Here is a 288358-nt window from a genome sequence, read left to right as displayed (position 1 = left end):
TAGCCAAGATATGGAAGCAACCTAAGTGCCCATCAGTAAATGAATGGATAAAGAATAAGTGGTACATATACACAATGGAATACTATTCAGCCATGAGAAGAAAACAAAGCCTACCATTTGCAAAAACATGGGTGGAGCTAGAGGGTATTACACTCCGTGAACTAAGCCAAGTGGAGGAAGAGAAGTACCAAATAATTCATTCCCCTGACTTGTGGAGTATGAAGCAAAACTAAAGGACAAAACAGCAGCAGACTCACAGATTCCAAGAAGGGGCTAAGGGTTACCAAACGGGAGGAGTGGGGGAGGGTGGGTGGAGAGGAAGGGAGAAGGGGATTAAGGGGTATTATGATTAGTACACATGGTGTAGGGAGGGTCACGGGGAAGACAGCCTACCACAGAAGGACAAGTGACTGTGGCAACTTACTACACTGATGGACAGATAGTGACTTCAATGGAGTATGGGGGGGACTTGATAATATGGGGGAATGTAGTAACCACAATGTTTTTCATGTTGGACCTTCGTAAGAGTGTATATCAATGATACCTTAATTTTTTTAAAAAGGCTTTAAGAAAACAAAAACAAAAAAGAATGCTGGCATTCGGCCCATTCCTTCCACCTGCTCTCTTACCCGGGACATGTTTCCCCACTTCACACAGTGCTACCGGCCCTGAGATGTGCACAGCACACCTGCTGCTGTGAGTCCGGCTCCCATATGGCATCGCCACATCCCAGAGTGCTTGCCCAGGGTGGGGTCCTCAGCCTCGCTAATTCAGCAACGTGGGCCTGCCAGTTGCGTGAGTGGATGCAGGCCTTTCTAGGGGTTCAGACCCCAAGTAGGCTTGCAGCCCTGCCCCTGGGGCCACCATGGCCACATGGCCTTCGTCACCCAGAAAGCCATTCCTTCCGACACATGTCATTGGTCTGTGACAGGACGACATGTTAATTGAATGGTACTGAAGCCACAATTAAAAGGCAACCCAAACTCTAGGGAAAAAAATATTTATAATATATATGAGAAAAAAGACAAACCACCCAATACAAAAAAAGTACAATGGACTCAAATAAGCAATTTATAAAAGAAAAAATACAAACGGCCAGTAACATATTTTTAAAACAGTTCACCTCGCTGATAATCAAAGAAATTCAGATTGAAAGGAACCCTTGGGGGAAGAAGGGGTGGAGTCAGTACTGGCAGGACACTGACAGACAATCAGGGCTAAGGTAGGTTTGGGCGTGAGAACCAGGCCCTCGGGGGCTGCTGGGCAGGGCGTGGATAGGTACAGCTTCCCTGGAAGGAAACTGGAAGCATGTTCTAAAACGCATGTATGCCATGATCCACAAATTACACTTTAGGGTTATCCTAGAGAAACATCTGGACAAGTGTGCAAATGTATGTGCAACCACCTGTGTCTCAGCCTTTGTTATAAGAGTGGAAATGAAGAGAGTGCAAATATCCAATAGTAAGGGATTGTTTAAATAAATCATTATATAACAGCACAATAAAATAATATATGTCATGACAAATGTGAAGTATTTTGATGTGGAAAGACGTTCATGATATGTTAAGAGAAAAAATAGTTATGAAATACTATATTGCATTGAATATATCCACCTTGTATTATAAGATGCAGTGATTATATTATGTACCACAGAGGGGAAAAATGTTTGTACATACAAAAAAGGAAGCTAAAAGGGAAACAAATTATTAAAGTGCCCCTAAAATTTCTTCAACTTCAGAGTCCAACTCTTCTGAGTCCTGGTTAGGCTCAGCAACGTTTCTGCCTATGTTTTTCCAGAAAATATCATCCTCTGCACCAGCAAGAGCTTCGGTGATACTGAATTTCTCAAACAGTGTTCCACTATTGTCTCCAGTAGTTTTTTCCAAGCATCTGACATCCACTTTGCAAGTTGTAACATATAGTTGAGAGAATGACAACCATGTCACAACTATTAGAAAGGCAATGGAGACTGGAAACTACATCCCAACATCAGTGATGTTAAAATGTGAGAAAAAATATGCCTTTCAGAATCATTGAAATACAGCAGAGAATATACTATGCTTCCTCCTGTGTAATAAAGAGTTGGGTCACCTTTTCCCCGGTTCCTGGGACATAGCCTCTAAATCCTTGGCTTTTCCCTCTTTGTTATTCACGGTAAGCCCTGACAGTTTATGTTAATTAGGTAACTCAAGAAGGGGATGAATCAACCATGTGATTGGAGGTTTGGGACTTTGAGTCCTGGGATACCAGCCTGACCTCCTAGGAGGAGAGGGTGGCTGGAGATTGAGTTCAACCCCATGGCTGATGATTTAATCAATCACGTTTGCATAATGAATCCTCAGTACAACTCCGGACACTGAATCTTGAGCAAATGTTGCTGGTGAGCACCACTTTACATATTGTCATACTTTGATGGACCAGAAACGGAATGCATTCTGCCTCCATGGAAACTCCACATTTGGGACCTTCCCAGACTTCACTCAGGGTGTCTCTTATTTGACTGGTTCTGATTTTTATCCTTTGGCTATAAGAAAACTGAATCATAAGTAGAGCACCTTCTGAGTTCTGAGTCTTTCCAGGGAATTATCAAACCCAAGGATATGGTGGCCTGCGGACCCCCAAGCTTGCAGCTGGAGTCTGGGGTGACGGCAGTCTTGTGGAGGTCTGAGCCCTCATCCTGTGTCTGCTGATTCTGAGTGATTGGTGTCAGAAGTCATTTTATAAAAATAATAATAAAGTAAGCATGCATGTGTATTCACACACAGTAAAATACGTAGATGCATATACATTAAATTATTAATAATAGTGACCTGGGTGGTGGTATTATCAGTGGCATTTCTTTTCCTCTCATACATTTTTTATATTCTCTGAATTTAGAAAGTGATTTCATGTTACATTTTTCATCAGAAAAAAAATGACCAACTTATTTCTCCTTCAAGAGAGAGAGAACTTAACTTTTTTTTAAATTAAAAAAAATTTTTTTATTTTGGTATCATTAATCGACAATTACAGAAAGAACATTATGTTTACTGGGCTCCCCCCTTCACCAAGTCCCCCCAACATACCCCTTCACAGTCACTGTCCATCTGTGTAGTAAGATGCTGTAGAATCACTACTTGTCTTCTCTGTGTTGCGCAGCCCTCCCCGTGACCCCCACGCACTATACATGCTAATCATAAGGCCCCCTTTCTTTTTCCCCACCCTTTCCCTCCCTTCCCACCCATCCTCCCCAGTCCCTTTCCCTTTGGTAACTATTAGTCCATTCTTGGGTTCTGTGATTCTGCTGCTGTTTTGTTCCTTCAGTTTTCCTTTGTTCTTATACTCCACATATGAGTGAAATCATTTGGTACTTGTCTTTCTCCACCTGGCTTATTTCACTGAGCATAATACCCTCTAGCTCCATGCATGTTGTTGCAAATGGTAGGATCTGTTAAGAGAGAGAGAACTTTAAATGCTGATGACCTTCCTTCTCACAGAGTGGATTCCATGGATTTCTTTTCGCAAATACATTTTAAGACATCCTTTTCTGGCCCTGTCTTCCTGGCATACAGAGGTAGGTCATAGTTATAAACCCAAGAAACAAACTATTTCAAAAATGTGTGCTTGAAAACAAAAGGAGACAATGCCTATCTCTCTGCTCACCCTCAGCAGGGAAGGCAGGGGTAGTACAGGGTCATGATAGCACAGGGGTGGGAACTTTGCTTTTTCACTAAAGGAAACATTAACTATGGAAAATAAAATGGAGAACAAATGGCAAATTTCATCCCCAAACATCAAAACTACTAGCTCTGCACAGATTAATTTTTAAAAAGTCTGTCCAAGGAAGAATGAGCTGGACTGCATTTTCTAGGAATCCAACCTGAGGCCTCAGTCCTAACTACTGAGTCCCCCTAAGCAACAAAGCAAAATGGGTCCTCATATGCCACCTGCAGCCTGGTTTGAGGAGGATGCTGAGACCACCGCATTTCAGTGGCACACAGGAGGGGCTCTGCTCCTGCAGCTTTACCCCAGACCCGCTCCCAAACCTACACTTCTGACCTGATGGGAAACAGGACAAATGCATCTATAACCAAAATACGTGAGGAGCAGGCTCTGTGCCAGACCCTCCTGTGAGTGAATTCTTTAGTTATTTCCTACATGTGCTCTGTGGCTGCTGCTTTGCCTCTTAGCAATCTGGGCTGGATTATCACTTGTATTGCAATGTGTCGGAGAAGACTTGAGTGCAACCTTCACATAGATGAAGTCATTGTATGCATACAGCGACTGGTTGCTGGGACCTCAAATAGACTTCTCTGCACCACATGCCCTGATTACTCTATCCTTTCCTCCACTTTGCCCATCCACCTGGTGTTCCATGCAGGAAAGATGATGCGGGGATTCCAGCCACAGTATTCTACGACATCCTGGCCTTAGCAATTAGACCTAATAAAATGGAAGCCTCCCTTGGCATTTGCATTTTATAAAGTTCTTCCATGAAAAAGCAAAGGAAACATTAATACATTTGGCAAATATCTGGTGTTCACTTAGTATGTGCTAATCTTTGGATAGTGGAGACAAAATGAACCTGGAGTCCATAATAGAAAAATGACAAGTATTGTGAGAACTTTGGTATTACAACTGTGAACATAAACAACAACCAGAAAAAGCAGGTATGAATTTCTGCCTTGTACAACCACACCCCACTCAGTCCTTGCTGTTGGATGACTAACATAGACTGTATCTGTTGTGCCCTGGGGGCCTTGGGCTTCTCTTACGAACAAAGAGAGAGGAGCCCAAGACTCTACTGTCATTCTTTAAAGAACAAGGATGTGAATTTTCACTTCCACTTTTCAGACTTCAGGTTGTGTTTTATAAAACCCACACACACTCATCACATCTTTGACAAGTAGGTAAGCTTACTAACCTGTTCCATTTGGGGAAAAAAAAAATACCAGGTCCACTGGAGTTTGCAGATTAGAGAGCAGGACTGAAGAGGTTGCTTCGACCACTAAAACAAAAATCAGTGGCTCACCTATACTGTTCCCACAGTGGAAGCCTTCAGTTTCCCAGGAGCATGGGAAGCCAAGGGCCTGCAAGCTGGAAATGCCCGCTGTGTTGCCAGCAGCTGCTCCTTCAAGGCTGGCAAAATCTCTCTGATACAATTACCTGTGCTCTGCTGAGCAGGGAAAGGTTACAGACGGAGGGACTGAGGAATTCAGCATCAATGTGTTTTTAATGGTAAGGATAAAGCAGAACACATTGCAGGGAATGGGAGAAGCCTGCAAATTTCAGCATCATGGAAATCAGATACCACAACAATACAGTAGTTACACACACACACACACACACACACACACACACACACATGAGGAGCTGGGCTTTCTTAAAGCATAGCAGGAGGAGATGGGCTACGACATGTGCATATGTTACCTTCTCAGCCTCAGTTAACACCTGTGGGGGAGTTTGTGGAGAACCGGGGCTCTGGATGGTTCCCACTGCAATGGAGATGCAGATGCTAGACTGTACTGCTCGGGAGGAATCCTTACTCCACTAGGTACTAACTAGGTCACCTTACAAATGCCATAATTTCTCCATGGCTCTCTTTCCTCGCCTGTAAAATGCATATAGTAGTAGTGTTATACTATTATGAGAAGTCAATAATTTAATTTTTTGGCAAACACAGTATTAATTTTTGTCTACTGTGATAGAATCACTGAGTCCTCCCCATCTCCTAGGTCCTTTCCCTTATCTGGAAAGAGCCTGCAGTAGACTGTGTTGCCAAAGACAGCCACAATGCCTCCCCTCCCAAATGCTCTTTGGCACTGTGACCTCACCACTCACCCCTCAAGAGGTGACATTTATGCTCCTTCCTCTTGGGTCTGGATTGGCACCATTGCCTGTTTCAGCCAGTAGTCTATCAGGGAAGTAACACTATGTAACTTCTGAGATGGGGGTTTAAGAGGTATACAGCTTCCCCCCTTTGCCTTTTGAAATGCTCCTTCTTGGAACCCAGCCGGTGTACCAAGAGCAAGCCCATGCAGCCATACGGAAAAGCCCATGTGGAGGAGAACTGGGGACCCAGCTGGCAGCCCCAATCGGTGGCGAGCACCAACTGCCATCATGTGCTCGAGGCCATTTTGGGCCTTCCAGTTATTCCGGTGACCTGGCTATGGAAAGCAGAGAAACCTCCTGATCAACCCACCAAATTGTAAGATTTAGCTACAAAGTTTTGGGGTGGTAACCAACACTGATCCCCAAATGACAAATTCTCCAACAACATAGAAATGTGGCTGGTGCCTTTGTCTGCAACTGCAGTCTGTGCTACAATCCCCAGTACTACCATGGAGCCCCTGTACACACCCTGAGGGGTGCCTCATACCCCACTGAACTGGCCCTTTAACCAGCCTGGGAGAACTCTTGCCCTACCAGAGTTACAGCATTCTGTTCTAACTTTCAAAAGTTCTTCCAAATGCTTCTTCAGATTATCATCCCTCTTCTGAGGAAGTGAAGATACATTCTGCAGACCAGGGCCATTATTTATCCATTATGTTTTTTTACTCCAATGTTTTGCTTTTCCCCTCTTCTCCTATACTCATCTCACAGCCAGTTTCCTGATCTCTCAGTTGACCGGAGTCTGTCTCCACCATGACAGTCTACCCACACTACTGCTTCTGCTTGTAGACCTATTTCCTGGAGGGTCATAGTGAGAACTTTCCCTTGTTAAGGTAACAGTTGTGACTATTCAGATATCCCCACATGGGTCAGGAGAAGCTTTCACCTCCATCTTTAAGAGTCCAGAGTCCTAGACCTCAACCCACAGCCCAAAGGCCTAGCAGGTCCTATGTAATGAGTCTCCAAGTGGTTTTTCTGGTGTCCTAGCATTCCTGAATGAAATATTGGACTTCACATTGCATACTATTGGATTGTTGCTAGACTAATAGAGACCAGCCATTTGCTTAAATATCATTACGTAATAAATCAATATTGAAATAGACTAAAAATTAAATTGAAAATGACATATCTTTCCCAGTGATTTATTTAATCTACACACACACACACACACACACACACACACTCACACTCACACTCACACTCACACACACACACCAGGGCCAATATTAAATTATTATTGGTGAAATATGGAGGCAGGGATTATAGAGAAAGGATATACCCACAAAGCAGTTACTGCTTATTATCCCTTCTCCCTAGCCTTTGGCAACTACTAATCTGCTCTCTGTCTAAGGATCTACCTATTCTAGTATTTCATATAAATGGAATTTCACACAATATATATGACCTTTGGTGTCTGGTTTCTTTCATGGTAATGTTTCAGAGATTAATCTATACTGTAGCATGTGTTAGTGCATCATTCTTTTTTATGGTTGAATACTTTTCCACATCTGTGTATGCATTCATCCATTAATGAACATGTTGATTGCTTCCACATAGACCTAGAAAAGAGAAATTGATGTGAGGCTTAGATATGAAAGATTAGATTAGAAATTTCAAAGAATTGGGTAATGGTAATATTCTGGCTAAGCCAGAATGGAGAGGTTTCATCAAAGATTTGAACACTCAGGTGAGAAACAAGAAGCCATTGTTTCAGTAAAAAGGATAACACAGTAGAGTTAAAAACCATGACTTAGGACTAAAGGACAAAACTGAAATAAAGCCATAACAAAGAACAGAACTAAGCCTGACAAGGTCAAGGAGACCCATTAGTAATTTACTGTCTCCAAAATCAAAAACCAACACCCACTACATCTCTTAAAGGAAGAGAAAATGATCCAAAATTCTACAAATATATTATCCATATTGTTATCATACAATAAAAGATTACTATATATGTAAGGATGCAGGAAAATGTAAGCCATAATCAAAGAAAAAACTCAATTTAAACAGACCCTGATATTGTCTAGATGCTAAAATACATCTATAAAGAATTTTAAAATTCTGTTATAAAAATTTCAAAGATGTAAAGGAAAAAGTGAATGTAATGAGTGAACAGATAGGGTATCTCACCATAGAAATGAAAACTATAGAAAGAACAGAATAAGAAGTATAGATCTGAAAATTAAAATACCTCAATTTTCAAAATTCATTGACATTACTACAAAATTTACAGAAATAAAAAGCATGATAAGAGAATACTATGAACATTGTACACCAACAAATTAGACAACCTAGATGAAATAGGAAACTTCCTAGAAAAACAAATTACCAGCTGTCTCAGAGGAGCTAGAAAATCTGACTAGACCTGTAACAGTTAAAGAGGTTGAATTAGGAATCAGAAAGCCTATGGACAGATGGCTTTACTAGCGGATTATACCAAACATTTAAAGAATAATCACCAATCCTCAAACTCTTCCAAAAAATAGAACAATAGGAAACACTTTCTAACTCATTCTATGAGGCCAGCATCACTTTAGTATCAAAGCCATACAGACATAGTACAAAAATATAAGCTATAGACCAATATCCCTTATAAATACACATGCAAAAATTCTTAACAATATTACCAAACTGAATCCAACAGCATATTAAAAGGATTATACACCATGACTAAATGGAATTTTCCCCAGGAATGCAAGGGTTGTTGAACATAAAAATATCAGTCAATGTATTATACCACATTAAAAAACAAAATTTTCAAATAAATATTTCTCAAATTTGGTTATAAAGATCAAGCTACATAATCAAAGGGAAGCATGTTAAATACCAAGTAGAAAAAAACAAAAAACAAAACTTCAATTAGGCACATCATAATCAAACTGCTGGAAACCAAAGACAAAATATTCAAATCATCCAGAAAAAAAAAAAAGAAAGGACATCACATTCAGGGTAACAGTACAAATTATGGATAATTTCTCATGTGAAACAAAGGATTCCAGAGGACAATGGAGCAACAGCTTTAAGTGCTGAAAGTAAAGCCTATGTGCATTTATAATATTTCTATGTCCCAAAAAAATATTCTTCAAAAATTAGGTGTAGGATAAGCAAAAGCTCAGAAAATGCATCACAAACAGACGTGTATAACAACAACAAAAACAAAATGCTAAGGAACCTCTTCAGGCTGCAGGGAAATAATATCAGAAGAAAATTCATACCTACAGAAATGGAGAGCATTAAAAATGCTAAATGTGTGGGAAAAATACAAAAGACAATCTTTTCTGCCCTTCCTTTCTTAAAAAGGAAACAAACTTTTTAAAAAAAACAATATTTTATTATTGGTTTAGGACATATGCTAGAAATAAAACACTTTGACAATAGGTCAGTGGTGTTATTAAAATATGTTGAAAAATTATTTGACACTCCTTTTTTCAGACTGATTCCTGTCTCCTTGAAGGTGGGCTGGACTTACGATTTGCTTGTAAGAAATAGAATGTAGCAGAAGTGATGCTAGGTGGTTTCCAAAGGTAGGTAATGAACAGGACAGCTCCCACCTACCACATTCTCTGACTGTCTCTCGTCACTCACTCTGTGGAAGCCAGCTGGGAGGGAAACTCAGCCAGCCGCCTGTGGGGGGGGAGGTCCACGGAGGGAAGCCTGAGGCCTCCTGCCACAAAGCAGCACTAACTTGCCTGCTGTGCCAGAGAGCCACCCTAGATCCTGATTCTTCAGCACTGGTCAACATTAATTGCAACCTGTAAGACAGAAAGGCTCTCTCAAAATTCTTGATTTGCAGAAATCATGAGAAATCATTTTTTTGTTTGCTTTTTTTTTTTTTTACCTGAAAAGATAGAATACTTTATCTTTTGTACTTGGGGTACTTTATTTTTTCCAGTTTTATTGAGATATAATTGACATACAGCACTGTACAAATTTAAAGCATACAGTATAATGATTTGATTTTTATATATTGTAGAATGATTACTACAATAAGTTAGTTAATATCTGTGTTCTCATACAGGTACAGAAAATACAAAAGAAAAAGAAAAAAATGTGTTTTTTCCTTATGATAAGAACTCTTAGGATTTACACTCTTAACAGCTTTCAAATACACCATACAGCAGTGTTAACTATAGTCATCCTATTGTGTATACATCCCTAGTACTTATTTATCTTCTAACTGGAAGTTGTACCTTTTGACTTCATCCAGTTACCTCTCCTAATACCATCTCACCTCTTTTAACCATGAACCTGAACTTTTTTCTATGAGTTTGAGAGTTTTGTTTTAGATTCCACATATAAGTGAGATTATACAGAACTTGTCTTTTTCTGTCTGATTTATTTCACTTAGCATAATGCCCTCTAGGGCCATCCATGTTGTTACAAATGGAAAGATTTCCTTCTTTTTTATGACTTAATACTATTCAATTTTATACCACACCTTATTAATCTATTCATCCATTGATAGACCCTTAGGTTGTTTCCGGGTCTCGGTTATTGTAAATAATGCTGCAGTGAGCATGGGGGTGCACATATCTCTTCAACACACTGGAGTTTTTTCCTTCAGATATATTCCCAGAAGTGGGATTGCTGGCTTATGTGGTAGTTCTATTTTTCATTTTTTGAGGAACCTCCATACATCTTTCCATAGTGGTTGCACCAATTTACATTCCCACCAATAGTGCAGAAGGGTTCCCTTATCTCTACATCCTCACCAACACTTGTTACTTTTTGTCATTTTTAACAAGACAATAATTGTAGTATGTATGCAAGTAATAGAGCTTCAAGATACATGAAGCACAAACAGATCTAAAGAGGAAAGCAGATAACTATAACTGTAGCTCAAGATTTCAACACATCTCAGTAATTGGTAAGACAAATAGAAAGAAAATCAGCAAGGAAATTGCAGATATGAACAAAACTGTTGACTAACCTGACATGATTGAAAGTATAGAAGGCTGCAGCCAATACCTGTACCACACAGAAGCTTTCAAATGCACGTGGAAATGTTCTATCTTTTGGTTGGTTGCTTTGTTACACATTTGTCAAAACTCATCAAATGTACATTTAATATCTGTGCTTTTCAGTGTATGCAAATTTTAACTCAATTTTTTGAAAAAAGGGATCAGTCAGTTTAGGATTTTGATTTTCAAGACCGCCAGAAAAAAATCAGTGTGATCAAAAAGAAAATTGTCTAATGCTTGGGAGAAGGTTTCAGGATGAAGGTTCCCCCTCCCTCCTCAGGTGTGGGCCTGGAGGTGTGTCCCTGAAGACCCAGCTCCCCTCCTCCCATCCCTGCTCCCAAACCAGAATCACAGAACCAACTGTCCCGAGAGATCCACTGCAGTCAGATAAAGACAGATGCTTTCTTCTCCACAGTCCTGTTCCGGCCATTTAGGGAGGGGTTATCCCTTAGCACCTCTTATTCTGGACAGTCCTGAGAGGTCTTCGAGGTTAGAATCTGTGGGTGTGGGAGGGAGGGAAGGAGGGGGCTCAGGTATCTTGCTCCACAGAACAGGCCCCACCTATCTGCACATTTCAGTCCCACCTACTCAGGAGGATTTCCTGACTCTCTTTACCTTCATTTTCTTTTTCTGTCTTCCTGTATGGATCAAAACCGAAAGATGTGAGTCTGGGTTCTGGCCCCATTGCTTCCCCAAGGCTATGGGATTCAGGTGAGCCATCCCTGACTTTGGACTTTTATGACTTTTTTGTTTCTCTGGACATTGGCCACTTCTGGCAATGTCTCTCGCTATTCCTGCCAAAGATTGGGAAGACATTAGGAAAGCAGCAGAGGTGAGTGGGTGGCTGAACCTAAATGCCATTCTGATCTTGTTACTCTCCTGCTTCAGAAACTGCAGCCCTTATGATTAGCATGTATAATGTGGGGGGGGTGGGGGGGCATAGGGAGGGCTGTGCAACACAGAGAAGACAAGTAGTGAGTCTACAGAATCTTATTATGCTGATGGACAGTGACTGTAATGGGGTATGTGGTGGGGAGGGACTTGGTGAAGGGGAGTCTAGTAACCATAATGTTCTTCATGTAATTGTAGATTAATGATAATAAAATGAATTTTAAAAACTGCAGCCCTTGGCGGACAAGCTCTTCATAATGTGACCCTGCACCTCTCCTGCCTCAGGTCAGGCCTCACAATCCTGGAAGCAACTGTGATTCAGGACCATACCTGAAGCTCCCCCAGGGCAGCCAGTCCCCAGACCCCTGTGTCCCGGTACATGCCCTTCTAAGCTGCCCACCCCACCCCACTGGATGGCCTGGTCCTCAAACCCCTCCCACCACCCCTGGACTTCACTGCCACAGAATGTTCTAGGACTGTAATTCATGATTGAATTGTGTGTTTCTTTAAGGTCTACCTCCCCCCACACACACTTACACTTGCTTGTTACTTGCCTTGTCAACCGCTATATCCTTAACATTTGGCACAGTGTATTAACTAAGTCATTTATTTTCTGTATTTGATGCTTTGACATCTGAGGCCATGCTAACTGGGAAGGACAGCCCCTCCCAGGAATAATTCCTCCCACACCCCCATCACCTCCTCCATGGGCTCTCACACTCTGGCCACTGGCCACCAGGCAACAGGGGCAGCCCCTGTGCCCCAGAGCCCCTGAATTATTCAAACTGGCCAATCCTGAGCCTGTTCACCCATCTGGCCCAACCTTCTTGCAGAGACCACAGTCAAGGCTGTTACCCACTGCTTCCCTCTCTCCCCCATCTCCTGATGACCCTGGAGCTTCCCAGAGTGGCTGCCAGCCTAGCCTGATATGTCCCCCTTTCTGAGAACTGTAACAAACCATATTCTGAATGACATCATCTCCTAATCCATAGGCCTTACTATCCTTCAAATTTTCTGCTGATATACAGTATTTTAAAACATACAGCACCTGGTACTTAGTAGGTAGTCAATAAATATATGTTGAATGAACGTGTTAGGCAGGAAAATAGATAGGAGCAGGCTGGAAAGAGAATAAGGCTAGGAAAGCCCACTAAAAAAGACCCAGAGTTAATGAGTTAATCAGTTAAAGCTCAAAAAGTCAGGAATAGACAAGGGGGCGGAAGATGGCGGCGTGAGTAGAGCAGCGGAAATCTCCTCCCAAAACAACATATATCTATGAAAATATAACAAAGACAACCCTTCCTAGAATAAAGACCAGAGGACACAGGACAATATCCAGACCACATCCGCACCTGAGAGAACCCAGCGCCTCGCGAAGGGGGTAAGATACAAGCCCCGGCCCCGCGGGAGCCGAGCGCCCCTCCCCCCAGCTCCCGGCGGGAGAAGAGCAGGCAGAGCGGGAGGGAGACGGAGCCCAGGACTGCCAAACACCCAGCCCCAGCCATCCGGGCCAGAGTGTAGGGTCCTCGATACTGGGAAAACAGGGCAGCAAGAACAGTGAGCAGGCACTGGAGGCTGGGCGACAGAGGACATAAGAAAAGCGCGCGACCATTTTTTTTTTTTTTGCTTTTTTGCTGCTTTGTTTTGGCGAGCGCTGTTTGGAAGTCTTAAAGGGACAGGGACCCCAATATTAGGGAAACAGGGCAGAAAGACCGGTGAGCAGAGGCCTGAGGCTGGCACCGGAGAATAAAGAAAAACGAACGACCACCTTTTTTTTTTTTATAAAAATTTTTTTTTTTTTTTAATTAAAAAAAATTTTTTTTCTTGTTTTTTTTTGTGGGCGTTGTTTTGTTTTGGCGGGTGCTTTTTGGAAGTCTTAAAGGGGCAGGGCGGGCCACTTAATCCAGAGGTAGGGAATCCGGGACCTCTGGGCACCCTAACCCCTGGGCTGCAGGGAGCAGGGAGGCCCCTTACGGAGATAAATAGCCTCCCAGCAGCTCCTGCTCCAACGCGACTCCACCATTTTGGAGTAGCTGCCCGAGCCAGGCCACACCCACAGCAACAGCGGAGATTAACTCCATAGCAGCCGGGCAGGAAGCAGAAACCCTGTCTGCGCGCAGCTGCGCAGCACAAGCCACTAGAGGCCGCTGTTCTCCCAGGAGAGGAGGGCCACAAACCAACAAGAAAGGAAGTCCTTCCAGCCGTCACTCGTCCCAGTTCTGCAGACTATTCCTATCACCATGAAAAGGCAAAGCTACAGGCAGACAAAGATCACAGAGACAACACCAGAGAAGGAGACAGACCTAACCAGTCTTCCTGACAAAGAATTCAAAATAAGAATCATAAACATGCTGACAGAGATGCAGAGAAATACGCAAGAAAAATGGGATGAAGTCCGGAAAGAGATCACAGATGCCAGAAAGGAGATCGCAGAAATGAAACAAACTCTGGAAGGGTTTATAAGCAGAATGGATAGAATGCAAGAGGCCATTGATGGAATTGAAATCAGAGAACAGGAACGCATGGAAGCTGACATAGAGAGAGACAAAAGGATCTCCAGGAATGAAACAATATTAAGAGAACTGTGTGACCAATCTAAAAGGAGCAATATCCGTATTATAGGGGTCCCAGAAGAAGAAGAGAGAGGCAAAGAGATGGAAAGTATCTTAGAAGAAATAATTGCTGAAAACTTCCCCACACTGGGGGAGGAAGTAATCAAACAGACCACGGAAATACACAGAACCCCCAACAGAAAGGATCCAAGAAGGGCAACACCAAGACACATAATAATTAAAATGGCAAAGATCAAGGACAAGGAAAGAGTGTTAAAGGCAGCTAGAGAGAAAAAGGTCACCTATAAAGGGAAACCCATCAGGCTAACGTCAGATTTCTCAACAGAAACCCTACAGGCCAGAAGAGAATGGCATGATATATTTAATACAATGAAACAGAAGGGCCTTGAACCAAGGATACTGTATCCAGCACGACTATCATTCAAATATGACGGTGGGATTAAACAATTCCCAGACAAACAAAAGCTGAGGGAATTTGCTTTCCACAAACCACCTCTACAGAACATCTTACAGGGACTGCTCTAGATGGGAGCACTCCTAGAAAGAGCACAGCACAAAACACCCAACATATGAAGAATCGAGGAGGAGGAACAAGAAGGGAGAGAAGAAAAGAATCTCCAGACAGTGTATATAACAGCTCCATAAGCGAGCTAAGTTAGGCAGTAAGATACTAAAGAGGCTAACCTTGAACCTTTGGTAACCACGAATTTAAAGCCTGCAATGGCAATAAGTACATATCTTTCAATAGTCACCCTAAATGTTAATGGGTTGAATGCACCAATCAAAAGACACAGAGTAACAGAATGGATAAAAAAGCAAGACCCATCTATATGCTGCTTACAAGAAACTCACCTCAAACCCAAAGACATGTACACACTAAAAGTCAAGGGATGGAAAAACATATTTCAAGCAAACAACAGTGAGAAGAAAGCAGGGGTTGCAGTACTAATATCAGACAAAATAGACTTCAAAACAAAGAAAGTAACAAGAGATAAAGAAGGACACTACATAATGATAAAGGGCTCAGTCAAACAAGAGGATATAACCATTCTAAATATATATGCACCCAACACAGGAGCACCAGCATATGTGAAACAAATACTAACAGAACTAAAGGGGGATATAGACTGCAATGCATTCATTCTAGGAGACTTCAACACACCACTCACCCCAAAGGATAGATCCACTGGGCAGAAAATAAGTAAGGACACGGAAGCACTGAACAACACAGTAGAGCAGATGGACCTAATAGACATCTATAGAACTCTACATCCAAAAGCAGCGGGATATACATTCTTCTCAAGTGCACATGGAACATTCTCCAGAATAGACCACATACTAGGCCACAAAAAGAGCCTCAGAAAATTCCAAAAGATTGAAATCCTACCAACCAACTTTTCAGACCACAAAGGCATAAAACTAGAAATAAACTGTACAAAGAAAGCAAAGAGGCTCACGAACACATGGAGGCTTAACAACACGCTCCTAAATAATCAATGGATCAATGACCAAATCAAAATGGAGATCCAGCAATATATGGAAACAAATGACAACAACAACACTAAGCCCCAACTTCTGTGGGACACAGCAAAAGCAGTCTTAAGAGGAAAGTATATAGCAATCCAAGCATATTTAAAAAAGGAAGAGCAATCCCAAATGAATGGTCTAATGTCACAATTATCGAAATTGGAAAAAGAAGAACAGATGAGGCCTAAGGTCAGCAGAAGGAGGGACATAATAAAGATCAGAGAAGAAATAAATAAAATTGAGAAGAATAAAACAATAGCAAAAATCAATGAAACCAAGAGCTGGTTCTTTGAGAAAATAAACAAAATAGATAAGCCTCTAGCCAGACTTATTAAGAAGAAAAGAGAGTCAACACAAATCAACAGTATCAGAAACGAGAAAGGAAAAATCACGACGGACCCCACGGAAATGCAAAGAATTATTGGAGAATACTATGAAAACCTATATGCTAACAAGCTGGGAAACCTAGGAGAAATGGACAACTTCCTAGAAAAATATAACCTTCCAAGATTGACCCAGGAAGAAACAGAAAATCTAAACAGACCAATTACCAGCAATGAAATTGAAGCGGTAATCAAAAAACTACCAAAGAACAAAACCCCCGGGCCAGATGGATTTACCTCGGAATTTTATCAGACATACAGGGAAGACATAATACCCACTCTCCTTAAAGTCTTCCAAAAAATAGAGGAGGAGGGGATACTCCCAAACTCATTCTATGAAGCTAACATCACCCTAATACCAAAACCAGGCAAAGACCCCACCAAAAAAGAAAACTACAGACCAATATCCCTGATGAACGTAGATGCAAAAATACTCAACAAAATATTAGCAAACCGAATTCAAAAATACATCAAAAGGATCATACACCATGACCAAGTGGGATTCATTCCAGGGATGCAAGGATGGTACAACATTCGAAAGTCCATCAACATCATCCACCACATCAACAAAAAGAAAGACAAAAACCACATGATCATCTCCATAGATGCTGAAAAAGCATTTGACAAAGTTCAACATCCATTCATGTTAAAAACTCTCAGCAAAATGGGAATAGAGGGCAAGTACCTCAACATAATAAAGGCCATCTATGATAAACCCACAGCCAACATTATATTGAACAGTGAGAAGCTGAAAGCATTTCCTCTGAGATCGGGAACTAGACAGGGATGCCCACTCTCTCCACTGTTATTTAACATAGTACTGGAGGTCCTAGCCACGGCAATCAGACAAAATAAAGAAATACAAGGAATCCAGATTGGTAAAGAAGAAGTTAAACTGTCACTATTTGCAGATGACATGATACTGTACATAAAAAACCCTAAAGACTCCACCCCAAAACTACTAGAACTGATATCGGAATACAGCAAAGTTGCAGGATACAAAATCAACACACAGAAATCTGTGGCTTTCCTATATACTAACAATGAACCAACAGAGAGAGAAATCAGGAAAACAACTCCATTCACAATTGCATCAAAAAAAATAAAATACCTAGGAATAAACCTAACCAAAGAAGTGAAAGACTTATACTCTGAAAACTACAAGTCACTCTTAAGAGAAATTAAAGGGGACACTAACAGATGGAAACTCATCCCATGCTGGTGGCTAGGAAGAATTAATATTGTTAAAATGGCCATCCTGCCCAAAGCAATATACAGATTTGATGCAATCCCTATGAAACTACCAGCAACATTCTTCAATGAACTGGAACAAATAATTCAAAAATTCATATGGAAACACCAAAGACCCCGGATAGCCAAAGCAATCCTGAGAAAGAAGAATAAAGTAGGGGGGATCTCACTCCCCAACTTCAAGCTCTACTATAAAGCCATAGTAATCAAGACAATTTGGTACTGGCACAAGAGCAGAGCCACAGACCAATGGAACAGACTAGAGAATCCAGACATTAACCCAGACATATATGGTCAATTAATATTTGATAAAGGAGCCATGGACATACAATGGCGAAATGACAGTCTCTTCAACAGGTGGTGCTGGCAAAACTGGACAGCTACATGTAGGAGAATGAAACTGGACCATTGTCTAACCCCATATACAAAAGTAAACTCAAAATGGATCAAAGACCTGAATGTAAGCCATGAAACCATTAAACTCCTGGAAGAAAACATAGGCGAAAACCTCTTAGACATAAACATGAGTGACCTCTTCTTGAACATATCTCCCCGGGCAAGGAAAACAACAGCAAAAATGAGTAAGTGGGACTATATTAAGCTGAAAAGCTTCTGTACAGCAAAAGACACCATCAATAGAACAAGAAGGATCCCTACAGTATGGGAGAATATATTTGAAAATGACACATCCGATAAAGGCTTGACGTCCAGAATATATAAGGAGCTCTCACGCCTCAACAAACAAAAAACAAATAACCCAATTAAAAAATGGGCAGAGGAACTGAACAGACAGTTCTCCAAAAAAGAAATACAGATGGCCAACAGACACATGAAAAGATGCTCCACATCGCTAATTATCAGAGAAATGCAAATTAAAACTACAATGAGGTATCACCTCACACCAGTAAGGATGGCTGCCATCCAAAAGACAAACAACAACAAATGTTGGCGAGGCTGTGGAGAAAGGGGAACCCTCCTACACTGCTGGTGGAAATGTAAGTTAGTTCAACCATTGTGGAAAGCAGTATGGAGGTATATCAAAATGCTCAAAACAGACTTACCATTTGACCCAGGAATTCCACTCCTAGGAATTTACCCTAAGAACGCAGCAATCAAGTTTGAGAAAGACAGATGCACCCCTATGTTTATCGCAGCACTATTTACAATAGCCAAGAATTGGAAGCAACCTAAATGTCCATCAGTAGATGAATGGATAAAGAAGATGTGGTACATATACACAATGGAATACTACTCAGCTATAAGAAAAGGGCAAATCCAATCATTTGCAGCAACATGGATGGAGCTGGAGGGTATTATGCTCAGTGAAACAAGCCAAGCGGAGAAAGAGAAATACCAAATGATTTCACTTATCTGTGGAATATAAGAACAAAGGAAAAACTGAAGGAACAAAACAGCAGCAGAATCACAGAACTCAAGAATGGACTAACAGGTACCAAAGGGAAAGGGACTGGGGAGGATGGGTGGGTAGGGAGGGATAAGGGGGGGAGAAGTAGGGGGGTATTAAGATTAACATGCATGGGGGGGTAGGAGAAAAGGGAGGGCTGTACAACACAGAGAAGGCAAGTAGTGATTCTACAACATTTTGCTATGCTGATGGACAGTGACTGTAAAGGGGTTTATAGGGGAGACCTGGTATAGGGGAGAGCCTAGTAAACATAATATTCGTCAGGTAAGTGTAGATTAGTGATAGCAAAAAAAAAAAAAAGGGCAGTTCCTGTGTGGTAACCTCCAACGAGTTCTACACAAGGGTATAAAGGGCATATAAAAGTGTAGGCAAAGGGTCTGTTTGTGTTTATACAGAGGATCAAAGCCTAATTGGGCTACCCCGAAAATGAACTAAGATACGATATGAAAAAGAACTTCCAACATCTGCACCCTCTGGAAGACTCATGCCAGAAGATGATCATCAAAAAACCCCAACAAAGATCCACGCACTGCTACAGCTGTAGATGCACTCATCCCACCAGTTCCTGGACTTGCCATGGGAATGAGGAAGGAGATATCTAAGCTGGCCTGTGCATACAGTAAAACAACAAAATTGGACTGGATCTATACTGTTGGAACTCAACCAAGAATTTGGAGAAGTGCAAATTGTAGCGCTCCAAAGTCTTACAACTACAAACTATTTATTGTTAAAAGAACATATGGCATGTGAACAGTCCCCAGGAATGGGTTGTTTTAATTTGTCTGATTTCTCTCAGACTGTTCAAGTTCATTTGGACAATATCCACCATATCATAGATAAGTTTTCACAAATGCCTAAGGTGCCTAACTGGTTTTCTTGGTTTCACTGCAGATGGCTGGTAATTACAGATATGCTTTGGTTATGTAACTATACTCCTATTATGTTAATGTGTGTGTGCAATTTAAGTAGTAGCTTAAAACCTATACATGCTGAAGTTACTCTACAAGAAGATATATCAAAGAAATAATCAATCTTCCCATGTTTTCTTCCGCCTGCTACTTCTATAGCTTTTCTTCTTCCTTCCTAATTACAATCCTTAAATAGAATTCGTGCCTCATATCAAATTTACCGAGTATCATAATTCTTCCAAGTGGTAAAGATACCTCAAGACAAATGCTGGGCATAGAAGCCACAGGGCATAAATATGCAAAGAAGTAAAAAGCTAACTTTTTCAAACAATAAGGCTTCTCTCTCACTTACCAACTTCACATTTCCCTGTATGGCCCCGGAAGATGACTGGTTAGCCAGAGACGGGTAAGATTCCTCAAGGGAGGAACAACCTAAGACAGGCACAGTCGCAGGGGGGCCATCAGGTGAGAAATTGGGGATCAACAGAGGTGAGGCTTAGAACCTCACCCCCCCGTTCTGAGAGAAATCTTCTGCATACGTGGATGTTTTATTGCCCTGGTCTAGCTTGGATTAACACATAGTCTACAGGCACACACCAGATCATCTACATTTGCTCTCTTACAACACTAAACTATGTTTTCTACCTTTATCTTGTATCTACCTACCACTTCAGCATTTTATTAAAAATAATAATAATAAAGAGAGAAATGTGGTATCCACATATAAATCAAGTATAAAAACCAAATGAGTATTCATATTTGAACTGACTGTTTATAGTTCATAATGCATGAGCAAAACCGAAAGTTTCTGTGATGACTGCCCTTGTACTGTTCACTATGTAACTTATTCATTATGTAAGAATTTGTTCTACATGTAAAAACTTGTTTGTTATGCCTCAGAAGATTGGAGACTGACAAAAATTAGGCTTGGGGTGGAATAATGATTGTGCATTGAGCATTGACTCCCCTATACAGAATTTTATTGTCGTTAACAACCATTTGATCAATAAATATGAGAGATGCCCTCACAAAAAAAAAAAAAAAAAAAAAGGACAGACTTCCAATGGTAAAATAAATTAGTAACCGGGATGTAATGTATAGCATAAGGAATATAGTCAAGATATTGTAACAGCCTGGTAGGGTGATAGCTGGAACCTAGAATTATGTATATAAATGTTCTACCACTGTGTTGTACACTTGAAACTCATGTAATGTAATACTGCGTGTCAACTACCCTTCAATAAAAAATAATTATTAAAAAAAAAAAGTCAGGAATAACTTGGCCTGGAATGTTTGAATAATCCCCAGATGAAGGAGGGTACTTCAGCATAGTCCATGTCTTTATTGTGTTAATCAGGCAGGCCCAGCTTATTTTTTAACTTTAACTATATGCTGGGTTTTTTTCCTTCTTCAGACATAATCAAGTAATTTGCAACCTGGACAACTAATTTAACATGCAGGACCAGCCATAAACAACAAAGTAAAAGGCAGAAAGGATTCCATCTTAAAGACAAGATTGCATTTTAACACCTGGGAATTTAAGAACTAAGATTATTAATTTACTTTTTAGCAAATAGACAATAACTCAGACCTCCTTGGAGGCAGGGCAAACAGTCTTAATTTGATACACTGCCAAACCAGGAAGCTGCTATCCTGGGAGGGAACCAGAGCAGTAAGTTTCTTGTGTTCTTCTTTATAACACTTATTCAGGATGTAGGCTCTGAGGACATAATGCCTTCCTAGCTTTGCATCTTTGGCCAAGTTTCTCACCTTCTCTGTGCCTCATATAAGAGGTGAATAATAATAGTGCTGACCTCACAGGGTCTTGGGAGGAGTAAATGAGTTCACATTTGCGAAGCTCTTATAGCAGTGCCTGTCCCCACAAACAGTATCAGTTTTGATTATTATCCCAGCAAGTCTTCTCTCAGCCCCCTGCTGATCTTAGGCAAAGCTGGCTTCCAGGCTCCAGGACCACTCGAGTTCCAGAAGACATTTTTCAGCCAAGTTTGTGCCACTACAAAACTTATGTAGAACATGGAAAGAAAAACAGCAACAATGAAACCAGACTTGTCTTTCCGGATGGAAGTCAGGCACACTTTAGTGCCAATTGTCATCATTTTGCTCTCAAATTACTAGAGAACTCTGCTTCTAAAATTTCTTCCTGTTAGGTATAGAATTAGCTTTTAAGTTCATAAAAGGGGGAAAAAAACACAGAGATGCAAGTTCCCCTTTTTAAACAAAGTGCCATTCATTAGCAGAACCCACTGCAGGCTGCCCCCTTGGGCTCACATTGCTCTCTCACCTCTCCAGGGCATTAAATGAGCTCTGTTATGCCCCTGCAGGAAGCTTTGTCGATCTGACTGGGATGTTTGTGTATAAATTCCACTGTGCTGGGCTGAAAAGGGAAGGAGAATTCTCCTTCCTGAAAAACAAGAGAAAACGGGGAAAGAACAAAGATAAATATGAAGCGAACATAAAAATCCCAAGTTGGTTCAAAACAGGAAAGGATTTTAAGAGTGGCTGTTCTCGTTCCCTCTGCTCATTCTCAGTTCAGCCCTGAAGTGCTGGCCTCAGCTTGGCTTTGAAGATTTGGAGTCTTTATATGGCAGAGAAAGGCTCAGTTTCATCTCCCTCCCTCTTTCTCTCTCCCTTTAACCTGAATAAACAAATAAAAGGGAGTGGAGGGGTGAATATTGACTAAATCGTATCATAACCCTGAGTGATGGAAGGAAGATGTCAAAGCAACTGCCCACAAATACACTGCCCAATGATCCCTTGCATGTCAGGCAGTTATTTGCTGCTTATAGAATTTGAGGCTCTCAGAAATAAAGACTATGCCTTTCTCACTTATCTGTGAGGTCTTAGTGCCCAGTACCAGCCCTGGTTTACAGTAGGTATTCAAAAGATGTCAAGTAGGTGGATGGATGGATGGATGGATGGATGACTTAGCCCTAGCAATTAGCTGGGAGGCAAAGGAGAAGTGCATATAGGTAATACATTCTGAATAATCAACAGTTCACTAAATGGAGTATTTTTTCAGATAAAATACACATAAGATAAAATTAACTATTTTAAGGTGCACAATTCTGTGGCATTTGGTACATTCACAACATTGGGCAACCGTCGCTGCCATCTAGTTACAAAACATTCTCATCACCACAAAAGGAAACACCACACACACAGTAAGCAGTCACTTTCATTACCCTCATTTCCTCAGTGCCTAGCAGCCACCAATTTGCTTTCTGTCCTCATAGATTTACCCATTCTGGATATTTCATATAAATGGAATCATACAATATGTGAGCTTTTGTTTCTTGTTACATTCACCTAGCAAGTTTTTGAGATTCATCCATGTTGTAAGATGTTATTAGTATTTCATTCTTTTTTATAATAATATTTCATTCAATATTTTCCATTGTATGGCTATACCACATATTGTGTATCCATTCATCTGCTGATGGAAATATGGGGTTTTCCATGTTTTGGCTATTATGAATTGTGCTGCTATGCACATGTATATACAAGTCTTTGTTTGAATATCTGCTTTCAGTTCTTTGGATACATACCTTGGAGTGGAATCGCTGGGCCATATGGTAATTTTATATTTAACTTTTTGAAGAAATAACCAAAGTTTTCCAAAGTGGCTGTTCTGTTCCCATCAGCAGTGTGTGAAGTTCCCAGTTTTGCTACATCCTTGACAACACTTGCTATTATCTTTTTTTGTTCTAGCCATCCTGGTGCGTGTGAAGTGGTATGTCATTGCAGTGCTGGTTTTCATTGCCCTAGTGACTAATGACAGTGAGTACCTTTGTGTGCACTTCTTGGCCAAATCTGTGTATCTTGTTTGGAGAAATGCCTATTCATGTCCTTGACCCATTTTTTAAGGGACCTTTAACTTTGTTGAGTTGTAAGAGTTTTTGACCCTTCTTAGATATAAAGTTTGTAAATGTTTTTCTTTTCATTTTCTTGACAGTGTCCTTTAATGCATAACATTTTTCAATTTTGATTAAGTTCAGTTTATCTATTTTATTTTGTTCTGCTTATGCTTTTGTTGTCATGTCCAGGAAACCCATTGGCAAAGTTAAGATCATGAAGATTGATTCCTGTTCTCTTCTAAGAATTTTGTAGTTTTAGTTCCTACATTTAAATACTTGATCCATTTGGAATTAATTTTTGTAAATGATGAGAGGCAGGGGCCAATTTCGTTCTTTTCCATGTGTTTATCCAGTTGTCCTAGCACCTTTGTTGAAGAGACTGTTTTTCCCCCATCAAATGGTGTTAGTGCCCTTATCAAAATGAATTGTCTGTAGATGCATGGGTTTATTTATGGACACTTAATTCTATTCTGTTGATCTATATATCTGTCCTTACACCTATACTACACTGTTTTGATTGCTGTAGCTTTGCAGTAAGTTTTCAAATTGGGAAGTGTAAGTCCTCCAAACTTGTTCTTCCTTTTTAATACTGTTTTGGCTACTCAGGGTCCCTTGAGATTCCACATGAACATCAGAATTGGCATTTCTATTTCTGCAAAAGTGTGTTGGAATTTTGATAGGGATCTCATTGAATCTGTAGTTTGATTTGGGTAGTGTTGCCATCTTAACAATATTAAGTCTTCCAACTCATGAACATGGAATGTCTTTCCATTTTTCAGGTGTGCTTTTAATATCTTTCAGCAAAGTTGTATGTTTTCAGTATACAACTCCTACACCTCCTTGATTAATTGTAGGAATTCCTACAATTCCTAAGTATTTTATTCTTTTAAATGTTATTATAATTGGGATTGCTTCCTTAATTTTTTTTGCATCATTCATTGCTAGTGGTTTCTGTGTATTGACCTGGTACCGTGAAACTGCTGCATTTGTTAGCTTGAGTAGTTTGAGTGTGTGTATGTGTATGTGTATTCCTTAGGAATTTCTATATGTATAGGATCATGTCATCAGCAAATAGAGATTATTTTACTTCTTCCTTACCTATTTGGATGTCTTTTTCTTTCTTCCTTCCTTTTTCCCTGCCAATTTCTCCTGCTAGAACTTTTAATGCACTGTTGAATAGCAGTGGTGAAAGCAGGCACCCTTGACTTGATATGAGAGAAAAAACCTTTATTCTTTTGCCATTGAGTATTATGTTAGCTGTGAGTTTTTCATAAATGTTTTTTATCAGATCAAGGAAGTTTCCTTCTATTCTTAGTTTGCTGAATGTTTTATCATTAAAAGGTATTGGATTTTGTCAAATGTGTTTTCTCTACCAACTAAGTTGAACATATGGGTTTTTTCCCCCTCGTTCTATTAATAGATGTTATCTATTTATTATATTGATAGATTTTCACATGCTGAGCCAGCCTTGCTTTTTAAGATAAATTCCATTTGCTCATAATATGTAATCCTCTTAATGAGCTGTTGGATTTGGTTTGTTAGTATTTGTTAAGGATTTTTACATGTGCGTTCATAAAGGATATTGGTCTGAAATCTACTTCTGTTGTAGTGTCCTTGTATGGCTTTGCTATCAGGGTAATGCTGGCCTTATAAAATGAATTAGGACGTGTTGGAATTGTCAGTAAGAGCCTTTTTAAAATTGAAGTACAGTCTACATAATATTACATTAGTTTCAGGTGTACAACACAATAATTCAACATTTCTATACATTATGAAGTAATCATCACAAGTCTAGTTACCATGTGTCACCATACGAAGTTATTATAATATCTTGACTATATCACCTATGCTCAAACAAGGTTTTTAAAATCGTTATTATAACTACACTTTATGAGGTAAAAACAAACACTCGAAACAAATGGAAAAATAGAAAATCTCAGCTGAGATATAGAATATAAAAAAAGAAACAAATGGAATTTTTTTCACTAAAAATATATAATATCCTCAATTGAAACACCCTGGATGGGCTCAATAGCAGAATGAAGATGAAAAAAGAGGATCAGTGAACTTGAACATTGTCAGTGAATAGAAATTGCACAGTCTGGAGAGTCAAGAAGAACACTGAGAAAAATGAACAAGCACCAGGGACCTGGGGGACAGTAGCCAATGATATAACATTGGTTTCATTAGAGTCCCAGAAGAGAGGAGAAAAAGGTGGGTGAAGAAAAAGACAATTTTAAGAAATAATAATGGCAAATTAGCTAAATTGTGGAAGATGGAAATTTAAGGATTCAAGAAGCTCAACAAAATGCAGCACAAAGAAAAGTATACCCAGATTCATCTAATCAAGTTGCTGAAAACCAAAGGAAAAAAAAATGCCTAGGGAGATGGATTCAAGACAGTGGCATGAAAGCCTCTGTGCCTTGATGTCCTCTCGTTCATATTTTCCAGAACGTGGGCACCCGCTTCTCTGCATCTACTATGGGGTTACTCTACATCCAACAGCTAGGAAACTGAAGTATTCCTCAATAAATCTCTATCATACCGACTGCACCCAAATATTCCCAACTTATAAACCCATTCATTCTCATTTTGTTCCCATGGCTTCAATGATTATTCATCTCTGAATGTAAATGCTGAATGTTTATAGTTGTAAGTTATATGCTTAATGTAATACTGATCTGTAACTAAGTCAGATTCACTGTTAGGCTGAATATAGATAGCTGGATATTTTACTTCTCCGCATGAGGCAAAAAAAAACACATTTACCAAAAGAAAAAAAAAGCCTTGAAAGCAGCCAGAAGAAAACAACACACCACATATAGAGGAACAGCTATTTGCATTACACTGGGTTTCTCATCAAAAACCACAGAGGCTAGAAGGCAGTGGAACACATCTTTAGAGTGCTAAAAGAAAATAACTATCAGCCCAGAATTCTATATCAAGTGAAAATATCTTTAGGAATTGATATGAAATAAACCCTCAGTGATTATCAACAGGCATCAACCAGAAGGAGGCTAACTGAAGCTCTATAGGCTGGAGGAAATCTTCTAACTTCAGGAATCAAGGAAAGGCAATCAGATTGGTGGAGAGCTGGATAAATGTTAAATTACTTTCCTCCCATTACATTCTTTAAAATATGTATGACTATGGAAAACAAAAACTATAATGATATCTGGTGGGGTTTTCAATGTATATAGAGGACAATGTGAACTACATGGTTGTAAAGTTTCTATGTTGTATTTTTAATGGTAAGTTGACTGTAAAAAAAATGGGTACATTTATTGTGATACCCAAAACAACCATTTAAAAATGCAAACAGATGTCAGTAAAAAGCCAAGAGATAAAACAAAAATGGGATACTGAGCATTTCCCCAGTAATCCAAAGAAACCAGGAAAAGGGGAACAGAAGAGCAAATGAGGCAGAGGGATGACAAATCAAAACAAAAATAAAGTTGTAAATAAAATACAAAAATAAAACGACTGCCAAGGGCACTATGCTAAGGGTAGAAAGCCCAAATAAAGTTACATACTATATAATTCCATTTATATGACATTCTGGAAAAGGCAAAACTGTGGGAAGGAGAACAGATCAGGGGTTGCTAGAGATAGGTGTAGAGGTTGGCCTGATTACAAAATGCCAAAACAAAGAAAAGTTTTTGAAATAATGGAAATTTTCTGCACCTTCCTGATGGCAGTAAGACACAACTGCCTGCATTCAAAAAAACTCAGTAAAGTTTGCTGTATGTACATTGAAACATAACTTGAAAATTCCCGAGAACTTGGCTACATACCTCTTTCCAAAGGCCTGGATGTCAAACCAGACTCTGGTTTGAGAGCCCCCTTATAAGCCGACTACTTAAAATTGTAACACTGTAATTAGCACTCATTATGTAGACACGGTAGCCCATTGGAGGAAAAACTCTGTTAACTAGCTGGACTACATTACTGATTATTCCAGAGAACCAAATCACTCTTTTTAAGCACTGTTTCAAAATTTTGGGTGCCAATGTGGGATGCCAGGAACACACCCCTGGCTCAGCCTCAGCAGAAAATCCAGGACTCCCCCAACTGCTTCCTGCCCAGGAACCCAGAGCAGGAGGCGAGCAGCTGTCCTAGAGCTACCAGGAGGGGGGAATGGATTTGCACGGACTGGGCAGCTGTTCCCACGTGGTAGTAATTTGTTCCAAGTGTCTCTAGAGGATTTGGGGGAGCCGATTTGAAGTAGGCATAGCAACAAAATATAGAGTAGAAAAACCATAGCAGGAAAAAGTAAGGTGTGTACACTTTCCAGATGGCATCTGACAATTAATTCATACAGGACTGTATGCCTAATAACAGTTTCTTTTTAACAGTATCCACAACGTATCCCACTGAGCGACTGGCTGCACCTGTGTTGAGGAAGGCAGAAATCATGTTACTCTGCAGTAGTCATGCTATCCTCCTTCCTATTTTGCCTTAAATGTGTCTGTGCCTTGACTTTAATGCTGTCTTTGCCTGAGCATGGCTCCTTCCTGAAAGCCCAAACCTCCTTGTGAGACACAATGGAACTGTTGAGTTGGCACTGCATGGGAATATTGTTCCTGCTTGCATTATTAGAAAAACACTTACATGAAAATTAGCTTCCAAAGGCCATGTGTTACCTGCAGGAATCTTTTCAGTGGGCAATTTCTAACTCAAGGGTGATCGATTGGAAGAGCTTTGTAGATGCAATTGCCAGCAACAAAGTGAAGCTCTGTGAGGAGTGTTCATGACATGACTGAGGGCAATGTGATCACAGGCTAATGAAGGGCAGCAACGAGCAAGCTGCCATTAGTTTAAATGGCTCTGCTTGGACCAGCTATCAATTCAATTGCAATGGCTATTATGCTATCTTGCCAATGGGTTTTAGCACAAGGCAAGTTCACTATGGATTCAGAGATCAAAAAATAACAATGGAACGTTCTTGGGGTGAAAGGGTTTATACCCAACTTTATTCCCACGGTGTCCGGTCAATCACTAGAATCCCATCCACTCAGAGTGAGTCTGCATGCAGCAAGCCGGTCTCCACCTCTGGGCCTCTCTACCCATGCAGCCATCTCAGTCTCTGTCCTCAGTGCTGCAACCACTCCAGTCTCATCTCTGCTCTCCTGCAGCCTTGCAGCCATGCCACTGTGTTGTTCAGAGCATTGGGCAGAGCTCTTTATATAGTCAATAACAATACTTTATATAGAGTATTGTCCACACATGTGTAGTGAGCCAGCCAACAAGGGACAGGTGAGAATCCTGGTCACAGGAAACTTCACTTTATCCACACCCCCACTAACATGATAAAATTTTGGATAGAAACTGTGAAGAAAGGTAACACAGCAGCTGAGTCTGAGAGAGTCAATGTCAATATCTCTTTAATAGCAGTTGCAGAAATTGAACATATGCACAATAGGCAATGCAATTATTAAGAAAGACTAGCTGATTGACAGTAAAAACTTTTATTTCCATCTGAGTTTTTCTCTCATGGGCCAGTGAAGACAATCCTAATTATGCATAAGACTTTCTCCCAAACATTTGGGCATTCCATGCTAAGAAACCGAGTTGGGATACTGTCTTGCTTGAGGGTTTCAGCCCCAGGCAAGTTCACTATGGATTCAGTGAGACAGGAATGACAATGGAACATTCTTGGCGTAAAAGGGTTTACACGAGACTTTATTCTCCCAGTGATAGGTCAAGCACTAGAATTATGTCTGCATCCAGCAGTCCACAGGTCTGTAATACTCCATCTCCACCTCTGGGCAGAGCTCTTCATACAGTGACTCAGTCAATAATAGCTCATTGCCCACGGGTGTGGAAGCAGTAGCCTAGCAGCAGGCCAGTTACATCATCAAGTAGTTTAGGGTCAGGTGAGGATCCTGGCCATAGGAACTTCCATTTTCCCCACAAATAGACATTCTATTTTGTCTTAAACAGAAAATATTTTTTAAATGTGCATGGACTATTTACAGAAATTGTTGTAGACTGTACCATAAAGAAAATCTTAACAAATTCAGGGAGATACAGATAGATAGATGTGAATAAAGCAAAGGTTCCTATTGCCAGGATTCTCATCCGGCCCTGGTTGGCTAGCTCACTACACACGTGTGAGCAATTCGTCCTTATTTACTCTATATAAAGAGCTCTGCCCAGTGCTCTGGGCAACACGGTGGCAGGGCTGCATGGCTGCAGGAGAGCAGAGATGGACTGGAGTGGTGTCAGCCCCAAGGACAGAGACTGAGATGGCTCTGGGGATAGAGAGGCCCAGAGGCAGAGACCTGCTTGCTGCATACAGACTCGCTCTGAGTGGACGAGATTCTAGTGATTGACCTGCCACTGTGGAAATGAAGTTGGGTATAACCCTTTCACCCCAAGAATGTTCCATTGTCATTTCTTTGCTCTCATTGAAGCCACAGTGAACTTGCCCGGGACTGAAACCCACTGGCAAGACAATAGATAAATAGATAGATCGGTAGGTAGATATTTAGATGATAGAGAGATGACAGGGATTGCAGCTGAACGTAGCATATGCTCTGACAACAATAAGTAACTCTTGAATTACAGATGAAATAATTTCAGTAATAGATTAATTAATTAGAAAATGACAGCAAACAGAACTCTATGTTTCAAAACCAATGAAATGTGGCCAAAACTTTTACCAAAAAAACAAACATGCAAAAATACTTGAAACACTAGTCTCCCTCTTGCTTAAGAGCATGGATTCTGGTGGGTTACACAGATTAAAATCCCAATTTTTGCATTTGCTTAATTTACATAACCTTGGAATAATTCACCTTAAAGTGCTCAATTTCCTCATATGTAAAATGTGAATAACAATACTCCCCATCTCTTAGAGTGTTTTAAAAATGAAATCAGTTAAGTCATGTGGTCTCCTTCTGTAAGTGGTCTCTGGAGAAGTAGATGAGATAGATGATTGACAGATAGATAGATGAAAGACACGGAGGGAGAAGGATTGAGATAGAGGGAGAAAAGGCTTAGATTGGAACACTGACTGAGAGATTTCAACAATACTATGAGCTGCATTTTGTCCCCCTTCCCAAAAGTCATATGTTGAAGTCCTAACCCCCAGTACCTCAGAATGTGACTGTATTAGGAGACAGGTCTTTATAGAGGTAATTAAGTTCAAATGAGGTCCTAGGGGTGGGCCTTAATTCAACGGGACTGGTGTCCCCAAGTGAAGAGATCCAAACACGCAGAGGGACACCCACGTGAGGGCACAGGGAGAAGGCGGCATCTCCAACCCAGGAGAGAGGCCTCGGGGAATCAGCCCTGCCCACACCTTCACCTCAGCCTTCCAGCCTCCGGAGCTGTGAGGAAATACACGGGCACTGTTGATGTCATCCAGCCTCGGCCACTTTGGTACGGCGACCTGAGCAGAGTAACACTCGGTGCTGGCAAGCCCGCCACCATGGCAGCATGAAGCAGGCGGGCGCCGGAGTTCGCTGCTCCCGAAGGACTTACAATCCGTGGAGATGCGAGCCTCTAGCTGACCCGAGCGTGGGCCTACTGCTGGAGACACGTGCATTCCCGCAACACTGCCCCTCCCCGAGCACCCAAGTGGAAAAAAAGAGATTAGATTCAACAAGAGAGGAAAAATTACCTGTGCTGATTTGACTGAGTCCAGTGGTCTGTATCCTGCACGTAATGGTCAGTTGAAGGGATTATCTAAAGTAATTTTTTCTATGTGCAATTTTAGCCCTGTGGGTACTTCACAGCTTGACCTTTACCTAAGCTGTCATTCCACAATTGAGCACCGTGCTGACAGACAACCGCACAGAAAGAACACCAGGAACAGAAATAAACACATGTGTGTGCTCTCTATGTGGCCCGGGAGTTTTCAGCCCCACAATCAACCCTCCTACTTGGAGAGGCCTCCCCAGAGAAGTTTACGTCCAATAACTAAACAGGCAACAAAAAATTGCACCCCCAAACTGAGCAAGAATGGAGTTGCCTCTGCTTGCCAGAAGCATGCTATCAGTAGAGTCTACACAGCTAGGGTCCCCTCAGTGACCCGCAGACACAGACCCCTCAGTACCACCTGCTAGCTGCTGACCATCTCGGTCAGAATGGGGGGTGGTTGGGGAGGAGATGAGAGGAAGCCTGGGTCAGCCCAGGCTGCTGCCCGCAGGAGGCAGGAAGCCAGGAAGGGAGGGGAGTCTGTGGGTGGGCTGACTCCAGCCTCAGAGAGGGGGGATGGCTCTGCATCATCTCACCTGCAGTGGGGCGTCACCCTGTCAGTGTTTCAGATGTCAGACTGTCCTGTCACAAAACATGACCTGTCATGTTAGGAGGAAGAGCTACGGAGGGGAGTGAGGAGTGTGCAGAGGTGGAAATGAAGAGATCATCACAACAGTCCTGAAGCTCATTCATGGCGCAGACTCAGCGTGTGGCATGAGGGCAGGGCAGATGCTTCATGAATGATGCTGGGATGATGGGGAAGGAGGGAAGCAGAAAAGAACAAGAGATAGGAACAGAAAATCCACAGAAGAAGAAATAAAAATGGTCAACAAGCAGATGACAAGAGACCTCACTCGTAAGCAGGAAAGACAAAGCACGGTCTTGTGAATACCTCTTTCCAGCCACCTGGAAGTTAGGCAGCCCCAAGCACCCGTGGAGGTGTGGGAAACAGGCCTTTCACTCCTGGCCGGAGGTCAACAGGCACAAGACTGATTTGTTAGCAGTATTAACATTTAAAAGAGACTCCCTGGGGGCACAGCTGGCCAGGTGGGGCTCAGGTTGACAGGTCCCTTAGAGTCCCAGCTACACCCTCCAGCGAGGACCTGGTCCTGAATCCCTTGGACCCCTTCCTCCTGACCCCAGGTGGGGTCAGCAGCCGCCGGAGGTTCTTAAAGTGGTTCTGGCTTCCCAGAGAGCAGGTTACCTGCTGTGGACCAGGTAATTCACAGCAGGGGGAGGATGTGGACCAGGTGGTATACTATATATATGTGTATATCTATAGAGAGAGAGAATGAAGTCATGTACATGATGAAATTACATGCGTATGAAATTCACAGACTAATACAACAAAATTATAAATAAAATCATATATATATGTATATGAAATTCACAGAATGAATACAATTGGCCAATAAACTTGTGAAGAGATGTGTAACCTGGCCAATAATCAAAGAAACGCACATTTTAAAATTGGCAAGGGTTATCTTTTCACTCACTGTGGCAGAAAGCGAGCGGCGTGAGAATGTGGGCTGTTGGCGGGGTGTGAGGCAGCCTTGGGCCGCTGCCACCGCCAAGCCCGCCGTGGCCTTACAGGTGCGCCAGCAGCCCTGACGCACAGCACTCGGTCCCTTGCTCTCTCCTTTGCCCCTCCCCAGACCTGACACCTCCCGTCCCACCCCCGCTTGTGGGGCCACTCTGGGCATGTGAGGTAAAGGTCTGTAATGTCCAGAATGTCACACAAGGGGCGGGAGGCAGCCCTTGGTGGGAGTCAGGAATACATGCCCTCCTCTCAGTCTCTCAGAGAAAATCGTGGGCGCATTGTTCTGAATGAGAGTCGGCAGTGCTGCAGACCCTCAGTGCCTGCAGCGGTGGGCAGCTCAACGGCTCACCCACCTATAAATTTAGATCAATTTTAGATCAACTAAGTGATCTAAAAGATGCAAATGATGAAAAGATGCAAGGATTTATTCAGTGGGTAAAGCAATTTGAAGAACTATGTATCTAGAGTGATTCTATTTTTTAAAGTTATTTATTTACACACACATGTTCACAAACACACTAGGATTGTATCTCAAATATTATTAATGGATTTCCCACTTTTGTCCAAGTACATAGTCCATTAATGAGACAGGGACCATGGGTGTAGTCAGAGTAGGGTGAGGGTCTCCAGAAAAAGCAAGGCAGGATATTTGCAGTCAGAGCAGTGTAACAACATACAAGGAAGCCCCTTACCAAAACTCGGTGTTAAACATTAAGCTCTAGAGTCATTCTTCAGTGACATCAGTTAATACTCCCCAGATAAAGGAAAGTATCTCAGCATAGCCCGTGTTTTTATTATGCTAATCATTTATAGTCATGTGTAAGATTCACTTTAGCATGCTAAAAGGGACTTAACGTCTCACCAAGGACAGACATCCTAAGACCACTTGTCACAAGTCCACACCCCTAAGCCCTTTATCACATTCCCCCAAATCCTCAACTGCCTATAAATCCCCTAGACAATGCACCACCCCAGGCTCTCTTGTCCCCTCCTGGAGTGAGCCAGGAGCCCTGTCTTCTCACTTTATCTTTAAATAAAAGCCTCTCCCTGGCTCTCCCACCTTCAGTGTTTGCTAGGTTCATTCTTTGACTCTGCAGACAAGAACCCCGGCTTCATTAGCAACCCATCTGCCTGGAGATGATTTTTGTTTGTTGCAGAAAAGATAAAAAGAGAAAAGATAGGAGCAGTCAGCTTCTGACATGCAAAATAATCTGAGGCTGTAGGACAACTTGTAAGGCAGGATGTTGTCTGGAAAGAGGATGTTCCAGATGCTTTTACCTCCCTCAGAGCTCCTCTGTTGTAGAGAAGAGGCATCTTTGCTTATCTGCTGTGACAGCCAAGCCGTGAGTTCAGTGCAAAGACAAGGATGAGGTTGATGTAGGACAGAGGATGGAGGACAGGAAAGGAAGAGAAGATGCCCATGAGCCCAGGCAGGAAGTGCATTAGCAAGGAAGGAACCCTAAGAGCACAGGCTTTGATAAGTGCTCACTGCCTAGCTGCCCCCATCCAGCTCAGGCATGGCCACATCAACCTGGTAGAAGAGCCAGGCAGGCCAGAGATGGCCCTGGGCTCCAGTGTCAACAGGGCGTGGACATGGGATAAACATCCAAGGCCAGCCTTCGGCCTGTGGTGTCAGCATTCAGGGACCTCACAGCAGAGGCCGGGGTGAGTAAGTGAGGGGCCTCAACAGGGGGTGGACAGAGAGAGGCTCAGCAGTCTGCAGACAGTAGTGGCAACTGAGGTTCCTCTGCCAGGGAGAGACAGGTGGGAGGCCAGGCTATGAGTGGCACAAACCACCATGTTCTCTGCGAGTGCCAGAGGTTAAGGAACAGTGGGACGTGGGACATGCCCTGCATGTGACGCAGCCCGGGAGGGCTAGGTCTTCCCCTTGGTGAAGGTAGTTGACAGCCCTCACTTTTCTAACCACTAGACAAGGAGGTTGGTAATCTGGAAGCCTGGACATATTTGCCCAGAGAAAGTGAGAATTCACTGAAGAAACTGTTTACATTTTTAGATCAAACTTTGAACCACATTGGACATTAATTTATATTTTTTAAATTAAAGAATAGAGCATAATTTAAAATGCTTCCCCTGCCGACCAGAGGTTAGGGCTCAGAAGACCAGTTTAGATGTGGGTAAAGCCAAGAACCCAGCGTTCTCTGCCCTCCTGAGTTGTGAGTTGCCAGCATCTCCTTCGGGGGGGTTGGCTGGCCCCGGGACGGAGGGCCCCAAGAGGCCTGGGGCCGAGGGACAGATGCCACCTCCTTCGTATACCTAATAATACTTTTTAAATGACTTTACAAATCTGGACAGGTGTAAAAAGAAACATCGCACAACTATGTGGAAAGGCAATTTCTCTTTCATAAAATCCCTTCACGTCACACTTCCTGTGACTTTTCTCTTTTACTGCCCTTAAGTACCAGCCAGTATTCCCTTCCTTTTTTCTCTTTGCCTGATCAGTCAGACAAGAAGCGGAAACTTTCGTTTTCCTTTCTTTCTTTTCAAACTGTAAAGTTTCCTTTCTTTTAAAGTCTGAACGTTTCCTTTGCACAGTAGACTAGTTATTTGTTTTTTCCCCCAAGGCATTTCCTAAAATCTCCCTAATCTGAAAGCAACAGAGCAGTAGTATGGGGCGTTTGCTCCACCCAGTGTTCTGCCCCTGGCAGTCAGGGAGAAATTTTATTGGAAAGATATTTGGGGTGAAGGGCAAAATTAGAGAAGCCCTTCCTAGCTTCACCCTAGCCCACCCCAGCCTTCACCTAGCTGCCCGGCTGCAGAGGCCCTGTGGCTGGGTGTGGCAGGGTAAGTATCATTTCAGCTGGAGCCCCCCTCCATCACTGGGTTCCAGGGGCCTTTGGGGATCCCAGGAACAACACAGGGTAGAGGTGGGCATGCTTCATCCTCCCCACAATGGACCCCTGAGGGACTGTGGAAATCCTTGGTCCTTCGGGGAGGCGGTGGGGAGAAGGACGCGGAGGACGAAGGGCCCACATGCTGGGTGGACGTTTTATGCTGGGTCCACACTTGCACACAATGCATCCTAGTTAATTTCTTTAAGGTGGATTTTATTTATGTATTTTTTAACAGCCCTATTGAGATTTATCTCAGTTTTTACATCCCACCTGCAGAGTACATGTTACCACCCTCATTCTTCAGATAAGGCAGCGAGGTTCAGAGAAGTCGAGCAGCTCTCCCGCCATGCAACGGAGCAGGGATTTGACACAGGACCCCAGACTTCCCATCCCTCACTGACTCTACCGCCTTGGCCATACCGAAGAGGGAAGCATTTGGGGTTGGAGCTGAACTGCTTCTCCTGGGAAACCCATTAACAAGAATGCGACTGGGGCCGGGGCACATTTCCGCCTCATTTTGGTCTGAATCATTGTCACACCACGTGATTTTCCCTTCTATTCCATGAAAAACCTTCCCTGCCCTACAATCACACACCTGGAAACTTTTTCCATAATTTGTACATTCTATTTCCTGGAAATAGTGGCCCAGAACAGCAGAGATCAAACAGAACTCCTTCTGGGCTGTGAGTGTGCACCGGAAGTGTGCATTTCCTGGCTGACGTCACCGTCGCAGCAGCCCCATTTGGCATTCTGGTTTGGGGGGCCTGTCCTGCTTTGGGGTGTCCCTGCTCCCTTTCAGTTAGCATGACTTTCCAAGCACAGTTCTTGATACTCAAGAAGAGAAGTCAATCCAAAGAAAACAGCTCCATCTGTCAGAGCAGGGGGTCTGAGAGTTCTTCAGGTCATACCACAGGCCAGTGTGCAGGCAGCAGAGCAGAGGACTGGCACAGGGGCAGGCCTCCCTCCTCACTGCCCGCCCTTGTTACCACCTGCCGGGAGAAGATGAAACAAATGCCCTGCCGGGCCCTTCTCTTCTGCATCTGCGTGGATGTCGGTCCCGAGCACCTTATGTTTCCATGACCCTGAAGGCTCCCAAGGCCGGCCCTGCTGTATCCTCAGAGCTGTGCACCCTCAGCTAGGGTCCTGGGATGACCTGGAACATGGGGAGGCCACTCTTGTTCGGAACCCCGCAGGGACCTCTAAAGGGCCACGTCACCCACCAGCCTTCTCCAACGAGGATCAGAGGACCCTGCCTCCGAGTGCCTCATCGGTTCGCTTATTCATCGGCTCAGCCCTGTGAGAACTTGATTCACTAGCACGGATTCAGTGAGCTCCTGTTGTACACCGACGTGCTCCTCTGGATATCGTTCTGTGCCCGCCACTGGAGGTCATTCTAAGGCCAACGGTTAGACTTCAGGGAGACAAGACAGAGAAAAGCACAAACCAATGTATCTCCTCGAAGGGGCCGGATAAGACGGGGGCACTGACGGCTTGTTCACCTTCTTCAGTGAGAAGGAGTGTTTTTCCCGCTGCTGCCTTGAAACAAGGGCTAGAAGGGAGCAAAGGCCAAGACTTACGGTTAGAACAGAGATGGCCCAGCCCTGCCCTAGCCGTCCAGGCTGTGGGGGACAAGTACCCTGCCACTTGGCAATAACGGGGAGCTGGATGGGGGCTCTGGATGCCCCAGGCGCACTTAAAATTGGAGCGTCCCACGCAGCCCGCCTCTGAATAGTGGGTCCCAAACACCCACTATTACATGTCACCCCTCCATGGTGACAAAGCTCAGGAGCCCCATTTTCTACAATAGTTGTAAAATTCTCACATTGAAAATAGGAAAATGTAATTAGCATAACCCACCAGCTCAAGGGCCTGATCTTGTTCTGACCATTGTCTGGGTCAGGCACTGAGAGCTTAACCAACTCCCCCGGGTCTGGGACAGCCTAATCCCCAGAATAAGAGGGAAATAATATAACTACCTTTGTGGGCTCCTTATCAAGTGCCAGTCACTAAGCACCCAGCTTCCATGAACTCCCTGAATACTGAGAACAACCCGCCCAGCTAGAAGCCACTGCTTTTCCCATATCAGAGAGGAGGCATCGGAAGCCCAGAGAGGTTTATTAACTTGCCGAAGGGCCACAGCATGGCCAGGATTCTAACTGGGGTGTGGAACAGTGGAATCTATGTGCCTCTAAGAAAGAAAAAAGAGCAGTTAATTCCCACACTTAATTCCTCCTTAAGCCCATGACCTGTGAAATTAGATTAATGACATAGTAAGGGGACATCTTTTGCAATTCAACCTGTCATGCTGGCCTAAGAACTCCAAGAGTAGTTACTTTTCCTTAAATTTACTTCCAAACCTAAGTGGAGCCAACTTTCTTCTGATACTACAAAAGATCTTATATTCCTATTAATAAATTGTAATTTCTTCATATCATACAACTTTTGAAATATTGTTTCATCCTCACAGCCCTCAAGAAATATGGTGTGGTTCTGATTGCATAGATTTTTCTGGGCCCTTTCTTGGGTCCCTGGAAAGCCAGGCAGTTTCTGGGGACAGCAGAGCAGGCATATGTTTTAGGCTGTCCTACAGTGATACAAAGAAGAAAAACTCTTTGGAATATGTCAATAACCTCCCTCAAGGCTCTCCTTAATCTCTACTTTTCAAATGATTTTATCTGAGAAAAACAATGGTGGTGGACATAGTAAATATACATCCTGACTGTCCTGGATCAGAACAGAGCTGGACCCCACGTGTCCCCACAGATGGCCTTGCTTCTCAGAAGGCCTCCCACAAAGCTGTCGAAGGAGTACCCGCAGTGCATTCCAGAAAGTGAAGGTGGGCCCAGCGCCTGACCTGATCCCCCAGATCCAATGTACTGAGAAGCCGTTCAGCTGGGAGATTTGAACTTCAGAGTTTGATTCTTTATACTAGAAACAGCAGTCTGGCTTTTTTTCTTCCAGGATTAGAATAATCTTAAAAGAAATTGTTCACACTGAGCTCCATATTCATTCTTGTAAAATGGAAGCTGGAAAGAACACCTTTCTGTATTTGGTGGTTGGTCAGAAAGAATGCTGCTGTCATAATCTCTGGGTGACTCATAAAATCCCGTAAGATGATTCAAGATTAGCAAAAAGAGCTTGCCTCTCGCACCTTTGTACAGAGGACTGATCATGCTGCTCTAGTGACATCCCAGTGGCCTGTCCTGGGAGCCGTGCTTGAGAGCAGAGGGGCCCAGCTCCAGAGCCATCACCACACGTCCACACTCCAATTGCCTCTGTGTGTCCTCGCTGCAATGGGGAAGATTCAGGACTGATGCCATGAATGCCTCGTTATTTTTAAATGAAACAAAATTAAGACTATACATTTTAAGGAAGTAAACGGAGTGTCTGCTGACAGAACTGAGGCCTGCCGTGGTCAAGGGAAGTAAACCCTCAGTTTAGGAGGCAGGTCCAAGGCAGCACTACTGGATTTCTCTTCTGCGCCTTCCACCTTCTGCCCCGGGCACTGATGATAAAATGAATCAACCCTGGAAACCTGTCAAGCTACACCTGCTCTGGAGCCTGGGTTATGTTCCAGTCATGCCATTGGACAGCAATAATCAACTTCTCCCACTTTGGCTTCATGACCTTTCTCCACCTCACCCCTCTGAGAACAGAGGCATCGGTTCCTGGTTGTTGGGCATTGCTCAGATAGCGCTCAGCTGGGTCCTCAGGAACTGCACTGTGTGTAACGGCAGCCTGGCCTGAAGTCACGTCGCCTTCCTAGGCAGCCACATCCCAGGGGCAGTCACAGCAGAGCGGGTGCCCTTCCTGCCAGCCGCAGTGCCTCTGATGGGCCACCCCAGCTCTAGAGGGACCAGTGGGAACTAACCACTTTGTTGTGAAGAAGATTGTCTCTTTGACCAAACTCTAGCCAGGGTCCTCTGAGCCCACTTCTACCTAGACTTCAACCTTGGCCTATAAGACTTGAACAAAATGCTTAACATAGTTTCTAGCAGCTCGAGGACACAACCCTAGGATGACCCTTGTTCCCCTGCCTGAGAAAACTCAAGGCTGACAAAACAATTAGTCATGTGTTCCAGCCAACACCTGAAGATGGCTGCCCATTTGCCGGCCTCCTGGAAGGATAGGAGCCTAACCTGATAAGCACCAGAGAGCAAGCACAGATGGGTTTCACATGGACCAGTCCCACGCCCAGCCCTACTCACTGCAATGTTTCCCTTTCCTGACTCCACTGGGCCCACCCATTCCCTCATTCTCCTTTTAAAATGCCAGTCACGTCTGTTTGCCTGCGTACAAATCAGGGGTCAGGCTGGACTCTCTCTCCCGACTGCAGTAGTATATTTGTGATTAAAATCTGTCTTCACCATTTAAACTAGTATCTGACTTTGTTCATCTTTGATAGTCCCCATGATATCTGTGATATCTCAATGATATCACGATGATATTCATCTTCCCCCCAGTGAGTCTCCAGCCCTAATCCTACTTGTTGAACTCTCCCAGGTGCTGATCCTGAGAACACTCCCCCAAAAGCCCCTACAAATTTCCTTCTCAGAATCTGTTCCTGGGGAGCCACAGTACTCAAGCCTAAGAGGATAATTAAGATCTCCAGGGGAGCGAGCACAGACAGAGAAATAAAGGCTTCCAAGATGGAACTTGGGATGCTATAATATTTAGAGGCCCAGGAACCTAGGAGGATGCAGTCAAGGGACTAGGCAGAGGGGTAGGGGCCCAGCCAGGGGAGCGTGGCGCCTTGGAAGGCAGGGGAAGGTCTGCAGAAGGGAGTGATTCCCTGTGTCCGAGGCTGCTTGTCAATAACACAAGGACTGAAGACTGACCTCGGGACTGAGCAACACAAAGCCATCATTGACAACGGTGACGATGACAGCCGTCCTTGGGACAGCCTCGCCTTTCTCAGAACGCCCTTAAACAGATTACTTCACTTAGTCATAATAATAACTATTGGGAAATGGATAAGATAGATGTTTATTCCACTTACAAGTATGGCAAATCAGGGTTCTCCAGAGAAACAGAACCAATAGGAAAAGTTGTGTGTGTCTGTGTGTGTGTGTGTGTGTGTGATTTATTATCAAGAACTGGCTCACATGACGATCACGAGGCTGACAAGTCGTGAGATCTGCAGGTCGAGCCAGCAGCTGGAGACCCAGGAGAGCCGGTGGTGTGATCCCAGTCTGAGTTCAGAGACTTGAGAACCGGGAGAACCAATGGTGTAAATTCCAGCTCAAAGCCCAGCAGCCTCGAGATCCAGGAAGAGCTGGTGTTTCATAAAGAGTCTGAAGGCAGGAAAAGCTGATATTCCAGTTTGAAGACGTTCAGGCAGGAGGAATGCTCTGTTATTCAGGAGAGGCCAGTCTTTGGGTTCTATTTGGTTCTTTGACTGATTGGGTGAGGCCTACCCTCGTTAGGGAGGGAAATCTGTTCTACTTTATTAATCTCATCCAGAAATACTCAGAGGAATATTTGACTGAATATCTGGGTATCCCATGGCTCAAAGTGACACATAATATAATATTATCCATCACAGACGGTAAAACTAAGTTTTGTGGCTACAACAACACCTGGCTGACACTGCAGGTCCTATAAGAGGCAGAGCTAAGAACCAAACCCAACGGATTTAAAATCCCACTTCTTCCTACTCCATCACAGTGTGGTTAACACCAGCTATGTATGGTGATAGTTTGTGTGTGTGTGTGTGTGTGTGTGTGTGTGTGTGTGTGTGTGTGTGTGTGTGTTTAAGGTTAATAAGCATGAGTCTAATAGCTCCAGTGTGGCTCTATCTGGGGTTGGAGCTGGGGAGGGGGAAATCATCACCCCAGGCCCACTCCGCTGCAGGAAAGGTGGCCCGGCCTCCTCCTTGTCTATCTCCATCTCAAAGAACTTTTCCAGGGACAGCCCAAAGTGGCACAGACAGTGAGAAGCGGGAGTCAGAGCCACTCTGCATGACAGAGACACACAGTGGGTGCTGTGGGCTGAACCGTGTCCCTGATTCCACATACTGGGGGCCTAACCCTCAATACCTCAGAATGTGACTGCATTTGGAGATAGGAACTTGGAGATGAAGCTAAATGCGATCATTAGGGGTGGGCCCTAATTCCATAGGACTAGTGTCCTTAAAAGAAGAGATCAGGACACAGACACACAGAGGGCTGACCATGTGAGGACACAGGGAAGAGGTGCCACCTGCCAGCCCAGGAGAGAGGCCTCGGGGAACCGACACTGCCGACACCTTGGAGTCCGACTTCCGGCTGTGAGGAAATAAATTTCTGTTCTTTAAGCTGCCCAGCCTTTGGTAATCATTATGGCAATCCTAGCAAACTAATACACATTTTGGTAGTAGGAAGTGGAGCGCTATTGTAACAAACACCTAATAATGTGGGAGCATTGTTGGAAATGGGTAATGGGCAGAGGCTGGAAGAGCTCTGACGTGCAGTTAGAAAAACCTAGATTGCCTTGAAGAAATTGTTGGTAGAAACATGGACTTTAAGGTCAATTCAGGTGAGTATAGAAGAGAAAGAGAGCTATAGAGAAAGCTTCTTTTGTCTTAGAGAATATATATTCCATCATGAGTAGGATGTTGCTAGAAATACGAATGTTAATGTGCCTCTGATGGGATCTCAACCAGAATGAGGAACAGATCATTGGAAACTGTAGGAGAGCTGATCCCTGTTACAAAGAGGCAGATGACTTGGCCAAGTTGTGTTCCACTGTTTTGTGGAAAGCAAAATTTGTAAACAGTGAACTTAGACATTTTGCTGAAGAGATTTCTAAGCCAAGAGTTGGAGCTGTATCCTGTTTTCCTTTGTCGGAGCCCCCCAGTCTGTGGTATTTGTTAAGGTAACCCCAGAAAACTAATATAGTAGGGCAGTGCCTGGCTGGCCACGGAAGCATCTTCACTCAGCTGTCAGTGAGGATGTGAGGCCTTTGGGAAGGGAAAGAGGAGCAGGGGAAGTCGGACTCCAAAGCAAAGCTGTGCTGAGGAGGGCTTTCTGCCTGGTACCTGAAAACCAGGAGGTGCAGCCATGGCCCCCACCTGCCCCCGCCTCCCCCCGCTGACGGCCCCTCACTGCAGATTCCATTGCTCCTGGCCCCGGGCTCCCTGGGCTGAGTTTCTTCTCTAGAACCTACCCTCTGAGCAGGAGAACTTAGTAAGACAGGGGAATAAATGCTGCAAACAGAACTGCCTTCCTCTTGGCTCAGTTTTTCTTTGAAAAACAAACAATTTCCCCCAAGGAGGCAATGGGCAGCCACATGAAGAAGCCATGCTATCAGCCAGTGGGTAGCATATCTAGGGACGAAGACTGCCTGAAACAACTGTCTATCAAGAGTTCTGGCCATGGAAAGAGGAAGGAACCATGTGCAGGGCACACTCCCACCCTCCGTGGCAGTTTTGTGCAGTGGGGCTGATGCTACAGGGGCCTCCAAACACACAGTTTACTAGGATTGTGCAGGAGGCAAGGGAGGGGTGCAATGCCTGACACATTCCCACTTCTGTCACTGGCGAAGACAAACCTGAGCTCCCTCAGGCCTGCCGGCTTCCCCAGGCAGTCAACCAGCGCACTTTATTTGGCCTTAAAGTCTCAGCCCGACTGGAAGATTAAAAACTTTTGCATTGCAGCCACTCTTGGCCTTCCTCCTGCTGGGTCTTAGAGCACCTGTTAGAGGTGCTAGAAGGACACATGGGGTGCCTCTAAGAATCCTTAAGACTCTGATGTGGTTTCCTTTCTGAGGTGTGCCAATCAAATTGATTGCAAAGTGATTTTTTTGGTCTAGCAGATCTGGTTCTCCGTTGGTTTCCATTATGCATTCTAAGATGTGTCCTGAAACAAATAGAAATTATCTCCATAGACTGAAATGAAGGCATTGATGAGAAAAACTTTATCAAGCAGCTAGTCTTTCCAGGAGAACTTGACCACCAGGAGTCCCCTCCTCCTCCCTGGCCATGGAAGAGCTGGCTCTTTGCCCATTTTCTGTGACACCTCTGCCCAGCTGGTCAGCTCGCTCTCACCAAGAAGCCTGGCGTCATCCCTCCGTCGTGTTACCACCCCTCTCTCCAGCCTGGATGTGCCAGGGCCCATACGACTCTAAATCCAAGCTTAGCTCTGTGCCAGCTCCTGCCCCTCACCAGCCTCAAACCCACATGTTCTTCTTAGCTGATCATCAACAGAGACTCACTAGTGTCACCTATTTTTGCTCCTAAGTGAGTCAAGTACAGGAGCTCCTCCTCACTGCCGCTGGTATCACCTCACTGGGCCGCTGTTGTCTCTTCTGGGACCACCGGACGGGTCTCCCCGACCACGTTCCTCCTAGGCCTTCCTCCACAGCAGGCAGACAGAGCTTTCTTTACATGCAGATCTGGTGTTGCCGCTCCTCCCCGTTACCCTTAGGGTGAATTCAAGCTGGGTTCCACGCCTCCTACACCCTGCCGCCTCTCCAGCTCATCCCTCTCTGCTTGCCCCAGAATGCAGTGCTTTCGGACTCAATACTTTTTTGCTCTTTTCCTGATTTACTCTCTCCTCTTCACTAGGATGGACGTTTTCTCCTCTCCAGCGGTGCTCCCTGGATAGTGTGGCTGATTCTTACTCTTCCTTCCAGCCACAGCTCTGAGGCCACTTCCTCATGAAAGCCTTCCCCGACCTCTCAAGTTTGGGTGGTCTCTGCTCTCATCACACTTACATGACCCATCCAAGGTTTTTATACAGTGGTGCGATGGCCTGTTCATTTATCTGAATTCTCCACTAGACCTGCCTATCAGCTTCATGAAGAGACGGCTTCATCTTTTATTCATTTTACCTCCAGCACTTAGCACAGTGTTTAGCACATAGTAGGTGCTCAGTGCAATATGTGCTCAACAAAAATCTGTCTCATGAATGTATGACCATTGGGAGGATTCAATAAGACAATTAAATAAGATACTATGTCTGAAAGAACTTATTTAAGTACCTACCGGTCAATTCTGGCCCACAGTCTGTGTTTGTAAATAAAGTTTTATGGGCACACAGCCATGCCCATCGGTTTGCTATTGTCTACAGCTGCTTTTCTGCTACAACAGCAGAATTGACTTGTTGTGACAGAGGCCATCTGACCCTCAAAGCCTAAAGTATTTATTATCTACCCCATTATCGAAAAAATTTGCTGCCCCTGGTCTAGATCTCAGCATAAGTACTCCAGAATGAGAGAAAAAAATGCTCATTAACCAGGGCTCCACTGTGGGGAACTGAAGCATTGCCCAGCTGAGTCACTCCCCTAGCAAAGATTTCTTTCATCTGTATTATCCAGATAGCCTTATCTATCCCCTCCCTAACATACTTGGCAGTAAATCTCTCCCTAAGTGGGGTTAATTAACTCTTTCAGGGTCTACAGTGGCACTGAGAACCCCTTGTCTGGGGATCTAATTGCTCTCTGGGGGCCATAATAGCTTTATTTACCTTTAAAACAAGTTTAACCAATTCTGGTGCCAGCAAGGCTGAGTCACCAGATCAGCCAAATGAACTCACAAACTCAGAGCTGGGGCTTTCCCTCGAAGCTCCTGGAGGTCTGGGAGCAGGAGCCCGGGGTGAACTCTCAGTGGGACAGTGGTAAATACAAGGTAACCTCAGCACTGGACACTCTCGTGGTGCTGGGCAAGCCCCTGCACCAGGAGCTGCAGGTACATTCTTTTTCTAGACTCCTGTCCATGGAACGCCAAGGAAGGCGCGGGCTCCCAGCTGGAACCCTGGGGGAATACCTGGGAGGGATACCCAAGCTTCCCTCTATGGAAGTGTGTCCTCAGGAAGTTTTGCTTAAGAATGTGCGAGAGTGTCTTCAGCAGGGCAGTGGGGTGGGCAAAGGAACTGTTTAGCAAATAGCCTCTGCAACGAGAGGGGTAACTGTTGCAGGCAGAGGGTGGCATTCCAAGCACTGTCCTGTGTACTTGCCCAGCACAGGACAAGGTCTTTAGGACAGCAAGGACCCTGTTGATAAAGACAAAGGAGCCCCTGCTTGACCTCTATGGGTAAAAAGAACAATTACTGAGGGGCAATTCCACTGTTACCGCTGTTCAGGAAGACAGGTTTTCCCCAGTCTGAAATACAGGGCATCGTGCATTTATGCCAGAAGTAGATTGCTGTTGGCTTCTGGCTGGGGAGGGAGAATTAATTTCAAAGTACCAGCTAGTTCCTGTAAGGATGTTTTTTATTTGCTTCTCTTTTACTATTTCCTATTTACCAAGAGCATTCTTAGTTTTTGCAGCTGTTGTTTTTTCCCATGGATGGTTCCAGATAATCACAGTATCGATTAAGGTACTCCTTCTGGGAATAACAAACTAAGATGGCAGGAAAACATGTGGGATCCCTTCATCAGGGAGATGGACTGGAATCCTCTCCATCAAATGGACATAAAGAATACGGGTGGATTGCTCACTTAGGGCCCCACGCTGTGCAAAATGTTCTGTAGGCATCACTTCAATAATCCTCACAGGAATCCTGTGAAGTACCTGTTGGTGACATGCACGCCTGTAATACAGATGAGAACCTTAGGCTCAGATAAGTAAGCTGCACAAGGTGGGACAAGGAAGAAGGAAGTCAGCATGAGCAGACATTATCAAATGATAGCTCGCATGAGAAATTCCTCCTAGAATTGTGCAATGCCTCCTAGAATCGTGCTCTCCTAGAAAGCATGTAGGCACCAGCACTACCTCGCCAGGGCAGAAAGCAAACAGACCTGTAGTGTTCTCTTGATGCATGAGATGATCAAGGTGCTCCTGAGCTGGGTCAGTGGGGCAGGGGGTGGGATGCGTGAGCCAGAGGTATCCGCTGCAGCAACGAACTAGGAAGAGTTCCAGTTGCACCTCTGTGACTCTGGAGGCGGCCTCCCCACACCACCTTCCCGTTCTGCTGGCCCTGTGAGAAGAGCTCCAGCTGGGCTGCCTGGAGGACAGGAGTCCTTGACTGGTGTTGTGGGCTCACCACCTCCCTCCTTGGTAACCTGGTTCCAAGCATAGTCAGGAAAAGGGGCCCACATGCCCCATGGAAACACAGTTTGTCTGGCTGGCATGATGAAGGTAGACTGCCTGGATGAAGCTAGGCATGCAGAAGCCCAAAGTCACATATCATTCTGCAGGCTGTGCACTGTACAGCCTAGAGAACACTGCTCCCAGTACCATCTATGTGAATGGCCCTCCCAAGAATTGTGCAGAGAAAACCTTGGTAATTGCATATGGTGGCTCTGGACCCAATACTTTCACTGTCATCTGTTTCCAAAAGTGTATCTGCTCTCAGATGCTCTGGGCCACTTTCTCTTTGGGACTTAGCAGCAAGACCACTTTGCCAAGGCCCCTTCCCAGCCAACCACAGGAAATGGCACCATTTGAGACTCTCAGCACTTCCTAACATCTCAGTTGTTCCTTGGCTCCCATTAAGTGTTGGTCCCCATTCCCAAGTGACATCTTTACCCAGGGCAAACTTCTGAAAGAATGATATATAATGTGACCACCGCCGTTGGTCATCTGCCACTAGAGAGCCCTCTGTGATGAGGACTGTGGTGGTTTCCAAACCCCTCAGGGTTAAAGTCAGCTCTGCAGGGAATGTCCCATTATAAATAGGAGCCAGCCGCCCCTTTCTCCACAGTCAGCATGAAACTGGCCCCATTGTCACCAAGTGGAGAGAGTTGGGTGGGGAGATCAGGAGATAGAACCCTGCTCTCCTATTGATGTGCATCCCTGTAACTCTGATCTCAGACCGTAGACCATCTGCCTTCTCTCAGCAGAATGATAATTATGGTCCAGGATGCAGCTATGCAGGAACCTGAATATTGTGCTCAGAATGCCAAATTTTGTACCTTAAGTAAATCAGATTCCTGGGAGATTTTCTGTAAGGTGAAACTAAAAGTACATGCTGAAAGCACTTTTCTGCTTTTTTTTTTTTAACTGAAAATTGTCAGTTAAGCAATTCATGTGAGCTCCTTAGTATGGATTAAATGTGTAGCTAATGAATGCCTGAACGCTGTGGGACCCAACTGTGCAATCCACCCAGATTTTTTCCTGGACATCCATTAGCCTCACAGATTATCTGATCATCCTAAAAATATTCAGAGAACCGGTGGATATTCATTTTCATGTAAAAGGGTATTCACTCATTTACTCCACAAAGGCCAGGCACTGTCGCAGTGCAAAGGTGAAGAGATGCAGTCCCTACCCTTAGGGGCTCACACTGTCAGAGAGGCAGAGGACAAATAATGTGTAATAGTAACAACACAATGGAACAACTACCATAACAGGAGAGAGTTTTCATTTGTTTTAAGTGCAACAGAACCACAGAGGAAGGCCACACTAATGCTGCCTGCATAAACCAGGAAAAGAATAAATCGCAGAAGGAGCATTTCAACTGGGTTCTTAAGGAGAGTAAGAGTTTTCCAGGGGGAATGAGATAGAAGGAGGCAATCCAAGCAGAGGAGGAAGTATATGCAAAAGTTTAGAGGTTTAAAGCACCGTGCCATCCTCAGAGGGCTTACATAGTTTCCTGGGCTAGGATTATGGGGTAGAAGGAGTCAGGGATGAGAAATCGGAGGAGGCTGCATGTTGAGGCTGGAGAACTCTGTTGGGACCCACTACAATGACAGCCTCTGGGTGCTACTCCTAGGGGCCCTGCCGGCTGCATGAATTATCATACAGGACCAGGATTAAACTAAATGAAGTGCTTAGAGTAACTAAACACACAGTCTTTGCTTCCTTAATAGAAAGAGGTAGCAGTCTCTCACATGAGGAGATCTGGAGAGGAAGGGACTCTTTGACCCAAATATCTTCTCTACCAACCTGACTCAAAACTGGAAATGTCACCATCTGAGTGCCATCCCTTTGGATCAGAAAACCTTTTTGGACTCTAAGGTCCCTCAATAAAAATGCAAGGGGCACAGGAGGAGAGGGCACCTTGAATCCTTGTGGGTCATCGGGCATTTTCCTGATTCCCGGTCTGGTGAACATCTTGTCGTTTCATTATTGGCCATTCATGGTTCCACTTTTGGGAAATGCTTGCTCAATGCTTTTCCTAATCTTTCTGTTAGATTATTTCTTACTGATTTGTAGTAATTCTTTATGCCTCTGGGTGCTAATCCTTTATTAGTTACACATGTAGCAAATATCTTCCAATTTAATAGCTTGTCTTTTGTGCACACTTACATATCTCTCTGCTAACACCTCACCCAGGATCATTGACTTTGGTGCCTGATGGTCAAGAACTGGGTTAGTTCCAAGACAGAGTCCCTGGCCTGGAAGAGACTTGCCAGGCTCACCTCTTCTGCCCAAATGGTCAAACCACAGCAAATTTTTCATATCTATGAGTGCGTTGTGCTCTCTCTGCTTCAAGGCCTTCTTCCATGCTATTCGCATCCACTTTTCCATACCTAACTCCTCCCTAACCCATTGTGCCTGGGAAGTTCTAGTGGTATGTCATTTCTCACCTGGTCATCCTCTCTCAGTCATCCTAGGTTCCGGTTAGAGTCCCTCCCACAGGCTCCGAGAGAAAACTGACTCACCCTTGCTGAAACCCTCACTTTTTACTCCTCCCAAACTGTGTGTTTGTCTCTCCAGAAAGATGCTTAACTTTTGTAGACAATACCTTCTACTTTTTCATTGCACACATCATCTAGCTCAGGCTCCACACATGATAACTATTTAATACATCTTTTAAAAGAAAAAATCTGACCTGATGAAGGTAATTTGCAATTAATGACAGTTCAAACTAAGCCTCTGTGATCACTAGTATAAACATCATTTTTCAAACAAACATTTGCACTCTAAGTCCAGCAATTTTCATATAAGAAACTAAAGGGTTTCAACTGAAGTTACAACTTCATACTCCCTATTCGACTTAGAAGATGACCTCTGTCAGGGATAATGTGTAGGTGGCTTGGTGACAGAAGCAGCCTAGACCCAAGTCCCTGTTAGAGAGAGCCGCCCTAGCCCCACGCTGGACTAGAACATAATTGCAAGATAAACCATTGTTGTGTAAAGCCTTTACAGCAGTCGGTGTTCGTTTATTTAATTTCCCTAGTAAAAAAATAAGAATAAAAATCTCCTTTTGGGAGTGCCTTTGAAATCCACTTGGAATATCCTTTGATATGAGGGAATTCATTGATCCCAGTAAGTTCAACAAATGTGCTTTGAGCACCTGGTGTGTTCGGGATGGAATGACGGGCTGGGAAGGACAGCAAACTAAGGTATAGGCTCTGCTCTCCTCAGCTCATAGCCTGGCCATCCAGGAACACTTCTGAAGCCAGCTGTACCTCTAAGGCTGAGCAGACAGTGTGGCCAGGAAGACCTCAAGGAGAGGACTTGAGGCTTAGATCACAAAGTTGTTTCCATGGAAAACACCGTATAGCAATGAGAGTACCTGCTGTCCTGGTGACTGGAACCCCATGTGAAATCCACAGCCATTCAGACAACAATGTCCAAGCGACTCATTCTCTGTCAGAGGAGTCTTGCTCCCTAGCTTTGGGTGGGTGGCAATGAGCCCACCTGGGAGGTGGTGCTGTCTGCAGGGAATGTACTAGGCTTGAGGGTCCTCCTGTCTCAGGAGGTGATCTCCAGGCTGAGTTGTTCAGGTGTCCAGTTGAGTGTTAAGAGTGTCTCTTGGTAAGCAATTGACCATTTTTGTGCCTCTGTTTCCCCATGGATGATCCAGAGAAGAGAATAAAGCCCTTTATGCTACATCATCAGGCCATGTAAAGATAACAAGGGAATCGATGCCTGGTGAGGGCTTTGGGTTCAGAAGTTTGTTGTGATGAATAAATCATGGTGAGTATTGATGCCGTTATTGATGATGGCTGGGTTCCCAAAGCACTTACCTAACTGTTTTTTTTTTCAATTCCTCTCCAAAAGGGCATATTTGGTAAGAATGAAAAGACAAAACTAATGGAGAAATGGAGGGATATAAATAAAGACTGTGCCATTAGATTAAATAAAACAATTCACACAAATAGAATAATCTGAAGATCAGTGCCCAAGCACCTGACTGATTTCAGATCCTGCCTCAGACGCTGTCCGTGGTGACACCAGCCTCCCTGACAATTGGGCTTATTTGCTGAGCCTGAGCCGACGAGGCTGACTCCCAGCCCCACAGAGCACCCAGCATGGTACAGTACAATATATGGTGTCACTTTATATCTCATATTTCCATTCTTGGGAACCATACACAAATACCATTACCTACTCTCTCCTTAGAGTAGGTTCAGTTTTCTGGGCTCCAGTTTATTTGTTGCTATATAACATATAAGAAAGAATCAGACTGATTCTAGGATAGCTTCCAGATCAAGTATTCCGAAGTTCCAGTCACACAGCTCATAACTTTCAGTCTTTATCACCTTTCATCACCCCACTTAGCCCTTGGGGTACTTCTTTTCATTCCAGATGAGCAAACTATGGCACGGAGAGGTTAAGTAACCTAAAATCACATCAAATAGCATGTGAACAGCAGAGTCCAAAATTCAAACCCAAGTCTGTCTGATTCTAGGATCTAAATTCTTTCCTACTCTGCTGAATGCTGCCTCTGGGTTAATTGCATGTGTCAGCTGGACTGGGTCACAAGATGCCTAGATAACTGGGTAAATGTTGTTCTGGATGTGCCTGTGAGGGTCTTTCCAAGAGGGATTAGCATTTGAATCCATAGACTGAGTAAGGCAGACGGCCCTCCCCAGCGTGGGTGGGCCTCATCCGATCTGAATGCCCCAGGGGGGCAGCAAAGCAAAGGAAGGGGGGATTCTCTCTCTGCTGACTGCAGATCTGGGAGTCAGCATCCTCCTGCCCTGGGGCTCAGACTGGGTCTTACGCGATTGGCTTCTCTGGTTCTCAGGCCTTCAGGTCATCTAGCTACCCAGTCAACATCAGTTGCTGTTATTTTAAACATAAATTCAAGGCAACTTCACTATTTTTAATGGTGAATTTCTGAGATAAGAGGGCTTTCCAGGAGCTCCCATCCCAATTATCAATAAAAAGAAGAAGAAGAAAAAAGAATTTCCCAAAAGCAGCCAAGGAGGAAAGAGTACAACCCAAAAAATACATTTCAAAAACTGGAAACCAAGGGAAGGAAGATTCTGGAGTGGGGCCCAGAGGGTGGCCCAGCCCGGCCAGGCCCTCAGGCAGCCCCCGCCATACCCAGCAGCCATGCTTGTGGGCCCCCAAATCCTAAGAGCTCGGCTGAGCGGACAGCTGTCTCTCTGTCCTCTGATTGGTGAAATGGGAAGGCAGGCGTGGCAAGGCCTGAAGTGAGCCCCCGGGGCTGCGCACTGCCCTGGGGTGATGTGCCTGCCTGGGAGCGGGGTCTGCCCGGCAACCCCGTGGGGTGGCTCCTGGAACCAGACACGCAGTAAAATTTCCTTTCATGAAAGAAATTCCAGATAGCCCAACAAATGGACCAGATCACGTCGGCAGAATTCCTTCCTTCTGCACCTGCCATTCTCTAGGGCAGCAGAAAGGAAAATAGTCTTCAAACTGCTTGTAGAGATAAACAACTTAGTCTCAGAGAAGGAAGGAGTAATGTCAAGTTACCCTCTTTAATTCCGGGCAAACGGAATATTTGGAGAGAGCTGCTCAAGCGTGTGTCGGCTGAAAAGAAAAGGCTGAGCAACTATGCGAACATACGGCCCAAAGGAAGGGTAAGAGGCGGGGGCGGGGGAATCACCAAGAGTTCAGAGATGAGAAGCCAGAATAACAAGGCGAGAGAAAAGGGAGACTGCCCAGCTACGAAACAGGTGGCCAGCAAGGAATATATATATATGAACAACATGTCACGCACAATAAGAGTAATTGTTTCCAAAGAGAATGTGATCACTGTAAACCTGGACAGAGGAACAGATAGCTGAGCCATGGTGCTCTGGCTGCCATAACAAAGGACCACAAACCGGGCAGCTTTAGACAACAGAAATGTATTCATTCTCTCAGAGTTCTGGAGGTGAGAGGTCCGAAATCAAGTGTTGACAGGGCTGGTTCTTTCTGGAGGCCCCGAGCAAGAACCTATTGAAGCCTCACTCTTGCTTCTGGTGCTTGCCAGCAACCCTTGGTGATGCGTGGCTTGTAAACATATCACTCCAAGCTCTGCATCTGTCTTCCCATGGCTTTCTTTCCTCTATGTGTCTGTATTGAAATTCCCCTCTTTTTAGAAAGACACCAATCACTGGATGAGGGCCCATTGTAATCCAGCATGACCTCATTTGAACATGATCGCATCTGCAAAGACCCTATTTCCAAATAAAGTCACATCCACAGGTACCAGGGGTTAAGAATTGAACATAGCTTTTGGGGGAACACAATTTAACCAGTACTAATAATGTAACTGAATAAAAGTAAGGGGGGAGGGAATTGATGCAGTTTGAGAATGCCAATATCCTCACCTGGACGGGATGTGGATGACTGATATGTTCTAAAACCAAGACATATCGTGTAGAGGTGCGTGCGTGTGTGTGCATGTGTGCGTGCACACGTGCACATACATGTATAAAATCCCAACCTGCTAATTTCTCTGTACTCTCTTTTACTTAGAAAGATAATCTCTTTTGGGTTAAAGAAACATTTATTTAAGATTCAACAACTTCAGTTCACTTTTGTTCTTTTACAAATGGTTTAAAATTTAAATGTAATAATTTTTATTCTTTAAAAGACTTTGGTGATGACTTGAGAAGTTGTTCCATTAAACAGCTCTAATACTAACTTCCTCTCTCACAACCACTGAAACCATCAGAAAACAAATGACTAAGCCAGAGTCTTAGTCATGTTTGAGGTGCCAGCAACTAGCAACATTCCTGGTCCATAGTTGCTGCTTAATAAATGTTTGCTGAATTGGGTTATTTCATTGCTAATTATGCAGAGTGTTGTATGAGATAATATCAAGCAAAACCAATGTCCACATTCCCTCTGGAATCTTGTACCTGTAAGAGGTACATGGTATCCAATTTTCAAGGATTGTTTTTATTTCTATTTTACACCCAACAGTCTAACTCTGGGAGATTAACTCCAGGCATAGCTGAATGGGAGAGGGCACAGCTGTCCTCAGATGGGCTGACCCCATATTGAAGAGGAAAATGAAACCCTTCTTTGTGTCTGGGATGTACTTAGTGGCCCTGATCTAAATTCACATTCTCTGGCAACACAGTAATTTCACCCATAGACAACACAATCCTCCGCTAAAAAGCCAAGGGTGAGATCTGTCAACTCCTTGGCTCAGCCCCTTCCCCACAGAAGGCATTACTGTTGCTGATGAGTGTAGCTAGTTCGAAAATGAGCAGCCACTGCTGCCAGGTGCTGCAGGCTTGCTGGGACATCACTAACCATTGTCAGCCTTGTGCCACCACTGGCCTCCCTTCCCCTCCCACACAGTCTCACCTTCAGCATATTTGGAAGGCAACAGTGAGTGACTCAGGGTTTAGTGGAAAACAACACGCAAGTAAGGACCTGGCTGTAGCTATTAACAGGTCCTTGGGAAGGAAAACCAGGGCTGAATGCCTCTTGCCCCTGTGTCTGCAGCCATGTGGTGTGATCGTGTCTCTCTTTCTCCCTCCCTGTCCCTCTCTCTATCTCATTTGCACTCCAGTGCAATCAATATTCTGCTCCATCAGAGTCAGAAACTGACGGGCTGTGTTTGCCATTCTTACACGGACTCATCCACGGAGCCCATCCCAGGCCAAGTGCTCCCTCTGGCTGGAAATGCCACCCTGTGGAATCTCCAGCTCTGGCTTGTCCGTGCTCCAATCAGTTTCCTTTATCCTTCTCCCCAGATTGTCACTGCAGCTTTCTCCTGTGACCTGCCACCCTGGGATTCCAGTGGGGCATTAACACAGGATTGGGGGTTTGCAGGAAACTGATGGAAGGTTGGCATTATCCCTTCAAAGTATCCAGAAGCAGCTACTCAAAAGAGGGCACAAAGACACGTGACATGGGCAAGTTCCATAGTTGTAAACACACTATAAATAGCTGCAGCCATGATGGCATTTCTGTGTCCAGGTTTGGTTTGATTTCCTCATTTTGTAACCTAGCTAAGAAAAACTAGGCAGGTGGAGGAGGAAAATAAATATTCATTTAAATTCTTTCCTAGCTGTCAGATGATACAGGCTTTGAGCTGCCTGGACCTCAGAGATCCCTGCGTTCACCGTTCTCTCTCTTAGGAGGAGACGGGGACACATAGGACTATGGATTCCCTCAGGTCACAGGGTACACAGGGTCCTGGGTTCCAGTCCAGGGCTATGTGTATGCCTCCTTAAAGTGTGACCTCTTTATGCACTAGCATCTGATTCTGTGGTGCTGTCAACCATTTTACTCTGCAAGGTCCACGGTTTGGGTCAGGTGACTGACAGCAACACCAACAGAGAGACCTGTTTACATGGAAAACAGGCTTCCCCATGGCAGAACTGGAAGGTCACACTGCAGCCAGGGTGTTCTGGGGAAGACCGGGGACAGTGGGCAGGATGGATTGGGACAGAGCTTGATCTGAGAGGATCAGCCCCAAAGGGCATCACACTTGGGATTTTGAACAATCTGGTGTGCTGCCTCTCTGGGTCACAAAGCACCGTGATCTCTTCGGAAAAGTTCTCCTTTTAGCTTTGTGGAAATCTCTGCAGAGAACAGTGCTTGGCTCTTGTTAATTCTTCTCCCTCAATTTGCAGCAAAGTGGTGTGGGGGTGATAGGGAATAAGAGGAGATGAAGGGTAGCAAGGGTGAGATAATGGGAGGGAGGGAGATGACTAGGAGGGAGGAGGAGGTGATGTGCAGGGAAAGAGAGGTGATGGGGAGAGGCTGGGAAGGGAGGGGAGTGACAAGGAGCAAGCCTGGCTCTTGTGTGGTGACTTTGCAGAAGCAACAGGGTTAATCAAGCTGTAGTTTGGGGTTTCAGGGGATGCTGGCCCACAAACCAAGGGAGAAAGGGGGAGACCTTCAGGGGCTTGCAAAGCCAAACTGCTATTCCATGAGCCCAGGATTCTCCTAGAGAATGTGAATAAGCTGCTTTCATGGTGCTGTGGGAGGAAGATCACTTGAAGCGGGGAAGAGAAGACCCCTTGCCTTCTGTAAGGCTGTAGTCACAGTATCATAGACCTCAGAGCTGAGCGTCACCTCGGAGGCCACCGGCCCATTCACGCTTCCTGTGTAGGCTCCCTGCTCACCCAGGCTTCTTTGAACAATTCCAGGAGAGATTAGCCATTCCATTTGGGGAACTCTAGTTGTTGAAACATTTGTCCTTACACGGTGTCAGAATGGACTGCCCTGTGTCTGCTAGGCTTTATTCTAATCCTTCCATGTGATTCTCTGAAGTCGGGTTATTACACCTTTGCAACACAGTTTGGAGGCTGCATGTGGTTGGGGGGTGGAGAGGGTGGGCAGCAATGACGGATGTTAGCCAGCAAGCCAATGATTATTCAGTCAGGCGTTATCAATGACTAATTCTAAAATCGTATTTTTTTTCCATAAGTCTATTCGAATTTTATAAATCCTGAATTTTGCAGCACCACAGAAACAAACAAGCTGACTTTCAAATGCTAATGTTGGAAATACTACAATAAACCTCAGCCTTTTCCCAAGATGTGCCCCATCGTCAATAAGGACGGATTCTCCTCATCACTAGAGCCTTGGTCTTCCTCGTTGCCTCCCTCTTTCCCACGGTGTCAGGTTTGCCTGGCCTGAACCCTGGGTGCTGAGACCCGCCCTGGATTCCCTGGGGCTGCAGCTCTCCCTCGCCTCTAGCCTCTCTCCCGCTCCAGGCTCCAGCCCTCTGGCTGCTTGGTGCCCACGCACAGCCTCCAAAACCCCCAAGCTGCCCATTTGCTCCGTCAGCCGAGAGCCCCTTGACGCCCCTCCCTCTACCTTAGCAGCTCCAGCCTCCTGCCGTGTTCCCTCCTCTTCCGGTGCATTTGAACTCAGCACTGCACCCTCGGCCTGTGCTCTCTCGTGCCCATGTCCCCAGGGCACCTCCGCCTGCTTTCATGGCTCCACTCCCCACAAACCTTCCCTTGCCCTCAGCACTCACAGGATCTGGCTGGTGGTAGTTAACACACTGGGCTGGGGGGGTGTTCACCCCTGACCCTGACGCACAGAGCTAGCTAAGGGCTCCCCATGCACCTTGGGCAATCCCCTGGAGCCAAGCACTGTTCTCTTCCTCAGTGTATTTCTAGGACTGTGGTAGTGCTCATCGGAGGTCAGCCTCCCTGCTGGCAGGGCTTGAGACCCAGATTTATGAGCCCGTTATTAATTCACCAGTCCCCCTGGAGATACTGAGAAAGTGGGGGGAACAGCAGAGCAGGAAACGGCGGGTGGCCGTGCTGTCCCGTAGGAGCTGCTTCAGTCCACCCTGCGGAGCAAGCTGGGATGGAACTGAACCTCAGAGTCTGTCCTCCATCAAAGCACAGGACTCGGGCCCCCCTGCTTCTTCACCAGTTAGTCGCTGCTAACACCTCGCCCACTTCTGAGGGCGTGTAACTCCCAGACACTTGCAGACTCCGCGAGGGCCAGTTGCCCAAGGGCAGTCCAGGCATAAGGCTGCCATCAGAAGCAAAACACCGGGGCAGGCTTGGGCACACAGGGACAATAAAGGGCCATGAGGACCTGGGCAGAGGACCAACAGTAGCCACACTGCTGTGGCCCATGTGGCACTTGGGGCAACTGCTGCCCAGCTGGGCCACTCCTTAATCTGGCTCTGCCAAGAATTGAGGATTAATAAACTAGTAGAACCCAGTTATAATCTTGGCATCATCAGGTAGCCAACATAAGCCTCAATCTTAATACCTCCCTCTCTCTCTGTTGTGCACATGTACATGCATGCAATTGCTTACACACGCACACATGCAGAGTGACACATGGCATATATGCACACACATACGTGCCTGACTGCCTTCAGAGCATGGCAGAAGCACAGTCAGCAAATGCTGAATCTCACTATGTGGGCTGAGAAGATGCGCCCAGGTGGGAGCCCCCCACCCCCTGGGGTCCAGCCTCCTCACTGGGCAGTATCGCCACATCCAGGCCGCTCCTTCCTGCCCCAGCCTCACAGCGCTTCTGTCTGTTTAAGAAAGAGCATCTGCTTCCTGAGCCCTGTTTCCTTTTGTCACTGACCTCTGCATCCGTGGAATTTATTTGCAACTCCTTTCCTGGAACACTCACAATTTGTGTGCAAACCCTTCTCAAAACTTTCTCACAGGTTCCCAGAGGCTGGTTCCTGTCCACAGAGCATTCTGGTTCTCTGAAACACTGGTCCACACTTTTAAAGAAAGTGCTATCCATTCCTAGGGATTGTAGTTTCTCCCAATTTTACTGTCGCTGGAGCCTCATGGCTGGCTGGAGGCCACTTCAGCCCCCACTCCCAAGGATGGACCCACAGAAGTTCATTAGGGAGATTCCCTCTTGGTTTGTAAAACAAAATCGAATATCATTTTCTAGTCATTGACACTAAGAACATCTAAACCCCAGGAGCAAGCTCCCTACCCTTGCGCGTTCTCCTGGTCCTGCAAGAAGGAAGCGCTCGCACACAGCAATGCCAAATACAGCTGACACTGGGACCTACGGGGCAGGGGGTCTGGGTGTGTCAACGTGTGTGGGTGTGGTAATCAAAGCAGGAGAGACTGATTGTGGGAACTAAAAATAAGGTTGGCTAATATTGATTAATTGATTTTCTCCTGGTTTTTAGGAGAGTGCATTAAAAGGCAGAATCAAGCTCAAACTGGCTAAGGGCAGAAGGGAGCTCATGCCTTTGAATGTCACCTTCTCCCTGTCCACTCACCCCAAATGTCTACTATTTTAACTTTTCTCTAAATTTACCAAAGAGTTACAAGAATAGCCCCAAGAATTCCTATACATTCTTCACCCAGTTGTCAATTAACATTTTGCCCCATTTCTTTATTACTTCACTCTGAACATAACTGTATATTGTTATCTTTTTCTGAACAATTTGAAAGTTAGTACCCCTAAATAGTTCATCATGCATTTTGTAAGAATAAGAGTTTCTTCTTACATAACCACAGTGCAATTATCAAATTCTGGTGACTTGACATTGATACAGTACTATGATGTAATCTGCAGTACGTATTTAATGTCCATTAGCTGTCCCCTGAACATCCTTTACGGGTATGTTTCCCCTGATCCAGGATCCAAGTGGGACCACACAGTGTGCGTAGGTGCCCTGCCTCCCTCTTTAATCTCGAACATGTCCTCATCCTTTCTTTGTCCTTAAAGAGACTGTTTTTTTTTTTTCAGCTTATTGAAGTAAAATGAACAACACTGATATTTCTGAAGAGCACAAACCACCTCTTTTGGAGAATATCCCCAGTTTGATTTTGTATCACATGTTCTCATGATTAGACGTAGGCTATGCGGTTTTGCTACTTGAGTGATGCATTCTTCTCAATGCCCCCCAAAGGGAGGGACCTAATGTCAGTGCCATTATTGCCAATGACAACTTTTCTCACTTGTTAAGGTGGTATCTGCCAGGTTTCTTGACAAATCATTGTTTTAAAGAAGAAATCAGCTATGGTCTAAAGATGTTAATCCTCCACTCAGAAGTTTATAAATGTAACATAATCCCCAAAATGCCCTTTTTTTCAGAAGTAGACAAGCAGGTTCATTCAAGATAAATAAGCAAGCATAGCCCTGAGAAAACCTAAAATAGAAGAAAAATTGGGAGGAGAATAATTTGTCTCCCCAGTTCTTAAAACCCATCATAAAGCCTTGGTAGTTAGTACAGAATGGCACCTGAATAGACGAACAGCCCAATGGAACAGAAGACAGAATCCAGAAGTAGGCCCAGGTGTATGTGGGACATTAATATATGACAAACATGGGTACTCTAATCAGTGGATAAAGGTGGACTTTGTACTAAATAGCACGGGGACAATTGGATAGCTGTTTGGAAAAAGGTAAGTTGGAACCATGCTACACATAGTGCATCAGGATAAACTCCAATGGATCAAAGTTGTGAATGTGAACAATGAAAACATATAAATATTACCAGAAGGCTTGCAATAGCTGTGCTGGACCTCTTCCACCCTCACCCATCCCCTAGTTCAGGTCCACTCTGGGCTCCCTCCCCTGCCTTGGAAGGCTGCTGTGCATAGACTCCAGCAGGCCCCTTCCTGCTCTCTGTGGCCAACGGGCACCCTGGCGCACGGGAGGAAGATGAGGACGGAGTACACATGTCTTGGTCTCCCCCCACAGGCCTGTTTCCCCAGCAGACTTGGATGCTCCTCTCTTGGCAGCCTGGTCTGCATGATTCTCCTGCCGTCCAGGCTACATTGACTTCTCTGCCCCTCAGCCGAGGGCAGGGATGATATCTCTGTTGCCACCAGGCTCTGACTCTTGCACAGCCCCTTGGGCGGCCCCTAAACCTTGCCCATGCCCTTCTAATTAGTCCCTCAGTACATAAACCCCTCTTGAATCACCCTGATTTGAGTGTGCCATTTACTTCCTATTAGAACTCTGATAGAATAGCCTTGGAGCACAATGACTTGTCTAAATGCCTCAAAATCCAGACACCAAAAAGGAAACAGTAATAATTGTAAATGTTAACAACAACTTCTACAAAGGAAAAAAAAAAGCACAGCACAGAGAAAGAAAAAAGATGAAAACTGAGGGAAATATCTATAGCTTATGACTCAGAAAAGAGTGTTCCTCTTTTCATTTTTCTCCAGAGATGAAATAGAGGCCACAGGATTGATAGAATGGCGAGCAAGGGTCACAGGCAGTTCATAGAATAAAAAACACAAATGTTCCTAAATACTTGCAAGCACTCATAATCAGATACATGAAAATTAAAACTATAGTAGGTTATAATTTTTCCTTGATCAGACTAGAAAAATTCCAAAAGTTTGACAAAACACCTGTTGGTTAGGTGTCAGGGAAGGAGCTCTTTCTCAGTGGGACTGCCAAAGGGTACTACCCCTACCAAGGGCAACAGTCTTCAAAATTTTAAATGGACTTTCCCTTTGACCCAGCAACCCTGTTCCTAGGGCTGTATCTGACTAGTAGGAACTGATGTCTAACGAGATAATTCCGTGCAGCATTCTTTGTGATACGAAAAAACATGAAAACCACCCAAGTGTTCTTGTCTAAAGAACTAGTGAAATAAATCTTTTATTCATGCCATGGAATAGCCTACAACTGTAAAAAAGAATAAGGAAGTCTCCTGTGGACTAAAATCAAATATCTCCTGGACACATGGCTAAGTAAGAACAGAAACATGCAAAGTAGAGTATAGTTTGGCATGCTAACTTTGGGGTAAGAAAGTAGGAAGTAAGGACATGCATTTCTATTTTCTTGTGTTTGCAAAAAGAAACAAAGAAAGGAATAGTGGCAGATAGTGGGAGTGGAGGTGGGAGCATGGCCAGGCAATTTGTGCCTTCCTACGGGTTTGATTTTTGTGCAATATGAATGCAGCTCCTATTCCAAAAAATGAAGAAGGTAGAAGAGAGGAGGGGAGGAGACACAGAGCACCACATGGAGAAGATGAAAGAGCCCAGAAAGAAGACACAAAGCAGATGAAGGAGAAGGAGATGGAGAAATCGACACGGTGCTTGAGTCTGACAGCTTGGTGAACTCTTCTACATTGTTGTCTCTCCAGGTATCAGGGTCACAGACGGGGAGGCCAGAGCGCAAGAACATGGGCCTTGGAATAAAGGAGACCTTGGTTTGAATCATGGTGTTTCTGCCTTCTTGCTGGACAAATGACTTCACCTCTGAGCCGTGGTGTGCATGATCGGTACATGGGGCTATTAGTAGTACTGACGTGATGTTGTTAAGAGGACTGAATTAGCTAATGCACATCCTTAGAAAGTGCTGGCTCATAGAAGATACAAAACATTATTATTTTTTTTAGCTTTCAGGGAGATATGTTGAAAGGTAAGAATTTAATTGCCCATGCAAACTCTTTTTACTGAAAATTCTCCCTGGAAAATGAAATTACTGTCTTCCAAATAAATACTGAGAGTTCTATTTTGAGATGCAGTGCTGAGGGCTCTTTACTCGGCTGTGGTTCCATCATTTAATAAGCCTCCATTTAAGATACAAAACGTAAAGGCTTCTACTCCATTCTCAGCAAATGCAATGTGGGATTTTCCTCCCTTCACATTTTCCTCCTCTTCGGTCTTCTCTTTCCATTTCATCTTCTTCTTTTTTTCTTTCTCTTTTCTTTTTTGTCATCTGCTTTTGCACCCTTCCTCTTGGCCTGTGTAGTCACAAGTGACCTGCATGTTAATAACAGAAGTGACCTTAGGAGACCACTGGTTCAATCCACTCTTGTTGCAAATGAGCAACAGGGTCCAAGAGAATGAGGTTCACCCACAGCCCACGTAGGGGGACGGGGGCGAGATAGGGTCCACCCACGCTGGCCGGCACTTCTTGTATGACTCCTTTCCAGTGTCCTTGTCTCTAGTGGATCTAGCTTCATGGATCTAGTTCCAAGGGTCAGGACAGTGGGCTAGACAATGATTCTCTTAACAACGCACCATTTACAGCATTATCTTTATGCCTGTGGGCTTCAGAAGAGAACTGTTGTAAGTTCTCAGGTGTGTGCTCTTGCAAATCAAAAGCCTTTTCTCTCAAGACTGTCATCCTGGAGTTCCCTTTTTCTTTTCAGTGTCTTTTCAAAAATTATCAAAGTGATACATGTACACAAATAATATCAAATAGAATGACAAGTCTTGTAATGAAAAATGGCACCTATAACTCTTCAGTCTTGTAGAATTACAGCCATAATTCTAAATAGTATCATTAGTACCATTATTTCTTAATTTATTGATTTTAGACATTACCCACTGTCTTCCTGTTATAGAAAATGAGCATTTGTGTCATCTCAGCCCTGTCTCCACTTCCTCCTCCTCCATCTTCTGCTTACTGGCTCCATCAATAGTCCGCACTTTCCATGTGATGACCCGGAACTATGATTTAATTCATTCCTATACATCTTTTTGATTTTTTCCCTTCCATCTAATACTAGTTATCACTTTGGGAGCTAAGCATTTTTTGCTTGTTTATCAATTCTTCCCAAGATCTCCAATAGAACTATGAAAACCCACTGAATATTTATTGCTTACTTACATGACCAAACATATCAGAGATCCAACTTAGATCCAACTTACAGTTTCAGTTTTTTCTTGGATGTATCTCTCCACCTGCCATCGTCTGCACTGGGTCTCCCCCCCACCTCAGCCCGGGACACCCTTCGCTTCTGTATGGTCTCACATTCGGTTCTGGAGCCCACGTCTTCCTCATCCTCGGTGCACGCCTCTGGGCAGCACATTCTGTAGTAACACCTCACGAGAAAGGGTGCATGAAATGAACCATGAATGTCTGAATGGTCTTTATTCAACCCTCCCTCTGGGTGGGTAACTGGATGGGCTGAGAGCCATTTCTCCATGGTCCTCTGGCTTCCCTTCTGCCCTTGGAGAAGTCCCTGTGAAATTTGGATTCACTTCCCTTGGTATGTGACCTTTTTCTGTTTTCCTTCCCCGGGAGCATTCAGGATCTTACTGGTGTCTCACTGTTTCCGCCCTGCACCTCAGTAAGGGCGTCTCCTCACTTGTGTGCCGGTCACATGGTGGCCCTTCCAGGTGAGAAAGCCAGGTAATTCATGGTTGATTTGGGCACTTTATCTGTTCTGTCTTAATGAAAATTTTAAGAACAGGAAAGGAGAAGCCTATTTTGAAGTTCAAAAGCTAAGATATGAACTCCTGTACCTGTGCTCCCTCCCTTGAAGCAATACATGCTTCCGGAGGATAGGACACAGGTGCCAAGGCCTTGTGTTTGCCAGGAATGTGGGTATGGGGAGAAACTTGGCTGGTACCACAGAATGTTATGTTGAGTCCTTACAGTTGCCCCGAAGGTGGGTGTTATCCCCATTTTACTGTTGAGAAAAATCAAGACTCAGAATGTTTAAATAACTGAAGATCCTACTACTAACTGAGATTTGAACATGATTTGGAATCTTGCTGACCCCAGAGCCCACCTTCCCTTCTTTTTTTTGTGAAGGATGAGCCTCCATTTACACTTGTTAAGAAAATGCTAAATTTCATTGATTTTTTTTTTCTCATGGTTAGTTGATTTCATTTCTATTTGGAAATATTTAATATCCTAAAAATAAGATTTGTAGACATAAACAAATAGGAAGGATTCTAAAGAGAAATCAGAGTGTTTCTAGAACTCAAAAATATTCACTTAATGTATTTTTTTCTGCCATTCCAGTGAAAATAAGAAAGTGCTAATTATTGAAGAAAGTGAAATTATGTAAAACATATAAAATAATGTATTTTATATGTTTATGTGTTTTTTACAAATAGGCTTTACAAAGGGATATAAATTACATAAATTATACAGTATAATTTTTATTATACATTTATAAATTGTAAATAAGAAGACATTTTGGAAGACTATTGAATCATGAGTGTGTGATGCTTTTATTCCTAGTCTAATCTGTAATATTTAAACAAAATTGAAAGTAGATGGATAAGGAAAGTAGATTATTTGGAAAGGCTGCCCGTGTCTTCTGGAAGTCCATATCATCATCAGGATATCTTTAAATTTCCTGAGGTAAATTTTCATAGGTCATTTCCAGACTCATATCGCTGTCACCAAAGGAAAATTCCAGTGTGTGGAATGCTTTGCAGTCTTCATGTGCTCAACCTGTTTTGTATCACAGAACTCTTTCTCTTTCCTTCATTTCCACAGAGAAATCAACTGGCAGGAGACATTTGCAATTTTGGCACATTTTCCTAAAGTTTTGGAAGACAAAGTTTAACAGAAACCTGAAAAACTTTTATTTGAATGGTGTAACATCGTCACTTCTTTCTCCAATTTTACTTATAACCAAATTTCTATTCATTTCCTTCTTTCTTTAAATTGGGATATAATTGGCATTTAATATCATATTAGTACAACATAATAATTCAATATTTGTGTATATTGTGAAATCATCTCCACAGTAAATCTAATTAACATTGATTATGACACATAGTTACAATATTTTTTCTTGGGGTGAGAGTTTTTAAGATCTACTTTTAGCAACTTTTCAAATATGCAATACAATATTATTAACTACAGTCACCATACTGTACATTACATCCTGTGACTTATTTATTTTATACTGTAAGTTTGTACCTTTTGACCCCCTTTACCCATTTCACCCACTTCTCACCCCTTACCTCTGGCAACTAACCATCTGTTCTCTGTATCTATGAGCTTAGTTTTTTAAGTTTTCTTTTCGATTCCACATATAGGAGAGATCACACAGTATTTGTCTTTGCCTGACTTATTTCACTTAGCATAATGCCCTCAAGGTCCAGCTATGGTGTCACAAATGGCAGGATTTTCTTCTCTTTTATAGCTAAATAATATTCCTGTGTGTGTGTGTATCACGTTTTCTCTATGCATTCATCCACTGATGGATTAAGAACTCATTCCAAATCAAGATTATGGAATACTTCCCTGGGGAATTATAAAAGTGGGCAGGGAGGAAAGAAGGACAAGTAGGCCACCAGCTACCAAAGGAAATGTGTGTGCGCCTCGCCCAGACTTGAGATCGTCATGATTTCTGTTTTCCTCTTTCTGCCCCCTTGGGGAGATGGTGAAACTCTCAAGAAGACTGAAATGAAAATCTAAGCTCTCTGAGGCCAGAGAAGAGTATTTTAAAACTGTTTCCTCCAAAGAATCCAGCAAAGATTCGTGATCTATAGAATACATTTTCAATTGACTAACAGCTATCTCATTCTCCTGCCCATGTGATTCTAAGATTATATTTTATCAGCACTGACCACATCTCCATAACCTCAAAGGCAGATAGAGAATACCCTGTGGGGTCCCTTTCCTTTTAAAAGACAGATTTCCTTCTGGGTGACCTGGGACTCCCTCACATAAACATAAAGCATAAAAACAGCCACCTGTATCCCTGTAGGTTTTCCCCATTGGACTAGTTGCAAGCCTTCTAGCTGATTCACAGTTAACCTGCTTGTTTCTTTTCCAATCAGATGGTGCAAAAGGAAACTAAGCATTTTGGTTGCTCTCATGACACAAAGGTCTCAGTGAAGTAGGACTTCTCGTTGCTGTTACGGAAATCTGGTGAAAGCGGAGGTAAATAGTTCTCTGATAAATGAAATCTTCAATTGGATTCTCTTTCCACAATTAAATTTGCTACCTTAGTGTCCTGGTTTTGCAACATAGTGATTAATACATTAAGCCAATTAAACTCTAAGTAAGTCTTCACATTTGTTTGCGTATTTTTTTAGAAGCCCACACACAGAATTAGTCTGAACCAAAGGTGCAATTTATTTGTCCGCAGGCTGAGTCACTCAACTCCCTCAGAGAATTTTTCCCACTTGTTCTTTCTTAATCTCGATGGAGTATGTTTTTTCAAAGCATGATTTATTTAGAAACAGGCTTTCTAGCACAGAACCCAATGGGTTCTGTGTTTTCTATTTTAGAATTTGCTCACATGTCTTAGGGAACTTTAAAGCCATGTACTCTATGCTGTTACAGTTCTGAACTGTTATGTATGGTGAATATTGTCACTGCACTTGCTTTACTACAGATGTCAGAAAAATTCACCCTCCCAGATGCTCCTGTCAGTGTTAGAAAGTTAAAGAAAGATCAAAGAGGCCCCCTTCACACACTTTTTCAAGTCCGTTAAACTTTATGGCACCACAGCCATCAAGTAATATTTTACCTAAAGTTCAAATAAGTTGTCTTCCTAAACTTTTACTTAGCTTTTGGCTGTGAGCTAAAAAAAGAATCAGTGATAATCACAATTATTAGAACCCAGATACAAGACCACAGTTTTTTTCCAGACAACAACTCTTCTAGAACATTCATGAAACTCTAATGGTATATGACTGAAAAGACTCCATACCTCAAGCTGTAGGTCTGCTACTATTTAACATACGATGGTGAGTGAATCGCTTACCCTCTCTGGGCCTCAGTTTCCTATGTATGAAATGGGGATAACACCTGGCAAGCCCACCTCCCAAAGCTGTACTTGAGTTCAAATGATTTAAAGCTTGTGGAAGCCCTTTGCTGTGTACAAGGTTGTCCTACCACAAAGAATTACTATATGGCTTTTTATTACCAGTCTTAGCCTCCACAGAGAGGTCTGCAAAGGGACCCAGTGAGGTGCAGGAAGAAAATACCAGTATGCCCAGAATGTTTACTCTCAACCTAATTTATCTTGTTGGGCATATTTGTGGAGCATGTGATTTGTGTGTATTTGATGATAGATTGCCTTTCTCATCACCAGTTCCAACCTACTTCTGATTTGTCCTCCTAAACTGCAGAGGCTAGAAAACTAAAAAAAAATAAAAAATAAAAAAAGACACTTCCCAGGAAAAGATACCCCTGGCGGCTGAGGTTGCAGAGGTGACCTAGCTTGGTGGATTGATGGAGTTTCTAGCTTCTGTAAACATGATGCTTTCCCGTCTGCCCTGCATGCATGTACCAGTCAGGCCTTCTGGACAGCCAAGTGGTTTGCCTGAGTCACCTTACCTTGGCCTCCTGCCTTCCGCCTGGGTGGGGGGCATGCTTTTCAAATACAAACCAGCCAATCCTTAGTCCACTCCACCACCTCTTCCATGGGCTCTCATACTCGCCACTGGCCACCTGCCCTAGTCATGCCAAGACCAGGTACCAGACAACTAGGGGCGCCCCTGTGTCTCAGAGCCCACTGAAATTTTTCAAACTAGCCAGTCCTAAGCTTGTGGACCCTGCCTCATCTGTTCTTCCCCGCAGAAACCACAGTACAAGCTCTTACTCACATGTTCCTCTCTCCCTCTGCCTCTTGGCCAACCCTGGCACTTCTTGAGTGGTCCTTGTATGACATGCGCTTCTCTTGGGATCTATGAGAAATAAGCTATATTTTCAGTGGCAGTTGTCTCTTGATCTATTGGCCTCAGCCTACCTCGAATTTTCTATTAATACACTCTGTCTTAAAAGACATTGCCAATCAGCTGTGCCCACAGGGAACAGATGTAGAGGGTTAAGAAGGGAGTAGGGGAGACACCCACCCAGGTGCGGTGTGGCTCTGAAGCTAAGTGTTTGCAGCGGCTTCTGATCTCTGGGCTGCAGCTCAGGCACTTGGTCCCAGAGCCAGGAGATCCAATGTGTGCTTCCTGACCCCGCAGTGCCCGGACTGTGGCAACGTTCAAGGCTCCTGGATCAGGCCTGGTCTGCAGTGTATTCCTGGGGGCCGTTCTCACATTCCAGCCCCGAGTGGATTCCTCCAGCGCTTTGTAAGCACCTGATTCTCTGTATTAAATCTCTTTCTGTTTAAACTTCCTGTTATCTGCAACTGAGCCCTGCCTGATACAATGTTTCATAATAAATGTATCACTCAGGATCCAGTCAGGAGACGGAAACCGCACTGCTAATTTGAACAGAGAAAGTTTAACAAGTAACAGGGGATTCACTCCTAAGAGGAACAGAGAAAGGCCGGGAATACGGGAGCTGCTGATGTAGGAAGAGCTGCCTCTAGGGCCCAGGGAGAGCATCTGAGGCAGGAACACGCTTGGACGAGGGTCACCTCCTCTCACCACGCGGAGACTCAGACTTCATGTGAATGTGCGGCCGTGGCTGACTGGTAAGTGAAGAAGTTCACTGGAGGGCCACATGCCAGGGCTGGTTGGCAGCAAGCTGTTTGCCATGGTCTCTGCAAAACTGGCTAGAAAAGCTCCAGCTGGGGTGCCGGGGAGGCTCACTGGGGGCCCCCTTGGGGTGACTTGCTGAGAAGTTACCTGCTGGGCCATTGGCAAAACTCACTGGAGGGAGTGTGCTGATGGCCCTCCCCTACCCACTGGTGGGGGAATGTCCCCGGGGGCAGCCAGGCCACAGGGCGCAAGAGGAAAAGGCCCTGGGTCCAGGGAGAGAAGCCTTTTCCTCTTTTAATGTGCATCACACTGGTCCAATCCAGAGAGAGAAACCACACAATAATTGGAAACAGGCAAACTTTCATAAAAATCATTATTACCTATAACAGGGGATGAGAATAATGAGGGACTGGCTAGTAAGAAGAACACCCCGGAATATGCAGGAAATGCATCTAGAAGGAGCATCAGCTACCCCTGGGGCTGAAATAGAGTGCCAAGGACGCAGCATACACCCACCCCTGGCTGAGGTCCGGAGACTGCTAGGGAGGTCATGGCCGTGACTAGGGCAATAGCAGAGCGGCTGCTGTGCTGCTCCGCCAGTGGAACTTGCTGGAAATCTGTCCACGAAGGTACCCCAGAAAGCTGTTCATGGCAAGTGTCTCAGTGGAGTTCTTGCACTGCAAAGCCACCAGAGTGGGTGCCAGGGCAGTCTGCTGACTCTGGGTGCTGCTGGCACCAGGCACTGTGGACCCAGATCAGCTCCAGTATCACAAAGCCGCTTAGAGGAGGGAGATTTCATGATATGAAGCATCAAATTGATCATTGATAACAATCCACCCTTTTGGCTATTTGGCTTCCAGATGTATCCGTTTATACACATTTGATCTGTTGTATAACTGTTTCCAGCTAGTGAGACACAGCATTGCTTCATACAAGTGACGTTTTCACCCCTTCCCCAAAATGAGGAGGCACACAGCCTTAACATCATTGTATACATCATCAGTTACATTAATTATTCTTCAACTTCAGTCATAGTCTGCATGAATATTCTGCCACCTAAAGACTAAAGCTAATTTGTTATAAAATAATAATGGAAGAGGAGTGAGAAGAAGAAAATGGCTAACCTATACACATGAAGATACATACATCGAAGCAAAGAGAAATAGGCAGAGGGACTTCAGTCCTCCTCTGTGTAGGTGGTATCGAGGTTCTAATTGGCATCTGCGGCTCCCTCCTCATTCCATATATCCCTTGTCTCAGCCAGAACTTCAACTGGTCATTTAGGTCATTACCCTGGAAAATGGCTCAAGCCTTTATATGTAAAATGGTCTGAATCCTGCATGGTCCAGCCCCCACTTTTTCGGAGGTCTATAATGTTCCATTAACCTTCACTATCAGGCATGGAAATATTTAGAGTCACCCTAGGACTCCCCTTGGGTCAGACATAGTCCTCACTGCCCTGCCAGGTGGCAGAAACACCCCCTCCCCTTGGTTATTACAGGTAATCACTCCAGCCAGTACAGTGACCTCTTCTGCCCAATGGTTCAGTGGCATAAGGAGCCAAAAATAGCCAGATGACAGTCTTATCATCCAATTCAACCAAACCATTCTGTATCCAGTGATGGAACTAAGATTCTCCAAACCAGCAGAGCTCAAAGATTCAAAGAAGCAAACTTTCTATGAGTGGGTTATTAGTGATAGTAGAGGAACACTTCCATTCCCTGACTGCTAGATCCATGAATCTTGGGAAGGAGAAACCGCCTATAAGTCAGAATCCCATTCTTCAATGGGTTGTGTCCCAACTGGCGTCATAACTGAGTCTTCCGTAAGCCACTGCACCTTGCAATTGCACTAGCTGCCTGCTTCCAGATGATGGAGGATGTGGTTACATCCGTTAGTTCTGTGGCGTGAAACCATTGCTGCGCTTCCCTTGCTGTGAGTCAGTCCCCCGATCAGAGGCAATGCGGGGCGGAATACCACAAGGCATTCCAGAGTCTACAGTGGACATCCTGGAGGGGGCAATACAGACAGGGAGGGCGATGTCCTAATGCAGAATACGTGTCTATTCTGTGAGGAAGAGTCTGCGTCCCCTCAAGGATGAAAGAGGTCCAGTGCAATCAACCTGCCCCCAGGACAGAGGGCCCTGTTGGGGATTCAGTGTAGATAACCGCTGCTGGTAGATCTAGGCACTCAGAAAAGTTCCAGAAGAGGCTTCCTAACCTGAGCCTAGAGATACTGCAGAGTCTTCCCAACGCCCTGCTGCTTGACTGCAACAGATGTGGAAGCAGATCCGTCCTGCAGCGGGTTTCTGGAGTCATTTCTTGGATTCTACAGCTTGGATTCTTCATTTCTTGGATTCTTCCAGATCTCTGTAAGCATCTAATTCCCTGTATTGAAATCCTTTCTGTTTAAATGTTCTCTTTCTACAACTAAACCCTGTATGTTTCAATGTTTTATAATTAACATATTTGCACAATAGTATGTAAATATAAATATATTTGAGATATCTGCTTAATTTTTTTAAACTAATGGATATGCATGATTTAAAATTTTTAGAGACTCACTGGAGAGTGTACAATGTTTCCTGATTGGCATAACAACTTTTACTGGACTCGTGGAGCTCCAGATGGTTATCAAAAAATGACCCCAGCTCAAATCTGCTTAACTGCTTTGTATCAAGCTAATGAAGCATGTAGTGTAGCCCTGTGCTGCGCCATGTGGTGATGGGCTGTGTCACATAGGTGTGACCAGGTATTTGAACATGTCATCCTCATAGGGAAAAATACCTTGAAATGGCTTCTTTTTTCTTTTTTCAAATCACCTTCTGGGTTGAATCCTTTCCCTGTGCCTAGACTATATATGTCAGACAGATGTCTTAACCTTTTTGATTCTAACGAATGGTCTTGTGGTGGAAAAAGTCCAGTCTGATATCAATTTCAGTCCTTTTCTGCTCTCCAGCTTCGCCTGCAGTGGGCTCAGGCATGCAGAAAGGGGCCAGCAGGCTTCCGGGCCATTTCTCTGCCTCATGCCTCCACTCACTCTTCAAGCCACCTCTGACCCCCCGAGTGGAGAGGAAGGCAAGAGGAAGCACAGGAAAATGGTACAGGATGTTACAGTGTCACATTGGTGGCCTCTGGGGGTGGCATTGTGGATCCATAGAGACCTCCCCTTGCAGAAAGCTCCCCTTGTCCCATTCCCAGATGCAGGCTGTGCCCATGGCCACCTGCCAGCATCCTCTCAGCTACCACTTTCAGAGAAAGACCCCACTCAGGAAGTCCCCAGGTCCCCAGCAGTATGTCCCTGGGCAAGTTCCCAGAGAACAGATCACACCCGGCCGCTTCAGTCACTGTCCATGTGCCACACTCACCCTGGTGCTGCCACTGGCCAAGAGACAGATGCCGGCTCTCGTTCCTCTGCCATCAGAGAGCAGCTCCTCCGGCCCTGGCCTTGACACCCCCTCTGCGCTGGGATCTGTGTTCAGGCCTCTCTCTGAGTCCCCTCGCCTGACCTGTGTGGCGCGGAAGCACACCGCGCTCCATCACACCCGGCCCCGAACGCCCCGCTCAGAAGTCCAGCATCTTCTGACCTATCTGACCATGGGCAGGAGTGTGAGCTGGGCAAAGACGGCAGGCAGAAAGAACTTCCTCTTTGTGTGGTCGCCTCACACCTAACTGGTCCCCTGCTTTGTTGTTCTGTGTTTGTTTGATTTTGGTTTTGGTTGTGCTTTGCTTTTATTACTCAGGTTTGGACCCAGAAAACTAAAAAATAGGAAAGGTGGCATTTCAACACACTATTACCTCAGAATCTGCCTTTCCTGGCTCAAAACACAGTCAGGTTTTTTCACGTGTATATTTCTCTACTAATTCTGGGGGGCAAGCAAGCCTGTTCATGTTACACTTATTTTCCATTAAGAAAACCAAGGCACGGTGAACTAGGGACTTGCAACAGTCACACAGGGAGTTACTACCTAGGGTCACTTGAATGCAATATTGTCTAACATTATTGTAATAATCCAGATCCACAAAATAACCCTGCCCTTCCATGTCATATCACGTCTGTATAACACTGGCATAATGTGAACAAGACTGGGAACAGGTTATCAACACTACTCTTAGGCAGGTGGGTGCAGAACATTGCTGTCAGTTGTGACATTTCTCACTCATTTGTAACCCACACCAGCTGGTGTCACCATGACCCTTAACATCTAGATTACAGGAATCCCTATTCCACAGCTTGTCAGAGTTCAGGGACAGCCTCAGGGTTTCTCATGGCTGCCGGTCCTGAGCCCATGCTTTCACCTGGTGAGCTCAGTCCACAGGCCCCCTGCCCTGTGCAAGCAGCCCTACTAGGCCCAGGATCTGCATGAGGATGACTAGCCCTTCCTGGACCTCCACCAAAGCAACAGCACCCAACAGAGCCCCGATGTCCCCAGCACATTTCCTGAAGGCGGGGGTCGGGAAGGGGGCACGTCAGAATGAAGTCGGCTCCACTGTTCCTCACACCCTCTCAGCCCCTCCAAGGCAGACACTGCTTACAGCTGTGCCCCCATGGCCTGCCCCAGGCCCTTTGAGATGCCTCTTCTTGCATTTGCCTCATCCCTTCCTCCTCAATTGTTGCCAAGAACTCTGAATTCTTCCCATTCTGTTTTGCAGAGCAACTATGCAGCTCTCCCAGCCCTTCTACCCAAATTCAGCTCTGAGCTCTCTTGCACAAATCCAGACGAAGGCTAAATAAAGGGGAGGCTTTTCCATTAATAACACATCATTTTGTGTTTACTTTCTAACACTTCCTTTAAGAGAATCCATTCTCCTTAAAAAACAGATTTGATTTGATTTCAAAAGCAATTTGTTTCTTTTTCTACATATATGTATTGAAGTAGGTCCAGGGACACCTCAACTTGGAAAGACTTTCTAGTTTAGCTGGTTAGATTGATGACAGTATTTAAATCAAGACAGTGAGGATTTCCAATCCATCCTACCCATACCCCCAGCAATAAGGAGTGGAATTTGCTTAACTAGTTTGTGCCTTTCTCTTTGTCAAGATGCTACAGATTAACTTCTTGTCAAATGATCTTGAAGGGGTTACGAAGATTTTAAGGAGAGAGACAATGAAACAAAGGGTAAAAGAAAGTAAAGTTCCTTTTCTGCTCCTCGTGCTTCATTGTGCCACCAGCTCTGCTCGCACGTGCGGATTCCGGCCCTGCTGACAGATGCCCTCCGTGTGTCATTCCTTACCTCACGGGCCTTCCTCATCACTTCCCGCTGGGGCATCCGTCTCACAGAGCCGGAAACAGCTTCTCCAGTTTTGGTGGGAGTCAGCCTATGCCCTCAGAAGCCCCCAAATGGGTTTTTTGAGTTTGCATATTTTAGGTGCCAGTTTCCCCAATAGACACCAACATTCACTCAGATGCAGTGGTCACTCTACGGTGCAAATCCACTTCCCTGTGTGACTGTCAAAGCATTTCTCCTTCCCTCACCAAAAAAAAAAAAGAAAAACATCAAACCCTCACTAAGCCAGCTGGCGTGCTGTCCCTTCTTTCCCTTATTCCTGCTATTTATCTTTTTATGAATCGTTTTCATCGCTGCTCTGGAAGCTAACCTCCAAAATTAGTGCCAAGTATCATATTTGAAGTCATTTTTAAAATAGTGATAATGGAAAGGAATGTTGCTTTTACAAAAAGAAGAGAATGGGAAAAAGAACGCGAGACCCGGGGCGCTGAGCAGGCCGTGTTCTGGGTCTCCCCACCTCCTCCCGCCAGGCCCTTTCTTCTCTCCCACAGTCTCCACCCAGGAGGCCCGTTCCCATCAGTCATTCATGCTTTCAGGCTAGCTTTGTGTGGAAAACAAGTAAGTTAGGGACACCATAAAAGCTTATTGATTATCAATGGTCCACACTGGGTAAGTACTTAGGCAAAGGGAAAGAAGGAAAAATATAAATAAGCCCAAGGTTACTTCTGCAGGAAGAAATGGACCAAGTACCTATTGGCACCTTCCCAGCCCAGATCGTTTCTTGCACCCATTAAAATTCAAAAGCAGTGATCCCAGTGTGTCTGAGGGAAGTTCCCAGAGTCTTGCTAATGGACGTCTCTAGTCTCCTTCTCCACCTGCAGCAAAGGCTCTCTGGGGGACCAAGGGGAAGAAGGCCATGCTTCTCCCCACCAAGTGTGCATCCGATTCGCCTGGGGGGCTTGTGAGCTGGCTGGCTGGCCCGGCAACCCAGCGACTCACGTTTCTAACAAGCTCCCAGGCGATGCAGACACTAGCGGTCCAGAGGTCGCTCTTTGAGAACCACTGGTGACAAGGCAGTAAATGACAGTGGCTGAGAATATAGACTCTGAGTCAGATGGCCTCAATGCAAATGCGTGCATCCCTGTGTGACTCTGGGCAGTCATTTCTTGGAGACTCGGTTTCCTCATCTTTAAAAAGGGCATTACGGTAGCACCTACTTCACAGGGTTGTCAAGAGGACTGAATGAGCTAATACGGAAAAAGCCCTTAGAACCCCACCTGGCACATGGCACAGACCATGTCCACATATTAGCTAATATGATGAACATTTAAGTTGAGGTGATACGGTCGGTTGTTCTGTGCCCCTGGTCTGGCCCCGAGGAAGCAGACCATGCTGCCGAGGGTCTTGCCTGAGAGCCTGAGTTCTCTCAGCTCTGCCAGTCATTTGCTGTGAGACTGACACGGGTCAGCTCATACCTGGTCCACAGTGTCCTCATCTATAAAATGTGAGGATTGGATAATTGACTTTGAAGGTTCCTTTTTTATAAATATGAAGTGATTTCTAAAGCATATCGGGTTATAAACTACACCTGGTCACAGCTTCTTTTTTAACTTTAAATTTAATGTGTGTGAATCCCTCAGCACTTCACTTGCTGGCCAGGGGTGGGCTTGCTCTTGTGCATCCTGTCTCTTTTTCAGGGGTACTCAGTGCTGGTGGAAAGACAGGGAAGGGAGCGATCCGTGCTGTACACGTCCCTCCCATGTTCCTACGGAAGCCCTGGGGAGGTGGGGTGGGGGGTGGCCTTGTCCCATTTTTCAGAGGAGGACACTGAGCTGAGGAAGGCTATGTAACCAGCCTGAAGTCACTCAGCTGGCTGGCAATGAGGCTGAGGTCTGGTCAGAGGCCCATGGAAGATGCTAAGGGGTGTAAAGCTAGGGTACAGGCAGACACAAATGAACAAACCAGGAGGCCCCTGTGGGTCCAACAGAACAGAGAGGGCTGCTCTCAGCAGGGCTGCCTGGCCTGTGGTGTTTGTCACAGCAGCCCTAGCTGACTGAGACAGCTACCCCCGAAAATGTAATGAACAGCTTGGCATCTTAGGGATCCAGCATTGTTCATCCTGGACCTCCTCCCACCTAGGGTGATCCCTGGTCCTTAGGGGCCTTCAGTAAATGGATGTTGACTGAATCAGTGGATAGGTGTCCATATTAAGTACTGTCCTGATAGTTCGAGAATAAAGCCCACTGTATGCACCTCACCTGATGCATGAGATATGTGAGATAAAATGAGGCCCCTCACCCCTGCCCAGAGCTGCTTGAAAAACAATAGGCAAAAAGGATTGGCCAAAACCCCACAGGTGTTCCTTTTGCTGAGTGCTGAGAAAATTTGAAAAGAACAGTCCCTGACACCTGGGGGCTGGCCTGGTCATGCTGTTCTCCTACCGAACATCAGCCACTGCACAGATGCTAATCCCCAATGTTACTCTGAAACCACAATAAATGAGATAAAGCAAAGCCACTCCATAATTTCATCCAAGCACAGTCAAAAATGAGGTCACTGTGTCACCCACAATAATACTTCCCCCAAACCCGTCTTTTGGCTCAAACGAGCAACTGCTGCTTTGCCAACTACAGCTTCACCTATTTAGTCTCCCCTCCTTGTAGAGATTTATTGAGATGCCAAAGAATTGCTTCCACTTTCTGGCAACGTCCAATTTCCAATCTAGAGCAAGTCCTGGCTTCCTTGACCCTCCTCCAAATCTTCCAACCAAATCCCAAATCCCGTAACAGGTGGCTCCCAGCACCGTTTTACTGAAACACCCCATGGCTGCTCATGGTGAGGTCTCCCCTCCCTGCGGTTAGTAATGACCGTGACCCGCCCTGGAGCAGGTGTGCTCCGTGATCTCCGGTTGGAGCTCATTAACAAAAGCCCGTTCAATCGGCTTTTGTCCGATGGTGCAGGATCTGCTTACTGCCAACACTTTTGAGGTGTGCAAAGAAACAGGTGCACAAAGGAAGATAAAGTGCAGGCACTGAAGATTAAGTAGAGGACCTGGCAGCTTGTAAAGGGAGAGAGGTTTGCAGGGCATATTAAAGTAGGTGTCTCTGTGAGGGCAATAAAGCCCTTTCTCCATCTCCCGACAAAACCTGCAGTCAGGACTATGTTGCTCATTAAGCTCTTCAAGTTGGGTTTGGGTTTGGGGCAGAGAGGTGCTGGATCTTATAATAACTGGCTGAAGAAACAGGCTATAAGCAGATACTTCAAGAGAGGTGGGTGGCTCCTGAAGCCTCTGTCTGTTGGGATACCGAGACTTCCTCTCTACCAGTCCATCTGTAAATGCCTATTAGAAAGTTTAATAGTGAAGAAAAATTTAGTCTTCACGGTGCCCTGTACAGTGCGTTGGCCACAGTGGGTGCTCAAGACTGACTGAGGGACTTCGTGAAAGGGAAACCCTTCAGCCTTCCAAAGAAAGCTGGTCATGGGCCTGCTTTCTACCCTGCCGACAGCTGATGGAGTTAGCACTGGGCTTCTGACCCCTGGCAGCCAATCTGTAGGCTGGTTGGTGGTCCATGACGTGTGGATCAGGGATGACAGAGGCTGATAGGTCTGTTCTGGTCCTTTCTTGGGCAGTTTGGATATAGAATAGATAGAAGACAGCTGAAGGGAATTACTTTCTAGGGCTGCCATAACAAAATTCCACAGATGGGGTAGCTTAAACAACAGAAACTCATTGTCCCTCAGTACCGGGGGCCACGGCCAAGATCAAAGTGTTGGTAGGGCTGATTCCTTCTGGAGGCTGAGCAGGAAGGATCCACTCCAGGTTTCTCCCTTGGTTTGTAGGTGGCCATCGTCATGTTCACACAATGCTCTTTCAGTATGTTTCTCTGTGTCCAAATTTCTCCTTTTTCTAAGGACATCAGTCATGTTGCACTAGTGCCTACCCTAATGACATCATTTTAACTTGATTTTCTCTACAAAGACTGTGTCTGTAAATGAGGTACTAGGAGTTAGGACTTCAACATAGGACTTCGGGGGAAGGCCCTTCAGCCCATAACAGCAATAACTGACAGGACGCTCAAGGCAAACACTGAAGACTCCTACCATCCCCGTAATTATCTTGCGCCATCCCATTGAAGCTGCAATGTGCCCATGAGTCATCTGTAGAGCATATAAAATGCAGATTCTGATTCAAACAGTCTTTGGGGGGCCCTAGGATTCTGTGTTTCTATAGCAAATGGCCAGATGATGCTGTGGTCTACGAGCCACACTTTGAGTAGAGAAGGAATAGGAGCTCTCCTGGGGCCCCTGTTCTCCTCTTGAGCAGGGCTCCCTGGCCTGAAAGACAGAGCTGTCCTCAACAGTTCCTTGTGTTCCAAGAACTTAATACAACAGTTCTCAGCCTCTGCAGCACAGTAGAACCATCCAGGGAGCTTGAACAAAGTCCTCATCGTCCCACCTCCAAGAGATCCTGATTAGCTGGTCTGGAATGGGCCTCAGTCAGTGTTTTTTAAAAGCTGCCCAGGTATTTCTACCATTGCTTTTGGGTATCCTTCCCATAGGTGGTATATTTACATTTTACACTACACTTATTTAAAAAGTGACCCTAACTGTGAGAATTTCAAACACCAACTTCAATGGTGGGAAAATATTTGTGAACAGAAAAGTCTTTTGTTCAAATAACAACAGAATGAGACACTTCAGCAGTTTGTAGGATCATCCTTGCCAGAAAGTATAGGAGGTTGAGACATGGGCTCTAGAGCCAGTTCTTTTCTGTAGAACAGAGATGTACTCATTCTCCAAGAATGCAATGAGTATGTGCTCAAGGCAAGAGCCAGCTCCCACCCTAGATGACACCTGTCATCCTCAAGGGCAGGCAATTGTCTTTCTGCTGCTGCTGGTGGAGAGGAGTGGATCTTCTGCCACTAGTCTTCTAGGGACCATGTGGACATTCCCAAGACCAGGTGCTTGAAAATCATCAAATATGTCTACGAAAGACTTAGCCTCTGTAGGCCTGTAGTGTTGGCAGGGAAGGCGAGAAGCTGAGATCTGGTAAAAAAAAGAGAATGACAATTTTGACAATACAATAAAGAAGAGTGTTTTTTTTAATCCTATAGAATTTGAAAAAAGAAAGCAAACAAAATGAAATATGCCCCTATTTAAGGAGTTTTGCTTTCCTTCCATTGACCAAGTATGTGATATGTGAGCACTAAGCCCCATGCACTGCACTATTTAGAATGGGCTTCACACATTATACTGTAACTGCCTCTGATGACAGTCTCTCCCCATGACCATAAGCCCTCCTTGGAAAGCCCGTGTTGTCTTCATCAAAGAATCGCCAGCATCCAGCATGACGCCTGGCACATAGTACACCACAGGGCATGGTGTCTGCAGGGCTTGCACACTAATTTTGCCCAGTGATGGGACTAGAGCTGCTCAGCAAGTATTTGATGAACCCGCATCAGGCCACTGAGGACTCCAGAGTCAAGTTCTTTGCTCCCGAGAGGCACTGAGGCAGCCTTAGCAGGAGGGAGGATGGAAAAGGGTGAGAGGTGTGGCCAGGAGAGGCAGGGACAGTGATGCATCTGTGACCTTGACCTCCACTCTTCCCCTGAAGACAGTCTGAGCTCCAGCAGCCCAGCCACCCACTTCCCTGCCCACCACTGAGATCTGAGAGCCAGGAATCCAGGCTGCCCTTCTGTAGAGTAGAGTTTCTTCATAGGATGGCTCAGGTGTCCTGGTTGACAGCTCTCTGTCTCACACATTTCAGCCACTACCCACATGGCCCTCCCAGGATGCCCTCAGCCTTGCCCTTGAGTAACCCTGAAAGCTGCCTCTTCCCAAATGAGAAGACCCAGCACATTTTTGCCACTGGCAGGCACCCTCAGGCCAAGACTGCACATCCTAAATAGATTTAAAATAGCACAGCTGATATTTTGGAAAATAACCTGATGTTGGCTCAGCTCAGCTGCCTAAGTCGAAATCTCTTCCTATCAATCGACTAGTAGCTGTTGAATACCTACTGGAAGTGGGGGCTCTGCCAGGTCAAAAGAAACACAAAGTGGTCCACACCAGGAAGCGTGTTCCTCCTTCCCTGGGGAGTCCTGAGGAATGCTGAGGATGGCAGCTGGCTGCTTTGCTGTGACACGGGTGCCACCCGGCATTAACAGCAGCCGAGGGAACCGAAAGATGCCTGGAGGCGGTGGTGGGTGGGAAAGGAGGGCTGATACCCAAGCAAGGGGAGCACAGGAGGGGGAGTTGTGCAGCACAGAGCAAAGGCACAGAGCAGGGGACAGGCACGGTTAGGAGGCTGGCCCACCTGCACAGAGGGCCACTCTGGGACAGCTGGTCAGCAGGGGTAACTGGCTGCAGTAGGGCTGGCTGGTGGGGTGTGCAAAGCCCTGATGCGTGTAGCTTGAGGCTGGTAATGCAGAGACTGCTCAGCTGGCAGAAGAGGAAGTGGACCTAAAGCTGCAGGGAAGCCAGCCCGGGGGCAGAGCAGCTAGTGGCAGCGTGGGGGACAGGCGTAAGGAAGGACAGCCCCAAGGGAAGAGCCACAGGATTTGGTGAAGAAAAGAAAGGCTTTAGGGCCCCAGGAGGTAAGAGAGATGAAAAGTTTAGGGCAAAGTTTAGTGACATAAGAATTGGCTGGAGAGCTCTTTCCTTGCTTTCAAAAAAAAAATCTTATTATTTAAAAAAATTGTAGAAAAATATACATAACAGATCTTAGCATTTTAACCAATTTTATGGGTACAGTTGAGTGACATTAAGTGCATTCAGTGTTGTGCAGCTATCACTACCAGCCGTCTCAGGAACTGTTTGCTCTTCTCAAACAGAAACTCTGTCCCCGTTAAACACTAACTCCCATTTCCTGTCCCCCAGCCCCTGGCAACCACCCTTCTGCTTTCTGCCTCTATGAATCTGACATGCTAGGGACCTCACATAAGTGAAATCATGTAGTATTTGTCCTTATGTGACTGACTTATTTCCCTGAGCATAATGTCCTCAAGGTTCATCCAGGTCGTAGCCCCCGTCAGAATTCCTTTCCCTTTCAGGGCTGAATCATATCCGTTGTATGCATAGACCACATTTTGCTTACCCATTCATCTATTGATGGGCACTTGGGTTGCTTTGACCTTTTGTGAATAATGCTGCTGGGGACGTTGGTGTGCAAATCTGTTCAAGTCCCTACTTTCAATTTATTTCTCTCCTCTTGAGTTTTACCATAAGCAAATCAAGCCACTTCTTCAACATTTTGCTCAGAAATATCCTCAGCTAAATATCCAATTTCATTGCTTGCAAGTTCTACCTTCCACAAAACAGTAGAACACAGTTCAGCCAAGTTCTTTGTCACTTTATAATAAGGATTGTCTTCCCTCCAGTTTCCAAAAACACACTCCTTGTTTCTGTCTGAGACTCATAAGAACGTCCCTTACGGTCCAAACTGTTCAGGATGACACATGTGTTCCCTAAGACGATGGGGGCTTTCTCTTCAGCTCTTCTTTCTTCCTGAGTCCTAACCACAACTGTCTTTAACATCCATACATCTGCCAGAAGTCACTTTAAGGCAACCTAGGCTTTTTCTAGCATGTACTTGAAAACTCTTGCAGCCTCTGTCCATCGTCCTGTTCCACAGCCACTTCTACATTTTTAGGTATTTGTCATAGCAGCAGCTCACTAAGTACCAAGGTGAGTGTTCTCAGGTTACCATAACAAAATGCCTCAGCCCGTGTGGCTTAAAAAATAGACATTTATTTTCTCAGTTCTGGGGGCTGGAAGCCCAAGACCAAAGTGTCAGCAAATTCAGAATTCAGTGACTGGTAAGAACTCTTGTCCTGAGAGCTTGTATATGGCCACCTTCTCACTACATGCTTACATGGCCTCTTTTCTGTGCACATGTGGAGAGAGAAAGAAATCTCTGGTGTTTCTTCCTTGTATGAGGACACCGATTCTTTATGATTAGGGCTCCACCCTTATGACCTCATTTAACCTTAAATTACCTCCCTAAAGCCCCACTGGGGGTTAGGGCTCCAAACTAGGAGATGTGCTCCACATTTCAATCCATGACAACTTATATCCCATGGCCCTCTGTTAAGTGGCTGTCACATCGTGGAGTGAGCACTGGACCTCAGCCAGGTCATCTTCTGCTCCCTTCCTAGCCCATCCTCCTTGGGAAGCCAGTTACCCACAGGTCTTAGTATTGTTGTGGGGGAAAACATGACCTTTTCTCTGAGTTATACAAAAGGTTAAGCCCAGTCATGAATGTGGAGCATTCCTAGGCATTTTTAGCACCTTGCACACCCAAGGAATTCCTAGTCCCAGCTTTCCAGGCCCCCAAGTGGTCTATCAGCCAAATCTATCAGCCAAACAAACAGTCAAAGTCCATTTCTCTCCTCACCCCTAGGCACATGCCTTTCATATTGAGCCCTTGGCTGCTGGTAAGCGCAGGAAGGGGAGCATTCCTTTTGGGGCCACTGTTTCAGAACAGAGACCAAGGACAGTAAATACAGTGTCGCAAAGGTGTCTCACCTGTGTTCCGTGCAGCATGGGCTGACCGGGTGGTGACATGTGTCACAGGCATAAGAGGAGGAGCCAGACTTAGCCCAGACTACCTGGGGCTCAGGTGGTTGGTCGCTAGCCTTTTGTTTTCCAATTTTCTAGGCTCTAGGGTCCGTGCTACCACTCTCCAGCACGGATTTGCTGCTTAAGGATATGGACCCACACTGTCAGAAGGTGAAAAGCACCACTTAATGATTAAACCCAGAATACCATCCTGTCAGTCCTCAGTATCACAGAAATAAGCACAGCGCCTTGCATTGAGCTAATGTTTGATGAGTGAATTCCTGCACACACACACACAAAGCGTTGTTAAGGAAGCATTGCTAGACTTCAGGCCTCACACATCCTACCTTGAATCACAAAGCCAACAGAACAACAGACCACCACCTGTCATCTCAGACAAGAAAAATACTGAAGATAAACCAATAAAAACGTACAAGCAGATTTACCCATGTGTACATGCATCTCACTTCTGTATGCTCCAATAGTGATTTTTCATTCTGCCATTTAGCATTTCCCACGCAGTATGATAACTGCATAGTGCTACTTTGTCTCTGTCGCTAGACAAGGAGCTCCTTGCGGGCAGGGAGCACCTCTAATTCTGTAGCTGAAGCCTGGCACACAAGCTCCCACATCATTAGAGTTGTGTGTGGGGCAACCCATCAAATGAACGAGGCAGGGTGCTGCCTGGCTCCCAGGGCTGGCGATGCCCACGATGACTTCCTTTGCTTGTTCTTGCTTCCACATCTCAGCACCTAAAGGCACCAAAGCAGGCACCCCTTGATTTATTTTGGTCTTTGTGTCTGCAAAAGCATACATTAGCTAGCTTTTTAAAAAGAGATGGCCACTTGAAAGACTGGAATTAGATGCTATTTTGGATGCTCGCAGAGATAATTATGGGATTAGAAAAATGCCCTTATCCGAACAGGAATTGTGATGCTTCCTATTTTTTTAATGTGAAACATGAAGTAAACATAATTCACTGTCATTTTTAATGTACTGGTACATTTCAGAGACCCATTTAAGGTAAATGATTTTCAAATGCCTGATCAGTCTGGTTTGAAAGCCTCTTTGGAATTAATGTGCTATAATCTATTCAAATCATTTTAAATCCAGGCCCTGCTTTGATTTGTTTCTCATTGCCATCATTGATGGAAGTACGAGTTCACATAAATAGGACTTTGCTGATGGGGCTGTGTTCTACCCCAGCCATTAATTCAAATGCTCATTTGCTGGTTCGACCCAGATGCAAGACAAACCCATGCAACTGCTTATTGCGACCCAAGTGTGGTGCAGTGGCGTTGAGGTGGAGGAGTATAAGATTGGATGTGTGCTCAGTTTCAGATCATCATAGATATATACAGAAAAGGGATTTTGAAATTTGCCACACATAACAGAGAAGTGTTTTTTAAATAGATAAAATGGTAAAAACTTAAAACAAGTGAAAAAATTTTGACTTAAAAATTTGTTCATGAAAAAGCCATCCTCCTGCTCTTATTTAGCAGTTTTTGGTATGTCTGTCCAGCTTTCCTTTATGCATATATGTATATATTTTATTTTTCCCCCAAAAGGATGAGTTACCCCCAAAAGGTAGAATGCTAATTATAGATTATGTTTTTACAACATATTTATTTATGTACTTACAACATTGTCTAAGTGTTCATTCAATCCTCAAATTAATTCTAAGAGGTAAATATTATTATCATCCCCATTTTATAGATGCAGAAAGACTGAGGCACACACACAAACTGAGTTAAGTAACTTTCCAAAGTCAGCATAGAGGTAGGATTTGAACCAGGAGGGGTTGGAGCTCCTAACTTCTACTCCCTTGGTCTTCCAGCAGAAAGAAAAAATCTGTAGTTTCTGTTACCTTAAAGGGGTAAACCATTTCAGAATAAATAAGCCATTGCTCCCCAGGCCCCAGAAGACAGCCAAGAAGGTCCCTATAACATGAAAGGCAGAGCAACAAGGCGTATCCCCACCAGAGAGCCCCAGAGGGTCCTCACTGCCACAGGTTGCCTCAGTGTTTGTGCAGGAACCCTGTGCTGCTGCCGAGGCATGACCAGAGAGTGGCACAAATGCAGACCAACCTGGGTGGTCCTGTTGTCCACCTTGCTGGAGTATCAGGACCCAGCCAGCAGGGAATGTGTGTGCCCAGCAACCAGTGCAGTCTCACATATGAGATGCTGAATGAATGGATGCCCAGAATGAGAATGGCACCACTCACTAATCCATTACAAGAATGACTGGCAACCACTATGGGCCAGACGCTGGGCTAGGATGGTGGGGATACTGGGGTGACCTGGACATGTTCCTGCCACAAGGAGTCTACGGTTTAGAGAAGAACACGAGCAGGTACGCAGGGTGCTGTGAAGGGGTGTTGTGAATGTGGTGATGGTACATGCACATGGGGCAGCAGGGATGGCCACTGTGTCTGCCAGGAAGTGGTGGGCATATAGGTGAGAAACAAATTCCACCCAGATTATTGTCTGAACAGATGTGTGGGTAGTGTCAGGGGAAACAACTGGGGCTTGTGATAAAGTAAAAAAAAAAAAAAATGTATTTGATCTTTGTCGCTGCTTCCTGGCACAGAGCTTCTAAAATCCTTGGCTTTCCTGAGTGATAGGAGTGTCTTTGGTTATTCATAAGGAGCCCCTTTCGACTATCCCTGAGTTTATGGTAACGCAGTGACCGTTGGTGGCCCCCTAGACAGCTTTAGAATGGCTCTGGTCAATGGAGGAGCTACCAGGTGCATAGAGGGCTGGAACTTGCAGACCCATTCTCAACCTGCTGGGAGGGGAGAAGTCCTGGAGATCGAGTTCAATCACCACTAATTAATCAATCTTGTCTAAGTGATGAAACCTCCATAAAAACTCTGAACAACAAGGCTCTGGGTGGTGAACGTTTTGATGTACCAGGAGGGTGGTACCTCCCAGCTCCACGGGGACAGAAGCGTCTGGACCTCCACACCCCTTGTCCTAGGCATCTCTCGCCATTTGGCTGTTTTTGTGCTGTATCTTTCATAATAAAAGTTTAATTGTAAGGACAGTGTTTTCCTGAGTTCTGTGAGTCATTCTAGTAAACTATCAAACCTGAGAGTGTGTTGTGAGGACCCCTGAATTTGTAGCCAGGTTGGACAGGATTATGGGTCACCTGGGGACCTGGGATTTGCAACTGGCATCTGAAGTGAGATCAGTCTTGTGAATGCTGAGTAGTTAGCATCAGGGTTGAATCAAATTGAGGGACATCAAGTTGGTGTTGAAAAATCAGAGTATTGTTGGAAGGCTGTAGGGGTATTAAGGCCGCTAGAGTCTGGCAACAGAGTGAAACTGTTAGCACCCAGAGAGCTGGAAGGATGAGGGGAGAGAATCGTGCAAACCCAGGAGAACAGGAAACGTGGGGGGACGGGGGCACCCAGCAGGAGCACTCATTGTATGTGGAGCTGGGGCTGGGTCACAGTACTGAGTCACAGTACTGAAAGTTAAGGAAGCAGGGTGGCAGAGATTAGGAGAAGTGACTTGAATTAGATGTAGTGAAGAATGGAAGTAGACATTGACTTTGGAAATATCAAAGGCTGCCAGGTTGTACCAATGGCTCAGTTGACCATGACCTTAATGGTAACACCCAACTGCATTATAGAATGTTTTTGTCCAACAAGGCTTACAGCCTAGGCTTAGGAACACAAAAGGGAGAGTAAGACTGATGTAGGAATAGGGTTTTCAGGGGAAGGTTGCTGGGCAGATTATAACAACTATGGGGTTTGGGGTGTTAGCCAGATTTGGTGAAAATAGTGGGCCACAGAGTCTAGGTTGGAGAAGGAATAAAAGAAGGGGTTGGTAAAGAAAGGAGATGCATAGAAGAGTTGAACTACTTAACATCCCAGTAAAGGTTAAAACAGGTCTAGGAGGCCTAAGTGAGAAGTCTGGAAGCAACAATGTAATATTCAAGTTGAGATCATCAACCTTAGAGTTGGTGCCATTTGGGTACCAATGAGGTCAGGTGGTTGTTATGGACTCAGTCATGTTCCCCCAAATTCGTATGTTGAAGCCCTAACTCCCAATATGAGTGCCTCTGGAGACAGGATATTCGGAGGTAATTAAGGCTAAATGAGGTCACGGGAGATGCTCATCTGATGTGACTGTGGTCTTGTAAGAAGAGGAAGAGATCTCTCCCACCCCTCTATACACACACACATACTTTTATGGCAGTCTGAGCTGACACAATCATGGCCATGGGAGAAATGGTCCGTGTAGAGTAGAGGAAAAGTCACTGGAACTGAGGAAGCCAAGGGACTGAGAAGCTAGAATTCCAGCTGGGTCAGGTCAGCCATTTAAACACCAAAGTCACCAGAACCACGGTAGGATTTAGGGTTGTGAAGACAATGAGCAGTTGCGAAGTCTTTAAACACAAACCAGGGGGACTTACCAGGAGGTGTTAGATGACAGCAGATCAGAGGGGTAGGATGTGGACTAGGTGGACTACGTGAGTCTCAAAGCAGTAGAAATGACAAGGAAGGGACAACTCCCAGTCTTGACTCTGAGGTTTGAGGAGAATGAACAGCAGCCATTAATGAGGGCTGCTGGGAAAGAGAGCCCTATATCCTCCAGAGAAGCAGACATCTGCTACAACAAGGAAGCAGAGGGGATGTGCAGGGGCAAGCTGCAAGCACAGGGGTATCCGTATTTCTTGGGCTGGAAATTATAATAGAAGAAGAGCTGGAAGGCTGGGCTGGGGGAGGAAGCTCCCAGCTCTTTTGAGGGGAACAGTCAACAGTTTTATGATGTGGTAGAATCAACAGAAGGATGTGATGTTATACATAAATTGCAAAACACAAGTCATGATAAGTTTATAGATATAATTCGTATCTACCGTGTTCGAGGAATCGGTGCAGCACATTCATGCCCCACCTTCTCATCTTGCACATCATAAGGATGAGGAGAGATGATAGATGACAAAGAGGGCTTCCAAGTTGGGTGATAAGAATAAGAGGCGTGTGAGCTCTGGTGGCTCTGGTGGACAGTAAGTGCTCCCCAAATGCTGGTCCCTATGGATGGGAGAATGTGAGCTCCACACACGTCAGAATGCTGACCCCGGAAAGCAGGCCTGCAACGGGATTAGCTGATCCACTTGGGGATAGAAACGGCCCCTGATGGAGGGAGGGAAGAGCAGACTCTAAGACCCCCAGAATGGGGTGCAGAAGAGAACAAGGAGGTGAGCCACTGCTTCAAAGAACAGGTGACCTAAAAGAAATGACACCATAGTGATTCTGCCACCCAAACATTAGGCTCTGTACCCAAATGCCTTAGATCAAAATCTCAAAATGTCTTTCTAAGGTTTCTCTATGAAGAAAGGCAACTCCTAACACAAGAGATAGCAAGAAAGAGAAGATGATCAGAGAAGAGTGATGGTGCTTCTGAAGGGAAATTCAGAAGTGGCTCCAGCTGTGTCCTCAGGGGTGATTAGCGTCGGCTTTGCAAAATGCACAGCAGATGAAAAGTGCTCACAGAGGGGCTGCACAGAAGACACTGGGCACAGACTGATGGATGCCACACACGATTGCACTGGATCTGAGGCGAGGAGCCCAGCAACCAGGAGAGGTTCATGCTCCAGGGTGAGTCCATTTACTGTCACTCAATTGCTGAGAAGATTCTGAGGGAGTTAAGGAGTACCACCAGTGAGCATAAGTCAGAGACCGTGAAGGTCAGCAGCACACTTAAGAACCAGAAGAAGATCAAGAAATGAAGTGGACAGCACTAACATTTGGAGAGAGAGAAGGACTCCTCCAGGCATCTGGACCATGGCCACCCTGAGCCCTAGCCACCTGGTGCTACTGCCAGTCCCGAAGTGGCTTCAGAACTTCCTCTACACTTGCTACTCAAAGTGAGGTTGGCCAACAGTGATGGTCTAGCAACGTCTTGGAAATGCAGATGCTCAGGTCCCACCCAGACGAGAAGATGCAGAATCTGCATTTTTACAAGTCCTAGACAAGCCCTATGTCCCTTAAAGTAGGAGCAGGTGCCATTAAGCTGCCCCTGACACCTTGGTACCTCCTGCCCTCTGCTCTTAGTACCCAGCCAACTCCTCAGGCTCTGTCTGACATCATTCATGAATTGCCTGTTTAAAGTTTTCTTTGAACCCCTGTCTAGGTCAGGAGTTGTCTGTGTATGCCATGCACCTGCTTTTCTCAAAACATGCAGCATCACCATCACCTGCTCATTGACCTGTGACTTCTTTATCAGCCACATCAGCCTTTGGATTGTCATCCTATCACAGCATAAGGCACATGGCATAAGTTCAAGGAATGTTTTGTGAATGAACAGGAATCCACCCTTTTAGACACCAGTAAGGCCATCATCCCCACTAAGCCTGTTCATCCAGGGAATGGGAGTGTCTGGGTCTGGAGCATTTCAATACATGGGATTAACTTCTTTTCATTTTTAAAGTTCTAAATCTAAAATAAATTTACTCTTAAATTATTGGCAGTTTTTTAAATGTGCATGCTTCAAACTTTGCAACCTGGAGCTACTTTTTTTTATGGCACACCTTAAGAAATTGATGTAAAAAAAACCCTTCCACTTCAGGAACTTTTAATCTCTCAAGGAGTCGTTGCCACTTTTGAAAGCCCAGTGAAGGATGTGGGCCTTCTTACCAGATGAATGCACATACTTGGTATATAATTTCAGTATCCGTGTACCCTGAGGAAAGTCGACATGGCCATGGGTGATACCCTTACCTTGGATTGTTCTAGAGTTCCCCCATGTCACATGAACAAAATGTGTCCATGAACAGTCTCTCCATAGGACACCTTTGACAACAGACTTATTCATCTTGCTGTGAAATCAATCCGAGCAGCCCACCAAAATTATGAGCACCTAAAGACCTCTTACTATTGCTGGCTGATAAAGTGATGTTTTGAAGTATTTCATTTTATTTTTTTAAAAATTTTATGCTGTTATCTACATTGTTAAATGCTAACTAGATAGTATAGTTACACTCTGTCTGTAGTTACTATCTGAAGTGTTTTACATTTGAATGACTCTCACACTTCACCTGTAAGTCTAAAAGACAGGAAGTCACCACTAGAGTCAACACTTAGTGATCGGAAGCAATCACAGAGGAGGGACGTGGGCTTGAGTGAGGAGCAAGTTCTGTCCTTAGTTACCTGCACCAAACAGTGGCTTTTTTCCCCCTGAAAATACATAAGAATCTGTAGCAGTCAGGAAAGCAGTGGAAACATTTTATTCTATTTACAAGTACCATCTAACTACCAGCTGGCTTGAGCATATAAATCATAGCAGAAGGAATCAAGAGGAGACGAGTCATCCACACAAGACTCCAGTGATGTAAGAAGCCCAGATCATACGAACAGACTCCCCTGAGTGGGTGGGCATTTGCCTCAAACAACAGTCCAATGCCCATCCTTCTCAACGAGGGACCCCTATCCCCTGGGGAGAAATGCCACCTGCTAGTGGTCACACCCCCTGACATTCAGTTGTTGGACTTGTGAGGACTTCCGTAGAATAATAACAATGAGTATTTGCACTGCTTCTAACTTTGCGAAGCACTTATACTTCGTGTTGGTCTAGCGTCTGATTTATGTTGCCAGAAAGAAAGAGGAACTGCGTTCTCCACTCAGGCCCACGGTGCTCTGTGGGGCGTCCCCAGGACCCACCGGCCTGTGTGGCTCTCAGTTCGTGCTGAGTCCCTGGAGCCTGGGCTGCGTCTTGCCTTGTTTGTGTGGAGCCCTCAGATGATCTCTGGGGACATAAGTCAGAACTTCCTACACTCGGAGTGCTGAGGTCAGAGGCTGAATGGAAAAGATTGAGAAATTTTGAAAAAGGCTTAGACATTTCAAGCAGGGCAGAGTTTATATGACAGGCTAGTTTTTCCAGAAGATTTGCCTCTTTTCTGGGAACTCATCATTGAGAATCTGGAGATAAACTTTGGATGACATTTTATCTTGGATTTTAATTCACTTTAAATGTTACTCTGATGTTTTAAAATAAGCTAACCTCATCAAAAATAACAGAGTTCTTCCATCTATGACTGGTTAGCTAAATTAATTGGCATTCACAGGGGAGTCGAGGTCATCCTTTGTGAGCTAGCTGTTTTTGTCTTGTTTTATTCATCCCCCCCATTTACCACTTATCTAGCCCCTGCTAGGTACACAGTATGAAGGATACACAGCTGAGTCTTCACAGAGCTTAAAGTTTTGGAGAGAGACTCAGAAAAAAACTTATCTTAACCCATTTAAGCTGTTTGTTTAGAGAGATGAAGTAGGAGTGTGATCACTGGATATCCATCATTCAGCTAGAGGGGCAATGCCCTACTGATGGTCAGTAGTTCTATTATTGATCATAAGGTCTGCTACACAAATTCAGCTTCTGGGGATGCAGGATCGGGAATGTATTAACTGAGATACAGAAGATCTGAGCTCTCGATGAGCTCTTTGGTTTAGGTCAAAGGATTCTATTTCCCTGGGCCTCAGTTTCCTCCTCCACAAAAATGAAAGACTTAAAGTGTCTTTGTTGACTTTGTTTTCTAATCCTTTTATCTCACCATAATTAGAAAGCTCAGCCCATCCATAAAAAAGCAAGTGTCAAACCTTTAAGTGGAGGACATTTGGGCAAGGAACGATTTAAATTCTTGACCAATTTCTCTTGGGGGTTGAATACGTTGTCACTCTCATTCAATGAAAATGTGACAGATAACCACTCTGCAAAAATCAAAAAGGGTGTGGTGTTTTAAAGTGGGTATAGAGAAGAAAGCAAGCTATTTAACAGTGAGTCTAGCCTAATTTCTCCCTGTCTTGTCACTAGGATGAGGTTTCCTCTCCCTAGAAGCTTTCATGTGCTCAAAAGAAAACTGTTACCATCAGTGCCACTTTCAGGACAACAAAAGAAATTCTTCCTCCTTATTTTATCATCATAGGCCATTTTAAGACCCAAATGATATTTCTCAGTTTAATCACTAGACTTGGTTTCAATTGACTTTTAGTCACTTTTCCTAAAGTCAAGAGGGTAAAAAAATATTCACAAGTGAGAATATTCAAAAGAATGTGCTGCAGATTCCAAATGCAACTTCAGGAGAAGAAGGCCAGAGAGATTTGAACAATAGCAGCTCCTTTTCTTAAGTCTGTTGTCCTCTTTTGAAAAGGAGAAGAAATTTGTACATACACATTCTGGCTTGTGAGTTCAAAAATTTCATTTTCTATATGTAAAAGTCTCATCTGATGCAAGGCATTAAGGTGATTTTTAAATGAACTAAGTGGGGAAAAAAGGCAAAAGCACAAAACAGATGTACAGGAGATAGAGTTTAAATTCTCCTTGTTGGATCTTATCTGCAGAAAGGCTCCCCCGGGATCTCCAGAGCTGTCCTTGGCTCTCTTGGTGACTCAAGCCTGCTTCCGCTCCAGCCTGAGATGGTGAAACCCCAAGAGGCCTCAAACAAAAGGTGAGGGATAAAAGTAGTTCATCCATGCTTCCGCCTCATTCTGTCTCCTGCAGCAGGATTTCTGAGCATCTCACACAGTGAAGACAGGGGGCAGGACACAGAACTGTACGCTCCAGAGCCCTTTCAGTGAGGGAATATTTCTGAACCTAAAGCAAAAGGGCATCAGGCAAGTTTGGAGGAAGACTTTACTGTCTGTTTTGTTCACTGAGGAAAGGTTAAGGCTGAAATTATCTCCTTGACTAGGTAAATGATTCCTGGAGGACTTAAGGGGTCAGAGTTGTCCCTGGTGAGGGTGGTGGGTCACAGTCCTGGCCTAAGGATCTGTAAGTGGACATGTTCCCATAGAGACACAATCTGGGGTTTCCCAAGGTCACTGGTATTGGGGCAGAGGCAAAGCTGGTTCCAGAAGAAAAGACATTCACAGGGGTCAAGGAATGGGCACCCTTTGTGCTGAGAGGTCAGGGAGAGAAAGGGAGAGCAGCCATCCGGCTGGGGATGAGCCCTGACGTGTGTGGACATTCACCCGATGGGATGAGGAAGACCTGTGGGGATTCCCGCTTGGCTGAGCTCCTTCCTACCAGGGCAGGGGCCTAACTGTGGTGGATTAGAATCCTGAGCTCTGGCATGACACTGATCTGGGTTTCAGTTTTGGTTCTGATACTGTGTGACCCTGGGCAAGTTACTTCACAACTTTAAAACCTGCTTTCCTCAACCTAAGTGTCCATCAGTAGACGAATGGATGAAGAAGATGTGGTACATATACACAATGGAATACTATTCAGCCACAAGAAAGAAACAAATCCTACCATTTGCAACAACATGGATGGAGCTGGGGGACATTATGCTCAGTGAAATAAGCCAGGCAGAGAAAGACAAGTGGCAAATGATTTCCCTCATTTGTGGAGTGTAACAACGAAGTAAAACTGAAGAAACAAAATAGCAACAGACTCAGAGACTCGAAGAAGGAACTAGTGGTTACCAAAGGGGAGGGGTGTGGGAGGGCAGATGGGGAGGGAGGGAGAAGGGGATTGAGGGGTATAATGATTGGCACACACGGTGTGGGGGATCACAGGGAAGACAGTGTAGCACAGAGGAGGCAAACATTGACTCTGTGGCATCTTGCTGCACTGATGGACAGTGACTGCATTGGGGTATGGGTGGGGACTTAATAATATGGGTAAATGTAGTAACTACATTGTTTTTTCATGTGAAACCTTCATAAGAGTGTATATCAATAAATCCTTAATAAAAAATTTTTTTTAAAACCCTGCTTTCCTCATCTCCAAAATGGTGCAATGGTGCTTCCTTCACAGGTGTATGGGATCCTTTAAGTGGGGTAATATATACATTGAAAGGTGTTGGGGTGCTCAAGGAATGGTAGCTGTGAACATTTCTAAGATCCTTAGGGATGTGTCATATTTCTGGTTCTGCCAAAGATGCAGAGCATGTGTTTGCAGCAAGACAGGGCCAGCAGGATGAGGTGAGGCCAGGACCCAGCATCTGATGTGCCCAGTGATAAAATCAGGGCTAGGGAGCAGGACTGCTGCTGGGAGGGTGCTGGGGTGAGTGAATAATATGCTGCCCGTGGTTCTCCACCTTGATGATGTTGATTTAGCCTAGTGGACAAGATGGAGGACTGGCCTGCCTACCCCTGGACCAAACAAGGCAACCAGGCGTTCAGGACAATACATAAAGGTCTGGGCCAACAAACACTCACTACCAGGAAGTCTGACCACCGGCAGCAAACTCAAGCTCTGTGTCTATCTGGCTCTACTGTAGAATTATTTAGCAGAGCTAATGGAATGAAGTGTCCACTGGGGATTCCAACCTCTTTTCTCTATTTGATTGATACTGAAATCTGACCCTGGTTTTGTGGTAATAGGAATCAGAAAAGCTGAATATAGATGTCTTGAGTAGTTGGGGTCAAGATGACCATTTCTGACAGCACCTAAATAATACTGGATGTTGTGTAACTGTTTACACTTGTGAGTGAACTGTGTTCACACCATCTCATTTGTCCCTCACAGCAACCCCATGTGATAGGGGCGTAGGAAAGTGTTATGATTATTTCCATTTTACAGATGAAGAAAATAAGGCTCACCAAAGTGATGTGACTTGTTCAGAAAGTTATGAGGCCTTGACAAAAAATTGGAAGCCTGACTTTTGATGCTCTGTTTACCCTACTAGATCCTTGTCAACTATCTCTTTGGGCTTGAAAGTTTTAGCTTCATGTATTTAGGCTTTGATGCCTAGAAGCAGACCCTGAACGGGGGTTTCACGTGCAAGGAAGGAGCAAGGGGGCTGGGGCTTCTGTTGTCCATATTCACCTGTCACAGTTTAAGGGGGACCTAAGTTTGCAGGGACTTCCCACTCTCTTGGCAAATTGGCACTGGTAATCCAGGAAAAATACTTGGAAAAAAATGTGTGAGTTGGGGGCTGATGGAAGTAAATGCCTCCTGAGGTTGGCCTCCTTCCACCAGCTCCAGATCTCCAAATAAAAATAGTTAAAAGGGCCGGGAGGGGACTGGGCGAAGCACTGACATCACCCCCACAGCCACTCAGCCAGGAGGGTTTCAGGGGGTCCTGTATCCCGATTCCCCAATGATGGGCCACGTTAACTGTGCACACAAATTTGCTCTAGATGAAAGATAGGGTTTAGGTAACTTGGAGTTATTGGTGTTTTTGTGGTAAGTAGTTCCCTCCGATTTATTTGTTGGGTTACCCTGAAAAGTGGAGGATTCCTTCCTGACACAATATGTAACTAACACCTCTATTTTCTGTTTTCAATTGGGGGCCCTTACTGACATCTGTATATACAAAAATCTAGAATTTGCACATAATTTCTAAGAGGAACAATGGAAGTGGGCATTGTTGCTTCTCCTTCTCGTAACTGTATCAGGAAATTCTGCTACTCTACTTTCAGTCATCATGGTTCATTCAGACTAGGCTGCGGACACCTCCATGATCTGTGACCAAGCCTGGCTAATCAGGGCATCTCAGCCTGGCAGCCACAATGATAGGCTCAAAAATAGTATGTGACCCAGCCAGCAACAATCAGAGTTGATGAGACTGACTGTGATAGTGTTAGAGCTTTTAGAGGAGAGGCACTCTCTTTCTGCTGCAGTTACCAACAGTGATCAGGGGAAACACAACCCAGAGCCCTAGGATGAAGGAAACAGAGAAGAAAGCAAATCCAAGAGATGGAGATAGACAGGATTCAGCCATGTCTAAGGCCATGCAATCCTTGGTCTTTTGGGTTACATAAGCTAATAAAGTTCCCTTTTTTGCATTAGTCAGTTTGCCTTGAGTTTTCTATAATTTATGTATGGAAAAAATACTCATGCACTCACAGTATTGGTAACTGCCTATAGATTTCTTGCTATGTAAGCAAGCATAATGAGACCCTGCGCCACTGCCTAAAATAAGTCAGTTTTCAGATACTGACATGTAAAGCATGCACTTTGGCCTTAGACTTACTAACAAGTATATTCTGTGTCATCTCCCCATTGTTATTTGTATCCTCAAAGAATACAAGCATTATTCAAATTCATGAGAATGTAAGCTATTTCAAGCCAGCACAGATGACACTGTATCCAACCCTGTATTCTTTGTTCTAATAATGCCCATAAGGATAGTTTTTGTGGGTTGGTGACCCACAAGGTATCATTTTCAAAAAATGAGGTATGATTTACCATACAACCCACCAATTCTAGACATTTACCCAAGAGAAATGAATACATGTCTACATGAAGAACCATATATGAAGGTTCATAACAGCTTTATCCAAAGTAGCCCTAAATTGGAAATGACTCAAATGTCCATTAACAAGCTAATGGATAACAAGTTATAATGGAACACTACTCAGCATAAATATAAAGGAATAAAATATTGAAACATGCAAAAACGTGGGTGACTCTCACAGCCATTATGCTGAGTCAAAGAGGCCAGACACAAGAGAGTGTATGCTGCACAGTTATATTTATTCTGAGTTCTAGAATAGGAAATATTAATCTACAGTGAGACAATGCAGATCAGTAGTTGCCTAGGGTGGTATGTGGGGCAGGGCATTGGCTGCAAAGAGGCACAATGGAACTGTCTTGGGTGAGTGAAATGTTTTGTATCTTGATTGGGTCATATATCATTGAGTGTATTTAAAATGTAAGTATGTAAAATATACCTCAGAAAAGATTTTTTTAAGTGAGATATTTCCCTAGGATTTTCTTAACTCCCTTTCAAGATGCATAATATTTATATTTAAAATAGTACCATCAAATTTCATCTATAAGTACTTAATTAAATCATATTATAGAAATGCCATGAGGACCACAAAATTTCTCAAACATACATTTATCATTGATATCTCTGTGTTTTCATTCCTTTTGTTCCTTTCACTTTGGAATACATTGTTCCCTCTTCTCTCCGTGGCAAAATCCTACATATCATCCCATTCTTCATTCCTTCATTCATTCCCCAAATATTTATTGAATGCCGGGCCCTGTGACAGGCAGTGGGGCTACTGAGACATATAATCAGGGGCCCTGTCCTTTAGGGACACAATACTAGAAAATGGAATTTTACTTGAATGCCCTTAGATTTATATTCCCAGCGTGTTCTGGCTGGTAAAAAGACTCTGCCAAAGACGTAAACCTGGAGACTACAGGCTGCTGCATTTCATTACCCAAAAGCGTGCTGGTTATTCCACACATGTATTTTGCAGCCTCCCTGAAGGTTCTATGTGAACTTTAAAGAAATTGAATCTCTGAGGAAGCTAATAAGGCAGCAGGAAGAAAAGCCCTGAGAAGTTAAAGGAAGAGTTGGTGTTAGTATATTAATGATGAAAACATGATAAAATAAGGAAAGGTAAACTCAAATGAAACGATTAATTGATGAATTATGAATTGATTAATGAAAAACTTGGAGTTGTCATGTCCCTCCAAGGGGCTTGAGGCATACCCTACCTCGCTGGCCTTTGGACTGACCAGAGCCTGGGCCACAGCTGACAAGCTTGCTGATGTTGGTATCTTTTAACATTTTGGAGTATTTTTATAAATCAGTTGCTCTAATAAGCTTTTATTAAAATTTATTTTTTCAATTATTTCTATTGTTTCTGCTCCCCCTATCACCTTCAGTTTCCAAACCATTAAATCTTTACTTGATTAAAAATATCATCACAGGGATAGAACCTGTACAGAGTGAAATGACTGATTTAGAGCTTAAAATGAAATATTAACATTTGAGGAATGTTAAATCACCTTTCTTAAAAAAGTAGAATTTTTGTTTTAGAATAGTTTTAGACTTATGAAAAAAATTGCAAAGGTAGTACACAGAATTCTCATATTGCCCTACTGGCCCCTGATATTAACATCTTATATTAATCTGGAACATTTGTCACAACTATGAGCCCAATATTGATACATTTTTTACTAATTGAAGTCTCTAGTTGACTCAGATTTTCTTAGTGTTTCCATGATATCCTTTCTCTTGTTTCAGGATCCCATCCAGAGACCACATTACACTCTGAGCATCATGACTCCTTAGCCTGCTCTTGGCTGTAACTATTTTTCAGACTTTGTTTTTGATCGCCTGGACAGTTTTAAGTGCTGGTCAGCTGTTTTGTATAATGTTCCTCAGTCGGGACTTGTTTGATGTTTTCCTCATGGTTAGATTGGGGTTATGGTTTTGGGGAGGAAGATCACGGAGGTAAAGAGCCACTCCCATCATCACATATCAAGGCTACATGCCATCGACATGACTTACACAGTGGGGGTTGACCTTTTCCACCTGGTCAGATGGTGATTATCAGGTTTCTCCACTGTAGCCTTTCTCTCCCTTTCTCCCTTGCCATACTCTCCTCTTTGGAAGGAAATACTATGCACAGCCCACATCTGAGAGTTATGCCACCCCCTCGAAGACCATATATCTACATATATTATTGGGAATTCTTCTACCTGGGAGATTTGTCTCTTCTTCCCCATTTCTGTATTTATTTGAACACTTATTTATATAAGTATGGACTCAAAGATAGTTGTTTTATACTTTGGGCTATTTATTATCCAACACTCCTTTACTTATTTTGTGGCTCAGATTGGGAGCTCTTCCCTCGGCTCCTCTGTCCCTTTGACACACTGCATCATTGAAGGTGGGAGTGTTTCAGCATTTCTTACTTTCTGGTACTACAAGATGGCCCAGGTTCATTCTTGGGTATTTCCTCCCCCAGTCCTGGAAACAGCCATTTCTCCAGGGAGCCTTGGTTCCTTTTATTAGAGAGTGGTGTTAGAAGCCAAGAGCTCACACTAGGTGTACTCATTGCTACAAAGGTGTTAAATAATCTTCTAACATAGCAAAAGTGTTTTACTCGAAGTTCAACAATTTGGTTTCATTTTTTTAAATAATGACTATTAACAGAAAAAAATGTTTCAGTGACCTTATATAGTTATATAGGTTTTCTTTGCTACAGAAACATGACATTTTTATTCAAAACTCTGTTAAGGTGGTCCACAATTTAAACGGATAATAGTACGCATATATGGCTAATTTTTTAAATATGAAAAGTCCTTTATGATTCTCTAATAGTCATAAATTCAGACTAACCTGATTAGAGACAAAATGTTTATCTAAAATTTTATGACCATAATATCTTGCCTCAGAAAGTAAATTCTGGGACCATGACTTACCCCATTTAGGAATATTCCTTACTCTTATCTATCCTCTTCTAGCTTGTGGTCATTGAAGGAAATCAGTCTCATCGCTTTAGATTTGGTAGAACACCCAGCCTTAGCAGTTTCGGGTTTTTCCTCATCTCCATTTAGAATTAGTAGGGAAAGACGGAGAGAGTTGTTTAAAGAGAATTTTTTTAATCTTCCTTAAGAAAGTGAAAGTTCCTTCACTTTAACCTTTGTTACTTGATTGCTGTTTCCACAAAGGCTCCTGACAATGATAACTTTCAGACGGCTCATGAACTGCTGAACGCTTCCAATGTCCGTACTTGAAGCCTGAGGGTCATTTGCAAATTTTGGGATGATTCTCATCAAGCGAAAGAAGCTGTTTCCATGTTGGAATGAGACAAATGATGTTCACTTTTAAGTCCTGGCATTCAGACCTTTTTCTTGTGTGTCTGTGTGTATACGTGTGTGATAAGAACATTCTTAAGCACTCTAAGGCAAATGTTACATCTGGGGGTTTTTAGCAAACAAAAGCCAACACCAAATTCTAGATCAATTTGTTAGGTACTAATTGTTTTTAACTCAAAAGACTTCAAAATTACATTTTGACCAAGCTTTTAAAGTAATTGAGCCTTATCTATCATATTTACAACTGAATAGCTTTTGCATAGAAGTATTATCTTTACTTTGTTGTTTATTTGCATTCAGCCCTTTGATCAGGAAGGCTGAATTTGGCTTGTACTGGATGAGCAAGTAGTTTTCCTCAAGCTCTTGCCTGTAGCTTTCCTTAGGAGTGATTATGTGACATTTTTATTACTTCTGCCACTGAACAAAAGTTAGGTTTTCATTTTTGTTTATGATAGGTTTTGTAAATGTCAAACCCTTTGTTAGAAAGTCACCGTTAGCATTCCAAAAGTCAAAGGATGACAAAACAATGTTCGAGGGTACACAATTAAAATCTTAAGTAATTTTCTATCACTTTTTCCAATCCTCTAAAAATCAAGAAAGTCTACTTTTCAGATAATTATTTGAAAGAAATCAAACTGCAGTAAGAAAAAAACACATAATAATCCAATATTCGACATGAATCTGTACTTCAAGTCTAAATGAAAAACATGAACATACAGGTAAAACTAATTAAAAATCCATTTGCTATGACTAGTATTGTACAGTTTAAGTTAATTAGCTCTGATGCCAATTCCTCAGAACTAACTTTCATGGAATTATAGAGGATTTAAAATTAGATTTCTATCAACCCTAGCAGTAAGATAAAATTTTCTTTCCTCTTGTTATCTCTAAGGGAATGAAATTGTTCAAGTACATTGGTGATTAGGTTGCACCTTTCACTTCCTTTTTTTATTTTCTCAATTTTTAGGAAATTAAAAACTGACAGATTATTTAACATGCTTTCAAAGAGAGAATGGTTCATCTTCCTTATGAGATCGGTGAGGTCAGGATACTAACATGAAGTTAGGATCACAAACTCAGACGCTTTGGGGGGCCAGACAAATGGGGCCTGAGGGACGTGTGCCAGGCACAGATGGACCAGGAGGACTGGGGAACACTTGCCTATCCACTGTACACCAAGGAAGCATGGCCCTACAAATATGAGGAGACAAAAGGGCCAGGGCTTCTACTATTTTTTTGTTTTTTAGTGTTCAATCCTGATTTTCAAATGTTGGCAATTGGTTTTTCCCAAAACATTGTGTGTGGTCTGTGAGCTGCATTTGGCCTATAAACCAACCATCTGCAAGCCAATAACTGCCCACAAGAACTTCATATTTGGAGCTAATCCATTAGCCACAATAACTTATGATAAGCAATATATAGTTGTTAAGTTCATTTGAATTCTCATGTTGGCTGATCTGACCACTATGTTTGAAAGATTGAGCAAACATGAAAAGGTTGCTTGTGACTTAGGAATCAAAGTTAACAGAATTGTAGGATACTAACATAATACCATCAAGTGATAATAATTTGATACACCAATTTATTCAACAAATATGTACTGAATGTTTTTTTAAAAAGTGCTGTTTAAGGTACCAGGAATATAGCTGAGTACAAAGTATCTGTCTAGAGGTAGGAGGTAGTAAATAAATAAATAAGCAAGAAAACTAGCACTTAGTAATAGCCATCACACAGAAAAGTAAAATAGGGTAAAATGACAGCAGGTGCCTGATTGGCTGCCCTATACTGACTGGTCAGTGAACCTAAATAACTTCCCTGGGGTTATCGCAGTATCAAATTCTTCCTCTTTACTCCTTTCCTTCTAGGTCCCTCGGATTTGTGGTAGGTCTTAATGAATTACAGGCCAGTTTATTTTAAATTAGCTACTTTTTAATCTTCTACATTTGGTGGGCATATTGATTCAAGAGAGATTTAGGGAAACCACTAATCTAATCAGCAACTTAATTACAATGTCCGTATCAGTGTTGCAGATGGCTAATGCCATACATTTGTTTTCAATTATTATAATATTACTGTTTACACTGTGACCATTTTTTCATGTTTCCTAATTGTAGAAGCAGCAGAGGCAACAGAGAAGGAAAAAAAGGAAAGGAAGAATTTCAAACATTTTACGTTGGTTCCTTTTGGCTTGAATTTTAGAGGATACCAATTTCTACTGTGTCCCCAAATTCTGGGAATACACAATATAAGGATTTTCATCACTTTTCTGGGACAAGGAGTATTAAGAGTTTGGCAATGAAACTCCTCCCCAGGGCTAGGGCTCCTTCCACCTAAAATGCATATTAACAAATATCTTTTTAAAACCCTTTCTTATGGTATTGTAATCTACCCCCTGAATGTTGAAATGGAGAAAACCTGGAATGTCAAGTCAGAAGCTCTGGGTTCAAAGTTCTGTGGGCAAACTCTCTGATCTGGTCCTCACCTAACCTTACAGCCCTCATCTGGAAGACCCGCCTCTGGGGGGCCTCCTGAGAAATGAATGAGAGTGTGTATTTGAAAACCAGCCCTACAGAGTTCAATGCTATTTCTCATTATGATTGGAATGGCCCTGGAGGTCACTGACAATGGTTATTTTTGCCATGAATTATAAGAAAGCAAATGGGTCCTTGTGACTTTGAGGTAAATAGGAAAAGCCAAACACAAAGTAGAACTCTTAAAACCAGCCACTGAAGAGGAAATGAATAATATCAATAAACTTGTATTTAAATTCAGAAATAGAAATGCAGATGTTATATAATAGCAAGAGCAGTAGAGGTAATAATAAGTGGTTAACATTTATTAATCACTTTCTCTATTGGAAACATGGTAAACACTTTTGCATTTATTATCTCTTCCAGTGGCAGTGGGGAGGGAAGGAAAAAATCAAGCTAATTAATAATGTGAAGTTGGAAAAGAAATCATTACTACACAACGTGCATTATCACTCCCAAAAGCTCTTTAAATACTTGCAGGTTTTGAGAAGCATTTATTGGACGCCTGCAACTCTTCGGGCCTCTTCGGCCCATGGTTATCTAATCTCACCTCCTCAGCCAAGCAGGAAAGCCATGACCCACCCGGCCCCAAGGCCCAGCCCACTGGCAGCCTTCAGAAAGAATTCTCTCAGATGTGCCAGAATTTTAGTAGTAAGCACATGTTGCCCGTAGCAAAAAAGAACCGCGGGTTAAAAATGTAAAGGGATAGTGGAAATGCAAAAGGATTTTTTTCCGTGTATGTAGCTTAGAAGGTATTGTTTTGGAAAGCAGAAGCATTTCGTTCACATTTCCCCTCCCAAAATATTGGAAATGGATTGCTCCATGTAAGACTTCCTAATAAATTTCTCAGAATATGAAAGGTCTCCAACGTGTGGGAGCGCTGGGGTAAAAGGTGCCACGCTGTGCTCATCCTGGCCGGGCCGTGGGTGCCGGAGGAAATATGCTAATACAGGCGTTTGCCGCAGGGCTGGTGTTATTTATACAGCGCTGGCTGGGCAAGGTTGGCGCTGGAGCGCGGGAGAGGAGGGAGAGGTTTGTCTTCCTGTGTGCGAACATGCATGTGTGAGCCCGTGCACTTGGGGTTCCAAATGTGAATTCAAGATCTGGGGGAGGGGGTGGGGAATACCATTACCACTCACGTTAACGTATATATAACTTGGGCTGGCAATGTATCCTTCTAGCATTGAACTTACATAGGATTCATTTTAAAGTGGGGAAGAAATGGCGATTTGAGAGTGGGTACTGCGGTCGGTCGCGAGTGACCGGACGCTGCGGGTGTCCAACGACCTGAAATTGGCAAATGTGCCTTCTTGACCCTACTCCACAGACGCAAAAATCACCCGTATCTGCACCTGGAAAAGGTGCGAGGGGGGTGCTCCCGAATGCTGGCGACCCTTGGGCTCGGAACCGCAAGTTGGGTGCGAACACCTCCGAAGCGAGCAGAGAAAGGTCACCGAGACCCAGCGCAGTAGGGTTGCGTGGGGGCCCAGCGCGACGGCAGGAGACGAGCCGCGAGGACAACCCAGGCCCCCCGCTCCCCGCTCTCGCCGCCTCCTCCGGGCCCCCTGCCCCCCGCGCCCGTTGCTCCGCGCGCCTCCTCCCGCCCCGCCCGCCGGCGCGGAGCGGGAACGGGCGGGGGATCCTCGGGCCCGGCGCGCGCGGGTGTCCCGTTTCCCCCGCCCCTGCCGTAGATCCCGCGGCGGCGGCGGCGGCGCGTCCCGGCTGGAGGGGGCGCTCGCGCGCAGGAGCCGGCGCAGCAGGTGCCGCGCTTACCTCCACCTCCGCGGGGGGAGAGGGGGCGGGCCGGGGGTCGGGGAGCGGAGGACGGGGAGGGAGGCCGGCTCGCGGCGCGGGAGAGCGGACAGGCGGGCGGGCGGCGGGCCGGGACCCGAGCCCGCGGCTTCCGGGAGGCGCCGGAGGTCGGATAAAGCCATTCCGGCTCCCGGGGAGCGGCGGCCGCCGCGGGCACCGCGACCCGCGGGGCTCAGGGCCGACCGGCTGCGGCGCGGCTCCCGCCCTCCTCCCGTGGCCGCGCCGAGCTCCGGAGGGCAGCAGGCTGGGCTGCCGGCGCCCGGGCCGCGGAGCCGATGAGCGGCGGCGGCTGAGGGCCCGGCCGGCCTCTGCCCGTCCTCTGCCCGGCGCCGCAGCGCCCGGGGCGCGGGGTTCGCGCGGGGGACATGGGGGCGGACTGACGCGCCGAGCGGCCGAGCGCTCTCTCTCCAGCCGCGGGCCATCCTCGGAGGCGGCGGCGCCCGGCCCGGCGCGCTCTCGTCGGGCGCCCGCGGGAGCCTCGGCCGCGCTCTATGCGCCTCTGCGGGCGCCGCGGGCCCGGGCCATGGCGATAGACCGGCGGCGCGAGGCGGCTGGCGGCGGGCCCGGGCGGCAGCCGGCCCCGGGCGAGGAGAACGGCTCCTTGCCGCCGGGCGACGCGGCGGCCTCGGCGCCCCTCGGGGGACGTACGGGCCCGAGCGGCAGCGCAGAGATCCAGCCGCTGCCGGCCGCGCACCCCGCGGTCGGCGGCCCGCACCCGAGCTGCTGCTCGGCGGCTGGGGCCCCGAGCCTCCTGTTGCTGGACTACGACGGGTCGGTGCTGCCCTTCCTCGGAGGCCTAGGCGGGGGCTATCAGAAGACCCTCGTGCTGCTCACCTGGATCCCGGCGCTGTTCATCGGCTTCAGCCAGTTCTCGGACTCTTTCCTCTTGGACCAGCCGAACTTCTGGTGCCGCGGGTCAGGCAGAGACGCGGAGCTGGCGGGGGTCACCGCCACCGGCCGGTGGGGCGCCGGCGACGTGGCCAACTGGACCAGCCCCCCGACCACCCCCTTCGCCACGGCCGCCTGGGGGGCCGCGGGCAATCTTAGCAATAGCAGCGGCGCAGACGGGGGCGACACGCCACCCCTGCCGTCCCCTCCGGACAAGGGGGACAACGCCTCCAACTGCGACTGCCACACGTGGGACTATGGCATCCGCACAGGCCTCGTCCAAAACGTGGTCAGCAAGGTAAGGGCCTCGACCGCCCTGGCCCCGCGTCCTTCTCCTGAGCCCTTTTCACTCCTGGGTCGCCTCCACCCTTCCCGACATCCCCTGCTGAGCAGACCGAGGTCCTAGTGGGAGTCATCTGGAACCCGAAGTACCTAAAGTGGTGCAAGCCTGTGTGTGCATGCATCTCGCTTGGGCTTACCCTCCTTCCATCCCCCAAAGGAGATGTAATTGCTTGGATAGGAAGCGAGGGCTTTTTACCACCCCCGCGGGGACACTGCCACCCTCGGAGGTGACGCTACCTTCCAACTTTAAGGGGGCACCATAGTCTTTCCTAGTTTGCACCCAAACTCCTGTCCCAGTGCACATATTCAAAGAGCGCCCCTCCCCGCCTAGAGACTCGAGCTTCATTCAGTACTACACCTTGGGAGCTGTCACCCTCAATCAGTCAGGGTAGCCCGCGAGGAGGGTAAGGCCACCGACCTGTCACCAGCTAGCCCTGTAGGACTCACCTTATTTAAGCTCTGCTGGCTGGAACCAAGCACCGTGGCTCTGCTCGGCTGCCTGGCTCCTTGTCCCTGTGCCTCCCACAAAGAAATGTCTATCCATGAGAATAGTGTCCTATTCCCAGTATTCTTTCCGGCAGACCTCAGCCATCTGGCTCTTGGCTTACAGACTAATGCCAACTAAAGCACCCAAGTTGTAGCCAGAGAGCAAAAGCTTCGAAATTTCCCTTTCCCCTCTCCCCAGGCTCAATTCTCTCCAAAGAGTGGCATGTTTGTCTTTTAGATGTTGCCACCCCAGTGTTCCCTCAAATGTTCTCTTAGGACTTCAGTAAACATATGGAGTGTGGAAAGGACGCTAAGAATTTGGTGTTTCGGGGCCACCACTGCCCTTACACAGCAGCTGCTTTTGTCTGGGACACTGAGACCCCTGTAAGCCTTAGCGGAACATCCGTCTGGCGCAGAGTCTGGGGGAGCCCCTCTAGCAGAGATTCACATTGTGCGGAAAGAAGCAGCAGCGTTTTGTGAGAGCTGCGTGCTAGGCATGAAAATGGAGAATGGGCAATTTTAGAAAATTAATGCCCAAAACATCTATAATTTCTAGTTTTTTTCAACGCATAAGTGAGATGTGTGCCCCGTTAGTCAAGCCATTTATGGGTTTTGCCCTTTCTGTGGTTTAAATAATTAATTTGCATTTCGAAGTAAATGTAGACCATTAATTACCCCATTCTGGGCAATTCCGGGCAGAGTGTTCAATGCTTTGTTTAAATGATACTGAAATTTAACAGTTTACAGTATGATCAATGTGCTTCTATCTTTTTCCCCAAATGTGTGTTAGTAAACAGTTACAGCTCATGGGTGTGTAAGATGAAACTCTTACATCATCATAATCATTGTTTTAATCTTGTACGAACCTGGCAAGAAATGATCTGTCCTGTGGGAACTGCCTGAATCCGCTGTTAATGGGGAAGATCCTTCTGACTTGATTCACTTTGTTCCCCCAGACGGCCTTTCCTTCCCAAAAATATTGCAGTGACTCTGTTTCCCGTCCATGGAGGGCAATGATTTTTTCTTATCAACATGGAAACATTAAGAACAATGACTGTATTAATTTTAATACTCTGTATGTCTGTGAAAGCTAGAATTTGGCAACATTTGCAAATACTTTAAGCCGCTTTTCTGAAGTAGCAGAGGAATGATACACATCGAAGCAAATGTGTATAGAGGGTGCTGGGGTCTCAGGGGAGGCCAGCTTGAAAGTTAGGAGGTGGGGTAGAGTATCATCATCTTCGTGGTGGGGGGGACCAGCTATTCATACTCTGCCTGGATGGTGGGAGGAGAGAGCCTAAATAGTTCTTGAACACAAGCTCTGGAAGCATACTGGAAGGCTGGGTAAATTTCCTAAATTAGCCCTGGACTGGGCCAAATATGGCACTGTGGGCAGTATGTTTTGGGGCATTTGTAGGTATGTGCAGTTATATATAGCTGACAGGGCAAGACTGGGAGGTGAAGACATTGGGACAACAGTTAGAGACACATTTGCTTATAGGATAAAGACTATAAAGGATATTGATTTTCATGCACAAATAAGATCTAAATAAAGAACTGTCCTTCCACAGTGTTCTATTCCATAACAAATGTTTTAGTGCTTTTAAAGCACATTGTGGCACCTACTAAGGCAGACTGTCTCCTCAGCTGGCTGGGTATGTTAGATACTGCATCAGATGTGCAAATACTGGATGTATACTGTGATGGGTGCAGAATTCTAGGGGTCAGGTGCCCATCTGCTTGGTTTGCAAGCAGAACAGAAGTGGAAGGTGCTGCCTCTGTCAGTGGATGGAAGTGCAGGGTCTGAGAAGCTACCTTTTGTACTCTCTTCCCTCACTCTATACCGTGGTTTTCCTGCTTGCAAACAAGCCTCAGATAATGTCCTTATATCATTAGACTTCCTTCAGCATGTATGTGCCCCTGCAATATATGCCCTATTCTACCCCTAGGTATTATGAGGGCTACAGCAGAACCAGCAGGCACATATTATGGTATATTATAGTATGTTATGTTACATTGTAAATAAATATTCTATTATTAATAGTTTATATATACTATATGTATATAGTATGCGTGTGTATTATCCTAGTGGTTTTATTTTATCTAGTATAGGCAACACAAATATATATATATCACACAGGCTATAATAGCACCTACACGCATAAAACTGTCAAAACAGTCAGAATCCCAGATTATTATAAGAGCTGACAATGCTCCCTTGCCTCCTGATTAATACCCCTGCCGCGTATGTCCCTGCTGGATGGGAAAGAGTGCCCTGTTAGCTAGGCAGGTCACTCTGTTCTTTGCTCTTCCTTTCAGAGAGACATGTTTTTTGGTGACTTTAACTGGGGTAGTCTTACCCTTATTTGTGCAGCTCACTCCTCTGAATGATTTTTTTCCTTTATATATAATACATGTTCAGATATTTGCAGATACCCAAGTAGTTTCTTTCCTGGCTAAGAAATTTCTAGCTACTTCAGTCATTCCATATATGATCAATTTTGCCATATTGATTGTTTCTCTTGCATATGCATCTCTTAAGCACGGCCTTTAGAACAAAGCCTGGCAGGCCCTGTGTGTCCTAATCAAAAGAGGGGACAGATAGACACTGTGCTTCCACCAACAAAGCCTACAGTTGATGTCTGCATTTTAGTAGACATGACATGCCTCTAGCTGTCTGAGGACCAGAGTCACCAAACTTTTATGGGATTGTATTAAGTCAGGGCTTTCTCAGCCTCTGCTTCTGTGACATGGCACACGATTTAGGTTTCATCTTAATAGTTTTGAGTTATTAGATCTCGCCTGTTAGGATCTTGTTTCTTTTTTTTTGCCTTGGTAATTTGCAATGTCTTCAAAATAATAATAATAATAAATAATAATACAACCTTTCTTTTGTGCAGCCCTATAAAGTTTTCAAAACATTTTCACATATAAGATTTCTCTTGATTAAGAATGTTAAGTAATCTAAGGCCAGTGTTAACACCAAGCATTATCTTGATCTTAAATCAGTAAACACATACTTGAGAGGGCCAGGAGCCTGGTGTGCAAGTTCCTGATGACACTCATAGCTCTGCATTTTATCCCCTGGCCATGTTGAAATTGTCACTGCCTTCCTGAAAAGAGGAATCCAACAAAATTCTGCAGAGTTCCTTAGGGGCCATGCTATGGGGACAGAGACCAGGCAGTTGGGGGCCCTGCTCCCTGGGCCTGCCTGTCCCACATGCCAGCATTCCTTGTGCAACCCAGATTCTCAGGTACTTCTGAGACTTTTTCAACAAAGTTCTAAAAAACACAACTCTGCTGATTTTTAAATATTTCTCTTTGTAATTTGCATAGTTTATCCTACATTGTGCTGAGTGAATCCATATGGGTTTCTATTGCTCACCACTGCCTTGAATAAATCCCTAGAATTTTGCCAAAAATCAATGTCAGTTTTCCAAGCTCCGTCCTTTTTCTCTATATGAAGTTTGAGATTTTAGTCTATCTCTAGTCTTTTGATATTTCTTCTATTCTCCATGAATTCTCAAATTGCTGGCTTTTATCCTATAAGTACATCTGAGGGGTGCTTAAATATCTTGGGTAGTAATTTATATTCTTTTTCTGGGGCTCAAGACCAGAAGTTACTTAAAGTGACAGTACAATTTAATTAGGGTTAAAGTAGTTACAATTTCATTGCAGTAGTAGTTCTTTTTTTAAAAAACCCACCATTAGATTTTCCTAGTGGTGTTTTATTTTATCTAGTATAGGCAACACAACAGTGAACATCTTCGTGCATACCTATTTTTAGAAAGTAGACTGTAATAGATAATGCATGCACATGGAACAGAAGGCAGACAGTAAAAGTAACACTTCTTGCCATCTCTGCCTCTAGTTTTCCTCTTCAGAAGCAACCATGGTTACCACTTTCTTATGTATCCTTCCAGAAATGGTCTCTTTCCACTTACATGTTTTTCTCTCACAAACAATATTCTAGCATATACATAATTCTATGCCGTTTGTCACCTATATTGGATGGGATGGGTGCATACCAGTACACAGAGAGCCTCTCCTTTTTTTTCTGTGCCTGCACAGTATTCCATTGTATGACCAGGCCATAATTTATTTAACTAGTCACCTACAAGGGGGTATTTAGGTTGTTTCCATCTTTGCTATCACATAATATATAATGAAATTACGGCATGCATGAAATTCTTCAAAGTGGAGGTTCAAAGTAAGCTGCATTTGTATTTTGATAGATATTGTCAAAGTGCTCTTTATGGAGATCTTGCCAATTTACACTTCCATCAGTAATGTGTGAGACCCTCTTCCCACACCTGCCCTGACCAAGGGAGTTATTACACTTTTAAAGGTCTCCTACTTTAATATGTGAGGAATTGCATTGATTATTATCATTTGCATCTCTCTCGTTTTGAGGGACATTAAACATCTCTGAAATTTTTGAGCCATTTGTGTGTCCTTTTCTCTGAACTGTTTCTTCATGTGCTTTTTTTTCCTGTGTGTAGTTGGAGTGGGGCATTCCTTTCTTACTCATTTGTAGAGTACTTTATGCATAAAGTAAATTAACCCTTTGATGTTGTGTAAATGTTTCTTTCCCCCCCGTTGGTGTTTTATTTGTCTTTTGATTTTGTTCATAGTGTTTCTGTTATGCAGAAACTTCTGGTTTGTTTAGAGTTAAATTCATTAATCTTTTATGGTTTCTGGGTTTTGTGTTAGATTTAGGGTTTACATAATCCTGGGATAATAAAAAAAAATCCCATGTTTTCTTCTAATATTTTTTTGATCTCAGGACCTCTTTTATTTGGTATTGCAGGTATCAGTTTTCCTTTCATTGAACTCTGAGAATAAATTGCTAGAAAGAGAAACAAATGTTAGGTCCACAGATATAACCAGCATTTCACATAAGCTTTGACTTACTCATAACAGTGTCCCAAACATTGACAGTAGCCAGTAGCCCTTATTGATAAAAAGACCAGAAGCTAAACAGTTGTTAAGCAACTCTGTCCGTCTCCTGGGAGATCACGCTCTTCCCAGACAGTGGGTCTCACCTTTCACCTTCTTGTTCTGGACTAGCTGCAAAACCTCCTTTTTTTTTTTTCTCTTCAGTATTTCTTGCAAGTCTCAGTTCATTTTGGCCTTAGTCCAAGGTAGGATTGAGTCAAAAGTTGATGTCACTTAAAAACATGTCCATCCTGGCATTGCCGCAAACCAGCAGTGTATTGGAGCCAGCTTGGCCTCTACTGACTCTGAGCTGGTGCACATCTCTTTCTAACTGCACATTCAGGAATGTCATGTTGGTGGCTTAGAATTGGCCATGGTGAGAGCATTTACACCACAGAAATCAGCAAACACTACACATCAGGGTTTTATTTTTTTCTTCAGAGAGTCAGTTAGTAAGCAATTATCACACCTTTGAGAGTGACCCTGGGCCATTCCTTTCCTTTTTTTTTTGAACCTTTCCTTCCCTCCTTCCTTCCTTTCATTGATATGAGTGCTTATTCTGGGCCAAGCAATGTGCTGTGTGTTGGAGATACACATAGGAGGAAATAGCTCAGCAATCATAGAGCTTACAGACTTATGAGGGAGGAACACGTTCATTAATTCAACAATCTTTTAATTAGAAACTGAGTTAAATGTTCAGAAAGAAAGGAAAATGAGACTAGAACAAAGAACCAGAGCTGGACTGACTGCCCTGAGTGAAACTGACATCTGAGATGAGCTCTGAGGTTTGAGTAGGAGAGAGGCAGAAGAGTGGGAATAGCATTTGCAAGGGCCCTGTGGCACATGAGAACTTGGAAATGATAGGAGGCAGTGCAGCTGGAATATGGCAAGGGGTAGCTTATAAGCCATGAGGTGAACTCAGCCAACTAAGGGAATGAATTGGGAATGGAGGGCAGCCAGGGGCACAGAACAGGCCCTAGGACTATGCCCTGTGCTTGCTATGGATGGGGGCTCTGGCATAGGCAGAGGGAGGGAGGAGAGGTGAAGTAGAAGCCTGGACAAAGGGTCTGGGGGAAAGCATCTCGTATGTGCAGCAAAGGGAGGCCGCATGGCCAAGGAGGAGTCCTGGGGAGGAGCTGAGGACAATCACACTGTAGCTTCAGGTCCAGACCAGCCTGTGGTTAAGTGGGCCTGAAGCCCTTTCCTAGAGCTTGTTGACAGGAATGCCTGTTTGGAGTATTCTAGCACTTTCTCTTGCCCTCCTGCTCAAGAGGTGATGGGAGATGGGGGTGCTAATTAAATCTCCACACGCTCAAAGACCCTGATTTGGGAAACCATTAGTCTGGAATTTACCTCTATTCAACCAGCTTTACCTTTGCTAAGTACCTAATACAGGTAAAACATTGTCCTGAGCATCCGCATGTAACATCCTGGTCCGGAGTCCCGGGGTAGGTGAGGAGACTGAGGCTGGAGGGTCGGCATTGACCTGTCAAAGCCTCCAGCCTGTTAGGGTTAGCGTACAGCTCTCCTCACCCAGTAGGGCCTCCTTGCCTCTGCCTAGCTGCCACCTCCACCAGGGGACAGGCGCTGGGAAGCACTGGGGGGCGGGAGGGGTCCCCTGCCTTTCTCTTTGGCCTGTTCCTTTGAACTGGCCTGTCTAATGGTCCTTTTGTTGTCTGAGAATGGTCATGACTGTGGGTGTTTGTTACAGCAAGTTGAGATGTGGTTATTCAAGCTATGGCTTTGTGTGGTGGCTCCGTGCAGACTTCCTCTCCCGGCAGATTCCTACATCTCTGCTCCTTCTGCCTCGGTAGCCACTTCCCGGGAGCGCCCTCTTCTCCCTCCTTCAGCCAGTTGGTCTCCACTCATCCTTCAGACCAGCTCATTCCGCATCCGGTGCCCCCAGGGCCTGCTGCCCCTTCCTCCCAGCCCTCACTGTGTGGTGATCAGTGTGTCTGTCTGGCTCCCTGCTGGAGGTGAGTCTTATTCGTCCTCTTCCCACAAAGTTTCCACCATAAATGCCTGAGCTCACCTGCACTTGATGTCATAATGTCATAAAAGGAGTGAGAGCTTTTCAGTTTGTCAGGTACAGGTTCAAGTCCTGCCTGCTAAGTTCAGACCAGTGCCCATTTCATCTTGGGAGTGGCAGGAGCCTCATAGTGAAGTAAGTGGGTCATTGCTCACCTTACCTGGAGGGCTGTCTCGGGCTAGAACAAGAACACCTGGTACAGAGCGCCCACTGCCCTCCCTCCAGGCAAACAGGAGGCACCTGGGAAATTGCCGAACCCTTTCTTCCCGTTTGGGGGATGAGGATTGGCTGAATGAGTCATCTGAGGAATGCTTAGACTGGCAGGAGCTGATAGACCACACCTGGTGGGTGAGTGACTCCTTGGGAGCTCCAAGGTGTCTATTGCTTCTGCCCAGGACCTGACGATGTGGGAAGTGAGGTGTGCCCCTCAGATGGGACACCCACATCCAGGTGGCTGAGGAGTCTGATCAAAAAGGACCTCTGGGGGATTTGTTTGAAAGACCATTTAAGGAGTTTGTTTTTTTGGAGTTCTTACCTGAAAACAGAATAGGTCACTGGCCGCAGGACTTGAGAGGGCCTGAAAAGGAGAGGGCCTTTCTGGTGGCCAAGGCCCAGGGTGGGGGGTCGGGCTCTGCCAAGTGCTTCCCTGCCTCCATGGAGTCTTGGTGCAGAAATCTGAGTTCATGTCATTTGCTGGAGAATGATTTAAAGTCCGGGTTGGCTGTGCTGGGTGGACTGATCAGATAGGAAGTAGACTTTTAGAGGGTGGGTGGTAAACTTGAGCCTTAACAGCAGGGGCAGAGAGGGAACGTCAGAGTGAAAACAGCAGGAAGGGCCAGGGGCCCCCTTGCCAAGCTGCCCCTCCCCACAGCGGGTGTTGTCCTTGCTGAGTTTTTTGGGAGGTGTTGCCTTTGACCTCACTGGCCCACATACCTTGGTCCTCTGCGAGTTGGGGTTTGTAATTTGTTGTGTGGTTTGCTCAGCAGTTACTCCGTGCTGGTCATTGCACATGGGCAAGCCTCCCTCCAGGTGAGCTGCCTGCAGAGTAGAAGGGGGCGGGGTTACTGGCTGATTCAGGTGGATATCCCCTAAGAGAATCATTGCTGTGATAGGATCTCCAGCCTACCATTTGCATGGTGTTAGATTCTATGAAACTTCTCTTCTTTTGACTTTTCATTACAAGTAATGAAAATAAATTTCATATTACATCAACAAAATAGAAAAGAAGTATATTTATTGGAAAGATGCAGGGATGGCTCAGGGAACCTAGAGTGGGATTTGAGACCCGAAAACATGCTTGGGGGCATGGGGGGAGTCTTTCAAGAGCCCTGCTGCTGCCATCCTTCTCCTAGAGGCTGCGTTTGCTCTCACCCCGTTCTCAGGAGGGAGCTCCCTTACTGCTGTAGACGGACTGTGTCTGAAGCTTTTGCTCATTTGGTCTCTTGTCAAGCAACAGCCAGCACAGAGGCCAGCAGCCCCTGTCCAACCCCAGATTTCTGGGTGCCTATCTGATGTCCAGCTAGGACTGGGTGGAGAAAGGCGGGTTTCAGAGCATGGGTGCAGTTACCCAGTTACTTCAGATCATGGGACAAGGTGGGATAGTAGTTGTTCTTCATTGGGGTGGGAGGGATGGGTGTTTTTGACAATTAATCAAGAATAATTGAATACTGATGACTGAACCATTAAAATGCTTTGAACAAAGTATTCTTTTTCTTCCCAGAGACTCAGGATGTAACTTACCTGGCTGTTTAAGCTTAGTGTAGAATTGGCAGGAATACACCAAATAAAAAATACACCAATAAAGAATATTTCTAGATGGTCTCAGTTATTAGTTCCAGACCACCAAGGGAGCTTGGCAGTCACTGAAACACTTTGTAAATTGTTACCCTCACCCCTGCCTCCACATGGCATGAGTCTCTGTTTTTCCAAACCTTTCTTCTAGTCAGGATCAGCTACAGAATTTGTGGGGCTCAGTGCAAAATGAAAATGCAAAGCCCCTCATTCAGAAATTATTTAAAAGATATGAACATGGTGACTGCCTAGCATTAAGCTAAATGTGGGGCTCTTCTGAGCAGGGGCCCTACCTCTGGTGACCTCCGGCCTGTCATCTTTCACAAAGCCAGTTGTCACTGCTCCTGAGGTAAGCAGGTGTTCCCCTTGCTTTTATAAGCCTTTCTTTCTGATTTTTCAGTATCTTTTCTGCTTCTCTACTCCTCTGTTGAATTTTGTATCTTTTTCTAGATTTCTTGTAGTAAAAGTGAAATATACTTTTTGCAGGTCTGTTTTTCCAGGGAACAGCTTCATAAGGCCCTAACCAATCTTGGATGTTTAGTTAGCTCATGGTGTGCAGTGGCATGAAGGAGCCAGGGAGACTTCTTACCCTTGAAAACACCACTCCAGAAGGGAGACAGTCAGTTGACTTATCTGAGCAGTGAACCAAATAGCTGAGTCATAGGAATGTGTGGTAAAGAATGTTAAGTCATAGGAATGCTAGTGAAGTGTTTATCAGTCATTTTTTTAAAGTGGGGAGGAGGGTCAGAGCTTTATATAATTCTACTAGCTAATAATCACACTTTGTTTCCTAGTATCATTTAAAGAATAAGTGCAAAGGAGACATTGCCAGCATAAAAGCCACAAATATCCCAGTGGTCCTAACTTATGGATGGGTTGTGTGCTCAGCATCATAATTTGTACTACAGAGTATTTCCTCCCAGATTAGATTAAAAGCTGCTTTTTTTCTGTGTTTAAAAGATGCTTTACAAATTGGGTATCCTTGATTCTTACATACTGAGGATCTCCCCTGTTCTCAAATGGATTATATATGAGTTTTTGCAGTAAGCATAAAGCTGTTTTTTTTATTAAGGTATCATTGATATACTCTTATGAAGGTTTCACATGAGCAACATTGTGGTTACAACATTCACCCATATTATCAAGTCCCCCCCACGCCCCATTGCAGTCACTGTCCATCAGCTTAGTAAGATGCTCTAGAGTCACTACTTGTCTTCTCTGTGCTATGCTGCCTTCCCCGTGACTCCCCTACATTATGTGCGCTAATCATAAAGTAAGCACAAAGTTTTTTTCCTACTTAAAAAATATTTAAATGTGGTAAAGTACACATACAGAAAATTTACCATTTTAACTATCCTGAAGTGTGTAGCTCAGTGGCATGAAGTACATTCACATTGTGGGGCAACCATCCCCACCATCTGTCTCAGAATTTTTTCATCTTCCCAAACTGAAACTCTGGACCCCTTCAACACTAATTCCCCCTCTCCCACCCTCAGCCCCTGGCAACCACCCCTCTCTATTCTGTCTTGGAATCTGATTGCTCTGGGGACCTCATTTGAGTGGAAGCATCTAGCGTGTGTCCTTTTGTGGCTGGCTTGTTTCATGGAGCACAATGTCCTCAAGGCTCATCCATGCTGCAGCCTGTGTCAGGATTTCCTAACTTTTTAAGCCTGAACAATATTCTATTGCATGTATACACCATACTTTGTTTATGATTTATTTGTTGTTGGACACTTGGGTTGCTTTCACCTTTTGGCTAGTGTGAATAACGCTGCCGGTCACATGGATGTCATTCTCCTTTTTGAGGACTGTTACATGTCACGGCCCAGCCCTCCTCTTCCCTGTCTGAGGCGGCTTCTGCAGCCACCTGTATGGTGCCTGCCCCTGGTCCTTCTCTCCAAAGAGCTGCTCTGTGACAGGCCTCCCGCTGCTCCCTGGGCAGGTGACACAGGGTCAACAATGTCTCTGCCCTGGGGGAGGAGCTCATGGCATAGCTGAGACAGTTGGCAAATGGAGGGTTCCCGACAGTGTGGGATGAGCTGGTACAGCTGTGAGGGGTGGGCGTGACTCATGCAGGGACAACGCTGGAGGTGTGGGGTGCAGGTGAGGTGTATTCATGGCCCAGGTTCTCAGCATGGAGAGGGGACCCAGGATGCTGTAAAGTTTAAAGGAGGTCTGGGGTTTGGGAAGGATTGAAAAAGCCTGGGCGGGGAGTCCTGTGGGGAGACTTGGCCCCGACCCCACAGGGCCAGAAAGTCAACCCTCGGGTATCACTTTGATTTCCCCCCAGTAGACAATGAGCCGTCTGAAGTCCGTAAACAGAAATGACCCAGGAGAGAAGTGCTTGGCCACCAGCTCCTGTTCACCTGAGGGTGGTTCCACATCCACACCATGTCCCCAGGCCCCTGTCAGAGTCCCTGAGCCCCTATCCATGCAGCCTCCATGTGTGGCCGGCCACACACACTTGTTTGGGTCTCCTTGAAAACCACCTCAACGAACCCCAACATAAATCACAGCACAGCCCTGTGCGGGGGCTGCTGCCTGCTCCCTCTCATTTGTGGGGGCTCCTGGGATGCCAGCCCTGCCCTTGTACCGCCGTGCTACAAGCGGGTGTCAGGTTTGCCTGATGCCTGCTCCCTCGGGACTGTGCCTACATTTCCATCGGCCCCTGTGGGCACTGGAGTGACCGTTCAGGCCACAGCACTCGGTCATCGTGATGGCGGGTGCTGCTTCCTCTGATTTTTTTCCTCCTCAGCGGGCCTTCTCCCAGTGCCCTTCCAGAATCCCTTCAGTCACCCTCTCCCTTAAGGTCATTTTCGGGTGTCTCACTCAGCTCAGCGGCTGTAACTAGTACCAAAGGCTGGGTGGCTTCAACAGCAGAAACTTATTTCCTCACAGCTCTGGAGGCTGGAGTCTGAGATCAAGGTATGGGCAGGGTTGGCTCCCCTGAGGCCCCTCCCCTTGGCCTACAGCCCCCACCTTCTCCCTGTGCCCTCACATGTTGTCCCTCTGTGTGGGTCTGTGTCCTGATCTCTTGTTGTAAGGACACCAGTCAGACTGGAGTAGGACCCAACCCACTTTACCTTCGTTACCTCTGTAAAGGCCTGTCTCCAGGTACAGCCATATCCTGAGGTTCTAGGATTGTTAACAGAAGAGGTTTTCATGAACTTTCAGGGCTTCAATGCATGAGGTGTTCATTTTCATCATTTTTTGCTTTTGGTGAGGGACACAGTCCAGCCCGAAACACCTGAGGTCCAGCACATGCCCTGAGCAGGGCAGCCCTCGAGGGTTATCTGTGACCCGGTGTTTCCTTGAAGCCCTGGGCCTATGTATCTGGTTACCTGCTGGACTGGAACTCTTAGGCTTCCAATCTCGTCTACCCACTGTGTCTCAAATCCCAGTGTTTTGGTCCTAAATTGTAGCTGAGCAACCCTTTCAACTCCCCTGCTCCAAATCCCTTGTGGCCCTCCACAGCCTTCGGGATGAAGCTGGCCTGGTTGGTGGCCCTGGTGATCGTGCCCCGCCTGCCTGTCCTGCAGCTGCCCCCTCGTGTTTGCATAGGGACCCTGTGCTCCAGCCCCTGATCACTTCTCAAAAGCTCGGCCTTTGACGGTTCCTTCAGCCCAGAATCCAGCTCCCTCCCATTGCCGTGCCACTGTCCTGGCTCCTGTTCCTCCGCTCCAACTGCCCACTCCTGCTTTCCTGGCCCAGATATGCATCCTCAGTACCTGAGTAGGTGCTCAGTTAGCCCTTCCTGAGCAGTGAAGGTCATGGGGTGGTAAGAGCTGTTGCTCTCATCTGGCGAGCTAAGGTGATTTAATTCTAGGGTAGTGAGAAGAGGACAGAGATACATGGGTCAGCTCAGACTGAAAGTCAGATTTCAATGAGCTATTGAAGATGAAGAGGAGGATTTGCCTGAAATAACTCATCTAACTTGAATTCATATGGGGCTATGGAATGGATGATACCTTTACTTTAAGCCACTGTTTTTCAAAACTTTGTATTAGAACGTTTTTTTCTGATGAAAGCTCCACATTGACCTAGTCGGTCTGAATCTGGGAGCAGGATGGTGGTGTCTGGAGCACTTCGGGGCACCTGGGGAGCTCTTGGAACCACCTATGGGTCCCAGGCCTTAGTTATTTTAAGAAGTTCTCTGGGTGACTTTCATGTGGTATGATTCCCCCTGCCCCCACCTGGGAACATTTAGCGATATCTGGGGTCTTTTTGGTAATTGTAACTGAGGAGGGCACTGCTACTGACATCTGGTGGGTAGAGACCAAGAAGGCTGCTGAGACTCTGCAGTGCACAGGGAGGCCTCTGCAGCAGGGAATGATCCAGCTCAAAATGCTGGGCTGGCCAGGTTTGAGAAATCCTGGTCTAGACTACCATAAAAATTCATTGTATTTTCTGGCCATCCCCAACAGATGGCCGGGGGCAGCCTGGGTGAGGCTTCCTCCTCTGTAACCCAGGGGTGAAGCATTGGGGTGCAGCCTCAGGAGCTATAGAAGGCCATTTCATCATGCCAGGAGTTGTCACAGCCCAGCCAGGGCCCCTTTGCCATCTGTGAAGAAAGGGTTTGCTAAGCCCATTAAATAGCGTAAACCAAGAGTCAACGAGCATGGTTAGCCTACCTGGGGAAGCACATTATGAACCTCTGCCTTAGTATATCTATGTACAAATGAATGTTGCTAATGATCAAGTCACTCATTAAAGTAGGTCTTTGGAACCTCTGCTTAGAATAATGGTTAATTACTTGAAAAGGAAACATTTATTTAGAAGTAAAAGGTATTTATTTTCAAATGTCTCTAATTCAGGCTAGCTTTTTCCTTAATTAATTCCCATTAAGGTAGTTTGATAGTGTTTTCAGCAGCGGGAAATGAGAACTCCCCCATGGGACACAGACACCAAGGACTGGAGACCAGAACCAAATCCACACAAGCTCTGTTTACATTTGAGGAGTAATAGATCGGGGCTGCCCCGCCTTGCCTTGGGCTCAGGCAGCGAACCCAGAGTGGTCCCATCATGACATCCCCCCCCACAGGCTTAGGACGGAGGCCTCTGAAAGCCAGCATGCAGGGAGTTAGCCCAGGCTGCTACACAGGGGCCCCTCCACTGGCCCAAGCCCACCTCTCTGCCTCGGAGAGGGCCTGATCCTGGGCCTCTGAACATCCTCCCCAGAAGGAGCCTTCCTTCCTTAGACACTCATAGCACTGACTGCCTGTCCACTCCCTTGTATTCCTTTTTGAGGGTTTGTGTGGGACATTCTTGGTATCCCTAGTAGAGAGAGAGCTGGAGAGCTAGTGGGGCTGCCGACAGTGAGAGATCGCCTCGTGCTCTGCGGCTGGCTCTCTGAAGTGACTTCAAAGTAGTAAGTAAAGGTGCTTTTACTAGAGGTCTTCCAGTGAGAGGCGGCAAGGTACAAGAATGTGATGCGTATTTGCAGGGGCCTGCCCATGGCTGGGTAGTTTGGAAGCTATGTTGCATGGTGAGTCATCCAATCCTCCATGTTCCCAAGTAAGGTTTTTTATTATTTCATTTTAATAGAAGATTTATTTTTAATTTTTTTTCTGGAAAGTCCCATAAAAAACACTTAAAAAAAAATAGATATCATCAAGGTTATGAGGGTGGAGGTTTGGGGATTTGGGGGATTTTTTTTTTTTTTTTAGTTTTATATGTCTGCTGATGACACATTTGACTTGAATTGAATTGTGGTTTAGGTATCAGCAGAAGCTTCTTAATTAATTTCTCAGCTGTCATCTCATTTTCCCCTAGTATACCTCTATTTCTTTGTTGACAGAGTCCTAGATAAATGACTAAAGAGAGGGATGGTGAAGAAAGGCAAACTACAACCATGATCACGAGTCTCATTTCCAGAAACAATTTTGGGGAAACTGAAATGACCTTGAACAGGCAGAAGGTTACCAGGGAACTTAGACTTCTAGTTCATCCTACTGGAAATGGGTTTTGAATTGCAGAAAGCACTCTCTCCTTTGGTATGGGAAAGCGGCGGTGCACAGCAGTCTTTCTTTAGTGATCTGTTTGACTCTGGGTAGCAAATAGAGTGACCTGCTCTCATATAGTTGAAAACATGTGCAGAAAAAATACCACACAAGGGAAGTTGAGAGCAGTATGCGCTGTTCGGATGCTTCCTGCACAGCTACTACATGCAGCACCGAGTGAAAGCTGCTGGGGAGAAGGTGCTGTGAGCTCTGCCCTGAGGAGTGGGTGCTCCCAGCAGGCAGGTGGGCCGGGAGGGGGCAGTCCAGGCAGAGGGAAGCGCTGAGCTCGAAGATGGAGCCAGGAAGGGCCCAGCAGGAACTGGGAATAGCCAGGATGTACATTCTGTGCGGGGAAGGAGTGGGAGGAAGCATTTGTTTCAGTTAGGACAAGAGCACAATATTGTGGAGGGTTTGAAGGCAGGAAGAGCAGCCAGAATGCTGGCTGCCGCAAATAGCAAAACCTCAGATCAAACTGATGTTAAAAATATACAAAAATCCATAGAATATTTCTGGAGGTCCAGGGACCGCATAGGGTCCAGGCCACAGCTCGCTCTGTCCGTCTGCTCGGCACTCATCAGCATGGGTTCATTCTAACGTTGTGTTAGTCTGCAAGGGCCGCCCAAACCAAGCCTTACAGGCTGCACAACTTATACAACACAATGTATTCCTTGCAGCTCGGGAGGCTGGCAGTCTGAGATCATCGTGTTGGCAGGGTTGGTTCCTCTGGGGCCCCTCTCCTTGGCATGTAGATGCCGCCTTCTCCCTGTGTCCTCACGTGGTCTTCCCTCTGTGTGTGTCTGTGTCCTCATCTCCTCTTAGAAGGACACAAATCACATTGAATTAGGGTCCACCCCTAGGACTTCATTTTAACTTAATCACCTCTGTAAAGACCCTGTCTCCAAAGACAGCCACATTCTGCCATACTGGAGATTTAGATGGATTTTGTGGAGACATAATTCATCCCATAACAAACACTCATTTCCCTGTAATGCAAGGTGGCTTCCCGTGACAGCAGGTTATTTGCTGCCCCTCCTGACTTGGAGAAGAGGGAATGACAGCCTTCTTTTAGCATGGAGTGTGACTCCTTCCCTCTGATCTGCACCACCTCATGGAGCCCACTCAGCAGGGATGCAGTGTGGTGTGGGAGATGGGCACTTCCCCAAGTCATGTGGAGGGGCCAGTCTGCACATAATTGGGTTCTGAGAGGCATGAAACTGGGGAGAAGAGGTGCTTTAGGTCACCAGCACAACCCACCTCTCTCTGCAGAGGAGTCCAGACTTTCTTTGACAAGTGCAGGAGGGTATTGATGACTTTGAGCAAAGTCATGGCAACATCCCAGTGCCCTTCAAGCAGCTGGGTGCTGGCTGCCTAAAGCAGGCCACTCATTTCACACTTGCAATAACCCAGCAAGGTCTTTCTGTCAGCAGCATCCAACAGGTGAGCAAACTGAGGTGAAGATGCTACAAACCTTGTCCAGGAACATGCTGTTAATAAACGGTGAAATGAGCATTCTAAATGCACCACCCTGGCTTCAAAATCTAGGTTCTTTCCATGACACCAGCTCCACATTTTCAGAAGACAAAACTGGGTGGCATGGAGGAGATAAAGGGATGGCGCTAAGCCAGGAGGAAACGGAAGGGGTGTTAGAGGAGTCTGGGCTGTTGGTGTAGAAGACCGAAGCCACACAGTGCAATGAAATAGACCGGACTGTCTACTGGATCAGGTGCAGGGGGGTGGGAGGGCTCGAAGAATCACAGGAGTCTGAAATCAAGGCATTGGCTGGACTGGTTGCTTCCCAGGGCTTTGAGGGATTATCTGCCCCAGGCCTTTCTCCTAGCTACTGTGGCCACTGCAATCTCTGGTGCTTTGTGAGTTGGGGATGCAGCCCTCTAATCCTCTGTCCTCACATGGCCTTTGTGTGTCTCTGTGCCCCCATGTCCCCTTTTGATAAGGACACCAGTCATATTGGGTTGGGGTCCACCCTATGATGTCATTTTAACTTGATAACCTCTGTAAAGACCCTGTCTCCAAATAAGGTTACATTCTGAGGCACCAGTGTTAGGGCTTCACCAGGTCTTGCAGAAAGGACACAATTCAGCTCACAACAGAGTCCTTTCTGGAGAAGGGAAGAGGGTCAGGGTTGCTGAAACTCTGGTGAATCTGTCACATCAGCTTTGCAAAAACAAGGTTTGTCTGTCATGAAATGACTGATGGGCAGGTAAAGAGAAGAGGTGGCTGTGAGCACGGTGGCATGTCTGTGGGAACGTTCCTTGAGAGGTTTTCTGGGCAGACTGTCTTATCTGGGATGCCACTGAATCCTGACAACAACCATCCTGAGAGGTGGCCCTGTGTCTGACTTATTCATGAGGAGCCTGGTGGTCAGAGAGCTTGAGCATCAGGGCTAACTGACACAGCTGAGCAAAGTGGCCGAGGCGGGATTCGAACCACAGCGGGTCTGCGGTCCAGCTCTTTCTGGTGCACCACTGCCTCTGTGCACAGAGGCTTCTGCAGGCCCCGGCAGCTCCTTCCCCGAATGGTTATGGTGCTGTGGCTTCTCTGGTGGACTGTTTCACTCGCCTTTGATACAATTACAATAACATTCTTGTTTTGAACGGACATACAACCCATAACCACATTTTTAAGAATCTCAGGCCTTGAAATGGCAACTGTGTGAGTTATTCACTGTCTTCTGAGAGTTTGGCCTGGAGATGGACTCAGTGAAAAGCACAAACAAAGGCCTTCACTCAGGTGATTTTGTGGGTGACTCATCCACACAGCTTGCATCTCCTCTGCCTACTCTTTGGGAACCCATTTAAAACAATTTTCCACATTTTTATTAAATTAAGGGATCATTGATATACAATCTTATGAAGGTTCCACATGAGCAGCATTGTGGTTTCAGCATTCACCCATATTGTCAAGTCCCTCCCGCCACCCCCACTGTAGTCACTGTCTATCAGCACAGTAAGATGCTATAGAGTCGCTACTGTCTTCTCTGTGCTATACTGCCTTCCCCGTGACCTGCCTACATTGTGAGCACTAATTATAATGCCCCTTAATCTCCTTCTCCCTCCCTCCCCACCTACCCCTTCCCTTTGGTAACCTCTAGTCCCTTCTTAGAATCTGAGTCTGCTGCTGTTTTGTTCCTTCAGTTTTGCTTTGTTGCTATGCTCCACAAATGAGGGAAATCATTTGGTACTTGTCTTTCCCTGCCTGACTTATTTCACTGAGCATAACACTCTCTAGCTCCTCCCATGTTATTGCAAATGGGAGGATTTGTTTTCTTTTTATGGCTGAATAATATTCATTATGCATATTTACGAGATATTCTTTATCCATTCATCTACTGGTGGACACTTAGGCTGCTTCCAATTCTTGGCTATTGTAAAGAGTGCTGCAATAAATATAGGGGTGCATATGTATTTTTGAATCAGGGATCTTGTTTCCTTTGAGCAAATTCCTAGGAGTGGATTTTCTGGGTCAAATGGTATTTCTACTTTTAGTTTTTTGAGGAACCTCCATATTGCTTTCCACAGTGGTTGAACTAATTTACATTCCCACCAGCAATGCAGGAGGGTTCCCCTTTCTCCACATCATCACCAGCATTTGTTGTTCCTTGTCTTTTGGATGTTGGTCATCCTAACTGGGGTAAGGTGATATCTCACTGTGGTTTTGATTTGCATTTCCCTGATTAGCGACATGGAGCATCTTTTCATGTGCCTGTTGACCATCTGGATTTCTTCTTTGGAGATGTGTCTATTCAGATCCTCCACCCATTTTTTAATTGGATTATTTGTTTTTTGGGTGTTGAGGCATGTGAGCTCTTCATATATTTTGGATGTTAACTCCTTATCAGATAATTCATTTACAAATATATTCTCCCATACTGTAGGATGCCTTTTTTTTCTGCCGATGGTGTCCTTTGCTGTCAACAATTTTCCAGATTTTTTTAATCTGGAGGGGTAGTTAGCGTGTAGTTAAAGGGACAGATTTCCAGTGTATAGTTTAGCAGGTTATCTCTCTTACACCCATTACCCACCACCTGAACTAAGATAAAGAGCAGTTGCCTCCTGCTAGTCAGTGCCCTCCTGCCTGTCTCCAGCCAGCCCACCCCCTGCCATTTTGGTTTCTGTTTCTGCCACCAAAGGGCAGCTTCGCCCAGGGCGCACATGCTGAGGCGGAACTGCGCAGCACGGTCATTGTGGCTGCCGCCTGCCCTAGCGCTACCGCTGAGCCTCATGCGCGTTGCCCAGCCGATCAGCAGCCTCTCCTTTTTGTTGCCAGATGCGATTCCAGCACACACAATACCACGGCTTATTTCTCTCTTCACCGCTGATGGATATGGGGAGCGTTTCCTGCTGTGGCTGCTGCACAGGCTGCCATGACATCACGATATGAATTTTGTAAATCCTTCCTGGTGCTTACTGACTTTTCGTTCTAATATTTAAAAGCTGATTGACAGAATCAGAGCAGCGAGTGAGAAGCCTTGATTTGTTTATCGTGCAGGAGAGTTTCCTTGTTTCTCTTTTCCTTTTGGGGCCAGGAAGCAGGAGCAGCAGAGTGCGTGGGGGGCGGGGGGCAGGACTCTAGGTGCTGTGTCCTTGGCCCTAGAGACTGGTGGCCCCACAGCTCCCGTGGATCAAACCGCCGGCTGATGAGGAGGCCCTGGGAGCGGTAGTGGGGACAGAGCAGAATCAGTGGGCAGGGAGAAGCAGCACCTGGAAATGGTGTTGCCAGGCAGCTGCTGTCCTGTCCCCCGAGTGACTTACCAGGTGCTCTGATGTCATTTCATCCCATCTCCTATGGCGTCTGAGACACCTGAGACCCCTGCCTATCCTGTAGCCACCTGCTGGTGGGAACCTTGCTGAGAACTGCTTCATCCTTCCTTTTTTTTTTAAGAAGATCCAGGTAGGCCTTGGGAAGAAAGACAGCTCAGAGTTTAAAGAGCAGTTGGAGCAAAATCCCGAACAAAACAGATGGCGCATCTGCTGCCACCCAACCCACAGCTGAATGCAAGGGCAGCAAGGTGCCAGTTTGTAGAGACCTGAGTGAGGGGAATCCTTTTCTGATGGACCCTGCCCTGCAGGATCCTGTTTGTGCCCTTTTGGGTTAAGGAGGGAATGAGGAGAGTATTTCCCAGCAAGGTTGAGGGACTGAGAGGAGAGGCATCCCTCCCCATTTCTCACCTCCAGTCCAAAAACCTTAAAGGAAGCAATGAAATACAGGCAAACATTTCCCATCATTTTTAAACATACAAAAAATGTGGCCTTTTCCCCCAGGGTTTTCACATTACTCTGTTTGTGAATCGCTCAGCATTTTGTCAGGAAGCATGTTTGTGCTTGTGTACATATGTCATCCCGAGATGAACTGCATTCTTTTTAAAAGCAGATCAAGCAACCAGTGGTATTCTTTTGGTGAGTTAATAGTTTAGAAATTGGACACTCCAAAATGTTCAGCATAATGGTGCATTTATCATGATGATTGTTGAAATTATTGAGCCAAAGAAAAAAGTAGATGTTCTCCCTACATTTAAGTATTTAGTGTTTTGAACAGGAGTTGGGCACAGCAGGAAAGAAGCTGGTTTCCTTTAGGCTTTGTAAAAGCAGTTTACATGATTTGTAAAGGAGATATTTTTAAAAATTATTGTAAATGTGGGCTTTTTCACCATCTCACAGCCCACTTGCCCTCACACACTGAGTCGTTGTAAAGAAGCCAGTGTGCATTCAACAGAGATGGGGCTTTCCTGCATGCTTGTGCAGCCAGGTGGAGAGGTAGGGAGCCTAGCATGGGGCTGGTGCAGAAGGCCCAGGTCGGGATCTCAGTGCTAACACTTGGCCACTTAGAAACTTCAGGAGTTGCTTAGCCTCTTGGAACCTAATTTCCAAGGTGGAGATGACACTAACTGCATTTGGCTTTGTGGGGATTAAATGGAATGATTCACACAAAAAGTATGCAAGGTCCCAGGACATAAGATCAGTCCCAGCCAAAGACATTCCTTCTGGCAGGTGGCTAGCCAGCTGAGCTGTGGCCATAGGTGGTGACTCTGCTTTCTCATTTTTTGAACCCCTCTTCCTTTAGAGTCCTGTCATCTCCAGGCTAACCAACATCTCTTCATTTAGATGTATTTCCTAGGTCCCCTTAAATGTCCTCCTTTTCAAAATTTCCTATTTGTGTTCCTACTTTCTACAATATCTGGGCAACTAATCTTAGCTAAGAGATTACAGCACTTCACACCAACATGTAAATGACTGATAGGGTTAATCCTTCATCTTTCGAGGCTCAATCCATCCATATCTTTAAACCTGTTCGTCAATAACTGATCATTAGCCTAGCCTGCAACCTTCATACCCAACGCATAGGCGGTCTAGGTTGAAAGGCTTTACTGGCCCTCCCTCCCACGCACACAGTCCCCTGAAGAGCCAGGGTCAGGGATCTGGCCCTCTTCCTCTGAAAGCCTGCAATCCTTGATCAGGATATTTCCAACAGCAGCATAAACCCAGATATGATTTGCTTTCAGTTAACATTTTCATCCCATTTACAAGTTGGTTTTGGAAGTTTCAACTGTCTAACACGGAGTGCATTTCGGCCCCTACGGGCTCTGCCGCCTTGCTGTCTCCACCCCATCTCTGCTGCAGTGCCTGCCTCACACCTCGGATGGAGTCTGATGTAACTCTGCTCCCACCCCAGCCCCCATGCCGGGCCAAGGCTTGGGAAGTTCGGAAGAGAAGGTCATGACGTGAGCAGAGCCTCAGGCCCCTCTGATGGCTCTCCTGCACGGATATACATTTACCACCACAGCCTTTACTTCTCCGTGTTGACATCTCCTGCTCACGCCCATGTCCAGCACTGGACTCTTGAGAGCAAGGAGCACTTCCCGCACTGTGATTTCCCCGAGGTGTGGCACTCAGTAGGTGACCGATAATGGTCATTAAACACTGAAGCTGTGTCATCCTCTGCGGCAGGTAGACGAGCTCCCCAGGGACCTGGGCCAGTGTGCCGGCTGTAGTGACCCAAGGGGAAGAACCTACCTACATGAGGATAGAACCTCAGAGCTTGCACAAACCTGCCTTGAGCACAGTGTGCAGTTGAAGGGAGAGGCTGCAGGGGGCAGGTGACTGTGGGAGGTAGGAAGGTATGTATGGTCTCTCCTCCTTTTTTATAGTATGTCCCTTCTGCTCGAGGGCAAGTCAGAGGAGAAAGGATGTCTCACAGCAAGGTGCAGCCTGTCCCATGACGAGAAGACGCTGTGCAGAGATGCCTGGATCTTGGAAAGATTTGCCTGAGATGGCAATCCATAGCCCTGAGAATTGCAGGAGGGAAGTGGGTGTGTCAGTACTTACTGCTAAGATCTTAATTTGGGTCTCTCTTCAAAGTCATGGGCCATCTGTTCAAGGAAAGACTAGCCCACTGCCTCCCATTTCTCATCTTGGGTTTGTTGCTGATAGACTGGAGTACAATTGAACAGTTCATGCTAAGATTTGAAGATATGTTTTTTTTAATTTCTTAAAATTGTAATAAAATATACATGAAATAAAATTTACCATTTTAACCATTTTCAGTGGCTGACACTAGTTACACTCACACTGTTGTACAACCATCACCACCATCCATCTCCAGAATATTTCCATCTTCCCAAACAAACCCTGTCCCCACTAAACACTAACTCCCCATCCCCTTCTACTCTCTGTCTCCATGAATCTGACTACTCCAGGGGCCTCATATCAGTGGAATCATACAATATATGGCTGTTTGGGTCTGGCTTATTTCAGTGAGCATCAGGTCCTCACGGTTCATGCATGCTGTAGCCTGTGTCAGCGTGTCTCCTCTTTAGTCCATTGCATGTCTAGACCATGTTGTGTTTATCCATTCCTCTGTGGACAGATACTTGGATTGCTCCTACTTGTTAGCTATGGTGAATGGGGGTACATATATCTGTTTGTGTCCCTGCTTTCACCTCTTTTGGGTACATAGACTGCTTTTTAAAGAAGGAGATAGTGTTAGCACTTTCCTACAGAACACATCAGCGCCGCTGGCTTGGGCTGATGACTGAGTGTCCTTCCGAGAGAGCAGCAGGGACATGCAGTGCAGTTACATTTCTGTTCACAGAGGTTGAATTGTACACAGCTGATTGCTTTGTGTTGTGGTTGACCTTTTGCCTATCATCTCCTAAGTATTTAATGTTTGTCCATCTATTGCCAATTAGTGTTAAGATCTCTTGTGAAGACAGAGGAAATTAGTTATTTTTATTTTCTCTGATCAAAGGTAGAAAAAAAATCCCCCTGCTCACTTTGAATAGCCTTTGCTACACACAAGCAGTACCTCTCCTCCCTTCTTGTGGATTGCCAGCGACGGCAGGGCTGATTTACCCCACTTGTAAAACCGAGAATGGTCCTGAGTTATAGTCTGCGTTGTGATTCTGTATTAGATCATGAAGGACAAGCAAATATACATAGCAACATCTCTCATATTCCACATTCAAAAAATATACCCTTTAAAGAGTTTAGGGGGAGGGTTTACAAGGCCAGTAAGCTTAGGAAGTGCAGCCTGCAGAGCCCCCTCTTCAGGATTCATGACGCACAGCAACATAGTAAAGACAGAACTCCTCCAAAGCAGACACCCACCAGCTTCACTGTTTCACTGAACAGTACATCAAATTATTCGACCACAGATGCCCTCTTTGAAATGAACACCTATTTGTACCCTTTCAAGCATGCTTCCTTAAAGAATGCCTCATCTCCTGACTTAAAAGTGACTGTGTCTCCAAAATGCAGCCACACAGGGGAGCATAGTCCAGTTGAAGGGTTTCGTTTATGAGCCCTTCACTTTATCTCACCTTTTGCTTCCTGTTTGCCCAGAGAGAGGAGAAGGAGTGGGGAATATTGAAGGGGTGGGTTTGGCGTGTGACAGGCTCTGTAAAGGCCACTCTGCTGAGTCAGTGCTTAATGGAGAATATTATTTTGGAGTGTCTGTGAAGTGTACCTTTTCAGAGCACGCCTTTTGGCTGGGATGGCATTCAGTTGCCCTGGCTCAGCTAGGCAAGGCCGAGCCCATGAAACCCCAAACACTGGTTGAAGTTAATACTATGGTGGGGGAGAGCACAGTTTTCAAAGGGCCACGGGAAGCCCCACGACTGCTGCTCATGTCCACTGTGTGAGCTTCCCCCAGCCAGCTTCTGTGTCCTCTACTTCCAAATCCATTAGCAGCAGAAGGATGTCCTCTCTGGAACTGGCCACCCCAGCCCATCACCAGACTAAATCCTGTGTCATCATGACCAACCTGGAGGGTGAGGCCGTCTGAAAACATCAGGGAAGCCCAGCTGAAGGGCTGCCGGGTAAACTGCCTGAGGACCATGACTTGGCAGCCTTGCACGGCTTGAGAGGGTCTCTGCCCCCCTTTCTCCCTCCTGTTGCTGAGGTTCACATTGTCCACTGTATTCTCCATTGCCCTCTCCCACACAGCTCCCAGCCCAGGGGGTTGCTGGGGGTCTGGCCTCGGGAGGATTGGTGCATGGGAGTGAGCAGTGCTCCCTAGGGACATGACTCTGGCTTTGGCGTAAGAATGCTTTTCAGTTTAATTTAAGGAAAAGTCTCGGAGAAGTGTCTGTTAGTTAACTTGGCTCCCGGGGTGTCAGAGGTACGGAAAGGGGAAGGTGAGAGCCCTTTCCTCGCTCGCCCCTACGCGGGGCGTGGCTCCCTTCTTCCTCCTCCACCCCGGGGGCTGGGCTGTATCTGCACATCGCTCCCCACTCAGCCAGGCAGCTGCGGAGACAAAACGCACAGTCACATCTTGCTGTCACGTTGCCAGTTCAGCACAGTGTTTTCAGGAGATTAATAGTTCAAGAAAAAAATATAAACACCCTTAGGGTATAATAATGGTGTTAGCTTTTGAGAAGCAACCTATTTTTTTCTCCTTTTGGTCAAAGAAATAGTGAATTTAATGAATGACTGTGGGAGGTCTGGGAAATGGAGCTGTTCCCCTGGCTGTCCCAGAGGGCCGCTGAGGTCAGAGGGAAGGGCACCGCTTCCCGAGGCGCAGGCAGGTGGGGCGGGCGTGGACAAAACCCGCGTGTAACTGCGTCTGTTCTCCAGCGCCTCCCCAGCTGTGGTAGAGCGGTGCCCTGGGGGGTAACCCCTATGCTCTCCTCTCCCACGTTCTGTTCTGGTGCTGCCTATGCAAACAGGATGTACAGCTGGCAGAATGCTGCTTCATTTGGATCAGCTGGAGGTAAGGCAAAACGAGTAATTCAGACTCAAAGTACCACAACCCTTTCTGAAAGTAGTTTGATATTCTCACATTCAGATGATACTTACCAACAGACATAAGCCTCCAATGAGGTACTTAAATGGCAGACCAAGTTAATGAGTAATAATCACCTTGTGCCACTTGCTACACTAGGCACAATCTTTACATTGTTTTTGACTCACAACAAACCTGTAGAATAGGCTTTTGTGATTCCTATATCACAGATCTTGCAACTGAGGCCCCAAGAGGTAAAATAACTTACCCACAACTGTCACACAACTGTCAAGGGACAAAACTAGAATCCAAACTCAGGTCCGTCCACTCAGAGTCTGTGCCATCACCATGGTGCGACTCTGCCCCTGACAGTCACCCTGGGGCCCTGGGCTCAGACCCTGTGTTAGTCTCTAAATCTCCAGGCTCTTGTTTATTATAAGGTGCTCTTGCTCACAGATAAGGGTGAACTGTACCTCAGCCTGAGTGCAATAAGACAAAAGCCAAATTGGTAAAAATTGGAAAAACTGCTGTACTACAGTTAGACTGTTTGTCATGGTCGTCAGCCAGGGATGTGGTGCGGCCAGGAGCGGCCCGAGGGGTTTGTATACTTTGCTTTGAGCAGGCTGGTACTGGCTGTCTTCGTGGAGAAGGTGATCACTTCGCTTCACAGTTGTACTGGCTTCCAGTTTGAGTCAAACAAAGCAAAAATATCCTCGTTTGAAGAGACCATTTCACTTAACGTCCTTTCAGGATGGTTAGAGCAGTGTTGTAACAGGAGGAAAACTGGTTTAGCTTCTCAACTGCTCTGATTCATATATCATAAAAAACATAACTATTTGACAGAAAGCCCAAGAGTTGGTCTCAATTAAAATGTTGACCTTGACTTTTTCCCACATTTCAGTACTAAAATTCTATGAAAAATAAGATTCTGTGATATTATTTTTGATAGCTGTCATCAGTAAACACCTGCCGTTCACAGGCACTTTATTAATTATTGCTGTTTAGCCACCATAACAATGATGTAACACCGAAGCCTGTGCTACGTCTGTAATACTTTGTTTCCATGTACCTCAGGTGTACTGAACATCTGGCAAGGCAAATGCTATAACCTATAACAGTTTGATATAAACCAGTGAATTATTTGTATTTACATGAACTAGGGCTGTTCTTTGAGTTTATTGGGAGAAAGAACATGAGTTTTAATCAGAATGGATTTATAATCTATTTAACAGCCATTTGACCTTTGGCTAGTTGCTTCCCGTCTTGGCCCCGGTTTCCCCATCTGTGAAGTGGACATGCTGGTAATAATGCCTGTGGTTAGGACTGTGGTGCTGCCTGAGTGAACTCAGAGCAGCTAGCAGAGTGTTAAGTAGATACTTAACAAATATTATTTTCCTGTCTTCTTAGAATAATACTTTTATATAATAGCTTTAGATATTTATATAATGCTTTATATAATGAATTTGTTCTATGAAGAGAGAATTATTCAGTGTTTTAAATAAATTTCTCATATACCCAATTTTCTATTGGCTTTTATAATAAAACTACAATTATCTTTCTCTGGGGGAAAATTACTAATAGTGAAAAGTTTAGCAGATACATTTAGAAAGTATATTGCCTATATAGATTATGTATACTAATTATGTATTAATTATTAAATTAAATTATATTTGAATAAATAATCACAAGGAAAAAAAGGATTAAGAAGATGCACAGCACAATGCACACAAAGAACATTTCAACTTCTGGGAGTGGCAATATGTGAAATATCCCTTTGCACCAACCCCATTCCAGACATTAGCTTAGGGACTAGGAATCTAGAAATAAAACACTGCTCCTTTCTTCAAGGAATTCACAGTCTACAGCTGGGTCACCAAACTTTTCCTGTGAAGGGCCAAACAGCATAAATATTTTTGACTTCGCAGGCCATGTTGTTTCTTGGTAACTACTCAACTCTGCCTATGCAGTCAGAGACAATACTAAGTGAAAGGGTGTGGCTTTTTTCCAATAAAACTTTATTTACAAAACAGATGGCAGGGCCGTATTTGTCATGCAGGCTGTAGTTTGTTGACCCCTGAGCTAATAAGACAAAGACTTGTATACAACAGGCAATATAATATATTTTGATAAACAATCTGGGTGTTTATCATAACACAGGATGCCATAAAAGTACAGAGAAGCACCTTTTCCAGCCTCATAAGAAGAGAACTCCTCAATAGAGTTTATTAAACTTGATAGAAATATAGAAATATATACATTTCTTTCTTTGTAATTTTATGTCCCTTTCCCCTCTTCACATAATCATGGGCTTACAAAGGTAATAGATGTTCATTGAAAGGAAGAATGCAAGCAGTACAGGAAGTCTGCCATACTGCAACCCCCAGATGATATACAAATGTTAATAATTTTGGTTGAAATGAGTTTATCCTTTGAATAGGCACTGAGCCAGCAGAGATTATGGATCACAGGCACAAAACGGGGTTTTGTGTGGCCCCTGCATGGCAGACGGGGTGCAGGCAGGGCACCAAGGCTTTGGGGAGTTTGGGAGTGCTTTGGTGTGGCTGGGTCAGGGCAGGGCTTGGCGAGCAGGGGGCAGGCATGTGAATGAGGTGAGGGATGACTCAGGTCATAAATGGAACTTAGCAGGGATGTGTTAAGTCAGGATCGCAGCCTGCCAGGGCGTGGGAAAGGGTTGACGCATTTGTTTTCAGTGAGTGACACTGATTTTCCTTCTGCCTCTGAGCTCTTACATGATCAATCACCCGGGTCATCAAGTTTTCATTCCAAAGAGTCCCTGATCTCACTATCAGAATTTCTCCATACTTGTCTCCTTTCCAGAATTAGTGGGGCTATTTTAAATGTTAATGTTGCAGCCCAGCTTTGCTTGTACATCATACAAAAAGACATCCTCTGTAACACATGGAACAACTTTTTAGTTCCTCAAGTTGAGAGTCTTCCAGTCGCTTAATATAAATTAGTGTGCTAGAAAGCGTGTGTGTTTACTTCACTTAGAGCATTAATAGTTCCTCCTTTTTAATGCTTAGGGCTGTCAGGTTTGGGGTTTCTCTCTTTCTGATTTTGCAGTAGGTCTCTTTAATTTATAGGGCTTATGCTTAATTTCTCTTCTTAGCAGTTGGTGAGGGCCACTAGAAAAACATGCACTGCAGAATTTAGAAAGGTTCTCCCAGGTTTTGGTGGATAGGAGGCCATTGCTTATTTATGGGCTCTGCTGCCTTGTGGGATATATATTCAGCTTCCCCAAAGGCCATAGAGGACGTTATGCCAAATGAGTAAGAACATTCACTAATGTAAACCTCTGCTTAGAATTATACATGTCCTTACTTCCTTTCGGAAAAATTAAAGGAATGAGTGCCTTGGACCATTCTTCCAGAGTTAATCCTACATCGACTACTGAGGGTTGTTCGGGTGGTTACTTTTCTGTTTCCCTTTAAAATTCTCTTTGAAAAAGGTTTTATATCTCTAGCCCTTTAAAAATGGCCAAATCCAGTACGAACCGGGGAAGTCCCTGGTGTCAATAATTCAAGTGTAGTAGTTTCCGTTTCTCTTCCACTGGGAGAGCCACGCTGCAGTGAAGGGTGGCAGGCAATGCGAGTTGTCACTGGGAGGAAGAAAGAAATAAGAAAGGGATCATTGCATAAGGGTTAGAATGAATCTAAAATACCTACGTCAGTCAAAAATGGGGCTACGTAAAGCTGAGGAATTTCAACCAGCTCTAACCCTGTGGTTTTGAAGTGGGTTTCCTGCAACTGAGTGGGAACGCAGGTTTGCTAGTCAGGGTGCCTCAGCCACCCCCCAGGAACGGGCTTGCAGTAGACTTTTGGTACTATTTCACTCAACGTGCCGTGTTTGGTGTTTCGGCACTAAGCAAGAAAAAAAAAGTTGAGCAGCAATGAACGAAACACAAAGAGACAAAGCTAAAAAAAAAAAAAATCCTCCTGGAGTACCTGGCAAGGACATTTATTATGTCAGTTAAGGAAGCTTGCAAGGATGCCAACTCTGATTGGCATTTGTGTTGGCTGCTGTTGACAGTCAATTTCTTAACCTTGGAGGGTGAGCTTAGAGGCAAAAGGCAGTAATTTGGGGTTTTCAAATATGCAGTATATCTTGAATTTTAATAGTGTCTTTTAGGAAAAAAATAAGCCCATATATAGTTCTGGGTTAAAAAAATACTGACCATAGAGTAGTAGCATAGGCTGCCTAAATGTTGTGAACTAATATGCTTCGTCAGGCTAGTTTATGGAGAGTATCTCTTCTGCCTGTTTGACTAACCTGCCAAGGTGGATCTGTGTGTGTGTGTTCTTGCCATTTCTCTTGTCTTCAGTTAAGAAATGCAGAGCATGGCATACCCATGGTATATAAAACAGTTGTTCATGAGAGGCTCCTGAAATGATACGGTAATGGGGAAATGGTTGCCGAAGAATGCCGACCCTACAGTTTTCTAAATTACTATGACTCAGAAATTTTGAAATTTCAAGCAGTATTATCCCTCTTGTTGTACAGATCAGAAATGTTTCCTTTTATCTCAACCGACAATCCTCAGGCTTAGAGCAGATGGCTTTCACAGAGAAGGGTAAACCGTCAAGGTTCCTGATAGAAGAAGCTCAAATGGGGATCCCCACCGGAAAGATGAAACTTGGGGGAAATTTTCCTTCAGTTCCCTAAGAAGTGTTTTCTTCTTTAGTCAGTGATTGTTATGTAAATAAACTTCAGGCTCAGAAGGTCTGATTTGTTTCAAGTCACTTTCCAGACAGGCTTTCTCAAGGCCAGAGTTCTTAGTGTGGTAAAATGCATATTCCTGGAAAGGTAGGAAGGGTTTATAGTTGCTATTTTTTATTTTTAATAATTTTGTCAGCCTCACACCATTTCTCCCGCCTGCCTCTGTGAGAGCTTACATTCTATTTACCTATATTTATTCACTCCTTATAAGGTTTATAGATTAATTGTTGAAAGTTTGGAAAAGTCAAGAGAAGTGTAAAATCAAAAATAAAACTCAGGTTTTTTTCCACCCTCCAGAGATAATCACTTAAAATAATTTGGAATGTCGTTTTCTAATTCCCTGGCATACGTAACAGCTCTTCTACTCACTGCTGTTTATTACACTGGGGCTTCTCCTACCACTATCCATGAGCATTTTTCTCAGTCATTAGTTTTTAAAAGCAGACTTTTTAATGGCTGGGTGGTATTGTTGGAACATTTAGTCAAGTTCCCATTTTTTACTCTTTTAAGTTACACCATGAACATCATTGCCCTGGGACCTCTGTGGGCATCGCTGGTAATTTCCTTGGGGAAAAGTACCAAGAAAGGGGATTGCTGAGATGAAGAGTTTACGCTATTTAAAGTAATGTGATGTGTTTTGTCAAACTGTCTTCCAGAAACACAGTGCCTAGTTTACACTCCTAGCACAGATTTGCACCTCTGTGTTAATCCTGCATCTTTTGGAAAATTAAAAAAAAAAATTTTGGAAAACAAATTATGCCTTGATTTTCGTTACTGGAGTTGAGTATTTCCCAAGTGTTTCCTTAAAAACTATTTGTGTCATATTTTGTTGATTGGGTGCTTTACCCATTTCCAGTTGGAGCATTTGTCTATATTGCTATGTAAATAAAAACAATAGTAAGGATATTAACCCTTTGGATATTGTTGGAGAGGAAAAACATCTTTTTTCCTCTACATTCCTAGGATCTGTGGCTGGGGCCCTGGAAATTAGATTGATAAAAGATAGAGTAACAGGAGAAAAACAAACATAAGTTTATTAACATACATGGTTCACAAACACATGGGGGTGCTCACTGGTGAGTAGCTCAAAGCAGTGCTAGAACTTGGGCTTATATTCCATCTTAACAAAAACAGTAACTTTACAGAGAAGTGACAAGACAAAGGAAAATGGGTTTAGGCTCTCAGGGGAAGCAAATTTGGGAAGATAAATGTAAGGGGGAAACAAATGGAAGACGAGGGTCATCTTAGTAAGGTTTGTTTGCAGACTTCAAGACCATAAAACTTCCCCAAGGGAAGGGGCTTATGGCAGTCCTCATTTCTCCGAAGTTTCTGCTGGTAGTCAGATAAGCTAAGCTCTGAGAAGTCTTCTTTCTGCATCTGTCAATTCTTGTTTGCCTTCAGCTCAAAATAATCTTTATGCCAAAGTAGCCTATTTCAGGATGGCACATTCTGATCCCCTACAATATATTTTATAAATTAAGGATCTTTATAAATTTGCTGATATTATTTTTGATGCATGGAAGTTGAAAGTAATAATTAAAATGAATAATAATTAAATAGTTAACAGTTAAATGGGTAAAACCTATCAGTCTTTTCCTTAGGTAGTTTTTTCCCCTTAGTTTTTATCCTTAGGGATCTCATCTCCACTTCAAAATTGAATAAGTTATCTGATTTCTTCCAATATTTTTATGTCATTTTATATTTTATTTTATCATAGGATTCATGATTGCTGAAAATGAGATTGATTTCCTTATCTCTTTTATTATTTTCCATCTTCTTTAGAAATTTCATTAGTTTCCTTGAATGCAAATGTCTCTACTCTGGCAAATCAAACAATCAGATTATTCCTTTGAAAATAAGGTAAATTTTATTTCTTGTCTTCTAGCTTATTCTTAAAATAAATAGGTAGAAAAATTGCCAGATTTTTTGTGACTTCTGCCCCTTTTTTTGAACAGAACCTGTGCCGCTCAAGTTGAGAACACCTTTTAGGGTCAGCCACCTCGCCCTTCAGTCATGCCCCGCAGCACCACGGGGCATGACCATAGACTGCCCCTGGTCTTGGGACAACTGCCAAGCAAGCAAGCTCAGATTATGAAACGGGGCCATGACTTTAACGCTTTTATGATCTTGTTAAACCTGCTGATAAAGTGTTAACATGCTTAATTAGAGGATTGTTTTCATTGTTCTGTAGGGAATAGATTGGGGGAAGCGGTAGTTAACTCTCGGAGACTCTTGTATTATTAGTTCAGGAAGGGAAGATGGTGACATGGCCTACGTCCTGTGCTCCTCTCCCAGAAAACTCCAAGGAAATTTAATTGAAATAAGGTTCTTCTTGCAGATAACACAAACTGCTCCAAGTATTTAAGGAGATCAGAATTGAATCCAGGGAAATAGTGCTCCCTAAATTGCAGAAACAGCTATAGACTGGGCCTCCAGAGGGATTCCTAGAGCAACTCCCTGGAGATGGCCTGCCCAGGGAAGTGTATCACAGTTAAGAGGCTGGGGAATCTGGAAGTCACTGTCTAAATGCTGGCTCAAGATGGCCCCTGAGCCACCTCCAGACCAAACCCCTGCCAGATCCAACCGGCCACATGGATGGATGTCCCACTTACTCCTCCTAATTCACATCTTCCCCAAAATTAGAACTAGGTTGTGTACTGAAAGTTATTTTGGGGTATGCAGCTGATTGGCAGAATCTAAATCACATTTGAAACCTTGATGTGCTCCGAGCCCTGTATGTCCCCATGAGTCAGGTTATGCGTGGTGGGGATGGAGCGTGCCGACAAGTACAGGATGAGTCTGCAAGGGAGAATCCTCTGGAACTGGTGTTCGATTTGATGTGGGGTGGGGGTGAGAAGAGGGAGGTGACAAGGGTCATATCAGAGATAAAACCTATTACATTAAGTCCTGGCTTGGTACATTTTAGATTCTTTGAAGTCCCTTAGTCCTGGCTTAGTGAAATGATCGGTTGCTGTATCTTACTGATAGTCATGCAAAGAAATTTCAAGAGCAAGAGGATCTCAGAGCTTCCTCATACTTCTGAAATTCTTCTGGAGATTACTATGCCTGAACATACTTGATTTTCCCAGTACATTTTATCAATACCAGGAGTAGAAGTCAAACAAGGAATGCTATCCCAGCAGATTCCAGCCACCCCACCCCACCCAGTGTAAGGAACGTGCCTCAGCAGGGGGCCACCAGGCTCTCAAGGCTGCTGTTTCAGGCAGATCCCCAGGTGTGAGGAGCCTTATCTTTGCAAGCCTGCAGGGGCCTAGAGTCAGTCTTCTGTTGACTCCGAGATGCTGTTTACTCCAGTGCCTAACTGAGGGGGCTGAGCACCAGGTGGCTGCCTTGTCCTGGATTCCCTGACTCCTCCCCCAGGCTGAGCGCCACAGTGCCAGTTCTGTCCTCTCGACTGTTTTTTAATTTTCCACCTAGCATTGCTAATTGATAGAGGCTGCATTGAGAAGGCCACTGAATATCTTATTAGGTGGAAACTAAACTGGGCTATAGCTGCCCAAGGCCAGATAGGGTTATTTTCAGGTGGCTGAACTCACAACATTTCTGGCAATTTCCCCTACTTCTCCAGTGCTTTTATTAAAACCTCTTTTCTCTCTTGGCCATCTAATAAAAGCATAATGTGCTCCTTTGCATTGCTTAACCTCAAATAAACTCATCAGTAGGCAGTCTGGATGGAGACATGAGAAAACGATTGCCTGCCACGGAGCTGGTGCCCATGTCCTCCTCCTCAGCAGAAATCTGGGAGCAGGTGTGCCCATATCTTGCCAAGAACTTTCCAGGCTGAGGTACAGGAAGGTGTGACATGATTGGGATTTTAGTGGTTGCAGGTGTTGTGAGCACCTCCTTTCCCAGATTAGCCACGTGTGTTTATAGATGGAGCTCTCTCCCTCCTGGAGTGGACTGCTTTCTGGGCGGGGCCTTCTGCTGGGCAGAGAGGAGAGATGATAACTACAAATGGCCTCAGAATGTATAAACCCAGCTGAGGAAATGGGATATGCACACACTGCTAGTTATGATGCTGTAACTCACATTATAAGGCAGCCCCTGCATTTCTGAAGTTAGAGATAGGTTGAAAGGTGTTTGTTATTAAAAATACATTTTCTCCCAGAAACAATATGTATGCGAATGTTCATTTTCCAACTCCAAAAGCCCTCTTAATTTATAATCTAGTTTTATAATCCTGCATTTGCAGTGGAAAACAATAGACCACACTACTGTGCGTGTTTCATGCAGTATTCACTTCCACCTTCTCTTGGGAATAGATTGAACTTCAGCCTGGGACTGTGAAGCTCCGTCACTATCTTCTGGATGGCAGGGAAATAGCAGGACGGGGCCAGCTTCTGGTTCTTAGACTTGAGCGAGCGTCAGAGTCACACGGAGGGCTTGTTACACTACGTCCCTCTGCTTCAATTCCTGAAGTTCTCCTTCAGTGAGTCTGCGGTGGGGCCCATGACTTTGTATTTTTGCCACATTCCCAGTGATATTAATGCTGCTGGTCCCTGGAGCACATTTTGAGGACCTGGAGTAGATGCTGGAGGGAGTTAACCCTCTGAAGAACTCCTGGTCTGAATCTCGCTTAATGGCGAGATTCTGCGCAACTAGCAGTGGCCCGCTATGCAAACCCGTGACTAAGCCTTGGCACTGACGAGTCCCAAACCAGACTGTGTTGATGAGACCTGCATGGTCTGCTTGCACTGCATTTCTTCCTGAGCCTGATGTGGGAATCGCTCTGGAAGCAGGTCGGGTAGAGGAGTAAGTTACTCTCTGCAGGTCTCTGGAAAGCCGAAGATGATTCGGGGGCATCAGCGGGCAGGCAGACATCCCAGGGAGTCCAGGGAGCAAAGTGACACGCAGCTGCCTTCTGCTTTGTGGAGGCCAGGCGCCTCACCCCGCAGCCATTGATGCAAAAGCCTGGCCCTTCACAAAGCCCAGTGAGGCTGAGACCCACAGCTAAGGGCTCCTGGGGGCATCCATCAGGCTTCCCACAAGTTTAGAGACAGAGAGGAAACCAGAACTTACAGTGCCCTTTAAGGATCTCCTGCATTAAACCTGGGCCTCAAGATGGACAGAAAAGGGGATGGGGGCTGAGATTCGGCCTCAGCCCGATGCCATGCACACCCCCATGCCCACCCACAAGCCCTGTTGCTGCTTCCAGAGCTCCTGCTCTGGGCTCCCCAAGCCCTACCTCATTGTCTCTCCTATCTCTGCCGATCTTGAGTTAAAGCTCCAAATGGGATGCTTTCTCCACTTCTTTCCACCAGAAGGAGGGCATCTGATGGGATGGGGGGGCTACAGTCTACATCAGACCACCGGCAGACAGCCAGCTTGCCTGTCCACAGGGCCCAGGTGTAAGCTGTGCTGGATTTGAGAGCTGTGTGCTCACCTGCGTTCCACCTGGACACACAGCACTTTGAGGGAACAAACATGGGTTTCTCTCCTGTTTCCGCAAAAGGAGAAAAGATAAATTAGAGAATTGTTTTTATTTATTTTATTAAATAATAGAACAATTGTACAAATAGTCTAAATGTATTGTATTCACCAACTGATTGGCTTTTTCTCCAGGAAGAACAGATAAGTTTTGAGTGGAATATGGAAAAACACAAGGGACATTTATGAGGAAAGTAATAGGAATGTTTAGTGAATGATATTTCAACATTGACTGTCAACTATTTTTAAGACTGCTTGCAAAGCTTGCAGGGTGTTTTGGGATGGAAACAGAAGTTGCTTTTAATTCCCTCATGTCATCGTGATACCCCATACAAAAAGTTGGCAGGGCCTCCCAGCCCTGGAGCGCGCATAACAGCCCTGCTGGTAGTCAGGGGCACCCAGCGACTTGGCTCCCTGGCTTGGGGGTTGTGTTGCCTGTGGTAACAGAGACAGGACAGACATCCTAGATGTCATAGGTTACTCCTTGCAGATTTTTACAATCTGTCTCAGACTATAACATTACACTGTCTTTTGTGGGCAAATTCTATTTCTTGGTGTTGGAGTTTCAAAAACATTGAAGAGACTGCCAACAGTATGTGTGACGTGGCGTGGCACATTCTCGTGGTCCTTACTGCAGTTATTGTATCGCCCATGTGATTGACTACAACTAGCATCTGTGTATGTTTCTCTCTGATTTATTTTCTATTTGCCCCTCTCTAGTGGGATCTTGTGTGTGATAATGCCTGGAAGGTCCATATCGCTAAGTTCTCCTTACTGGTTGGATTAATCTTTGGCTACCTAATAACTGGATGCATTGCTGACTGGTAAGTACCTATGTGCCCGCAGTGTGGCCCCTTGGGAGCCACAGCAAGCCTTTGCTGGCTAAGGAGGAGTGGTCAGTGTAGGCTTACTGTTACTGAGTCTTTTCTCTGAGCAGAAGGCTGAAGCCATCACCTTGAGAATTCAGAACTGAAAGAATTGGCCAGTACACATAACAGACCTTTTTGAAGTCAAAACTTAAATTCATTGTAATTTTCTCACTGCTAGAATATAGCAAAACACGCATGCAGCCTGTAGACTGGCTTACTACTGGCATTCAGTGTTTACTTAGCAATAGACTGAGGACATAGGTTTCGGTCTCTGAGGGATGGATGAGCAGCAGGCATCAGAAGCCAGGGAGGGGAGGAGCTAGAGATTCCACCCACCTGGGCTGAGCCCATGGGGCTGTGCCAGTTAGCACCCCACAGTGCCACACCATGCCAGAGAGGGGCAGTCCTCCAAGTGCCATTGGCCACGAGATGCGTCTGCAGGGTGGTGGGGAGCTGGACCTTGAAGAGTGGACAGCATTTGGATACCACCCAGGCACTGCAGGCATAGGAAGGGCAGGGAGCAGAGGTGCGGAGGTCTGAGTGCCAGGAGCAAGTGTAAGCTTCAGGATGGAGAGGTGAGGCAGGGACGGGGAGAAGGTGGTGGAGGTGGCAGGAGCGATAATAGCAACAGTATCAGCAGCTGACACATACTGATCAATTACAATTTTCAGGCACTGGGCTGAATATTTCCATACATTAGAATACCCCATTCTCACAACACCCTGCTACTGTTATTACCTCTGTTTTACAGTGGAAAATGGAAGCACAGAGGTCTAAGTACAATCCCCAAGTACACTCAGCTTCTAAGGTGCAAAGCCAGGTTTTGAAACAAGTCCCATGGCTCCAGAGCCTGCCTCTTCACAAGTGTACTACAACACTTTTATTTAAAGCATTCAAGGGTCACAGGGGCGGCAGTGATGTCACATCTGAGCAGGAGACAGTTGCTCAATGTTGACAGGGTTTTCAAGTAATGGGACTGCTCAGGAGAGAGTCATGGAGCAGCTGGTCCCCCCGCCCTGACATTCTCTTACTTTAGAGGAGTTGTTTTTGTGAATGAGGACACCTTGGGCCCAAGGACATAATAAGGGCCAAGAGTTATTTGGAGCAAGCTCCTTACATCTTGTGGCTTCACCCACCATGCCCTCTGAACCCTGGTCAGCTGAGGAAGCTGGCTGAGGCTGAGCAGAACCTGGGGGAACAGAGCAGCAGATGGAATCCAGAGGGGTTCCAGGACCACTTTCACGTTCTGGACATTTTTTCCTAAAAGCTAACATTTTGGGGGGAGTTCTTTGTATTAATATATAATGTGATTGCCTCTGTTTTTAGATTTTGCTTTATCATCATTTATAAATGTTTCTTAAGGACACATTCCCTGGGGACAGTATCAGAGAAGCTGTTAATAACCTCTGGAAACCTACGCCAAGGCCCCCTTGGGGTATTTTTTTTTTTAACCAAATACTTGAGATGATAGGTTTTCAGAATGAGCTTTACTAATCCTAATATTTTAACCATGAGAACTTTTATTTCCCAGTAATCTGCATTGAAATAGGTTAGGAAGATATACTAATACAATCCATGTCACTTCTTTCTAAGAAACACAGACTTGACTAAGGTTTTAGTGTCCTTATTCAGTGACTTAATAGGGAAAGTAAATATGAACTCTATTCATGTATTAGTCTTTAATGGTTTAAATTGTTCAGAGCCTGTATCTGTGATTATTTACTTCCTGTATATACATACTGTTTGGTCCCCCTGATGACACAGCAGGCCTGGGGACAAAGGACAGCGGAGTTTGGGGCCTTCCGTTGTCAGAGACCAGAGTCTAATGTTGCACCCACTTCTCTGCAGTCGCTTTCGCAGGCCCGTGGTGGGTGGCGTGGGTGCCCAGAGAGACAGGCAGGCTGCTTTGTGCTCTGGCCTCAGCTCCGGTGTAAGGTTGGTGTTTTCCATATTTTATTTCTTTATTTATGGCATTTTACTCCCTGTGGAGCCTTGCTTAATAGGAAACAAACACATTTAGAGGGAACTCCAAACTTGACAGCTGCTACCAGCCAGTTCACAGCTGCACAGGGAAACTGATCAAACCATAGGTTCAGCTTTCTAACCCTGCAGTCAGCATATCATGAAACTGAAGTAGTATACATTTTTCTTTAAAAAGTTACTGTTTCCACACAGATCTTGTGTGGGGATATTACATGTGTGGTGACACGTGTTACTTGAAATGGAGGAGAGGGAGTAGCCAGTTGGTGCTGTGCCCAGTGTGCACCCTCCCCTCGCTTTTGGTGCTGCCAAGGGGTGTTCTGTGTCCCTTCTCCCATCCGCCCTGGGAGGCTGGACTTCCTTGGCTGCACCAGAGGACCCCTTACCCTCCAGCTCCTGGCGCAGCCTGGTGTGGGGGGAGACCTGGAGGCCTGAGAGTGAGTGGGTCTCTGAGGGGCTGGCTGCCTCCCGCCAGGGACCCCTCCACACAGCCTCTCCCTGGGCTCTGAGACCATCCTTCCTCTGAAGTCCCATTTGGGGGCAGCCCCAAGCTTTCTCTCCACAGCTTGCCCACACTTTTGCAAATGATTCCTTTATTGAAATCTCCTCCTTTATTAAAATCACTCCAGTTGTATGGGACGTCTATTTCCTGTTGAGACCCAGTATTATTTCTCTGTAGCTGCTGTAATAAATTCCACACACCTGGTGGCACACATTGATTAACTTACGGTTCTGTAGTTCACACTGGGCTAAAAGCAAAGTGCCGGCAGGGTTATATTACTTTCTGGAGGCTCTAGGAGATAGTCTGTTTCCTAGCTTCTTCCAGCACCCAGAGGCTGCTCACATTCCTTGGCTTGTGGCCCCATTCTAGCTTCAGAGCCAGCAGTGCCAGTCAGGCCCTTCTCATGCCATCTCTCTGGTCCCCTGCAGCCAGGAAAAGGGGATTGGACACACCTGGATAAGGGGTAATGGTCATCTCAAGGTCCGTAATGTTAACCACATGCACAAAGTCCCTTTTGCCATGAAAGGCAGCATATTGACAGGTTCTGAGGATTAGGAAATGGACGTCCTTAAGGGCCAATATTCTGCCACCAGAGATGCTAATTGATAAAAAGCCCTCTACACTACAGACTTAGCAGTGTGATTTCATCAGTCATGGCTGATGGGAATGCTGCTCTGGGAGAGAGCCAGTTCACACTAAAACCCCAGTGGTTATAACTCACATCTGCTGAACCCTTGCTAAATCACATGCACATGTCTACACCTGACGACATCCACATGAGGTCAGCATTAACTGACCGACCCTTCCTAAGGAAAGCCCTGAGGCTCGTTTGAACGAACTTGATCTTTCTCAAGACCATGCAGTGCCTAAGTGGCAAGCCTGCAATCAAGCCTGGGTGCTCTGAGTTTAAGACCGTGTATAGCCTCCAGTTACAACCATTTGGGAGGGAGAGATTTAGAATAGTTTCCTCAAGTTAAAAAAACAACAACAAGACTCTTTACTAAAGTAGCAGGACAGGGCGAGCCATGTTTGATAGGCGTTGGGAATGGGCATGGGAGATAGGCATGCGGGAAGGAATCATAAGCTAAAACTCGTCAGTCCGCTTTGTGCCAGGCATTGTGCTGTGTCTGTCACATCTTACTGATCTTAGTAACACCGTAAAGTAGGAGGTGTGTCCCCATTTTACAGACAAGGGAAGTAAAGGAAAATAAAAATGAAGAAATCAGATTTTGTTTGTTTCCCTTCATTTTAGGAGACCAACCAAGCCATTTTTAAACTGTATTTCTGCAAATGAGTTGGGCTGGGAGAAAACTACCTGTTGAGTCTTTCCTGATAGGGCTTAGCAACCCCAGCATCAAAGGAAGTAATGGCTAAAATCTCTGGCAAAGGTAATGGACTTACATTGCCACTGAACTCATAGCCTTGGCCTTATTTCTCTAAAACAAAGTGACTAACGGAGGTAGTTGGAAACTTACGAAATCCAAGTGAAATCATGTCCTATAGTTGCCTCCCTCAATTTTTCTTGAAATCCCATTCATCTTCATAGGACAAAGCCATGAGTATTTTACTGAGTATGGCTTTTGTTCTTATTAGCTTTATTAAGAGGTAATTTACACACTATAAAGTGTGCACAATTCAATGAGTTTTAGCTTACTTACAGAGTTACACAGCTATCACCACATCCTAAGCTTAAAAGATTTCTGACACCTTAAAAGGAAATCATACACCTACTTAATAGTCATGCCCCATTCTCATCCCCAGCTCTAGGCAACCAAGAATCTACTTTTCTACTTTCTGTTTCTCTTTGCCTTTTCTGGGCATTTTTATTTTATGCAGATGCCTTGTCATAAGTATGTCTAAAACTGAGTTCAAAATATTTACCTTTGGGGTATTGAGGTACCCTTGGCAAATTGCTCCAATTGCTCTGTGAGCTATCCTTCTAGTTCAGGCTGTTTATGTCGTGTGTTCATTTGTGTGGTGGAGAGTCTAGGTTTGTTGGTTTTTTCCTAATGAGTTAATGAAGGAAAAGATGGAAGGCTAGCCTGGGAGGGATGGAGAACTGTGACCTCCCATTCCCGCAGACTCCCATACTCTCCTCCCAGCCACACCTTGAAGCACATCGCCCCCTAGTGGTCACCTGTCTCACACGGACCACCTCTGCAATCCACCAGCCTAATGTCCTCTCCAGAAACACAGTGGACTGGGCACTTTCCAACTCCTTGCCGCCTGTTGGGCTTCACTTCAGGTCCACACCTGTTATTTAAAGTTCAAACCATCTTAGTTTAGACTGTGATCCCTTAAAAATTAGTTCTCATCACATAGCTGAAAAAAATCATGGAAGTCTCAACTCTGGCTCGTGTGGCTGCGCCTGAGGTCAGGTGCTTGACAGGTGATCCGCCACAGAAAGGAAATGAAGTCACTTTGCTCTGTGTCTGTGTTGACTTTGGAGCCAGTTCCGAAGGTCAGCGATTTCTTAAGACATTTTCTGTTGGATGTGTGTAGATTTATGGTTGGGGAGTTATTACTGGTTTTGTAACTTCCTTGGATTCTCCCCCTGTATACTCATAGATGGACCCATCAACAGGATTTGGGCTCTTCTCTCAATTATGTACGCAGTGGCTGTTAGATCTGTGCTCCCTTACGTACAAATGAGGTGGTTGGGCGAAATTTCCCGAGGGCCTTTTTACCCCTAGATCTGTCAAAGTGGATCTAGATTGTATGAAGACTTTTAAGCTAGTACTCAACATTTACTGAGCACCTGCTGAATACTGGGTTTAAGCATCTATCATTGCAGCCTTGAATAACAATGACTGCTAACATTTTCCTTCTCTATATGCAGGGTTGGCCGGCGGCCTGTGTTGCTGTTTTCCATCATCTTCATTCTGATCTTTGGACTGACAGTGGCCCTGTCAGTGAATGTGACAATGTTCAGCACACTCAGGTTCTTTGAAGGATTTTGCCTGGCTGGAATAATTCTCACCTTATATGCATTACGTAAGTAGGATGCTTCACAACTAGTCTTAAAGAAATTAGCAAAAGTATTGCTGCTGCCTGTGAGGCTCTGGGAAGGGAACTCTGTGTGCTGTGGTTTAGGACAGTGGTCTTTTGGAAGCACAAACTTCAATGGCCTCCACTGTTGTGAAAAAGCTTTCTTAAGCAAGGTCACCCAAGACCCATTGTATCCTGAATCCCAGCTTGGGCTCAGGGCACATTAAAGGACATGGAGGGTTGCATAACTGCTTGAAGAAGTGGGGATCAACCCATAGCTGAGATGAAGGGATTTTTGCTTTCCTGTAGAATTTCCTGTGTTGATATTCCATGCACTTCCAAATCCAGTATGTGATAGGGCATCCCTGAACTTGGTTCCAGAAGACTATACCAAGTACCTGCTACATTTCGTCTGGGCTTAGCATTTTGATTGACTCATTGAGTTTTTCTTATTTTTTTTTCTAAGGCTATACAGAGTCCAAATTTTCTACATTCTCATGTGCCCAGATATGGCCTTAAATGGTCTGGACTTGAAGGCTAAGCATTGGTACTAGAAGAATAAATGGCAGTCTTTGTTAGTATTTGCTCTTTTTAGGGTAAAGAAAAATCTCCATTGATCTATTGTGTTTGTTGGCCATAATATTTGCTCCTGTCAGGTATGGTTATGTTTCACTTCTGTGTGGTTGGTGTTTCTAGAGCACAGCCTTCTCTATAAGGAGAAGGAAGGTTTTAGGCATTAATGGTTTCCTTATTTTCTAGTTTTATACTTTTTAATCACCTTGTGGAATGATGTGTTAGGAATAATGTAAGATGATTATATGTTTTGTCTTTCTTTTTCCCTTTGATAACTTGGGTAGGAGTTAGTTATAAAGTAGCAGCATCCATTGTGATAAGAGGAGTTCTTACTCTCTTAAATTTGCATATTAAAGTCTTTGATAACTCTTTCAGATAACATGAATTTTTGTTCCCTTACTGTAGAGGATAGACCTATAATTTGTGATAGTTTGTAGTCACAAAGAAGGTATGACTGTAGAGAAAGGTGACGAATGTATTCTAAAGCCGCATCGGCAGTTTGTCCTCCTCTTCCTGTGCTGCACTGAATGGTGGTTTCTTAGAAGTCAGCTTCCCAGTTTACTTGCATTTACTTTGGAACCCTTGTCTCTTAGGGGTCCTTTAGGAATACACGTGTTCAAGGTCAGTGGGCCTATGTGATGGCTGTGCGGAGGTTTTTTTTCTTGGAACAACCAGCATGGGCACTGGGCTTGAATATGTCCAGGAGCAATGCCTGGTGGGGCTTGGGCCCCACACAGCCCTTGGCCTGTGCACAGGTGCAGGTTCTGGGCTCTTTTCTTGAAGAGCCCCTGGCCCTGCTCTCAGAGGCTCTCTTGCCCCCACATTATGTGCAAGTTGTGATGGTGGCTTCCCTCTGGCCCCTGCCCTTGTGGGGTTCCTGGTTCTCATGGGAGGACGTCCATCGACCACCTCCTCAAGGGCATTCATTAAAGGGAACAGCTCTGCACCCTGGCAGCATGGAATAGCTCCCCTTTAGGATCTTAGCAGAGAGCATGACCACCGTCGCACCCCTCAGTGCTTATTCTCCTCAGCAGAGGGAATGTTAGTGGAAAATTGCCTTAAACAAAGATGACATACTGGTTTTCTCTTGCCAACTGCTAATGACTGGCTAAGGATGCCAGAGAACTCAGAGAAGACTTCAAAGAATACTCTAGGACTCAACAGGAAAGAACACTTTGATCCATTGGCCATGTCTGCCAGCAACAAGGCAGAAGGGTATGGAAGGTCTGTAGGCAGCTGGCACTTGCCGTGTCTACAGACTCTCCCTGAAGTAAGCCAGAGCAAGAGAGATGTCCGCTGGCCTGCAGCATGCCAGTCTCACTTAGAATTGTTTTGTCGACTGGTGCTGTGACATCACGCCATTAGTTCTATGCGACCTGTTGCTGTATTTACTGTACAAAATGAAGCTAAGGATTTTTTCATGATACAGCAGTGAGTTTTTTATAATGAAAAGTTCTCTTCTGCTTCAGAACTGTACCATGTGCTTATCCTAGGAAACTGCTTTGCTCTTACCTCATAGGCACAGAGTTATGTGACCCTGTAACCTGCAAACTTTCTTTAAATGGCCAGGTAGTAAATATTTTAGACTTTGCAGGTCTCTTTTGCAACTACTCAACTCTGCCATTATATCATGAAAGCAGCTATAAATAATATGCAAATGAATAGGTGTGGCTGTGTTCCAAAAAAACTTTATTTGTAGAAACAGATGGTGGGCCGGATTTGACCAGTGAACCATAATATTTCTGCCACTGATATAGTGAATCACTGTCTTGCCATTGACTGCTAGGAAACTTAGCAAGCTTAGAATCTGCCTGAGCTTATGTGAGCCTGACAAGCTAAACTTTAAATTCTCATCTCTCTCCTACTTTCCTCTGAATTTTCCTACTTTAATTTCTCCCTTCTCCCTTTTTCCTATCTCCATAATGCGTTATTTTATTGTATGTATTTGCATAAGCAGCCTTACATTTTTTTCTGAAATAAAGCAGGGCATAAATAAATAGTTATGTTTTTTTAGATTGAGATAACAAGTCAAACATCATGACAAACACCATTGCAGGGAAGATTTCCTAGTCTCAACCAGTGGCCCACTGTCTGAGTTAATACAATATCAGATACAGTTAAATTAGAATAAAGTAAAAGGACGTAAAGGATTACTTGGAGTTCACTGAAATAACATTTAAACAAGGAAAATATTTAGGGGGTTGATTGTGAGATGGCAGAAGAGCCAAGTTTAGCAAGGGAGAGTCATAAAAAGAAGTAAAGTTGTAACAGACAGGATTGGGATAGGATATGTTATGTACTGGGCTGGGGTAGCTCATCTCTTAGGCAGTCTTGGAGAAGACAGAAGCTGGTGACGAGAAGTTAGGAGATAAACTCCTGGTCAGTAGGGCAGGGTGACTCTGAATTTCCAAATCGGTGTGCTTCCTGTACACTAGCAAATAGTATACATGCTTAGTTAATGCTTGGAATTTTGTTTTGCTTAAAGGAAATTATTGATAACCTGGGTCACAGGACTGAAGTATTTCTTGCCTCTACAGAGAAGGCTTAAAATTTGGGGCATTGGTTATTTAGAAGATACATTTTTAATGATCCTGATGTTTTCTCCCCCTCCAACCACAACGTTTTTTGTCTCACTTAATGCATCTGCTGGAAAGGCCTTTTCTTTCTCAGAAGAGAACTGGATATCATTCTTTTTATAGTCTTGCAGGTGCTTGGTAATGTAACTGGGGAAAATAATGATTCTTGCAGATTTTGTTTCTTGCGTAGCTTGCCATGAGGGTGGACTCTTAGTTTTGGTAAATGCTGCTGACGTGAACATTTTCTGCTTTGTGTGCAAGGCTGCTTAAGGTTTTTTATTGATTTGGAGTTTTTCTAAGGTACCTTCTAGTTAAATATTGTCTCCTTAAACTTTGATCTCCTTCAGGTCATCAAAGGGAAACATGGTTGTGTAATTAGGACATTAAAGAGAGATTATTGGCATCTTCCCCAGGAGTCCTTACCTGGAAGGAGAGTGCACATTGGCAAGAGCAGGAGACAATAGACGACACTGAATGGGCCTGGAAGGGGCTGACGCTGTGGCTCCTCCCTGCCTCTGAGGCCTTCATGAGACTCTAGAATAATTAAATACATTTGGGCTACATCAGTGGCCTTATTGTATCGCTTTACCTCTGGTCAAAAAAACAAAAAGTAGAAACTCTTGGCTTAGCCAGGCAAGAGGCAGAGAACTTCTGACTGAGAAAAGAAACAATCAATCCCGTAGTTTATGAAAATAAACTCTTATCAAAGACTAAACAAATAGTCACTTTTTAACATAGACAGACATGATTTGTTGTGATATGACTTCTTTTTCCAACCAGGATTCATCACATCACAGCCAGGGAAGTAGAGCATTATTTAAGATAGGTCTTTTTTTTTTAAAAAAAAAAAAAGCCTTTCAAGTTGATTTTGTGACGGATGTAATAAGTCCTGTGGGACAGAAATATTTTTTAAATATAAATATGTTTTTTAGTTTCTTTCCTCATTTGATCTCTGCCCTCCTTCTCCCCACCCATTAGCAACCTCCCTCCAACCCAACTTGAAATAATGAACACAACGTTTTGCTGGCAGATACCATACCTTATAGTTATAGTGGGTGAATTAACATCCCATTTTTTTTATTTTGTTTTGTTTGGCCTGCCAACAGTGTACAGTTTTCATGGAAAAATTCTCTCAAAGCTGTGTGTTCTTATAATAACCCTCCTTAAACCCAGCCAGCCTAAATAATTTGGTAAATTTTACACATCATCAAGGAGTGACCAGAAATGCCACAGGTGACTAAGTTATTAATTCCTTTGAAACAGAAGCCAAGTCTTAGCTGGTAAATAGATGAAGAGGAAGCTTGAGTTCGCTCTGGGTGGAGTGACGTTCTGTGTCTCATGCGGCAGTAATGGTTTAGACTCTGACTACAGTGGTTGAGTAATTTCTAATGTGCTGATGTAAGGTGACTTTTTCTTCCTCACTATTGCATATAGTTCTATACTTGGATGTTTTTCTGAACTAATATTCCTTGAAATATATTTCAGTCAACAGGGTCATTAAGCATCGGAGCTGTACTGCCCATTAAAAAAAAAAATGACTGAACCAAATGTAGTGAGTTGTGGAACTGTGGAATGAGTAGAATGGCGATTGCACTGTTAAGAGCAAGTGACTTTAACCATCTTACAGTTCACTTCTGGGAAGCAAATATTTGCTTTGCCTCTGGGTGAAGGGGCGGTTGGTTTCCGTGAACGTGGGCTGGGTTCATAGCCCATCTGTTTCTCTCTCCCGCCTCCCCCACCTGCAGACACCTGGGCCTTCCCCAGAGCAGCAAGCCCTGGAGCCAAGACCCCGTTCTTCTGGTGGGACCGGCTCTACTGACAGGGCTTTTTCCACCAAGGAAGTGAGTCAAAGCTTACCAAAAGCCTTTGACAAACAATTTTTTTTTTTTAAAGCTTCAGAAGGATTTTGGTTTTTTCCAGGTTCAAACTGGCATGGCTGAGGAATCAGAAAGATAGGGGTTTCTCCATTGGTCTGTTTCTCCACCAGAAGCACATTAGTAACCCTGCAGACTGACTGTGAAAAGCAAACGAAATGTATCAGCAAAAAATAATGAAGGCTTTGCCCTCTGCCACCCTGTGTTCCCTGTGTCACACCTCTGCAGGACATGGAGGACTGAGTGGGAGCAGAAGTTCTGGCTAGCAAGTCGCACTAGGAGGGGTGGCACAGCAGCCAGTCAGGGCCATGCTGCCCACTGGTCAGAGACTGGAAGGAGTTGTCTAGCAGGGAACCAGCAAATGCCACCAAGGACTGTTTCTCAAAGTTGAGAAACCTCTCTATCCCTACTTACATGTTAGCCAAAACTTGGATTTATGTCAAGACTGTCCTCTGAAAACAAAATGTAAATGTCTGTCTGTCTGTAGGACATGTTTACAGGGCATCACTGAGACCCTAAGCCCAGGCCGGCTCTGCGGAGGTTAGGGCAGGACAGCATTGTATACATTGCCTGAATGCACAAGTCGGCTTCAGAGTGCACGTTTCTCTGGGTGTTTTAAATTTAGTGAAGAGAGTCCTGTCTCAAGAATCAGAAGAAAAAGCAGCAAACATTTAGATATCTGGCATATTAAAATTGGAGTGTTTGGATGCTCTACAGGGGAGGATGTTATTCAAGCTGTGGGTATTCTTAAGTACTAGATTTTTCCAGACTGGAATTTTAGTGGAGCATGAGAGCTGAATTTGAAACACAGCTGTTTACCAATCAAAAAGGGAAATAGAAAGATCTGGAAATCAAGAGATCTGAACTGTAGTGTGAGCTCCACATGGATTGACTCTGTCTGTGACAAAGTGCTTTATCTCTAAGCTTCTGACTCCCTCTCAATAAAGTCAGGCCATAGGTTTTCAAACTGTATCTCATTGAACCATGGGATCCCTTCCTGGAACCATTTGTGGGGAAAATGTTTAGAAAAGAAAAACAAATGGATTCTATCTGACAATATTTAATGCTGCTCTAAAAATAAATGACAACAGAAACCAAGTGGAAAACCACTGGTCTACGTCTTACCTTCCAGTTTTAGAATTCTATGGCTTTGGAGTTCCAAGCGCAGCCAGTACCATCCTTCGGTGTTCAGGATTTCATAGCTCTGGGGGAGAGGCATGAAACCAGGGGTGCTTGGCCCTGAACTGTGTTGCTCTGTGTCATGCCAGATAAACTCAGCTTCAGAAAGTTTATAAGTTTTGATTTTTGGTGACCCTCATGACAACACAGGCAAACATTTGAGGGCTTACTAGGTGCCAGGGGAACACGATAGGTAACTTGAGTACTTACTGGGCACTGTCAGGTGCTGAGCACACGAAGGAGGCAGACTCACCTTCCTGGCCTCCAGGACACTCCGAGTTTAGTGACTAAAGACTCCAGGACAGGCCGTGGTTGGACTGAGAGTGTCAGAAAGCAACCCCTGAGCCACTGCATTTTGCAGGGTTAGGGAGAGTAGGGATTTGCTATTTGCAAGGCCAAAGGAGCCCAGTACGTCTGGGTACTGTGGGTGACTAGGGGCCAGAGGAGTCTAGTGTCTGAATTATGAATAGCAAAGCCTGGGAAGGAGTTTGGGACAATGTACAAAGAGTCTATCCTCCATGACCTTAGGACAGTGCCAGGCTACTGAAGGGTCTCATGCTAAAAGGCAAATCTTTAGATGCATGCTTGGGGGGACCACTCAGGCTGTGGCAGTGGAGAACAGCCCAAGGTGAACGGCTGGAAGGCTGTAGGAGATTTTACAGAAGTGGAATCCACAGCCTTCATGATTGAAGAATGGGGAAAAGGAAGAAGGAAGGGGCAGGTTACCAGCTCGAGCTCCTGGGTAGATTTCCCTCCGAATGGTTGTATTCCATATCCTATAGATTTCGAAGCTACTGGACACTCCCTTTCTCTGACAGGTTTGGTGGGCAAAGATGACCCCTTCAGTTTCAGATCTAATGAGTTGGTGGTGCCTTAGGGGCATCTGAGGGCTTGATTTAGCAGGTGATGTAGAAGTTCAGGAGCAAGGTCCATGTTCCTCAGCATAATGGTAGCAGATAAAGGCTTTGGAATAGCCGAGATCACCCAGAGACTGTGTACGAGAAATAAATGGCTAGAGGGGAAGAACCGGTTGGGGGAGATGGCAGGAAACAGCCTGAGGGGTCAGTCCAAATCGGCTGAGAACCCAGGAGCCGAGACGGTGTCCAATGATGCGAGACGAGGTTTGAGGATTGAGAAATGACCCGTGGATGTGGCAATGATTGCCCAGTAGGTCAGAGGTAAGTGGACAAAAGCGACTGTCATTCAATTCACTGATTAAACTATTTCAAGCTTAGGTTTTAATTCATGTATTCCCCAGAGGAGTACAGTCTTATCCTTTTGTCAAGTATTTTAAAAAGAAAATAACTTTTTTTTATTGTGTAAAACAAAATATATGTAACAAAGTTTACCATTTCAACCATTTTAAAGTGCACAGTTGAGCAGCTTAAGTAATCCACATTGTTGTGCAAGAAAATAACTTTTTGACATGGTAAATGTTCATTAATTGGGTAGAAAAGACTGAATTGGAACACAAATTGGTAATGACTGTTTTTTCCTGAAGTCACCTGAAACACTATCTAAACATGGCTCAATGAGAGGGAGCTCCGAACTCCAGCTGATTTGGAGATGCAGTTGTGTTCTCCATGTGACATTATGTTGCTCACACTGAAGGTGGTATCGGAAGACTGGCCGTGCACCCCACACTCTTATCAACACTTGTGCGTGCATGTGCGCATCACATGTCAGCAGTTGGAAAGATCCTGGAAACGATCCCAATGGTGTAAGCCAGGCCCCACTACTCCCCCGTGTGATCTTGGACAAGGTACTTCTCTCTAAATCGGTTTTCTCCCTTGTGCAAAGATTGAGAGGATGAATGTGATCACCATCAATAAACCATGAAGATCAGAAAAATGTTGGTGGGCATGTGTGTTTGCACAAGTTCTTCTGTCCCATGGCATCCACCATTCTGCCAAAAGCAGGAATTGCACTGAGAAAACCAATGCTTTCCTCTTCCAGTAAGCCTTCTCGAGCACCGAAAACTTAGCTGAACAGAACTTTGCACTGGGGCTGGCTACTGGCTTAGGGTCGTCTAAGACAGTGACAGATATGGGGCAAGAATCTGCTTCCTAATCGTTTCTCCAGTGACCGGCTTAATAAATTACCTCTCCTATAACATCCATTCAGAGCTCCAGAGACTGGATTTTCGAAGTCCTAACCACCTCAGGGTGGGAAAAGAATACACTGAAGGAAAAACTCTCCTGGACCAAAACACCCACAGGGGCCCTGGCTCTCCTGTTGGACAGCAGGACTGCATATCCGTCCCACCCAGACTACTCCATTAACTGATGAGAAAAGACACTAAATAACCAGGTAGTCATTTTCAACATTTATCTTACATATATTTGGAAAAGCTCTCCCTTCCATTTCCCTGTTTAGCCAATCCCTGTTTTATAAATGTGTCTATATACATTTTGTCTCTGTTTTTAAATGTTAACTGAGGAAACTTGCCCACTGTCCTTTGACACAGCCTCCTGTGGTCCTGTTTACGCCGTGCTCTGCTGTGAAGTGTCCCTGGCTTTCCTTCATGTTAGGATGAAGACAGTCCTCCTGGTGGCATGACCTGTGGGAAACCATCTGTTCCCAGGACAGGCAGTGTGAGGATGAGCGTTACTTTGAAGTAGCTCAAGGCTCTTTTTCTGTCGTATTTCCCAACGACTTTTCGGAAGGGAAAGCTATTCAGGAATTGCCTTCCATTCACTGGTCCAAGACCATGTAAGGCCTGGCAAGTTTGGGGGAAATGATGTTTGGTGCCTTGTTTTGTTTGCCATGTTGTGCTCTCCGAGGAAGGTCCCCCAGTGTGCAGGCCTCAGGAAGCATGTGAGTGAGGGCGAGCCGGGTTGTCCTGTGAACATTGCCTGGTTGCAGAGACCCAGCGGGCCTTTTTCCCTGGAGTCCACCAAACTCCATGGCAGGCGCGAGGGCCTGGCCTCTGCTATATCTGCAGCTCCTGCTGGTGACCCCTCTGGGTATTTTAACAGCTCTGACCACTGCCTAGAAACCCACCTCCAGGAGTCTGAGAAGCCAGGGAAGGGCTACAGCCGGTCCGGGATGCTCCAGGATGAGACCTCTGTTCTCAGGGGTGGCACTGCCAGGTGACCAAGTGGGGCAGCTCAGAGGCCCCCATGTGGACTTCCTTCTGAGTCTGCCATGTGGAATAGAGACCAGAAAATGATGGGTTTCTAACCGGGGGCTGCTGTTTCCCTGCATTTCACCTTCGGTAGGGCCTTTGATGGTTCTTGTAGAAAGCTGTGCTTTGTGTCCAACCGGACTTGGCTCTGCACACCTACTTTGAAAGCTGAAAGGTGTTTGTGTCTCCTCTAACCTGTGCCTTTTGAAAGCACCTCTGCTTCATATTTGCTTTGTGTGGGGTTCCGAGAAAGGGCTCAGAACTCCCTCCAAACCACTGTCAGGGTGGGGACAGGACAGGAATTTAGTTCTAGCCCAGCACCTGAGCCAAGTCAGTTTTACATAAGAAAGGACTTTTGCTAGTTTCAGTGTGACTTGGAATTTCTGTTTCTTCCCTAACATCTTTTTAATTTGTCCAGTTGGCATTGCTGTCCATATGGGTAAGGCCCCAGGAAACTGCAGGGTCACAAGGGGCTCCAGAGATGGAGTAGAATGTGGGGATAAATACAACTTATCCTTGTTGATAGTTTTTACTGGCTCCTTTGTGCTGGAGTGGGGCGTGTGCCTGTTCTTACGGTCCTCTGCTGGGAGGCTGCTGGCCTTTCATCTCTGATCATTTGCTCACTGTTTAGCTGGCATCAGTGCTTGAAGCATGATTTTGTCTGGTGTCTCGTTATATTACTCTCTTGCCCGGATCAGTAGGTAGACAGACAGACAGATAGATAGGCAGCTGTCTCACTTCTTTCCCTGTAGAAGGAATCCCAGGCAGCTCTGCTGTGAAGGGTTAAACGGAAGAGCTCCGGAGACCCTTGTGTCGGCACTTCCCTTCTGTGAGCTGCAGCATGTGCGTGAGCGGTGTGCCTGTGGGTGGTGCTGTGCAGCTGAGGACTATTTTGATGTTAAGGAGAAAAAAAGGAGGACTGAAGAAGTTATGGTGGTAGTTGTTTGATAACAAGAGTTAGGTATTTGAGCACTTTCTAAGTTTAGTACTTTGCTGAGTTTCATTCATACACACACACACAACACACACATACATATATATATTTATATTTCATACTAACTATACAAAGTAGATCTGCTAATAGTCCCATTTTACAGAGAACTGAGACCTCCAATGTCTACTTCACTAGTGGGACCTTTGAGCAAGAACTAACATGTATTGGACTTTACAGTGCACCTTGATGCTGTGCTGAATGCAATATAAGTATTTCATTTAATCCACCCTATAATCCTATTACTATCCCTGTTTTACATATGGAAACCTGAGGTGTCCCCACCCACAAACCAAGAACAGAGGAGCCAACCCTGGAAGTCGGGCCTGCAGGGTGCCAGCACCCGTGTGCATAACTGGAATGGCCCTCTTTCTCATTGACTTAAAATGTTCTTGTATTATTAAATGTGTATGAATATCCCATAAGGAATTTGCATTAATTCTTATAACTTCTAAATAACTATACGACCAAAATGTTAACAACATCCTATTCCAAAACCAATACAATTCAAATTAATAGTAGTACTTTAATGTGACTGTTGATGTTTTTCCCTGAAAATGGAATCACCCATTCACCCTTGTTGGGTTAAACAGCAGAAAGAGAGCTTCAGATTCAATTTCACATTTAATCTATTTTAGAATGTGGACTTGAAAAATTCCAGTGTACCTGATGAGTTCTGCTGCTTGAAATAGCGCTGACAATTTTAAGGCTTCACTAACACAGAACACCCAAACCTCATCTTCCACCACGGCTCATGGGCCTGCCTAAGTCACTCACTTTAATAGGATGCTTCTTGACAGCTCTGCTAACCTGTCTACTTCTCTTGAAGATAAAGTTAGATTTGTGGCATTATTAAAATACTAATTAAATAGGTATGCAATCCATTTTTGACTGGAATTGAGATGAAAAACCTTCATTACAACCAGTTTCCTATGCTCTTCTGCTAATGAAGTTGGCCTTTGCGGAGACAATGGGCACGGCCCCTGTATGCCCAGCCTGATGCCGGCCTCGGTGGAGGTCATCATACCTGTGCCTGACGGCAAACCAATCACAATAAACTAGTTCTAAAGAGCTTTAAACCAGAGTTTACTGGGAGAACTTGTTGTGGCAATGAAAACGTTTTCTATCTACACTGACCATGTTTGTAACTGCCAGTCACTATCGAGCATTCAGATGTGACTAGAGTGGGACTGAATCTGTCATTTTAGTTCACTTAATGAACTCAGTTTAAGTAACCACAGGTGGCTAGCAGCTAGTATACTGGTCAGCTCTGCCCAGACCTGTGATTTAATGCCATGATTTATGGCATTAAATCATCTCCTATGATTTATATCACCAACTCTGACCTTCCTACCAAGTTCCACACTAACACACCAGCAGCCTAGTGGATTCCACTTGGATGGCCAATAGGTGTTTCAAGCTCAGTGTGGCCAAATGACTATCCTCATTGCTCCCCTCCCCTCAGAGCTCGTTCACCCTGATCCTTCCAATCTCATTAAATAGAACCACCATCCATGCAGCTGCTCAAACCAAAATGTTTGACAAAAATGTTCTTCCTCTCTCTCTCCCTTGATCAGCAGGTCCTCTCAGCTCTTCCTCCAGATTATATTCTGAGTCCCTCAATTTCTCTCCACCTCCACTGCAACCCCCTGAGGCAAACAAAGCCTTTCACTTCTTGCCTGGATAAACACAATAGCTTCCTGATCCGTCTTCCTACTTCCTGTCCAAACTCTACAACTAACCCTTTACTTACACCCAGGGTGATTTTATGCATCACTAATCAGACCTTATACTCGCCTATTCCACACCCATCATATTAGTGACAGCTTCACCCTTAAAGCCTGAACAGCACACTGACAGGGCTTTAAACAAAGCTGAAGTTTTTTTCTACCATCAACATAGTTAGTCCAGGACTGACACGGAGAGTGTCGTGACACTGGGGGCCCAGCCCCTTCTTGTCAGGCTAATCCAGCCATTATGTCCATATTGCAGCCCGCAGAGAGGTAGAAACAAGGAGGGTACATGCCTTCCCATTAAGATCACTTCTCAAAGCAGTAGGTACCACTTCTTTCATCCCATTGGCTGAACTTTGTAACCAGCCCACACCTAATCACAAGGGTGGCTGGGGAGTATCATCTTGTTTTGTGCAGCGTTGAGCCTTTTGGAAGAAGGGGAACATGGGTATTGGGAGATGACTAGTGGTCTTTGCCACACCCTCTAACACTTTCATTGTGCAATCCAAGCTCCTCGATGTGGCCTGTGAGGGCCTATGTGGTCAACCCTGCTGACCTCGCACCATACACTGACCTCTCCATTCTGTACATGCTAAGCTCTCATTTGCTCTCCAGGTCATTTGTACCAGCTTTTCCCTCTGTCTGAAACACTCTGTCCCTGACCTCTGCAGGCCTGGCCATGTCTTGTCACTATTATTCTGCTGATGTGACATATGTAAAGCTTTCTCAGACCACCCATCTAGTCATCACCCAAATAATTCCTTTAGTATCACCTGTTTTTTGAAGCATTTACCACTCCCTAAAAATATATTTATTTTTTTGCATCTCCATGCATGTATTACAGAATAGAGGTATACTTGATTGTAGCACATTAAAGCTGAAAGGGCTGGAGTTCTTAGGCCAGTTCCCACATATGAAAGATGAGGAAAAGAACAACTTAACTGATGTTGTCACTTAGGTGGTTAAGAATAGTAGAGATAATTTGCTGAGATTTCTCATGAAAGCTTCTGAACTGGACGAATTTGGACTAGATACCAAGAGTTGTTTGGATTCAAAACTGAGCTCAACTATATACTACAGTTACTGATTAATTAATTGATAGCAGCCAGAATTAGCTCTCAGTGACTTGATGAGGACATTTGTGTGCAAATAATGTTTTAATGAGCAGAAAATGAGGGGATGGTCATAATGAATGATGAGGTAGGGTCACCATCTTCCCTTCCTTACTGCTGTTAGTTGATTCCCCCATGAGTCTTTGCTAATATGACTCCGTGTAGCACCATGGCAGGGGCAAGGAGCTAATCCTGTATCCTCTGTATATAACACAGTGTGTGCCCAGGAGTTATTTAATGAGAACTTTTGAGGATTGAGTAATGCATCACTGAGAGATGGAAAAAGTCTCATCAGGGGGTTTTGGTAAGTTTGAGAAGCTTTTCATTATTGTATAGAGTCAGGGTGGCATTTCTCTATGTTCCATCCATGGAATTCACCAAATGTGTTCAAAAAACAGAAACGGCACCAACAGTATGTATTCTGGCTTGTTTGTACTTGCGTGTGAGGCTTTTAGGCAGGACTCCAGCTTCAGTGCTAGAGTCCTTGGCTCTAATTCCATCCAGCTAATGGTTTGACAGATAGCCAGCATTTAGTTAAGCCCACAGGACTTGCAACTAACATTTAGAGAAAAAAGAAAGCAGAGTTCCATTAACTCTGTGTCCTCACTGAGGTCCAGTTATGCGTACCAGACTCAGGAATGCCAAGGGGCCAGCATGGGGTACATGCCAGCCCTCCAATTTCTGTCAGATTGAAATGAGAAACAGACTCATAGTGAAATGGAGCCGAAGTGACCACAGAGGATACATCTCAGCCCAGGTCATTTCTTAGAAGATACTTAAACCTGCAGGTGAGCACTAAGTATACCTCAGAACCCTGGCCCCCTAGAGCACTAGGTTCACTCCGGGCCCCAAGGGCTTGTCCTTGTGGGAGAGCCTGGGTGGACGAGGGCCACTGGAGGCAGGGATAGAATTCTTGGCCTGCACACATGGATGTGCACGAGGACTTGACTGGGCTTTGGGCTTGTAGGAAAAGGAGGAGGCAGAGAAACTCAGGATGTGCCTGCCTCTTACTTGTGGAGGGGAGATCTTTGAAAATCTGATTAGCCTGCTCTGTGATTTGAGGCCAGTTACTTGAGATGACTGAATATATGTACATTTCCAGGCAAACATGCATCTTTCCTCTGAACCTTTCTTCTTTAGTGTCACTGGACATGAGGTTCAGTTGAGGCCAGGAGGTTGTGACATGGCCCCATTCCCTTACGCCTGACTGTGGCTCACAGCTGGTGGCTGTGCCACTTGAGCCAGCAGACAGCTGGCAGCCACTGGCTTGGTAATGCCCTGCCAGGAGAAGTCTGTTTCTTCCAAAACTGGTGGCTTTTTTTTGAAATGCAAGATTGTGGTGTCATTTTCATATATTAAGCTGCCTTTTGACCGGCTGGGTATTGTTTTTTGAGGACAAGAGATACCAAGTTTGCAGAGTTAACACAAAAGGCAAAGAAACAATTGGGGCACATCTTTGAAGCTGGTTCCAGCAAGGCAGTTCCCACTAACAGGTATGGTGTTATGCTGGGCAGTTCTAAGCAGCTGGCAACAACTTGAAATGCAAATATCAGCAGCCTTTCACCTTCTGCCAGGTTGGCATGGGTTGATTCTGATGCTTTCACAAGTCAGGAAGGACAACATTTTCCTGCATGAGCCCCAGGCCAGATAACAGATAACCATGCATTAACTCCATCATCCTGATGAGTTTAGACCTTCATGAGGTTGAAGGAGGAAGTGACTTCAGGAAAACAGCCTGAAAAGGTAGAGATGTGGGGCAGAGAGCAGCAGAAAGGAACGATGTCAGAGAGCTCTGTCCCTATGAATCTGACAACTCTAGGGACCTCATATAAGCGGAGTCATCCAGTATTTGTCCTTTGTGGCAAGGTTCATCCATGTTGTAGCATACATAGAACTTCCTTTTTAAGCCTGAGTAATATTCCACTACATGTATATACAGTTGGCCCTTAAGTAACCCAGGGTTTATGGGCACCAACCCCATTCCTGGAGGCAAAAATCCTTATATAGCTTTTGACCCCCCCCCCACAACATAACTACGAATAGCCTAGTGTTGGCCAGAAGTCTTACTGATATACAGTTGATTAACACATATTTTGTATGTTGTATATATTATATATCATATCCTTAACAATAAAGTAAGCTAGAGAAAAGAAAATGTGTTTTTTTTTCAAATTGTCACACATTTCCAAAAATATTCTCTCACATATTTATGGAAAAAAAATCTGTGTGTAAGAGGAGCCATGCAGTTCCATCCCAGGTTGTTCAAGGGTCAAGTGTACTACATTTTGTTTAGCCATTCATCCACTGATGACCATTTGGGTGGCTTCCACCTTTTGGCTTTTGTGAGAAATGCAGCCCTGAACATGGGTATACAAATATCTCTTTGACACCCTGCTTTCAATTCTTTTGGATATATACCCAGGAGTGTCAGATCCTATGGACTTGCTTCCTTCATGTGTAAAACAGACGGGTTGGCCCTCGAAGCCTGCTCTGAGCTCTGGGGCCGTCTGCAGCAATGCTTGGCAAGGCTACTGAGGAACCCGGGCCCTCAGAGCCCCCAGCCCGTGGGGAGGGCTGTCGCCCGGCAGAGCCAGGCTCCTCTGTGGCACTAAGAACAAAGCTGTCTTAGAAGAACTGTGAGCCTCCCACGGCTGCTTTATTTCAAGCCCCTCCCCCAACCTTCCACACAACCAAACTTCTGAGGAGGAATAAGGAACGACGAGTTACGCGTGCCCACTTAGAGAGTTCACAGACGCTGGCTTTGTGGTCCTGTGGAACAAAGGGGTTTTCTTTCTCCTCTCCTCTCAGCTCCGAGGCGGCCTGACTTCCAGCGGTGCTGGCTTGGCTGCTCCCCCACCAGCATCCCGTTCTGCGCCCCCTCCTCACCCTTCCTCTGGTCTGACTCCACACTCCCAGTGTCTTACTTTCCGTCCCTCAGTGACATCGATGCCATATTTCTAATTAATGTCGAGCTGGGTCACTCAATAAATCCATCTTCCAAGGTAATTAAAGACCTAGGAGAAATGTGGAAAGATCTGATTTTTTTTTAAAGCGTATTGAAATCTCTTCTTCGTGTCCAGCAGGGACCAGTGTTTAATGGGGAATTTGAGAGCCAAGTCATTTGGAGTGTGATGCATTTCATTTGGCAGCATCCTGCTTGGATTTGGAGCTGGGACACTTGTTGCATATCTTGGCAGCCTAATGGATTATTCTGTGGAGGTCTTTAGGGAAGATGGGCTGAACGGAAAGCAGGTGACCAAATCTACCCTCACAGCATCTCGGTGCTAACGCAGCTCTCCATCCTGCAACAAAGTGTTCCCTGAGGACTGGTTTGTTTTGAGGACGGGGGCTTTGCTTTTCCTGTGGGCCTGTGGCAGCCACATGTGTCGAGTACCATCACTAGGTGGATGGTGATGTTCTGACTGGCCAAGCACTCACTGCAACCTCAGAGGACATCCCCAGGGAACCCTCAGACTTCTAAGGGAGTCCTGATGAATAGGTCCAACAGTGAGAGACGAGTCTAGTCTGTATTAAACTCACCAGTTGTGTGGTTTAGGGAAGACATCCATGTTTGGGAGCTTTTTGTTTTGTTGTGGTAAAATATACATGACATAAAATTTACCATTTTAACCATTTTTAAGTGTACAGTTCAGTGGCATCAGCATGGGGTGCAGCCAGCCCCACCATCTGTGCCAGAACATTTTTCATCTTCCCAAACTGAAACTCTGTCCCCATTAAACCCTGACTCTCCGTCCGCCTCTCCCCCAGCCCTTGCAACCCCCATTCCACTTTCTGGGTCTATAAATTTTCCTACTTTAGGGACCTTATATCAGAGGAAGCAAACAAAATTTTGAGCTTTTGTGTCTGGCTTTATTCCTTGAGCATAATGTCCTCACAGTTCAGCCGTGTTGTAGCCTGCGTAAGAATTTCCTTCCTTATATATGTTCGTACATATATATGAACATATATACATGTTTATCCTGCATTTATTGGTGGATGCCTGAGTTGCTTCCAACTTTTGGCTGTTGGGAATAAGGCTGCTGTGTACATGGATGGGCAAGTATCTTGTTTGAGACCTGCTTTCCATTCTTTTAGGTGTATACTCTGAGTGGAGTTGCTAGATCATATGGTTTTGAGGACATGATATCACTATATTCTTTGGAGATTATCTTTGAAGATCTCTAAGTGCAAACATTAATAAATAAAAGTTGATGTCAACATATTTCAAAGAGAAGTAACAGGATGCAAAATATGTGGTCATTATTTAGTAATTAAGGCATAAATTTGAACTAGGTGGTGTGATGATAAACCCAGGAGGCAGTGCCATTTGTATGTTCCGTTTCTTTGTAGCAGTGTCTATATATCCAAGTTTAGTCTTGCCACTAAAGAAATGTGTTTTTTAACTGCTTTCCTACTGATATGATTTAAAAGCATTTATGGCATTCATAGTTTTTACTTACTATACTTTTAATGAACTAAGAAGCATTTTTAGATAGAATGCTTATTTAAAATGAGTCTGATAGATTAAAATCTATTATTGTAAAGTTGACACAGTAGGAGATTCTTTGTTTTAGGGAAAGAACATCTGCTTTGCAAAGATTCATCCTGGGATGTCATTATAATGGTACGCTCTACTAGTGCACCAATGTCTAATTCAGTATACCAAAAACTGACACAAAGCTTTTGCGTTCCTACTCCTAGCAGTCTAGAGTCAGTATGCATATGCTCTGTAATGAAGTACCCCATAATATTGGCCTGACGCCTTCTGGGTTTTGTTTATCGTAGTGGTATGCATCATTGCTGCCTACACGCAAGATCTGGCGTTGTTTTCAACCCAGGAGAAATCCGAGAGGATTTTAGGATAGCAAACTGATGTTGCCACAGCAAGAATCCTTTTAAAAGACAACTCCAATCATGTCGCTACACCCCCTGGCTTCAGTCTTTCAACAGTGCACCTTGCTTTGGGAATAAAGTACACATTTTTCATTGTAGTTTTTAAGGCTCCAGTGTAGACCCAGAGGACCCTCCTCTGCCCTGCTTGCCCTGTTGTCCACCTCACTTGCTGACTTCAGTTCCTTGAAAGCTTTGCAATATGTTGCACCTCTGGACTTTTGCACAGGCTGTTCTTTGCTAGAACACTCTTTAGTGACCCTTTCTCAGAGTGAAGTGTGCTCAGCAGGTCCTCAAGTGATATATGTGCCCTGTTGTCCAGCGACATCCTCCTGACCCTCACACCCGAGTCAGCGGCCCCTCCTCTGGCCGCCCACAGTACTCTCTACTGCCTTTGTGACAGAATCACAGCGTTCATCACATTGATTCTACTTGCAAGTTTTAGTTTGATTAAATATTGAATAGATATAAAAATACTAATAAAGTGTATGTCAGATATAAAGAATTTCGACAGCATGAACAACTGCATCCTCCCCACCCAGTTTTAGAGGAAGAATCTGATCATTACTGTGTGCCTGCCCCAGCCATCCTTGCCCTCCCTGTAACCATGAGCCTGGCTTTTTATTATCCCTTCCCCTGCTCTTTAGGATTTTACCGCATCTGTTAGGAGACCAGAAACAACATGTCATTTAGTTTTGCCTGTTTTTGAATTTTGAGTAATTTGAACTGAATAGCGTGTGTTCTGTGTGTTTTTCCCACTCAGCATTATTCCTGAGATGCATGTTGGCCTTTATAGCTGTAACTCATTCGTCTCCCTGCTGTGTAAATATATCACCCTTATTTGGCCTGTAATTGCTTTTTTACATATCTCTGTTCCCCCTCTTTCCCTTGTGCCCCAATACCCAGTTTTAAACTCCCAAATGACAGAGATTGAGTTTATTTTGCTCATTGCTATGTCCTAGTGTGTAAGAAATTATTTGTTAAATGAAACAGGTGCCCTTTGTCTGAGAGTCCACCTGTGAGTGGCGATCAGCAGCGATACCATTCTTGTCTGAATGCTCTTTCTCCCCAGCACATTCCCTGGCCGCAGTTCTCTAGACCAGGGCTCGGCAACCTTTTTTTCATAAAGGACCAGATGGTAATATTTCAGGCCTTGCAGGCCATATGGTTTGTCTCATAGCTACTCAACTCCGTCATTATAGTGTGAAAGCAGCTATAGATACACATAAACAAATGGGTGTTCCAATAAAACTTTGTTTACAAAAAAAGGCATTGGGCTGAATTTGGCGCATAGACTATAGTTTGCCAACTTCTGCTTTAAAAGACTTCCCAGGTTGGAAGAGAGGGCAGTACTGCTACTCGGTCAAAGAGGAGAAGGCTTGATCACACCTCTGGGTGTGAGCCAGGGGAACCTCCCAGTCTAGGGCAGACAAGGACACACAGAGTGGGTATGTGGCCCCTTGTAAGGCCATAGGCAAAATGAAATGGCTCTAGTCAAGGAGGAAATGTAGCAATTTTCAGACGAGGACTAAAGTGCATCTTAAAGGTCAATGTGTGTATATATAGACAGTGTTACAATGCCATGAACAAAACTGCTACTGTAATATTTGAGTTGTAGGCTGGGATTGAGTTTGGTATCCATGTCACTGTCTTTCATCCCAACCCTTTCTTCTCTGGCATCTGAGGCTTTAGCCTGGCTGGTTTCACATACAGAGTACCAAGAGCTGGTGTCTCAACTTAAGTCAAGCACACAGGCTATATTCTGATGAAGAAAACACTGAGTTATCCTTGAATGAGCAGAGAGGCTTCTTTGAAGAGTCCTAGCTACAAGGCAGGAAATGACGTTGATGGAGTCATTTTCCTTGGGTTAAAGGGCACCCTCTTGTATTTGTGATATCAGGGCAAACCAGGCAGATAGTCGTAGTGAAAGAATGTGGGCTCAGGTATATCTGAATCCTGGGTCACTCTTGGGCTTCTCATTATTTAAGTGATACATATACCTACCTCAGAGGCTTAATGTGAGGAATGTGATTTGCTCATTGTGGTAGCAAATTAGTTTGAAAGAAGTATGGCTGAAGGGAGGTCAAGATGGTGAGGATAAGAAAGAAAAATAGAAACAACAATTAGTAATGCTCATTGACACAGCCAGGCGCTGCTCTAGCTCATCACTCCTCATTTTGTCCTCATGCTGACCCCCTTTTACAGATGGTAAATGAAGCAGAGTGGGTAGATCACTGGGCCAGAGTTGCTTGGCCAATAAGTGGTAGGCACAGGATTGATCCACGCATGCATGGCTGGAGAGTCCCCACTCTTCACCACGACACTGCTTCTTGCCATGTTGGGACCAATGCTTCAAGTTTGGCTATTGGTGTATTGTTACTGGGGAGCGGTCCTGACACCCCTCACCAGTGAGGTGACTTGGCCTGCCCCATTCTGTACTCCTGTTGTTGATCATACTCAACCTATGGGAGAATAGGCAAAAGCTGCCCTAGTGAAAGGTCCCTGAAAAAAACTCAGGGTGCAGAGTTGAGGAGAGCCAAGGCTGCACCGTGCTGCAGGGGTTGTGGGCAGCTGCCGGGCAGACATTGCCAAGCCAACCCAAGATGCTGTGTCTCAGTGCCTCACAGAGACAGCCATGGCAAGAGATTTCAGGCAGTCCCAGTGATGACTCCAGGGCTCTGGTGATGGCCTAGAGCCATCAGCCATCTCTTTAAGGACACAAAGCATCCTGGAACCTGTACCGGTGTCTTCACATATGATGTGAACTTGAAGCATTTTGGAAGAATCAACCCCACATAACAAAGTGTGGAAGTTGTTGGTGCTTCTTGCCATGGCCCCCTTTGAAGTTGGGCAGGTCCATGAGCTGTGAGCAGGATTGTCAAGCCGCTGCTGGTCTGGAGCATTTCCTTACCAGTGAGAGACCCTCTGGACCTCCAGCACGTCAACCGGCAACATTCCAGATGGTAGCTGCCCTTTCACCCCGTATCCTGAGTAACAATGCTAAGCAGAGCCCTTTGAAAACCCTCAATGGGCGTGTAGCATGAGCAAGAAATAAACTTGAAGTTTTAAGCCTCTGAAATTAAGAATTGTTTGTTATTGCAGCATGACAAAGCCCGTGACTAACACACAAACCCACTGCTGTTTTCTGTCCTGCAAACAGCTTGTTTGTACAATTGTTTTGACTTGATGTGAGTTAAGACTAGCATGAAAGAATGCTACTGTTGACTTCAGGTGTACAAGAAGTTCCAAAAACAGAGTCCGTTTCCATAGGACTTTGTATGTATTGATTGTATATATCTATATCTATATATATATATAGACAAATCTACCAAAATGGCTGGTTTCAAGATAATGTCAAGAATTGTTTGTTTCATTGGCAGGCCATTGTTAAGGGGCTCGAATATATATAAATGCATCCAAATTACTTACTCTCTTAAATATTCTTCTTATCGACTCCTTATTATTGTGGTTTGAAAGAGTCCTTTATAGGAAGAACTTCTACTGACATCTTACACAACTATGTCAGACATTACAGGATAGGTTGTGCAGGTGTTGCGTTCAACAATATCGTCTCTCTTTGTCCAAACCAATTCCCATCCATTTGCAACTTCTAAACATTTCTAAAACATGCTGAACTTGTTGAGTTCGGGTCAACTGTTCACCCCATTGGCCCTACAGAGTCAGTGCATTGCTCACATATCGAGTACCGCTCCAGCCCACAACCTGGTTTTTCCATTAATTGTATCTTGAATAGTTATTGTTTGGTATTTCTGTACCTTTCACCCTCTCTCCTCATTATCTGTAATCATGTTCTTCATATTTTTCTCTTTATCTTGCTCACATGCAGGCGCACACACACACACACACACACACACACACACACACACACACACACATATACACACTCATACACACACTTTTTCTCTCTCTTTCTAAAAATTTAGGTTGATCCTCTTCTAAGATCCTTGACCCTGGGGAAACGTCTGCACATTACTCATCATCTCTAGTGAACAAAACTGCAGGAGTTCCTTTGAAAGGCTTCTGCTGGGATTGAGGAAGTTTGTGGAGAAGTGACCAGTAATCTGAGCCCACCGCATGACTTCAGTTTGAATTGTATAAGTTTCTGCCTTAAGAACATATTCCAGAGGTTTAGGTTTTCAACTTGTGTTCAAGATGATATGGAGAAAGGATAAATGGTAACATTTCATCCCCATAAAGTATGTTTGCCTTTCTCTTTCAGATAAGCTAAAATTTCCAGAATCAAGTAGAAACAGTGTTCATCCTCCCCTCCCCACTGCTGGCCCTGCAAGTATAATATCTTGAATTTGCTGATGGTGTTCTCTAGTTCACTGACAGTGTCCTCTAGCATGAGATATGAATTCCATCTTTGACAATGAGAAGCAATCCCCTAAATTTTCTCAGGGAACATTTGATGATTCTTAAAGCTTATAGATGGTCATTAAAAGGTGGGCCTTTCTCTTAGAGAGCTGCTAATCTAATATGTGGTGAGACTTTTACAAAGAAGAAAGCATATTTGAGGGAGAAAACACCTAAGCCTCTTTAGTAGTAAGTGTGTTTTTAATTTCTGCTCAAGTCTACACTCAGCATTGGAGAATGGAACTTGTCTTAGAAACTGCTCAGGTATAGGGGAGAATCTCCAGGGAGCTCATTAAGGGCATCAGATTTACATCATGGAGAAAACAGAGCAGATGGGCGCAGGCTGGCAAGGAGGCCAGGACCAGGCTGTCCTAGAAAGACAGGTTTGCCTGAGGTCTTGGTGCCCAGACCACAGTTCAGCTCATCTTTCCTGTTAAAATGGATGCTGTAAGAGGTTAAGAGATCAGACATAAGGTGTCTGACCCAGAGGCAGAACTCAAACCCCCTGCATAACAGTCTGATGCCTCTCAGGTAGTGAAGGGAATGCATAGCTGTCAGGAGTATACAGAGGACCAGAAGTGATGGCTTTTCAAGGGAAATTGGTGCCTATTGCCTTAGTAATGATAACAGCAATGGCCACTTTGTACAAAGCTTTGTAAAGGCCCCTGGGTGGGCCAAGGTTTCCATGGCCTTTCGGGCTTTAACCAGGAGAACCGCCCAGGTTCTCACTGCCTGTGCTTGATGGACTTCCGGCCATAATGACCTCTGGCCTCACAGCCCCCCCTCCTGGAGGTAGGCCCAGCTGGAGGGGCTCCCGGGGTGGTTGGTAATGAATGTGGAATGTTAAAGGGGGAGGTGTGTGCACGTAGGAATTAGTCACGCATGTGTCTGGTCTGTGTCATGGTGGCCAGTTTCCAGGTAAACAGATTCCATAGTGATGTCACCCAGCACCTCACACACGCCAGACATTCTTACACATGCGTCCTGGTCCATGGTGAGACCTCTCCCAGCAGCATCCTGGGCAAACCATGCATGTCGTGTTGTCGTAGTGGCCGCTAGGCCCTGGGCAGGGCTTGATGCGATCGAGAGCATCCCTTCTCTGGAGGAGGTTAAGACCCCCACGAGAGGCGTAAATACCTCCTTCCCAGGCAACTGCCCTGGTTCCCTGAGGTCCTGCCTGGGGTGTCTCCATAGTCCCCTGACCAATCTCCCAGTCCCGGCCCCCTGCTATCCCAGGACTGCTCTGTCTTTCTAGAACATGGCATGGGTCACTCTGATTTTGTAGCTCTGCACACTTACCCACCTCAGCACACACAGGGGGGAGAGCACCGTCCACCTTCTGGGTGATTGCATGGCTGCCCTGGAGGCAGCCAGCATGGAAACCTGCCCTCCTATAGCTTGCAGACTGGAGAGAGGGAATGTCTGTCCGGTCCCACTGCAGCTCAGGCACAGCCCGAGGAGCTGGGAGGCTACCTGGAGGTGGCGGTCTGAGCAGCCAGGGCTCTTTCCTCTGTCTTCCCATTGTTCCCCTCCCAGTCCTCTTTATCCCACACCTGACCCTCGTCTCCATGTCTTCATTTGTACCTTCCTTCTGAATGCCCTTCCTCCCATCTGCATTTCCAAATTCTACCAGTTTCACATTGGGCCAAATCAAAAGGCTCTTTCCCTTTCTTTTTCTCAGTGTGGAATGCTTGTGCACTTGCTGTCACCTTGCACAGGGGCCATGCTGATCTTCTCTACATCATTCTGGTATTAGTGCTTGTGCCACCGAGCAAGCACCAAGGCCCTTCTTCTTTACACACCTTCCTGTCTCCTCTACCCAAGCTGGGTGGGAGGCCAGGCTCACTCTTCTGAAGCCCTGTCTGACCTGACTTTTGCCTTTCTTATGATCAGAATCACTTCTGTCTCCATCTGGCCTACAAGGTAACAGTCCCATCAGTTTTGTCCAAATGACCTGACTTGTGCAGTGAACTGCACCAAAATACACTGAGCTGTATTTAGCAGACACTAAAACATTTGCAATATGAGTGAATGAATTAAGGGTTGATGCTGGGTGTCTGAAAGTCATTGGAAAGTTAGGAGAAGGAGAAGACAGAGCTTTGAGAGATAGAAAAGTTTTCCTGTGGGAAGGAGGGCTCGAAATAGAGGTAATTAGAGGCAAAGAGATAAGAAGTCATATTCTGCAGTGGAAGAGATGATATCTGCTACCTGCTCTGAGTATCTGGGAGGTGGGGGGGCAATGGGGGCTGCGGGGCTGGGAGGGGCTGTCGCCTGCTTAAGAGGAGAGCAGTGGGCGTGTTCACTGTGCCACAAGTTGGTGCTGCCAGGGCACAGCAGTGGTTAAATGAATTGCTCAAATCAGACAGAGAGGTAGGGTGGAAAGGGCATTGAGGTGTGTAAGTGTGCTGAGCTGCACAATCAGAGTGACCCATGCCATGGTCTAGAAAGATGGTGGGCATCCCAGAGCAGCCCTAGGATAGCAGGGGGCCGGGACTGGGAGGTTGGTCAGGGCACTATGGAGACACTCCAAGCAAGACCTCAGGCAACCAGGGCAGTTGCCCAGAAAGGAGGCATTTACACCTCTCATGGGGGTCTTACTCCAGTCTTTGGTCTGGCTTCTCACCAGTGGGTGCCACCCTGAAATGATGACACAGTAAACATTTGTATTCTGAAGCCAGTCTTGGTATTTATTGCTCTGCTCTGACTGGCACAATTGTTTGATAAAATTTGCAGGATCTTTATTATCCCAAATGCAATGAGTTTTTCCAAAGAAATATGTATGGTTATAAAATATTCAAAGATGAAATATAGAAGAGGCTTCATAAAGCCTGCTAGAAATGGAATTGAAGTACACATAACACCAAATGAATTTATTTCTATTAAAATTCCTAGTTTACCAACTACTTAAAAGGCAAATTCAAGTAAACAGAATAGGCATGTGTTTTCCCCTTAGGGGACAATTTTAATAAAACAGCTGATAGACATTTATATCTGGATCTCTACTTTCTGCCCCATTAAACCAGAAATTGGTCTTTGGCAATAGTGACCAGTATATGTACACAAGGCAAGATGATTAACTGGAAGGGGGCCAGTTGCAGGATTGCTTACCCTGTCATATTTAGTACCAGCCTTGTCTATTCAATACAGGTGCACACATTAGAGGCTTGAAGTCCCCTCCCTGGAGAGAGAGACTATACACAGAGCAATAAATTATAGCTGCTGACAGTCGATTGTGTAGTAGGACTGAGCATAGCCTGGCACTACCCGCTGGCTCCCACCGGCCCCCCACCACAGTGCTCACGGTGGGCACTGCCACCATAGCAGGCAGATGGTTTAGTTGGATGCATAACTGTGCTGAATATGTGGAGAAGCAATTAGCTTCCTGAGGGCCAGTTGCTGATATTCTATTTCAAAACACAGAATGTGCTCAGATATAATAATGAGAATTAATCAGACTCAACCACAGTTGTACAAGCAATGTTTTGACAGAGTGTTGTTTGTTTTGAAGCTGGGAAAAGTGAAAATGTTAAATGATGAATAATGTGGGTAAAGCAGCTATCAGCTAATTCATTTTCTCTTGGGTTTGCTTTTAATTTTGTTCTGCTTTTTCTTATAGCTTACTGTCATTTTAAGTCTTCTTGTAACTATTAAGATGACTTTTTTCCTTTAAACATATTTTTTGTGTGAAATAAAGAATGTCTGAATTTTCTTTCCAGACTTCCTTCCTCCCATCAGTGTCACTGTTATTCACTCAGTGTTCTGCACTCTCTTTGGTCACCTTCAATATCCTTACCACATTTGATACCAGATTCCATCAATTCTCTCCTTAGAAATGGTTCTTAAAAGCCACAGCTGCCATCCTAATTCCAACCCAAATCTATGGAATCTAAAAGGTTAAAGTGGGAAGAATGTCTGAAATTGCAGGTCCCACCTTTGGCTCAGAGCAGGGCTGTTGTCCAAGGTCCCGCTTGTCTTAGCAGCAGACCTAGCCCTGAGCCCACCTCCAGTCTTGGGCTCTGGCTGTACACCGAGCTGGTGGGCATCGTGTGGATATTCTCACAGTAGCTTCTCACATCCTCATCCTGCCCCAGGGCTCTGGCCCATCAACCATCCCTTTCTTCAGCCCGCAGATAAATCTTACCAAGTCATCACTTTTATCCCTGTCATTTCTTCCTCACTGCCTACTTATTGCTTTTAAACTCTTGCTGTTCACTTAAGAGTCGTCAGAGTTTGAATTCACCGTTTTATCAAGGCACACCCTTTCTTCCAGCCAGTCTTCGCTGGGTCCTCTCAATTCACCATAGTCACTGCTGGGTCCAACTCTGTGCTCGTGTTGTGACTGCCATGTGGAATGCCTATTTCCCCGTCTGACTACTCGGAACTTGCCTCTGAGCTCCACCCAAGGTTCCCTTGTTCATGAGGCCTCCTATCACAGCTCTGGGCTGGGCTGACCTCCCACTCCTGAATGGTTGTTCTCTTCCATTGCCCACATCTGGGTGCTCACCATCTGCAGAGCAGGGTTCCAGGTAGGAGACCCAAAGATGCACTGGGCATGAACCTGGCCACACAGCTGAGAGTCCAGCACAGATATTAAAGCCTGCACACAAATAATTCTGATGCTGGGGAGAATGTAATAAATACTACACTTTTTATGTAAAGATATGGGTAAAGTTGAGCCTGTTTATACTAGTTCAGATTTATCTTTATGCCCAGAGAGAGAGAGGTGCAGTAGAGTAGAGAGGTTAAGAACTCAGATGCTGAAGCCAGAGAACATGTTGCCAATAACCGGCTGTGCGACCTGGGATGGTACTTAGTCTTTCTGTGCTCAGCTTCCTCGTCTGTGAATGAGGAGATGGTGAAGGTGCCTACCTCCTGGGCTGCTGTGAGGATTAGGTGAGGTGACATTGACAGTGCCTTATCTAGTGAGCGCTAGGTGAGTGCCGGCCATTATCATCCCCATCTCCGACACGGCGGCGTCATCTCTCATCTCCCTTGCTGTCTCCTGTCCTTGGCGGTGGATTTCTGAAGGACAGAAATCACGAGCTTACCGTCTCCCTGAGCATGTATGTACTGGGTACTTGGTCAACACTTGAGTGGGACAATAGATAATCTGAGACCCCCTGCTCCTGTACTTCGGCTTCCGAATCAGTGCAGTAAGCGACTCCGTATCTCCCCCAGGCCTTCCTATGCCTGGCGCAGTGCTGTTTCAGGACAGTGCTCTAAAATGAATTGGCCGACAATGGCTAGGTCGAGAGTCCCCAAGACCACCCTCAGAATTGATGATTCCCAGAAGGACTCACAGGACTCAGCAGCTTGGCATTAGTTTGGCTGTAATTTATTACAGCAACAGGATACCGAGCCAAGTCACCAAAGAGAAGAGGTGCTTGGGACAAAGTCTGATAAACACGGGGCTCCAGCTTTCCAGAATCCCCCCAGCAGAGGCACACGGGGCGGCAGCTTCATTCCCCCAGATGAATCATGACACCGTGGGTGAAATGTCATGTACCAGAGAAGCTCACCAGAGATCCCCCGTGCAGTGAGGATGGGAGACCCAGGGACCGTGATTCCTAGGTGACAGAGCTGCTGGCTGGTCTCTGGCATTTGGACTCCACCTCCCACATGCATTCCTTTCACACAAGAAAATGAAGCTCAAGGATAGGGAACCTCACCCTGACCTAGTCCATGTCACATACTCTTAGCATCCGCTCCCATCCTTCCTTGAACTGGAAAGGATTCCCAGTGTAGTCGTTGAGAGGAATCTGCAAGCTTAGATGTTAGCGCATCTTGCCATTTTATTCTGCATTTTAAAATTCCTGTTTCTTGTGACCCCTTATTGCACTCATACCCTACTTTGAAACACCAGGAGGATGGAATGGACTGGCCTGGTGTGTGAGCTCTCTCACTGAGCGGAAAGCTCATCTGTGCCAAACCTCCCTGACCTTGCCATTTCCTAATTAAAGTTCCAACTGTTTCTGCCTTCTTCCAGGCATTTATGCCCTTAAGACAGAGCTCAGACCCTAGACCAGATTGCCCATGTTAAAAAGAAATTCTGTCACTGAGACTTTTAGCTGTTTTAAGGTAGACTAGAAGATTCCTCAGCTTCCTCACCTGTAAATAGGAACAATAACAGTACCTACCTAGGTACTATTCTGTCCTAGGACAATTGTGAGCTTAAAGGAGGTACCATATTCCATTGGTTCTCAAATGCACCTTTCCTCCTCCCCACAACACACACATTTTAGCATTTGTGAAATCAGGACACATCTTACAGTCAATGCAGTGTCAGAGGTTAACTGGTAGCTTTTTCTTCCTTGGGGTATGTTTAGTACTGATGCATCTTAAAATCGATGGCATTATAGATTCAATACTGTAAAAAGGTCACAGCACTAACACCATGCCTAGCAGGAAACAAATGTTCAGGAAGGTTACTTGTTATTGCTCTTACCAATGTCACTATTATCATGAAACAGGATGCCCCCAGGGAGGAGGCCAGCTAACTTTCATTTAGTGTTTTCTCTGCTTGGGTGTGAAATCCTTAGAGCTCACAAGACAACGATTCCCATCCCCATATTATAGATAAGGAAATCGAGGCTCAGGAAGTCTGGGTAACTCCCCCCACAGACTGGTGAGGGGCAGGAGTCTATAAGCTAACACCTATCGCCTTCTTTATATGGTCTGTGAATTATGAGTGGTTTTTACATTTTTTTAGGAGTTCTAAAACATCAGAAGAAGATTCATATTTTGTGGCATGTCAAAATTATAAAAAATTTAGTATTCAGTGTCCATCAATAAAGCGTCTTTGGAATGCAGCCTGGTTCATACTTTATGTATAGTCTGTGGTGGTTTTTGCACTATAGCAGTAGAATTGAGTAATTGCAACAGAAACTACATGGCCTGCAATGCCTAAAATATTTGCCATTTGGCAAATGGGAAAAATTTGCCAACTCTTGGTCTAGTTCTTGGCACTCTGACGTGTCCTTTGTGGAAAGAGAGTGTCTTGTTCATCTTTTTATATGGTAGGCACTCAATAAGTGTTTGCTAAATTGAATTTCTATAATTGCTCCTAATTCGAAGTAAATCTCAAGTCTTGCTCATTACCATGGCATCAGATAAACATCAAAATAAAATGCTCATCAGCCCGCATAGGAAAACCAGTTACAGAGACCCTCCAGGACTCTTTTTCAAGTAAGTTCACATTTGCCTTACAGTAACTTGTAGAGAGTAAATAAACTAAAGCGATTCCCTAAGAGCAAGGCCACATTCCTGGGTGCAGCTTAGTGGGTCATACATCTCAGGTAGGGGTTGTTTTCAGGAAGTTAAACAGTGGCCGTTTCCTGCCTGGCAGCCCTTGAAAGCCTCGCTGTGCTGCAGTAGGACCAAGTGCGGATGACGGGGTCAGCTGTCAGAGGACCCTTCAGCAGGTGTTTGAAAATACAAGTCCATGATGTCCTGGCTTTGAAGGCCCTGCTGTTTTCAAAAGATCAATCAAGTTATTGAAACTAAACCAGGATCAATGTTTCTGCCGCATTAAATGTTTACAAGGCAAGCAAGGCCGTCATGGGGAGTTGCTCAACTTGGAGCTTGAGCCAGCCCTGGGCGGGTGGGGCTACAGTCAGGTGAGCGGGGCCGAGGGGAGCGAGCAGCCCCACCCGCTCTGTCTGCACATAGGCAGGGGCAGGCTTCCTGTGGGGGCAGCCGCGGGTGCCCTGGCCTCTGCTCCGTTACGGCCCTCCCTGCGCACTCAGCTGGAGAGGGCTTTCGCTCGAGCTCAGGGGCCCCACAGGAGGAGGCCTGATTCTTCACACCTGTGTGGAGAAAGCTTCACATGAAGTCAGAACCAAGAGCTGGGGCTCCTGCCTTTGGAAGGCTGCGTGCAACACCCCGATCCCGGCCCACCCCCGTAAGACTGCAAGTTTCTCGAGGACCAACTCCAGATGCTTTATGGAAAGCATAAGTTTCTGGAAAAATCAGTTTACAGGAAAAGATCCCCAACCAAGGCATTTTTTTAAAGTGGAAAAACATATTCCATAAAGTGAAGTTCAGAAGAGCACACGGTAGTCCATTCTTTAACCGTCATCCTAAGAAAATTAGATCTGTTTGCTTCTAATTTGCCTTTTTCTCCTAAAAATGATGCTCAACAAATAATAATTGTGGTTACAGTGTACTGAGTTTTTATTTTTATTTTTCTCTTGAATATGGAAGTGTACCTATATGTAAGGGAAATTGTCACAAGAAATAGGTCATGCTTAAGACTTACTAGAGACCACTTCTAACATTGAAGCAGTATTGTTTCAACATACACACATTTTAAGTCTTAAGAATTTCAAAAGTCTTTGGTTGAAATGCTTATGTAGACTAGTCCTGAGCCCCTAAAAAATGTGACTTCTAACTGAGGCCTAAGCTTAGGTTTACACCATTCTTTCCTTTTTTTAAATAAAGTTGACATACAATATTATATAAATTACACAAAGTATTATATACATATACAAAATGTTATATATAAGATATAAAATATTTTATTATACAAAATATTATATTGTTTTCAGATGTAAAACATAGTGACTCGATAATTTATATGTTGCTAGATACTTGCCATGGTGTCTTGCCAATGGGTTTCAGCCCCGGGCAAGTTCACTATGGATTCAATATGACCAAAGAAATGACAGTAGAACGTTCTTGGGGTGAAAGGGTTATTACCCAACTTAATTCCATGGTGACGGGTCAATCACTAAAATCCCGTTCACTCAGAGCGAGTCTGCATGCAGCCAGCCGGTCTCTGCCTCTGGGCCTCTCTGCCTGCACAGCCGTCTCAGTCTCTGTCCTTGGCAGTGCCACCACTCCAGCCTCTGCTCTCCTGCAGCCGTACAGCCATGCTAACATGTCACACACAGCACTGGGCAGGGCTCTTTATATAGAGTCAATAACGACACATTGCCCACACGTGTGTAGTGAGCCAGCCAACCAGGGCCAGGTGAAAATCCTGGCCACAGGAACCTTCATCTTATCCACACATGGTAAGTGTAGTTCCCCCTGTTACCATACTACAATATTATTGGTTATATTCTAAATGCTATGCTTCCATTTCTATGACTAACTTATTTTAAAATTTACAGTTTATACTTCTTTATTCCCTTCACCTATTTCACCCATCCTCCCACCCCACTTATGGTAACCAGCAGTTGATTTTCCATACTTGTGGGTCTATTTCTTTGTTTGGTTTGTTTTTGGATTCCACATATAAGTGAAATCATATGGTATCTCTCTTTCTCTGCCTGGCTTATTTCACTTAGCATGATACCCTCTAGGTCCATCTGTGTTGTTGCAAATGGCAAGATTTCTTTTCATGGCTGAGAAATATTGCATTGTGTATTTGTACCACATCTTCTTTATCCATTCATCTATCGCTTGGCATTTGGTTGCTTCCTTATCTTTGCTGTTGTAAATAATGTAGTGAACATAGGTGTGCTTATATCTTTTCAAATAAATGATTTTGTTTTTTTTTCAGGTAAATTCCCAGAAGTGAAATTACTGGGTTGTATAGTATTTCTATTTTTAGTTTTTTGAGGGACCTCCATATGGTTTTCCACAGTGGCTGCACCAATTTACATTCCCACCAACAGTGTACGAGGGCTCCCTTTTCTCTACATCCTCGCCAACACTTGTTATTTCTTGTCTTTTGGATGGTGGCCGCTCCGAGTGGTATGAGGTGATCCCTCACTGTGGTTACATCATTATTTCTAATCAGCAAGTTACTCATGCATTTTTGGAAAATATTTGTGAGGAAGATATTGCCTTAGACATACAGTTGGAGGAAAATTACAGGGAGGTAATGGTGATTTTTTAAAATGGCTGTGGCTACAGTCCTTTTTTGTCATGATTCTTTTTCCTCTTAATTAGGAGCCCTGCAGGGTGGGATGCAAGGAGTCACATGGCTTCCTCAGCTCCCTCTGCCCAGAAGGCCCCCATCTGTCTTTAGAGGGAAGGCTTGGAGGAGACTGGAGAAATTACCAGCTACACTAAATTATTCCTGGGGATATTAAAGGGAGCCAAGTATTTTCTTTAAAAAAGTGTAAACCTCACACTTGAAGTGACAGTCAGAATTAGGTTAAAAATAGAGCCATCTCTGGGAAAGACCACAGCATTTGAATCAGCTCATGGCTCTGAGCAGCTCTGGTGCATCAGTGGGCTGGTCCCCGGGGCTGGGGGCGGGTGGTGCTCCCGGGCTTCTGTGCAGTATACACATTTTTGTCAGTTGGTTTAAGTAAAAAGAAGAACTGGTGTGCAACCTAAACCAGCTGCCTGGGGAGTCCCCCTCATGAGCAGCATTGTCTTGGGACCTGAAACTGCTGCCTGGCCCTTACGGGGCTTCCTCTTCCACGTGCATTTCTGCTGGTTCTCTGTCTCCTAATTCATATTCTCAGACCCCCACCCCTTCCGCAGCGAATGAGTCCCATTCGGATTGGAATGCTTTTGCATAATTTATTGCATCAGAGGATTTGTTTTCATTTCCCTGAAACCTTATGTATTAAATTGCCCATCCTTGACTTTTTCAGCCTTTAATCGCTCTGACCCACTTTATGTTGAACTTGGCCAGTTTGACCGAAATGAAAGCTCCTTTTAAAGCAGTGCTTCTGAATCTTCTGAATCTTTTTTGGGTCAGAGACCCCTTTGAGAATTTGATGAAAACTATGGGTTCTTCCCCTGGAAAAATGCATATCACACTCACACACACACATATGCACGTGCCTACAGTTTTGCATAAAACTACAGAATATTCATGGCTATCTCTAAAACACATCTGTGGACCCTAAGCTGAAAATTACATGGCTCTTGTTACGTGAAGCACCAAAGCAGGAGCATTTTTCCAAGGTGTAGATGCTATCGAGTACTTTGTCAGATAGCACCAAGAATTTGAATTTTGGTTGAAAACCCCCATTTCCAGAAAAGACCTGTCCAAATGGTGGGCAGTGAGTCGTCATGACTCCCCACCCAAGGGCCTCCCTCTCTTTGCTCTCCACCCTCAGTCACCATGGCCTCGCTGGAGCCTCGTCATGGGCTTTCCACGTGGTGGGCCTTGGGTTGCTGGTAAACATGCAGAGGGCCAGAAGTTTCTGGGTGAGGCTGAGAGAGCATGGATGGTGGAACTTAGGATTCAGGAAAATGTGACTTAGCCCAGTAAGAAAGATGTGGAGACCAGTGCCTGGGATTCACCCTGTTCTAAGTAGAAAGAAAGGTAGTTGATCATTCGAGTCTGATCTGGGTCATTGGGTGCATTGATGGGGATCAGGGGTGGGCATCAAATCCCTTTTTCTGCTCATGTGACTCATCTTAAATTGCAAACAAATAGTAGGACTCCTCAACACAGCGGCCACTAAAAAACCCGACCTAAGATTCATCGTCCATGAATCTTCTGCCACCACTGGCTGTATGACTTTGTGCAACCTGACTCACCTCCTGAGCCTCAGTTTTCCCGTCTGTGAGATGGGAATGCTAAGGTTTCCTCTCAGGGCTGCTGAGAGCCCATGTTGTAAAGCTGAATAGTGAATGCCTGGATCCTTCTCTCCACTCTCCATGGCCCAGCTGCAACTCAGGGCTAGCTGGGGTGGCCATGGACCCGCAGTGCTTCCTGAGGGGACACTGGGAGTGAGAAGACCACGGAGCCATCTGTAGGCACTTACTGAGACCTGGTCCTGGGGCCACGAGAGGACAACCCTGCAGGTGCCATTAGGCAGGCTTGCTAATGCCTGAGATGATGGCGTGTAGAAAAAGACATGTTCAGTGATGACCAGAAGACAAGGCTTTGAGTACCCAACTAACTGTGTTTCAGGTTTGATTTCCAGACTGTCGTAGACAGGTGCTTTGAATTTCAAAGCCTATGAGACTGATACTCTTGCCATAGAAGCAGCTGTGACCTCCATGAAGCCCAGGAAAGCAGAAAGCTCCACAAAAAAAGAGCATTTCTTTTGAGCTACACATGCACTCTCTCTAAAGGCTTACTAACAGAGATGTCTGGCGAAGGAGAACAGGGATGTCTCATCAGGAGTTCCTGGGGCACACTGAGTCTGATTGTTACATTTGTGTGTCAGTAGGATCTGCTCAGCTGCTCACTGCCTTGGATTTGAGATTGCCCCCTGCCCTTTCCATCTAGAGGAAACATGGAGGGTGATTGCCGCAACACTGACAAATCTCCATGAAGTTTGATTTGTGAGGAGAGGGTGGGGTGGAACACAGAGGCCACTAGATTTTGACCTGCCATTGCTAGGACCCTCATGTCTGACGTCCACAGTGGCATCTGCTGGGATGAGCACTGTGATGGATTAATTCTCTAAGACAGGTATTTGGGTGGGTGATTTGCTTGTGGGAAAGATCTGAGTGAGTTCTGTAGACTTCAGCAGTTGCACGGATTCTGTAAAGTGTATTTCCACGTGAGATATGTTGAGTGACAAATTAATTAGAAGAGTTAGTTTTTATGTATTACTGGTGGCAATAATAATACAGTAATAAGTTATTTATTGAATCAGAAGCTGTATTAGGCACTTACCACATATTAACCCATTCCCCACAACACTTTGAGTTAAACATTAAACATTTAATCTGTAAAGAAATCAGATGGGAATCCTATGGCTCCGAGGTGGGCCATGACCACACAGCCTGATGTGGTGGAACATACCCATGTCTCTCTCTCTGGCTCCCATGATCCTTGTGCCATGTCCTCTGCTGTCTGTGGTGCTGTGAGCCCTCTGCTGCAGGCATGACCACCGTGACCAGAAGAAGTACGCAAAGAGAAATCAGGTGAGCAAAGAATGAGGAGCTGACATGTCCTGTGGTTGATGAATTAATAATTTGCCTTAAGGATAAAGTTTTCCGGTTTCCCTTTTCCTTTTACCTCTGGTGTTCCCAGAATAATTCATGACAAGAATGCTTGTATTACAGACCTGATAGACCTGATGACTTTTTTTTTTTTAAGGTTTTAAAGTTTTTAGGGGAAAAAAACCCAGAATACATGGCACAACACCTACCTTATGATAACAACAGTAAAGAATGTTTTTAGTGGGATTATTCTGGAAAATCCATGCCGGTTAGTTTCCATGGTCATAGGTTTAATCTGTGTTCTTTAATGTGTGATTCTTTGTGAGAAATGCTATAAAATCGAGAATGTGTGCTCTTCAAGGCAGGCTTTGCCCCCTCCCACATGCTCAGGATGTGAACAGTGCCGCTCAGCAAACCCCTCATGACCAACCTAGAGGCCGGTATCCCAGGAAGTCCTGTCCGTATCTCGGAGCGCCGTGCCAAGGCGGGTTCGTCTGGTCTCCTCCTGTTCTGCCCCAGAACAGTGGGTGCAGGCCCTACCGTGGGTCCTCAGCAGACCGCTGTCCTAACCTCCGTCGCAGATCCTGCACCCACTCTCTTAGTCCTTCCATTTCCCCCGGGCTCCCAGGGTCCTGGATTGCTCCTGGGAACTCTGAGCATCTTTGCCCTCCTTCTAATCCCCTCTCCACTCCTCAGCCAGAGTGAGCTTGCTAAACCCAAAGCCCAGCACACCACCCCTGCTCCAGACCCTTCCAGTGACCCAAGGCCCACGCCTTAGCCTTTGCCTCCCTGGGCAGTGGGCTGACTCAGTGCATCTCCTGCTGCTCCCTTTGCTGTGCTTCCAGCCATCCTGGGCCACAGGCCCACGAAAGGGTTTGGGGGCGTCTCCTCCTCGCTTCCGTGGCTTCCTTGGCCTGAAGCAACCTCTCCCTCTCCAGCTAGTCCTTCGTATATGAGCCACGTGCACTGACCCTGAAATGCCCTGGTGGGGTCACCCCTAACACCCTTCTTCACCTCTGTGTCAAATTTCAGTGCCCTTCCTGTGGGCTCTTCTCACAGCATGAGCAGGGCACCTGGGACAGGTGTGACCTTATCCCATGGTGTGAGCAAGGCCCAGGTGTGAACTTGCCATGCAGTGCCTTACCAGCATTGGTCCTGACTATTGTCATTTGTTTTTAGAGAAGTGATAACTATGAAAGACCCTCACCCTGGGAGTCTGAGAACCTGGATTCGGGTCCTAAAGTGAGCACTTCATTAGCAGTGTGACCTAGGGCAATTCAGAGAGCTGATCCTTGGTTTCTTAGAGTATGAAATGGGAATTGTACCTATGCTGTCTTACCAATCACTGCAGGAACCAAGTACACTCATGTGTAGAAGGGTTTTGCTAAGCTAACAAAACCTACACAAGTGTTCAGGGGCACCATCAGGACACCTGATGCTCGTTTCCAAGCAAGAGAATAGTGCGTATCTGTGTGCAGACCAGACAATGAGCTTTCCTCCCACTGTGCCTTACCACGGGCCCATCCCGGGCCCACAAAAGCGCCCCAGGAGAGCTGGAAGTCAGAAGCAAACTCGGTGAGATGCATGGACATCCATTGTGCTGGGAACCTCTGGTGCCTGGCCTGCAGGCCCGGCCAGGTGAAGTTGGCACCCATCTGGGCCACCGATAGACCAAACTTGAACCTCATGGCCTAAAGTCTCAGGATGTCCTCTGGCTGTGCCTGGAGGTGGCCAATGCCCTGTGGGGTCAGCCAGTCCCTGGCTTGCCCCCATGTCCCTGTATCCCCTTGGAAATGTAAAGCTAATACCCCTGAACATGCCGAGACAGGAGAGGCAGGGGCCTTGGTCGCAGCGCCGTGGTTTTCCTCTCTGAAGTGTCATTGTCCTGGGAGAGGAGAAGCCAGGCATCTCAGTGCTGGGGGAGCTGAATGCTTGTCTGGCATGGCTGCTGGGCACACACTGGGCCGGGGCTCACTGCAGGCAGCAGCCTGTCTCATCAAGTGACCCCCGCTTGGCTGGGCTGCGAGCCAGGCTGAGCCCATGAGCCATATTCCTGCCCATTCCTTCTCCCTGCCCTTGTCCCCTCCGTCCTCCAACACTTCCTCAGCCTGTGCCCTGGGGCATCACAGTTCCCTGAGGAGGGAGGCTGCTGAGGCTGCTAAAGCAGCAGCATGCTGATCAGCCCTTGGCTCATGTCCCGTTTCGGCTGGTGGCCTGGCCCCAGGACAGAGCCCCACAAGCTCCTGCGCACCATCAGCCGAGGCTACCTGGACGGAGCTGTCTGAGCTTCTGCCCTGCTTCTGTGCTAGGAGACAGGTGAGTCAGGGCTGAGGGAAGACAAGACTGCCTTATGGCCAGAGATGCAACTGCGTTTGTGTTTTGTTTCAAAACGGCCAAAACCTAAGTCGCAGAGGAAAGTGCCACTGCCTGAGCGCGCTGTGCCTGTCTTCCCAGCCAAGCCCATTTCTGACGCTCGTCTGAAGTTCTGGAAGGTGGGCTCAGGACAGGCGCTGGGGCTACAGTGGGGACCCTGGATAGATCTCAGGGCAGGGACGTCCCCTGCTGTAGGCACAGGGCCAGGATGCCAGAAGGTGTGGAGGACACGGATCCATGCAGGACTGCCAGCTTGTTGGGAAGCGGGTCGAGCAGGATGCTGCCAGAACGGGAAGCCGTCGAGTGAGAGTGCCCAGCGAAGCTCTGAGCGGCCTGTAGTTGAAAGGCTGGACTGTGAATCAGCTGAGCCTGTTTAATATTTCAGTCACACACACACACGTGGAAACAAAGAAGCTGGCCCCTGGCAGAAGCTTGCACAGAACTTTTCCTGCCACCCTGTACCTCTCGCCCTCAAAAACCTTTATTTGGTGGTTCTCTACTGTCAACACTTAATGTTTCCTCTCCCAGTTAGTGGGGTCTGCATGCTTCTGGAACCTGCAGCTGGGCTGCTGTCTTCCACTGATCAGAATGAGCCGTGGAAAGAAAGACAGGCCAGGTTCGGGACAATGGACTGGGGATCCCCGCCTGTCCCCAGACGTCTGGTCTTATTCTGTCTTCCTAAAAAGATGGGCCTGGGGCTTTGCCAGAGTCCTTAAACCTGATCCCAGGAGGAACGTGGCCCTGGCCTGTTTAACAGCTTTTTAGGTCAGGAAAGGGTTTCTTCAGGTGTCTCAATTCTTGATTAAAATGTATACTAATTTGTTTTAAGTACACTTGAAGATGATAACTTTTTTTTTTTTTTTTGCTAGAGGTTTATAGAGCCTCTGATCTGCTGATAAGCATATAAATCTCCAAGAAACATGTACCAAATGTCTCCTCTCTGTTTCTGTGGTCTCTGCATGACAACATGAGTTAGTGGTATTTGGATTTGGGGTAGTGTCTGTCTCTGACTGTAGCTTTCCCAGGTCAGGACTGTGTCTTTAGGCTCTGAGCTATTTGCAAGGAAATCAGTCCCTATATCACACTACACAAATGTGTGCTGCCATTGTGATCTGTTGAGATGGCCTTGTGCTTCCTGCAGCCCCAGAAATGTAACTCAGCAGAAAGAGAACTGGGAAACAAACCATCGAGGGCTTTTCTGGGGTCACACAGGGCTTGTGCTGTTCAGACTGGGCTTTGTAGAAGGGGGGCTCCCAGCACCTTTGAAAGAGAGTGAGGTGTTGGTGATGCAGAGAGACCTCACGAGGGTCACTCCAGCTCCTAGCCCTCCATGAAATGAGCATGAAGCCTAAGTCTGAGGTCCAAACCCCAGAGTTTTGGAAATGGACTGGATAACAAGCATGGTCACCCCTCTCAGGACCTTGGCCTATGTGACCTCTCTCAGCTGCTGACCTTTAGACACTTCCCTCTTGTGACATGTGCTCCTTACCTGGCAGTAAGGATACTGTTGGAGGTGAGCCAAGGTGCTTGAAATTAATGAGGATAAAGTATAGGATAAAGTAGCCATTGGCATAGACTTAATTCATCCAGCTTTTTAAAAAGATAAAACACGATGTAGGCACCTTCAAGCTCCTTAAAAAGGGAGGGCTTGGGGGACCCAGCACCTCACCTTGAAGCACTGTTCAGTTGGGAGTTTTGTAGAAAGGCAGCATCGAGGGTCTGTCCTGTGAAATGCAGGCTCAAGGCTTCTTTGGGAGAGAGCCCTGGTCTAAGTCACAGCGCGTTCAGGTCCCAGTCATTTGAGCAGTTTCACCTGCAAGCATCCAAAGCAAACACACAGGAAATACACGCTCTGCAGGAATGTGACACACGGCTCAAGCCCCATGCTGCTCTGCGGTGGCCTGCTCCTGTCTGTCTCCCTTAGGGACCCACTGTGCTCCTCGGGTTTGGGCACCCCTGCGCCCCTCCCTCCCATGCCAGGTGCCTCCTTCAGTGGGGCGGGAGCCCATGACACCCGTGGGAGGATGCCCACCCGTGTGGCATCATCTGTGCCTGTCCTGTCTCCGTCACCGAGGGCCCAGCTCATGGTCCTCTGCATCCTAAGGAATGGGGACAGCATGTGGGCTGAGATGAGCAGTTAGGGCAGGGGTGCAGGGAGACGTGGAGGCAGTGGGGTTGACCTTAGGAGATGAGAGGCCCTGGCACGCACTCCTGCTGTTGAGCCAGGGCCTGGAATCTGACCGTTAGAATGTAATTCTCTATTTTAAGCTAAGGGGAGATTTGACCTCTGAGAATGCGAACTCAACAAGCTCTGCGAATCACTTCCACTCCTCGGTGATTGACTTTATGTGACTGTCCTGAAGGAAAAGGGGACAGCATGAGGACCCTTGTGTGGGGAAGGTCAGATGGCTCCAGACCGGGGGTCAGAGCTCCCTAATTTGGGGGGTTTTTTGTTTAGAGGGGGATTTTTTATTGTGGTAAAATACACATAAGATAAATTTAAACATTTTCAAGTGTACAGCGCAGGGGCATTAAGTACATTCACATTATAGTGCTACCATTCATCTCCAGAACTTTCTCATTTTGCAGAACTGAAACTCTGTAGCCATTAAATAGTAACTTCTTGTTCTCCCCTCCCCTGAGCTCCTGCAAACCACCCTTCTACTTTCTGTCTCTATGACTACTCTAGGGACGTCATATAAAACGCATCATACAATATTTGTCCTTTTGTTTCTGGCTTATTTCACTGAGCATAATGTCCTCAGGGTTCATCCATGTTGTAGCCTGTGTCAGAATTTCCTTCCTTCTATTCTGAATTGCATTTTATTGTACGTATGTACGCACATTTTGTTTATCCTTCATCTGTCAATGGGCATTTGGATTGTTTCCACCTTTTGCTATTGTGAATAGTGCTATGAACATAAGTGTACAATATCTTTTTGAGTCTCTGCCTTCAATTATTTTGGGTATATCCCCAGAAGTAGGATTGCTAATCATATGGTAATTCTGCTTAATGTTTTGGGGGACTGCCTTTCTGTCGCCACTAGGAGTGCACAGGTGGGCCTACTTCTCCACTTTCATGCCGTCCTAATGGGTGTGAAGTGGTATCTCAGGGGGTGTGGATTTGCATTTCCCTAATGATTAGGGATGTTGCCCACCTTCCCCATGCTTGTTGGCTGTCTGTGTATCTTCCTTGTTCCACTTGGTTGTAAGCTTGCACTCAAGGTACTTACGCAGATGAATATTTACGTGTGTGACCTGAGAAGAACCACTTGGTGATGAAAGGCAATGTGCCAGACCAGCTTAACGTAGAGCAGCTGCTGTCGGCCGATGGCAGCGAGTCTTCAGTGAGACGCTCGCTGTAGGTCGTCCAAGAGGGAGATGACTCGCAGTTGCTATGTTCCCCACTTCCCCTTGTGAAAGCCCGTCCTTTTCTTAGTTGAAATGATCTGTGATTCAGGATGTGGCCTGTATTGCCTCTGACCTGTGTCTGTGGCACTGAATTAATAAAAGGGTTTTCTTTCTTACACTTCTATGTCTTGGACTCCCTGTCCTCCTGTCATCCTAAATGACTGAGGTGCACAGGAGCAGGGGGATGGGGAGGAGGGGATGAGAACCTGACTCTGAAACACTGTAGGGGGTAGAGACCTGGTTCAGATGATGGCAGAGGCCACCCAGGACTCTGTACCCAAGGGGCCAGAGCCTCCCTTTGAATCAGCACACCTCCCAGCACCCCTGCCAGCCTCCGGAAGGCAAAACCCTGCTTGCCGGTCCTCACCGGAGCTGGCACTCCTTCTGGTGTTGTGACTGGTCCGTGGAACAGAAGCCACTGGGGACTTTGGGATCCCGATGACCAAACCTGCCCTCAGCCTCTTCTGCACACGCTCTCCTTCGGGGAGTTAGCACCTCTGCTGGAAAAGCTCCTCTCGCCCTTCACCCACTAGACAGGACAGTCCGACTGCCCTGCCCTTTGCGGTCAAATTCAAATGCCACCTCCTCTGGGAAGTCTTCCCTACAGTTGCTCTTTCTTCTGACCCCCACCTCTGGCATCACAGGGTGAGCCTCGGCTCAGAGGCAGGTCTCCTCCAACAGGCTGCTGTCCCTTGAGGTCAGCAATGTGGCGCATGTATTAGGCACAGCTGTCTTTCCTTTTTCCTTTATTTACTGTGATTCAGTGTTTTCTCTGGGTCAAGACCTAAGCATGGGATGTTAAATAGGAACATGGTCCCTGAAATCAAGGAACTTTGAATTTGGCAAAAAGAAAAGGCAATTCTAACTTTTCACTTACAGCAGGTTTTTATATCTCTTTTTGGTGTTTAGATAGAGGTAAACAACACAGTATATGGAGTTCAGTTTTTGAAAGAGTTGAGATTGGTGGCTAATGCTGCCTGTAGACAGCTAGGAAAAGCAGGGGTACTCTGTGCTTGAAGGCATTTCCTCACGCAGACTGATAAGGGGAGTCATCTGTACACTGCTGCCGAGCCACCTGTGTTTGCAGAAGACAACTGTCTGGGTAATTATTAGCAGACTTTAGCAAGGCTATGACAAGTCCTCCCAGCTGGCTGTTTGCACTGGGGTTTTACAGTGCATTTGACCTTTGCTTAAGGGAAGGGAGGGGTTATTTGGCAAAAACAATAATAAATATCCTGGGGGCATTTCAGTGCTGCTGAATGTGTGAGACTCTGGGCCTGTGATGTGGGCACCACGTGAAATATGTGTGGTTCCTGGTCACGCCGGGCCAGCCTTGTTTCTGGTTTCTTGTGCAGCCTAGGTTTTCTCTTCCAGGCTGAACTGCGAGGTTGTCTGCTTAAAGCTTGTCTGTGTTTCCAACTGCCACAGCCTGTGAGCAACCACAGTGGTTGCATCTAGAAGGCTGTGCCTCTCTGGGGAGCACCGGTTGGCATCACTGAGTCCATGCACTGACCTTTGAAGGGACTGTTTCCCATCTTAGAAATGGGCATAACATTTATAGGATTTGGTGAGGACTTAGGAGGCAGTGTACCCCAAATGCGTGAAGGGCTCAGGTGTGACTGTGGATGTCGTTGCTATCATGGGCCCGATTTCCAAACCCAGATTCAAGCCGGCTGGTCCTCACTGCTGGGCTGGAGAGGAGGGAGAGGACACTGTTACAACAAACTCCAGATTTGGAAAGAAAGCCTCTTTGCAGATGCGGTCCTGGCCTGCAGGTTTAGGTCTAAACTAAACACTCCTGTTTCTTAAGCTGAAGGTTTGCCCAGTGAAATGGAGAAGCAAGTGGGAGTGTAGAGCAGAGTGTCTTGGTTTAGGATCAGCTCTACTTTCAGAAGCAGATGGGGAAGTGAGAGGCTGCCAAGAACCTCGGAGGTTCCCCCTCCTGACAAGTTCACTGCCATCTCCAAGATGGGGGTGCGGCCCTTTAACCCTGCAGGTGGTCAGGTTGAATTTAATACACTGCGTCACAATCCAGTTCTGTCAGCTGTTCAGTTGCACACCGTTTCCTTCTGAATCGCTCCTGTGAATCCCAAGGGCCGGCATGCTTAGGAGAAGCACTCAGGAGATGCTGGTGCCCATCGATTCCCTTTGTTATTATGAACTGTGAAATACTGCTGACATCACACATCTACGTACCCTCTACCCAGACATAGAAGTAAAGCACCGGTAGTGTCGGCCAACCCTCTTTCCCTCCTCCCACTTTTTCCATAAGTCCTGCCTGGCAGGGTACCATCCCTGCCCTGAGAAGCTCCTGTTGCTGTACCACATCATGCCTGCCCCTAAGAGTATCTGGCAGGCATATGCTGGGTTTGTGGTAAGGTGCTTTGTCTGTTCTTCTGAGCTCCTTTCTTTTTTAGAATTCAGCATTATATTGGGAAGTTTCCTACATGTTGACATACATAGAAAGAATGAACTAGAACAACATCAAACTTCATAGTTGGGGTTTGCTCAGGATTGAACAAGGTCTTAGGTCTTGACTTAAGAAATAGCAAAGAAGTGTTGTAGATAAGCCAGAAAATCATATGGCCTATTTCCTCTATGTTGAAATTAAACTTTGGAAGGTACAGGAAGGATAGATTGGGCAATAAATGACCTACAAATAGTTCTGGGGACTGTGAGTGGGGCCCAGATGAAAACCCCAACTCATAATCTTGTCACCTTGCTAGGACCTTTTCTCCACACAACATTGTCCTTCTGCCAGCCCATCACTCTCTCTGTTGTACAAATGGTAAGAGAGAAGTAGACATAGACACAGATATAGGTGCAGATATAGATATAGATACATAGATAAAGATATAGATTAGATGTAGATACAGATATATAGATACAGATTGTTTTTAACCAGAGAAAGATTGCCATGTTGCCAAGAATAGGACATGCAGAATCGATGAACAGGAAACTTGTCTTCTTCCTATTTTTTGTTTAAAGTTCAAAGGTATCTCACCATATATAGATAAGTTCATCTCTTTCCTTTGATACTCTTGTGATTTTCAGTTTGAAGATGAGAAATTGATGGTATTAGGGTCCCTCTACTCATTTTATTTTCAAAACATAAAGGTGAAGAGATCCTAGCCAGTATTTGGGAAGCAAGTTATTTTTTTGATTGGTGAGGGCAGGAACCACAAAGAGGGGGAACACATTCCAAGCAAGTGGAGGGACGGGAACCCCAAAGGTGATGGTTTAAATACGCACAGGTTGTATAGGAAGAGAGGTGCTATTTTTTTTTCTTTTTATAAACTCAATAATAGAAGCTCCAGTGTATTTTCAGTTCCTATTTAAAGGAAACAGTACAGCACAAAAGCATCCAAATGCTTCATGCTTTTAGGGACAGAATCAATGCTGTAACCCTCTGACCTTCAGATCGTTGTCTTTTGTGTTACACCATCCTGCCTACCCGTGAACTGACAAGGTTACTTCTTAACTGACACGGAAGGACAAGTATTAATTTAAGATGACATTGAGTTATGAGATTCAGCAGCCAATTACATGGCAACTTGACCAGCCCGGTACCTTCCCCACTGTAGACATTCACTAAATATTTGATTGATTAGTAGGAAATTAGAGATGCTGTGGATGATGGAAATCTGAGCAACACCTACAAGTCCCTGTCTTCCCCCAACACTCTTTTTTTTAATGTTTCAGAAAAATAAATTTAATTAAACATAATAGAGAGAAAGCAAAACATTAACAATTGTTAAATTGGGGTAGAAAGTATAAGTGTGTTCATTAGGCTTTCCTTTAAACTTCCTGTAAATCTGAAAATTTTTATTTTTTATTTTTATTGAAGTACAGTTGACATACATTTTTGTGTTGGTTTCAGGTGTACAACATAGTGATTTGACATTTATATACATTATGAAATGCTCACCTTGGTAACTGTGGTTACCATCTGTCACCTTAACAAAGATACTACAATTTAGGGGCATGTGCTAAAAAGCAGAGGCCTTGTTTCAGTTCACACGTGGAGTTCATCCATTACCGAATGACGCGTCCCTCATGGGATGAGTGCTGGCTGGGTCCAGGGCCCCAGAGATGAAAAGGCCCTGTCCTGCCGCTGAGCCACGCGGGGCCCATAGGGCAGCCTGGCATCTGGCCAGCGCAGTGGTGGCCGTGATGGAGGTGCATACCAGGTGCAGTGGGGACAGGGAAGGAGAGTCTCATCCTTCCTGGGGTTTTCTCCTTCCCCTAACCCACCTTCATGCACAGATGCTGTTTACCCAAAGCAGAAGACAGGCAAGTCTCTGAGTGCTCTTGTTTACTAGCTTCTTGGCGAATGTACATTCCTGGTTGAGTTTACCCAGGAGATGTCTTGTAAGGGGTATCTTTGCTCTGGTGCCCTGGCTGCCTCTGGGAGAGAGGATCCACTCTGTCCCATCAGGCTTAGTGGCCTGTGTGTTTCCCGTCTGGAAATTTCCCTGAGCATTTCATGGGGTGCTTGTCTTGGCCTTGCCAACTCTAAGGAAAAAATACTGTGATTTGCATCAAAAGTCCCATAAGGCATCCAAGTCTGCCTAGGAGGCTTACCTAATCGGACAGGTGGTTTTGCTACTTGTCATTCCAAGAAACACGTCAGTGAATGCAGCCAACCTGCCCCTGGAGCAGTATTTTTTCCCACTGTCTTCCTAGAGAAGAGCAAAGCAGCCCACCTACAGGAGATCTGAAAACGTCAGTGAGTAGGATTTGGAAGGAGCCTCTGCACGGGCTGCTCCAGTACTGTCAGGCTCAGGGCTAGAGTGGGGGTGCTGGAAAATGTCTGCCAGTGGAGGAGAGGTTCTGCCTCAACCAAGAAAGGGGCTGAGGGCTCCCCATGCTGTGTCTGCTGGGACAGCAATCCCAGAAGCAGAAACCCCACAGGCCTGTCTGGGTGGCAGTGGGAGAGACACAAAGAACCCTGTCAGAACTTCCAGAAGGAAAAGTGGGGGATACACCACCCCACTGGGAAAGCAGCACTTGACCTTGACCTTGACCCTTTTGGTAATTTGGGGACAAAAAGCCTAGTAGTTTTGGTTTTCAGTTGAGCTTTTTCCCTGATGTTTAATATTTGTGTGATTTTGTAAAGGGTCAAAGCACCTAAATGGGAGAAGTGTGATGTTTCAAAGCCCAGAAGACACAGAAAGTCATTTAAACTGAACCGACAGAGAGATGGGTAAATTTGGCAGCTGGGAGAATTGGAGGCAGAGGCACCTCCCAGTTGGAGTTCTGGCTGTGGCTGGGGAATCTAACAGACGAAGCTTTCTCTTTTTGTTCAAACATTGGACAACCAGGTTTCTGTTTGGGCAGCCAGGTAAAGACTCGCATTACATGCTTTTGCAGTCCTCTGCCATCTGCTCTACAAAAAGATGTGAAGTTATTCTTTTGAACATTAGCAATTCTAACAGGTAATTCCAGATCAAGCAGAGCACCGGCGAGTCTTAACATCCCCTCACATACCGTGAGCCCGGTCAATGTTTGTACAGGAATTATATTTACTTACCGCCTTTATTTTTAAGTAGGACTTTTACCTCATTCCTCAGCAACAGAGTTCTGTTGAAACAAAGCTAATCAGCAGAGGTTGGTTCTGTGAGCAACTGGAATGCTGTGCAGGCTGTCCAGCATCCTCCCAGATGTTTGCAATGCTCTCAGAGTGTCAACAAGTTAGACCTGAGTGTTTGTTTCCAAATGGTTACTTAAGCTGAGCTTTTCACTGTGTGCTTCCCCTTCTCAGCAAAAACCCCTCATGTGAATTAGTAACAGAACTGTAATTGTTTTTAATTCTGACAGTCAACACTAATCATTCCCAGAACCAAAAACAACTTTCTGCTGAGACTTTGGCAGTTTTCACAAGATGTAAGAATATGGTTAGACCCACATGACTCCGTTTTCCATGAGTCCTGGTAGAGGTTTCTGATTTACAGATGGAAGAATGAAAATGAGATGCAGACAGAGATCAGAGCTTATGGAAACTGAACCCTTGAAGCGGGCTTTTTTACCTTTTGTTGTAAATCATTGGTGCAATTGAAGCCTGGCTCACTGCGCACTCAGGCTCTCACTGGTGTGTGTGTGTGTGTGTGTGTGTGTGTGTGTGTGTGTGTCCTCATAGGCCTGGTTTGCTCTCTGCCGCAGCCGCCCATTGTCCAGTGTCCCAGCAGCCCTGTCCAGGGGAGGGGAGCCTGGGGGGTGCTTTCCCTTTGACTCTGATCTCAGCTGCTGGAGAAGGGGCCACCTGCCAGGTGGGCCTTGGGCGATTATCAACCTGAGCATTTATCAGCCACAAAGGGAAAGAGGGCTGCCTGGGGGCGGCCCCACCACCTGCAGGGTGCAGGGCGGGCCTTAGCGTTGTTTTCCTTACTCCTGCTCAGGTTGGGGCAGGCATATCTGATGAGAATATCTTAGAATCTGGGTCTCCAGCTCCATCTGGAAGGAAGCACCACGTTGGTGCCAAGTAACAGCAATGTGGCCTCCGTAAGGCCAGCTGTGGGCAGTGTTGGGGTGGAGCAGGGGTGCTACTGAGCCTTCTAGGTGGCCAATGGCATGTTCCTAGACTAGGCCAGGAGAGGTAAAGAGTGCAGGTTTCCAGAGCTGCTGGGGTGGGAAGGGAAAGGGGGTGGAGTGGGGAGAGGCAACAGAAAGCGCCATTTATTTGGCCAAAGACTGCTCATTAGCGCGGGCTGAAGACTTGGCAGAATGTTCCATGCTGGCTGGGCATTCTCAGGCAGAACCCCGGGTGTGACGTGCACAGCCCACCCCATAAAATCTTCAGGTTTATCTTGCAACCAGCATGAGCGGTAACATCAGGTCACTTACCCCTTACCTTTTCCTGCTCCCCCCTCTTTCTGCCCCAGGAGGCTAAATCCCCAGGCGTTTTCCACCCTCCTCCGATTACCCTGGACAATGAACCCCCGGCTGGAGTGCTAACAGAGAGATTTCTTTTCTGGCCAGTGTGGGCCTCACAAAAGCCAGGGCTTTAGCTGGGGTGGGGGGTGGGGGGCCCTCTCCAACTCTCCCTTTCTCTCCTGTAATTCTATACAAATGGCATTAGCCTTTTACAAGGTCTTTGTGGCCATTCTGACGGTACTTTTAATCTGACATCGGTTTCTTGAATTTTAAGTGAAATTTGTTCTGTTCAGCCCACTATTTCTTCTTGCAGAGGAAATGCAGGCTTTTGACTGTAAGTTCCTAAATGCAAAAGGGATGGTTTTTAAAAAATCTTTCTCTCCCACCACAAATTAGATGCCTCAATAGGAGAAGAGCATTAAAAATTAAAATGCCGATTGCCCTTGAAATACATGCTTAAGAGGGGCCGTCTCCCCAGACCCTGAGAAACTCCGTTGGTGTGACCTCTCTTAGGCCAAGATATCCAGCCTCCCTTGAGGAATCTGTTCTTATAATAAAATCCATTATGTTCTTGAAGTGACTTTACTGACTTTTCTGTTACAAACTGAAGTAAAACTAAAATATCCTAGCTCTCACAGCCGATGTGACAAATGGATCAGATAATCCATCTGCACCTCTCAAGGCTTCAGAGCGCATGTAGTGGACTTCCTCTGTAAAGGGCCAGGAAGCCCGCCTTTCAGGCTGGGCAGGCCGCAGACGCCAAGCTCTCCAGCGCTGCTGTTCTAGTGGGAAAGCCATCACAGACAATCTGGAAGTGAAAGAGCATGGCCGTGTTCCAATGAAATGTTGTTTCCAAACACTAAAATTTGAATTTCACATGCATTTCACACAAGAAGTATTGTTCTCTTGGTTGTTTTGAACCATTTGAAAATGTAAAAACTATTCTTAGTGCACTGAATAAAAATTGGCAGCAGGTTATACAAAAACAGACAGTGGGCAGGATTTGGCCCATGGGTCATCTGAACCCTGCTTACACTTAATCTTAGACAAAGTGTGAGAAGCAATTCTGAGCCCTACTCTAAGGCAGCTTTTTAAAGCAGTTCATAACACATCAGTGGGTTAATGAGGTCCATTTGCATTTTAAAAGAAAAAGAAATAGGATATAGTGCCTCACACACAAGAAGGGCAAAGTTTTGTATCATAACTTTTGGTGTGTTTAGGTGTGTGGGTGTGTGCAGGTGTGTGTAGGTGTGGACATACTTGGTCACTATGGCTGTCAAGTACTTGGAAAGACTTTTGTATCAACCATGGCCCTCCCCGCCCCCCAGACTTCTGTGTACCCCAAGAAACACAAAGTCTCAGAATCAATGGAGTGCTAAGGTTAGCCAACAAAAAAGGGCAGAGCTGAGTGTACTCATCCTCCTTCATGTATCAGAGGCTTCTAGAATCTTAGCATAGGTCCTTTCTCCTAGGTCAACAGCCAAAGACAGAGAGGAGGAAACAAGCAAACATCTATCTTTAAGATATTAGGTTGTTTGGGGTGCTGCCCACTATGAATTCCCCGCTTTCATGTTCACTTATTTCTAAGTAGTTCCAAGACTCTGGCGTCATCTTCCTGCTCTTGTGCCTCTCAGGACTCAGTGACAGTTAAAGCATCTGGTTAGATATTCAGGACCCTTCACCAAACAGAAACACAATCATGTGTGGGAGGAGGGATGATACATTTAAATCTGATAAAAACAGCTCATGTAACCATAAGGTGTTACCCTAACCGCAGGCCAGGCTACAGTGAGGTGGAGGAGGAAGAAGGAAGGAATATATTTGGCACAGTAGTAATTCAGGGTCCCACTGGGGGTGCCTTGTGGGTGATCCATATCCTAAAGAGGGCTCCAGGACTTCTGGGGGCCACCAGGCTGCCCTGGAGCTTTGGCTCTGGGTTTGGTGGTCAGAGGCAGTGGGGTTAAAAAGTCTTCTGGTAAGTAGGATAATGATGGGGGAGGAGGAGGGAGAGACAGACCCCCTAGGTTCCTGCCTAGGACCAGTTCTAGAAAATGAAGTGGGGAGACAGCTGGAGAGGTAGGGGATAAAAGCAGGTTTGGAGGTTCCCCTGAACAGTGTGAATAGTCCTGTGCTTCCTGGCAGTTGAGGGCAGCCTCCCCAGGGGGCTCTGGGCCTCCCAGCCCTGAAGGCATCCATGGGATGGAGGAGCAGGGACCATAGCCCTGAGGCCCGCTAGCTGCTTCTGATGAGTGAAACTGTTGAGCTGCTGGGGGGAAGGTGTCCTGGCAGGACCAGAGGACGTCGTGCTTCTGTATTCTGCCTCAGGGATGCTCTGTGGCTCTCATTAACCAGGAGGGAGAAGTGTTTACTCTTCTGAAGGGATAATGAAGGATTAGCTTCGATTTCCAGGGTGGTGGTGAAGGCTGAGGTAGAGGGAGGAAGGGAAGAGAATACCAGTTGCTTCCCCTCCAGAACAAAGAGCCTGAATTAGACCAGACACCATCTGCCCTGGCCTGTTTGAGGTAACAGCCCTGACCTCTAGGCTGGTGGGGAGGGGTTGTCTCCTCAGGGTCAAGGACCCTTGCTGGAAGGTTCAGGGACTCTGAAGCCATATTTTCCCTGCAGCTTCCCAGTTAGATCAGAGTGAACATGTGCTGTGGGGAGGCACCTGGCATCAGGTGGTGGGAAGGCAGGTCCTGGGTGTGGGGAAAAGCACCACTGCCAGTCAGCATCCGGGGTGTGGTGGACCCTCACATGTTTGCTGGCACAATAACTGCAGAATGGCAGGATGACGCATTCCACACAGTGCCCAGATTCCAAGTGTGCCCTCCTGTAGATGCACAGATGGGAGGCAGTGACCTAACCAAATAAAGAGCTGTGAGAGGAAGGTGGATAAATTGCAGGCTGCTATTGTCACTCTGAGCAAATGGCCACAAAGCCACCAAAGAACATTCTTGCAGACATAAGAAGATAAAAAGTAAGCTTATAGAAAAGATAACCCCTGCTCCAGGGAACATCATGGTTGGGCTTTGGTTTAAGGTTAGGACCATAAGTTGGAGTGGTTGTAGGCAATGGGCAGAAACCAAGTCCCTCCATCCCATCTCTACCTGCTTCTCCCCACAGGGACAGACCACTGTGATGCGCAGGCACTGAGGATCAGAGACATGGCATTAAAGACCAAAGCACTGTCTCTTTCCTCCTGAGCCCTGGGTCTAGCGCAGTAGAGAATCTGACAGGGGTGCCCCCAGCAGGGATGAGTGCTGTGAAGGCGACATCTAGGCAGGACCTAGAGGCCTGGCCAGGGAAGGACAGGAGAGCGTGGGGCCGAGGCTGCATCCCATTCTTCCTGGGGTGGGGAGAGCTGGGCTTTTGCGCGGTGGAGGGTGGAGCTCCCAGCTGTGGCCTGAGCCAGACAAGGAAGAGGCCTCCATGAGTCCATGGAGCCTCCTGGGTAACATAGGAGATCCAGTGGGTCTTAGAGCAAGAGTGAGATAATACCAGATCTGTGTCCTGAAGAGATGACTTTGGCTGAGTGTAGCTGGGAGGTTGGGCAAGGGGATCGCAGCTGTCTGGGTGGGTGACTGCAGACGAGACCAGGGTGGGGACAGGCAGAGCAGGTGGGGAAACAGGCTGTGGGTGGCCCCTGGGGAGAGGAAAGCCAGGCTCATGCGTGTGAGGGCAGTGTCAGGAGAAGTCACCAGGTTTCCTGCGTGTGCTGGGAGTGGGGCAGGCGGGCAGGATAACTGCTCAGGAGACCCAGGGCACCCGGCGTCGGGGAGTCACGCTAGGGTTGGGCCCCGCTCCGTGTTCCTGGGGGGTCACGTGCTCTGTGTTCTGCTGGGACAGTATGCTTTTGGCATCATTCACCAACTGAGGGGAGGCCATGTCCCCCAACAGAGAGGAGTGCATCTCTGGCTTTGAGCAGCTGGAGTGAGAAAAAATGTCATTGGTACCAAGTAGAACTGCCCATAAGCTGTAAGAAGATCATTTTAAGTATTCAAGTGGGAGCCCTGCATGGCGATAGAACAGCTGACAGCAAGCATGGTACCGTGTTGCTTCAGGGTCCCGTGGCACATTCTGCAATAGCAAAGAAGCCTACATCAGACTACACGCTTGAGAGATAGTAGACGCCGAGATAAGGGAAAGGCTTAGCTGTATGAACCCCACGTTATAAATGTAAACCAAAACCAAAACAAGAATCTCTTTAACATCAGATAGGCTAGTTTAATCACATAATTATTTAGAGCAGAGCTGTTTCTGTATAGCAATAGAAATGTCTAGTGTCGCCAGCTGCTCTGACCTTCGGGTCCCTGCCACCTCGCATCTGCATAAATACAGGTCTCATGTCTTGTCCTACAAAAGGCACTGTGTTTTTAGAAATGTTGCCTCTGTGTACTTTCTTTACAGCTTAAAAGGGAATGGTTTCCCTCTAAGGAAGTGTTTTCTTTGAAGGAAAAAGGATGGACTGTACAAAATTCAAACACCCGCCTTTGCCTTTATTTCTCAATCATTTGAATCTCTGTAGCCATTCAAACATCTCTGTGTGCTAATTCCCCAAATGCTGATTCTTGGAGTCTAACAGATTTGAGAATATTGAAAGGGTATCTCGCAGCCACCTTCCTTACCCCAGAACAACTCAGGAGACACGGGCCCACGCAGGAGATTTTATTATCTGAAAGAGAAAGTGGCTGCCCCCAGAGAGAGGGAGCAGCAGCTGGTGGGTGAGGACGCGCATTTTTAAGGAGTAGGGGTGGGGTGTGTTCTGCGTTGGTGATTGGATCTCAAGGGGTGGGGTCTTAGCGTGCCAGGATTTGCCTTCAAATATAATAGAAGAGACACTAAAATGAAGAGTGTAAAGAATGCTGACAAAGCCAGATGGTTTTTGCATTTGGATATAGGTATATATTTATTAGACTTAACGATGGATCTTTTGTCAAGTATTAGATGATAAATAACCATTTTCTTTGTATAAAGGAAGGTTGCCTGTGAGGGTCTGCTTCTTTCCAGACACTTAAAGTGTACTGAATGATTTACTAAGACTAGGGAGATGGTAGCCTTGCCCTAGGCACCCAGAGGTACTAAGAAAACTATTTTCTGTTACAGAAGCCCCTTGTCTCTGTTTTAAGGAGGCAGCAGGTGGGTAGTTTGCAAGAAACTAGTTTCTTAAGTTGTAAGGACCAAAAGGTGATATTTAAAAGAGTTTGTGATTGGTTAATGATTACTTATTTTAATATGCTCAAAGTTTGAAAATTGTTCTTTCAAGACACGCTGTCCATTTCTACCTCTATAAAAAGGATCTTTATGCATCATGCTCTGCAGATTAGTTTCGCTTTAATATCAGTGAAGCTGTAAACATTCTAGAATTGGTCTTCGTTATCCAGGAAACTTAGAACTCATGCTTTCCAGTTCCAGAGCCCAGGTTCTTAACTGCATGGTCGTGTTACACGCTTTCCTCGTATCCCTTGAACTTTTCAGTAAAGCATTTATTGGATTCATCAAAGGGGTCCATTGGGGCTTTTGTTATTATATTTGTTGCGTTTTATTTCTTAACCTCACTTTAAACAGGGGGAAATGGGGGGATATGGTAACTGGAATGATTGGACCAAGCTGAGTGTTAGGCACACATGTGTTCTCTGTTATTTCTTATACTTGAAATATTTCTATATAGCAATAGATATAAATATTTCAAGATTTAAAAACAAATTTAAGTTCAGTTTTTATCTCCTTCCTACTTACATATTCTTGAGAATGTTGGCAAAGTGTCTTTTTGTCTTGACACTTGTAAGTCTGGGGAGAGGAAATCCCACAGCAAAATACCTCTAAAGCCGAAATCAGTCAAAGGGAGAAATAAAGTTTAAAATCCGTTTATTGCTTACAAATTGCAGTCCGGGGCCATCTCTCCTGCTCTGGCAGAAGCAAAACCAGCCCTCCCCTTCACCTCTCAGGGTCAGATAAGCCCTCAGTTGCCCAGATAATTACCCATTGATATGGAGATGAACTTGTATCCATCACTGAGGAATGCCCATTCATATGCAGGTGCACTAAAGCCACCATACTTCTCTCCACCCCTGAGGATGCACTAAAACCAGGTGCAATATTCTAGAAATATTACAGTTTTGCCCAGAACACTTTAACATTAGATTTTAGATGACTGCTCTCCATTTAGATGAGCACTATCCAGTGCTAGTGCACAAAGCAACTGAATGTTTTATTTTATTTAATTTGATTGAATTTAACTTTAAATTTAAATAGCCATATATGGCTACCATATTGGACAGGTGCAGTTCTGGAAGAAAAATCTGCAGAAACCAGGATATTCCTCCACCACTATCAGAGACTGGGCTGTATATTCTAATTCATGTACGATTCCTTAGCAAAAATCCTCTTAGGAGATCGTAGGAATTAATTATCCAGTCTACAATTTATAGAAGGAAATAATATCCTATATATTCCTGGAATATAACTTTCTTCTTCCTCCATCTTTTATCTTCTACTTGTCCTTTTCCAAATGAAAGGGCTTTCTTCCTTCTTGTTTGTGTAAGAGCTGCTTCTTAGTTGGCACTAGTGTTTGACAACGATTACCTCTTCACTAGGTTTAACTACACCCTAGTCCCCAAGGTCATCCATCAGTGTCATTATGTTTGGAAACAGATGGACAATTCAGGAGCAACCTATGGTCCTTAGACATTTGGCTGGTTGCTGAGTGTTTAATTATGTGTCAGCAAACACTGGAGTGAGCTTTCATTGATCAGCTTAGCTTACTAAGGGCTGCTCTCCTTGTTGGTCATGGTGATAAACTGCTAGCCTTACTGAAAAGAGATGACTAAAAGGGAGATAATGGGCTTGGAGGGCAGGGTTGTTTGCTTTGCTCTTAAAGGATAAGCCTGGTGTTTAAAATAAAAAGATCTGAGAACATGTGACCTGAGGCCTGTTTGGTAACCTGCCTCTTGGGGCTGCACTATAAAATGGGAATAACTTTTGTTTACATGACAAGAATGTGGTTAGGAATAAATGCCCTGATGCAGATGACCGTGTTGGCTAATGAAGGGGTCCGGAATGTACCACCATGGCATAAGCATTGTTTTGAGATGAAGGCATTTGAGAATCAAAGATGCAGGAAGAGGCTTTCCTTATAATCCTCTTACTGCCTAAAAGCAGATCCTTCTGAAAGAATTCAACTGTCATAAATCTCCCTTTAAGGAAACTTCCCATACCCAGGAGAAAAAAGTGACTCCTGTCACCAGAGAGAAATTACTTAAGCAAACGTTACTAAAACAAACCTTACCTCCCAATACTTTATCTTATCTATTTTGCAGTCATTTACCACCATTTACCATCCCTTGATATCCTAACTCCCTCCCCACCCCAAAATGGTATGTAAGCTCCCAGTTTTAACTACTTCCTTGAGCCACTTTCTTTGTGAGTCCCTGCTTACATACCTTCATTAATACACTTTGTCTTTTCTCTCCCTAATCTGTCTTTTGTCAGTTTATTTTACAGACCCCAATGAAGAACCCAAAAGGATAGAGGAAAAGATTTTCCTCTCCAACACCAATAGGTGAAGGTATTATCTGTATGATGGTAGTTTGAGACTGTTAAAAAACAAAATTCATCCAAGTAAATTTGAAGATCTAATTGGCTTTATTAAGCAATTCATGAGTCAGGCAGCATCCCTTCTAGCACAGAAAGATGTTCTAAAGCACTACAGAAAGGCAGAGGTTTTTAAGGCAGGACAAGGAAATCATAAACAAAAATACATATAATTTCAGGTGAGGTCACCTTCGTCTGGGGACAAAATGGTCTTACTAGGTAGATTCTTTTGGGGAATGGAGAGGACACATGTGACATTATCTTATCAATGCTGACCAGAAAATTCCTGCCTGATTACATTTCTGGAGGAGGTTGAAACTGCGATTAGGTGAGGTATTAAGCCCTGATTTGGTGACTTGGCCCAGCAGAAGTGACACCATACTGGGCCTGTGTCTTTCTTTTTTGATAGGGCAGATGGAAAATCCCAGCAATTTTGCTGACACTTGATGACAAAGGCCCTCAAGCTTTAATGTGCGTCAGAATCTCTTGTACCGTCTGTTGAACTCCGGCTTGTGGGGCTCCGCCCTCAAAGTGTCTGATTCTGCAGGTCTGGGCTGAGGGCCCCGAGTCTGGAAAATCTGGTGCGGAGGGTTAAGGAAGCCCCACTTCTGAGTAGCACTGCTTTCAGAGACCTCTGCTTTCATCGGCCCCGGGTGGGGTGGGGGGAGATTACTATCACTTTCATAGTTTCTGGGACTGTGCTTCATTCTGAATTTCAATTTTAAGTTTAATGTTTGGTTCCCTAAATGAACAGAGACGTTCTTTTCAATTTTACTTTATCTCAATTTGTTATATCTCGGTATGTCCACACACACAAAAATGACTTTTTCAAGGAGGTGAATGATGATAAGGAGATACACAGCCTTAAAATATCACGCTGTAATGCATTTGATTTGAAATTCAGGGCTCCATCTTGAGACATGGTGACCGTAAACAGGTTTTCACACAGACCAACGTAGCGCTTAAACCCACATTATTTACCTAGAGGAACAAGATGCTGGTTTAGGAGTCACTAACCGGATTATCTTCCTAAGTCCACTAGGCAGACTGCCTCCTCTACCCATGAATCAAACTACAGTTAATCACTTTGGGCCCTAGTATTTGTTTATGAAATGAGAGCAGTGCGTAGAGATTTAAGTTACATGATTTTTTAAATGTTAACTTTTCTTTTAAACAATTTACATGAATTATTTATTTTGTACAAAGCATGTCACTCAAGTTTTATTTGATCTTTCCCACACCAAGTGCAGGGAAGGAAGGGCTAGCCTGGAACTGTTCTCTGTCTGTATTTTATTGCCAAGCCTGGCTCCTTCTCCCCCAGGCTGGCTGGAGAGCTTTGGTCACGATAGATAATAAATGCATTGTTCATGTGCTTTCTGCTCTTTTTCCCCTTTCTCTTCTGTCAACTTTGTCAAAGGCGGCCCAGCATGAATCAGAAGGGCTGGCTGCGCATTCACCCCCAGATGGTTGGCATTGTTCTATACGACAGCATTTACATTTGAATGTCGCCTAATACCTCAGAAATGATTAACCAGTGACTGTAGCTTCACATCCAGAGGGGAATAATGGAATGACTCCTCTGAGTTTTTATGTTCTGGAGCAGCTCTCTCTGCTGTGAGGGAGGGTAGGTGGGAGGGAGAGAGAATGAAACAGACCCACGTAGAAGTTTTCCCATGAGGTCTGACGGTCGTCTTATTAAAAATGAACTCAAATGTGCCCTCCAAGCTTCACCTTGAAACAGCATCTTGCACCACATTAAAAGTAGGCTTTCAGGATAAAATCTTTTGAACAAAAACAAAATTGGATTTCAGTGACATTACTTTTCTAAACTTCAAATCCTTTGTATGTATTACCCCTGCCCAACTTGATAGGAGGGATGCGTTATGAGAAACTCTCGGCCCAAATCTTGTAAGGGCATCATCGATGGGTTGGGTCAGCCCCTAGAGCCTGGATGTAGGGAGCATTTCTCTTTAAGATGCCTTAAGTTCTGAACACGTTTCATACAGAATCAAGAACTCCCAGGAGTGCTGTCTCCTGGCTCCTCTGCACGCAGTTTGCGACAGTGTGAAATGACTGGAAGGCAGGAAAGCACGCGTGCATGATGATAAGGATGCGCCTCCCAGAAACGTACAGCGGGCTCCTGACCATTCTACTTAATACTTAAAAGAAGTAATGGAATGTGAAGACTCTACTCTTTTAAATATTACTTTAAACCTATATTGTGTCCATTTCTGGTTCTGCAAATACTTAGTGTGTCCCTTCTAAACTGATCCCATCAAAACCACAGATTCCTTGGGAAAGTCCAGCTGCCCAACCATCAGCACATGGGCTGCCCTTTCCCAGCTGGACCCGTCCGTTTTCCATAATAATCGCAGTCGGTTGCTTTACAAATTTGCTATGGCAATTGTCTCATCCTTTTTCACATGGGACCTTGAAAGTCCTTTTTTGCCTTTATACAATGGATCATTTAGCAATGTTTTAATACTGTGGTTAGAACTCCAGTCACTTTGGAAGCTGCCATTTATATGCAAAAAGCCCCCAACTTTTGCAAAAGTTACAAAGTCTTACAAAAGTTCTTTTATATCATGGTTGCCTGTAACTAAAGGGGCATACACACTTCCAGTTATAAAATAAATCATGGGGGTGACAAGTATAGCATAGGGAATATAGTCAATAATATTGTAATTACTTGGTATGGTAACAGATGGTAACTACATTTACCATAGTGAGCATTTTGTAATGGATATAATTGTTGAATCACAGTGTTGTACACTTAAAACCAATATAATATCATATCAACTATAATTTTGTAAAAAAAGGTAAGATGCCAGGGGAGTGGGGTCTTTATGGGAGGGAAGGAGTTTGAGGGGGCAGAGGCAGGGAGGCCAGGGATGGGCGTCCTGTGTAAGGCTTAGAGTCATCTGATTTGCCAGGAATATTGAGTTAGGTGATGAGAGCACAGCATGAAGGGAAACAGGCCTGGGAAGGTGGGCCGAGGAGAAATCAGATGTGTGAAAAGCAGGCTCAGAATTTGGACTTGACATAGCATTTTTAGCAGCATTGAAATATAACAGAGCTGTGGTTTAGGGGTAATGATCTGTCAGCATGTTGGATACCACTTCATGAGAAGCTACTGTATCAGTCCCAGTGAGAAATGACACGGTGTGACCATCACCATGAGCAGGACACACGTGACACAGGTGCTGTCTTCTACCTCCAGGTCGAGTAGAGTTGACATGCAATACTATATTACATGGTCAGGCCTCCATGCTGGGAAACATTTGCTTAACTGCTGAGTTGGGTGAGGCACAAATCTCTGTGTGTTAATTTTTACGGCTTCCAACAGCCACTTCTAGGGAACAGCAGAGCAATACGTTAGCACAGAGATTCCCCAGGGCCTGGGTTTGAGGCCACTGGCGTGTAAGTGATACATCTTTCAACTGCAGGGCAGATGGAGTCTCCCAGGGAAGACAAGCCCCTGACTTCCAGGAGAGAGAAGAAACGCGTAATCCTCATCTTAAAGGCAAGGCTCCTGACCAAGGTTTGAATAGCTGTAAGCGCCTGCCTCCAGGCCACACAGCTGTAAGCGGGGTCACAGTAGGGCTTTGTCCTGTGGACTGACCTCAAGTCAAGCTGTGGAGGAGTTTGGCGAACATGTGGGGGGAGGATTCTGTTACTTGAAGTTTACAAATGTGTTACTCAGCAGCTATTTACTGAGCCCACACTGTGCAGGCAGCAGGGCGCGGGCGTGATGAACACAGTGTGACCTTAGGAGTCCCTAGATGGGACATCAGAGCCAGGCCCTCTGAGGCTTCGTCCCCCACGTGGGACCAGAGGCTTTGCCACAGAGTGAATTTGTCTCCAAATTTCCAGGGCAGAACTTGGCTGAGACTAGTGCTCCATGGTGTCAAATTCCTCATCCACCCCACCCCTGCCACGTGTATGAGAAGTTCAGAGGTCAACACTGAGTGGTGCAAAAGCTCTGTGAGACGCAAGATAGTTCAGGGTCTTGGAACACCACAGAACCTTCCACTCACTGCTGCTGAGGACTCTTCTTTGCTCCTGGGTCGGGAGGAAGACTGCTTATTGCTTCCTCATCCAGTTCATCCCCTACCACATACCTGTTTCTTGAAAATCCTTTCCCAGCTACTGCCTGATCGTTGGCCACTGTTGTTCAGTTGAATATAGCACAGAGGGGTTTTCCAATTTGGTGGAGGAGGAGAGAGCTAATTTTAGCTGCCATATGTCCCATCAAATTTGATTTCTGTTTTTATTGTAATCTCCATTTAAAAATAAACCAAAAACAATCCGAGTGACTTGTATTCTCCAGACGCAACGTAGTAAAGCCCGGAGAGCCAGAGACTCGGAATTCATGTCTCACTTTTGCTGCGGACTCTGTGACCTTATTTTCCCCTTGAATAAACTGAGCAGTTTGGGTGAGGCCCAATGGCTGCAGGCCTACAGTGTGTGGCTAGACCCTGACCCTAGTCATGTTTTGTGTGACCTAGACAGTGTTTTATTTTCTAATTGAATTTGAAGGCCTTTAAACTGGGTGAGCACTTGGTGATTTGCCACAGGCCCCACCCCTCCCACTAAGGCAGTTTCGCACATTTCTTATCTAGCTGGCATTTGACTGGCCAGCTCTGGCGGAGGTTCTCTGAGTTTCCTTTCATCTGAAATAAATTGAGAGTTGAATTACTTTGCAATGCCAGGTTTTTTTGCCTCTACCTTGTCTGCAGAACTATTTTGTTCAATGGAAAAATAAATCACATGTGATAGAAAATGGAAACATCTAGTCACTCGGAGACCAGTAGGCTCACAGGTATTATAAGGTGTAATGTAGCTTTGTTTTGTTTTTAGGATACTGATGCTACAAAGGGAAAGTTAATTATGGGACTGCAGGGTTCAGAAGTGTAAAACTCTACCTACAGTGTTCAGAGCACTGGTTCTCAAAGTGTGGTCCATGGACCAGCAGCATGTACATCACCGGAGAATTTGTTAGATATGCCAGTTCTGGGACTCTGTCCCTGGCCCCCCTCTCCCCCACCACAATCAGAATCTGCAGGGGTGGGGCCCAGAAATCTGTTTGGACATCTCCAAAATGGGATGATAAAATAGTACCTGCTTCATAGGGTAATTAGGAGAATTAAATAACATACTACTTGTAAAGTCTACCACAGTGGTTCTTGGACTTGACAACTATCAGCAACTGTGCAGCGCCTGCCAGCACAGATGGCTGCACCACCCCTGATTCTGATTCAGTGGGTCCAGAGAAAGGCCCTAGAATTTATGTTTCCCACATAGTCCCAGCTGCTGCTGCTGCTGGCCAGGGCCCACACTTGAGAACCACTGTTCTAGAGACACATCCCCCTCCCCACCCATGTGACGGTGGGGAGGGGGGAAAGGGCTAGCGATTGCTTTTTGGTGCACTGTGGTCAGGCAAAGCTTCCCTGATAGGCTGGCACTGAGGCGCAGACCTGAAGAAAGGGAGGAGGGACCCGTGCGCCTCTGGGGAGCATGTCAGGGGCACAGAGGACAGGCTGTAAGCAGGTCCGGGTAGCTGAGTGGAGTGGTTGACAGGAAAGTAACAGACGATGAGGTCCAAGAGGTAAGGGGCGGGCCGAGAGCACAGGAGGTCTTGAGTCCCTGTGAAACGCTTCACTTTTGCTCTGAATGCAGTGGGCGCTGTTGGAGGGAGACGACATGTGAAATTATCTCCCAGAGTGATCATGATTATATATGGCTGCCTCTTCTGAAGTAACTTTATTTCTTGGTAAAGAAATAATCTCCAATGGTGAATACAAGTTCTTTACAGAATAATTCAAGGTGAAAAAAATGCACAATGAATTATGGAATTTGAAAATCAAACCATATTTTGTACCTCCAGTGAAATATTTGATAAGGACATTGATCATCAGAGGAAGTTAACACCAGTAGGAAAAAGGTTGGTAAAAGTCTCCAAGATGGGAGCCAGAGATCTACCACTTGAATCTGTTGCTCAGTCTGGCATTAATCAAAGTCCGTGTGCCTCCTGCGTGCCACAGCATGAAGTACAGATACACCCATGAACCATTCTTACCCAAAACTCTGAACCTGAGTCCAACCACACCTTTAGGTCTGGCTTCCAGTTTAGAGGTTAAAGCAGGGATGGAAGAAACAGGTTAGCACCACCTTGGGGCAGTGATCACATAAGACCAGACCCCGCCTGGGGTCTTCGACAAGACAATGCCATGGGGTGAGGATGTGGAGAAAAGGGAGCTCTCCTACACTGTTGGTGGGATTGTAAATTGGCACAGTCACTATGGAAAACAGTATTGACATTCCTCAACTAAAAATAGGAGTGCTGTAAGATCTAGTAACTCCACTTCTGAGTTTTAGTTGAAGAAAACAAAATCATCAGTGCACAAAGATAAATGCACCTCTATATTTATTGCAGCATTACTTACAATAGTCAAGGTACGGAAGCAACCTAAGTGTCCATTGATAGATGAACAGATAAAGAAGTGGTGCCTATATACAACGAATATTAGCCATAAAAAGAATGAAATCTTCCCATTTGCAACAACATGGATGGACCAAAAGAGTATCATGCTAAGTGAAATAGACAGAGAAATACAAATATCATATAATTTCACTTATATGTGGAATATAAAAAAAAATGAACAAGTAAAACAGAAATAGACCCAAACACAGAAAAGGCTGTTGGTTGCCATGGGGGGGCAGGTGGAGGAATGGGTGGAATAGGTGAAGGTGATTAAGAGGTATGCGCTTCTAGTTATAAAATAAATTAGTTCCAGGAATGGAAGTACAGCACAGGGAATATAGTCAATAATATTGTAATTTCTTTGTATATTGATAGATGGTAACGACACTCATTGTGGCAAGCATTTATTAATGAATATAATCGTCAAATCACTGTGTTGTATATCTGAGAGCGATATAATATTGTATATCAACTATTAAAAAAGATGCCATGGGGGAAAAGTGGATGGGGAGGGGCTTTTCTAGATTGAAGGAGACATCAGAAATGTACAGCATATGGACATTGTTCGGGCCTGATTTTTTAAAAATACAGCCATAAAGAGACTTTTATTTTTTGAAGTAATTGATTTTATTTTTTGAAGTAATTGAATAACTTGAACCCAGACTGGATATTAAATAATATTAAAGAATTACTACTAATTTTGTTAGATGTGATGATGGCTTTGTCTTTATGGAAGAAAATGACCTTTTTATAGCAGGACATATTTTTTTAATTAGAAGTGAAATGACATGATTTGAAGACTGATTTAAAACATTGCAGGAAAGAGTGAAAGAGAGAAAAGAGGCAGAAGAACCCAGGAGAAGCAGAATACTGATCTTTGCTGACCCTAGCAGATGGCGTATGGGGACTCATCACACTATTCTCTCTTCTTTGTGAATGCATGAACTTTCAAAAGAAAAAATTTTTTAATGTAGATGAAAGAGAACGTGGAAAAGGGAGAAAATAAGAAAAAAGGAATGCCTCACTTGGAAAAACTAAGTTGCTAATAATTCTTCCCTATTTAGGAAAATTATGCTGAAGAGTGACATGCATATACAATTACTAGCTGTTACACAGTAATGATACTCTGAACTCATATGGAGACATTCTATTGACCATTAACCCAACCCCTAATTTCCTGATTGCTCAGTGAGCTCATAAAATAACGACAGTATCACCAATGCTGATGATGAGAAAATGAAGTTGGTTAATCCTCCCTGCCCTCTGACCTGCGGGGAGCTGAGTGCACGGTGCTGTGGGGCAGAGTTGGGAGTAATTTAGGACTGTTATATTGGTTACTCCTCTGGGATTTCAAATCTGAAGGCCTATGAGGTGCCTGTTTGCTTGGATGCATAATCTAATCATGCAAACATGATCAGTAAATCAGTGTGATTTTGATCCATAGAATGGATAGAGAAAATGAGGATTGAGGATTGTTACTTTGGGACCGGCAGCTGCAAAACATGGGTGGTAATTTCGGAAGTGTGCTCTTGGCCCTAAAACTGCCCATTCTCCATCTCTGCTACTTCACTTCACTGGAAAATGCAAAGCAGACCTGAAATGCAAGGATCTCAATGGGCTTGAAGCTGTTCTTCAAGCTGTTCTTTCAATGTTTAAAGTCATTTCTTTCCTTGGATTTTTCCTCTTGTATTAAATACTAAAGGTGGTATTGATTTAAACTCTTAAGCACATTCTGGTGAGCGTCAGTCACTACTTTCCAAACAGAAGAGATTGCTGGGCAGAAACATTAGTGAGTATTTAAATCCCTATTCCTCATTTTGACTAATTGTGATATTAGTTTAAAAAAAGAAACAATAAAATGTTGTAGAATTTACTGTCTGGAAAGGACACTAAATTTTATGGCTTATATCATGTAGCTGAGTTTTATGGTTGATATTCCCCCAGTTTTTATCAACACAAGAATATGTGGACCATGATGAGCTCCTGTGTAGAACTGGCTTCTGCATATTTACTGACAGATCTCAGCCACCATGACTTTAATTGGTTCTGTTGTAGAAATTGAAGAAAAGAGGAACCCAGGTAAAGAGACTAAATTAGACAAATCTGTTATAAATTTCTTAATTTGACAGACACCTGAACCTCTGCTATGTGCGAGGCACTGTCCTAGGCTCTGAGGATGAACAGTGAGTAAAGCCAAGGAAGCGTTAGCCTCCATGGAGCTCAGATGGTGGCAGGGCACGAGAAGGAGGCTCTATTCACCAGGACTCCGTTTGAAGAGAGCTCCCGCGTGCAGCGGAGGGGTGGGGGCGCACAGCAGGGCCTGACTTCAATCCTACCTTGCTTTTTCCTTAGTTGTGTAGTCTTGGAAAAGTCACTTAATCACTCTGAGTTTCAGGGTCCTCTTGTGTCAAACAAGCATTAAAGACAAAACCAACATCATCGAGTTGTGCAGATTAAATGAGTTTAATGCATGAAAAATACCTACCTAAGTGTTTAACCCATAGCAAGTGGGATTGTTACTTAGTCCAGCACTGGAGACATAATAGGTACTCAGCGGGCAGTTAACTTGGTGCTTCTGCATTTCAGCATTACTGTTCATGTCTGCGTGTCTGCATATCTGCATGTCCGGCAGACATTGGAGTGTGATTTGTAGGAAGTACTTAAATTTCTGTATTTTTTATTTTCTCTTTCTCTAAATGGAGAAAACCTTTCAGTCTTTTGACAATTCCTTTAGGTCACCATTTCCTAAATTAAGGGGAAAAGGAAGTTTTCCCTAGGGAATGGGAAGATTTGGAGCTGCCTTCTACAGTCATACTCTCAAATGCTATTTAAGTCTACATGGCTGGCAGTTTCAGGCCCTCTTGCTGTAATAAGGGAGTCTACAGTCACATGCCCAGAGGTCCATTATTCAGGATTCTGGGGGCCCTGTGTGCGTGGCCTGGATGGTGATTATTGAGAGGGGTATTCACTTCCAGGCCAGCTTGGTGAGCGGCAGGAAGGAGGGAAGTGCAGTCAAGAGGAGGGGCTGGCAGGTACCAGGAGACAAGAGGCCATGAACAGCCAGAAGGGCTCTGGAGCTCTGCCCCTTGGGAAGAGATGAGGAGGAGCCTGCAGTGGCTCCAGGCTGCCTGGAGGGGCCTCTGGTGGCCTCCTGGTGGGCAGCAGCAGCCCTGAGTTTGAGCAGGAGCCAGGCTCGAGGAGCCATGCCCAGATGTGCCCAGGTGTGGCAGGTGGCACTGCCAACCGCACTCCCAGTTGAGGCGGGAGCACACCCTGGGGAAAGCAGGGCCTCCTGCCACCCGCAGTCTATCTCCAGGGGCTGCAGTGCACTTCTGAGCTTTTTGATTGATAACAGAGGTGGGTTGGGAGAGGTGGGCTCCCTTCGAAAGGATGGTGCATTTGGAAGAGTGGCCTGTGGGAATAGCGTGGGCTCCTGCACAGGTGTGCCGTTGGTGGCCATGGCCCTGGCCTTGCTGGGGGCTGCCCCTTTGTGGGGATGGCCGAGCCATTCAACAGTGCTCTGGTTTGACAGATTTCTCATTCTCCAGGCCAGTTCAGGAGCTGAGTTTAATTTTGGTGCTTGAGTGCAGTTTGGGGAGACGCTGCCCTTTCCTGAGCCCCTCTGTCATCCTGTGTGTAGAGGTGTTGGGTGTGGTCAGTGACCCAGGGAAACTGCAAGTGTCAGCTTTTCTCAGAAAGGAGAGTGGACAGTAAATGTGTTTTAAACCCTTGTTGAATTCATTAGGGAGAGCATGTGCTTTTATCAACGTACAGTCTTGTTTCTCCTCAATTCAGACCTCTCTGTTTCTTTCCTTGGAAGCTCAAGTGTGAATCAGAGAGGGAAGGGCAGGTCTGGACAGGGGTTTCCAGCTAGATTGAAGCCCTGTGGGGGAAAGTAGGTGGCCCCCTCCCCACCACCCTTACAACCTCAGGCAGGGCAGGGGCCCTTTCCTGGATAGCAGAGGCTATTAAAAAATAAGAATCCTATCACACTGGGCTTGTACACCATATCATTTTAGTCATCTCCGACCAAGTTTCACCTAACACAGGACTGGTGAGGTTCCACAGGGAAGAACTTACTTCCGGAGCGAGTCTCTCGGCTACCTGAGCCCACCCAGAGCTCACGGAGGCCCCTGAGGTCTCAAGGACAGCAGCAAATAGGAAGCCTTCTAGAGCTGTTGGATATGCACCGGTGTACAGTGGGTATGGTTATTATCCAACTTATAGACAAGGAAACAGGAGCACGAATTGGTGGAATGACTTCACCCAGCCTGAAGAAGCCAGGGAAGGAATTTAAGCGTCACTGTGGGCCCACAGTGTGGGCCTCAAGCTCCTCCTGAAGACACACTTCCTCTTCCTCTGGTGTAAATGTCATCAACTTCACACTTTCCTTCATTACTAGCCAACTCCCACCCAGAAAAATCCTGTAGACTCATTTTAGGGGAGCCATGAACACTTAGCAATCCCAAGAAATTACAAACTTCAGCGAGCACACCCTCAGTCTTTTAAAAATATATTTAAGACAGCTTAAGTTTGTGTCTTATTCACTTGCAAATTATAGGAGGATCAGAAATGTCTTTTTTAGACTGGTTCCAAAAGTTTTTTTTTTTTAATTAAAAAGACATATTCCCAAATCCAGTGAACAGTAGTTAGTTAGCAAGTGTGCTGGATGGTTTGGGGAGGAGGAAGAGAATGCTGGAAACTAGCTCTCAAACTGCTATTTCTGACAGACAAATACCGCAGCCGCTGAAGCAGGGATCGGTCCTGCCAGTTCGTACGGGCACCGAGCTTTGCCTCTCACCCAGCTCTCCTCCCGGAAGCTCCAGCACATCCGTCCGCAGGGGCACGGCTCCCGTCCGGCACCAGAGTGCTCGCTGGGGGGCCTGCCAGTGCCAAGAGCACACATATCCACAGGGGCCACGTTCTGGGTGAATCGGGTGTCTTTGTCTTTAATTAAGTTGTTTAAGCCAAGAGTCTCTAAAATGACTACCAGCAAAACCATAAGCTTTAAAACCCATCAGACCCAACGTGGGTGGCAAAGAATGAATGAATGACAAGACAGAGCCTTGGTCTCAGCTGAAGGAGGGCATTCTGTATGTTCAAGTTCTTAGCAGCCACGTTCAGGTATGTTTTCTAGAGCAAATCCGTGTCTCTCTATAGGAGTCACCTGACTCCCCTGTTCTTGTACCACCTCCCCGTTATCCAGGTTCCCCCAGAGGTGTCCTGTGCCAGCCCATGAATTCACAGAGGCTGCCCTTGAGAGCTCCCGGTTCAGAGGTCACAGTGGAACCAGATTCGGGGATGGAGTCACCCGGACCCACCCCAGGGGCTCCACACCCCGTACGCTTCCTTCAGACCACATGGCTGATTTCAGCTAGTTCTGCCCTGACACCATCACCCTAAGTGGAGAGTATTTGAATTTGTTCCCTCTGCCTGTAAAGCCTCTTAATGGCTGTTGGTTAGGATGCTGGGGTTTCCCACCTGGATGGGCCTTGGGGAGTTGTTTGTTCCCTTTTCAGGCTGGCCCTCAAATCCCTGCTGGAGAGGTCATCGGTGGGACAGAGCATCCTCTCCCTAACCTTTCTGCCCCCAAAACAAAGATAAAAGCCAACATGGTGTTTTGTTCCATTGCAGAATTTACAAAATCCTCTCTGAGCGCCGAGGTTCAGTCCTTGCGTGTTGCCGCCTTGACTTGTCAGCTCCCTTCCTTCCCCCCGGCTTCCCTCTGCTGGACGATGCCTGCGCAGCGTGTCCGGGCCTGTTCTCAATGTCCTTTCGTCGTCTCCCTAAGGGCCACCTACATACTTAACAGAGTCAGTAGAACAATGCCTGCCACCTCCAGAAGCTGTGACTTAGATGTCCCTGGAGTTCAGCAGTGCCCTGAGAGGCTGGGGAACCAGGTCTGGAATCGCCTAGGAAGAGAAGCAAGGCCGGGAGGTGTCGGTCCTTCCTGGCAGCACTGCAGGAAGGCCAGGTGTCCAGCCGGGCGAGCAGATTCTGACACAGAGCTTCTTGGGGACCCTGTGTGACCAGGCGTGAGTGCTGTAGCAAGGCTCAACCAGAGAAACAGAACCAGGAGGTGACACATAGGAAAAGATCTTCTGCAAGGAACTGGTGGAATCTGAGACCCGTAGGCCAGGCCTGCAGAAAGAGGCTGGAGCTCAGGCATGAGGTGGGCTGCCATCCACAAGCAGGGTGTTTTCTTCATCCTTGAGGAAGCCTCCGCTCTGTTTTTAAGTCCTTGCAACTGATAGAGTCGGGGCCTCCTAGATTATGTAGGATAATGTCCCTTTCTTAAACTCAACTGACTTTACTGGTCTTTAATCCCATCTATAAAATAGCTTGAAGGCAAAACTCACATGCTGTTGGTTGACTACCTTGGGACTGTAGCCTAGGATGCTGACACCCTTTTTCCAAGGAATGGCTGTGGGGCCAGCGGGTGACCCCCAGGCCTCAGTGTCTCGCTCCCTTGGGGTCTTCCTCCCATATCACCGAGGAGACTGATCTGAGCAGCACAACTTTCTTTTCCTCCAAGAAATGTGTAAGGATCTGAAAGCATTTGAAAAGCAAATCTCCTGGAGTCACAGCCCCCTGACAGCTCCCACATGCCAACACTGCACTTCCAGCAGAACTGGGAGAGGGCCTGGGGCTGCCCATTGCCCACATGCTCAGGCTGTTGCAGCCGTGAGCCCCTGGCTTTATAGCCAGGTGGCTCAGGTCCGTCTTGTTACATGCTGTTTAGTTGTCAGAACCTTCGGTAACTTCTGTGCTTAGTGGCAAAGTCTGTCACACTTGTGAGAGCAGCTTTGAGCCTTCTCTGATAAGGTGGTAGAAAAAAAGTCACTGAACAATGGGGATTTTTGATGTGGTTTTCTTGGATTCACTGAGTTGTTTTTAATTGATGGATTGTTTCTAGGTCTGAGAGAATCTCCATGAAATAAAATACATGGACAAGAAAGAGTGTAGATTGTCACTGCAGGCTGTTCTTCTTTTTCAGTTTCTTAGAACAAACCTTAGTTCTACCCTGAATTCACCAGATCAGATGAATACCAAAGTGATCGAGTGAAGCCAAAGAGTGGCTTGGCAATGATTACATTGGCATGATGGTAACAGTGCATGATATTATTACTTATAAAACATAACAGCGTTTCCTGTGTCCAGCACTCTGTGCTAGTTTCATGCCCACAACAGCACATTTTACAGATGACAGAACTGACACACAGAACTCCTAGAGGACAGAACCAGGCTCACAAGCTTGTAAGTCCTGCGGACAGGATTTGAACCCAGGCCGTCCGGCTCCGGAGTCCAGGCTCTTAACCATAGCAGTGAAAGTGCTACATGCCAGATGCTTGAGATACTTTTATATTTGAATCTATGGTGCCTCATCTGAGTTAATAGTTTTTTATGACCCTGAAATGTTTTACATAGTGAAGGTGGGGGAGGTTTCTGGCCGTGAGTAAGATGACTTAGGGTCCGGCCCACTGGCAGAGAAGGCAGCTCTAAGAAGCGCCACAGCACAGCTGCAGCCCAGACCTTCCGTAGACGCTGCTGACAGCGTGGACGTCTGTCTCTGGTGACCTGTAAAAGCAGGTCCTGAGGGGATGCTTGCATTGGGGATACCATTCTCTCCTGGTGGCAGGCTTCCCTGCCTTTCAAAACCAAGCCTGTGGCCCTAGCCGGCTGGCAGTAAACATCTCCAAGGTGTGCAAGCCATTGTACCAACTGCTGTTTGCAGAGCTGGGAGCGCCCTTCGTGAGCAGAAGTGACCTACCTACAGCCCCTTTCCCCTCCTACCAGCTGCCAGGACTTAAAGCTTTAATGTCCTGATGTATTTCTTCCCCTCTTCCACTTCAGGAAAACTGACTTCTCATCATCCAAAAGGAACATGTGATTAATGGCAAGCCTAAAGTGCTTGTGGCTCTTAGATAATTGCTTTTATTTTTAAACATCTTTATAGCCTCCTTCAGAACACAGTTGATTTCAGGCAGTTTGGAAAGAATTTCTGGTGTGTCAAGGCAAAAAGGTCGTCATGTGTCAGTGTTGTACCTGTGTCCTTACATCAAACTGCTGTGTTTTTCCATCACCCTGGCAGGAATGCTAAAATAACATACATCTGCTAGAGCGCTCTGCATTTTTCTACCTGATGGAAAAAAGTAAATGTCTGCTAGGATCCCTTGCAGAAATGGGTGTGAGAGGTCAGAAGATGATTTTACTTATTCCATGTCACAAGGCCAACATATCTCTCCTGCTGCAGGTGCTCCTTACAGTTTGGAGGAAGTACAGTTAGCCAGTGAGTCTCAGTGAGGCCTCTGGGGATCTCTTTAAAATGATCTGTACAGATGCCGATTCTGTAAGTCTGGGTTGAGCCGAGGTTCTGAGTATCTAACAGGCTCCCAGGTGCCAGGGGTGCTTCAGGTCCAAGTAGCGAGGACTTAGAGGATCGCTCAGACCATACACAGTGGAGGAACGAGAGACCTCAAGGGAAGAAACTATGACAATTTAAACACTGTCGTGTCTTCAGTGTACCAGTCACAGCATCTCATTTGCCACAAGGGGAGAGATGGAAAAAGACAGGCAATGGATCATTTGCCCATCAAAGGACAGTTGTCCTTTGTCATCCACAAACCTAGAGCCTGGTTTGGAAAGTTGCCTCGTGATCCTCTGTGGGATAGAGCACAGTGTAGACTTGTGGGTGGGGTTAGGCGTCCTGAAAGGGGTCTTTAGTAAAAACATTTGTAATCGTAGATATTGTCTTACTTACTGTACCACAAAATTAAAGAGAGACAGTGAAGCAGGAAACTGCAAGCTCTATGTAGTGCCCATTGTACCGGCAAGCCCATTGACATGAAGCCATCATGCTGTTTTGATGTTATCTCTTTGACATTGTGTAAAGTTTACCTGGGTGGTCAAGTGCCAACTCTTCTCTCTGACACTAGCATGTGCCCAGCCTCAGCTCCCTGAACTTACCTTGGCTACTGCAGACTTCTGGTTTCCATAGGAGCAAATCTGTGTATGAGCTTAATAAGTGAAAACTAGAACCTGTAACTGTTAGTCTTTTATAAAACGACCCTGATCTCTATTAATTTCAAGAGCTGAAATGCCAGACCTGGGGTGAATACCTCAGCCCCAAGAGGAAGTGATCTTTTGAGTGAACCTGACCTGTGCATTGAAAAGAAAGACATCATAGCAAATGGCCATTGAGGGGTGCTTAATCCTGGTTCCTTAATTAAATGGCAAAAAAGTTCTTTATAAGCTGTGTTCAGTGAGGCCAGGTTTCTCTTCCACTCACCAATGCCTATGATGATGACCCGCTTATTTGTGGCAAAGCAGGGATGGAAATTCTGATGACTTTATTATTCTTTTCCTGCAGATAAGCTGATATAGATACTAACTGGCATGCTGCCCTCTCCCTGTTAGGGCTGATTCCATTCTTGTGGCCAAGTACATTTTCTCTGTCTCCCCTCTGATCTGCTCCCCTCCTGACTGCCTTTCTACCTCCTACCTCTGCTCTGGTCTCTAGACACCTGCAGAAAGGCTGTAGCAATTGACCTGCACACAGTCTCCAGATACAGAGGCACAAAAAGTATTCTCCTGAGGGTCCTCCTCCTTTTTTAAAAAATAATGCTAACCACATTAAAAAAAAAAAGACAAGCTTTAGGAAATACTGCAAACTGTAGAAAAAGAATAACAAACAAACCTACATGCTCTGTACATAGAAAAAGTGTATAAAACCCAGCCATATTTTCTAGTATTAAGGACGCTTATTGTAGGAATCCATGCAGTAGATCTGTATCAGTTGTTAGTTGCATGCTAGGGTTTTGCAACCATCTTTTTCATTCAAGATCAGATTAAGAGCATAGATTCTTGCTAACAGCGAGGACTATGTAGTCCTTCCATTCCGCAGATGTTTATCAAAGGCAGACACTGGTTTGGTTTTGAAGCTCTGAAGATGAATCAGATGTGCCCCGGCCAGGGGAGCCATCTACCTAATAGGAGCAGAGAGAGGCATGCTCAGCACACCCAGGTCAGAGTGGGCAGCAGAATTCCAATACCCAGGAGGAACTCCCCGCAAGATCATGACTGCATGATCCGGTCTCCTTTATTGATAGGTTTCTGTCTTGTTCAAATAGATAAGCTGCAGTGCCACTCGGCCTGCCTTGGCCTCACAGCGTGAGGAGGTTGCCTGGAATGCAGAGTTCCCAGGAGCACTGGAGTCAGAGCCAGAAGGAAACAGGGATGGGGCAGGTGGGCGGGAGCAGATGGGCATTCCTGGTGCCTCGGCCAGAGGTTGAAAGGGTCCCATAGCACAGCATCACAGACGGAGGGGAAAGCCAACCCACAACAAGCTCGGGGCCATCTGGAGGGCCGAGGCGGTGCAAACAACTTGGTGCCCTTATCCCCGTATGAAGCAGCGATCCCTGCTTTCTGGGCTAGGCAGCTCTGAATTACAGCATTCTTTTGCTCTGTTGTGACCTTGAGCAAGGATCGTGCTCCCTTCGCAGTTGAGGCTTTAGCTCATCCAGCTGTAAATATGAGAATCTCAGCATTGACATACCCTGCAGGGCTCCCATGGCCACCAGCAAATGAAAACAACTTTCCAGTTCTTGGTGGGTTGAAAAGTGCACCGGCCCTGGTGCACCCATTGCTCTCCTGGGCCATGGGCAAGGCACTCATGTCTTTCTTGTTCCCCTCTGTGTTCCAGGAATAGAGCTGTGTCCCCCCGGAAAACGGTTCATGATCACGATGGTGGCGAGCTTCGTGGCCATGGCAGGCCAGTTCCTCATGCCCGGGCTGGCCGTGCTGTGCCGGGACTGGCAGGTCCTCCAGGCCCTCATCATCTGCCCCTTCCTGCTCATGCTGCTCTATTGGTCGTGAGTATCTCCCCACCCCCACCCACCCTGCAGGCTTTGCCGCCTGACGCATCTGCCAGTGCCTTCGAAGCACTGACCTGGACCCTGCAGTCCCCAACCTTCCTGGGAGCTTCAGCTTGTGTTTATTTGTGAGAGAATTATCCTCTCCTTTTTTTAAAGTTCATTGTTTAAATTTTTTATCTTGGGAAATGTTCAAACATGCACAAAAGTAGATAGAAGAGTGAAATGAGCCCCCTGGGGGCCCTTCCGCCAGCAACAGGAACTGGCCCTCCATCAGCAGGGGTATTGGCTCACTGGGGTATTGGTGTGATTTTTATGAATGAATTTGCAAGGAGAGGATTCTGGTGTTGGGAGGCGGAAATACTGAGATGTCTGCAGTGATTTAGAAAAGCCCCCTTATGCCCCCTAGATTAGGGATGGGCAGACTGCAGCCCGTGGGCCAGATCCAGCCTGCCCGCTGTTCTGGGAGGTGCAGTCTCGCTGGAGCACAGCCAGCCGCTTTCCTGCTGCGTGGCCGAGCTGAGTAAGTGCGCAGAAACCGTGTGGCCTACAAAGCTGGAAATGTTTCCTATCTGGGCCCTTGCAGAAAATGTTTGCCCTACCCTGTGCTAGAGGAGTCCAAGTGAACTTCTAGAGCTGTGTATGACTTTCAGTGTTTGGCTTGCTAACTTTAGGATAAAAAACAACTAAACACACTGGTCTACTAGATTTTTCAAACTCCCCAGGGGATTAATATTTAGCCAAGGTTGAAAGCCACAGCTCTTGGATAGAAGAAGTTTAGGAAAACAATGAGTGTTCTGCCCCTCTTTAAAAACAACTCTTTTCCTCCTTTCCCTTCCCCCCCATCCCCTCTCCATACCAACTCTCTCACTTCTGCAAATACAAGATACTGGAGTGTAGATTTTACATACCTAGTCACCAATGAAAAGTCGATTGTGTCTTAGCTTTCAGTGTTCCCTGGAGCAGAGAAGGCCCTCTATGAGGCCTCCTCTTCTCAGGTGCCAGGGAGGGGGACGAAGCGCCGCCTTTCCCTTAGCCGCGCCGGGCCCCGCGCCCACCTGGAGAGCCCTCTGCAGGCCCGTTCTCCCAGGGCCCCCCGCGCCCACCTGGGGAGCCCTCTGCAGGCCCGTTTTCCCAGGCCGGCTTCCTGCCTGCTCGCTCGCTTGCCTGCTCAGCCGCACAAGCCTCAGGAGCAGCGGAAAGCCAGCAACATCTAGAGAGGAAAACGCCGCCTACCAGGCGGGCCCCTCACCAGTGACAGCTGCCCAAATGGCCAGCCTCCCGCCCAGTGGACACCATGCATCTGTGAGGACATATCATGCCCTTCCAGCAAGGTCTTAGGAGGCAAAGAAACCATTCCCCCAAAGCAAGATGGAGTGGGCAGCCTTCCTTTTATCTTCTAAGGAGGCCCTTCCTATTCCTGCTCTTGGAGCTGGGCTTCACTCGTGTTGGAATCTAAGGGCATCTACTTACTTATCAAATGCTTACATAGTGTTTATTCCATGCCAGACACAACTTGCAAATGCAGTAGTAATAATGGATCCTTCAGTCTGTATTTCATCACCCCATTGCACAGGTGACAAAACTGAGGTCGCCTAGCTGGGCTTTGAACCCAGGCCTGCTCTTACCACATGCCATGCTGCCTCCAGCTCCCCTCAGCTTCCAGCCCTTTCTGACTACAGACACTTGCCCTGGGAGAGGAACCCACTGCCCTGGAGGAGCCCCCGTGCACAGGCATCCACCTGCTGATGTGCTCTCCCGTCCTGGCCTCACAGCACCCAGGGCACCCATGCTGTCTGCAGGCCCCTGGGAGCTGGAGTCCTGGGGAGGGAGATGGGCACACCTGCTCTGCCCATACATGTTAACTGCTATGATGATCATAACTATTATTTTTATTTTATAGCACCGTATAAGGTGCTGGGCACATGGCTGGCCTGCACTAAGTGCTCATAAGTGTTAGCTCCGTCACTACTGTTATCCTATCACCTGGTGTACCAGGGGCTGGTTAAAGAAATCAGTGGTGACAAGGTAGTCCAGCTTTGCCTACTGGCCGTGAATGGCACCAGAAGGGTCACTGGCTTCTAAAGGCCCTGAGGGTCCTCCCCTTTTCAGTGGCTCCCTGTTACCACTTGCCCTCCCTTCTGCTCACAGGAACCTCCTCACCCCAGAGGGCTCTGTCATCTGACAGGAAAAGTGGGCCACTGGGGTCAGGGGGTGAGCTGCAGCACCAGCCGGTACAACCAGCTGCTGGTTGTATTGAGAGTCAATCACTTTTCTTTAATGAGCAAGTATGGGCTGTGTGCGCCTAAGGCGCCCAGCTGCATCCTGGTACTTTGGAGAACCCTGAAGAGCAGAAGTGGGAGTGGAAGCTCTAGCAAGGACCATAAACCAAACTAACCAAACTGCACAATACCGAGTCGCCAAGCCGCCAGACCCAGGATAAGCAGCAAAGACAAAAGGCTGGAGATTGGCTGGAAGAGATCTTCTGACCCAGATGGTGGTCTGGACTGACAGAGCCCCTCCCAGCACGCATAGTGCCAGATACTACATTAGCCAAGGGCATACCCCGGTGCTGAGCACCATGCAGAAAGGGGAGTTCCCAGGGCCCAGACCCAGGAGGGCAGTCAAGTAGGGTGGACACAGGTGGCCCGCAGGGCATCAGAACCAGAAAGAGGCCCAGGGAGCTTGGGTTTGACACCTGCACAGGGGGCTGGGGCTGAGATCTTGGGTCCCTTATGCACACAGAGCTGAGCTATTTGAATGAAGGTGGAGTCAGAATGGCAGTAATAGCAGGGCTAGAAAATCTTTGCCCACCACTGGGATTCAAATCCAGAGCTGGCCGACCGCCTCGGCCCATGGGCAGAAAAGATTCACTCTAAAGATGCGGGAGCCTTGCTGTCTACATCACCCATGGCTGGGTGTCCAAATCCCCACTGCTCTCAAAGGCCAAAAATGAACAGAGGAACCAGTGAAGCTCCTTGCACCCTCAAGGAGGGCGTAGGGATCCCCCAGACCACACATCCTTAAGCGAGCAAGTAATATACTTTCAAATAGGCAGCACTGTGGGATAGAGAGGGACAAATAGGGTGGCCATGAAAGGCCTCTCTGAAGAGGTGACATTCGGCCTGAGACCTGAATGACCAGACAGAGGATGTCACACAGGGTTCTGGGCAGGAAAGTGTTCCAGGCAGATGGGAACCACCAGGGTGAAAGCTAGCTTCTACTTGGCTCTTTCTGGAAGAGGAAGGAGCAGGCCAGTATGGCCAAAGCATGAGGGACAGACACGTAGGTGGGGTAGACCGTGTGGGGCCCAGAGCACAATGGGTTTAACCTAAAAGCCATGAAGACGTGTTGGCAGTTCAGGCAGGGAAGCCTGTGCTCTTGATGGGCACTCACTGCTGCATGGCAAATGGTTACAGGGCCCTGAGGGTTGGGGCAGAGGGTGGCTGGCTGCATGGCTGCTATGGAGAGCTGGTGCCTGCACTGGGGGTGTGCAGGTGCTGCGCAAAGAGGGCTGGTTTGAGGTGTGTTCTGGAAGGGCCCCAGTAAGACTTGCTGCTAGACCTGCTGTTGCCCATGTGGGGCAGAGAATGAGCAGTGGTGCGGGGTTGGGTGTCTCCCAAGGTGGCAGAATGTGCTCTCTGACATGTGTGGGCCCAGCAAGGAAATGGAGCATAATGCCCTGTCCTGAGGGACAGCTTTGGGACATTTTTGGTCTTGAAGGCAGTGGAGGAGCCATTGTGAAAAGCTTGGAGACTTGGTTGAAACCACAGCCTGTTCAAACTTAGGATTTATTGTTATGGAAGTATGGTGGGGCCAACAGAGAAGGAGATGCAGCTATTAAAAAGATAATTTATTACAGCTCCTAAGAAGAGGGGGCATGCCATGCCATGGGGGGCCAAGGGGTCTGATAGGCAAGCACCAGGGTCAGTCAGGAGGCAGAGGGAGGCACAGACACATGGAGAATAGCTTTTACTGTGGTTTTCCTAGGGGAAGGAAGAGGTGAGGCCAGGGAAGCAGGTACAGGGAAGCAGGCTCAGGATTGGCCAGTTTGAATAATTCAGTGGCCCTGGGGCACCCAGGCCACCCCTGGTTGTCTGGTACCTGGCCCTGGGGGTTAGGCAGGTGGATGGGCAGCGGCCAGGTGTGAGAGCTCACGGAGAGAGAGGGTAGACTGTGGACTTGGTGGTCGCTATGTGAAAGGCACTCGCAGGTTGGTTGTTTTCTGTCATTAGCCATTGGCTAGCCCTGAGAGAGGCAGTCTTCACTCCCGGAAACATCAGAAATTGCAGGAAATAAAAAGGCATGATTAGTTCACAGCCCTATGGCAGCTCCAGGGTTATGGGATGTTCTAGAATGAAGGCCCAAAGCTGGAAAAGCCAGCCAGGAAGAGGTGACAGCAGCAGGGGGACTGGACAGGGTTTGGCAGGGGTATGTGAGTACAGGTGCATTCTGACAATGGCGAGGCTGTAGTATGTGACTGATTTGTGCCCCGACTAGTGGAGCCAAGATAAGAGATTCATGTCATTGCACAAGCTGCCTGTCATGACTCATGACTTCCAGGTCCAGGCAGGACCAGCTGCTGTTTTCCTGTGGTCTTTAGGTAAAGGAGGAGCTTCAAGAAGCAAAGTGGCCCAAGAGAACATAAACTGTGCTCTCTTGCATGTTGGTACTCCATGCTTTGCAGAGCCCAGTGTTGGCATGTCAGGGTGAAGCAAGAACAGAAGAGAGAATACTGTGAATGTTTTTTACCTGAACATCCATGCTGTAAGAGGGAGTGAGTAATTCCATTTGTGGTTGCCGGTGGCTGCAGCTGAGACCACGCTGCCTTTGTGCCATGGGACCCGGGGACCAGGCAGAAGTGCTTGTGTTCTCGGCATTGGTTACCACTCAGGAAAGGGAGCAGGGCTTCAGTGCTAACCTAGCAGGAGGTCAGACTGACCCATCCTTTTGTCAGAATATATGTGCAATTCTTCCAGCTCACAGAAAACAGAGGAGGAGGAAAAGATTCACGATCCAAAATAACAGAGGAAGGAAGAATCTAAGAGAAACTCCGCTTAGATCTGCGGGCAGTGGCAGGAAGTGCCAAAATGAAGAAGGTGGCCGCTGCTTTCTAACCGTACAGATTGTGCAAAAGCTGTCCCTTCTAGGCGGCTGCAGCCTGCTTCAGGGCACACAGCTTGGTGACAGAGTGCCTCCCTGAGCCAGGAGCCCTTGTGCAAGACACGATCTAGGTCCCTGTATTTAGGGTCCAGATTTGTGTTAAGTTAGAACATCTAAGAAAAATGCAGGGTGAAAGTCAGGAAGGTAATCCATGAAACAGGGTGTCAGGTTTTCTGGGCGTTGCTCACAGCTGAGGAATGACACAGGAGTGAGGAGGCCATGGGGAAGGCTGGCCATGGGGCATCTGTCTACAGTATTTAGAGGAAACATGGAGAAATAGAAGATCCAAACGATGATGAAGATGTTTGCGCTGCTCTCTCAAGGTGTGGGTATACGCCGTCCCCACTTCTTACAGTGTAACTGAGGGTGCTGAGCTCCTGTGAGTATTTATGAAAACAAGTATGTGCTGGGGGACAGTCATGATGCAAGGTCACTTAGGTTCCCAATGAGGTTCCTCATTGCAACCTGACAGCATCTGCCCTCTTTCAAGCAGTGTTTGCGTCAGTGTGTCATTGTAAACACGGCAGACACATCCTGCCTCTTGGAACAGCTCAGCAGGGAAGATGTAAAACTCATCGTTGGTATTATGTCTTGTGCCTCTTTTGAGGCAGATGTGCTGTGACATATGCTGACTTGAGCATGTTTTAAAATTTTAGGGATACGCTTTACCCAAGATCAGCTGCAGGCTTCCATGCATGAGGCTACATTAGCCATAATACTCTTGGAATAGGTAGGAACAGGTAGTTGGAGGGATTATTCCTGTTTTTAGCTGGGAAACCAGGGCATCAAAAAGCTCTACCATAATGCTCAGAAGTGTGGAAAAGTCATTAAAAACTGGTTTTTGAGCTTCAGGAGTTCTCAAAGTGTGGCGCCTTGGACCAGCATCCTCACCACCATCTGGAAACTTGTTCATTCCAAATTCTCAGATGGCAGGTCAGGCCTATTGAGTCAGAACATGGGGGATTTAAGAGACCCATGCTCTGTGGTTTCAGAAGCCCTCCAAGGTTGCTGATTTGCACTTAAGTTCGAGACATGCTAGGCATCATAGAAGACTCTTTGAGACTTGAGTCGGCTGTGGAGAATATGCACTTCTCGTAAGAAGAGCTTCTGAAATGAAAGAGGTGCCATCCTTGAGAGTCAGTGAGAGATCGTGCAGGACCCGGCTCCCAGTCCAGTTCCATGTGCAGAGCAAAGTTGCCTTGATCCTCTCAGACAAGAAGAAGGAATAGGTATTCCTGGAACTGATGAAAGAAGGCAAAAATATCTCAGTACATCTAGCTATTTCATCTGCCCTCTGAAAAACATAAACCTGTACCCATTTATGTTGTGAAGTCTTAAATTACACCCTGTGATTGAGGTTAACGGGAGGTAAAGGTTTCTCCCCCTTGTTTACCTGTTCTCCAAGTGGGCAGCAGGGGGACATTTTTTTTGCTCAGATGTGTCCCCACACCCCTGGAGCAATACGTGGGGGTGGTTTTCTTTGACACTTCTCTAGGACGTCGAACCAAGTGCCTAGTTAGGAAGGATCCTCATGTTGGACTTGCCTAATGTATATTCACCTGAACTGCTTCAAGAAAGAACAGAGATGATGTTCAATGTGTGTGAAGATGGTGAATTACTAACTGTACTTTGTTCTGCTGGAATTTCATTCTGACCAAGAGAAAAGTGCTGTTGGCAATCAGCATGATCATCAAAAGCATCTGGGAAAGCAAAAAGAAGAAGATAAACCAAAAAGGGAATGATGAGGAAATTAGAGAAAGATCAAGCCACACTGTGTAACATGGGAGAGTAAGTAATAGTGTCCATTCCCCGAGTGAAAGATCCACCTTGACACAGAGGGAATTAGGGCATGATGTCACAAGGAACTCTCCAGACAGAGGCGGAAGATGGTTGAAACCCTTAGCAAGAGAGGTATGTGCCAAAGGGATTTAAATATTTTATATTTCAAGAAAAAAAATCCATTGTAAAACATTTAAATGGCCTCAGGTTAGATAAATATCCAACAACAACAACAACAAAATTTACTTACAGTTCCAGTGTGTAAAGGGTCCTAAATATTGGGATCTTTTAACTATCATCAGAAATACTTTGGCCAACACGATGCTAATTTTTAACATTTCCTGAGCATTTACTCTAAGGAAGGCACTGACTGCTAAGACCCTCCCATAACTTAACCTCTTTAATCTTCCCAGAGACTCAAGTACAGATGGAGAAACTGAGGCTAAGAGAGATTTCCACAGCACGATTACCACCCCTGAGCCAGTATGTGGGGCCGGGGACTGGAAGTCAGCAGGTGACTCCAGAGCAGCCTCTCAGCTCGGTCCCAGGGACTGGGTGCCGAACTGCTGGGCGGAGGGCCAAGCCTGGGCCACCAGAGCAGTGTGAGTTGGCCCAGAGCCCTGCTCCACACCCAGGGGGACTTTTCTAGTTCCTCTTTATTTAGTATGTTATTTACGTTTACAAAAACACTTCTGAAAGTCACTGGGGTTTCAGTACCTTCCCTAATGAAAGCTCAATAAAAATGTAAGTGAATGAATTAATTCTGCTTCTTGTCATTGTTGAAATGGTTTAAAGACCCTTTAAAATGTATATATTAATATATTAATAATATAGAAAAATTAGTTAATAAATTACTAATATTTAAAATTTATATATTAACATACATTTTTTTCATTCCCATGGTTATCAACCTTTTTTCTCTTGTCCACACACACTCGAAGGCCATAACACTTCCTCCATCGAAAACCATTGTATAACACCACAATATGCAAATATTGTTACCGGTAAAATGAGGGCTGCAGGGTTCCCTGCACTCCAGGAGGGGAGTTAATTCGGTTATAACAATTAAGTCACCCAGGAAAACGTCTGCCTCAAAGAAAAGTGAATCATAAAAAACAAATCACCCCTGGGAGCATGAGTATATGTGCGCTAATTATTTTTACAGGTTATCAAACAGTTAATTTGGGGAGGCTTACAGGAAACTTTAAGGAAACAATGTTTTTAGTCAAATCCTGTTTGTCCAAAAATTCCCTAATGGGGGCAAGACTAGGTAATACTGACAAAAGGTAAATGTATAAGTAAAATGGTAGCCTGCATTTCAGCTTGTAAAAATTGAATCAGCAGTTAAAAGTGAGGTCAAAATGTTCTCTAAATTGGTGTTTAGAGTTTTGCTGAGGGCGTGGAATTTTAGGGAGCCCCCAGGCAAGAGGCTGCCCCATTTCTAACCTCTGTGTATGCAGAGATTCTGTAGGATGATAGGAACCCCTGTGATCAACAAAGCCGCTTCCCCGTGAGAGACCCGTGGGAGTGGGGACGGAAAGGCTGAGAGCTGTAGCAGAGGGTTTCGGCTCTGCTCTGCAGGCCCGTGTTCCGACTCCAGGGCTACTGCTTTGTCCTCACTGTCCCCATGCTTGGAATGTGTGCCAACATTCTGTCTCTCTATATTGCCCCCCCTGCCCACCTGAGGAATCTGGGGCTTGCTTAGGGCCAGATTGAGGATCACTGAGCCTCAAAACCAGGCAGATCTCAGGGAGCCAGTGTGTGCATGTGTGCATGCATGCATGCAGTTGTGTGTTTCGGGGGCAAGCTGTTGTCTGCTGGCAGAAATCGAGTAGTGGACCTCTAGTGATAGGTGTCTGGTGAGAGCTGCTAAGCGGTTGCCCATTGGTAGCTGGCAGAAGTCCACATGCATAGATACAAGGGGCCCAGCCCCCCATCAGTTGGCCTTAAGGACTCCGGCAAAACACAATGCCAGTACCACAAGAAATGGGAGTTCTGGACAGGAGATCAGGATGACCTTGCTCGATCCCTGGGATTTTGTAGCAAGTTGGAACTGTGTCTGTGGAGTTGGGAGAGGTGAGCACGGTAATGGCAACAAGCCACTTTCCAGAACCAGGTGTGCTTTCGGGGTGGAACCATCAGGGGCCAGCTAATGATGAGTCAGTGTGTGCGCAGCCTCCACGGGCTCCTTATCGTCCTGCGGAGGAACAAGGTTGGAGCCGGCAGGAGCAGAGCGGCTGCCTCTTGGGCAGGGTGTTGACTGGACTCCCTAGACTGGCTGCCAGTCCGGAGCTGCCAATGAAGTTCCAGTTAGAGGTGTTCCAACTCCAGGGCCACTGCATAAACCCTTTGTTCCTCTGCCCGCTGCTTTCCTCAAATTGTTTTTCAATATCATATTAAAATTTTTTTTATTTTATTATTTACTTTCATTAAGGTATAGTCAATATATAATATTATATCGGTTTCAGGCATATAACATATTGATTCAACAATTATATACATTACTAAATTCTCACCATGTTAAGTGTAGTTACCACCTGTCACCATACAAAGTTACTACAATATTATTAACTGTATTCCCTGTGCTCTATTTTCATCTCTGTGACTAATTTATTTTATTACTGCAAGTATGTCCCTCTTTATCTCCACCTATTTCACCCTTTCTCTACATTCCTCCCCCATGGCAATCACTAGTTCTCCATATTTATGAGTGTATTTGTGTTTTGTTTGTTTATCCATTTGTTTCATTTTTTAGATTCCACATATGAGTGAAATCATATGGTATTTGTCTTTCTCTTATTTCACTTAGCATAATACCCTCTAGATCCATCCATGTTGTCACAAATGGAAAGATTTCTTTCTTTTTTATGCTCAGTAGTACTCAGTTGTATATATGTACCACATCTTCTTTATCCATTCATCTATCAATAGACACTTCAGTTGCTTCTGTATCTTGGCTGTTGTAAATAATTCTGCAATAAACATAAGGGTGTATATATCTTTTTGAATTAGTGATTTTGTTTTCTTTGAGTGAATTCCCAGAAGTAGAATGACTAGGTAATTTGGCTTTTCTATTTTTACTTTTTTGAGGAACCTCCGTATCATTTTCCATACTGGCTGCAACAATTTGCAATACCACCGACAGTGTAGGAGGGTTCCTTTTTCTCCACATTCTCATCAATACTTGTTATTTCTTGTGTTTTTGATGCTAGCCATTCTGACTGGTGTGAGGTGATTTCTCATGGTGGTTTTGATTTGCATTTCCCTGATGATTAGTGATGTGGAGCATCTTTTAATATGTCAGTTGGCCATCTGTGTCTTCTTTGGAAAAATGTCTATTCAGATCCTCTGCCCATTTTTAATTCAGATTCTTTGTTTTCTTGGTGTTGAATTATATGAGTTCTTTATATATTTTGGATGTTAGTCTATTTTCAGATACGTCATTTACAAACATATTCTCCAATTCAGTACATTGCCTTTTCACTTTTTTGATGGTTTCCTTTGCTGTGCAGAAGCTTTTTAGTTTGATGCAGTCCCATTTGCTTATTTTTGTTTTTGTTTCCCTTGCCTGGGGAGACATATCTAGAAAAAAATTACTAATGCCAGTGTTCAAGAGTTTACTGCCTAAAGTTTCTTCTAGGAGTTTTATGGTTTCAGGACTTACATTTAGGTCTTTAATCCATCTCAAGTTTATTTTCATGTATTATATAAGATGGTCATCCAGTTTCATTCTCTTCCATGTAGCTGTCCAGTTTTCCCAACACCACTTATTACAGAGACTGTCTTTCTCCAATTGTATATCCTTGCCTCCTTTGCCATATGTTACTTGACCATGTAAATGTGAATTTATTCCTGGGCTCTCCATTCTTTTCCATTGACCTATGTGTCTATTTTTGTGCCAGTACCATACTGCTTTGATTATTATTATCTCTGTAACCTAGTTAGAGATCAGAGTGTGTGACAGCTTCAGTTTCATTCTTTCTTAGGATTGGTTTGGCCTATGGGGTCTTTTGTGGGTATGTATAAATTTTAGGATTATTTTCTCTAGTTCTGTGAAAAATGACATTAATATTTTGATAGGGATTGTATTGAATCTGTAGATTGCTTTGGATAGTAGGGCCATTTTAACAATATTAATTCTTCCTATACATGATCATAGGCTATCTTTCCATTTATTTGTGTTGTCTTCAGTTTCTTTCATCAGTGCCTTATAGTTTCCAGTGTACAGATCTTTAACTTCTTGGTTAAACTTATTCCTAGGTATTTAATTCTTTTTGATGCAATGGTAAATGGGTTCGTTTTCTTGATTTCTCTTTCTGCTAGCTAATTATTATTATATAGAAATGCAACAGATTTCTGTATATTGATTTTTATCCTGAAACTTTATTGAATTCATTTATTAGTTATAATAATTTTTGATGTAGTCTTTAGAATTTTCTATATATACTGTATCATGTCATCTTCAAGTAGTGACAGCTTTACTTCTTTCTCACCAATTTGGATGCCTTTTATTTATTTATTTGTTTGTTTGTTTGTTTTTCTTGTCTGATAGCTGTGGCTAGGACATCAAGCACAATGTTGAATAAAAGTTGCAAAAGGGGGCATCCTTGTGCTGTTACTGATCTTAGATCTTGTTCCTGAGTATGATGTTGGCTGTGGGTTTGTCATATATGGCCTTTATTACGTTGAGGTGTGCTCCCTCTATACCCACTTTGTTATGATCCTTTGTTGAGTTTTGTCAAATGCTTTTTCTGCATTTATTGAGATAATCATATGGCTTTGTTATGTTAATGTGTTCAATTGTCAACAGCACATTTTTTTAATCATTTGCAAAAATGCCAGATTAATGCCCCATACAGCATTATGTTTTGAATACCCTGCATGCCTTATACTTTCTGTGGCCTGATAATTGCTTACTTGTATAAACTAGTATAATGAGAAGGAGGGCACAAGGAAGGAGAAAGTAGAGAAAATTAACACACCTACATTCAAAGCTACAGAATATTTTTAGGTGAATTCCAAGAATTCATCTGCTTATAATGTGAACTGAGGAACATTTTAAATTTAACCTAATTGTGACACATTCAGAGTTGCTTAATCTAAAGCTAGTTCCAAAGATATTTTAGATATTGACTCTATTCTGCCTGGCAAAAACCTAAAGCAGCATTAGAGTATTAATCCAGTACCTTGCTATTATCAGCATTTTGTTTACCTTTCAGAAGAAAGCAACAGTTACCATTAGCCCTTTGAACTTTATCTAGATAGAGAAGTTGGTGTCATTCCACCCCCCTACCCCCACCCCCATTCAGATTTGGGGAAAGCAAGGCCTAGAAGGTTAGGTTGGACTTTTGTCTAAAGTCACAGAACTGGTATAAAAGCCCAGGGCTCCCGATATATAGTCTCCCCATAATTTTCCTGAGTGGAAGAATTATGGCGCTAAAGTGTATATCATTTTGAAAAACAATAGAGACATAAAGTCCTGAGTTTATATAACAGATAAATTAATAGGGTTAAATTATGAAGGAATTCCTTATTCTACAAAAATATTTATAGTAAAAGTTCATTTACCTTAGGAAAGCTTTGGCATTTAACCATCCAGAGCCATTTTTACTTTTTTATGATATTCACCCCTTCTCCTTAAATTACCAAATTTAACTCAAATCATGAACTCAATTTTTGCTTTGAAAAAAAGAGCTAATTCATATCCATTTGGAATCCCCTAAATTGAACCTACTATTTTTTTTTTTTACCCCAAACAGAACCAAAGTTAAAAAAAAATCCAAGCAGAAGTTTATCTACTAGAACCAAGCCTATATTTTTATAAGACCTTTGAACCAGAAACTTAAGATGTTCTCCCAACTGGTGTTTATTTCAATTCTAGGCTTTTATATAATTTTTTTTGAGAATCTTTTAGATGACACTGTGATCCTTGATAATAATACCCTAAAGTGTCAATAGCTACAATCACCTCTTCAAATAAAAAGCACCCTTAGTACAGTCTAAGACTTTTTCCACATACATATTCAGGGAACTTCATCTCTACAAAGCCTTTCATGATTCGACTCCCATCAGCCCACGCTTGTGTCTGCCCTCCGCAGGGCATCACCGATCTGATAGATGATTCTACCCTACCCTATAAGGTATTTGTTAATTTACATGGTTTTCTCTGCCGGCAGGTTGATAATGCTCAGTATACATGTTTATTCCATGAACGATGTAATATTGCATCACAAATGTGAAGTCATTCCTATCTACATGTGTATCACCCTACAACTAAATGCTTCAGGAAAACAAATGACTTGAGGACTAACTTAATAAAGTGTTAGCAATTGACCTTATTTCCTGTATTTTCCTTGTGAGTAAATGTTCTAGCATGCTAATTTAAAAAGGATAGACATTCATTTAATGTGAGAATTGCCAAGTAGGCATTTTATCAGAGTGAATATTAAATAACTTAGCAAGAAGGCAGCCTAAATAGAATACTCGTCTGTGTCAGATTCTCCAACTGGCAGAAAAAATAGTTGGCTTTATTTGTAAATGTCAAGGAAAAAATAATCAACTTCATGGTATTATGAAGGCTTCACAGTACTGAGTTTTAATTACTAATTCTCTGAGTGGCTATGCAGGCTACAGAGACTAAGGTATAAAGCAGATCCATGAATGTAAATCAGGGAAGTGTGAGAAAAGCAAAATGATAGAAAAAGCAGAAATAAAGACAAAGATGGGAAAGTGTATCAGAAGCAACACATTACTATTAAATCATGAGGTATCATAGCCTGAAAAGCATGTGGTAAATTGGAGTGGGGCTAAGGAGAAGCACATAGAGTTCTCCTTGTTTGAATCGTGCCACTTTGAGGAACAACCATCTAATAGTATCAATCAGGGAAACACGAAAACTTTTTCAGGTTTTTCTGTCTTGATATAGTAACATCATCTATGCATACCACTGGGAAAATGGTTCCATGTAAATAAATTTTCCATATAACTTCTTAAGAATCAACATTGTATTATAGCTATTTGGTGGGCATCTTTCTAAAATATATTTTCCTTGCTTTTTAGGAAGTATGATAAACATAATGTGATGTGGAGAAACTTATACTCATCTTAGGCTCTAAAGACCAAGTGTAGGTTTGCCCCTGCCATTAATGTTACTCCCTGGAAGGCATTGTAGGGGCTCAGCTGATCTGCTGTGCACTAAGGGCTGGTTGTGCCAATCAGAGACCCCCTCTGACTCTGCAGTTCATTTTTGTAACATTACCTTTTCCTGGTGAGTTTTCAGAGGGTTTTCATTATGGCATCGGGTATGTGTATGTTATAGTAGTGTGAGCCTTCCCAAGGGTCCATGTCGTCTGAAGTCCTGTGCCCACGTGATCCGGGTCAGAACACCTGTGCTTTCCCAGCTGGGGGCTGTCCCGCTGTCACCCCTGAGTCAGCGGGCCCCCTCTCTGTTCCCAGGGGCCTCTCCTCATCCCTGGCTGTGACTTGGGGCTTTCTAGCCTAGAGTTCAGTTGTCTGAGTGAGAGCCTCAGGGTTCTCTGCATTAAGTCTGTGTTCTCACTACATGGCCTCTGCAACCCTCAGGTTGTTCAATCAGAGGCCTTTCTGACTTGATTCCTAATTCTTGGCTTTTTGTAGAATGATTGAGGCCACAGGGTGAGCGACCTATAGATCTGTGCAGCGGTTTCACATCCGAGTACATGCTGGGAAATGGTGTGGCTCAGGTCTTGTGTTAGGGTCCTCAGATCACAAAGATGGTAGTGGGGGTTTTATCCAAGACCTCAGGGTGGAAACCACTGTGCCCAACACTCAGGGGTGAGGGTCTTTGGACTACCAAGTGGGCAAATGTGTGCCAGTATGGAAGGAAGGGAATTTTTTAGAGTAAAATTGCATTTTCCACTGAAAGCAGGGGCAGTGTGTTAGAATGAAGAAGCACCAAGATACATGGGTATACAAGTGCCCAGAGTGTGATTTGAAGGATACCCACCGGGGAGAGGCAGCCCCTGGTGGGCAAGAGGGAGGCGTGGAGCAGAACAGGGGTACCAGGGTCTGGGCAAGAGGTCAGGAGGGATTTTGTCTTCTCTGGAGTATTTTAATTTTTAAGTAGAGAATGGATTTGCTCAACTAAAATTAGTTTCGCGGCCAATCTTTGCAGTTTCCTGTGCCGTACCTCAGTGCTGACGGTACTCCAGCCTCCGGGGGGGGGGGTGGCCCAGCTGCTCCAAGCTGGCTCTGGCCGGCCCACACGGCCCGGGCAGCCCCACCGCCAGCGGAGTGGCCGGCAGCCCAGGGTGTGGACACAAGTTAGATGTGGGTATTTCTGTGGTGAAACGTCTGCGCCTTAGGAGAGGACTCAAGACCCCACATCCATCAGGTCCCCCTCATTCTTTCTCCAGGGAGTTCAGGCCAGGACAAGTTCCAGTGCCAACTGAGTTAAATGGAAAGGTTTTTGTATTTCAGAGCCTTTGGCCTCTGGAATTGTGAACAGGGGAGTGTGGACCTTCTAACCACACTGAACATATTATGGAGAAGGACCGGTGTGTCCCTTGCCTCGGGTGAGAGTCCACAGACCTGTGGCCCTCAGCGGGGGTGACGCGAGACTTCTGCTGGCAGTGGGCTTCCTTTGCCCTCACCGTGCTCTGCGCTTGCCACGTGGGGTTTACCACTTGGGCAGGACCAACAGAGACATTTAGTTTGCCCCCAGCCTACGATCTCTTGGGTAAAACTGGGTTCAAGTTCAGCTCTGCCGCTTAATAGATGCATAATCTGGAAAGTGTCCTTGAGCTTTTGTTGCTCAGTTTTCCCATCTGTGAAAGAGGGGTAATAGCAATACTACCATATAATGAGTATTCTCACATAGTACTGCTACCACATAATTCAGTACTTCCAGCTTTTGGAACTTCCTGCTCTGCTCCTGTGGGTCCAGGCAGCCACTTGCTCCGTGGACCACTTCCTTTTCCCACGGCCACAGCCACTTCTAGCAGCCAACCGCAGGGCTAGCTCCCCGAGACGCCGCCGGGGCTTGTACACATGGTTACTTTAAGCAGTTGCAGGAGTCACCCTCAAGGCCTCCTTGTCAGCATCTACACGTAAGCATGCACCTAGAACACGTGACCTCCAGCTGCCTGCCATGCTCTTTTATTTTTGTTGAAAATGATTGATTTCTCTGAAGTTCAGCTACATTCCTGCTAGCTCCTGGGCTTTTGGTGGCTTTTTAATTTGTATGATGTTATGACATTGTGTACTTGTCAGGAGAGACTTCATTAAATTCTCTTAATCTGACCACTCTGCACATTACCCAAACTACAGCAGCCTTCTCTGGCCAGCGGGCCAAGGAGTTCTTTATGACTTTGCAGCAAATATAAACACATGGAGAGGATCATAAAGCTCCATACCCAGTATGTGTGTCCTTTGGGCTTGTGGCATTCTGGACCAACTGAGGAGCCATCGCTGGAACAGCGCCTGCCAAGCTTCAGCCCCCTGAGCGCCATCTAGGGTGCAGGGTTTGTTTCTGTGCCTGTCCACCAAAGCTAAGGGTGCCGGCTCCTGAGTCAGACTGCCTGGGTTCAAATCAAGCTCTGTCCACTTAACAGCTCTGAAATCTAGACAATGTGCTTGGATTTCCTGAGTTTTCTCATCTATGAAATGGGGATAATATAAGCAGATACTGAGCTTGAGAGAAACATGAGAAACATGTAGAAGAGAGCCTGATGATTGTAAGCCCAGTCCTGGGAATGTGGGTTTGCAAGGCTGTTTGCCCCTGGAAACAAAGGTGTGCGGCTAACAGAAGTCCACCCAAAGCTGCTGGGGGAGCACTCGCTCTTTCTTTAGGTTCATTCTGCTTGGAGGGCTGCTACTTGTTAGACTCCACAAGGCTCAGGACCCTCCACTGCCTGGGCCTCGCCCGCCTCCCGCCTCCTCGTCTCCTCTTATCTCATAACTGGCATCCTGTTTTACCAGCGTGCAGCCCCCTAGCCCAGCATGCTGGCTCATGGCTCTCTGCCTCTTCCCTGGGTCCTGTCCCCACAGACCCCCCATGCGTGCTGTGTCTGAGTGATACCTGCTCATCTCCCAAGACAGACGAAGCATATTGCCACTCTACAGAGCATTCCCTGGCCACCCCCTTACTCTGTTCCTAGAACAGCTTCTCTCTTCTTTGGCCCCATTGTGCCCCCTACTGTACAGGCTTCTATCCAAACCACTCATGTATGTGAGTGTGTGTGTGTGTGTGTGTGTGTGTGTGTGTGTGTGTTTACTTAGTTTATCTACCTATTTAGTGACAGAGAGCGCCTTATACAGTACTCTTAATTAAGTTCCTTGAGGTGAGGGTTTACAGGAATGTATTTGGGATGTATTTATAGTGAAAATGCTCAGTACATATTAGGAAAAAAGAATTTGGAGACCATATGAATGTGTGAGCTCCTAAAGAGACCTGCATCCACTTCTTCAATCCAAAGATCCTGCCATGCCTTTGCAAATGTGCTGCCCTTGAGATCTCTTCCTCAAGCTTGGCAATGCTCAAAGATTCTCTAGGAAGAAAATTCTCATTGTCATTTCTCATAAGGTCATTTATTTTTTATCAATTTTCATTTGTCCAAACTCTGCTATCTTTAGGCAGGAGTTGGGGGAACAAAAATGGGCGATAGAGGGTTACGAGTCCCTCAGGAGCAAAGGCCTTCCCGTGGGACTCTGATCTCTGTCTGTGGCTTTAACACCTAGGAAAGGGGACTCTTCTGGATGGTGATGGTTCTGTGGTCCTGGGAAGTGGTGAGCGAGCCGCTGTCCTCAACGGGATTTAATGCCTAGATAGGTGGGATTTCAGTAACGAAAATGCTGGCCCTTTGTGCATCACACAGGCTTTGCCTTGAAGGTGGAATGTCATCGGGTGCACCTCCCCTTCAGGGATCCAAACCGCTCACAGTGAGCACCTCACAGTGGTCCTCCCTCCCAGCCCCGGCTTTGGGGACATGGAGGAGAGCCCTGAGTGGCAGGGCGTGAAGCCTTGAGCTCCGCTGCGGAGGTGCTCCCTTGTTTGCTTGCCTGTGTCTGGGCCCCAGCCCCTGGGAGGCCAGTCGGGTTGGGGGAGCAGGACCTTCCTGCCGCCTCCTGTCCTCTGCATGTCCATTTATGGTCTTGATTTTCAAACTCCATTCCCGGTTCTGGAGTTATTCCATAAACATTTGATGTAAGTTATTTTAAAAGGATTTAAACTTTCCCATGTTGTATGTCACATTATACCCCTCAGAGACCACCTGCAGAACACACATGCTGCCACGTTAACATGTTAACTGGTTTTCTGAGAGACCTTTTTTTTTTTAATTTTGCTATCATTAATCTACAATTACATGAAGGACATTATGTTCACTAGGGTCCCCCCTCACCAAGTCCCCCCCACATACCCGTTCACAGTCACTGTCCATCAACATAGTAAGATGCTGTAAAATCACTACTTGTCTTCTCTGGGTTGCACAGCCCTCCCCGTGCCCCCCCAACACTATATATGCTAATTGTAATGCCCCCTTTCTTTTTCCCCGCCCTTATCCCTCCCTTCCCACCCCTCCTGCCCAGTCCCTTTCCCTTTGGTAACTATCAGTCCATTCTTGGGTTCTGTGCTTCTGCTGCTATTTTGTTCCTTCAGTTTTCCTTTGTTCTTATACTCCACAGATGAGTGAAATCATTTGTACTTGTCTTTCTCCGCCTGGCTTATTTCACTGAGCATAATAACCTCTAGCTCCATCCATGTTGTTGCAAATGGTAGGATCTGTTTTTTTCTTATGGCTGCGTAATATTCCATTGTGTATATGTACCACATCTTCTTTATCCATTCATCTACTGATGGACACTTAGGTTGCTTCCATATCTTGGCTATTGTAAATAGTGCAGTGATAAACATAGGGGTGCATCTGTCTTTTTCAAACTGGAGTGCTGCATTCTTAGGGTAAATTCCTAGAAGTGGAATTCCTGGGTCAAATGGTATTTCTATTTTGAGCATTTTGAGGAACCTCCATACTGCTTTCCACAATGGTTGAACTAATTTACATTCCCACCAGCAGTGTAGGAGGGTTCCCCTTTCTCCACAACCTCGCCAACATTTGTTGTTGTTTGTCTTTTGGATGGTAACCATCCTTCCTGGTGTGAGGTGATATCTCATTGTGGTTTCAATTTGCATTTCTCTGATGACAGGCGATGTGGAGCATCTTTTCATGTGTCTGTTGGCCATCTGAATTTCTTATTTTGAGAACTGTCTATTCAGCTCCTCTGCCCATTTTTTAATTGGATTATTTGCTTTTTGTTTGTTGAGGTGTGTGAGCTCTTTATATATTTTGGATGTCAACCCTTTATTGGATCTGCCATTTATGAATATATTCTCCCATACTGTAGGATACCTTTTTGTTCTATTGATGGTGTCCTTTGCTGTACAGAAGCTTTTCAGCTTGATATAGTCCCACTTTTTCATTTTTGCTTTTGTTTCCCTTTCCCGGGGAGATATGTTCAAGAAGAGGTCACTCATGTTTATGTCCAAGAGATTTTTGCCTATGTTTTTTTCTAAGAGTTTTATGGTTTCATGACTTACATTCAGGTCTTTGATCCATTTCGAATTTACTTTTGTGTATGGGGTTAGACAGTGATCCAGTTTCATTCTCCTACATGTAGCTGTCCAGTTTTGCCAGCACCATCTGTTGAAGAGACTGTCATTTTCCCATTATATGTCCATGGCCCCTTTATCGAATATTAGTTGATCATATATGTTTGGGTTAATGTTTGGAGTCTGTATTCTGTCCCACTGGTCTGTGGCTCTGTTCTTGTGCCAGTACCAAATTGTCTTGATTACTGTGGCTTTGTAGTAGAGCTTGAAGTTGGGGAGTGAGATCCCCCCTACTTTATTCTTCCTTCTCAGGATTGCTTTAGTTATTCGGGGTCTTTGGTGTTTCCATATGAATTTTAGAACTATTTGTTCCAGTTCATTGAAGAATGCTGTTGGTAATTTGATAGGGATTGCATTGAATCTGTGTATTGCTTTGGGAAGGATGGCCATTTTGATGATATTAATTCTTCCTAGACAAGAGCATGGGATGAGTTTCCATTTGTTAGTGACCTCTTTAATTTCTCTTAAGAGTGTCTTATAGTTTTCAGAGTATAGATCTTTCACTTCCTTGGTTAGGTTTATTCCTAGGTATTTTATTCTTTTTGATGCTACTGTGAGTGGAATTCTCTTCCTGATTTCTCTTTCTATTAGTTCATTGTTGTTGTATAGGAAAGCCAGAAATTTCTGTGTGTTAATTTTGTATCCTGCAACTTTGCTGAATTCTGATATTAGCTCTAGTAGTTTCAGAGTGGAGTCTTTAGGGTTTTTTATGTACAATATCATGTCATCTGCAAATAGTGACAGTTTAACTTCTTCTTTACCAGTCTGGATTCCTTGTATTTCTTTGTTTTGTCTGATTGCCATGGCTAGGACCTCCAGTACTATGTTGAATAACAGTGGGGAGAGTGGGCATTCCTGTCTTGTTCCCGATCTCAGAGGAAAAGCTTTCAGCTTCTCGCTGTTCAGTATGATGTTGGCTGTGGGTTTATCATAGATGGCCTTTATTATGTTGAGGTACTTGCCCTCTATACCCATTTTGCTGAGAGTTTTTATCATGAATGGATGTTGAACTTTGTCAAATGCTTTTTCAGCATCTATGGAGATGATCATGTGGTTTTTGTCCTTCTTTTTGTTGATGTGGAGGATGATGGTGGGTTTTCGAATGTTGTACTATCCTTGCATCCCTGGGATGAATCCCACTTGGTCATGGTGTATGATCCTTTTGATGTATTTTTTAATTCAGTTTGCTAATATTTTGTTGAGTATTTTTGCATCTGCATTCATCAGGGATATTGGTCTGTAGTTTTCTTTTTTGGTGGGGTCTTTGCCTGGTTTTGGCATTAGGGTGACGTTGGCTTCATAGAATGAGTTTGGGAGTATTCCCTCCTCTTCTATTTTTTGGAAAACTTTAAGGAGAATGGGTATTATGTCTTCTCTGTATGTCCGATAAAATTCCGAGATAAATCCATCTGCCCCGGGGGTTTTGTTCTTTGGTAGTTTTTTAATTACTGCTTCAATTTCGTTGCTGGTAATTGGTCTGCTTAGATTTTCTGTTTCTTTCTGGGTCAGTCTTGGAAGGTTGTATTTTTCTAGGAAGTTGTCCATTTCTCCTAGGTTTCCCAGCTTGTTAGCATATAGGTTTTCATAGTATTCTCTAATAATTCTTTGTATTTCTGTTGGGTCTGTCGTGATGTTTCCTTTCTCGTTTCTGATTCTGTTGATGTGTGTTGACTCTCTTTTCCTCTTAATAAGTCTGGCTAGAGGCTTATCTATTTTGTTTATTTTCTCGAAGAACCAGCTCTTGGTTTCATTGATTTTTGCTATTGTTTTATTCTTCTCAATTTTATTTATCTCTTCTCTGATCTTTATTATGTCCCTCCTTCTGCTGACCTTAGGCCTCATTTGTTCTTCTTTTTCCAATTTCGATAATTGTGACATTAGACCATTCATTTGGGATTGTTCTTCCTTCTTTAAATATGCCTGGATTGCTATATACTTTCCTTGAAGACTGCTTTTGCTGTATCCCCCAGTAGTGGGGGCTTTGTGTTGTTGTTGTCATTTGTTTCCATATATTGCTGGATCTCCATTTTAATTTGGTCATTGATCCATTGATTATTTAGGAGCATGTTGTTAAGCCTCCATGTGTTTGTGAGCCTTTTTGCTTTCTTGGTACAATTTATTTCTAGTTTTATGCCTTTGTGGTCTGAAAAGTTGGTTGGTAGGATTTCAATCTTTTGAAATTTACTGAGGCTCTTTTTGTGGCCTAGTATGTGGTCTATTCTGGAGAATGTTCCATGTTCACTTGAGAAGAATGTGTATCCTGTTGCTTTTGGATGTAGAGTTCTATAGATGTCTATTAGGTCCATCTGTTCTAGTGTGTTGTTCAGTGCCTCTGTGTTCTTACACATATCTGTCTGGTAGATCTGTCCTTTGGAGTGAGTGGTGTGTTGAAGTCTCCCAAAATGAATGCATTGCATTCTATTTCCTCCTTTAATTCTGTTAGTATTTGTTTCACATTTATTGGTGCTCCTGTATTGGGTGCATATATATTTATAATGGTTATATCCTCTTGTTGGACTGAGCCCTTTATCATTATGTAATGTCCTTCTTTATCTTTTGTTACTTTCTTTATTTTGAAGTCTATTTTGTCTGATACTGGTATTGCAACACCTGCTTTTTTCTCTCTGTTGTTTGCATGAAATATCTTTTTCCATCCCTTGACTTTAAGTCTGTGCATGTCTTTGGGTATGAGGTGAGTCTCTTGTAAGCAGCATATGGATGGGTCTTGCTTTTTTATCCACTCTATTACTCTGTGTCTTTTGATTGGTGCATTCAGTCCATTTACATTTTGGGTGATTATTGAAAGGTATGTACTTATTGCCATTGCAGGCTTTAAGTTTGTGGTTACCAAAGGTTCAGGGTTAGCTTCTTTACTGTCTTACTGTCTAACTTAACTCGCTTATTGAGCTCTTATAAACACGGTCTGATGATTCTTTATTTCTCTCCCTTCTTATTCGTCCTCCTCCCTTCTTCATATGTTGGGTGTTCTGTTCTGTGCTCTTTTTAGGAGTGCTCCCATCTAGAGCAATCCCTGTAAGATGCCCTGTAGAGGTGGTTTGTGGGAGGCAAATTCCCTCAACTTTTGCTTGTCTGGGAATTGTTTAATCCCTCCTTCATATTTAAATGATAATCATACTGGATACGGTATTCTTGGTTCGAGGCCCTTCTGTTTCATTGCATTAAGTATATCATGCCATTCTCTTCTGGACTGTAAGGTTTCTGTTGAGAAGTCTGATGATAGCCTGATGGGTTTTCCTTTGTAGGTAACCTTTTTTTTCTCTCTGGCTGCCTTTAATACTTTGTCCTTGTCTTTGATCTTTGCCATTTTAATTATTATGTGTCTTGGTGTTGCCCTCCTTGGATCCCTTGTCATGGGAGTTCTGTGTGCTTCTGTGGTCTGAGAGGCCATTTCCTCCCCTAGTTTCGGGAATTTTTCAGCAATTATTTCTTCAAAGACACTTTCCCTTTTTCTCTCTCTTCTTCTTCTGGTACCCCTATAATGTGGGTATTGTTCTGTTTTGATTGGTCACTCAGCTCTCTTAATATTCTTTCATTCCTGGAGATCCTTTTATCTCTCTCTGCATCAGCTTCTCTGCGTTCCTGTTCTCTGTTTTTTAGTCCATTAATGGTCTCTTGCATCTCGTCCATTCTGCTTTGAAGTCCTTTCAGAGACTGTTTTATTTCTGTATTTTCCCTCCTTAGTTCTTGCATATTTCTCTGCAAGTCCATCAGCAAGGTTATGACTTTTGTTTTGAATTCTTTTTCAGGAAGATTGGTTAAATCTATCTCCCTGGGTTCCTTCCCAGGGGAAGATGTAGCAGATGCCAAAGCTGTCTGGGTTAGTCTTGTTTGGATCAAATTTTTTTGCCTTTTCATGTTGATAGGTGCAGTGGTGAGCTATTGACTCGTCTGTCAGGTGGGAGAGCCAAGACCCTTTCCACTTGCTCCTGGCCTTTCTTTACTGGGACAACGGCGACCCCTAGTGGCTTGTGTTGGGCAACTGCGTGTAGACTGGGTCTCTGTATCTTGCCCGGCCGGTGTGGAGGAAGCTCCCCTGCTGTGGGCGTGGCCAGCCTCAGGCTGGTACTCTGCTATGTCGGGCCCAGAGGGGTAATGGACGGGGGGCTGTTTGGCTGTTTACCTCCGTGAGGGGTCTCAGAGCTGTTGCCCCGGGGGTTAGTGCACCTGGAGTTCCCTGGAATTTCCAGCTGCTGGACTGTGACCCGGGATGCTTCTGGCCAGCTGTGGGGTCCCTGTCCCTTTAAGACTTTCAAAAAGCACTCACTTTTCTTTGTCCCCGGGCCGCTGGCTGCGGGGACCTGCTCACAGGTCTTACTGTCCTGCGTCCCTAGTTTCCAGCACCCCACACACGTACTGTGTCTGCGCTCTGGTGTGGGTGGCTGGGGCTGGGTGTTCAGCAGTCCTGGGATCCCTCCCCCTCCTGCTCCAACTCCTGTCCTCCCACCGGGAGCTGGGGGGAGGGGCGCTCAGGTCCCACAGGGCCGGGGCTTGTATCTTGCTGGGTTCTCGCAGGTGTGGGTGTGGTCTGGCTGTTGTCCTGTGTCTTCTGGTCTCTCTTTTAGGGATAGTTGTATTTGTTGTATTTTCAAAAATATGTATGTTTTTGGGAGGAGATTCCCACTGACCTACTCATGCCGCCATCTTGGCTCTGCCCCTGAGAGACCTTTTAAAGCCATTCTCCTAAGTGAGCAAGTACCCATGAGCTCCTCATGCATGCATCCTGAGGAGGAAGGCAGCAGCTCTGCCCTGGGATGGCCAGTGAGGCCTGCACATGCCACTCTGCTGGACCACACGCTCCAGTGCACGGGGCTCCCAGCCCCACACTTGGGCCACAGCCACAACAGCTGGCAAGGCTCTCTACTGTGCCATGCCCTGTGGCCAACTGCCATGGTAGGTGGCCTGCCAAGCTGGGGCTGTCACATAGAGCATCTGGAACCTCGGGGTGCTTCTTGGCCGGCATGAGTCTCCCTAGCCAGCCTCCCCAGCATTGCTCATAGAAGCACCTCTGATCAACACCCAAGTTCTTGACGTCATCCACCATGCAAGGAGGGCTCTACCCTGAACAGGACCTAAAATCTGAACCAGAGAAGTAGATTAACCCACTGATTAGTGCTCGACAACTGGATCAGACAGAGAAAGTACAACACAAAAATAAGCTTGATTTAATAGCTGTATGGAATCCTGTGTGAACAAATGGAAGGTTTACAAAGACTGATCATATCCTGTGTCACAAAGCCAGTCCCAGGGAGAACCAGAGAGTCCAGGGATACACACTGTGCTCCTTCATTGACTTAATAAAATTCAAAATGAATGAAACAAGATTGCAACCTTACCACTAACCCCATATCAAAACCTGCTGTGTTTGGAAATGTTACACACACACACACACACACATATATATATATATATGATAAATAGATATCAGATAAGGAAAAAGCTAATAGAAATCACAGAATTTTTATAATCAAATCACAGCAAGAACTACATATCAAAATTAGTGATAGATGCAGATTTGAAGTCTGAAATGCATGTGTTAGAAAAGAAGAATTAAAGTTAATGATCTATGGTCCATCTCAAGAAATCAAAAAGATGGAAATAATAAAGATGAGATCTGTAGGAATCGGCATTTCTGTTAGGTTATTTCATTATAAATAAAAGATCTGATGAAAAACATGGCAAGATATTAATATCTGTATAACAGCGATGTCTGTTACATTATACGTGCTTCTGTTTGATTGAATTATGGTATACAAAGTTAATTTGTAAAACTGAGAGGCCAGTAAAACAAACATTACATTTGATCATTAAAATAAATATCAGTGCCTACAATTTGAAACACCTGTTTTGGTGACTTTCCGGTGGGGCTCCCATATGAGTAAGTGCGGGACTTTCTGAGGCAGTCTTAATGCTTGGGCCCCAGACCTCCTCTAGGGGGCGCACATAGGCCCTCGTACCTCCAACAGGTACGCATGAGGGCGGCTTTTAACACTTGGAGAAGTTCCCAGGCCTCCCAGCATGGATTAACATTCAGATCGGACCATCCCAAATGTGCCACCGAATTCAGTGGGAATCTGCCTAGCTGTTTCTGCAAAGTACATCACAAGCAAATAGAAACTTGATTTTGTTCAAGTAGGTAAGGGAGAGGCAGCCAGCACTAATTTCATTAGTGATGTGACTTTGAAATAAAAATTTACCACTAATAACTTTTTCCAGCTTCTGAATTACTTTAATCAGAGACTTTCCTGAGCCTGTGGGGCAGATGTTGGGTGGTTACAATGATAACTTCTTATCAGCATCAATCATGACTCCTAAATTCTATAAGGAGAAATACAGTGATAACTGGGGCACTGGGCTGACAAAGACTATGACTTTGAGCTCTCATTTTTCCTTCTCCCAGTCAAGGATGCTGCCCCCCTTATAGTAAAGTTCTAAGAGAACACAGCCACACACATTTGTGTGTGTGTTGTCTGTGGCTGCTTGCACACGGAGTTGAGGAGTTAAGCAGAGACCTTATGGCCAGCAAAGGCTAAAATACGATTAGACTTTTATAGAAAAAGTGAGCTGACTCCTGCTCCAAACAGGCATATTGTTCTCTTTGATTGATTTGTAAATATAGTCATAAAAACAAACTTTTAAAATGCACTGGTAGTAAAACACTAGTTGTTTGGTTTTTTTTTGTCCTACTGGGACTCCTCATAAGAGTTAATCCTAAAAACAATCAAACAAAACAAGGAATCTGTTGCTAATAAAACCTGAAAATGGCTGCATTATGGCATCGTCTCAGGGAGATGCGATACGCAGTTAGATGACAATAACTCTGTAGCTGAGCCCTGTGAAAGTAAGCCTGCAGAGGTCCTTGAACTTAGAAAGAACTGTCAAGTTGCAAGTATTGGGGACATTTTTTAAAAATTAGAATTATTCTATTAATATTTGGTTTTATGGTGACAAAATATAACAGAAGCAGCCCTTCAGTGAAGTACTTAAACATGCTTTAGAAATCCATAGTTATTTTTAAATGTATATACTGATTTTTTTGACACAGTTGGTAGGAAATTGTTTTTATCTGCCATGCTTTTTTAAACTAATTTTTACACTTCCTAAAAGAAAAAACGGGAAACATTGCAGTGCCCACAGTCTCATGCACCCCCCATCGGGCTAATGAGAGGCCTGAGCATTCACTGGCCCTCCCCCTGTGGGTGGGAAGCTAACGCGGCCCACATGTGAGCTCACGGGCCCACAGCAGAGGCCCTGCGGAATAGGAGGACGTCCACCCGTTCCTGTTGTATCTCTGCAGGATATTCCCTGAGTCCCTCCGGTGGCTAATGGCTACCCAGCAGTTTGAGTCTGCGAAGAAGCTGATCCTGCTCTTCACACAGAAGAACTGCATGAACCCCGAGAGTGACATCAAAGGTGTGATGCCCGGTGAGTACGCGTTCACTTCAACCCAGCAGCTCCGCTCAGTCTGAGAGACGGCCGCCTGTTCTGAACACTTCCCTGGTGCGAGGGGTGGTTGTTTTACCCAGCAGCTGCCTTAGCCGGGTGTTCAATTTCTCGTGATGGGTGGTCTGCAGCTTGACCAGGCATGTGAGTGAACTGACATCCTCCTCACCTTCCAGGTGCTGGCATCCTCCCGATCAAATCTAATACGCTGTAGTGCCCCAAGTAGCCTGTCCAAACCCAGAAGCAAGATAGGAGCCTGATATACACCTGAGCATCAAGGGAATCTTGGGGGAGGGGGGTGTGACACCCATGTCTGGCACACAGCCTTGCCTGCCTGCCAAGTTTCAATGCCTCAGAGCCCTGGCTTGGGGGGCAGCTGGCCCTCACTTCCTCTCTTTTCCTAATTATGACCTTCAGAGACCTACCATTGTCTATTTCTGTCATGACCTATGTTGGGCAACTAAAAAAGTAGAGAAGTGACATATTTTCATATAGTGCTGCAGATCCATAGAATTCCTGTGTATCAGGAGCATCCCACAGGCTAGAGCAAGGTTTTCAGTATGGGGCTTGTTAAAATCTAGACTCCTGGGCCCCTGCCTGGCTCCCAGAGAATCTGACCCAGTAGATTTGGAATAAGCAGCAAGAACATGCATTTCTAATAAGCATGAGAAGAGATTCTGATGCACGTGGTGCAGACCTTTTGAAAATCCCTGATAAAGCAATCCCAAGCTCTGGCTCACTGCCCCAGGCTGAAGAACCTGGTATAGATGGTATTATTGTTACCAGTTTCCTAGGAAAATAATCTGCAGGTCCTTGTCCAAGACAGAATAGGCCCATTTCCTCCCATGATCTGAAATTCTATCCAACAGATATTTATCATACCATGTGCCATGCCCTGTTTTAGAGCAGAGAAGAAAACAGCAAGGTCTTGCTCATGGGGTTTACAGGCAAGCAGGGGAAGTCAATGAGCAATTAAATGTGTAATCCATTAGGAGGGCTGAATGCCATTAAGAAAACTCGGCAGAGTGGAGGGGTGGGTGGTGGTGGGTGACCACAGTCAGACGGTTGGGAGAGTCTAGTGCCAAGGGGCCAGGTGAACAGAGACCTGAGCGAGGCAGGAGAGTGTGCCCTGCAAATCTCCATTTATGTCAGGGAAGGAACATGGGGAATATCCAAATGTGGGAAGTCAGAGCCTGCTTGTGGGATGGGACTTCTGGAATCTCCTATTCCATGATTCCTAGACAGGCTTTTCGTTAGACTCCTGATTCAGAAGACCTGGGATTCACTGTCCATAGACGTCACTCCAGATGCTGCTGTGCAGCCAGGAGGGCATCCCTGCTGAAACCTGTGCCCACAACCTGGGAGACGGGGACAGTGAGGCTGGCTTGGTCTGTGGAGCGCTTCAGCTCAGGGGGGAAAGTTCAGGAGGCCTAGAGCCCTTGCTCACCTGGAGGAGAGGATGTGAGCTAGGTGTGTGTTATGTGATGTATGGCATGCTGGTGCTTTGCAGAGTGGTATCTGGGGTTCCTTTTTATCCAGTGGGAGTGATGATAAACAGGATGACATTTACGTAGTGTTTATATGTCATTCACTTTTCCAAATAATTGCAAATACTAACTTATCTTTAATACTAAAGTGCTTTACATGATTAACATATTTCTTTACACCAGTCCTGTGAGTGAGGTACTGTAATTATCCCCATTTGCAGATGAGGAAACTGAGGCACAGAGAGGTTAAGTATCTTGCCAGACATCACACAGCTAGTGGTTGAGCTGGGACTTGAACCCAAGGAGTACAGGTGAAGTGGCTTCACTGCTGCCCCTGAGAGATAAGGAGAGCACAGAGACAAGAGTGCTCGGCTTCCTGTGTGGAAAGGGATGCATATTGAATTAACTTCTCCTTTTGGGTCATAACTGCTCATTTGGGAATGTCCAGCTGTCTTCCCCAAACTTCTCCAGACCCCATTTATTAGCAGGTTAATGCTTTTAAATCTTACAGTATAATCTGTTCCTGGCATTTCCCTAATTAAGTCACCACACCACCTCTTCCCAGTTAAAATATTGCCTGGGAAAAGCTTATTTTCTCAATCCTAATTACACTGATTCATTTCCCTCCTATTTTTGGAAAGTGTTATTAAATATTTTTTCCTTTCTGTGCTGGCGTCTATTTCCACGCGGGTGTCCCAGCTGCAGGCTGCGGTAAAGGTAGCCGACACATGTGATGCACCCACCCCGCCACGGGTTATCGCAGCGCTCACTCCTGCGGCACCCGTTTCCCATCTGCTCCCTCCTGGCTGTCAGACACACTGGTGACAGCACCATGGCGAGGGGCAGCCGGGTGTGCTGGGGGAGAGACGGTCCGCCTCGTGGGGATCTGCGGCTCCCAGCTTTCTCGGGCTGCACTGCTCTTCTGCTGGGACCCGACCCACCGCCTCACCCAGACTGCCCTGTGTCCCTGTCCCTCCTATCACCGTCTCAGAAACTCCTCCGTGGCCTCCCCGTCCTTTCGGCTGGGCCCCCAAGTTCATGAAGCCTCTCGGAGACCTCTCCCCCCTGCCTGCCTCTCGACAAGTGCTCGGGCTCTCTTTAGGCTCTCAGGGCACCGCCATCTTCGCTCCAGTTCCTCCTCTCAGCCCTAAACTTCCCTTGGCTAGCTCCTGGGGACAAGGTGGGAGCCCCCAAGCCCATCCTCCAGTGACACGCTGTCAGAGCTGCAGGCACTCTTCCCCGCTGCCCTCATCCTGCATGGTTTGTGTGGCGCCTCCTCTGGGCGCATTGCCCTGTCTGCTGCTGGGGCTGGCGCGGTGGACTGCCTCCGGGCACCAGCCAAAGACCTGACAGCTGTGGGCTCTCCATGCATACCTATGGAATGAATGAATCACAGTGTCCCCTGCACAGGAAGGGGCAGGGCGTCTTCTCACGGGAATCAGCCCAGTTGCCGGGCATGTCGCCTCTGGGTGGGTGAGAATGTCAGGCTTGTTCAAGTTCGGGGGGGAGGGCTCGTGCCCCCGTCAGGGCGTCCTAGCCTTGGAACCATGCTAGAAGAAATCCTGATGTTCCGAGCATTTCCAAGTCCTTTCCTCTTTTGAAGTGACCTTTGGGTTACCTCTGAACACTTCTCTCCGTGCGGTTTGCAGCTGGGTTCTGTAGGTGTTTGGATGCACCCCTGAGGGTCACTCCTACTGTGCCACTCCTACAGACATCAGTGTCACAGGTGGGTGTGTTGTCCGAGTATGGACAGCTCTCCTTCCCTTATGAAATTCCCAGGATTTTAAACACCTAGCGCTGGGGTAGAAATCCTGCTGGTTCCAAGTGTGGCCGTGAGCCTCACCCCACTGGGAAAGGAATCCTGGAATGAGGGCCACGCTCAACCCCTTGCTCTCAGGGGCAGCCCTGGGCAGTGGCTCTGCTAGGCAGGGGGTGTGACACTGTGCATTTGACCCACATCAGAGCCTGAGGGGTCAGTAATCAAATCAGCCCTGCCTTGCATTTGGGGAAATGAAGCCCAGAGAGGCTGAGCATGGGGGAGCAGTGCCCCCCACCACTGCCTACATCCCTCCATGGAGAAGGGAAGAGTGCCCCAGGAGGAAGAGTGGACTCTCCCCTTTCCCCTTGGGTGGGAGTCACCTTATGCCCCAGGCCCTCCCTGGGCAGCACCTTCCAGCAGCCAGCTGGCCCAGCATTGCCAGGACATGCGGGTCTCCCCCAGCCCGCTCCAAGATCGAGCTTGGGTTGTGCCTTCACACACCAAGCCCTGTCTTGTCCACCTGTTCAGAACCAGAGGCAAGAAGAGGCTCCAGGTATCAGGCCACCTCAGAGTCCCCAGCAATAGGTAACTTGCCCAAAATCACACGACTGGCAAGGGAAACACTAAGGTTGACCCCAAGCAGGCCAACCCCAGCTCCCTGCTTCTGGGCACTTGGCACACAGCCCTCCTCTCTTCCTAAGAAGCTGTGGGCAGGGGAGGGAATTACTGAGGCCAGCAGTGCTGGGGCACATGTCAAGAATTTGGACGGATTTTGAAGCGTGGTTGTCTGAGGTGACTTATGATACGATCCCTACAGGCACCCCATCCGCTTCAGCCGAGGCACTGATTTGAGTGGCCCAGTGCCACCACCATTTCTAAACCCGTACCGGAGGGGTGACGGCCCCCATGGAAAAGACAGCAGGCGTTTTGTCTGCTTCTGATCAAGGGCCCAGGGCTCAAAGCTGCTTCTGCAGAGGTTTCAGCGCATGCGTCCTGTCAGGACTCTTGGGTGCGGGCGCCCCTCCTGTTTCTCCTCCTGCCCCTCCTCCTGCTGCTCCTCCCTGCCTCCCCCTCGTCTTCCCTGCCTTTTCTTGTCTCTTATGTCTGCATCTGATGTTTTTCCACCTTCACCAGGAACACATTAGCAGTGTACAGAAGTAGAAAAGCAAGGCCAGTTTACCTCACGCTCCCATCCAAGTGAATGCAAAGTACCCTCTGAGCATTTTCCCTGCATCTCTGAGCCTGGTCTTGAGTAATCTACCACGATCTCTTCCTTCTACTGTCCTTGGGAAGCATAGTTTCAATGTTCTGTTCCCTGGATCTCTAACACTGAGGGGCCATGACTCCTCCCAGGAAAGCTCCGTTAGGAAAGGAGCTGGTGGTCTGGCCAGATGCGTGCCCTCTGGCTGTGCCCTCGCAGGGGTCAGCCAACATGCAGAGGAGCCAGGATAGACAGGGCTGCGGGATGGAGTAGGAAGTGCCTGGTTTGTCAAAACTAACAGGGTGCCTGCTTGTTTTCTGTTTCAGAATTTTTCTAGTGGCTCTAAATCAAGAGGGTTGGAGAGTTTAGGAAGAGGGGCAGCGAGAAGAAATGCTTTTAACAGTTGTTTCCAAGGTGCAGAGTCTGATCAACTACAGCGGCCTCTTGTACTGCTATTATTCCCACATGCATGGACTTTGGAAAGTCCCTGACGTTTTCATCTGATAACTCAAGAGACAGAAAGGCCTCTTGTATTCGGTTACCTTAGGGGGTCTCAGAAGTCATCTAATGTTTCTTACAACTCAGAGCTGCTCTTCATACCCCTCCCAGCTCAGGGCTGGGGGGTTTTTGTCCCAGAATAGATCTAGTGCAGAGGAAGTTTTACATTGTTCTTGGTAGACTGGTGATATGCATAACAGAGACAGACAGAGCATCGATAGCCTTAACAAGTTAATTTAATTTAATTTCGAATAATGCAGTTACCTCTGTAAACCTCAGGCAGTTCTTTAGACTTTGGGCTCTAGAGTTTAATGGTATAAAAAAAAAAAACTCAGGTCGTAATTACAATTGTCACAGCTGCTTTAACAACATCTATTTCACATACAATAATGTATTAGGAATCAAGTTTGGGCCACATTACCACAAGTAACAGTTTTAAACTTACATGAGCATGCTAACGGACATTTAAATTTTCTTGCTGGAAGCTTTTCATGGTGAGCAAGTGTGACTAGTATAGCTGATTCCTGATGAGTTTTGTAACAGTGAAGGTACTCAACTCATGGGATCCAACACTATCTATTAACCATAATATTTCCATGCTCTTTAAAATTTCTTTAGTTTTCGAAGCATGGGGAAAGGATGTCTGAAAGCAAATTAGCCAATTTTTTTGCAGAGGGAAGAAATAAAGATCAGAAAGACCTCAAGAGCTGGACAGTCTGTGGATAGATAACCAAAATGCCAGATTTTCTGGCACAGACCTCAAGCTTTGCATCTGAGCATGGGAAGTAAGAAAGTTCTGGAAACCCAAGTGACATGGTATCCATCAGACACACACACAAAATTTTTTTTTTGGATTCACAACTCCTAAACCTTTATGGTTAAGCAGCGTATTTTTCCTTCAAACTGTAATCAATGAGGTTTGAGAGCCTCCCGCATGGATGGCAGGTAGAGGCAGAAGAGGGTTGCATTCGGGCCAAGCCGGGAGCGGCCCTAAGAAGTAGCGAGAACACTGCGGAGACACAGTGCCCTGAGGGAGCAGCTGCCCCCACCCCCCAGCCCTCCTGAGGCATCACGTTCCCTCCCTGCACCTGCAGCTTCCTCGGTGCCCTGCAGCCTTCCCACCCCCACTTTTTAAAATGTTAGTAAATGTATTTTGGAAAAACTTCAAGTTTACAGAAAAGTTACAAAGATAGTACAGAATTTCTGAGTACTCCTCATGCAGTCTCCCTGTTGGCACCGCAGGTCAGTCTCCCTTTCCTCCTTTAGCTCCTGAGCAGGGAATTACTCCCTGAGGACATGCCCCAGCCAGGACAGCAGAGGACTAGGAGGCTGACTGCATGGCATTTATGCCCAGAGATGCGGCGGGGGGTGGGGGTGGGAGGGCATCGTGGAGGCTGAAACATTTCCTTGTTTTGATCTTCCCTGTTCAATTGCTATGTCAACACCAGGACTACAGAAAACTCCGTAACCTTGTTCGTGTGGCAGTGGCGCACTGTCAGGGTCTGCTCAGAACAGTGTTTGGAGCGGGTTTGAGCCTCAGGAGAAACTCTGTTCCTTCACTTCGTAGGTGGTCACATCACTCTGAGTGTTGCTCAGCTCCCAAAGACATTTGAGTTAACTGTGACATGCACAGATAGGCACGTGTGTGTGCACATATGTACACACTGCTCTGCATACATGTTCATTCATTCATTTCTCCTTCAAAGGTGCATGCACTCTTGCGGCAGTTCCAGAAGCAGCAGCCACAGCTGTGTGTGCAGACATACTACACACGGTTAAGGAAAGCGTCAGCCTGTGTGTCCCTGGCCCCTGGGCAGCGGTGACACAGGCCAAGCAGACTCTGTAAGGGCACGGCTGCTTGCTTGGGCTTGCGCAGGCCTGTTCAGTGTCCCTGGAACCTAGAATATCATCATTCAGTTCTGCAGTGTAGGGTATTTATTTGTGGGTGTCCTGGCTCCCAAAAAAGGTATGCTGATGGCTCCCTCAGACCCTGTGGGCAAATTTGACCTTCAGAGTTAGTGTCTACCTGAATGCATTTTCCATCCTGGAAGCCAGAGCCTGTCCTGCAGGCCGTCTGTGAGGCTGCCAGTCCGGGTCTCCCCGAGACGTCACCGGTTCTCTCTCTGCAGAGCTGGAGAAGGGGCTTTCCCGGAGGCCCAAGAAGGTCTGCATTGTGAAGGTGGTGGGAACACGGAACCTGTGGAAGAACATCGTGGTCCTGTGTGTGAACTCGTGAGTTGCAAGAGGGACACGTTCGGGGAGAGGTCGGGGAAGGGCCGGAAGAGAGCAGTTGGAGGGTGGGTTGGCAGGGCCCTCTTCCTCCTGCAGCTGGACTTTTAAGTATGGCCGCACAGGGCCCCCAGCCCTGCCCAGCCTCCCACCTTGCTAAGGGGCCCTGGGTAAGTGTGAGCTTCCTCACAGGTGTCTGAGGGGCTCCAAGTGCTAGAAAACAGGGGCCCCCCAGCCTTGGGGCTCCTGCAGCCCTGGCCAGCCACGCCAGGCCAGGACACCCATCTAAGCTGCGTGCTGACCATGTGAGGACCCCGGGGCTAGCCCACGCAGACACCCTCCTTAGGCCCTCCTGGTGGAGAGCAGGTGGGAGGCCTGAGGGTGGGGCTGTCTCACCATGTGCTTCCTTTAGAGGCACAGTGCAGAGGGAACTCCCAGCCTGGAATGTCCAGGCACTTTCACAGGACAGGGGCTTGGAAACCGGTGGGCCTCTGGGTCTGCCTGGGCTGCCAAGTAGCCTCGCACCCCGCTCGCAGCCAGCGCCTGCAGCCAGCCCTGGTCAGAGGCCCTAGGCAGCTGCAGGTGGTGGTGGGCTGGCCTGACCCCCAGGTGTGAACCCTAGATATGCTCTAAGAGGCCCCCACATTGCTGCCATGGGGTTTGGACCCTGTATGTCCCTATTGCTCGCACAGTTTCCCGACAGCCCCTAGGCCGGGCTAAGCGTGTACTTAGCAAGGCCTTCCTGCCTTGACTCACAGCTGAGTAAGCCGCCCTTCCTGGACCACACAGGTGGGCCCTGCTTCAGGGTCAGAGGTCATGGAGGGTAACTCTCAGTTGGTGGCGGGGCGGGTGGTGGCACTTGCCCAGGAAAGGTCTCAGGACTGTTGTCAGGCTCTGGAACTGCCATTCCCCACAGCTGTTTCTGTCAAAGTAGCTCCATTTAATCCGTTCTTGATATTGGGGTTCCAGCTTCAATTCTGGTGAGGATACAAAAGGTTCTACTGGCAGAATGACCACAGAGCACACATCTAACTACAGCCTGTTCTGCAGACGAGGAGACCGAGGCCCAGCAAGGGAGTGACCAGCCAGAGCCACGGCCCAAAAAGCGTGGCTGGGGCCCCAGCCCTCTGCATCCCCACCCCGACCCTGAGCGGGCTCCAGGCACAGGCACCACACCACCGCCCAACCTCAGGCAGACACTGGCTGGGCTAATGGGATCGTCAAGAATGGAGGGACTTCTCCAATTTTTATTTGGGGAAAAACATGAATTGTGACATAGATGAGGTGGCAAGTTTCCATTTTAATGATTCTTGTTTGGGAATAATGAATCTCTCTGGAGTTGTTGACTTAAAATTACCTGTTATGGTCAGAGGACTTCCTTTGCACTAAAGCAAAAAGGTGGAAGGTTTCCCTGAGACCTCAGTAGGCCGGGAAGCAGAGGAAGTCACCTGGATCCCGAGACTAACCGAATCTCATCAACAGCTAGATTATAAACTAGTTGCACAGGGGAGCTGGGTCCTCTGCTGGGGATTTCCCTAGGGGACATGCGTGGGGCAGCCTCTTCCTGTGTGTGTGCAGTGGGGCCTGGGGCGGGGGGTGGGGGGGGTTCATGGCAGTTAACCTTGATGCATCCTCAAGGTTTGGTGAAAGCACTTTGATTTCCTGAAAGCACAGGAGGGTAGTTGGGAGAGAAGGGACATACAGTGTGGACATACAGTGGACACTCACACTGAGGGCGTTTCATACACACCATGTCCAGGAGGCCCCTTCAGAGCCTGCAGATAGCCCTGTGGCATGCATCGTCACGGCCTCGGCCACAGCCTCCCTGAGGGTGACGGTCACATTTTTATTCCCATTTCCCAGAGTGGATGTCTGTCTGCAGCGACTGAGGCACAGAGTTCCCAGCAGGTTTATAGGACCCTGTGGGGCCGTAGAGGCCTGGCCTAGGACAGTGGGAGGGAAACAAGTTGATAACTCAGAACTAGAACAAAGTCTCCAGGATCAGCTGTCTTCACTCGACCTGACTTCCTGCTGGCTTCTCCAGGGGTGCCTTTGTCAGGAAGCAGCAAGAATGGGTGGAGGTGGTCGCACTCTGGCTGTCCCCCAGTTGGCAGAACCCTGAGTACAGAGGGATGAAGCCGAGGTGCACATAGGCAGTCATCTTAGCCGTGTCACCCACCTGCTGAGTCACCTTGAGTCACCTCTAAGCCCGTTGGCCTGTCTGTAACGTGCGTCTGACAGTAGCCCATGGTGCCAGCATGGGATTAAATGGCAGAGGCACACGGAACACCCTGTCTTGCAGGTTGACTGCCAGTGAAAGGTAGTGCATGAACAGGTCACCCTGCATTTGTACTCAATTCTCTGAAGTGACTGAGCCGCAAGCCCTCGCCCCCGGGGAGCAATCCTGTCACTTGTCAAGTCTTCTCTTTGCGCTCCTCTCTGTCACACATTCCTTCTCAGAAACGGAATGCTCCCTACTATGTTCTAAGCTGCTTACCTGGCCATCAGAAGCAGTGACCACCCAGGAGGCAGCATGGCCCTCACGTGCACCCGCACACACGTGTGTCCCTCCCGTGTGTCTCCGCAGGCTGACCGGCTACGGGATCCACCACTGCTTTGCACGCAGCATGATGGGCCACGAGGTGAAGGTGCCGCTCCTGGAGAACTTCTATGCGGACTACTACACCGTGGCCAGCATCGCCCTGGCATCCTGCCTGGCCATGTGCGTGGTGGTCAGGTTCCTGGGGCGCAGGGGAGGGCTGCTGCTCTTCATGATCCTCACCGCGCTGGCCTCGCTCCTGCAGCTTGGGCTCCTCAACCGTGAGTGCGCCGGGAGAGGGCGGGGGAGGGCAGAGCCAGGGGGCGGCTGGCGTCCAGCAGAGCGCTTTGGGGGGTGGGGCCTGACTCAAGAGCAGTTTCCGGGGAGCCTCGGGGGAGGATGAGCCTTACCAGAATGTGAGGGGACTGCCCCGTAGTGTGTTGGGTCTCTCCTCCCCACAGACCTGGGCTGCAGCTTAGAGGCTTCCCGGCTGCCCCAGGATGCCCCACAGGTGGGGCCCGGTGGACGTGACTTCACTAACAGCCAGATGATTCTTTGTGATCCATAAAGGGACAAAGAAGAGCAAAAGAGTTGTTTTTCTTTCAGGTGAAATTAAGGAGGATATTGCTTTTCAGTAGACCTTCCCAAGTCCATCAGCTTGTCTTCGGGCCAAAGAAAAATAATTTAAAGAAAAACAAGAGACTCCATGTAGACCCTCCAGCTTTAATAGGCAGGCTTGGGAGAGCTCCTCGTGAACCAATAGCTGCCTCTGTGCATGCAAAAAGCACCAGGCACCTCTCTGAGCCGCCCCAGGGGAGACGAGTGAGTCGGCAGCTGAGCCTTCCTCCCGCCAGGCTTGTCCCCCCCGGGGTGGCCAGGACAAAGCGGGAAACAGATGCTGCCGACCCGTGCCCTCCTTCCCAAGGGGAGCCCGCCCAGCAGTGGCAATGAGATTCGGTGGCTGCCCAGCTGCACCCCAGATCAGAGCTGTGGGGAAAAGCCTTCTAGTATTTCAGATGCGTATGCTGCTGGCCGTGGTGCAGGGGCCAGTGTCAGGAACAGAAAGGAGAGAAAGAAAAAATTCAAAACTTTCTCGGCCTTGTTGTGCAATCTAACTAGTTTCAAACCCAGGAACAATTTTTCTCAGTTGAGCAAGTTCTCTGCACTCTCTGTATCTTGCTGGGAGACTGGCCTTTTTCTCAGCTGTGACTAATGAGGGAACAGATGTGTGGTGTCTGTCCCCCAACCATCCTGCCCCACTGGTGGGGGCTGCCCTGGCTGCCCTTCCAGGGAGGCTTCTGAGAGCTCACATGGTTCGGGTGGACGTGCAGGGGAGCGGCAGCCCCTGGGAGTGTCACATGCCCTCTTTGTCCCTGAGCAGGAATGCCACAAGACCTCGATGCCAGTGACAAGCAGCTGCGAGGATCAGGGCTCAGAGCACACAGAAATGCTGCCTATGGCTCTGCCCCCATGGTACTCGATGCCCCCGAGCACAGACCAGCAGAGCCGCCTGAGGATTTCAGGCACAATGAAATTGACCCTTTGGCTTGAGGTCAGGGTACATGCTAGTCTCAGCTCTGCAGTTTGAATTTCTCCCCAGACTTGGAGGCCACGGGAGTCTAGCCGCTCCCTTCCCAACAAAAAGCACTTTGTTGAGTGATGTACTAATTCTGTTTCCTGGGACTGTACCTTGGGCAAGCCTTCTCCTTTTCTCTAGCAGCACTGCACCCTCAAAAGGTGTCGGCCATGCCTCCAGATGGGCCTGGTGGCAGGCAGGTGGGGCTCACCCAGAGCTGACAGGGAGCTGACTTAGAAACAAGTCACAGAAAATGCAGCAGTAGCCTCCTACCTAACATGCTTGCTTTCTCCCCTCTTTACCTGCTTTCTTCATCACCGTCTGTGTGGGTGCCACCCCTTCCTCGGTCCAGTGATCGGAAAATACAGCCAGCACCCAGACTCAGGTGAGCCTCAGGTGCCTGGCATGCACTTCCTCATCTTGTTACTGCATCCAAACGGGTGTTTTCATAAAGACTCATGGACCTGTGGTTTCCCTCTCCTCTCTCTCTCCTTCCCCCTTCCCCTCCAAGAGTTGCAGCTGAAGTTGGCCGTAGGTTGGACACTATAAGCATACATTTGTATTCTCTACTCCCTCTTGCCTCTAAACAAAGCGACTTATTTCCCATTTGCACCCAGCTTGCATGCCTGTCCCCTCCCCTGGCCTCAGCATTCAGCACAGGCCCCAGCAGCGCCTAGGCAGTGATGCTGTTTGTCTTACAGACAGTGCCTGAGGAGCTCAGGGAGCCCTGGCGGCCCTGGAGGCCTGGCTGACTGTGCTGCCAGGGAAAGCTGCCGTCCCCCTTGTGAATCATGCAAGTGCTGCTCTTGGCTACGGGGACGACAGAGCTGCTGCCTGCCCTGGCTGGTCACACGTGCCTGGCGTGACCCCAGCCTGTGCTGCAGGGCCCTCTGCAGAGAGAGCTGTGCGTGCATGAAGCAGCCTTGCAGGGAACCGAACTGTGCCCCAAATGCATGGTGCCAACAGCATGCGGTGTGCTGCGCTAGACGCTGCCTTGGTGTGAGGTCAGACCCTGGTGCCATTTGCAGGATGACTGGATCCGTTGAGCACATTCTCTCCAAGCCTGTAAATTCTTCTGCTTGGGTTATTTGAGTTTCTATTCCCTTAAATCAAGCCTAAGATACTCTGTCCCATGTATTGAACAGGTCAAACCTGAAGCCAGCACAGCCTGGGCTGTGTAGATTACAGAGACCTTCCCTCTCTGGAGCCAGTGTGGAAGGTGGGGACAGAAGGGGCATCACTGTAGCCCCAGTGACCCCCTTCCTGCCATCTTGGCTCCCGGCCTAAGGAATCCTGGCAGGGTCAATGCGAGCCCCTTTCCAAACCCACAGGGGACTCACAGGAACCCCAGTAAAGTCTTGTGCTGAGCTGATCTGACTGATGCATGGAGGTGCTCCTGGCCTCCTTAGGGAACAGAGCACCTGTTCTGAACCTCCATCCGGGGAGGCAGGGGGTGGTAGGAGGGCCCTCCGTGTGCACCCCACTGCTCTCCCCTCAGCCTTACCAGCGTCCCTTTCCCTGCTCCCCTCACCATCCCCTTGTGATTCCCTCAGGCATGAGTGACAGCGTCAAGGACAAATTCTCCATCACGTTCTCCATCGTGGGCATGTTCGCCTCCCACGCAGTGGGCAGCCTCAGTGTGTTCTTCTGTGCGGAGATCACACCCACAGTGATCAGGTGCGTCACGGGGGGCACCCCGCGGGATGCTTCCATCTCAGCCTGGGTGAGGGCTGCCTGTCTAGCAAGGATGTGGGGTGAACCAGCATCAGCTCTGTCTCGCCCTGGCCCCCGGGGCGCAGCATGTATGCGGGCGTGTCAGCTCCAGGTGGGGCACTTGGCCCAGACCCCAGGCAGCAGTCAGGTGAGAACTGAAGCCCACATCCTATCCAGGCAGTAGCTGGAGGAGCAGGGCCCAGGGAACTTTTTGGGGTACAGGAAGCACAGCAATGACTGAAAAGGGGGAGAAATCAGTAGATCGTTTAACGTATGCCCATACTTCAGCTGTAGTCAAATGCTGTCAACTCTTCAAACAGACCTCCATTTAAAAAAATCTATTTCAAAATAAAAAGCAAGTAGAAAGAGCCTTATTTTGTAATTGGTTCGAGAATTTCATTTCACTAGTTCAAAGAAAGGCCTCATAGAGAGAAGGCCTAGCAAGCTACACTGATTTATTTACAAACATCTATGGCAAACCCACTTGCCGGGCAGTAGGCGTCGTGAGCAGGGCCTTGGACAGCCCAGGCCCTGCCCTCACGAAGTTGGCGATCACCTCGTACGTGCCTGAAAGGCGCTGCTAACATGGGCTTAGCAATTTTTGTTTTAGTTCCTGGAATACAATTTGATCCTTTCTGCTGCTATCCTGATTCTCTTTACCTGGGTGCTGCCTACCATCTGATGTGATTAAGATTATAGCATAATAAAGAGTTTGCTGTATTTAAAAGGATATTACTTAACTGCCAAATCATGTCATTTTCTGGTAATGACTGTAACTTAGGGAAAGCTCATCCTGATATATGCCACACTGAACTTTGCATGGGAATGTCATTAATATTTCTCACACCCATGCTTTTTTTTATACAATTTTTTTATTAAGGTATTATTGATAAACACTCTAATGAAGGTTTCATATGGAAAACAGTGTGGTTACTACATTCACCCATATTATCGAGTCCCCCCCCAATACCCCATTGCAGGCACTGTCCATAAGTGTAGTAAGATGCCACAGAGTCACTACTTGTCTTCTCGGCGCTACACTGTCCTCCCCATAACCCCTCCACACCATGTGTACTAATCATAATACCCATCAACCCCCTTCTACCTCCCTCCCCATCCACCCACCCTTCCCCACCCCTCCCCTTTGGTAACCGCTAGTCCCTTCTTGGAGTTTGTGACTCTGCAGCTGTTTTGTTCCTTCAGTTATGTTTCATTGTTATACTCCATAAATGAGGGAAATCATTTGATACTTGTCTTTCTCTGCCTGGCTTATTTCACTGAGCATAGTACCCTCTAGCTCCATCCATGTTGTTGCAAATGATATGATTTGTTTTCTTCTCATAGCTGAATAGTATTCCATTGTGTATATGTACCCACCTCTTCTTTTCCATTCATCTACTGATGGACACTTAGGTTGCTTCCATATCTTGGCTATTGTAAATAGTGCTGCAATAAACATAGGGGTGCATATGTCTTTTTGAATCTGAGAACTTGTTTTCTCTGAGTAAATTCCTAGGAGTGGGATTCCCAGGTCAAATGGTATTTCTATTTTTAGTTTTATGAGGAACCTCCATATTGCTTTCCACAATGGCTGAACTAGTTAACATTACCACCAGCAGTGTAGGAGGGTTCCCCTTTCTCCACATCCTCACCAGTATTTGCTATTCTTAGTCTTTTCAATGCTGGCCATCCTAACTGGTGTGAAATAATATCTCATTGTGGTTTTACTTTGCATTTCCCTGATAATTAGTGATGTGGAGCATCTTTTCATGTGCCTGTTGGCCATTTGAATTTCTTCTTTGGAAAACTATGCAGATCTTCCACCCACTTTTTAATCAGGTTATTTACTTTTTGATTGTGGAGGCATGTGAGTTCTTTATATATGTTAACCCCTTGTTGGATATGCCATTTACAAATATATTCTCGCATATTGTAAGTTGCCTCTTTGTTCTGCTGATGGTGTTTTTTGCTGTACAGAAGCTTTTTAGTTTGATGTAGTCCCATTTGTTCATTTTTGCTTTTGTTTCCCTTGCCCAAGGAGATGTGTTCAGGAAAAACTTGCTCATGTTTATATTCAGGAGATTTTTGCCTATGTGGTCTTCTAAGAGTTTTATGGTTTCATGACTTACGTTCAGGTCTTTGATCCATTTTGAGTTTACTTTTGTGTATGGGGTTAAACAACAATCCAGTTTCATTCTCTTGCATGTAGCTGTCCAGTTTTGCTAACACCAGTTGTTGAAGAGGCTGTCATTTCCCCATTGTATGCCCATGGCTCCTTTATCATATATTAATCGACCATATATGTTTGGGTTCATATCTGGGCTCTCTAGTCTGTTCCATTGATCTATGGGTCTGTTCTTGTGCCAGTTACAAATTGTCTTGATTACTGTGGCTTTGTAGTAGAGCGTGAAGTCAGGGAGCATAATCCCTCCAGCTTTATTTTTCCTTCTCAGGACTACTTTGGCTATTTGGAGTCTTTTGTGGTTCCATACGAATTTTAGAACTATTTGCTCTAGTTTGTTGAAGAATGCTGTTAGTATTTTGATAGGGATTGCATTGAATCTGTAAATTACTTTAGGCAGGATGGCCATTTTGACAATATTAATTCTTCCTGTCCATGAGCATGGGATGTGTTTCCATTTACTGGTATCTTCTTTAATTTCTCTCATGAATGTCTTGTAGTTTTCAGGGTATAGGTATTTCACTTCCTTGGTTAGGTTTATTCCTAGGTATTTTATTCTTTTTTATGCAATTGTGAATGGAATTATTTTCCTGATTTCTCTTTCTGTTAGTTCATCATTAGTGTATAGGAATGCAACAGATTTCTGTGTATTAATTTTGTATCCTGCAACTTTGCTGAATTCAGATATTAGATCTAGTAGTTTTGGAGTGGATTCTTCAGGGTTTTTCATGTAGAATATCATGTCATCTGCAAACAAGGACAGTTTAACTTCTTCCTTGCCAATCTGGATGCCTTTTATTTCTTTGTGTTGTCTGATTCCCATGGCTAGGACCTCCTAGCCATGGCCTGTGTTGAATAAAAGTAGAGAGAGTGGGCATCCTTATCTTGTTCCTGATCTTAAAGTAAAAGCTTTCAGCTTTTCACTGTTAAGTATGATGTTGGCTGTGGGTTTGTCATATATGGCCTTTATTATGTTGAGGTACTTGCCCTCTATACCCATTTTGTTGAGAGTTTTTATCATGAATTGATGTTGAATTTTGATGAATGCTTTTTCAGCATCTGTGGAGATGATCATGTGGTTTTGTCCTTTTTGTTGATGTGGTGGATGATGTTGATGGATTTTCAAATGTTGTACCATCCTTGCATCCCTGGAATAAATCCAACTTGATCATGATGGATGATCTTTTTGATGTATTTTTGAATTCAGTTAGCTAATATTTTGTTGAGTATTTTTGCATCTATGTTCATCAGGTATATTGGTCTATAATTTTCTTTTTTTGTGGTGTCTTTGCCTGGTTTTGGTATTAGAGTGATCCTGGCCTTATAGAATGAGTTTGGGAGTATTCCCTCTTCTTCTACTCTTTGGAAAACTTTAAGGAGGATGGGTATTAGGTCTTTACTAAATGTTTGATAAAATTCAGTGGTGAAGCCATCTGGTCCAGGGATTTTGTTCTTAGGTAGTTTTTTTATTACCAATTCAGTTTCATTGCTGGTAATTGGTCTGTTCAGATTTTTCTATTCCTGGGTCAGCCTTGGAAGGTTGTTTTTTTCAATAAAGTTGTCCATTTCTTCTAGGTTATTTGTTAGCATATAATTTTTCATAGTATTCTCTAATAATTATTTGTATTTCTGTGGTGTCCATAGTGATTTTTCCTTTCTCATTTCTGATTCTGTCTATGTGAGTAGACTCTCTTTTTTTCTTGATAAGTCTGGCTAGGTGTTTAGCTATTTTGTTTATTTTCTCAAAGAACCAGCTCCTGCTTTCATGGATTCTTTCTATTGTTTTATTCTTCTCAATTTTATTTATTTATGGTCTAATCTTTATTATGTCCCTCCTTCTACTGACTTTGGCCCTCATTCATTCTTCTTTTTCTAGTTTAATTAATTGTGAGTTTAGACTGTTCACATGTGATTGTTCTTCTTTCCTGAGGTAGTCCTGTATTGCAGTATATTTTCCTCTTAGCACAGCCTTCACTGCATCCCACAGATTTTGCAGGGTTGAATTATTGTTGTCCCTGTATATTGCTTGATCTCTGTTCTTATTTTGTCATCGATCCATTGGTTTTTAGGAGCATGTTGTTAAGCCTCCATGTGTTTGTGGGATTTTAAATTTTCTTTGTGTAATTTATTTCTAGTTTCATACCTTTGTGGTCTGAGGAGCTGGTTGGTGCAATTACAGTCTTTTTTAATTTACTGAGGTCCTTTTTCACACACACGCTTTTTAAAATCTAATTGTAAGTATGGGCAATTATTCAGCTGTGAGGTAAAACCCAGAAGTCAGCATGGTGACAGCCTTGCACCTTCCTCTTCCACATGGGAAAACAAGGAGGGTGTGTGAGGACCAGTTATCTTAACCCCTCCGGTGCTGGGAGGGACTCTGGGAGGAGGCAGGGAGTCCACAGACTTTCTTCCTTCCCACATTTCCACTAGTCATGCTGACAAGAGAATTTTCACATGACCTCATTTTGATTTATTCTCCTGGTTAAATCACAAGTCCAAAGGTTACTCAGTACCTGTGGAATAAAATGCCAAGGAACTGTCTATTTAATAAAAAAGCAATTAATGCCAAGCAATTCATCCTGTTCCTAAACCAAAATGAAGAGAAGAGACTTAAAGCTTATTTCAAGCTAGAAGTTGCAAAATGCCACAGGCAGCCAGAACTGCCTCTGTGTCTTGTCTTTACCTACTTAAATATCCTTCCTTTACAAAAGAATTCAGCAAAGAGGACTTTTTCTTCAGAACAGAAGTCAAAGTTAGACTTTCCGACAGGCCTTGGTGTGATGATGTAGATGTCCCTGGGCGGCCACCCCTCAGTTCTGGGAGTTGGCAGACCTCCTTATTCATTGGTAGATTTTTGCTTAACAAGCTAAACTGAAGGAAACGCAGTATCCTTTTCTTCTTTGATGCAAACCTGGAAAGATTATTTTGGGATAGAAACTCAATAAATATGTTCTCAGATTCAGCTTGCAAAGATGGCAAACTAGAAAAACTATTTGACCCTTGGTGACGTTTTTGTACTTGCAGAGGATGAAAGGAAGCTAAGCCCAAAGTGGGGGTCTCCCGGCCAGATGAGCAGAGTTCCGGGTAACCCCATACCACCGTGCCTGTGGGTCCCTCCTCACCCTTCCCTTCAGAAGGCCTGGCTCCTCCTTGCCTGTACACTCAGGGACAGTCCCCACAGAGGCCCTCGGATGGAATGGGCTTTCCAGCCTGCCCCCCACTTCCCATTCTACACAAATAAATCCAAGATAAGCTAGGGTGGGCAGCTTGGGGTTTGTGAGCTTCACTTTTCTTAATACAAAACTAGCTGTTTCCCCCAATGCTGTTATTAAAAACGCACCTTCTGAACAAGAGCAGTAGAAAAGCTTAAGATACCAGGATTGCCTAACTAGAAGCAAATAGGAAGCGAACTTTTCTGCACATGACTTGTAGAAATCCACTGTCCCTGAATGACAGAGACTCACTAGGGTCTGAACTAATTACCCCTGTTTCACGAGAGTCCGCCCAGACCGCCCTGCGGGGGAGTTCTTCCTCCTGCTCGGGAGGCCCAGTGGCCATCCATCCGTCATCAGCGATGCAGCAGGCTCTTCCTAGGCGTGCTTCTGAGGCTTCAGGGGTGGCGTGCTGCAGGCAGGTAGGGACCGCCATATCTGCGGCACCCTTTCCCCTTTTACTCAGGCAGGACTGGCCAGGGGCCTGGTTGATCTAGATGCAGATGGCATTTGGTGGAGGATATCTTTCCAATCCAGTGGCCATCTGGAAGCTCAGCAGGAGCCCCTGAGGTCTCCACTGTCTTCCTTGACCCTCACAAAGCCCAGGGGCCAGGGTAGGAGGGGGCAGGTGCTGTTGGTAACAAGCCCACTTCATCCTCAGCTCCTCATAGCTTCCCTCAAAGCCCTGGGCTGAGGCTTTAATCCTCTTTCTGTCGGAGCCCATCTGCTCCCTCCCCCTGAGGCTGTCTTACCCCTTTCTTCTAGAAGCTTCTTTCTTGGAACTTGCCTTCTGACTCACTCCTCCCTTGTCCCCACCTCAGGACCAGAACCACAGCCCTGACAACCTCGGCTCTAAAGAACAGACACCAAGGGCAAAGATGACCTATGTGTGAGAGTCTGTTTAACTTCTTTTAAAACGTGTAACATAACAATGATTAGTGAGTGGCCAGAACCAAGAAGACAAGCACACAGGCCAGAAGTTGAGCAGCAGGACAAGGGACAGCCACAGTGCTGGGGATGTGGCCTAGAGCCTAAGATTTGGGTCTTAAGCACAGAGGAAAGGGCAGGATGGAGCTATTGGTCCCAAAGGCCACTTGTCCCTGTATGGCCCCAGCCATGTCCTTTAGCCAGCCTTCATCTCTGTGCCCTAATATGAAACTAGTCATGACTGCCTTAATATGTGGCACTGACATGAAGGAAGAGAGTATATGTAAAGGGTCTGGTCTCAGTAAATGACAACTGATATTATTAATCATTCTTACCTGAATAGTTTTGGCAGTTATATTTATTTCTGTAAAAACTGGCACAAATACTTGTTCATCCTTGTCTTCACAGAAATGGAGTAAAGACAAAATATAAAAGAGGAAGGGAACAGTGGGAGGTTTGTGTCTGTGTTCAAATACAGGATGCTGGTACAGGTTTAAAAGAATGATTTGAGGATTCTGGAATTCTTAATTAAGTCAGCCTGTGTGTCAGTCTTTATGTCCTTAAATCAATTCAGATATTATTACTATTAAAGTAAAGATATACAGTGGATATTAACATTTTTGTGCTCCTAAAGCACAAGGAAACAAGCTTGCCATCTGGTTCTTTCACCTGTAAGTTGAGGTGTCTGCTTGCTCTGATATTTATTTACATGTGAGCATATGCTGCCCTCTAGTAACAGCCTAGAGAAGAGCAGGAAGTGCACAAAATAAACATTTGGGGGGAGGAAAATGAAGCCTAGACCAAGCATGTAATGATAACATTCTCTCCACTGACATTTCAAAAAGAAAACGCAAAGCCAAAAACAGTACACCAAATTCTGCCAAAATTGTTTCTAATTTTACAAATAATATCAAGATATCCTTGATAGAAAACCAAACAGAAAATTGCTATCATGGAAAAAGAAATACAAAGATATATTACATATGTGTATGTACATGTGTTGTATATTATACATATATACATTTATACATATGCATGTACTTTTTAAGTGTGCCACCTAATCCTACTGTAAATCAAATGTATTTCATTTCATTAGACATGATTTTTTAACATAGTGAGTTACTATGATTTAGTTCATTGGTGTTACGAAGGGAGGCTCCCATCCAGTGCTGAGCACAGTGAATCTGTACTCATCCTTCCTCGTGGGTCATGTACCTCACATTCCGTATATTAACCCAGGTGGGGACTTTACATGCACTGAGCTCAAAATAAGTCTCTCTCACTGCTCATCAATGTCACCCACTCATAAAGACAAGAAGGTCAGGTGGAAATCCAGGTTTCAGAGAAAATGATGTCCTCCGGGTATCAAAGGCCCCAGTGAAACACGCCCATGATCCCTGGCATCCAGTACAACCCTGGCAACATCCCATGGTTTCCAAAGTGGTCAGAATTATCCAAAAGACTAAGTGGCTATTTTAGGTGTTCATATTATTCCTCTGACAGGTGGATTCAGTCACACTGCTCTTTGTAATGGTCATCCATGTTTAACCTGTCCCATTCATTTGGATGAGTTGACCTTCCTACCTAGGAAGCCAGTGGAATCCACAGCATCCAATATTTATTGAGCATAAATATGTGCCAGTTGATGGTCCAAAAATAGCCCTTGCCCCTGAAGGGCTCATAGGCTGATAAGGGTAGCAGGCCTATGAACAGATGCTAACAGAGGGGGGTGGAGTAGACTCAGTGAATGACAATTGACATTATTAATCATTCCTACCTGAATAGTTTTGGCAGTTATATTTATTTCTGTAAAAACTGACACAAATACTTGTTCATCCTTGACTTCACAGAAATGGAGTAAAGACAAACTGAGTAACATAAAAGAGGAAGGGAACAGTGGGAGGTTTGTTTCTGTGTTCAAATACAGGATGCTGGTACTCACAGGTTTAAAAGAATGATTTGAGGATTCTGGAATTCTTAATTAAGTCAGCCTGTGTGTCAGTCTTTATGTCCTTAAATCAATTCAGATATTATTACTATTAAAGATATCCAGTGGATATTAACATTTTTGTGCTCCTAAAGCACAGGGAGGCAAAACTGGCCGTCTGCCTTAAAAGGGATGGGTATCTGGTATCCTAAAAATGTGTCCCCTTGGTGGCCGAGTAGCACAATAGTGTCACTGTTCCCACAGCCTTTCAGTCTCTCCCTTGGTGAAAGGTTTTCTGATGCACATTACCAAAGACACATCCCAGCCTGGGTCAGAGGCGGCTGGCTGTGTTCCATGGCTAAGGCCAGGGAACTCCGTCACTCACTGTGTCAGCTATCCGTAGCTGTGTAACAGATTACCCCCAAATTTAAGTGGCTGAACACAACACATGCTGATTGTCTCACAGTTTCTGCAGGCAGGCATCGGTCCAGCCTAATGGGCCTCTCCCCCACCTCCTTACCCAGGAAACCCCTCCCCATGTGCCCAGGCATCTCAGGATGAGTGGGGCTGCCATCTGCAAGGATACAGGGCCATCTCTCAGTTATGGAGAGAAAAGGAGGAGGGAAGTGCCATCTACCTTTCTGTATGAAACACAAAAAAATGCCGAGGGAAGACCACCCACTGTCCCACCCATGCATCCGCAACTGCATGTCTGCTTTAAGGAGGCCCGTGAGCACAGCTGTCCACCTGGGGAGCCACAAGGGGCTGCCCCTCTTCCCCCTCCTTCCTGTCCCCCCATTGATCCAGGACTGGCCAGCCAGAGAGAGCCCATCGTGGCAGGACAGCAGTAGGGAAGAGGGGGAGTCTCCCCTCACTGCTGGCAGCCAAGGGCCCGAGGAGGCCCCGGGGAGGGGCTCGGATGTAGAGTTCAGGTAGCAGCTATTCAGCAGGACAGTGGGGAAAGCGGAGCAGAAACCCCCAGCCCAGCAGGGCTGACAGGCAGAAGTAGCCCCGGACAGTCACTGACTTCTCGGGAAGGCAGAGGAGGCTGGAGGGGAGGCCCAGGCTGGAAGCTCTGGGGACATGTATCAGCAAGAGGCCCCAGCCCCACAGCTGGAGCAGTTTGGGTTTTTTAAACAGCTTTGTCAAGGTATAATTAACATGCCAAAAAACTCATTCCATCATCAGGGTACATACAGCTCAACGACCCCACAGGCAGCCCAGTCACAGAAGGTCTCCATCATCCCAAAAAGGCCCCTCACAGCTCTCTGCAACCCACCCCAGCCCCACAACCACTGATCTTCTTTCTGCCTCTAGATCCCCTTTTAATTTTTTTGTTATATTTCACATACATGGAATCATATAATCACTTCAGCATATCTTTGCACTCCATCCACATTGTAGCCTGCGTCAGCACTTCATTCCTTATTGCTGAATCATATTCCATGGACCACGTCTTGTTTACCCATTCACCAGCTGATGCACATTTGGATTCTTCCCAATTTGAAGCTACTATGAATAATACCACAATGAACACTGATTTGTAAGCTTTTATACAGACACATGTTTTCATGTTTCATAAGAGTGGAATTGCTGGGGAGAAGTTTACATTTAACTTTTTCAGAAACTGCCAACCTTTTCCACATGGCTGCACCATTTTTCTTCCCTGGCAGCAATGTCTGAAGGGTCCATTTTCTCCATATCTTTGCCAGCACTTTTTACGTCTGTTCTTTTGCTTATGTCATCATAGTGGGTGTGAATTGGTGTATCATTGTGGTTGTGATATGTATCTCTCTAATGACTAAGGATGTTATACATCTTCTTGTGTGCTTACTGGATGTTTTATAGTTTGTATAATTTCCTTAGAGAAATGTCTATTCAAGTCTTTTACCCATTTTTAAAACTGGGTTACCTTATTTAGAGTTCTTTACATACGCCAGATAAAAGTCCTTTATCAGATATGCTTTGTGAACATATTCTCCCAGTCTATGGCTTGTCTTTTCATTTCCTTAAGAGCATCTTTTGGAGGAAAGAAGTTTTTAATTTTGATGAAGTCCAGTTGATCATTTTTTCTCTTGTGAATCCTGCTTTTGATGTCATATGCAAGAAATCATTTCCTAACCTGAGGTCACAAAGGTTTTCCTTTATTTTTCTTCTAGAAATGTTATAGTTTTAGCTCCTACATTAGGTCTATGATCCATTTTTAGTTCATTTTTGTATTTGATGTGAAGTAAACATCCAACTTCATGCTTTCGAGTGTGGACATCCATTTGTGCTAGCACCACTTGTTGAAATGACTGCCCTTTCCCCACTGAATTTGCCATTGTCAAAAATCAGTTAACCATAAATGTAAGGGTTTATTTCTGTTGCATCAATCTATTGATACACCAATACCACACTGCCTTCATTACTGTAGTTTTATATATTAAGTTCTGATTGGAAAGGTAAGTCCTCAAATTTGTCATTTTTCAAATTGTTTTGACTATTGTGGGTCCTTTGCATTTCCATATAAATCTTGGGATCATCTTAACCATTTTCTGCAAAAAAAAAAAAAGAAGTCACTGTGAATCTGATAGGGGTTGTGTTGAGTCTATAGATCAATTCAGGAAGAACTGCCATCTTAACAATATTGGTCTCCCAATCCATGAACATGGAACACCTCCATTTATTTTCTTTTTAATTTTCTCTCAGTGTTTTTTCATTTTCAGCATACAAGTCTTACATTTCTTCTGTTATGTATTTCTTAGTATTTTATTTCAGAGTTATTGCACAGTTTTATAGTAAACTTTCACTTTCAGTGTGTGTGTTGCTAGGGTATAGACACACAGTCACTTTTGTGTGTTGGTCTGGTACCCTGTGCCCTTGTGGGGCAGGATTTTTGAGAGTCAGCGCCACCTACAGTTCCAACAAGAGCATCACAGGCTCCTCAAGAGCTGGGAGCTCACGTGTCACGCTGCGGCCTCTCCTTCAGCCCCTCTGCCTCAGCACATCCAAGAATCAAGGTGGCTTCCCTACAGGTGGTGCATGATTCTTGAGCAGCTCCGTGAAAGTTCTTCCTTAAACCCGCACGCCTGTACCCTCCACCTACCGGTCTGGGTCTGCTCTCTGGGGCCTGGAAACAACTCTGCTACCCCTTCCTTGAGACGGGACTGCCTCTGCCTGGCCCCCTCCCGTGGCCCCAGAGATGACACCCACCAGCCGGCACTCCCTGGCCTTTGCGGCGTGGGCATAATGGGACACCACAGTCCTCTGCACTGCAGCCAGCACTGCACTGCTTTCAGCCGCCCCGTGGCACCCCACCCCCAATAATGTGCTTTTATGTCAAGTACAGATGCTAGAGTGCTAACGTGTTTTTTAAATGTTGTGTATCTACTAATCCCTTTGGAATGTTTGGTAGGTTCCCTCATATGGCAGAGGAGTGGAGATAAGTGGCTCCCACTCTACGCTGTATTCAGTACTTTTTGAGCTCAGTGCTGACGTGAATTTATCTTGATCAGTACCCGGCTGCTGGCAGTCACTTCCCAGAGATGGGATACTTTCCGGTGGGAGTATGCAGAGCAGTGTTAGGAAATACATGGGATGCGACAAATAACATCAACTCACAGCAAGAAAATTTCTGTCTTCTAAAGTATCTTCCCATCTCTCCAGTTACGGCATGGAGAGATCTCTCTTATTTGCTCTGTCTTTAATACCTTCTTGAATTCTGGTCATCCTCTCACCACTCTCCCTTTTCTAAATGAAGATCAAGCCTTGGGAAAATAGCACAACTTTGTTTTTCAGTGTATAGGCTGCCTTTCAAAGTAAATTAAGTAAAAAGTTTTGAGTGGATGAGCAGAAATATTAACTGAACTAGAGGTGATCCACAGACCTGGCCACAGTGAGGGTGGTCTGGAATATCCCACATGGGGGCACTGGGGTGGAGCCCAGGACAGCTGACACCAGGCTGGGTCTGCTGTGAACCTGCTCAGCGATCCCTGGCCGCACTGGGCTCTGACGGTGGACGCTCACTCTGTGTGCTCGTGCCCCTCCCGCAGGTGTGGCGGGCTGGGGCTGGTGCTGGCCAGCGCGGGCTTTGGCATGCTGACGGCGCCCATCATTGAGCTGCACAACCAGAAAGGCTACTTCTTGCATCACATCATCTTTGCCTGCTGCACGCTCATCTGCATCATCTGCATCCTCCTGCTGCCCGAGAGCAGGAACCAGAACCTGCCGGAGAACATCTCCAATGGGGAGCACTACACGCGGCAGCCGCTCCTGCCCCACAAGAAGGGGGAGCAGCCCCTCCTGCTCACCAACGCCGAGCTCAAGGACTACTCTGGTCTGCACGACGTGGCTGCAGCGGGAGAGGGGCTGCCGGAGACGGCCACTGCCAACGGTATGAAGTCCATGTAGCCCCGGGTGCGGCTCCCTACAGGGGGCACTGTGGGCTGCAAGTTTTGGGGTCTGTTCGGGCACAGGTTTACAGATCAGGGACCGAACACATGGCTGGTGCAGGGGCATCAACCTCTGCTACAGCCGCCACCAACCAGGAGACTCAACTGGTGTGGTGAAATCCTGTCTTTCCAAGACCCTAAGGATCATGTGTTTGAGGAAGCAAACTTTGGAAATAACCCTGTAGACTTTGTTTTCTGCCATTAAATGTTTGTATTTATTTTGGTCATTTTTATGAGAAGCACTTTATTCCCTTTTCCCTCACTCATCTCCAAATGGAACCACCGGCTTTGGAGGAGGGCCCGGTGGGGAGAAGGCCCCGCAGCGAGCCCCACGGCACATCTCCTCCCCTCCCGCAGCCCAGCCCAGCCGGGAGTCACTTGCCTGCACCCCAGCACCCAGGGACGGCCCGCCAGCTGCCGTGGGGCGTCACCAGGACTGAAATGTAAATGATTAGGTTTTTGCTAGTCTGTGTGTGCTTTTTAAAGGTCTTCTGTTTGTAAGGTAAGGACTTCTGTGCCATGAATTGGGAGAAAGCAGCTCACAAGTATCATTTAAAGCAGCTGAGTCTTCCCTGGAGGTCATCCTTTTGGACTTGCTGTTCTAAGCTCTTTGGAGGGAAAACTGAAACATTTCACCAGTAATTTAAATAATCAGTGGTAACAGTGCCCCGTGTTCTGACACAGGCCTGTCCCATGAAGTTCACGGCGAGCAAACGTGTTGAGGTGGGAGATGTGTGCGGGTATATCCTTCCCAGTTCAGCTCCAGCAGAAATGCCCCCTTCTGGTCAGCTTTTTGCCAGCACTACTGAAAACACGGCCACTTTCTGAATTAACACCAGTAGGGACAGAGCTGAGACGGATGATAAGGCAGCCAGCCCTTGAAGGGAGGACACTCAGGTGCCGGCCCACCTCGAGGCCCTGCCTGGACACCACCAGCTCCAAGGACTGTGCGCCTTCACGACTTCCTGCCAAGGTGACAGCCCGTGGGTGCCTCCCACCCCATGGCCTGCTTCCTGCTTCCTGCCCCTTCGTCAGCACGCAGGAGGGCCTAGGGCCAGCAGCGGGACTCTCCTGGGGGAGTGCAGCTGACCTCAGCCTCCTAAAGCATCACAACCAACTGCAAACAAGCAATAACTCACCAGAGTGCAGCCCCCGCCCTGCCCTGTGCCCGACGGCGAGCAAACGTGTTGAGGTGGGAGATGTGTGCGGGTATATCCTTCCCAGTTCAGCTCCAGCAGAAATGCTCCCTCTTTTGGTCAGCTTTTTTGCCAGCACTATTGAAAACATGGCCACTTCGTCTCCTCCCAGTGACAGTGTCCTCCTGCCTTTTCATGTCGGGCTTTCCCTACCTGTGTGAGGGGTGTTTCATGGGAAATCAGGGGGCCGCTGAGAAACATGCTTCACCGGTGCGGGTAGCCACTGCCTTGTGGCAACACAAGCACCTGAGTGTCGGGGCAGCCTGACTTCTTTCTGGAATTGCCCACCTCCCCATTTCCTGACGTATGTCCTTGCAGCGGGCTGAGTTCTTCCCAGAAAACTGTAGTTTCGGGTCTGGTTAAGCAGTTGGATGACTTTCAGCTGACGACTGCTTGAACTCAAAGGGCCAGAAGGGAGGTTGATGGGGTCTTTCACCCCCTCCAGCTCTCCACCTGGGCTGTTTCTGTCTCTGCACACCACTCTCCAAAACTGGTAGACATAGGAGTCCACTGACTTGATAAAAACATTGCAGGGAAGTGAGCAAACTCCCAGGCCTGGGCTCTCCGGCCTTCTTCAGGGACCAGCTGCCCAGGCAGGAAGGCTCTCTGGCCCGGCTATCCCCAGCCCTGCTCCCGGCCTGGCTTATGCTCACCTTCCTGTGTCTCTTTGAAGTCACTTTTGTTCCTTATTTCAATGTTAGTCTGCATTCACGTTAATTTTAAAAAGGCCTTTCTTTACATCTGTGCAACCTTCACGTGCCAAACTTGTGAGATACCTTTTGCCTTTTTAGCATACTCGCTACAAAGCCACGTGGTAACAAGATCGTTAAGTCCAAGACTCAACATATGCAGCAGCCAGGCCTCTGGGCAGAGGGGAAGGTAGGAAGGATCTGGCTAGGCCCCTGGCCATTGTGTCTGCATCCATCCCCCAGCACTGGGGCGCCTGCTGTCCACTTACTGTGCTAGGAAGGACCTGCGGGTGTCCTGGCTGTATGGGCCTTCCTTAACTAATAAGTGGAAGCTTTGGAGTGCTGCCAGGGATCTCTAGGGGGGCAGAGGCGAGACACGACGCAGACACAGACCCCTGCTCCAGGGTCTCTATCTCCATCTTAGTGGCAACAAAAAACACTGGTCCAGGGGAGACGGACGGCAGTCAGCACTGTCACCTCAGCAGTCAGGACCAACTCGATGACTAGAAGCTGGCTGTGCGGACTGGGCACCTAGGACCAAGGTCTAGCAGGTGTGAAGGAGGCTGACTTGCTAACAATCACAGGTGATGTCCCTGGGCAGAGGCCCGACAGCTCTGCTCCCCTGTGGCCGCGGGCCCAGCTTAGGGATGTCTGAAGCTCCTGAGGAACACCTTTATGAATGCAGCCCAAGCAGAAAGACTTCCCTGTGGGCCGAGCACCAAGAGATCTCATACCAAGAGAGCAAGGCAGAAGGGCCCACCTGATCAGCTCTGTGGGGGGGCAGCCACCCGCTCCCTGGCACCCACTGGTTGTGCTTGGACTCCTCGTTCCTGCTTCCTTCGTGGTTAGTAGGGAAACACTTCTCAGGCACCTGCCACTTCAAGTCTGCCCTCCACCCCCGAGCCCTCCTGCTGCCTGGGAAACAACCCACGGCATGCCCTCCAACTCCTCTCACCACCACTCCTGTGGCCTGCGATCCTAACTATCAGGGAGCTGTGATCTCCTCTCAGTAAGTTATGCACAAATGTGAACACCTGAGACAGGGCTGGACATCTCCTCATTTTGTTCTTTTCCAGAAGTCAGTAATAACTCTCATCAAAAACCCTAAATATTAGCACCCAAGACAGACAGGAAAGAGTCTTAAACATTATTTTTTAAGAATATAGTCACTTGCAACTACAGGAAGGGGCCTGGTAAGTTGGTTTGGCCACAAGACTGAAAGCAAAGCAAAAATAAACCTTGTAAAGGAGGTACTGCACTCAAACATTACCACCTCCTAGAGCCAAACAAGAAATGACTGAAGTGCCATTATGTGAATCATGCGACAAGCACACCACCCAGCCCCGAGGTGGCGCAGGGCACACGCATGCCGGGAAAGGTCCACACTTCAACCCTGTCTCTTAAAGGACACCTCACTTTAATGTATCGTGTGCTTTGGGAAAGCAGTACAGTGCGTCATGCCTAGTGGGGAGTACTTCCCTCACTCGGTCCTTTCTGCAAACCCCAACTCTGAGGTCTCTGTAAGAACCGTGTTACTGTACCTGCTGACCGGGATTACTCTGGAGGTGCTCACTCACAGCACAAGCCCAAATTGAGTTCCAAACTATTCGTTCAAAGCTAAATGTCTGCATGATGTCACATCTGTTGTACCTTCGGGGGAAATTTGTATGTAAATGTAAAGAAATAAAAATGTTGCCCCATTAACAAATGTCCTCTGGAATGTCTTCCCCCCTCACCTGGTGGTAAGCAATGAAGGGGTGTCGCTGACTGCAGGTAATAAACACCCTGCTTGCTCATGCAGACCTCAGTGTCCCTACTTCAGCACCCCTGTAACTGAGTCTTCACTCCCACCCGAGCACAGAGTGGGTGCCCTCCCACTCTGCCCACAAAGTCCTAGTCCTGAAGGCAGGCAGAGGCAGAGATCGATTGAACCAACTGTTTATTCAGGGCTGTTATCAAGACTACCTGAAAAATGGGCGGCCACCAGTAAATTTAAAGAGTTCTTTTCTCTTGTGTATTGATGTCCTGCTAACCAGTGGCCTGAAGGTTCTTAGAGAGGTCAAGAAATGACTACTTTACACTGTGATTCTGTGAGGAAAGGCTGATAACCCAAAACCCTCTTCTCTAATGTAGTATTTTTTAACAAGAAAAGATTATTTCTTTAATAAAGTATTTATATCAAACTCTTCTCTCCATAGCCCTGATTTTGTTATGTACTCTTCCTAGAGATGCCCACTGTATGCTGGCCAAGGCTTTGAAGGTTAGCACACGAAATCCACAAAGAAGGGCAGCACCTAGCCCCCCACACTTACTCCCCCAAAGTGCCTTTGTCCTGGCCAAAGTGCTCCACCCCTGGTTGCCTACCACTGGCTCAGTGTGAGACTATTGCCACTGAATGAAACGTGTTTCAGGGCCCTAAACTATCTGCCTCTAGTGACAGAAAGCCTCCTGACGGACCCAGGAGATTCTAGAGTTCTTTGCCAGTGGTCCTCAACCTTGCCTGTGCTGCAAAGCACCTGGGGAGCTTTTCAAGCCGCCAAAGCCTGGGTCCCTGGCCATCTGAGTCTCTGGGGAAAAGCCAGGCTCCAGCAATCTGTGACAGCTCCCTCAGCCCTTTGAATGTGAAGCCACTGACCCAGGGAGCACTGGCTTTGGAAAGAGTGTGAAGGACAATGTGTGGCTAACAACACTGGACTCCACTCCAAGAGGCAGGCAGTAAAAGGCTAAGGACTAAAAGTGACCAAAACAGGTACATGGACTTGGGAGAAAAGAGAAGGAAAGAAGACACTAATAGGAAGCAAGGAAGATCTGAAACATCTGGGTCCATGAAAATGAAGTAAAGCCCTAATTAGCATCTTAATTGCCATGGCACAGTTTGTAAAGCATTTCTGCATATTTAGTCCTAACAATGACCCAGCAAGGTTGAGATTACTCCCACTTTATCGGTGAGAAAAGGGCCCAGAGAAGTTGGAGACTCCACCATGGGAGTGAGCGGGGCGGAGCACAGGGCCTGGGGCCCCAGAGACACCCAGTGGGAAGGGCCAGGCCAGAGGAAGAAGAGGAGTTAACCTGCGCCTGTTTTATAAAGATTCAACACCTTAACTCTAACTGGGAACTCCTAACAGGGTCATGAATAACCCAACTCTTCCTTGGATTATTAGATTAGCCCCCTTCAATCCAACAAAACCCCATTTTAATTCCTTTTCTCTATTTCTGAGCAATCACATGAGGAAACATTACTGTCCATTTTGCTTTTCTCTGTCCTCAAAGCTGATCAATTACAGCCTTTCTGCCCACACTCTGGGGAGGTAAGATTAACCCTTTAGAAATAAAATGGAAACCCATTAGTCTCATGACAAACAGTAAAATTCAATCCATTTATTTAAACATATATTATACATAAGTTACAAATCCTCACTTCTGCCACTCGGCTAGAACTTCTCTGGAAAAGCCTCCATTTCTTCCTTGATCCTGTTTTCTACAAGCAATGCGAAGTTACTGTCTGTGTTTTGAAGGTTATAGCTGACAAACACCTGTTTGTTGGTCTTCCTGGCTAAAAAGAGAAAAGACATTGACACAGCCATGATAGAAATAGCTGGAGGTTCCACGAGCCCCACACCTGAGCTGAGAAATGCTTGGAAAAAGCATTAGCGAGGGTTGTAGTGAGGGCAGAAAGTGCTCATTTCTATGACTCTTCAAAGGCAGCTGCTGCCAGGGCAGACTGTGAGGTCACATGGCCTCTGCTACTCTCTAAACAGTGGTTCTTCAAGTGCAATCCCCACATCAGCAGCAGCACCTGGGAACTTGTCAGAGATGCAGATTCTCAGGCCCCACCCAGACCAATTGAATCAGAAAGCCTGGGTGGGGGCAGCAATCTATGTTTACAAGCCATTGAGGGAATGCAACAGGGCGTTTGGGAACCACTGCTGTAGAGTTGGTTTGTTTTTTTACTTTTTAAAAATACAGATAATGTTATTTAAAATATTAACATTCTCCTTTGTACCACCCTCTCTACCAATTCCACTCCTCTCCCAAAGATAATCCTACATTTCTACCTTTCTGGGCACTTACATATAGATACACACAAATACAGTTACAACATGTGTAACTTTCAATTCAATGTTGAATGTAGTTTTAGCCCCTTTCTACAGAACCAATAGTAGTTGAGTTATACTGTTCCAACTAAAAATTCAAGCACATGCCCAGAACCTGAAAGACAATATCCTGAAGGAGAGTCTGGCAGTGAGCCTCAAACAGTTAAACACTGGCCACCCAGGGCCAGGCTGCTCCCGTGGCCCCACCACACACACAGGGCAGGTGCAAGCGTCTGCTCTCCAGAGGCCCCACGACGTCCGACGGGACGCTAGCCCCAGCATCAAAGGCAGAAAGGTGGTGGCTGAGAGGCGGTGACACTGGGGCCTTCCGAGTCACAGCCTACTCAGCCTACCCTCGCTCAGTGGCAGGCAATTCCCGATCCCCAAGGGGGCCACTTTGATTCCAATCATTCTACTTGCTAAGACAGGGCCTTACAAGGAGCAAAACTGTGTCTGTATCATCCCCCAGCAGACCCAGTTCTGCCCTCCAGAGCCACACAGAGTAAGGGGGTCCCCACCCCCACCAAAGCTTTCTGATGATGCTAGGGCCACTCAGACCACTAGGTCATCTCCTTTGCTACTTCCTTTCATCTTCCATACAAGACACTGTTTCAGAACACCTCTGTCACCTCACCACCCTCTAGACAAGGACAACAGTCAGCACATTTCCAACTGCAGGGTCCGGGCCTAAGCTCAAGACAACTGGCCTAACACATGGCCGCACTGGACAGCCCCTTCGTGACCTCAGCACTGGGCATCACCAGCCCCTTCGGTGCTGTGGGCAGGCACATCACGCCAGACTTCCAAGCTGTTGTGCGTGCCTGTCGCTGGGCTAGGCTGAGGCTGCTGGCTTTTACGGATGCAGGCAGGATGGGACCCTTCATTAATGTCTGACTTTAATAATTGATGAGGACTTATTTTTTTGACTATGTTCTAACTTATGAATATTATTATAAATGGACATAAACAAGGAAGAAAACCATTAATTAAAAAAAATTTGCACAGAACTTAAAACATACACACACACAAAAAAACCAACTTGTGCATATATAAACTGCTACTAGGCCTCCATCTCAAGGACACCCTTGAGCCCATCTTACTTTACTAACATAAATTATTTATTCAGACAAGTTCCCACCACCCCTCTCTACTCCACTTTGTTATCCCACCCTGTGGCTACCCACCCAGTTTTCAGGCTCTAGAATATCCACACCCCCACGCCTTTACGGACCAGGCACGGCACACCGCCATCTGTTTGCTGTAGGTGTACTACCCCTTACACACTGGCCAATTCACAGTGAAGTATGGACAGCAGGGGCATCCTCTCTTCAACTTACTTTCATGTGGATCAGAAAAAAATAACAATGTAAACATACTGGGAATCTGGGGGAAGGCTAAGCAGGAATTCTTTGTATCTTTTTTGCAATTTTTCTGTAAATTTAAAGTTACATCCTAATACCAGTTACGAGAATAACTTGTTAGTCAGGTTGCTCTAACTTCAGACAAAAGAAAAAGAACAGTGGCTGCCCTTGTGGTCTCTCTCATGCATAGAATGGAGTGTGGCATCTAGAATGACCTGTCCACACACCCCACACCCCCTCCACTGTGTGGCTTTGCTGTTTACACAGGCATACCCCACAGTGAACTGACATAAAAACTCCCACTTATCAAGGGTCAGGCTGGTGGAACTGTCAACACAACCAAAATATAAGCTCCTCAAAATCAGAGGCTGGGCCTCACTCACAGGCGGTCCCCAGCACAGGACCCAGGGGCTCCGTTACTGGCTCCACACTGAACTGCCCAAGCACACTGGGGAACCGTGGGGAGAAGAAAGAGGCGCCCCACTGTCAGGGTACCCTGGCACAGCGCTGGTACCCTGCTCCGCAGGCTCCCCTGACCCCCGGAGGCCAGGAGACTACCAGGAGCCCCGGCCCACTGGGCACTGAGGGCATCGCTCTCACTCTCCTTGAGCAAGCGGTGTGCTTCCAAGAGGAGGCTAAGCCACCTTTCACTCCCTGGCCTGGAGAGCGGCCAAGGCAGACACAGGAGTCCCTTGGGAGCACGCTGGCCCTGAGACAGCGGCAGCACCACATGCGTACGGATGTGCCCTCATTAAGGAAGACCCAACACACAAAGATCTATGGTCACCCTGCAATGATGAGTTGATCTTTCTCTCAATATACTGATTCTTTCCTTCTACCGTGACCGGCCTCACAGTTCCATTAAGCAATGAGGTTCCCAGCTGGCTGCTCTTAGAGCAGCCACGGGTACATACCTAAGCGCTGGGCAAGGCCAGTGGAGGTCGTGTCAGAAGTGTCTCCAAGGAGGGAGGTGGACACAGGGATGGAGTCCTAAAAGGAAAAGGAAGAGCGTGATGCTGCTTCTCCACTAGCCAAACGAAGGTGGCTTCTGAGACTTCACGAAGTGGCAGGGGCAGGTTCTGAGTGGTTAGACATTTGCCAAGAGAAAGAAGGTCTGTGTCAACAGCCAGGTGCTTGACCCTCTAGTGCCTATGAGGTTACAGAGCCGGGACAGATGGAGAGAAGTCACCTGAAGCTGGCATCACAGAGCTGTTAATAAGTTCCAGGGCTTGTTTTAGTGCTGGAAACTCCAAAGCATGCTGAAGGGCAACGTTACGACCAAGACAGAAACAAACAAGGTCCTCAAGGGCACAGCAAGAAGGAAGCTAACCAGAATCTGGTGCCACATGCCTCCAGGACCCCTCACCCCTGGGGTGGCCGTCAACCTAGAAGGCAGGTGCTTAATCTCACCTAGGCCTGTAAGACAACACAAGCTCCATTCCCTTAAAGGTGTCTGGGCTCTTTAACGTCAACAAGGGCCCTGTGACTTTGCAAAAGGGCACCAGCTATTAGTGTGCAAATAACGAAAATAAAAACTTCTAAATATACTTGGCCAATCTTCATTTCAAACAAGAAGCAATAAAACCAAAAATAAATAAATGTGGCCCTCCTGAAATTTATAAGTAATCTAGATTCCAAAGTAATTGGCAGAAACCCCCCTTATCACTGAAAAGTCCCAACTTAAAAGAAAAAAACCCCACTACCTTATAATATGGCCAAAATTGCTTCCACCAAATAGCAGACTTCTAAAAGAAACAGCCTCAGTACAGGAATCTAGGAATCTTGGGAAGTGGCACGGTTTTTAGAGGCATAAGCCCCCCACCCACCCCCGTCCAGGTGGAGACAGGTGAGCTGAGCAAACACCCACTATGTGCCAGACTTTGAGCCAAGCACAGATCAGCCTGCTTCTTGTCTCCTAAGGGTTCAAAGCCACTTCACTATGAGACAGAATTTGTTCAGGTCTAAAAAAGATAATCAAAAAACACAGGATAAGAATGAAAGCATTTACTGCTTACTTTTTCGTTGAAAAAAAAAAACAAAAACAAAAATTTGACCTCCGTTAATGAACTTGCTGTTTAAGGATTTCAAATTAAACATTTAGTTACATGTTAATAGTATTTACAGTTCAGCCTCTTGAAAATAGAAAATCTACCTCAACAGGGTGGACTTTTTCCTCCAAAAATAAAACTAAAACCCTTTATTGTTATCCTTCTTAGTACTGCATTATTTCCAAAATCGTATTAAACTAAGCTGTTCTCCTGGACAGACACATGCCTACACGGTTTTACGTGACTGGAGCACCACCATCCACTCCCCCCAAGTGGACCAAACACGTCCCAGATTATGTGAGAACACAGGGTCCCTCATCCCCTCTCCCCGGGTCCCAGGACAGCTCCACATGCTGGGAGGGCTCTGTACCACCCTAGTTATGCAGCTTCTCTTCCCACCACAAACAGACCTTCTTGATGTAAGCAGGGCACCTGGGAGAGGGCAGAGGTGTGTGGTTTTACTCTATATGGCCTTGTCTTACATGTGGGGCTTTAGGGAAAGAGGGACAGACCCTTTGGAGCCATCCTCCATGCAGGGGTCAGACAGTAAACAGTTTAGCTTTCATGGACCACAAGATCCAGCTGCAACCACCCAACTCTGCCATCAAAGTGCAAAAGCTGCCACAGACACCACTGAATGGATGGGCAGGGCTGTGTCCAATAAAACTTTGTTACAAAAGCGGACAGCAGGCCAGCCTACAGGTCATAGCTTGCCGAGCCCTGTTCCACAGGAATCTTGTATTTCCTGCCTTACATAATGGCCAGCACCTCTCATCTCCAGCTGGGACCTCCAAATGCTCAGCCCAGCCCACCATCCCTTGCCCCCTAGGCCCTCCACCTCTACTCCAATGAAAGACCTGGAATTGCCACATGCCCAAAAGCCCAGCTGCCAGTACCCAACAGAAAAGACATAAAGGGAAATATACCTAGGAAAAGAATACAGGAAAAGGGGAAGGGCAGAGGAGGGATAGTGTGTGAGGACACTCAGAAGTCCATTCAAGGACTGCGTCCTTGCACAGAGTGCCCAGTGCCACCTCACTGGCTGCCCACCAGCCCTGTGCCCCTCATTACAGCATTTCCTGCCGGACTGGCTGCGGGTTACTGGTAGCCCTCCCTAGCAAACCAATAGTTCCCTGAGGGAGCTCACTCATTCATGTAATGAGCAGCTTGTCAGGTGCCAGGGATCTAAATACTAGACAAACCTCACCACCAGCAGATACTGACAATAACCTGCAGAGGGAGCACATCCGGACATGCCAGTGCGTAGAGGGGCCAAGGGGTTGGTGAGTAGGCAGGAAGGAGGGTGGAAGCAGGGAGCCCTACCAGGTACCAGGGCCTGGAGGGTTACTGTAAAGTCTGTGGACTGTGAACTTACAACTTGAAAGGTCTGGAGCAAAGGAATGAAACCATCTGACTGCAGCCGGCTGCCTGTCAAAAACTGGCCAAAACGCAATGTTGTGAGCTAATCTGTGTCCCCCAAAAACATATGTCCACATCCTAACCCCTGATGTCTGTGAATGTAACTTTATTTAGAAATAGGACCTTTTTAGATGTAAATTAAGGTTAGGTCATACTGGAATAGAGTGGACCTTAGTCTATAAGACCGGTGTCCTTATAAGAAATGAAGAGACACAGAGACAGACACACAGCAGAAGGCCCTGTGACACTGGAAGCAGAGATTGCAGAGATGAAGCTGCAAGCCAAGGAATGCCGAGGACTGACAGCAGCACCAGAAGTTAGGAAAGCAGCAGCAGATGATTTCTCCCTGCCAGTCTCCAGAAGGAACCAGCTCTGCCAGCACCTTGATTTCAGACTTCCCACCTCCAGAACTGAGAGAGGATAAATCTGTTGTTTTAAGCCCCTCATTTTGTGGCACTTTGTTACAGCAACTCTAAGAAATTAATACGGGTATACAGGGGAATCAGCCAGGAGGAGAGGAAACCTGAGGGAGGCGAGGGGGCGGAATTCGGGTATGTTCTGACCTAGCCACCCGCTGACGTTGGGCACGTGCGGTGTGGGGGAGGGGATCAGGGATGACTCTACGGCTGGGGTGCAGTTACCCTGACAGAGATGGGCTGGCGGGCTGGCAGAGGGGCAGGTCTAAGGGAAGGGTCATGAGCTTGGTCTTGAATATATGTGGGGTGACAGAGATGCCTATTAGACTTCCAAGTGGAGACACAGGAGTCCCAAGTTCAGGAAAGAAGTTGTGCTGGAAATACAAAGCAATGTCGGTGTGTCAATACAGAGGCGGCACGGAAACCAAGAGACAGAGGCCGTAGCCCGGGGCGGGGGTGTGACCAGCGGCAGGGGTCCCACGAGGAAGCCGCCAGACCCTCGATTACAGAGGTGGGAGGGAGGGGCGCTGACGGCCGGGCGGCCGGCGGGGGCCGCACACGGTGCCCTGAGGGGCACAGGGCCACCAAGCCCGGTGCCCTAAGGCACGCAGGGGGCGCTCCGCAGAGCCGCAAGGGCCCCGGAGAGGCCCGGGGGCCACGCCGCGCACCCAGGGGCCTGAAGCCCTCGGGCACCTGCCGACGCTCAAGTCCCCGCCGCCCGCCGGCCTGGCCTCTCCCCGCGCGCCCAGTCCCCGGTCCCCTCCCCTCACGCCGCCCCCGGCAGAGGCCCGACCCACACTCACGTAGCGGCTGCACATGGCCACGGCCAGGTTGCGGAAGTGCGGCGTGGCCCCCACCCACAGGAAAAGCGAGTCCGTCAGTCGCATGACATGGAAGTGCACGAGCTGCTCCCACAGCCGCGCGCTGAAGTTGTGCAGGGAGACTTCCCCGCCCGCGGCAGGCGGCGGCTTCTGCATGCCGCGACCGGGCTCCCGCCGCCAGCGCCGCCGCCGCCGCCGCCAGCCCGGCCAGACCCGAACAAGCGAACGCCGAAAGGCCGAGCGCGCCCTCACTTCCGGCCCGGGCACTGGCGGGCGGGGCTGGCCCGTGGATAGGGCGGGGCCTGGAGGAACTGGTCCGCCTAGGGGCGGGGGCCTGGGCGGGGCCTGGGCGGGGCTGCTCGTTCAGGCCCCGGCTGCCGGCCTGCCCTCCTTTCCGGAGCCCTGCTACCTCCTGCCCGTCGGCATCGGTGCTGGCCGCGGCGTCTTCCCGGCCCTGTGCGGCTCTCCTCTCCGCCGTGACCCCAAGGTTCGGATGGAGTTGTCCTAACGGAGATGGGCGGCAGCCCAACAAAGACAATCATGTTTTCTTTAGACCCCCCGCACTCCGAGACCAGCCACCTACCGTCCTGCCGGTAGTCCTCAGTGTGACTCACCAGAATCCTCCTCTTGGCAGCCCCGGACCTCCAGGGATACCTGGGAAGGAGCTAGCCCGAGAGTGGCAACGAGACTGGGAGAAAGATGAAGAAGAAAATCGGGTAGGCTAAGTGGGGAGGATGGGCTCACACTCTTGGACTCAGACCACTCCCACCGAGCTGCGACGGATCGTGTACAAGCGGGGGCCTTGGGGTTACCTTTAAACCTGCCTGGGGCTCACCTCAGCTTTCTCACCTGCAAAATGGAATGTGAATAGGAACCTCTCAGGAGTGGAAAGAATTATGAGCCAGGACATGGGAAGCGCAGTTAATGGTGGTCAGTAAGATCCTGATAAAGGACCTTTAATTTTAGTCACCTTGGGACCCTACAGAGTTGAAATAAGGAAGCGTTGTGTTAGGAGAGACTGTTTGTGGTAAAAGCAAACAGGGCATATTTTGTCAGTTACTGCTGACTGTGGGGCTTAAGTCAGAATTATCAAGAGCTCTGCTTTTTAACACTCTCTAATAGGTCTAACTTGACTAAATTGAAATTTAAAAGGTTAAGTATTTTTATAGGCTCTATTTGCTAATTATCAATGACTCAATAATACAGTTAATTTTCAGGTCAATATTTTGTAATAGCTTTATTAAGATTAACTGACATACAATAACTGCACTATTGAAAGAATAAAAATTGAAGTTTTGATGGACATTGAACAATGTATCAATTTATCATTTGTAATGAAACCATCATTACAATCCAGTGAACCCATCCATCACCTCTAAAGGTTTCCTCAAGCCCCTTTGTTATCCTTTCTGCCTCTGCACAACCACTGATCTGCATTTTGTCACTTCATATTAGTTTGCATCTTCATGAAAAAGAAATCCAATCAAACAGTATGTACAAATTTTTTTTGTCTGCCTTTGCTCTCATAATTATTTAGAGATTTCTCTCAAATGAACTAGGTTGTTATGTATCAATAGTCCATTCTTTTTGGTTGCTGAGCAGTCTTCCAGTTGTATGGCTATACAATTAGTTGTTTTTCCCTCCACTTGTGGATGTTCATTTGGGCTGTTCCCAGTTTGAGGCTATTATAATAAAGCTGCTATGAACATATGTGTATATAAGTTACTCTGTATGGACATATGCTTTCATTTCTGGCAGGTAAACAGCTAGGAATAGAGTGTATCATATGGAAGTTATATGTGTAACTTTTTAGGAACCTAACAAACCATTTTCCATTATGTATTCCCATTAGCAGTATGTGAGAGTTCTGGGTCCTTCACATGCTCATCAAATAGCCAGGGCCATGTCAGCTACATGGTATGGTTAGTCTTTTCATCTCAGCCACTCTGGGAGATATATGCTGGCATCTCACTGTGGTTTTCATTTGCATTTCCTTCATTACGAATGAACCTCAATTCGTACCTCACACCATACACAAAAATGAATTCAAAATGTTTCCTAGACCTAAACATAAAACATAAAACTATAAAACTTCTAGGAGAAAAACTCTGTGACCTTTAATTAGAGATTTCACAGATAAAACTCCAAAAGCATGATCCATAAAAGAACAAATTGATAAGCAAGTGTGAACTCACCCACACCTCAACTATCTAAATCTTTATCCCCCTAGAAAACAAACACAACTTTTGAATGGAGCGTTTATGACTAAAGAATCTGAAAGAACTCTCTGGGCAAACGAGTGCAACTAGTTAACAACCTATTGCCTCATGTCCTCACCAGCATCTACCCAGCATGAGTCAAAGCATGTGACTCTGCTCCAACAGCTGGGCTCTCAGCACCACAGGGAAAATCACCTGATCTAGTGGGCATGGCACATAGACAGTCATGTCCCACAACATCAGATGCCCGCCCAAACACCCTGCAGTCCCTAGATGGTGTCCTCTCTCATTTACCTTGAGGGCTATTCTTCTCAAGCCCTAGCCCTACCCAAGCCCAGTTTAGCAGATGACCCTGCTTCTAATTTTACAAAGAAAACAGAGGTTATCAGGCTTGATTTCCCCAACTCCTGTTCCGCTACTCAAACCCTTACCTTCATCTAACCCCATTCTTACCTCCTTCTCCTCTCCATCATTGCGGTGAGAGATGCCCATCCCCTTGTCCAAGGCTGATCTTATCTACCTATGCTCTAACCCTGTCTTTCTCCTTGTCGTGAAGAACCTCACTCCACCAACCATGGTGGTTTCTCCAAAGACTCTGGTGGACTCTGAGATGTCCCACCTAAATCTCCTTTCTGGAGAGGACTTGTTCCAGCTGCTGGAAATGCTGTTAGCAGAAAACCTGCTGTCAACCCATCAGAGTCTGCATACCCTTCCCAGGGCAGCCCACATCCAACAACTGACGGAGGCAGTAGGGTAAAGGCTAGGCATTTGGGCCAAGTGCAGGACAACTGTGATGGGCCTTTTTGGTTTTTTTGAGATTGTTGGTGATAATATTATAGGATTATATATATATATATATTTTTTTATTTTGTTATCATTAATCTACAATTACATGAAGAACACCATGTTCACTAGGCTCCCCCCTTCACCAAGTCCCCCCGCCACACACCATTACAGTCACTGTCCATCAGCGTAGTAAGATGCTATAGAATCACTACTTGTCTTCTCTGTGTTGCACAGCCCTCCCCGTGCCCCCCCACGTTATGCATGCTAATTGTAATACCCCCTTTCTTTTTCCCCGCCCTTATGCCTCCCTTCCCACCCATCCTCCCCAGTCCCTTTCCCTTTGGTAACTGTGAGTCCATTCTTGGGTTCTGTGATTGTGCTGCTGTTTTGTTCCTTCAGTTTTTCTTTGTTCTTATACTCCACAGATGAGTGAAATCATTTGATACTTGTCTTTCTCTGCCTGGCTTATTTCATTGAGCATAATACCCTCTAGATCCATCCATGCTGTTGCAAATGGTAGGATTTGTTTTCTTCTTATGGCTGAATAATATTCCATTGTGTATATGAACCACCTCTTCTTTATCCATTCATCTACTGATGACACTTAGGTTGCTTCCATTTCTTGGCTATTGTAAATAGTGCTGTGATAAACATAGGGGTGCATCTGTCTTTTTCAAACTGGAGTGCTGCATTCTTAGGGTAAATTCCTAGAAGTGGGATTCCTGGGTCAAATGGTATGTCTATTTTGAGCTTTTTGAGGAACCTCCATACTGCTTTCCACAATGGTTGAACTAATTTACATTCCCACCAGCAGTGTAGGAGGGTTCCCCTTCCTCCACATCCTTCCAGCATTTGTTCACTAGTCTTTTCGATATTGGCCATCCTTACTGGTGTGAGGTGGTATCTCACTGTGGTTTTAATTTGCATTTCCCTAATAATTAGTGATGTGGAGCATCTTTTCATGTGTCTGTTGACCATCTGAATTTCTTCTTTGGAGAACTGTCTGTTCATCTCCTCTGCCCATTTTTTAATTGGATTATTTGCTTTTTGTTTGTTGAGGTGCGTGAGCTCTTTATATATTTTAGATGTCAAGCCTTTATTGGATCTGTCATTTATGAATATATTCTCCCATACTGTAGGGTACCTTTTTGTTCTACTGATGGTGTCCTTGGCTGTACAGAAGCTTTTCAGCTTGACATAGTCCCACTTGTTCATTTTTGCTTTTGTTTCCCTTGCCCGGGGAGATATGTTCATGAAGAAGTCACTCATGTTTATGTCCAAGAGATTTTTGCCTATGTTTTTTTCTAAGAGTTTTATGGTTTCATGACTTACATTCAGGTCTTTGATCCATTTCGAATTTACTTTTGTGTATGGCATTAGACAGTGATCCAGTTTCATTCTCGTACATGTAGCTGTCCAGTTTTGCCAGCATCAGCTGTTGAAGAGACTATCATTTCCCCATTGTATGTCCATGGCTCCTTTATCGTATATTAATTGACCATGTATGTTTGGGT

At 45.8% G+C, this 288358-nt stretch overlaps 2 protein-coding genes and 1 long non-coding RNA gene across 11 annotated transcripts; 1 reads left to right on the top strand and 2 right to left on the bottom strand.

Moving 5' to 3' along the window:
• Nucleotides 1-64150: 64150 nt before the first annotated feature.
• On the bottom strand, nucleotides 64151-104059 carry LOC118914148 (uncharacterized). Of its 2 annotated transcripts, XR_008994290.1 has the most exons (3): nucleotides 103824-103989; nucleotides 69464-78613; nucleotides 64151-64484 (listed from the first exon to the last, which is right to left on the bottom strand). It is a non-coding gene; the product is annotated as an uncharacterized LOC118914148 (long non-coding RNA). The 2 variants fall into 2 exon arrangements; XR_005025499.2 differs by lacking the exon at nucleotides 69464-78613 and having other exon boundaries at nucleotides 103824-104059.
• On the top strand, nucleotides 103001-272022 carry SLC22A23 (solute carrier family 22 member 23). Of its 8 annotated transcripts, XM_036888694.2 has the most exons (11): nucleotides 103007-104175; nucleotides 140604-140707; nucleotides 146074-146228; nucleotides 218898-219066; nucleotides 245967-246094; nucleotides 253187-253289; nucleotides 255874-256106; nucleotides 257754-257786; nucleotides 257913-257936; nucleotides 258955-259078; nucleotides 271397-272022. In XM_036888694.2, the coding sequence occupies exons 1-11, from the start codon at nucleotides 103513-103515 to the stop codon at nucleotides 271752-271754; spliced, it is 2094 nt and encodes a 697-aa protein (XP_036744589.1). In that variant the 5' UTR covers nucleotides 103007-103512; the 3' UTR covers nucleotides 271755-272022. The 8 variants fall into 8 exon arrangements, 7 of the variants coding, with proteins under 7 accessions (XP_057349756.1, XP_057349757.1, XP_036744599.1 ...); XM_036888695.2 differs by lacking the exon at nucleotides 257913-257936; XM_057493773.1 differs by lacking the exons at nucleotides 218898-219066; nucleotides 245967-246094; nucleotides 253187-253289; ... (3 more) ...; nucleotides 258955-259078; nucleotides 271397-272022 and adding an exon at nucleotides 170336-170834 and having other exon boundaries at nucleotides 103001-104175.
• Nucleotides 272023-277038: 5016 nt separating this feature from the next.
• On the bottom strand, nucleotides 277039-284093 carry PSMG4 (proteasome assembly chaperone 4). Its single transcript, XM_036888705.2, has 3 exons — nucleotides 283822-284093; nucleotides 280050-280125; nucleotides 277039-277233 (listed from the first exon to the last, which is right to left on the bottom strand). Exons 1-3 carry the CDS (start codon nucleotides 283993-283995, stop codon nucleotides 277112-277114), a joined length of 372 nt encoding a protein of 123 aa, XP_036744600.1. The 5' UTR covers nucleotides 283996-284093; the 3' UTR covers nucleotides 277039-277111.
• Between the last annotated feature and the right edge of the window lie 4265 nt (nucleotides 284094-288358).

The sequence above is a fragment of the Manis pentadactyla genome, chromosome 16 (genome assembly GCF_030020395.1).
Source record: "Manis pentadactyla isolate mManPen7 chromosome 16, mManPen7.hap1, whole genome shotgun sequence".
Lineage (NCBI taxonomy): Eukaryota > Metazoa > Chordata > Mammalia > Pholidota > Manidae > Manis > Manis pentadactyla.
The sequence above is the reverse complement of the archived record's forward strand: the minus strand, read 5'-3'. Positions and strand labels throughout refer to the sequence as shown.

Bases quoted from the DNA above. Each gene is read 5' to 3' on its own strand.
- SLC22A23 (XM_036888694.2), top strand. From the start codon at position 103,513: ATGGCGATAGACCGGCGGCGCGAGGCGGCTGGCGGCGGGCCCGGGCGG. The intron at 256,107-257,753 runs GTGAGTGCGCCG...TCCTCGGTCCAG, and splicing joins GCAGCTTGGGCTCCTCAACC to TGATCGGAAAATACAGCCAG. The intron at 259,079-271,396 runs GTGCGTCACGGG...CCCCTCCCGCAG, and splicing joins ATCACACCCACAGTGATCAG to GTGTGGCGGGCTGGGGCTGG.
- PSMG4 (XM_036888705.2), bottom strand. From the start codon at position 283,995: ATGCAGAAGCCGCCGCCTGCCGCGGGCGGGGAAGTCTCCCTGCACAAC. The intron at 280,126-283,821 runs GTGAGTGTGGGT...TTTTCCTTTTAG, and splicing joins TGGCCATGTGCAGCCGCTAC to GACTCCATCCCTGTGTCCAC. The intron at 277,234-280,049 runs GTATGTACCCGT...TTCTCTTTTTAG, and splicing joins TGGCCTTGCCCAGCGCTTAG to CCAGGAAGACCAACAAACAG.